This window comes from Phalacrocorax aristotelis, chromosome 7 (assembly GCF_949628215.1).
Source record: "Phalacrocorax aristotelis chromosome 7, bGulAri2.1, whole genome shotgun sequence".
NCBI lineage: Eukaryota > Metazoa > Chordata > Aves > Suliformes > Phalacrocoracidae > Phalacrocorax > Phalacrocorax aristotelis.
In genome coordinates, this window is record NC_134282.1 from 30,618,560 (window position 1) to 30,894,176 (window position 275,617).

At 51.0% G+C, this 275,617-nt stretch overlaps 13 protein-coding genes across 53 annotated transcripts; 6 read left to right on the forward strand and 7 right to left on the reverse strand.

Moving 5' to 3' along the window:
* Positions 1-2,530: 2,530 nt before the first annotated feature.
* On the reverse strand, positions 2,531-24,184 carry SEPTIN2 (septin 2). Of its 3 annotated transcripts, XM_075099648.1 has the most exons (14): positions 24,089-24,136; positions 23,413-23,574; positions 21,513-21,545; positions 20,268-20,388; positions 16,959-17,045; positions 15,981-16,104; positions 13,138-13,272; positions 12,752-12,869; positions 11,500-11,601; positions 11,046-11,191; positions 10,314-10,397; positions 7,848-7,905; positions 5,880-5,992; positions 2,531-5,522 (listed from the first exon to the last, which is right to left on the reverse strand). In XM_075099648.1, the coding sequence occupies exons 3-13, from the start codon at positions 21,519-21,521 to the stop codon at positions 5,888-5,890; spliced, it is 1,089 nt and encodes a 362-aa protein (XP_074955749.1). In that variant the 5' UTR covers positions 21,522-21,545; positions 23,413-23,574; positions 24,089-24,136; the 3' UTR covers positions 2,531-5,522; positions 5,880-5,887. The 3 variants fall into 3 exon arrangements, 2 of the variants coding, with proteins under 2 accessions (XP_074955749.1, XP_074955748.1); XM_075099647.1 differs by lacking the exon at positions 23,413-23,574 and having other exon boundaries at positions 24,089-24,184; XR_012661589.1 differs by lacking the exon at positions 23,413-23,574 and having other exon boundaries at positions 3,093-5,522; positions 10,147-10,397; positions 24,089-24,184.
* Positions 24,185-24,273: 89 nt separating this feature from the next.
* On the forward strand, positions 24,274-63,875 carry HDLBP (high density lipoprotein binding protein). Of its 2 annotated transcripts, none has more exons than XM_075099638.1 (28): positions 24,274-24,405; positions 41,267-41,334; positions 41,869-41,981; positions 42,892-43,046; positions 43,602-43,817; positions 45,461-45,667; positions 46,131-46,346; positions 47,183-47,389; positions 47,601-47,708; positions 48,251-48,355; positions 48,800-48,878; positions 49,312-49,451; positions 49,747-49,851; positions 50,112-50,225; positions 50,553-50,639; positions 50,801-50,932; positions 51,247-51,465; positions 52,317-52,538; positions 52,769-52,987; positions 53,710-53,848; positions 54,615-54,769; positions 55,410-55,514; positions 56,240-56,374; positions 56,924-57,067; positions 57,258-57,443; positions 59,965-60,081; positions 60,550-60,678; positions 61,411-63,875. In XM_075099638.1, exons 3-28 carry the CDS (start codon positions 41,906-41,908, stop codon positions 61,495-61,497), a joined length of 3,804 nt encoding a protein of 1,267 aa, XP_074955739.1. In that variant the 5' UTR covers positions 24,274-24,405; positions 41,267-41,334; positions 41,869-41,905; the 3' UTR covers positions 61,498-63,875. The 2 variants fall into 2 exon arrangements, with proteins under 2 accessions (XP_074955739.1, XP_074955740.1); XM_075099639.1 differs by lacking the exon at positions 24,274-24,405 and adding an exon at positions 37,742-37,851.
* On the reverse strand, positions 63,827-73,243 carry ANO7 (anoctamin 7). The gene is made up of 23 exons (XM_075099645.1): positions 73,024-73,243; positions 72,874-72,940; positions 72,240-72,397; positions 71,841-71,948; positions 71,345-71,481; positions 71,162-71,219; positions 70,740-70,850; positions 70,483-70,648; positions 70,073-70,163; positions 69,752-69,848; positions 69,306-69,449; positions 69,081-69,218; positions 68,706-68,804; positions 68,512-68,614; positions 67,832-67,943; positions 67,374-67,428; positions 67,140-67,237; positions 66,850-67,001; positions 66,396-66,601; positions 65,845-65,987; positions 65,286-65,376; positions 65,065-65,184; positions 63,827-64,948 (listed from the first exon to the last, which is right to left on the reverse strand). Exons 1-23 carry the CDS (start codon positions 73,216-73,218, stop codon positions 64,853-64,855), a joined length of 2,745 nt encoding a protein of 914 aa, XP_074955746.1. The 5' UTR covers positions 73,219-73,243; the 3' UTR covers positions 63,827-64,852.
* Positions 73,244-78,489: 5,246 nt separating this feature from the next.
* On the reverse strand, positions 78,490-96,450 carry PPP1R7 (protein phosphatase 1 regulatory subunit 7). 7 transcript variants are annotated; one of them, XM_075099674.1, is made up of 11 exons: positions 96,240-96,450; positions 95,114-95,191; positions 94,852-94,959; positions 90,518-90,573; positions 89,490-89,555; positions 88,702-88,832; positions 87,638-87,800; positions 84,098-84,214; positions 83,013-83,117; positions 81,404-81,490; positions 78,490-78,874 (listed from the first exon to the last, which is right to left on the reverse strand). In XM_075099674.1, the coding sequence occupies exons 2-11, from the start codon at positions 95,154-95,156 to the stop codon at positions 78,698-78,700; spliced, it is 1,053 nt and encodes a 350-aa protein (XP_074955775.1). In that variant the 5' UTR covers positions 95,157-95,191; positions 96,240-96,450; the 3' UTR covers positions 78,490-78,697. The 7 variants fall into 7 exon arrangements, with proteins under 7 accessions (XP_074955775.1, XP_074955772.1, XP_074955771.1 ...); XM_075099671.1 differs by having other exon boundaries at positions 94,837-94,959; XM_075099670.1 differs by lacking the exon at positions 96,240-96,450 and adding an exon at positions 96,101-96,190 and having other exon boundaries at positions 94,837-94,959.
* PASK (PAS domain containing serine/threonine kinase) lies at positions 96,138-116,901 on the forward strand. Of its 4 annotated transcripts, none has more exons than XM_075099663.1 (17): positions 96,138-96,318; positions 97,014-97,227; positions 98,324-98,559; positions 99,568-99,738; positions 101,058-101,198; positions 101,760-101,894; positions 102,601-102,894; positions 103,242-103,404; positions 104,909-105,083; positions 106,705-107,588; positions 108,257-108,438; positions 110,309-110,479; positions 111,252-111,377; positions 112,013-112,147; positions 113,636-113,835; positions 115,328-115,461; positions 116,485-116,901. In XM_075099663.1, exons 2-17 carry the CDS (start codon positions 97,056-97,058, stop codon positions 116,631-116,633), a joined length of 3,468 nt encoding a protein of 1,155 aa, XP_074955764.1. In that variant the 5' UTR covers positions 96,138-96,318; positions 97,014-97,055; the 3' UTR covers positions 116,634-116,901. The 4 variants fall into 4 exon arrangements, with proteins under 4 accessions (XP_074955764.1, XP_074955763.1, XP_074955766.1 ...); XM_075099662.1 differs by lacking the exon at positions 96,138-96,318 and adding an exon at positions 96,493-96,630; XM_075099664.1 differs by lacking the exon at positions 96,138-96,318 and adding an exon at positions 96,525-96,614.
* A 1,101-nt stretch (positions 116,902-118,002) lies between these two features.
* On the forward strand, positions 118,003-120,136 carry MTERF4 (mitochondrial transcription termination factor 4). Of its 2 annotated transcripts, XM_075099668.1 has the most exons (4): positions 118,003-118,392; positions 118,466-118,650; positions 118,722-119,082; positions 119,809-120,136. In XM_075099668.1, exons 1-3 carry the CDS (start codon positions 118,044-118,046, stop codon positions 119,076-119,078), a joined length of 891 nt encoding a protein of 296 aa, XP_074955769.1. In that variant the 5' UTR covers positions 118,003-118,043; the 3' UTR covers positions 119,079-119,082; positions 119,809-120,136. The 2 variants fall into 2 exon arrangements, with proteins under 2 accessions (XP_074955769.1, XP_074955768.1); XM_075099667.1 differs by lacking the exon at positions 119,809-120,136 and having other exon boundaries at positions 118,004-118,392; positions 118,722-119,333.
* On the reverse strand, positions 120,130-141,891 carry SNED1 (sushi, nidogen and EGF like domains 1). Of its 11 annotated transcripts, none has more exons than XM_075099660.1 (33): positions 141,495-141,891; positions 138,237-138,524; positions 137,481-137,621; positions 136,595-136,757; positions 135,596-135,721; positions 135,341-135,454; positions 134,455-134,568; positions 134,092-134,205; positions 133,851-133,967; positions 133,415-133,540; positions 133,030-133,134; positions 132,467-132,580; positions 132,196-132,312; positions 131,634-131,750; positions 131,432-131,548; positions 131,081-131,194; positions 130,822-130,995; positions 130,516-130,629; positions 129,444-129,557; positions 128,906-129,019; positions 128,702-128,815; positions 127,775-127,837; positions 126,393-126,576; positions 126,191-126,303; positions 125,382-125,660; positions 124,821-124,965; positions 124,410-124,492; positions 123,550-123,636; positions 123,183-123,299; positions 122,615-122,702; positions 121,890-121,973; positions 121,620-121,657; positions 120,130-121,206 (listed from the first exon to the last, which is right to left on the reverse strand). In XM_075099660.1, the coding sequence occupies exons 1-32, from the start codon at positions 141,741-141,743 to the stop codon at positions 121,621-121,623; spliced, it is 4,146 nt and encodes a 1,381-aa protein (XP_074955761.1). In that variant the 5' UTR covers positions 141,744-141,891; the 3' UTR covers positions 120,130-121,206; position 121,620. The 11 variants fall into 11 exon arrangements, with proteins under 11 accessions (XP_074955761.1, XP_074955760.1, XP_074955752.1 ...); XM_075099659.1 differs by having other exon boundaries at positions 122,615-122,705; XM_075099651.1 differs by having other exon boundaries at positions 127,775-128,071.
* Positions 141,892-151,234: 9,343 nt separating this feature from the next.
* On the forward strand, positions 151,235-155,793 carry MAB21L4 (mab-21 like 4). Its single transcript, XM_075099679.1, is given in 6 exon segments — positions 151,235-151,677; positions 152,783-153,005; positions 153,833-153,986; positions 155,102-155,458; positions 155,700-155,750; positions 155,752-155,793. Coding segments are annotated over 6 exon segments (1,248 nt in total). The 5' UTR covers positions 151,235-151,256.
* Positions 155,794-155,873: 80 nt separating this feature from the next.
* Positions 155,874-160,129, reverse strand: AGXT (alanine--glyoxylate aminotransferase). 2 transcript variants are annotated; one of them, XM_075099678.1, is made up of 11 exons: positions 159,831-160,129; positions 159,512-159,704; positions 159,115-159,179; positions 158,936-159,036; positions 158,619-158,689; positions 158,206-158,290; positions 157,834-157,929; positions 157,516-157,585; positions 157,323-157,418; positions 156,997-157,122; positions 155,874-156,557 (listed from the first exon to the last, which is right to left on the reverse strand). In XM_075099678.1, the coding sequence occupies exons 1-11, from the start codon at positions 160,083-160,085 to the stop codon at positions 156,450-156,452; spliced, it is 1,266 nt and encodes a 421-aa protein (XP_074955779.1). In that variant the 5' UTR covers positions 160,086-160,129; the 3' UTR covers positions 155,874-156,449. The 2 variants fall into 2 exon arrangements, with proteins under 2 accessions (XP_074955779.1, XP_074955778.1); XM_075099677.1 differs by having other exon boundaries at positions 156,997-157,125.
* A 2,541-nt stretch (positions 160,130-162,670) lies between these two features.
* KIF1A (kinesin family member 1A) lies at positions 162,671-205,140 on the forward strand. Of its 15 annotated transcripts, none has more exons than XM_075099685.1 (49): positions 162,671-162,855; positions 168,443-168,594; positions 173,332-173,408; positions 173,513-173,692; positions 174,201-174,266; positions 174,451-174,629; positions 174,988-175,099; positions 175,482-175,559; positions 175,881-175,946; positions 176,202-176,219; positions 176,596-176,690; positions 176,769-176,864; positions 177,143-177,285; positions 177,710-177,736; positions 179,045-179,178; positions 179,666-179,745; positions 180,092-180,167; positions 182,419-182,498; positions 182,788-182,894; positions 183,519-183,602; positions 183,728-183,908; positions 183,991-184,063; positions 184,316-184,409; positions 184,545-184,693; positions 184,853-185,031; positions 185,121-185,258; positions 189,911-190,029; positions 190,111-190,196; positions 190,514-190,652; positions 190,818-190,986; positions 191,333-191,423; positions 191,799-191,917; positions 192,103-192,158; positions 192,870-192,978; positions 193,100-193,166; positions 193,258-193,342; positions 193,712-193,817; positions 195,744-195,770; positions 198,732-198,846; positions 199,093-199,226; positions 199,374-199,435; positions 199,547-199,692; positions 199,987-200,199; positions 200,358-200,435; positions 200,732-200,856; positions 200,997-201,143; positions 201,259-201,451; positions 201,527-201,645; positions 202,198-205,140. In XM_075099685.1, the coding sequence occupies exons 2-49, from the start codon at positions 168,489-168,491 to the stop codon at positions 202,238-202,240; spliced, it is 5,166 nt and encodes a 1,721-aa protein (XP_074955786.1). In that variant the 5' UTR covers positions 162,671-162,855; positions 168,443-168,488; the 3' UTR covers positions 202,241-205,140. The 15 variants fall into 15 exon arrangements, with proteins under 15 accessions (XP_074955786.1, XP_074955781.1, XP_074955784.1 ...); XM_075099680.1 differs by having other exon boundaries at positions 176,596-176,671; positions 176,786-176,864; positions 178,970-179,178; XM_075099683.1 differs by lacking the exon at positions 195,744-195,770 and adding an exon at positions 197,299-197,322 and having other exon boundaries at positions 176,596-176,671; positions 176,786-176,864; positions 178,970-179,178.
* A 676-nt stretch (positions 205,141-205,816) lies between these two features.
* Positions 205,817-220,276, forward strand: ILKAP (ILK associated serine/threonine phosphatase). Of its 2 annotated transcripts, XM_075099696.1 has the most exons (13): positions 205,817-205,991; positions 206,740-206,805; positions 207,219-207,275; positions 208,363-208,485; positions 209,369-209,495; positions 210,511-210,617; positions 211,099-211,192; positions 212,945-213,032; positions 214,346-214,467; positions 216,240-216,359; positions 217,724-217,805; positions 218,024-218,172; positions 220,094-220,276. In XM_075099696.1, the coding sequence occupies exons 1-12, from the start codon at positions 205,946-205,948 to the stop codon at positions 218,162-218,164; spliced, it is 1,173 nt and encodes a 390-aa protein (XP_074955797.1). In that variant the 5' UTR covers positions 205,817-205,945; the 3' UTR covers positions 218,165-218,172; positions 220,094-220,276. The 2 variants fall into 2 exon arrangements, with proteins under 2 accessions (XP_074955797.1, XP_074955799.1); XM_075099698.1 differs by lacking the exon at positions 220,094-220,276 and having other exon boundaries at positions 205,837-205,991; positions 208,363-208,479; positions 218,024-218,301.
* Positions 220,277-221,581: 1,305 nt separating this feature from the next.
* On the reverse strand, positions 221,582-223,585 carry LOC142060084 (erythroferrone-like). 2 transcript variants are annotated; one of them, XM_075099700.1, is made up of 6 exons: positions 223,214-223,585; positions 222,824-223,011; positions 222,604-222,712; positions 222,442-222,532; positions 222,242-222,320; positions 221,582-221,923 (listed from the first exon to the last, which is right to left on the reverse strand). In XM_075099700.1, exons 1-6 carry the CDS (start codon positions 223,572-223,574, stop codon positions 221,825-221,827), a joined length of 927 nt encoding a protein of 308 aa, XP_074955801.1. In that variant the 5' UTR covers positions 223,575-223,585; the 3' UTR covers positions 221,582-221,824. The 2 variants fall into 2 exon arrangements, with proteins under 2 accessions (XP_074955801.1, XP_074955800.1); XM_075099699.1 differs by having other exon boundaries at positions 221,747-222,320.
* Positions 223,586-224,473: 888 nt separating this feature from the next.
* Positions 224,474-229,831, reverse strand: KLHL30 (kelch like family member 30). The gene is given in 9 exon segments (XM_075099701.1): positions 224,474-224,917; positions 225,447-225,592; positions 226,144-226,332; positions 226,427-226,582; positions 226,811-226,897; positions 227,107-227,275; positions 227,367-228,207; positions 229,218-229,618; positions 229,620-229,831. Coding segments are annotated over 9 exon segments (2,325 nt in total). The 5' UTR covers positions 229,704-229,831; the 3' UTR covers positions 224,474-224,665.
* Between the last annotated feature and the right edge of the window lie 45,786 nt (positions 229,832-275,617).

A 275,617-nucleotide genomic window follows, 5' to 3' on the forward strand; every position in this document is an offset into this window, starting at 1 on the left:
CTCATTCCTTGCTGAAGAGCCAAGACAGCCAGGGAGTAAGCTCCAACTACTCTGTTCAGAAAAGGGGACGCTTCTGTAGACAATCCACTGTCACTATAACTAGGACAAATGGAATCTACAAGAATGTTACCCCAAAAGGTGTGGACTAAATACAAGAAAAGTGCTGGAAATTGGCAGGATACCAAATGGAAGAAGTAAAGAAAGGGCAGGAGTCTAACGACAGAAGAGAAAAATCTACTGAATAGCACAGAGACAATCAGAAGAAAATGTATGTTAAAGAATGGTATGAGTGGGCAAAAATGACTGGGAAGGAAATATTCATGTAAGTGCACGCAAAATTGGATGAGACATCCATTCAGAGAAAAAGGTTAAAAAAGATACACATATACACATTTATATACACATCCACAGTTATATAGAAAATCTGCATATAAAAAAAACTTTTAGCTGCATAGCCATATAAAAGCAATGCACTGCAATTCCTCCAAAATAATGTGATAGCTGGGGTTTATTAAGCAGATTTAAAGTGAAATAGAACTTGTTCCAGCAGGTGAGCACATAAGTCAACATGCTGCCTAAAATACTCATTAGAGTAACATTCCTTCTAGCACTGTCAATGGCAAAACAATGTACAAAGGACATTTTCAATGTGGGTAGTTAGGGTTATAATGATTTGTCATGGTTTTAGCTGGGATAGAGTTAATTTTCTTCACTCTAGCTGGCATAGTGCTGTGCTTTGGACTTATTATGAAAAAAATGTTGAGATAACACACGGAAGTTTCCGTTGTTGCCGGGTAGTGCTTGTACTAGTCAAGGACTTTTCTAGCCTCTCATGCTCTGCCCGGTGCACAAGAAGCCGGGAGGGGAGGGGGCACAGCTAAGAGAGCAGATTCAAACTGGCCAAAGGGATAGTTCATATCATGTAACGTCATGCCCAGTGTGTTACTGGGGAGGAGCTGGCCGGGGGAGGGAGGGAGCAATCACGGCTCGGGGACGCGCAGCGTCAGTCTGCGGGTGGCAAGTGGTTGTATCGTTCGTGTTTCTGTGGTTTTTTCCCTTTTTTTTTCTTTCCCTTCCTTTTCCATTTTATTATATTAACATTGTCATTATTAAAATAATAATTAAAATGGTTATGATATTGTAATTATTAAACTGTTCTTATCTCAACCCACAAGTTCTTTTGCTCTTCTGATTCCCTTCCCCCATCCCACAGGGGTGGGGGGGAGTGAGCGAGCGGCTGCGTGGTGTCTAGTTGCCGACTGAGGCTGAACCACGACATGATTTTAAATATTATTTATGAAACTACTGTAATCTTTTTTTTTTTTCCAAGCCTAGTCTTCCTTTTTCTTCCTACACATGAACGTATAATAAAAAGGTTTGAGAAGACCACTGGCACTAATCCACACATTTCTGAATACAAAGCTTAGAATATGTTTACTCAGTTTTGTGGGTGTTTTACAGTCAGTTTTGATATGCTATATCAATCCCTGTCACAATTAGCATTCTCCTTGTGTATGTGCACAGAACTAACAAATCTGGAAGATTTTTTTGTAAGAAGTTTTCCGGTAAATATTTCATTGTGCAACTCTTAGTGCAATTCTTTTCCAGCACTCCTTTCCAGAACTGGATTTGCATTCAACAAGAGTAGTCTTCCACACCAGACGAAGGATGCTGTTCTGAAAAAAAACCACCATCAGTACAAACAAAAAGGTCTTCTATCAAAAATTGGGTCTGACATATCAAGATGCTTCCTTGCCTCTTCTCTCGCTACAGCCTAAATGTACCAGTTCCACACTAAATAATTCAGATAAATGAAACAAACATGCTTTAAAACCATATATGAAGGGTGACAACATGCACAGGTGTGTGGAGTGGTCTGACCGCATCACATGTCCCTGCCAGCAATGCAAAGCAACCCAATACCGCAATCTAAAGTGAGCTGTCCAGAGCAGGGCGCATGCAAAAGCAACACATTCCAAATTTAAAGGACAGCTATAAAAATCTTCTGTTATTAACAGTTAGCTCAGGAATCCAAAAACAATGAGACAGGCAGGTGCTCTTAATCTATAATAGCCATAGGGGTTGTTGAAGTCATTCCACAGGAAGATGAGCCCTAAATTATTTTGGAATATCCAGAACAGATATTAAACACCCTTTCATTCTCTCCAGAGAGGAAGTGTGATTCACTGGAGAAAACAATGACCCTTAACACTTAAAGCACCACCTAACAACAAGTACCTTCATCCTATGCTAACATAATAACTAAAGGACATGCAAGTTTGGCAAGTGCTGCAGAAAAAGCAAGATCCCATAGGTAGGACTTTGGCAGCTCTGGGAACACCCATAGGGAAATGCACTGTACCAGTACACTTGGAGCATCCAATACTTAATGACCGTATTTTATGCAGGTTCATCAATGTGTTCTCTTTCAGCCACATCTGCATTTCTCATTTATATTTAAAACATATCACCACAAACAACCTAGTATTTCCAGGGTTGATGATAATAAAGAATCATAACAAAAAAAGAGTGTATTTCAGTATTTTTATTATAGTCTTGGCTAATGGCAGTACATAAACCGAAATAGAACAGATTTTTGTACCAAGAGCAAGTCATTTTTGCTACCTGCTATAAAGCTTTGCAAATTCAGAAGTATTTTGACTCCTAAAATAAAAAACATAACAATACTGTAACAGAAAAACAACTGTGGCCAGTTCAGGAAGCCATGAATCAACATCTACCTTTTGTCTCCAAATCTTTCTTCTACCCAAGTCTTTCTTCTACCAGTAGTTGAGTTTGTCTGAAACAGAATCTGAGAAAGGTAGTCTCACTTTTCATTTCTTACCATGAAACCACTAATTGCAAGACCATCACAAGAAGAGTGAAGGAGAAGAGATTTGGGAAGAAGCAGCAATTGGCTGTCTTAAGTATTTGGGTTAAAATGGCAAGTCCCATAAACTTGCTTTTTCCTATTCAAAAAAAAAAACCAAACAACCAACCAAACAACACAACAACTCAAACCAACCCACAAATACTTCTCCTGCTAGAATTTGCAGATCAAAAATTATTTGCCTAAGAATCAAACAGAACACTTTATCCTGATCAAATATTTTAATAGATACATATTTCAGAGAGTAAGATATTGCCTAACATAATTCCACAGGTAGTGACCAAACAGCACTAAATGCATGGACAATCTACTTTTGTCCCCATGTTAAAAGAATACAGGAAAAAACTACCAAACCAACATACACAGAATTACATGTACAACTAGTCCCCCTTTGCATAACATTTTAGATTTCACATTTTTTCTTCAAGTACGGGTTCATAATACTACTACAGCTTACCATACCACACCAAGCTTACAGATGAAAACGTGAATGTCCCACAGTTGCTCTCCTTGGCAAAGAGGACAGTGTCTGAAGCATGCTGTGTTCAAAACATTTAATAGATGCCAGACAAATAGCTTAGAAGTGGACAAATGCTGCATTATCAGAAAAAAAAACCCACCCAGACTTGTGGCAACTGTAGAACAGCATGGGACTTCACAAAGTATTCAATGACTTAAGGTTATAGTAAGTTCTTTTGGTAAATTTATGACAACTGATTCATAAAAAGATATCAGAAGATTTAGAAATAAATAAGGTGTTGTGGAGTGTTTTCTGACAATAATGGCACATTAGTTTTTTCGAAAGAACGTGTAGAAACAAAGACGACAAGAACTTGGAAGTGCATGTTTGCGCCATTTAAGTTTTATAGATAAATACTTGACAAAATGGGACTTAACATCTCTGTGCATCTCAACATAGAAAAAGACTCTCATTTTCACTTTGTCAAGGTTAGAGAAGCTCAAATGAATTTTCCAAAACTTTTACAGTAATTGCTTTTGAGAAGAAAACTGGAGCTCCCTAGCAAAGGCTACGACGCAGGATTTTACATCACATTTTTAGAAAGATTCAAATATAAAACAATTCATCAACAGTAGTTTCAGACAGGTAAAAATTTCAGTTGCTTAGCAGGTTTATATTTAATCTAGCCACTTGAAGTACCACTGGAGTTATACACTAGCTGTAGAAATCCTATTAATTGTTTCAAAGAAACATTAAAAAAAATTATAAAAGTCACAGCTGCACCTGAGGTCAAAGAAGAGAAAAAAGTTGCAATTCTATCTATTTATTAGCTGTTCAGATAATGTTTTGTAACAGATCATATTAGGAAATCTGATTGCTGGCTCTATCAGAAGTAGTAGAAAAAACAACCACGGCGTATTACTGCTTATGCTATCAGCTATTATCTATGTAGCTGTATAACACAGCTGTTATGTACTGCAAATACAATACCAAACATGACATGTACTAGAAGTCCAGCCATGCTAAAAAACAGTCTCCTTTACTATCAATGTTAAGGAAAGTGACCTTGGCCTAATATAAAAAAAAAAAACCAAAAACAAAAAAACCACAAAACAAGAAAAGGTGTCACTTACCAGAGTCACTTCCAAAGTAATACTGCTAGCTCCATCTTGGAGCAAGACCTTAAAATACAGTTTGCATTGATCCTGTCAGGGACAGATCACTAAAAAAAAAGAAGGGAGCTAGTATATATTTTATACTACAATTAACAGTTTGCAATGCCCTAAAAATTGTATAAAAATATTTATTAGGAATTACAGAATATCTTATACATTTAGATATAGGGAACACCCATGCATAGCAAACTATTCTTTGGGGTCTACCTCATTGAACAGTATCAGAATTATTCAAGTTTATTTGGTTACAGTAATGCCAGAAAATAGCAGGACTGATTTGTGCTAGCCTACAAGAAACTCTTAAGTTATCTGCAATAGAGTAAGAGGTTTTAGGCAAACAATAAAGAATATATACCCCTCAAGATTAAATCAGAAGGAAATAATGCCTGTCATATAAAATACAGTGTGCCTCTTGAAAAGGCATTTCCTCTTCTTTCTTTTGTTAGGACACAAGGCATGCTTGAATCTTAATTTGATGCTTGCAGAAGCCAAGGATATTATTTGCCCTGAGCAGAGACAGAAAAAGCGCTGATGGTGTCAGACACACACCTGTAAACACTGCAAAAAATATAAAATTAACCTTGCAGAGATCCCTAGTGAGGTGACTGTTACATGCCATTGACACTGACAGCTGTTTATTTCTACATGTAAAAGTTAAAAGCAGGGAGCTACTAAGCCGTGTTAAAAAAAAATTATTATCTAACACCTTATCAGGCTAGAAAAGTTCCAATGTCTATTTTGTATCCCTAATACAATGGGAAATTGAAAATAAGCTCAATATATGGATTACCAAACAAAGTCAAAGGTGTATAATATATAAAATACCAACTGACTACATGTTATGAAATACCTATAACAAGAGTTACCACAATGCATTTCCATGTTAAACTCTAAAGCAAAGGCCGTGTCACATGTTGAGTACAAGGCATCCTTTCTGGTTTAACACTGCTGTAATTCAACTCCAGAATGTCTCCTTTAAGTCAGGATATAAAGTAATCTAAAAACAAGACAGAAAAAATACAGTCTAACATCAGCTATCTTCTTACAGTTAGAAAACCAAAAAACAGCAAACATTTTAAAAGTCACAATGAAACTATGACTTCATCATGGGTTTGAGAATCACCTGTTTACATAATTTCAAAGACACCTTACACGCACACACACACTCTCTAATATTTAGTTTGGCTCCAAGCCATTTCACTTCACAAACAGTAGTTAAACCTTAAAAATTAAAACTAAGATTGAAACCTATGCAAACCCATCTTGTAAACATTTTTCCAGAACTTCTTAATATCAACTACAATAATGAGGAGTTAAAAGAAAATCCCTTTAAGTGGCTATTTGAACATCTTACCAAAGACTTTATACATGGTGTCCGTGAACTGCACTGCTATCTCCTTCTCCACTTTGCATCTGCATCTGCATCTGTGCCTGCATTCTTGCAATCATCTCCTGCATGCGACGAAGCTGGAAAAGTAGCACAGAAGAATCCTTTAGCCTAACCTTACCTCAGAATATGACTGCCACCACACTATTAATTATTAAAGAGGGAACATATATCTGCATTATCTTTATCTGATGGGTAACAGTCTCGGGTTACAGCATCTTCTACTGCTCTTCCTCATCCATTAAGAGGTTGGAAATGTACTGGCTGAAATAAGCAGGCATTATTATTGTAATTTGGAATTAGATTTTAAGCATCCCTAAATGGAAGTCTTTGCCGCCTCTGAAGTTAAATGCATAAAAATGGTGGTACTGAAGTGCTGAACACACACAGTTACTGAAGTTTATCACCAAAAGAAAAGCAGCTTATGTCCCCTCCAAAGTACACCTCTATCTGTCACTAAAAAAAATTGTCAGGATTACTTCCCAACTCCCTTACTAGTGATGTCTAGGTGCAAGCAAGTATTACAGGCAAATCATCGAAGGAGACATAAGCATTATTAAAAATGGCTGAAGCTCAATTTTAGAGTACTGCAACATTTAAACACAGGGTAATCATGTAACTCAGCTACTAGGATTAATTCAGCCATGATGTATGTACAAGATTTCAATTCTTTTATTGTACCCAACTCTGACTGGTGGGAAGTCAACCTCATGACTGAAATATGTTTGGGTGTCCTCGCCTTTGTGCACCTACACTTTAAAGTCAAACTAAACTGTTAAGCTTAACAATTAAAAGTTAAACCTGTGAAATGTTTACACTATTATTTTTCATATACCCTGAAACAATGACCCTTTTCACTTTTACTCAAGTTACCTTTTGGGACTTGGGTAGCCACTAAGACCACTAGTTAAAGACTGAGCACCTGCTTATGCTAGAGCAGTCCAAAAAGTCCATCTAATTCAGGCTTCTCTCCAACACTGGCTATTAGCAAATGTATGGAAAAGCCTCACAGCCAGGTGCGCACACCAGGATTTCCTGACATACACTCTCAAACTCTAGAATAATCTAAATTCTGAACTTGCTAAACCAAAAAATTCTACCTTTGTGTTTAGCCAGCGCATTCATGGAGAAAGTAAAACTCTCCAGTCTCTCAGCATTTTTGAGCTTATCTGCATTCTTGCTATGCACAAAATTCCATGCTAATGAGTTCCACAATTTACAGACTATCTTAAAAGTATCTTTTTTATTTGAAATCAGCCACCTATTAATCTCATTAAACGTGACCTGTTTCTCATATAGTAGATTCCCATTCATCCTGCCACCTAGGATTACATAAGCCCCTTACTATATCCTTCCCCTCTGTCATCTACTTCCCAACAAGAACATTAACCTAATCCCCCCTTGTACAGGACCTGCTTTCCACTTCAGCCCTTCCTCCCACTTTTTGCTATTCACTCTATTTTTTCTAGTCTCAGCTGTATCCTTTTTGGATTAGGACAATGAAAACAGTGTTAGAGCTATACATTATGGATTTATCATAGTGGCAGAATGAGAATTTCTGTTTCGTTCTTTATTCCTGACAATTCCTAGCATTGTTCCCTCCTTTGCTGCAGAGCTGAACTGACTTTTTGCCAGTCTGCAACTGCTAACTTTACTCACGTGAGGATGACTCTCCCCTCCCCACACAATGTGCATCGCTGATTTGTACAGCTGAATCAGGCATTTTACCAGATTCCACCTGTTCCAACAAATCAGCATCCTGAGACTCCCCTACTCTTCATTCTGTTTTGTTACTGCACCTTGAATAACTTTATATTAGCAAATTCTGTCTTTTCCTTTACAAATTACTGAGATCATATAAATTATCTGACCTAAAGTAGTGATACAATAATAAAAATTCCCCCATCACAAGAGTATAGAGTTCTGTCATCTTACTTCAGCTTCTTTTTCAAGCAGAATCTGGTCTTTATTTACTTCTTCATCTTCTATTTTCCTAAAATAAGATGAATGCTGTTCAATAATGTGCATACATTCCATATTTTGAACTTCCAGACAATGCTTTGTTGACAAAAATCAAGGCTTTTATGAAGCTGACATATGTGTTCTAATACAAACGAATTTCATTGAAACATGTTCTCCATGTAGCTGCAATTCATGTTTTTATTTTTAAGAAATCAGTTTATCCATTACTCCTTCATAAAGTTATGCCCAAAACAAGTATAAACCATTCCGGCTATGACTTTAAAACATCACAGATATTTGCATGTAGGTATCAGTAAAAACTATTTCTGAATGGTATCCAAGTATAGCAGTTTACCTGAGCATAACATTATCTTAACTGATTGCAATTTGAGTACCACACAGATATAGTAAATTCAGAAATACTGCAAACACATACTCAATTCTTCTTTCATTGGTGCAATAAATCAATACAACTAAAGCAAAATATAAGTTCAAGGTATCACAGAATCATAGAATATCTAATGCTAGACAAGATGTCAACAAAAATATGAAGCAACATATAAAATCACCAGTGCTCTAAGAAATTCTGTATCTGGAAGCCTGTGATTCTGTATCTGGAAGCCTCCAGACAGAACCTTCCTTTAATGCAGTTCTATCCCTGCTCTAACTTCAGGAACCACATTTGCTACCAAGCATCTAAAAGGCTCATAACCAAAACCAGAGAAGTAAAACAACCACTGTACATATCCAAGATCCTTCCAACTGCAGGAACCCTTTATCCTCTGCTCCACTTAAGACTTTGAAGTTAGATTGTTTTTTTTAAGTCCAAAATCTTTCTTTTGTATAAGATATTGAAGTATAGTACAAACATTGATTACTCCTGACAAAATTAGGGAAATGCTTTCAATCAGTATCTCAGCAAACTCTTGTTTAATTGGCACACTGCAGTTTTACATTGAGAAACCAAACATAAGAATATTTTTATGAACCATATTTTCAAGATTACCTACCACTTTGGCAATAGATTTCTCCTATCCCATGCTGCAATGGGAAAAACCTGCTAACAGATCTAGTCACACAGGTGCCATCAAAAGTGCAAAGCAAACAACCTGCGGCTTGTTATAAGGTTAACAGAGAAAGAAACAGTAAAAAAAATCTTCTGTGCCCAAAAGCCTCTAAGAATGTTACAGAATATAGCCAAATGCTGCCAGTGGGGTAGGTGCAAGTTTGAAATAAATTCACATGCAAACTACCCGCACTTACAGTAAACTTAACTACATTCTAGCAGCACTTCAGAAGTGTGAAAACAAAGACATATAGACCACTTAACTAGTTAAGATACAAAAACATGTTTTAGCTTCACAAAGAAATATACCCCAACTTAACAGCAACTTACTGTCACGTCATTCGCAGAGAAAACTTTAAATCCTCTAAAAAATTGGTAAACATTATTTTAACTCTGTATGACCTTAGGTTATATTACTTCTAAGACCTCTGCACATACCTGTTAGAAAACAGGCACCAGAACTTGGCAAAACACACCATTTTTTAGCTTCAACTTCGGAAGGTAAGATTTAAAAGTCAGGGGAAAAGAGCATGTCATCTTCTCTGAAGGGAAAACTGGACTTGTAGGCCAATGCTAGAGACTGGGACAAACTCTTTTGCCTGAAAACTGACTAGGCATGTGACAAAACCTATGTCAGCAGCATGATGGAAAAAGCTTTGCAAAATACATCAAACCCACTGAAGTGTGCTATTATGAAACCCTCTAGTGGTTGACATAAGAGCAGCAGCTGAAAAATCTAAACCAGGAAACACCCAGTTTTCAACAAGAACTCACAAACTCAACTTCACAAACCCTGCTATTTTAATGAAAAATGAGGTGTCCTGCCTGTCTCTTACCAGGAAAGCTGTGCCCTGCCCACCACAGCTCAAAACAGGATTGAAAGACATTATCCTGTGACTGCTATGCAAAGAAAATTATTTCTTTATACCATGTTTAATAAAGGACTGCAGAGGACTTCAGCCTCTCTTTCTAAAGACACAGTCCAAATATTCCAGCAGTTAATTCTGGAAAAAACCCTTTAATGTATCAGCACTGACATAACATGCAGATTTTTGAAGACAGCATTTATCATAGACCTCTGCCCTACTTATTTACCTCAAATGTTTCAATCCAAGTGTGTTCAAGCCTTAAAACAAAGCAGAGACCTATCTACACCCTTTTAATGTCACAACTGTCTCTTCAGATTTATGCAGTACTTTTTCTTACGTTCAGTGTAAGCTGATCGACTGAACTTGGTGTTGACTGGAGCTGTAGAGCTGTCTGTGATCTACCAAGTCCTCACAAGTAAATGGTAGGAGAGACGCCGAGAGAGAGAGACACCAAAAAGTAAATTCAGAAAAGGAAGAAACAGCATGTAACCACAAGATAACAACCTGCCACCTCGTTTGAGCCTCTCAGAGCGGAAGTTCTCATAGTGAAGATCCTGGGTCACCTCCTGAAGATCTTGCATATGGGTGCTGGAGGAAGAACAATAATTAAAACATACCTGTGTCACATCAGCTTGCTTAACCAAGTCTCACATTCAGCACTGTATTGGGTCAACATGTTCAGCGTGTACACCCATTTAACCAGCTAATTTAAGTTAAATCAGTGCAATAAAAGACACACAGAGACACCACCTCAGACCCTGAGGCCTGACATAAGCCATCCTCTTGGGTGAAGCATTTGGTAAAGCAGTGCTGGGCAGGGGAAGCATAGTAAAGCCTGAAAAAAATCAACCAGTGGACTTTTGAAGTCTACTCCTTTGCAGACATGTATCTAGATATAGATATATTTAAATAAGCACGAGGTGTGAAGCAACCTGTTTTATGTTCTTGGGGATTCTGGATAGCAAGACAACACTGTGTTCAACAAAATAATTAGACAAAGATTATTTTCACAGAATCATTGAGTAATTCAGGTTGGAAAGAAGCTATGGAGCCTATGTGGTCCAGTTCCTGCCTAGACCTATCCCAGCTAGGTCACGCTTGCTCTTAGCCTTCTCCAGACAAATTCTGAATGTCTCAAAGAATTCCACAACTGCTCCAAACCCCCATTACAGTATTTGAGTATCTTCCTGGTAATTGATTTTTAAACTACCATTTAATTGATATTTTCTAACTTACATTAACATGGTCCTCAGCTTCAGGAAGTCATTATGTTCTGGATTCTCCACTTCAACTACACCCCATGGGTAGAGTCGACCTCTAACTTTTTTACCTTTGGCTTCAATGAGTTGATTGGATCCCACTACACAAAATGGAATGCTGGCCTGAAAGCCAAAATGGCAAAAATTACTAATAACGAACCAGAACAAACAACTCCAAGAACAACTCTTGTTCTGCTCAGCACTGCATATGACAGAAATAAGTTTGTAATGCTTTTAATTTGAAGCTGTAAAAAAAAAAAAAGTCATTGTTACTACCACCTTTCAGAATGAGAAGGATGGGCACAGACACACAGCGACTCACTCAAGGTCTCATTGCAGGTCACGGTATGTATCTTGTTCTAAAGCCCTCTGAGCAGACCGAAAAGACACAGTACATTATCCACGTATGTAACCTATGAAGCCAGTCATACCTTCAGGAGTCTGGTCTGTTCTTTAAAATCTTCATCCTCATCTGATTCAGCATCTGGCAGGTGATAGATCTTGATGCCATGCTCTTCTATTTCGTCCAGAATCTGAGATTTATAATACAAGAAATTGAGATAATATCCATATAAGGCCAGTACTTTTAAAACTTAAGGTAAAATTAATCAGTTATACACCATCTCTTGAGAAATTTGGGCCTTACTGATCCAAATTACTTGGCAAGTACTTGTTTTAAACACCATATTTCTTCGTGATATTCAACAACTACTTGCCACACGGTTTCAGACAAACAATAGCGTTTCAAATAAACACTGTCCTCTGTGGATTACACATAAGAAATTGAGCTTTTTTTACACCTTTGTAATATTATTTTTATTATCTAGCATTGACTTAATTGCTTTGAACAGTCTAAAACTCCTTGCTCTTGCCTCTGAATTAATATCGGTGGTAGGGGTAGGAGTGTTTAAAAGCCTAACTGAACTACAGACATAACAAGTAGTTTTTAATGTCTTCATGACTGCTAAGAATGGCATCTGCAGCTGGATGCCATTTGCCATAAACCCAAATTTTGCTCTTTAAAATAAAATTTTTTTTAAAAATCTTTATTTCTGCAGAATTCTAGCACAATATGTATATCAAAGTAAAGCATACTTCTCTATTTTTATTGCAAGTGAAAAAAATCACAGATAAGGTTTTAAATAAAACAGCTACAACTGGATCAAGTGTGGCCTCTGGCAAGTTAACTCTACACTTCTTTCTAAATTTCATAGTTGTTATTAACTCATGATGTTTGTTGCATTTCCCCCCCACCTTTAGCAAATACTGAAGTCCTGCTTTTCAATCATCAGAATTCTGAGTGGGTAAAACAATATATACACATTATAGATGTAGATACTATCTCAGCTTTGGGGCTGATTAAACAGGTAAGAAAGCAGTTACCATTAGCAAATGCATTTAAATATTTTTCCAAAGTTTCAAAATTCACTCATAATGTAATTGTAACTGTAGTCAATCTGACATTTCACACACAACATTTTAAGGACAATTTCTGGGTTAAATACATAATAGAAGAATTTACAAGCTACCAAACTACACATTAAATAATGTTACACTGTGCGTGAAATTATATTTTTCTTGTCTAGGACAGCACGATATTGAATGAGAACACCCCTCTCTTCAGTAACCATGCTGCTATAACCTAAGTTACAATATTTCTCAGCAAGCCAGAAAAATACTTACCCTTTTCTTTAGTCTTTCTCGCTCTTTCAGAGAAAGCGTATCAGCTTTTGCAATCACTGGTACAATATTTACTTTATTGTGTATGGCCTTCATAAACTCAACATCCAGAGGCTTAAGGCTAAAATTAAAATGTGGAAAAATTTTAATCTAAATTACCCAAAGGCTTAGGGCTAAGATTAAAATGTAGAAAAAGTTTATTTTTTATCTAAATTACCAATTTATTTTACACCAATACAGATCTCTCTCTTTAAGCAGAGAAAAAGAACACAGCCAATTAATTCCAGCTGTCCTACTACTTAAGTAATAGCAATCTGATTTTAAAAATTTAAGTCAACAACCACAAACCAACACCCTGAAGTAAAATAAAGTTAGGGAGAAACACCTACCCGTGACCAAATGGTGAAATGAAATAGAAGCAGCAATGAACCCGGTTATCGATGATATGCCTTCTGTTCAAACCACTCTCATCATGCAGATATCGCTCAAACTGCTCATCAATGTAAGAGATTATGGTCTTAAAACTGTAAAACAAATATGGATTCAAGAAATCATGTTCATTCCCAAATGGTCATTAATTTTAGTGATGTTTCAAAGGTAATATTAAAACACCAAAACATCCTGTTGATGTACAAAAATTAATTTAGTGCTGCTGTAAGACTGTAAGAGTAGAAGAGCACATATATTAAAATTTTACTTGAATTCTGGAATAACGAACTACTATGCATATCTATTTTTTTTATATTAAAAGTAAAATATACACGCATATAACACCATTTTAACTTGTACAGCAAGCTTCTCTTGGGTTAGCATTCATCTTTTGACTAGTATTAATTACACATGCTCAGGATAATCTAAGCTTCTTGTTCCAAATTGATTTAAAAATCACAGAATGCTTTGGGTTGGAAGGGATCTTTTAAGATCACCTAGTCCAACCCCCCTGCTCTGGGCAGGGACACCTTTCACTAGAAAGGTTGCTCAAAACACGGTCCAACCTGACCATAAGCACTTCCAGGGATGGGGCATCCACAGTTTCTCTGGGCAACCTGTTCCAGCATCTCACCACCATCACTGTGAAAAACTTCCTTATGTCCACCCTATATCTACCCTCTTTCCATTTAAAACCATTGCCCCTTGCCCTGCCACTACAGACCCTGGTAATAAGTCTCTCTCCATCTTTCCTATAAGCCCCTCACATATTGAAAGGCCTTAGTAAGGTCTTCCTGGAGCCTTCTCTTCTCTAGGCTGAACAACTCCAACTTTCTCAGCCTTTTCTCACTGCTGATCCAGCCCTTGGATCATTTTCATGGCCCTCCTCTGGACCCACTCTAACAGGTCCATGTCTGTCTTGTGCTGGGAGCCCAGAGCTGGATGCAGTGCTCCAAGGTGGGGTCTTACCAGAGCAGTGTAGAGAGGCAGAATCCCTTCCCTCGACCTGCTGGCCACGCTCCTTTTGATGCAGCCCAGGATAAAAATGGCTTTCAGGGATGCAAGTGCACATTGCCAGCTCATGTCCAATTTTTTGTCCACCAGTATCCCCAAATCCTTCTCTGCAGGGCTGCTCTCAACCCATTCATCTCCCAGTCTACATTGAGGACTTCCCCAACCCATGTGCAAGACCCTGCACTTGGCCTTGTTGAACTTCATGAGGTTTGCATGCATCTACTCCTCCAGCCCATCAAGGTCTCTCTGGGTGACATCCCTTTACCTCTAGTGAATCAACTGTACCACTCAGCTTGGTGTCATCAATTCCACTATATCATTGATGAAGATATTAAATAGTATTGGTTCGACTATGGACTGCTGAGGGACACCACTCTTTACTGGTTTCTACTTAGACTTTGAGCCACTGACTGTAACTTTTTGGACATGGCCATCCAGCCAATTCTTTATCCATCCAACAGCCTGATCATCAAACCCTTATGTCTCCAATTTAGAGGCAAGTATGTTACGGGGACCATATGAAAGGCCTAACAGAATCAGTAGATGACATCAATAGTTCTTCCTTTATCTACTCCATTGTGGAACGCCACCAATTAGTCAGGCATGATTTGCCCTCAGTGAAGCCATATTGGTGGTATCTAATCACCTTCCTGTCTTCCATATGTTTCAACGTATCTTCCAGGAAGATCTGTTCCATGATCTTACCGGACATGGAGGGGAGGCTGACTGGTCAGTAGTTCCCAGGGTCCTCCTTTTTAAAAATGGGCATGATATTTCTCATTTTCCAGTCACTGGGGACTTTGCCTGACTGCCATGATTTTTGAAATACAATGGAGAGTGGCTTGGCAACTACATCTGCCACAGATAACCCAACAAGATGGGATGCATCTTGTCAGGTCCCATGGAGGGGCAGTCCAAATCCCTTATCAAGTTCAAGTTCCTCAGGTGGTCTCGAACGTGATCTTCACTTATGATGAGAGGGACTTTATATCCCCAGTCCCTGCCTTGAGTTTTAAGGGCTTGAGACATGTGGGGAGAGGGATTAACATTGAAAACTGATCGCCATTGATCTCAAGATTATTGTTTAGTATTTATTATAATGTAAGTTTCTCAAAAAAAAAAAAACAAAAAAATCAAACCCAAAGATGATGAAAATGCACTTAAAAATGAAGCACAGAATCTGAGAATGCTCAAATGAATGTGGACAAGATCTAAAGGTGGATTTTTACTTGCACTAAAGACCAGATGACTTATTTTCTCAGAGTATTGCTGAACTTCTTGTGCACCAGTGGTTCCATTGCGTCCTGACTATTAAAAAAGTCAAGGTCATTGTTCACTTAAAACTCTTCCAAACTTAAGTTAACTAAGAAAAAAAAAATCTGTGCCACAAGATTTATTTCAAGTTGTGTGTAAGTTACTGATGACTTTTTACATGTATCTGAATAAACTCGTAACACCTAAATTAAGCTTCCTCAGAATTAGAACACATGCCCGTCTCTCCAAAAAAATCACACCTGCAATTCAGTACTTCACATAACACACCAAAAAAAGGTAAGATAATGACTTAACAGTCATTATCTTAACAAGTCTTAACCTTGAGTCACGTGTGGAATGGAAGTGTTTAATAGCTAGGGTTGCCACATGGGCCATCCTACTTTGAACTTTGAATGATATACATATCATTATTAATGCAGCCCCACTTCAGTTACTTATTCCCACGCCCCCAGGACCAATATGAAAGGGATGTCAGTCTTCATACACAGATCAATATTATACTCTGTTTACATACCAGTCTCGACAATTGATAGCATCCCCATATCCTGGTGTATCTACAACTGTCAGACGCAGTTTCACACCTCTCTCTTCAATTTCAACTGTTGAGGCTTCGATCTGCACAGTGCGTTCAATCTTCTCTAAAAGTCAATAAACTTGATCTTTCAGAATAGTATTTATAAGACATTTTGAGATAAGCTCAAAAGATTAATTGGCAGATGCAACCATATAAATGTTATTCCACAGATCACCTTCTAAGGCCTGATAACTTAACAGCAAGACTCAGTATTTAAGTTCGTCAGATTTTGTTAGAAGAGACTGACAAAAAACTGTAGGTAATCAGATATTTGGAGAACAATACTAAATTATACATAATGGATTTTTTTTCCTAAGGTTGAAAGTGATAACTAATTATTCAGCTAACATTACAAATTATTAAAGCAAGTCATTCAACAAGTAGCAAAGAGGGGAAAAATACAGCATCTTCCTCTATTTTCTTAAAATATTCTCTTCTGTTGGATTATTGTATACCTTGGTGAACAGAATAAAAAAGGGACAAGACACTGAAGAAAAGGAGGTGAAGTTCACGTTCACTAAATATCAATCCAAAGCAAAAGAAGCAAGTTGCAAGTCCAAGCAGGCATAAACAATGCATATGTTTAGAATTGCAATATATTAAAAATTAAAGGAAGTTTCTGATTGGTTTAGTTGATTTCTTATCTTGCTGTGACACAATGACCTTTTTTTATGTCATCAAAAGAAGGGATCAACTTTCTAGGTGCTAGTATGAATGCACCCAAGGACTAAACAAAGACTCTGTATACATCCTGGGTACAGAGGGAACAAATTCTATAAAACAGTTCAAGTATAAGGAAATACATTAGAAACTACTACAACTAGAAATCACTGCTGGCTGTTACCAAAATCCAAAGATAGAAGCATTCGACTCCAAAAATCATCGAGAACAGAGAAACTAGAACAAAGGTGTGTTTACCAGCAGCTCCTGGGATTATCCGTTCTGGGTAGAGATCTGTCAAGAAGAGGCTGTTTATCAATGTAGATTTTCCCAACCCAGATTCACCTGTGATTCAATGTAAAGACAAATTCAACATATTTACATAACTAATTTCAACTCTATCCAGACAGTATCATCTGACTATACATCTTTTTTTTTATGTTAAATTTAAATCTTTTAATTTAAAAATTCACAGCTTACAATTTTGTATTAGAAAAGTTTGCATTAGGCTGAACAATTTTCACATCTTAGCTTTATTACACACTTTCTCAGAGCTTTCACTGATGATCTGTAATTAAATCTGCTAGTCAATTGGAGTTCTGATCAATTTATAGTTAAAAATTCCCGTTTCAGGTCTCTCGATTTTTTAAGGCATGCTTTTCTGCTATCACTCCAGAATGTGAAAGTTCATACACAGTTGAGAAGCTAGATCCTGCCTAGCTATATCAATTGATACATTGAAAAAGGCATTGCTGAACTTCTGCACAGCCAGCCGTCATGAAGTGTGATTTATTTCTGGTTTTTATGCTAATATGGCAAACAGGAACCCAAGGGAAGAGGAATATGACACGGCTACTGAGCATACACACAGAGCAATTTTTTCACTGATGGAACTGGGGATTACCAAAGTGTACCGTAAATATACTTTTGTTCTAGGGCTATTGACTGAGCCATGAGGAAAGTTCAAAAGCAAACTAATTAGCTAAAGATCTTAATCAAAACAAATGTTCATGGCATAAAAAAGACCAGCAACTCAAAATACTCCGTACTTGAATTCACTGAACAAATCCTTTTCTAGAATTTTGGTTTTATTTCAGGTGTTGGTAGAATTAATTAAAAAATTTAGAAGTTAAAAATGATGGGCCACATGATTCCTCTAAGTTACACAAACTATTCTGCAACAGGAGCCTGACAAAAATATCTGAACAAAAGAAAAAAGAGGTGGAATTATTTTTTAAATAAATATTTGACTAGGAGATGCCAATTTTTAATGCCTTATAGAATGTATCTCCCAAGATCAGATTTTATGAGTGCAGCCTTCACCAGCAAAAGAGACATGCAGGCAGAGTAAGTCAACAGTCACATGGCATCATGTCAGCAAAACCAAAAAAGCATGATTTTAACCAGTGGCACATTCCATACTTTCAGTCTGGGTAAATATTACATGTAAACCAAATCAGTTTTCATAGCCGCTGTCAAGTATTAATGAAAAGAGTAGCTATTCTAACTACTGGCCACAGTAATCAGAGTTTAGCAACTCTCACGTGAAATAACTATTAAGTCATGGCTTAATAATGGGAACAACCATGAAACTGTTAATAAATACAAGTGGTTAGGATTTCTTTAGAAGCAACACAGCCAAGCAGCCAAATTGTTACAAACTCGAGCTGGTATTTTCACATACTACAATAAACAATAGCAGAAAAAACAATGAGAAGAACAAAAATTATTGATTAGGGCTGACTCAGTGCAGACAGCCTTTAAATAAACATTCTCCTGCTCAGAAATTAAGCAGCATGGCAACTTAATGAAGAATAATAGTCCAATACAGACACTGAGATATAACCAACAGGAGAACACACTTAAACCCCATACATATTTCAAGAGAAAGAATTCACATTCCAAACTGTTGAAATAATCAACAATTTAAAGCACACTTTATTTTATCTTACACTGACTGCCTCCCTCTGCTAAGTTTACTTTAAAGTAATCACTCCATATTTTCAACGCAATTACTTTTCTCCAAGTTCTCTTCCTGTAGTTTTCATTTATCCCTTAGAATACTGGCAGACAATGACTGTAACGTTAAATTTTACTCTGAGACATAGGTGGGATTAATTGCCTTTCTGTTACTCTGACACCATGTAATCTTCCCCATTTTTTATTTTACAAGAAGCTAGAAACAACTGTTTGGTCTATATGCCAGAACGGCTTCAAACAGCAATATTTGCGATTAATATCAAAGAGATCTGGAACTTAAGCTTAGCTGCAGCAGAGGAAGCACATCTTTTATTTCTCAGAACAGATTTTTAGGATCACTGAACAGTAAATTCTGAATAGTTACAGGAGATATAATTTGGACCATCTGCTTATAGTTTGGCTTTACCCTCAGATTTTATAAGATATCCAATATGATATTATCCTAAGCAAATCTAATGAAAGATACAGTAAACATCTATGATAAAATTCTAAGACGACAAAAATAATGGCCAACTCTGTCCAACACTGAACTACAAATGACAGACACAGGATAAAAGCAATGCTAGGGCTGTCATTTGGCAAAATTAATGAAAGGTTTGAGGACAGACTCTTTCTGTAACTACTGGAATTCAAAACAATTGAGCACTTAAAACACCTCCTGTCATACACCAGCTCACTTCTCCTGCTCATTTCCGCTGTGATCTCTCTCAGACAGATCTAACATACAAATGAGATTTACTTCTTGTGACGCCAGGTAATAAAGAACCTAATTCTATTAGGGTTACTTTTTGCAAAAGCCTATTTTAAAAGCAAGAATTACAGCGTTCAAACACGAAAATCTCAGAAGTTACAGCTTCCAAGCAGTGTGACCAGAAGAGATATAAAAGATGCCCAAGCCTGATTTGGGAGCCTACTTAATTTGCAAAAATACAACCGACTTCTCAGAGGAACAAGGTATTTCTGCAGACACAATGGATTTTTAATTTCCATTCCAGATACCAAAACAGATTCTCAATGAAATATCATACAGAATTAAACTTTAAATTATAACTGCTAACAGAAAATCAAGATAAATTTCAAAAGTAACAGCTCACATCAAAACCAGCTAATCCAATTCTCATTCTTCTAAGAGCATTTAAAAGGGGCGGAAAGACCAGAGTTCATATTCTTTTGAGCTACAGAAATATACAGAACATTTTAAATAGTCTCCTTAATACTATTCTCTTAATCAAAACACACAAGCCACCAAAGACACTATTCAAATGCAAAAACAGTTTTAAACTGTATTTTAAATGCAATGCTTGAATCCTGTAAGACAGAAGAGAAGGAGGGAAGTAACAATGACTGGACTTCACAACAAAATTTCTTCACCCACAAACTTATTAATGTATTCAAACATGGTTTGTGGCGTGGAAAACAACTGCTGCACGGATTAATAAACTATAAAAGAAAGTTAAGTGCTACAGTACAGAAGGGCTTTCTGATGCAAGCTGAAGCCTTACAATAGTGGAAGTAATATTAATTTTAATTCAAAATTGCCTGTGAGCAAGTACTGATTTTGAGAAAGACCATGAAACATTTCCTTACCAACCACCATAAGAGTAAATTCAAACCCCTTTTTCACAGACTTCCGGTGAACCTGATTGGGAAGGTTTGCAAATCCAACATAGCCAGGGGTTTCTGGATTGGTAAACTGAGCAGGCTGTTGCTAAAAATAAAATAAAATAAGACAATAATAAGCAACCACTCAAGACATACTTGTTTGTGTAACTGCTTTCCTCAGCTTTTTCAAATGGTTTGAAGCCACATGACATACAGAGAGTAAACTACACAGGTGTTCCTACTACTCAACAGCTTCACCATGAAGTACAGAACAACTGCATTTCACCTAGAGTTTAAAAAAACCCAAAGTTTCATTTATTCAGCTATCCAGCAAGATCACCATAAGAAAAAAGAAACAAACCTCCAAACTTTTCTTTATTGAAGTTTGAAGCGCATTCAGTAATCACACACTTTTTTAAACAGTGTCTTCACACACATTTAAAATGAAAAGGCTTTTGTCCAATGCTTACAGACTTAAATAGAAAGGTGGAGATTTCTAATCTGTTTTTAGCACATCCAAATGAAAACACTGAACAACTCAGGAAGTGACAGCTGGAAGTCCTCTTCAGAGATCTCTTCTAAAGGGCACAGGATTTACACAACAGCGTTTCAAATGCCCACTGCTACAAATGCTGCAGAGAAATCTTTAGTTCCCCTCTTCAAGCACATCACTTGAGTACCCTTTATCACTCATTTCACTCCAATAAGCTAACATGGATGTTATACCCATTATATCGTAGGCATGGGACCAAGAACTAGATGAATCCCAGCATGTCAATGGTATTCTAAATTACCACATGGTTTATGAAGGATTTTTCCAGAAGATCAGTTGGCTCTATTAGTAAATGAAGAAATTAAATCTAAGAACATCCTTTTCTTAAATGATTCTGGCTCAACACACAGTAGCAGAATGGAAGCTTCAATGAAAATGTACCAGGGAGCTTGTGTGCAACTCAGTGACCAAAACTAAATCCTTCCAAGAGTATTTGTCAACTGCAGAGGTTTATACTTGTAAGAAACTACTTTAATATATGCTTTACATCAGTTAATCTTTCAATATTACATTTTCTAAATGTGGATTCTCTCTTATTTATGACCCATAAATTTAGCATACACATCACCATCAAACATGATGCAAGTTACATGTTCTGCCCTTTTAAAATATTTAATATTTTTAAATATTTATCTGGTTCACATTGTTACATTGGAAGACAGAAATTTTATTCTTACCTTGGACATTTTTATGGAAGGTCAGGAACAAATCTGGAAAATTAATAATGTTTTTCAGCTTATTAAAAATCATACAAGAAAAAAACCAACAAAACACAAAATAATATAATACCCACTGTTGCACACTATATTTAAAAAGAAGTATTCTTGATTTGATGTCCAAATTTTGAAACAGTGTTGATTGTTTCACAGAGTACAAGTATTTGACTTTGGTATTAACGAGGGGCAGAATCTTCAGCAACCATTATTCCTATTAACATCATCAGACAATAAATTCAAGCAACATGAATGTGGGGTACTAAAAGGCACTAGATGTACAACAAACCATTTTGAAGCCTGAAAAAGCAAAGTTCACATCCTTTCCGGAAACTAACCAAACCAAATACACTGCTTAAAGACATCTCACTATTTACAGGAAACAGTTTTTTCAAAGCTCAGAAAAAGAACTTGTGTATTTTTTTCTTTTTAAGCCTCGTTCCCCTCAACATTTCCTTTCATGCTTGAGTGTTATGTAAAGAGCTGACAGCTTCAAAATGAAACATTTTCTCCTCCCCTTTCGTCTGGATGCTTGCAAACTCAGTCATTTTAACTTCTGTTGCCAAGTAAAATTTTCACACACAGCTGTATCACTTTGAGATACAAAACAGACAAGGGGAAAAAAAAATATCTCATCTAACACCTCTATGCAAAAAAATCTCCTGATGAACAAGACCTGTCAACAGAAGTGAACTTCTATTGCACTAACTTGCGTGAGTTCAAGAAAAGAAAGGCTAAATTTACTATGGCAATATTAAAACGGCTATAATTTACTATGGCAATATAAAAACGTCAGCATATGCTGTATCTTCGAGTGATGAGAGCTCCAAGGGTTCTAGTCCCTCCCCTGGGTTGCCCTCTAACCAAACAGGTGTCTGTGTCCACTCGCAAAGCCCACATATCTTAGCCACCTTTCACCTATCTAGCTCACTCCCACTTTGACTTCATGGATTTGAAATGATCACTGCCTGATCCTGTCCATCTTCCAAGCAGATTTTTGTCAGTGAGTTCAGCTTCATGTGAAATGACACCAAATTGCTTCAGGGTACAGCACTCTTCAGCTTATTCCTCCCATCAAAAAGACACCTCCAAGTCAAAGCAAACTGCCATGAGCCAGCCAGACAGGAGCCCAACCTTTTTTGTGCAAAGTTGAAGGCAAAGTTGTTTTCAAATTTGTGATGATTTCTGGCTACTCTGGCATTTGCTTCTCAAAGCTACTGTATATGTACATATATACAAGCACAACCTCTTTCAGGTTTATTAAGGTGCAACTTCTTAGCTCACCATAATTACTTAAAAGTTACCAAGCTGCTTCCCTCCCCCCCTTCCCAATACAGAAGAGGTCAGTTTTAGGAAGGCTTTTTGATGGCAAGGATGAGACTAAAGGTGCTAAACATTGAAGCAATCCGGTGTGTTTCACATAAATCTGGCATCCTGATTACACACACGGAATAAAAAACGGATAACATGCTTCTCAAGTGGAATTTCATGCTAAAAATAAAAACCAGTATCTGCAATGTCTGTATTACAGTCAATAGGCTGGTCTATGGCCACTACTGAGGAGGTTATCTGCGAGACTTTTATCATCATCAAGATTGCTCTGATAGCAACTCCTCCAAGACTGTTTCCTGCCGAGTGATGTCATTGATCCCTGCTTAACCATTCTCCGTGAGAGACTTTCAGTGCCAAACAAAACTGGATCCTGCTAGAACACAGAAGAACATTCTTTTAATTCACAAGGCTTGTCTGTCACCCAACTATTTCTCAGGCTACGACCGAAGCAAAGTTTCTCACAGCTACCAAGAAACGAAGGAGAGCTATTTATGCAGATTGTTGCAGTTATATTACGTTTTAGTACACGGACCAAGCACAGAAATCTTTCACGAAAGATCTTTCCCATAGCATTCCCTTCGGGGCAGCAGCTGAGCGCTCCCATGCAGCCAGGAGCACGGAGCCTCGGAGCAGTCCAGATTTTCCTCTGGAGCTGGGCGATCCCGTTTCTTTCCCTCCGGTTTCAACAACCTGGCTGGAGTTTTCCAAAAGAGCGCCTTCTGAAGCGTGGCGTGCAAAGGGCACTGGAACGACCCCTTCACTCCCTATGGTAAGGGGGAACCGCGCCCCCGAAACCCTCGGGGGGAGGCAGTGCTGTGTCTGACCGCTCCGACCCCCCCTCCGGCTGCTGGCGGCTCTACAGCCGGCGCCACCGCCCCGCCCCACAGCTCCCATCCGCCCGCTTCCTCCTCACCAGCATCCCCCGCCCCAGCACCCCTCCTGGCCGCCCCGCCGCCCTCCCTCCCTCTCTCATCCCCAGCCCGCCAAGTGCGTCCCGCGGTAAGCGCCCAGAGCGGCTTCCCGGAGAGCCCTGGAGGAGCCCGGGAAGGGGCTGATCCTTCACCGCCCCTCCATAGAGGGGCCGCGCAGACGGACCCCCGGCCTCGCCGAGGGAGGAGAGAAGGGAAGGGCAGCGCCCCTTACCTTATGCTGCCTCAGCGCCCCTGCCCTGCCCTGCCCTCCACTCCCCTCCCCTCCGGGCCCCTCACCTGCCGGCCCGCGCCTCACGCAGCCAACGACCACAACCGCCACTCCCGCGCGCGCGCACCCTGAGGGGGAACGGGAGGAGCCGCGGCGCCCCTCCCCGCCCTCATGCCCCCGCCCCCGGGGCGGTGCCGGGAGGTGCGGCGCAGGGCCCCTGCGCGCATGCGCCCCCCTGTTCCCATAGCAACCCGCCGGCCGAGGGCACGTGGGGGAGGGACCACTTGTATGTTGGTAGGTCACGCACATCCCTCTTTCTTACCAAGATGGCGGCCGGCCCCTCGGCTTCGTACCCAGCCTAGGCTTTGCTGCGGGCCCACTAGAGGTAACAGCGGCCCCGCAGCCGGCGGTGCTGGCCGCGCGGGGGGGTGGGGAGCGCCAGAGGCAAGCGGGCGGAGGGTGCGGGTCCGGCTCTGCGGCCGGGCGGGTTCCGCTGCCTCCAACAAGATGGCGGCAGCAGAGAGACGGGCTCCGCGGGCGGAAGGTCTAGCGAGCGTCCGGCTCGGCTCTATGGTCTGGGCCTTCTCGGTTGGCGCCGGCGGTGGGCCGCTCCGGCAAGGGCTCCTGCCTCGCTTCGGGCTCCGCAGTTCGAGCCGGCCGCCTCCGAGCGATAGCGGGGGGATTCTACCTCTGTACTGAACCGCCCTCTGCTCCTGTAGCACGGCTTTATTGTAGGTTATTTATAGAACAGGGTGATCCAGCAATCAAACGGAACTGAAGAGGGTTAAGTGCGGGGAGTTTGTGATCCTTCGACCCAGCTTGGCTGTAGCTAAAGTGGTTTGACACATGATAAGTTGCACTTCCCATGCTGGCCTTCTCCAAAAGGCAGAAAGGGTTCCCAACTGGCAAGAGCAATTCCTTCCACTGAAAGACGAGATGCAAGAGAGTGGGTCGTGCTGGGAATGTTAGTAATAACAAGGGCGGCTCGCTTATAACTGATGAGATGAGCCAAGGTCCTTGAATTCACAGCTCTAGTTTAGGATTTGAATCCAAATTCGCAACTCTGTGGCTGGGAAGTGAAAAACAGAGATGTTCACACTCCCAAGGACTTTGAAGGAGTCAGTTCTTCTCCTATACTGTTGTGTAATGACAGAGAAAATTCTGCAGACTGATACGTGCTGTATTGCTTTATTGCATGTTTTCTGTTTAGTAAGGCAAGTGAAGCTGCTGCCTGATGATGTAGTCTCCATTTTTCCTACTGCTGCTATCCAAATGCTACACAATTCTTTTCAGTTAGAAGACAATTTAATACATAGTATAATGGCTTTTTTTTCCCCCCTCCCAAACTAGACTGAAAAGTGGTATTTCAGGTATCATTTCATAGGCAGGAAAGGAAGCAGTAATGTAATTTGTAGCTGTGTGTCTGCTAAAGCTCTCTTATCTCCAACCCTTTGCCTGTTTAGATTTAAGCTGTTAGAAGAAAAAGTCTTCCTGTTTGCATGTGGATTTTCATGCAGTGTGGCCCAAGTCGTAGACAGGGCCACCCACATACTCAAGCCACAAAAAAAAAATCAGCCTTTTCTTTCCAAAGAAGTCTACAGTAGTGTAGTTTTTCACAGATTGGAATGACAGGCACAGGAAAAGCTCTCACTAGATGTGGAGGTAACAATAGTGGAGGCCTGTATATGTAGAGTGGAAGAGGTGGTGTCGTCATATAGTCTAAGCTTTGCCACTGTGGCAAGATATAGTAAGCGTAGATTATTCTCAAAAGGCAGTTTTAAGTGGCTTCTAAGAAGCCGTTAAGAAAGATTGCTCCATGTTTGTCCTCTATTAGTTGTTCCAGTGGTTCACTCCTGATAGCGTGACACACACTCCTGTCTCTTCCTTCATTACAAGTTAAGCTGATTTCTTGTTGTCTCTTAGAAGAGAGCTCTGTAACCTTGGTTTTCATAGCTGTTATCAGTGTGGAGAACCATCCCAGACAAGCCAGCCTGTGCAGTTCATGCCTTTTCAAAGAGAATTGGGATGTTTTATCAGTTACAGTATTTCAGCTGATACCACCTTTCCCTAAACATACTCTTCCCTTCACATATAGAAGCACGTTAAGCTGGTACAAATGCATTTAGGATTGTGCTACTGTGAGAATTTAGGTAATTCACCCAGGTCACTACCAGTGAGATGGTTAGAATAGTCAGCAGTGGTTCAAACTGAATGCGGGTGCGCGGTTGAAAAAGTTCATTCGTCATGACTGGGAGGGTGTCTGACAACTTGAGCTGTGTGTTTCTGTAGAATACCAGGTTTATGTGAAAATGTTTTTTCCCCTTTAAAAAAAAAGTCACTCAGCAACGGTTCAACTTTGTTTTGTGTTCAAGAATTCTACAGAAGGAAATCCTTGGGCCTATACTGTGCAAAGCTTATAAAATGAATGTTAAAGCAAAGCAGCAACACTCTGGCAAGTATCCTTATGGGTTTTTTGAAGCTGGAAAGTCTGGAAACTGCCTTCACACTTTCCTTGCCTCCAGAAAGAGAGAAGCTACAGATCAGTTGGTCTCATTCTTAGCAGGAGTAGGCACCCAAGCATAGCCTGGCAAGACACTGTAACCAAAAGTACTAGACTTTTAGCACCTGGTAGATCAAGCCCAATAATAGCCTCCTCTGTGTAGGATTACTCTTATGGAAATGCTGTTAGAAGCTTGACAAAGACATGCACCCCTGAAGAAGTTGCAACAGGGGTTTTTAAAGTGGGCTGAGAAAGGCATGTTCGCCCAGGATGTAACGAGTTTAACTTGTTCAAGAGCACATCACTGAGGGCCCAAAGCCTGTAAAACTTTTGCAACGTAGGCCTGTGCAAGAATTAAGTAGGTGTTAGTTGTATTAAAATATTAAAACAGATAAAGAGGTAGGAGAGTAAAACCCAACTGCAGGATTAGGCCTCTGTTCCTCTTCCTAATTACCCTAACCTTGAAAGAAGAGAACATTAGGTTGTACTGTGTAGTGTGGTGGGGTTTGCTGGTGGTTTTTTGTTTGCTGCTTGTTTTTTTTCTGGGGCTTTGGCCTAGAAGCTATTCCAGCAGAGTCTGTGTTACCGGGAGGCTGTGGTATTTATTGTGGGCTGTGAGACTGCATTTGGAGTGGAAGGGAGGGTCCTGGTCAGTGGGGCCTGTTGGGGGAGGGATTGCCAGGGAGCTCAAGAGGCACCTAGAGCTAGTCTCTGGATCTCGGGTGCACATGCTGGGCTGGTAATTAGGGCAAGAGTCTAGTGTCTCGAGTTCAGGGCTTGTTTCAAGTGCTCTTTTCGTTTTAGAAATTCCTAGTTTTAGAAGAACAATTTTGGATTACAAGTTTATCTGGGTGTGAAATTATACCTGGGAGAATTCAGCATGTGGCATTATATTTAGTGGTCCTTTAGATTTAAAAGAAAGACTGTTTATGACCTGAAAATGTGCTGTTAAAATGTTATGATTTACATTACCATCTTACATGGGAAAGTCCTGCATGCCTAATAATTCTAGTGACCTTTTTCCCCATCTTTCTTCCATGAACTCCTGTTGCCCACAGCTCTCATGGTGTGACTTCAGTGGAAGAGGATCAGGGAGTCAGGTTGAAGAAAAATGTGTCAATAAACACAAGCAGGAGAAGTTCTAGCCAAAGCAGGGGGGAAAGCTTCTTTATTTAGAATGTTATGTGTGTAGAAGACTTTAGGTTGCTGGAAGATTTATGTGTTTACGGTTTTAATTCTAACAAGAAAAGGCAGTCAGGCTGTGGAGAGTGTTCTGGGTGTATTTTGTTTCACAAGAAACTTACGTGTGTTAAAGCCAAAGTTGTTCTTTTTACCATCATTTAGGTGATGTGATGGTGTTTCTGCTTACAGAAGCTCTGGTATTTTCCTAAGAGTCTGACAGAAATATGAGCATCCTTTCTAGCAGCTACTATGTAATACAGATACTTTTCTTTGAACTTGCTAGTTGATGTCACTTGCCTCTCACAACTGGTTCAATTTTGTGGAATCTTGCATCTGGTAGATCTTTCAAGCTTTGAAGATACCTACTAATATGTTGCAAATTACTACCAGATATATTGGCATGTAAGTAACTTAGGTACATTTAAGCCTCGCAGTCCTAATTTCTTGACTTCAGCTGATTCAAAAAAACCCATTTGATTTAATCTCGGTGTACTGTAACTTTGTTTTGTGTCTGTGCGTTCCTGTGTTTTGGGGAGGGCTAATAGGTAGCTTCTGCAAAAAAGGCAGGGGGTGTGCATTTAAGTTTGTGTTCATATATAAGAAAGGCAACTGGATTTCTGCTTATTGCTCTAAATAAAGCAAAATGGTAGTGGTGCCTGCCTGTACTGAGTACATGTACCTGTATGTGAGTGAGGGGGAAAGGGGGAGAAGAACTCAACATTACCCTTCTGGTCCTAGCAATGCTCTCTCTCACTGCGGTGCAGTCTCTCTAATCACGTTCTTTGTGATTGTTGGACTTGGGAAGAAACCCCTAGCTCTGGCAGGAGTGCTGCATAGCCCCAGTGTGGGGGTGGGCTCGGCTCCTGAGCGGAGCGCAAGGGCAGGTCGGTGGAGCACGGCTGTCTTGGTCCAGTGGCCATATGGGTGTGGAGGGCTGACCTTGGCCACAGCTGCCTGTACTGCTGGAGGTGGCTGTGTTGCTGAGGCAGCACAGAAGCATGTCACTCTTTTATGAAGAGCAGGGGTTGAGGCAAGGAGCTGTGTCCAGCTAGAGTCACAAAAGAGGTGCTTGCAAAGCAGCTGGCAGAAAAAAACAGGGAGAAAGCTGAGAAAAAAGATGGACTACAAAATGCTCGGTTAGAGGAAATCATAACGAGTTTAACTTCAGTGGTAAAACAGCACTGGAAGAGTGGAAGGGATTGGTTCAGTAGCTGTAAGACACAAAGAGATTATGATTCACAGGAGAAGTTTTGCCTTTGAGAGGATTGAATAGCACAGTAATATTCATGCGACCTCCCTTAAACGATGCTGTTTAATTATAAAGTAAAGTGGATTTACTTGATGACGTAAAATGGAAGTAGTACCAGATTCTCTTACACTCGGCAGCACAGTGTACAGAACTGTTTTCCAGCAAGAGTTTTGTTGTCTTTTCTATAGATTTTTCACTGATGAGAAAGAACCATTTGGGAATGGAACAGATAGATTTGTTTTGCATTAGTGGAAGAAAAGAAAACAAACACCCGAACAGAGAAATCCAAAACCAACAAACAAAATTCCACAGGTGGCTTGCATGTAAGTGTATGTCACAAATCGGGGTGATTCTGGTAAAAGCATCCACACATATAACTGGTGTGTACACATACCTTTTACCTGCACAGGAGATATCTGTGACTGAAAATTTCTGGAAGCGATTGCTGATACCATGACAGTTGATACTCGTGTGCTGTAGTAGTCTGATATCCTAGCAACTAACTAACTGGGTTTTAAGGAAGAAAGACTATTCCTACTTAGTTTGGAGGTGGCAGGACCCAGCCTTGCCCCTGTGTTATTAAGCTAATCATTGCTTGTTGGGGGTCTCTGTTGAAGCCCATAAAACTGCTGCCTGGCCTATACGTATCAGCACTCTGGTTTTGAAGGAAGGTTACTGGTCTCATATCTCACAGTAAATATCACGAGGCAGGTATGGCTAGCTTTCATAAAGCTAACCTCTGACGTATTTTTCATCAGGGATTGGATAACTGGAATAACTTTCTTGCATCATTCAAATGTCAGGCTTGGTTTAGAGTATTGGCACATAGCATGGGGCATCGCTCCCCTGTCCCTTTTCCCCTGCCCCTGCTAGTTGTGGTTGACTGTATTTCAAAGGTTTTGCTGTGGGTTGTCTGAAAAAATGGTAAAGACATTTTTTTTCTGTTAAAGGAACACTGAACACCTAGACATCCATTGCTCAGCTGAGGCGGTACCACCTGCAATAGTACCACTTGCTGGTTCTTTTCACGTTGTTTCTGGTACTGTGTTTTTGTCTATCCCCGTGTTTCTGGCACTGAGAATTAAACTAGGTATTTCACAAAATAAGCTGGATATTTGCCAAAGATGAGTGACAAACAAAGCCTAGGCCAGGTTGTGAGGCAGGAACATGGATGTTGGGTGTGGGATGGATACATGGGTTGAGTTAGGAAAAAGGAAGAGAGTAAAGGACAGAGTTGATGCAAGGAAAATTTCCCCACTGGAATGCACAGAGGCAAAGCCAGAGAAAGCCTCAGTGGGGCAAGAGGCCAGGAGCCATCGAAATGGATTTGTTGCTGCCTGCCCCAGCAACCTTGGGTGAGGAGTTGGGGGTGTTTGTGTCTCTCCAGTGGGCACTGGAGTCTGTGTGGGCTGTCTGACCTCCCCTGCCCTTCCCAGAGAGGGGAGCAGCGCTCTGCTCTTTGCGAACCAGGCCCCAACTGTTTCCATTGCACAGTACAAAGTAAGCTTGCCATTATCTCTGTTCAAGTGATAAAGCTGAATGTAAACCTGTGTTGGAGCAGTGGAAAGGAAAGCAGAGAAGAACAACTCACAGAGCAGGCAGAGTGAGAGTACGGATGGCAGTATGTTATGGTTGGCCTGTTATTGCATATGCTTTTGTTTTCAAAATGAATACTTCAGCAGTTGGTATAGCCTGCTGGGATTTAGGCACCTGGTTTTACAAGGACTCTTGAAATCTCTGGAGATTAGCAAGCTGTAGATATGTTACTTGCTTAAAAGTAGAGTTTAACTAGCATTGAGAAAACTTTAAAGTTCTACATCTTCTCTTATAAATAGTTTCATGAAATTGAAATACTGAATTGATGGCTCTGTTGGTTGTGGCTAAAAATGAGAGCAAGCAGTGAGTACTGAGGCAGTTTAGAAGTTCTTGGAAATTTAGGAAATGTTAGCCCCTCTATTTTATTTGAAAACTCATCTTGTTCAGGGCACTATTCTGTTAATCCAAAAGACAATAAAAATGTGTGGTTGGAAGACTGTACAGCATGAGGTATCAAAGCAAAACACTTGTACCTAAAATGGCACATGTACCCTTCTAGTTCAGTCCAAAGACGAGCGGGGTGGGACTGGAAATGATTCAGTTATGAAAAGAGGTTTTAAGCATAAAATAGTATTATTTGTTACAATTAGTGGAACTAGTTCTACTGAGTTCTCGCTATCTCTCTCTGCCTCTTCTTTCATAGCAGGCTTAGAGTGGCCTTGCAGATTTGGAAGAGAAGACCGTCTGGTTTTTTCACTGTCAGTTTAGATCACCGTGATGTAATTCTGTCTAACACATGAAGAGCCTTTTGCTTGGCCTAGTAGAGATTAGGAATTAGTGCTCATCTGTGGATATGTTGAGCCCCTGTTGCATGTGCTATGAATAGGACAAAGGGAGGGCTGTGCTTAAATAGCAAAGGTCCTACCATTGCTTTTAAAAAGTGGCCACTGGAATCAGATATTTACTTTAATGCCTTTTTAGAGGAATTGTTGCCAAACTGAATTTTTTTTTTTCCAATTTTAATTGTCCCTTCCTTCTTGAAACAAATCACTAGCTCCGCTGCAAGTTTAATTATTTTATTCTTTTGAGGTTTTTGTTTTTCACAGTAATGCTAACTTTTCTGGGTTATATTTTCAAACTGCTTATTGTAACTGAAAGTTAGAAATAAAGAAAAAAATCTACAAAATAGTGTCTCATGAAGCCATGTGACTTGGGGAACGGGAACTTAGAGAAAAACCTACCAGAGTACGTATAAAGTTTATAAAAATGGAGCTCCAGCATTCTCTTAAGTCTTTGTTATCCAATAAACTTTAGTAACTGAGGAATCTTTAAAACCTTTCAAGGAGCCTTAAGCAGCCTTGCTTAGGTGTTTCTGTACAATACCTAGAATCAAAGAAGTAGCTAAGCAAGATTTAAAAAAAAAAAAAAGGCAAAAACCCAAACGAAACAGACAAAACTAAATGTCTATTTACAGTTTCCATGTTCAAGTTGTAAATTGTCCCCCTGCCCCCAGAAAATATAATTTGAGAAGTCTCATTTAGTTTACCACTTTTCTTTTTTTTTTCATTTGCTGTATCTATTTACTTAATCAAGTCTTTGTGAAAAAAAGTGTTTGTTGTCTTTATGAACTGCCATAAGCAGGCTGTTCTGCCTTGCAGAGCATCAGCCTAAGAGTATATGTAGGAGGGTCTTAGGGAGCATGGTGACATGTTCAAGCTAAGGGACATAGTCAGCTTTGATTTTTCTAAATGTATGACAGTTAATGTGAAAAAGGGTAAGTTTAGGGCTTGCAAGTCCCTTGCCTTTCCAAGATAGGTGATATGTAGTGCATGAGAGCTGCTGGCAGCATCGGGGGGGGGGGAGAAAAAATTGCCATGTGTTCATTTCACATTGCAATTGCTGAGAGGGAGAGGGAGTGAGACACTGTAAAGATAAACAGAAGAGCTCCAAACCAGTAGCCAAAGGAGGGTGAAGTAAAATTTTCCTTTTGAGGAACAGAAAGGGAATCGTGTGTGCTTTGTTCTGCAGTATCTCTGCAATCCTCACTTCTTGGGTAACTGTGATATTTAACTGCAAGTATCCAAGCAGGCTTTGGGAAGTTGCTCTCAGCTAATTATTTGTGGAAGATTTTTTTCTTCTTCAGTGCAGGTTGAACAGTGCTGCAGCACCACTCTGAAAGCACCAGTGTATGATGAGCATGCAGCATGGTGGCAATTTAAAAAGCAAGTTCAGATTAGCATAAAGAGCCAAAATTGACATTAAAGGTTCTGACTGCAAGCAGGAAAGCTTTTTCACTGTTAGGATAGTAAGGTATTGGAATAGGTTGCCCAGAAAGTTGGTGTGGCTTTGCAGGTTTTCAAGACATGACTGAAGAAAGCTCTGAATGCCCTGGTCTCACCCTGCTTTGAGCAGGAGGTTGGACTAGAGATGCCAGAAACTTGGACCTCCAGCCTGTTGTCAGATATCCTGTATTTCTGTGATTTCTTTCACTTCTTCTACTCTGTGCTATTGCCACTTTCCAGGCAATATATCAGGAGTCTGTTTTCTTAATCTCTTCCCATTATTGAGTCAAGTTAGTGTTTTGCTTTATTGGGAAACAACACAGGAAGATACTTCATTTCACTTTGAGCCTCATGTTTAAAAAGTATTCCTCTTCAAAGGCTCCCAAGGCCAAGAACATGAAATTTGCTTCTACTTTGACAGCCTTTTCAATTCCTAAATTTGCCTACAATCAGCTCCAAAATACAGATGGGTTATTCTTGGTCTGAATTTATTACTTCTGTTTTCATCTCATTCCATTTTATCTCGGTTATTTGAAATCCTAACTTCTCCTGAAAGCCAAGTTTGTGTTAAATAATCAGATTTCTCTCCCAGTGGAAGTGGAAGGATGGACTCTGACCTGTTCTCTGTGACTTCCTTTTGCTTTGCTTTTGCATTGATTTTATTAAACTGTCCATTGACTTTCTTCCTCATTTCTGAAATTGCATTTGTTTTGTCATAGCACCTGGCATCCGAGGATCACAGTGTTCTGAACAACCTGAGATGAAATAATGAGTCCTCAGAGTAAACGAAGATCGCCCTGTGTGTGCAGCCAGGGCAACTGAAAGATTTTCACCAGTCAATTCACCAGATCAGTAGCAAAACTAAGAGTAGAGCTCAAGCCTCTTGACTGGTTTGTCTACATTAACCAGTAAATCTAGTTTTCTCACAGTGTCCCTCTGTAAACCATACATATCTGCCCCTTAACTAGCAGCTTTTCCTCTCTGTAGTCAGAAGGCTTGAAGCTACTTGTTCATGTTAGAACTCTGTCCACCCCAGTAAGTTGCTCCTGTTCTTCCTTTGCTTTCCCCTATACAGAGCATCCTGTGATAGACTAGGAAGGGCAGTGCATATATTGTTTGCAGCTGACAGTTGCATAATTTTATTGTCAGGGTGCTCAGAAAATAAAAAGTCTTTTAAAAAACCATTTGGCCTGAGAGGTCTGCTGAGGTTAGTCACCTGCCTTCAATGTCTGGTCAGCTCCTCTGCTTGTGCAAGAAAATTGCCCTTGATAAACAGCGTAGATCTACCAGGGAAAAGGCAAGTGGTGTTGCACTCCCCTGAGACCCCTTATGTATACCACCTAGGTCTCGTGTGAGACAAACACATGCAGTCACTCATTTTCATTCTGTCTCCCTCTCTTCTTCACAATGTGACTAAATGGTTGGAGTTGGGATTAGTGTATAGGCTCAGGAGAACTTTTCTCTTTCTACCAGCAGTTCTCTACTTGGGGATTTACAGTGGGCCTCTGAAGATGGCAGCCATGCATTAAGTACAGCCAAGGGGGCAGAATTTAGCCTACAGAATAATTTCTTTCTAGTACTGATGTGTGAATGGGGAAGAGAGGTGCCAGACTTGCATGTCCCTGGAAGTTTCCTTCTTCATGTCAAATAAAGAAAATCTGGTCTCAAAGTCACGGAGACAAAAGCAACGTGACTCACATTCAGTCATTTTTTTTATGATGAAACTTCTTTCATTCTCTTAGCAGAAGGGTCTATATAACTTGACCCTTAATTTCAATTTACTTGTAGGAATAAAAACATTATATTGGAAGATCCCATGGCAAGCCATAGCAACAGCTTTAGAGCCAAGAGGGGTATCTTGCTTGCTTTGGCTGAGAACCCAAGTACTCTCTGGCATACAAGTGCCCAGTGTCCTGAATCCTCTTCCACTTTTTTTTCTAGTATGATCCAAAGTATTCACGCACCCCTTTTCTCCTCATGCCACTGGTAAGGGATGTGCTCAAATGGATGCTTTCAGGGGCAGTTCTTTTGTGGTATTCTCTGACTTCAGCCTGTGGGGTAGCACCCAAAGTACAAAAAGGGTGCTTATTTGTACAGTTTTAGAAATCTGGAGTTATATTTAACAGGAAATAGTCACAGCATACACTCTTTGGAGCATACTTGGGTTGCTTTCCAAATAAGGCTTGCAGTTTCTGGCAGGAAAAATAGGGATCTCTTGTAAGAACAGGCTAGAAGAAATCCTTTGCAAAATCCTAGCTCAGCTGAGGGTGGATGTGCCAGGAAAGACCAACCTTTTTGTGGTCTTTGCTCCACTGGTATAAAGGAGCTGAAAGTTTCCTCTCCCTTCCTCAAGAGTTCTGGGGTGGTGTGATTATGGAAAGCTTCTTAACTCCTCAACCTTTGCTTTCACACTGGTGAACATGTGTTCTGAAACACCAAACCTGTTCAGTGTTAGTTTTATGTCTGCGTGCATTTCAGATTTTTGCTGGTCCCATTTCTGTGTTGTCCCTCAGACTGGAGATATGAACTACCAATTTGCGCAGGAAACTTCTGTACTTAATGTGGGAGGACAGGTGAGCTCTCCCCCCAACTACCCTCTTCTCCCAGGAGAACAGCCTGTGACTGGTTTCCTTCAGCAGAAATCGTTATTTGAGGGTGGCACACAGTGGATGTGCTAGGCCTTCCAGTAACTTCTGGGCCTGGCAGGCTTCCCTCTCACTGCTTGCAGTTGCAAATAAAGGAAGAGCTACAGAAATGTGTGGGGAAGATTCCCTCTTAAACAGTCGTGGAGAGGAAGCTGTGCTAAAAGCCAGAAATCCATAATGTCCTAGCAGTCCCAGTGGCTGCAGCAACACTACCTAGACAGAGCAGGAGAGGGGTGTACAGTTGTCCCATAAGCACGAGGTGGCACGTCCCCACCGAGGGCCCCTGCTGAACTGGACAATGAGATGGAGTTGAGGGAGGAGGGTGTTGGTGTTTCAGTATGATGCTGTAGGCTAGGGGTTGTGATGCTCCTCTGCTCCCCTAGCACGGGGGATTGCAGTACTTGCCCATGTCAGAGTTAATTGGATGCAGCGAAGTTAGAGCTTTGAAAGAGGCTGCTTGCTTTACACTGGGGAGATGAACACAAGGGAGCGAAAGCACCCGAAAAGCATTGTGCACCTTGAGCAAGGTTCAGAGTGCTAGGCTCCAAGTCCCAAATTCCAATCCCCTGCACTCCCAGCTGCTGCCTGGAAGCAGAAGTTTCCAAAGTCTGGAGGTGCTGTGGTTTGCCTGGGTCCCCAAAGCTCTGCTTTTGCACGAGCCACCTTTGCCTCAGTAGGTGCCAGCCTGCTCACGAGTGTCTTACAGGGTGCTGCTGGCATCTACAGCTGAGACTTTTTTTTTCAGAGGAGCCTGAGCCAGCTCTTGGAGCATATATATGACGTGGCAGCAGTGGTTGCTGCCTTTCTGTGTGGCAGCCCCGTGCTTGGAGCGGTATCCCTGCACCCTTGCAGAGACAGACAGACTTTTTGATGAGAGGCCGGGGTGGGGGGAGATGGATCATCTTGGTGCCTGGGCAGGGCGTCAACTCTTGACGACTGTTCTCCTCCTCCCTTTAACATACTTCCTGACTTCACCCACGAGTGTATTTTTATTTACAGTGATAAATTGTTTGTGTGAAAGTTCAAGTGTTTTAATGATGTATTCTCTGCCACAGGATGGAAAGATGAAAACTGGAGAAATCTCCTACTCTTGTTCAATACTAATAAGTAATCATAATTTAAGGCTAAATACCATCCATGTTGCTGTAAATACATCTCATGAATATCTCTAAAAATGACTGCATGTAATCAAAAGCAGTTATTGCAAAGACCTCACATTTCTGCGGTCAGAGCTCCACAAAGCAGGTTCGTGCGTTTGGTTTGCCAGGGTCTGGGAGAGAGCACGGTGTGAATGAGAAAACCAGTCACTGAACGCAAGTTATGAATGATGAGGAAAATGAATCCTGTGTAGGAAAATGGGCAGAGACTGAGCTAATGTAGAAATCAGTTCAAATTCCATGTATTTTTACACTGATGTGACTTTTTTTTTCCTTGGTTCCCTGAGGGTGCAGGGCTAATAATTAAAAACATCTATATTGCACAAACTTTAATAAACATCCTCTCTGCAGGAAAGGAGGGTATTGTGCTTGCTGGCTTGCCTTTCCCCTCCTTCACTCTTCCTCATTTTCAAATTAGAGATTGGAATAAGGAGAGGGGCTCTCTTTGGGGGGGGGGCAATTATTTTTTTAATTTATTTTTTAATCTTGCTCTTACCTTACCCCTTCTGTCTGCAACCTGAGCACCAGGTTGCTGCTGCTTTGACGTAAGATGTGGAGGAACAACCAGCCTTCTGGGGCTGGAGCCTCAGCATCCCTCTCCACTGGTGGGACAGGGCAAAAGCCCCAGGGTTTGCTGCTCTCCAGCCCCAGCCGCGGTTTTAAGACTGATCGGAGCCCTCATAAACTGCTCCAGCTCAGTAACCCTGCGCGAAACCAGCCTCAGCCAAACCAAGTCGGTATTTCTTAGCTCTGGGGAGCTGAGCTGAGTCCCGGGAGCGCTGAGAGGCCCGGGCCGGCGCCGGAGCCAGCCAGCTGTGCGGGCTCGGTTCTGCGGCACCTCTGCCCCCCGCGTTCCTCCGGCAGCCGCCGGGCCACGAGCCGGGAGGCTCTTCCCGTACCTGAACCCGTTGTTTGAGGAAAGCGTCCGGGGGCTCTCCCGCGGGTGGCAGCCAGGACCGGGAATCGGGTGGCGGCTCGGCCCTCCCCCCGGGGCGTGCAGCGCGGGTGGAAGCGCGGCTCTTCTCCCTCACCGTGAGGAACCGCGGGGTGGGTCGGGACAGGCGGGGGGGGGGGAGGGGGGCGGCGCGCGCCCCCGCGGTGCGGGACACGCGTGGCGGGCCGGCCCCGCCGGGAAGGGGAAGGAAGGGGCATGTCCCGCTGACGTGCGGGCCGGGGATTGGCAGCGGCCCGGACTATATAGGCGGCGGGGCGGGCGCCGCGCCGCTCTCCCAGGAACGCTCCGGTTCTCCAGCTGGGCGAGCGAGCGGGCACCGGCCGGAGTGAGTCACGGAGGACGCGGGGGGGGCGGCCCCGTCAACGTGGAGGCTGGTGGGATGGGGGCGGCACGGCACGGTCGGGGCTTCCTCGCGCCAGGACCTCGACGTAGTGGCGCCGCCGCTGGGAAACACCGGGCCGGGCAAAGTCCGGCGGGGGGCGGTGGGAGGGAGGGTCCGGCGGCGGCTGTCCAGTAGCGCCGGGCCGGGACGGTGGGAAGGTGCTACCGCCGAGCAGGGCCGGGGAGGGTGGGGGGGACGGTGTCCCCGCCGCCGCTGCCGCCTCTCCCTCCTGCTCGGCCCCGCTGGGGGGTCGCGGGTGACAGCGGGGCCTGGTCGGGCCCTTTAAGGGCGCCGCCCCGCCCCGCCGCCCCGCCCCCGGTGCCGGCAGTGCTGAGGTGGCGCTGGCGGCGCCGCCCGCCCCGGCCTGGCCGGGCACGGCTCGGGGGAGAAGCGGAGGGGCCGCCCCCGCTGCCCGTGCCGTCGTCCCGCAGGGAGGCGGCGGGTCGCGGCGTTAGTGGAAGAGTAAATGTAGAGGGTATTATGTCTGGTCTTATATATATATAGGTGTTATGTCTGGCCGTGGCTATAGCACCGGTTGTATTGCGCTCTGGGATGTACTACTTCAAGAATCAGTGCGAAGCAAAAGGCTCTGTCCTGCCACACCGCAGCTATCCGTGTGCGCCTCCCCTCCAAAAATCAAGGGGTCTTCAATGTCTGGGAGAGCCAGTCGGTTCTCAGAAAGCAAGTATTTCCATGTATAACCACTCATCTACGAAGCAATCACCTTGCCCTGCACAGATATCTGACAGAGGACAGTAGCTGCCCCAACCAGCCCAGCCGTGTTGCTGTCTGCAATCCTAGCTGCATCGGATTTTAGTTACCCTGATTAACAAAATGCTAATATTTTTATTAACTATAGTTTTAAATAACATGTAACTGATACTTCTGCCCCCAAGTTCTGATTGTATTGGCAGTGCAACTCATTACTTTGCTTTTGTTTCTCTTCGTACAAATGTTTCCGGTGTGGTTAGGTCTGGCCCTTGCTGGAGGTTATTTTTAGGTTTATTTCATTCTCTTTAAGTGCGCTCTAGACTTCTGAAACTTCTTCTGGCGCACAAAGCCAGCGCTACAGATGGTGTATAAACTAGGCAGTTTAAAACCTGTTGACCCAGTCAGCCATGCACTAGTGTGGTGTAGCTGTAACCTTAGTTTCAAAACCTGAGGTGGGAAGTCAAGGAGGTTGTAGGCTCCAAATGCGACGCCTGAGCTGCTGGTTTTGACGTTACATTCAAAATACCATCCTGATGGCCACCTCCAGTTTTGGCCAGAGATGAATCCCTGAGGCCTGCGATATACCAGATGTTTGGGGTTACTAGAGACGAAGAGCATTTGTTCTTCACTTGCTGTATGGGTGACGAGGCAGAAATTCATTTGGATAAATGTTGCCCTTAGATTTCTCTTTGAATGTCTAGCTGTGCTCTGGGGTGGAAGCTGCAAGGAAGATCTCTGCAGCTGGTGTGGACAGAGAGAAACCAGCAGCTGTGCCTTGAGGTTGTGGTTCTCAGGCAGGCACTATATCGGGTGTCACTTGCTGACTTCTCCTCCTTACCCTCCTCCTCTAAGGAGCAGAGCACACGCAAGATGAACCATGTGGTGCTTTCCTGAAAACTGAGATAAAGCGCATCCGTGCCGTAAGCAAGGCTCTAGTCAGACCTTGGCAACTGCTTGTGATGTCTAGGATGCTTCTCGCTCCTGCCCTCATTCCTGTTTGCAGCTTGCTGTGAGGTGGTGGCACACTCGACAGCGACCCAATGGGCCAGAGGGGCTGATGGCTGAGTCAGCAGGCCTTGCCAAAGTAGTCTGGGACAGGTGCCGTGCCATTAACACACTTTCCTTGGTTCTGCAGCAGCTCAAGCTGCGCAGTTGTGTACCATGGACGTGTAACCACATGTTACACCATGGCATAACCGTGGGCAACAAGAGAACTCAGGTATTACTCTGAGATCAGGTTACCAGCCACCCTTTTGTGTATACCAGCTACCCTTTTGTGTATACCAGCTGTGCAGAGCCCCCACATGCTGCAACAGCTGTGCTTCAGATGACATGGCTGGCTGGCTGTCCTGGTAGCTGCCACCTCCTAGTAGCGGATTGTTACAGGATTAATTGCAACATTAGCTCTATTGCTTTGATGGCGCAGGTGGTGTTGCCTTGTGCCTGATAAGAGAGAGGTGTGTTGAAGTAGGGGAAAATACTATAGCCTTCACTGAGGTGCAGATCAGGCTTGTATGGCCTGGTTGCATTCTGCTCTTCTTGTTCTTTCCTCCTTTCCTTCTGCCCCTGTTGCATTCCCTTACTGTGTCACAACGTAAGTGAGATGTGAGGCACCACATCAGCAATGCTGTGGTTTTGGGAGTCTTTTCTGGCACACTGGGAGTTCAGAAATGGCAACTGTCAGTTTACCGAAAAGTGTTCAATTTTGCTGTTCAGAAGAAGGGTTGTTCAGAACACTGCAGGGTTTGCGTGGGAGAGGCACTGGGTTTTAGGAGAGCGCAAGCCCTGAAAGAGCACATATAACCATATATAACCACTGGGGGGGGACTCCAGGTGTGGGGAACTGTTGTGTGTCTGGCATAACGTGTACTGTACTGGCTTTTATATTTTCAGTTATATTCCTATACACCGTTTCAGTAAATTTACAGATCCAGATACAGGAGATGTAAAGCTTCCACCAACAGTGTGTATTTTTTCCTGATTCCATCTTGTGTACAAGTTTAAAATAGTCCACGTAAAACAGCATGGGTTTTGTTCTTCCAACTTGCAGACATAATCCTGAAGACAGAGTTTGGTGCCTGGTGCACGATCTTATTACAATAAAAAATGAAGAGGTGGACTGTCCAGCAGTTGTGTGTGGATAGCCCTGAGTGTTTGCCTTAGTTTGTGAGGACGTCTGTGTTGATTCACCCAAGCTCCACTAAACTACATTCCTAACTTCTGACTGATGGCAGTGTTGTTGGCAGATTTTCAGGTTGTTAGTCTCCTCTGACTAGATGTTGATGCTCTTGCTTGTAACCCTGAAATGTCATGTCTGTCTTGCACATCTGTTACTAATTGACTGTATTTTTGCCTGATCCTGGATGACTGCTCTTGTAGCCAGTGTGATGAGAGAGTAGCTATCCCAGGCTTCCTGCTGTGAGGTTTAAGCAGGTAGTGGTGTTCCCTGTAGCTCTGGTAAAATGTGACAGGTAAAGTATGGTAAGATGTGACTCAGTATGAGAACATTTTGGATAGGGTGCAAGTCCAAAACATAGTACAGGCGGTGCTTTTTGAAAGTTACAGTACTGGGGGTGTCATGTTTTCCTGTTGTCTTGGAGCAGTTGCATAAACATTTTTCTTTCTCTTTTTTTATTTTTATATAAAGCAAAAGCTGGCAGGCTGACAAACGGGCAGCTTACAGGACGGACTCTCTGGCTACTGACCATTTAGCTGGTAAGTTCTTATTTTGGAAGAGCCAAAGATCTTGCTGCTGCTGAGCTTGTTTATCACAGTGGCTTTCTGAGTGTATCCCTAAGTAAGCAGGAGTTCAGGCACCTAAATAAGTCTTTTTCAGAAAGACTCAGCGTCCTGGGCCCTTGTTTTCTCTCCAGGGTTACACAATAGCCTTGGGCTGACAATCCAGACCTTCGGATACTCATTTAAAAATTGCACACCATTCATAAATGATAGATTAATTAGAGTACACTGTAACAACTTCTGGTGTCCCCCTTTCTAGTGACCTTAGGTTGCACATGCTCTGCCTTCTTAACGACGAGCTCTGGTTTTGGTGACCACTGTGCTGTGAGGGAGTATCCCGCCTGAGTTTCTGTCTGGTTCAGCAAGAGAACTGGGCAGCTGACTGGCACTGTAGTTTTTCAAGAGGCTGATTGGAAGAGTGCTCAGTAACACATGCTTTGTCTTCCTGGAGTGTTTTTTGTGCACCTTGAATGGTGTTGGTAATAGTGCTGCCACCTCTGTCTCTTGCAGTGGCATACCCGGATTGTGTGTGGGTGGGAAGTCGACAATGAGCTCCGTGGCAGTTTTGACCCAGGAGAGCTTCGCTGAACACCGCAGCGGCCTGGCTCAGCAGCAGGTGAAAGGTGAGAAAACACAGTTGAGTTCTTGTGATTGGCCTCTAAATACAGACTGCACAGGCAAGGTTCCTTGCTGTTACCCAAGCTTGCTCCATGCATCTGGTTCCCCACAAATGTGCAGACACTGCATTCTCCATTTCTAGACTGGTGGCCCACCAAACCCTGGCTTTCCACCAAGAGCAGCACAGTGGTGAAGCTGCACAGTGCAGGCCAGGAGGAGGCACCCCTCAGATCTCCATAGAGCTCTGGCTAGCGATGCTGCTAGCCGTGGGATGGGGCACTTGCACGCGTGGGGCATTGTGCTAAGAGAGAGCCTCATGGGATCAGTGTGCAGGGCTGTCATTTCCTTCCTTTGCTCAGCCAGGTGCTGGGGAAAGTCGGTATGACTGTATTAACTGATTCCCTCATGGGTTTCGGCACCCATCCTCCAGCTATGAGCTGGCCCACTTGGCATGGCCCAGTGTACAACTGAGTTGAACATAAGGTACAGGCTTCCCCTGGACTCTGCCCTAACTCTAGCGCTTATCTCTGCCTTCCTCCTGGGTGTATGTTTGCCTTATCCCCTTCTGACCTGCAGCCTTGCTCTATTCCTTTCACTTGTTCTCCCCTAATTAAGCCCCTCTTGACAAAGTAATGTGCTGTTTTCTGCCACCGTTCACTTGCATGTTTGCTTCCTGCATCTGTAGTGCTCAGACAAGGCTGGTTGTTCATGGCATCTACTGCAGTCTATGCTGTACTGAGGTCAGTTGTACCCCAGACTTGGCAGCTCCACAAGCATAACTGTAATAGGATTAATAGTAGCGCACAAGTCATTTGTTCTCCCTTGTTAGTGGTGCATAAATACAATTGCACCACCTGTGAATAGGGGCGTTTCTGTGGGGAGAACATCTCATTTACCCTCTTTGCTTCACCCCAGTTACAGCTTTAAATTCTGAAGAAGAGAATGATCCTCCAACCTACAAGGAAGCCTTCCCTCCGCTCCCTGAGAAAGCACCATGTTTGGAAGCTGCCCAGGAACCTGCTGGGCCCTGGAGCAAAATCCGACCAATAAAGGCTTCTGTCATCACTCAGGTTGGTGGGAGTGGGTGTCTTATCTCCCTCCTTTTCCTCCGTCCAAAAAGTAGGCGAAGTGAAGCTTCCCCTGGAGTATGAAATCCTTAGTGTGTCAGATTGACAGCCTCTTTCCCGTACTTTCCCCTGGGGCATGAGGAGGACTGCAGCTGAGAGCTAGGACTACTCTGGAGGAGAGGGATGTGTTCGAAAACTGTCCCGAAAAAGCTCTGCATCCCTGTTCCGCAAATAGCTGGAGCAGGCCTGAAGGGAGGATTGTGGAATTCAAGTAGTGAGTGCTAATCCATTAAGGTATTCTCCCCGTAGCTTAGCACTTTTGCCTGCCTGATGTACTTTAGGAAGACACCCAATGTGGGACAGACTGCCTGGTGCAGCACTCTCGCACTTTCCCTGGTTACAGCTGGTGTCCGCTGGAAAGTCTGATGGGCTGCACAAACCTGGGAACTTAGTATGCCCATAAAATCATGTGTGGCAATAAGAGAGGGAGGCACTGGCAAACAAAAGCATACTGACTGCTTGCTGTGCCCTTCTTTTATCTGTCCTGTGACTGAGCAGGTGTTTCATGTGCCACTGGAGGAGAGGAAATACAAGGACATGAATCAGTTCGGAGAAGGCGAGCAGGCCAAGATCTGCCTTGACATCATGCAGAAGACAGGAGCTCACCTGGAGCTGTCTCTCGCAAAGGACCAGGGCCTCTCGATCATGGTCTCTGGCAAGCTGGAAGCAGTCATGAAGGCTCGGAAGGAGATTGTCGCTCGGCTGCAGACTCAGGTGAGGGCATCTAACTGTTTCTTGCTTCATCTTTGCTCTTCCCCAAGACTTGCAAATGCTTTGAGACCCTTGGGCATGTGTGCTTATAAACCGAAGAGGTGCTATTAGATGACTAATTCAGCTTTGCCATATATTTTCAAAGCACACAATTGGCAATTTGGAATGCAAATTAGGCTTAAAATAGGGTTCAGAGCTAATTACAGGCCATGGTGTTGCATGAAGGGTGGAGTCTGCAATCTCTAAATGCTCAAATTGCAAACAGTGGTTTTGTGCTGAGGTGCTGGTGCTGGAGGGGCTGCAGGCCCCTCACATAAAGCTAGTAGTGTGTGAGGACGGTACGCTGTTTTCTCTGAAGTCCTTTGGAGGAGATCGTGGAGGGATGGGAGAAAGAAAAGTAGAGAAGAGGAAGTCCTGCTGAAGGCTTCAGGTCAGGGTTCTGGATTAACTCAAGCTACACTAGTGAGGAGCCACAGTCCCATTGTTCCAGTTGGTTCTCCTTTCAGTCCTCTAGGTTTTAATTTCTTGCCTTCAGATTCTTGAGTTCGTAATCATGATGGTAGTTCTTGTTAGGATATATCACAGCCAGGTGTCATAGTGTGTTTTAAAGTGTAATGTCAAAGGTCGTTAATGCAATCATTAATACCATGTCTGCTTAGTGCTATTCAGCCCATGTGTCATACCCTGCCAGAGGGAAGAGAAAGGGACAAACCCTAGGTAATGTGCATCTGGAAAAATAGTTCAGGTCATACTGCCACAAATCCACGGCCCACTGTCCTCAAATATACCTCCTGCTGCCCTGGCCCCAGGTCTGAAAATTGTGTCTGCATTCCAACTTCTCCTAGGCTTGGCTGGCTTCAGTACAGGGACACAGAATTGAAGCGTCACACCAAGTCATCTTTATTTTTTTATTTGTTGTAGCTTGAATTTTAAGTGTCTACTTACTGTTAGTAGTTATATTCACAGGGATTGAGAGCATGGTGGCCATCATAAGCTACCAGTGAGGCTCAGCAAGAAGGGAAGAAGTCAGGAATCCCTGTTACAAACCAGCCCTTTAATGGTAGATTGAGAGAAGCTCTTGGAATCCCTTTTCCAAGAGGGACCTTCTAGAAGCAGTCCCAGGAGCAGTGTGTGCTACATTGAACACACCTTAGCACTTAGTATTGGTAAGCATCTCCTAGGGGTCTGCCTGCTGGAATAGGTTTCTGGTGTGGAATTTCCATTTCCTAGGAGTCAGACTGTGTGTCTTGTTCTTTGTAGCCTTGGCAGCAGAAATCAGGATTCAGATAAACTCCACCCGTGAGCCATCGTCTCTGCTGCTGTAGGGTACTGCTCCAGTGTCTTACACTGGAGGATAGGCACCTCCTTGTCTATGCCTAAAGGCCTTTGCTAATTCAGGATTCTACTCCTGTGCAAACAGAAGGGTTTTGAGGGAAAGGTGGGTTTTATACTCCTGGTATACAGGCACTGTAGATCAAGTGTTCTGGTACAGTATCAGTCCTCAGACAGAATGTGCTGGGAAGGCACTGTGTTTGCTCCTCAGTGGTACTGCTAAGCAGCATCTAGCTTGCTTTCCCTGGCTCTGTTCCTGTGGATCTGCCAGTACAGGCAAGGGTTCTCACAGATGCTTGGTTCCTGTGTTGCAGGCTTCAGCGACAGTTGCCATCCCCAAAGAGCACCACCGTTTTGTGATCGGAAAGAATGGTGAGAAGCTGCAGGACCTGGAGCTCAAAACTGCAACAAAAATCCAGATCCCCCGCCCAGATGACCCCAGCAACCAGATCAAGATCACCGGCACTAAAGAAGGGATTGAGAAGGCCCGACACGAGATCCTGCTTATCTCTGCTGAGCAGGTACTTCAGTACTGTGATCTTTCTCATGGCATTAGCCGGACAGCTATTTTGCTCCTCCGTGGTATATTAGATGTTTGTCGCCACCATAGCCACAGTCAGTGGCTAATATGTTAGTCTGAATGGAGGCATACACTGTGCCACTGGTGTATGAGCACCGCTGCCAAGTTCTGCAACTTCTGGTACTCCATTTTGTCTGTCTCAGTCAAAGAAGTGTGTTTTGCATTTGAAGTGAACCATATCAGGTGCCAGCTGAGATAAGGCAGGAGATTACAGAGGTGATTATCCTAACTCAGCAACAGCAGTATTTGTAGATTGAAAGGGATGGAGATGTAGAAGCCTGAAAACTGAAAAGGGTGCTTGGGCCAGAGTGTCGAGCAAGACAGCACTGGGAACTTAGTTGTTTCTGGCAGAGGCTATAATATGGAGGGCAGTTCCCACCAAGGTCTGTTCTGGGCTCTTCCAGGATAAGCGTGCCGTGGAGCGGCTGGATGTGGAGAAAGTGTACCACCCCTTCATTGCTGGCCCTTACAACAAGCTGGTGAGTGAGCTCATGCAGGACACAGGGACACGCATCAACATTCCTCCTCCCAGCGTCAACAAGACAGAGATAGTCTTCACAGGAGAAAAGGAGCAGCTAGCGCAGGCTGTGGCTCGTGTTAAGAAGATCTATGAGGAGAAGGTATGGATGGTCCATAGAGCTTCCCATTTTCCCTCACCTGCTCATAGTCCCTTCTCCCTTCTTGTTCTACTTTTGTGCATCCCTCTGTTGCATCCTCCTTGTGTCAGCTCTGGCTCAGCAGCCCTTGCAGTATATGGCCCTCACTCGTATTTCCTCATTCAGTAGAGTGGGACTTGGGTAATACTACCAAGGAGGTGACAAATTTCCCACTTTACTGTGTCATGGGAATTAGCAAACCAGAAAGAGCTCCCCTGGCTCTTGTTCACACAGGTGCTACTAAGGAAGGGAGTGTGAAGTCTACAGTGGTGGCCAGCTAACAGTATCAAAGTTGCTATATAGGTAGAAGTTGCTGAAGAGTGAATTTCACTCCAGTTCATTTTCCACAGCCATCGTTGCTGTGAATATCCTTGTTTTGCGTTATTGGGCTGTTTTTCTTCATGGTTAGGTCTGATTTGTACCAGTCTGGATTTCAACAGAGATAACCAGCTTATAGCCTAGTAGCCTACATGGTGTTCCATTACAGTACTGCCCAGGGGACAGCTGAGTGTTGAGCCCTGTTGTGCAAGACTCTGTGCGTGTATGTGGTCTCTTCCCTGTAGTGTCACAGGGAGCTTGATGCAGAATACTAGTCTGGTACTTCACCTGTGAATTTCTGAGGACAAGGCTTTCTGTAGGCAGGGGCCCAAAGGGTGCTAGGGCACTGCAGAACCATTGTCCTCACCTTTCCTTTGCTCTTTCCTGAGTGCATAGTTTCACTGCATCTTGTGCCTCTTCCTTTCACTCTTGTCCTTCCCTGCCTCTTTGTGATTGATGCGCCAGTGCCTCTGCCCCTACAGAAAAAGAAGACTACTACCATTGCAGTGGAGGTGAAGAAGTCCCAGCACAAGTATGTCATCGGCCCCAAGGGGAATTCCCTGCAGGAGATCTTGGAGAAAACTGGAGTCTCTGTCGAGATCCCACCCACTGACAGTAGCTCAGAGACGGTGATACTGCGAGGCGAGCCTGAAAAGCTTGGGCAAGCGTTGACTGAAGTCTATGCAAAGGTACTGACGAGATGGGCTAGGCCTTCTTTGAAAGTCCCATAAAGATACATCTGTGAGTACTGGCAGGTGTAGGGGGCTGGTCTCCGTTGGGCTCTTAGAGATGTAGCTTAGAAGTCAATACTGAGGGTGCAACCTGGGAATTGGAACTGAATTTTTGTGAAGAGCTCTTCCAGACTGCCCAACAAACAGCTTCTCTGGTTTTCTGTCTCAGGCCAACAGTTTTACCGTCTCTTCGGTCTCTGCCCCCTCTTGGCTTCATCGTTTCATTATTGGAAAGAAAGGACAAAACCTGGCCAAAATAACTCAGCAGATGCCAAAGGTATGGATGAGCTGGTTAGCTTAGCACCCTCTGATGTAGAATATTGTTTAGCCCAGATCATTCTCTGTAGAAGAGAGGAATGTATTCTAGCATGGGCAAAACCAGAGAGAAGATGACACAGATCTTAATATCAAGGGGAGCCTCTCTCTTACTGCTGCACACACTACTCATCCTATGTAATTCTCATGGGTTGAGCCATTCAAAGGAAGCTTTATGTGGTACTATTTTGGGAAGTGATGTAGTAGGATACCTGCAAATGCTGACTTTGACAAGGCTTTTCCCTGGTGAGTTAGACAATATCTAGAGAAGGGCTAGGCAAGTAACTTCTCCAAAGCCCTGCAGGCTCCAGGACAGCACCAAAGCCTTGGGCTCTAGAGACTGCAGTATGGTCTGAATTGTAAGTTACCTGCTTCTGAAACCATGGGAATGATGTGTGTACTTTGGGGGAAGGAAACTGTCTCTTAGTGGTGTTGGCTTGACTGACAGCATTGACCTAGCATGTATCTTGGAAAATTCTTACTGGATTCATTGCATGTCTCAAGGTTCACATCGAATTCACTGAAGGAGAGGATAAAATCACTTTGGAAGGACCTACAGAAGATGTGAATGTGGCTCAGGAACAGATTGAAGTCATGGTCAAGGATCTGGTAAGTTGGTGTTGCTAGTTCCAGTACATAAGAAGGAAGTGGGGGACGAAGGGGCAACAGAGCAGGGATGATGAGGTGTATATCACATCCATATGATGTCCTGACATGCTTAGCAGAACTTGCAGAAGGCAGTTGTGTGGCAGATGGATTAAACCCTTGGTTACAAAGTTTGCCCATTGCATTCTTAAAAAATGAGCAGCAGGTCTTAAATCTTTTGAGGCAGAGAAGGGAGGATTCTCTTTCAGTTTTCCCTTTAAATGTTTCACAAGCATGTTGCTCTCAGCTCAAACCGGAGGAGTCCTTCTGCTCTGCTTAATAGCAGGAGGAGTGCTTGTAGCTGTCTGCTGTAGGGTCACTTCCGATACTGGCAGTAGGCAGTTACTTAGGGCACAAGACAGAAGAAGTGGTGGCCTACCCTACCTAGCCCCGTACAATTCTTTATAGATCAACCGGATGGATTATGCAGAAATCAACGTTGACCACAAATTCCACCGACACCTTATTGGCAAGAATGGAGCTAACAGTAAGTGGAGTGCCTTTCTAATCCTTCCTATGCTCAGACTCTACATGTTTAGTAGCTCATATCAGGAAGTCTGTAGCTCATCCAGTGTGCTGTCTCCATCACATTTCCTCTGCTTTTCTGAAGTGGTGTTGGCACAAGGAGATAAATGGCAGTGGTGCTGTTTGGGGAAGAAGCAGGTGCCTCACTCTGGCAAGCAAACAGCTGGCTCTGTAGATGCCGCAGTATCTACTTGTACAGGTTCTTGTGTGGCATAGTTCTGCTCTTGCTGAACTCCAGGGTGAATAGCCACTTTCCCCTGTTTCAACCCCACCCCACTGGCCCCTTCTCAGAGGCTGGTTTAGTTCTTAAACAGCCTCTAAGCAGTGATAATCAAGGTGCTCTGTTCCCGAGTCTTGGCCTAGCAGACTGTGTCACCACAGTCCTTGCCTTGAAGTTAACAGGATTAAGGACCTCTACAAGGTGTCTGTGCGCATTCCTCCGGACAACGAGAAGAGCAACCTGATCAGAATTGAGGGAGACCCACAGGGGGTCCAACAGGCCAAGAAAGAGCTGCTGGAACTCGCTTCCCGTATGGTGAGTAGCATGTGATGCTGGAGAGGCTGCAGGGTTTGGGCTCTTAGTTCCTTCGTAACCTTCTGGTGCAAGTGTGTGCCCCTTGCCTGCCGAGCATTTGACAGGTTGCGAGTTCCTCTTCACAGATGTGTTCCTCTATTCCCTTGGATATCCCTTCTCTGTCAAGCTAGAGTGAGTTTTGTCTAGAGGAGAAAAGAGAGACGATGCTGGCAAGTAAACTGCCAGGCAGCAAGCTGGTAAATGAAAGTATGTGGCTCTCCTGCTCAACACTTAATGTAAACTCTGTTCTCATCAGGAAAATGAACGCACTAAGGACCTAATAATTGAGCAGAAATTCCACCGGACCATCATTGGGCAGAAGGGCGAGCGCATCCGGGAAATCCGGGAGAAATTCCCAGAGGTAAGGCTTTCTAGGAGATGAGGAACTCAGAGGGGATATTTTCTACTTGAGTACTAGACACATCAGTGTTGAAGTCATAAATTTAGTGGCTCTATATCTAAATGTATGAGGAGGTAGTTCTTTTGGCCAGAGGCTGCTAACATGGTTACCCTCTCCTGAATGGGAAAGGGGATGAGTAGGATCCCCCCAACCTTTGCCTGTGTCTGACACAGCAGTTCTTGCATTTCCTTGAGTTGTCTATAAATGACTACCTCCTGCAGGTTATCATCAACTTTCCAGACCCTGCGCACAAGAGTGACATTGTCCAACTTAGAGGTCCCAAAAATGAGGTGGAGAAGTGCACCAAGTACATGCAAAAGATGGTGGCAGACCTGGTAAGGGGGACTTCGGTCTGCTCTTCTCTCCTGCGTGCCTGGATAACCCTGGAATAAAGCAGAGCTGTACTGTCTTGGCTAGGGCTGAAACACCTCAAGATGAGGGAGGTGTGGGCACTGTTCTGGCTGGATGGGGCAGGGGGGGCAACACCTATTATTTAAGGGCTATGGGGAAGGTACTTGCCTTCGGTTATTCTTGCAAGTCCCTCGCAGAGAAGTTCCTTGGGTCTAAGCCTATTGTCAAAAGCTTGTTTACCAAGTTCCTGGGACAGGGCCTCACTTGCCATGACAGTGTAATCTTCAGTTCTCCCTTCCTTTCCCCCTTAGGTTGAAAACAGTTTTTCTATTTCTGTCCCCATCTTCAAACAATTCCACAAGAACATCATAGGGAAAGGAGGTGCCAACATCAAGAAGGTGAGTTATCTTCCCTACCTCCAGTGCTCATATGGTCACTGCCTGCAGCTAAATCCCACTTGCTGCTCTCTTCTGCTCATTGGTGATGTCAGATATAACCTCCAAGAGCTATTTTTCTGACATGAGACACCTCTAAGATGATTTTTTTCCCTTTGTGGCAGATCCGTGAAGAAAGCAACACCAAAATTGATCTCCCGGCAGAGAACAGCAACTCGGAGACAATTGTTATCACAGGCAAGAGAGCAAACTGTGAGGCTGCTCGCCACAGAATTCTTGCCATCCAGAAGGAGCTGGTAAGTGAAACGACTGGCCTGTTGCAGATGAGGGACTTGAAAATATTGCTAGAAGACACAAATATAGAAGAAATGCTTGTGGTGGGGGAGGGCAGGGAGGAGACAAATATGAGTGTCAGTCTGTTCTTGACTTTTAAGCCTAAGTTCGTGGCTGCTCATGTATCAGGAGTAGCCAGTCTCAAAACCCTCTGGTAGGGCATTTCTTACACACAGCTCTATAAAGCTCCTAGCAATGTGGGAGTTAGAAGGTAAGCAGAGTGGACACAAACACATTTCTGCAGCTTGACTAACAGCCTGGTACTGTCCTCTCTTAGGCCAACATCACAGAGGTGGAGGTCTCTATTCCTTCAAAACTGCACAATTCCCTCATTGGTGCCAAAGGCCGCTTCATCCGCTCCATCATGGAGGAGTGTGGTGGAGTCCACATCCACTTCCCCACCGAGGGCTCTGGCAGTGACACTGTGACCATCAGGGGCCCAGCCCAGGATGTGGAGAAAGCCAAGAAACAGCTGCTGCACCTGGCAGAGGAGAAGGTGAGCTTTGTCTCATAGGGGAAGGAGCAGATTGCTCTGGCCAGCTGTTTTTTTTCAGGGGTTGAAGTGATCCCCTCTGCCTGCTGGGAAGCCTCTGGCATCAGACAGCCTAGTCCTCTTTTGAGGGATTTGAGTACAATTTGGATGACTAAAAGAAAACTGTCCTTCCATCCTTGAGGCAAGGATTTCTTCCCCCATGGGTAGAAGAACGGGCTGTAATTCTTCTCTGCTCAGGCTGGGGACATACTCAAAGGGTTAAGGCGCCCTAATCCTGTGGCTTGAATGCTGTTGGGTATCCGCACTTCTCTGAAACAGCTTACTCTGCATATCTCCTTTCCTTTTTTCTCAATTTCTGAATTCCAGCTCCAGTTCTTCCATTTAATCACATATATCCAGGTCTGAGGACCTCAGATTACAAGACCTTGCTCTGAGTTGTGACTGAGTGACTGGTCATTTTAATAGCAAGAAAAAATCCTTTCTAATATCAGAATGTGAACATGTTCTCCTGATGGGGTTGGTTACCTCTGCTGCCTGGCTTGCAGCAGTCAGTTAGCAAATGGTTATGCTGCCTTGTGTAAGTGTCAGACCCTTCTCTTGGAGAAGTCTTTTCCGCTCATATTCTCACCAGTCATGCTGAGTGTAGTTAGCTTTTCAGCCCTGAGAACATCTTTTGGGTAGCGTTTGTAATTTAAGACATCATATACCTTTTTGTCTTTGGCAGCATGCTGCATCACCTTGATCTTGCAACACTGTGTATGTGGGTGCAGATAACATACCTACACGCTCGCTCTTGATGCTGATGTGTATTTTATATATATTGACATGTTCTGTGGGTATCTGACTCCTTTTAGCAAACAAAGAGTTACACTGTGGACCTCCGGGCAAAGCCAGAGTACCACAAATTCCTTATTGGTAAGGGTGGTGGCAACATCCGTAAGGTGCGTGACAACACTGGGGCCCGCATTATCTTCCCAACCTCTGAGGACAAAGACCAGGAGCTGATTACTATCATGGGAACTGAGGAGGCTGTCAAAGAGGCGCAGAAGGAGTTGGAGGCCCTCATCAAGAACCTGGTATGAACTGCTTTTTCTTCTTTCTTGCCTATCGCTGTAGCAAGATGTAACAAGTCAGTGTGGAGGACCTTCTTTTCCTAAAACCATCTGCTGCCCTTCATGGGAGCTTGGGAAGATCGTCCTTGCTGTCACTTGTTAGGGTGAGGTTGTAAACTGATTGCTGTTGAGTGCAGCAAAGTTGTGCTTATCATCTGGACAGGCAGGGTTGACTGGCTGTTATCTGTTGGCAGGATAACGTGGTTGAAGACTCCATGGTGGTTGACCCCAAGCACCACCGCCACTTTGTCATCCGGAGAGGGCAAGTTCTGCGTGAGATCGCAGACGAGTATGGTGGTGTGATGGTCAGCTTCCCACGCTCTGGCACCCAGAGCGACAAAGTCACCCTCAAGGGAGCCAAAGACTGCGTGGAGGCAGCCAAGAAACGCATCCAGGAGATCATCGAGGACCTGGTATGTTGCAGGAAAGCTGTTTATTTTCTATACCTTGTTGCTTCAGCAGTGCCATCCTTGAACCTGCTGTACAGCCAAGCTTTATGTGAACAAGTCCCACAGTAGTTCTGGGATTTGAAGCTTTGCTGTCAGCATACAAGGTCTGCAGACTTTAGATCCCAGCCTGGGGAATGGCAGCTGGCTCCAAAATGGCAATGCTGTATTGAAGGAGTTGCCTCCTCTGACCATCTTCTTGGTTTTTAGGAGTGGAAATAGGAGACACCCTTCCTTAGTCTACTTCTAGACATTAAAAGATTGGAGCCTTCTTGTGCCTCACCATGCCTGGGCTTGGCCAGAGTTTGCTCCGTGGGGTTTCCTGTGCTCTTAGTATTCTCTTCTGGAAGCGGCCAACTGTCAGACCTGTTCTCTTTCTTTCCTTCCTTCTTTTTTTCCTTTCTTCTAATGCTTCCTCCTCTTCAAGATAATAGAGAGCTTGAGCTCTAGTCTCAGAAGCCTTTAACATCCGTGGGTTGGAGGCAGCCTTCATTAAGGAATCATCTGCTAACTTCTCTGATAGAGGAAAGATTCTAGGAAACTTTCAGTTCTTCCCCTGTCAGCAGCTGTTACCTTTTCTAACTCCTCGCTGTGTTCATTATGGATTTCACCATGCCATGCACAAAAGCATCCTGTTTTCTAGTGTGAAAGAGGCTGTATCGCAATAGAGCAACTCTACTTTCTCACAGGAAGCTCAAGTGACAATCGAATGCACCATCCCACAAAAGTTCCACCGCTCCATTATGGGCCCCAAAGGATCCCGGATCCAGCAGATCACCCGGGACTATGGTGTCCAGATCAAATTCCCTGACAGGGAGGAGAACCCAGGTATACCCATGGATGCACATTCACATGGTAGTTGGGGTGACCAAATAAGTGTAGTGTAGTATAGCCTACCGACCATATCAGTGGAGATGTTCTGCTTAAAATCAATGGAGAGCTGACCTCAGGTGTTCCCTGCAGTGTCCTTGAATCTGGACTTAGCATCAACCTTGCTCTCTTGGGAAGAGGGGATAGTTTCAGGAGATAAAACTGCAGACCTGGGTGTCCTGAATGTGTTCTCACCGCAGAGCGCAGGGAGTATGAAGACCTACCCCAGCAAAAAGGGCTCTACAGGCTTGCAAGGTCTCTCTGATCTCTCATTCTGTTATTGCTGGGTGTACTAATTCAGCACAGCTGCAGCCTGTTGGATACTCTGGCCTAGCACCAGCCATCCTGCTGCAACAACCAGTGCTGTGCTTGTGAACTTCCCTGTTGGGGAAGAAACTGCCAGCCTTACCTGTTGCCTCTGCTGACATCAGAGTGCAGCCTCTGCTTCCATAGTGCAGCTGCAGGCCCTTTCCGTGCAGGCAAAGGCAATAACAGTGCTGTGCAGAGAGGTGTGGAGGAGACTGTCTCAGTGGATGTTCTCGTTCTGCTCATTCAAGGCTAAGCCATGGCAAGCTGCCTGTGCTAGGAGTAACCTGCTCCATAGCAGTCTATAGTGACTGACCTCTTGTGGCAAAGCCCAGGCTGAGCCTGAGGATCTGGAGGGGGAGATATTGAGCAAGGAAGGGCCTCTGTGCATTTACTACAAGACTTTCTATGTTTCCAGCCCCTGTTGCAGAGCCAGCTGTGCAGGAGAACGGTGAGGAGGGTGGAGAAGGCAAGGATGGCAAGGATGCAGATCCCAGCTCTCCAAAGAAGTGCGATATCATCATCATCTCTGGCCGCAGGGAGAAGTGTGAGGCAGCAAAGGAGGCGCTGCAGGTACATGTCTTTCTAAGCCCCTTAGCCCTGTAATGTAGTGATGCCCTGATGCAAGAAGCTCACTGCAAGCTTTAGTGGTGGTAATAAAAACTACTCAGTCAAGGTCATAATCCAGCTGGTTTCTGGTGCCAACTGTGCACACGGTCTGTACCACTCAAGGGAAGTCCTCTGACTGCTCTATGATTTAGCCTGGCTACTTGAATCAAATTGTGGTGCCTGACCTCGCAATTGCTAGAGCTTGTAGGCAGCCCTGAGTTACTTGCCCTAAAAGCAAGACATGCTTGTTTTATGGAGCATGGCTGGAAAGGGAAAGAGTCTGATTCAGGCTGAATCATTCTAGCTTTAGCAGTCCTTGCCATGCTCCTTTAGTAATGTTGTCCAAGTCTCTGCTAGATGGAAGCCAAGGGTATTAAAACAGCCTGTCCCCAGAGGCAGGTTTTAGCATTGCTTGTTTGGAAAAAATGCCTTAACAACCAGCAGGTCATCTTAGTATTCACAGCTGTTCTCTCTTCCTGTAGAGTTTGTGTTCTGACTGCAAGGGAATGTACCTCAGTTGAGCAACACGTTCTTTTGGGCAAGTATATGTCAAGCTGAAAGACAGAAGTCTTTCAAGTGGTAAACTGTGCTTCCTTCCCTGCAGGCTCTGGTTCCTGTCACCATTGAGGTGGAAGTTCCCTTTGATCTTCACCGTTACATCATTGGCCAGAAAGGAAGTGGGATCCGCAAAATGATGGATGAGTTTGAAGTAAGTTGTCCTTCCTCCCATCTCCTCTGTCCTGGAGAATCTGTAAGTGACTGTGCTTGTGGTGATGGCTATCAGTCGCAACATACTCAGGACCTTCGTGGTTTGACCACAGAATAAAGGCTCTGTAATAAGAAAATGTGACCTGTGTGATTTAGTCCTTGGCTCTGGGGATCGGTAGGTTTTGTGCTGAAGCTGTATGATCAGTGTTGATGCCATGAGCATTACATGACTTGTTTGGTGCCTACAGGGATTCCTCACCACTGTGAGTTGTCTTCCTCCTAGGCCATGGGAAAAAGCCCTGCTGTGCCTGCCTGTTTGGGAGAATTCCCCAGAAGCCCACAGGGACTCTTGAGGCTGATGCAGGTTGGCTGCAGACAGCACTATTGAACATGAATTTGTTTCCTAGCCTCTCCAGGCTGGCAGAGGGGCTGCTGGGGGCTGAAGCCCCACAGCAAAGCAATCTGATGTAGATAATGGCTGAAGAAACAGGGTTCTGTTCAAAAACCATCTGAACACCGTCCCAAGAAACTGACTCTAGGTGGCCCTGCTTGAGGAGGGGAGTTGGACCAGGTGACCTCCAGAGGTCCCTGCCAAGCCCAACACTTCTGTGATTCTGTGGTTCAGACTGTCTGGGTAGGACCTGGTCTTCGCAGCAGTGTAGATCAGTGAGGTGCCAACCTGCAGTGAGGAGTGATACAAAACGGTAACAGCTGTTTGTTACTCAGGTGAACATCCAGGTCCCTGCTCCTGAGCTGCAGTCAGATATCATCACCATCACTGGGCTGGCTACCAACCTGGACCGTGCCAAGGCTGGGCTGCTGGAAAGAGTGAAGGAGCTGCAAGCTGAACAAGAGGATCGGGTAAGGCCTGTGCCTGTCCTTCCTCCTTCCAACAAAATAAAGACTGGGCCTCTGGGTGTTCCTTCCAGAAGTTGCGCAGAGTCCTGGAACCGCTCTCCTTTTAAGGGCACCCTTAGCTGCTCTGCTTGTAAGCACTCCACTCATTTAACATGAACTGACAGGAGAGTTCGGGGATTCTACTTTAGGTAACTTTGGACTGCCCAGGGCTCTATCACACCTTCATGTACCTTCCAGACACTGCAGGATGGGAACCTCACTGTGCTAGGAGTCTCTCATTGAGTCCTTATCACAGCTCTGAATAGGTGAGGGAGGAGTTGTGTGGTTGTTGCTGCTTGTACTTTCCTGCTGAATTTGGTGAAAGCACAAGGCCCCAGCAAACGGATGTCTTGGATGCTCTTCTGTAGCCACATACACTCAGGCATGACCCTGCAGAATCTGTTCTGCATATCTCAGAAACCAGAAGAAAATTCTGGGACTTAGATAGACATCACTGGCCTGGCCATGGTATGTTCCCGGCTGTTGTATCTCACTCTGCTTTTCCTGTTCCAGGCCTTGCGAAGCTTCAAGCTGACAGTCGCTGTGGATCCCAAGTATCACCCTAAGATCATTGGGCGGAAGGGAGCAGTGATCACCCAGATACGCACAGAGCATGAGGTCAACATCCAGTTCCCTGACAAGGATGATGAAAGCCAGGTGAGAGATCAGAGGGTGTGCAGACAGGGCTGCTGGTTGTCTCCGAGCGTAGGAAGCACAGCATGTTCGCTAGAGCTCTGACCTCCCTGTGCTGCCTTTGGATAAGGTGGAGGGTAAAAGGGATTAGCAGGGAGAAGGCTTGCTCAGCTGCTTATGAGCCTGGTCTCTCACATGTTTCCCTGTTGCCCAGGCCCAAGACCAGATCACCATCACTGGCTATGAGAAGAATGCTGAGGCTGCCCGGGATGCCATCATGAAGATCGTTGGTGAGCTGGAGCAGATGGTCTCTGAGGATGTAACTCTGGACCACCGTGTTCATGCGCGAATCATTGGTGCACGTGGTAAAGCCATCCGTAAAATCATGGATGAGTTCAAGGTGAGTGGTGGGGTAATACAGCAGAGGCTGGGCTGGGCCTGGGTGGCCAGTGGTGCCTCTTGCTTCTGTGCCAAGAGCTTGATAGCAGCTTGGTGCTAGGGGCTGAATTCAGGAGCATGAGGCTCACATCTTGTGCTCATGTCTTGTGCCTGTTGAGGACCTTCAGCAGGAACAGCCACAAAGGAAAAGCCAGTGCTGTCCTGCTCACCTCCAGCTCTGTCACCACAAGCATGTGAGCAGAATCCCTCAGCGAGGGCACTGTGGTACACCCCAGGCAGCTAGGCTGTCTGGACACCACGCCCAGACACCAGCTGAAGCATCCACACACAACCTCAGCTGTGAGTCACCCTTCTTCTGGGAGCCAGGCAGGGATGAGGCTGAGCTCTTCCTGTCTTGCTGGAACACAGCCAGAAGAGGAACCTGGAAATGTGTCCTTGGTGCACTGGGTTAGCCCTGCAAACAGCACTGAGCTCTGTCCCTCTGTGCAGCCCTTTTAGTGTGTTTCTTGCAGGCAGGGTCCCAGGTGCTCTTCAAAGGGAGAGGACAGTGAGGTGGATTGAGAACTGGCTGAACAACAGAGCTCAGAGGGTCCTGATCAATGGGGCAGAGTCTGGTTGGAGGCCTGTAACTAGCAGTGTTCCCCAGGGGTCTGTACTGAGTCCAGTTCTATTCAATATATTCATCAATGACCTGGATGAAGGGATAGAGTGTACCCTCAGCAAATTCACAGATGATACCAAGCTGGGAGGAGTGGCTGATACACCAGAAGGCTGTGCTGCCATCCAGTGAGACCTGGAGAGCTGGGCTGAGGGGAACCTGATGAAATTCAACAAGATCAAGTGTAGGGTCCTGCATCTGGGAAGGAACAACCCCATGCACCAGTACATGTTGGGGGCTGACATACTGGAAAGCAGCTCCACTGAGAAGGACCTGGGAGTGCTGGTGGACAGCAAGCTGACCCTGGGCCAGCAATGTGCCTTTGTGGCCAAGAAGGCCAACGGTATCCTGGGGTGCGTTAAAAGCAGTGTGGCCAACAGGTTGAGAGAGGTTATTCTCCCCCTCTACTCCGCCCTGGTGAGGCCACATTTGGAGTGCTGTGTCCAGTTTTGGGCCCCCCAGTTTAAAAGACAGGGAACTGCTTGAGCAAGTCCAGCAGAGAGCTACCAAGGTGATCAGGGGACTGGAGCATCTCTCTTATGAGGAAAGGCTGAGACACCTGGGTTTGTCCAGCCTGGAGAAGAGAAGACTGAGGGGGGATCTTATCAGTGCTTACAAATATCTGAAGGGTGGGTGTCAAGAGGATGGGGCCAGACTCTTTTCAGTGGTGCCCAATGACAGGACAAGGGGCAATGGGCACAAGCTGGAACACAGGAAGTTCCAGTCAAATATGAGAAAAAACTTCCTTACTGTGAGGGTGACAGAGCAGTGGAAGAGGCTGCCCAGAGAGGCTGTGGAGTCTCCTTCCCTGGAGATATTCAAAACCTGCCTGAACATGGTCCTGTGCCCCTTGCTCTAGGTGTACCTGCTCAAGCAGAGGGTTTGGATGAGATGATCTCCAGAGGTCCCTTCTAATCCCTGCCATTCTGTGATTCTGTGAGGTGGTTATGTTGGATACTGTGATGACTGGAAGTGGACAGTCAGGCCTGTTGCTGGGGGGCTCCAGCAGGGGACTGTGCCCAGATCCCCTCAGCTTGAGCTTAACTCAAGGAAATCCTCCAGATGTATTTGCCTCTCAAGGCCATTGTTGATCCCTTTGACTTTGGGAGTCTTGACACACTCTCAGGGCTGTAGATTTGGCAATGTCAGCTGACTCTGGGGAGGGCAGGGATGTTTGCCCCTGACAGCATGTGGCAGTAGCAGTATACTTTACTACAGGGGCAGTAGTGAATGCGAATCCAGAGCGATGAGGCTTTGGAGACTTGCATCTTGGCTGGGCTCAGTTGGTGAAACAATCCATTTGGTTCCCAAATGAGCAGCCTTTGGTTTTGGTCCTGCTTGTGTGGCTTCCCTGCACCCATCTGCAAGGCAAGCTATCAGAGAGCTCAGTGGCTGTGTGTGGGGTACACTAAGCCAGCTGCATAAAATGATTGTCAGCCAGGATTACTCTGTCTGTGGAGGAGACAGAAAGCTTATTGTGCTTCATGCTGTTGGCTTGATGGTGAAAATGCTCGCAGCAGTGTGAGGACACTGTCTGGAAATGCAGCCCTCTTCTGCCTTTGCTGCAAATGCTTCACAGAAAGCAGTGGGCCCCTGGGCATTGAGAACAGCAAGGGCTGCTGGAAGATGGGTCGTTACTGCAGACTCTGTTCTGCCTGCCTTCATGGGGGAACCGCAGAGGCTTCAGGTTCAGGCGTATTCCAGTGCACCCCCCAGCATCTGAACTAGGGAGGTCCTAAACAGACTTGATGGCAGTGAGCAGATAAGGGTTTTTTTTCATCTGTGAATCAAATGACAAGGGTCATGGGGAGTCTGGCTTTTCAGATGTGCAGGTGTAAGTCCTGTCCTCTTCCTTGTATTGCAGGTGGATATTCGCTTTCCCCAGAGTGGAGCTCCTGACCCCAACTGTGTGACTGTGACAGGACTCCCTGAGAATGTGGAAGAAGCTATCGATCACATCCTGAACTTGGAGGAGGAATATGTAAGTGTTCAGCAAATCTGTGCAGGGGCTTAGCAAGGATTTCCTCTACCACAGAGCTGGATGTCTGAAGTATGTCCATGTGGTATTTTCTACCACTGCATTGGAGAACTCGAGCCCTGTGCAGGTGGTAGTCAGCCCTCACCTGCAGTTGTCTGTCAGACCAACTGGGCACAGAGCCCCAGGCTGTACTGTGTAAAGTGGTGCAAGGACTAGCCCCACTGTCCAGGAAGGGACAGTGAATGAGAATGCTGGGATATTACCAGGATGTGCACATGCTTGCCTTGCTGCAGCTTGCATCAGTTAGGAGTTGTTGGCCCTCAGACTAGTGCAGAAACACTATGTTAGGTCATTGTAGAACAGGCTGGTGACGTTGGGTTGCAGCATGGTGAGATGAGGGGGAAGGCCTGTTACACCAGTTTGAGGAACTATTGAGATATCCCCCCCCCTAACTGGGCTGTGTCACTGCAGCTTGCAGATGTGGTGGACAACGAGGCAATGCAGGTGTACATGAAACCCTCTTCACATGAAGAGTCCAAGGCGCCATCCAAGGGCTTTGTGGTGAGAGATGCCCCTTGGGCCACTGTCAACAACGAAAAGGTGAGTGCTGCTTTTGCTACGGGCCTGGGGGCACAGGGAGCTTGGCACACTGCCACGGACCTACTCTGAGGTCTGGCCCTGCTGCCTCGGCTAGGGAAACAGAGCACTCTTCCTCCCTTGGCGGCAGAGAAAGCAGTGAAGGGTCCTCCTGCTCTTTGTAGCCTGTGCAAGCTGAGGGCAGGCGTGGGCTCTCCTTCACCAGCTTCTAAAGCACTGCTGTCTCTTTCTTCCAAACATCTTGCCCACACTGACTCCCCTGCTGTTGGGGAACGGGGGACCCTAACTAGAAAGTGCCCTGCCAGATTGTGTTGTTCTTAGGGTAAGGGATGGGGCCCCGGGACTTCTGACTCTGCTGCTGCAGCACAGAACCAGCTCAATGTTTGTAGCTATGTTTTGGCTGGGAGCAGTGAGCTGGGACATGTGACAGCTCTGTCCTCAGCTGCCCTGGCGCTGCTGCAGGACTGGGCTGACCCCATCCAGTGACCAAGTTACTGAGATTGGCCCTCAGAGCCCTTGATCCACCTGCCATTTGCTCCTACCTGCACCCTCCTAAATAACTCTAGATGGCTCAATTGTCCACCCTGGGTAGTCCTAAGGATATAGCAATCCTTTTCGGCCCCCACCCATTCTATCTGCTCATGGGACATCAGAGATGCTGCTTAGCTCAGGGGCACACCATGCAGGTTCATAGCAGGGCAGGAACTTAACTTGTTCCCTTTTTGTTTGCTCTAGGCCCCTGATATGAGCAGTTCTGAAGACTTCCCCAGCTTTGGGGCTCAAGTGGCCCCCAAGACTCTTCCCTGGGGACCCAAACGATAACGACCTGGAAGCAGAAACATCTCCTCCAGCCCGCTGACCTGACACTAACCTGCCACAAATACTTCCTTTCTGAAATCTGACCCAGCGGCTGGAGCATAAGTCAATTGCCCCAAGAGGTCTCCTAATGGTGTCTGGAGTGCTAGACCCCATCCTGCTCCCCTCAGCTGTCACCGTGGCTAGGACCCACCCTCATCTCTTGATGGATATTCTTTCCTCCTTTGGAACAAGACTTCCACTCAGAATTCAAACACTAAATGTGCGTGTTTTTGTTAGAAACTTCATAATTGACTCAAAGTGGCTAAGATTTGCAGCTTCCCAAGCGCTAGCAGAGCAATTTGCTCTCTTGAGCATGTCTTACTAGGCATTCTCGCCTTCATTAGGAGACCTCCTTTACTGTGGCTAGGAATCTACTTCCTGTCTCATGACCTCAGGAAATAAATTTCCTTGACTTTCTAAAGCCAAAACGTTTGCCCTCTTTCCTTTGTGTTTATCCCAGGCCTTACCTTACCTTTGTAGAGTGCAATCAACTTTTTTCCTTTTAACTGCCAAAAATTCATTTAATGCTGATAGCTGACTGTGGGGAGAGCTTAAAATAATCTAAAAGGTCAGAAACTTGCTTTTTAAAGGAACAAAACCTTCAATAGGCTGTAGAGGCAGCAGAGATGGAAGGGACCAGAACAATGTACGGCTACCCTGGTCAGGTAAACACCTCTGAGTGCAGCTCGCAGCAAGTGTGCCCCTGCGCCACAACAAGCACAGCCCCAGCCTGCACGCTTGATGAGTCTTCCAGTGCACGACGACAGACCCCACTCCTGGTTCCCCACCTTCCCTCATGCACCCTTCCCAACAGCCGACAGTGTGAGCAGGCGAGCCAGCACATGACAATATCACTGGATGGGACAGATTTGGGTCGGCCAAGATTGCTGCAGTGGCATGGCCCAGGAGAAGCTGGTGGGAAGCACAGCCTTGAGAAGCTGTAGTTCTCTGCTAGCACTGCAGCATCTAGGCACGAGCAGTAGGGACACCTATTACTATTGCCTTCTTTCTACCTCAAAAGTCAGTATGATGGTGGCCTCTCAGTTTAAGGGGGTAAACAGCTCTTGCCCTGGCACCCAGAGCAGAAGTGTGGAGGAGAAGCAAGAGGAGCCTTTTGTCTCCGAGTGGCTTTGGGAGCTCCTCTGGAGGGAAGCTGAGTGCAGTGACGATGAGGCAGGCTGTGAATCAGAGAGAACTGTAGGACTGCTTGCTGAGCTGAAACAGGGCTTGGCCCCAGGGCCGTAGGTGCAGCCTTGCTGCAGCCCTTGGCTGCAGAAGTTGTGAGCCAGGCTTTTGCTCTCGGTGGCACTGGGGGATGGATGGCATGGTGCATTGACCCCTCCCCGAGGCCTCCATCGTATGGGCAGTAGAGGGTGATCCATGCTCTGTACTCTGGGCCACTTGGGCCTAGGCCCTGCCATGGCTTGCTTGAAGGGGGCTGTGTCCAAGCTCCTCCAGCCCGTAAGAGGAAAACCACATCTTTGTGGAGGGAGGCAGGAAGCATGGGGTTTCTGTGTTCCCTCCTTCCCCTGCCTTAGTCCTACAGAGGTGGTAGTCTGAGCCATTCCTCTGTCCCAGCTGCTTCAGCTCTTGGACAAGCAGGAGTCCATAGCCTCTCCTCTCTAGTGCTGCTTACGGAGCAAAGGCCCAAAACTCTGGCAAGCTGAGCCCAGCATTCTTGCCTTTCCCTCTGTCCAGCAGGCCTGACATGTCAACGCTTCTTCCCATGCCAGCTCTTCTTGGAAGAGGCTGCTATGCAGAAATTGACCAAAACCTCACAGTGCTCTCCTTAAGTTTGAGAAATGACTGAAGCTGACCATGGCCTGTTGCAGGGCACCTGTCTGTCCGTGAAGGACAGGGTGGCCTTGCCTCTAGCACAGGAGACAGGGTGGGTCAGACAGAACTAGGGTGACACCCTCGCATCTGTGTCTGTCAGAAAATTATTATTACCGCTGTAGCTTAGGTCTGTCCTATGTCACCAAGCCTATTGCACCCCTCTTCCTCTTTATGCCCCCCTGTGCCCTCACCACTTGCACAGCTAGGCTTGAGTTACATTTGGGGCACCACCATCTGGGCTTGTGCCCCATAGCCCAACCCTCCACTCTAAAGAAGGTCATGAAGTGATTGTACCTAGTACTGTCCCTCCACCACCCTCCTTCCGCAGCAGACTGTGGCATGTGTCCATTTCCTCTCTTTGACGTCTTCCATATTGTACGTTTCCATAGCAATGATCCCTTGGCCTTAACTTTGGAATTTGGAGACTATATGCAAACATGTAAAAAGGCTCATGAGTATGGATGACACTGGAATTTTATAAATTCTAAAATAAAACCTGAAACAGCTTGGAGTGTCATGGAGATTATTTCTACTAGTGGGTTGAGATCCCAGGCAGCCCTTGCTTGGCTGGGTTTAGCCCAGTTTGAGGAGCTGCAGCTTGCATGCCTGAGACTCTGCTGCGGTGATACCCTCACTGAGGTGGGACTCGCACAGCAGGCAGCTGGGTCGAGGGAGGAGGCAAGAGCAGCACTGGGCAGTAGTGAAGGCTGCGCCCTCCTCATGGGGAGGCATCGATCTGTTTGCACCCAGGGAGGTGGGGCCAGGGGCACTGCCAGTATAGGGGAGGAGAGGGAGGCACCAGCGATGGTCCTTCTTGCTCACCTCCATAACCAGGGCTTCTTGTCTACCTTCTGCAACTGGCACTGCTGCGCAGCGTGTACTGGCTGGGACCAAGCTGCTGCTCTCCAACGGGTGAAGCTTGGCTCAGGGTCTGCCATGTCAGAGTGTTGCAGTGTGCCTCACGTTCACCAGTGTCTCCATAGCTTTCCCTATCCCAGCAGCAGCTCAGCTGTTCTCACTGTACCTGCTAGTGCTGGCAGGCAAACCCTCCAGCCGTGGCTATATCCAGCACGGGTGGAGGCAGAAGTGAGAGCCAGTGCAGGAGGCTGTAGCCCTGCCTTCACTCACCCCAAGCGGCAAGCGGAGCTGCAGTTGCACTGACCAGCTGTGCAGCTACTGTGGGCAGGCACTGCCCTGCACTAGCTGAACCCAGCCCAGGAACGTGGTGTGGCCAGCTTCCTTTAATTCACCCTGTGCCAGGTCATTTATACAGTGGTGGTGTTACCTTGTGGTAATGACAACAAGCTTGGGCAAACACCCAGAGCCAGCTGTGTCCTGCCATGCATTTAGCATCCCCAAATGCCTGTGTGCCAGCTGGGCAGGGAAGGCACCCCGGCTGCCCTGTGGCTCCAGGCTGGTGCAAGGAGGAGCCAGTAAGCAGCCCTTCACTCTCGGCCACGGGCCTCAAGTCACACTGCGGTGCTCAGTTGCTGACAAACTGCTCGGTTTCCCAGTCCCTGCCAGCAGCTGAATCCATGACACTGGCCTTGCTTCTTGTCTCCCGTCTCTCCAAAAGGACCTGAACCGCAGAAAAAGGGAGCCGGTGTTTGCACTAGTAGGAACTGCCTGTGCCTCTTCCGCATTTAAAACAAAAAAGGCTTTAAAGGAGGAGGCAGAAGAACTGCTGCAGCCCACCTTGTTCTCAGCCAGGGCCTCCTTGGCCAGGTACCGTTCACGCTTCACCTTGACCTCCAGGGCCTCAGGAATGTCAGGTACCAGCCACGCAATCACACGTCCGATAAAGAAAACCACATGCTGGAAGTGAGAAGGGACACGCAGGTTGGCCAAGATGGCAGGTCCTCACCCCCTGCCCCAGCACTGTGCTCTGGGCCAACCCGCAGGGCTTGGCACCTGACCTCGAACATGATGATGAAGCCCAAGCGTATGGCCAGCAGCTGCCAGTAAGTCAAGGTCAAGTTGCCGTCCCGGTCCCTAAACGCTCTGTATCTGTGGGGAGCAAAGTGCAGCTGTTACTGCCTCTGCTTCACGGCGGGCATCACCATTGGGCATTGCTGCAGGAGCATTCTGACCACAGCTCCCAGCACACTACAGGGCAGCAAAACCAGCCCTTGGCCAGCCTCAGCTGGGACCCAGGCAGCTGCAGGTAGTCTGGCCCCAGGGGACCTTCTCCTTTTCAAAAGTGCCTTCCTCCACAACTGGGGAGCTTTTGCTTCAGTCCCAGGTCAGGCCAGGCCAGACAAACAATCCCCTGCATAACCCCACACACAGGCACATTCAGCACATGCTCAGCCCTGGGATGAGCAAGGGCCCTGGGGATCTGGGGACCTGAGGACAACCTGGACCTGGCTAAAGGCTGCTGTGCTAAACATTTGCTGTGGTGGTGGCAGAGAAAAGCAAATCCAAGCCTAAGCAAATGAGGAGAGGAGCCAGACGGGGCAGGAGGGGGGCTCTCACCTGCACGTGGTGTTGCTCTGCAGGACAAAGCTCCATGGTGCATACGCCAAGGTGAAGTTCACATAGCCATGCAGGCTGCTGTCATGGATGTACTCATAGTACATGCGGGGCAGGAAATCAGAGGTGAAGGCGATGAGGAAGGCCTGGGAGCAGAGGGATGTGCTGCAGGAAGTCCCGCAGCCAGGGGATGCCCCAACCCCGCTGGCAGGCCTTCCTCCAAACCCTGTGCTCCTGAGGTGGCTTTCTGCCTCTCCTTGCCCTCAGCCTGACAAACCAGACACAAACACTGCTCAGTCTTAGCAGCTCACTGCTCATGGTGCTGTGTCCTGCTTTCAGTCCTCGGTTAAACCCAAGCAAGGCTGCACGCCCCAGAGGGTGACAGCTTCCCAGCTCCCATGCCCAGAGCTGGGCCTTCTGCAAAGGTGGACCCTCCCCAGGCACAGCAGCTCCTCTTGCCACTCACCATTCTGCAGCAGCCAAATAAACTTTCCCCTCTACTTCCCCAACGCTGCTTCCAGCCCCCTCGCTACCCGCTTGCCTGCCCAGCATACGTTGCTGATGATGGCCAGGTGACTGATGGCCTCCAGGATGGAGAACCAGATACTGATGCCCTCCGCCCGCTCGGCCACGGGCCGCCGGTAGTCACAGACGAACTTGTGAGCATCCAGGCGTATCTCCACCCAGTTGTTGAGCAGGGCAAAGAGGGGTGCCAGGGGGCAGGCTGCCACAAAGATGGTGATGAAGCCGAACTGCAGGACTGGGAGGAAGAGGTGGAGGAGCAGGGAGGGACAGGCTGAGAGACAGCAGTGGTAGCTGCAGTATCACCCAGCCCTATCCCACAGGGAGCAGGGAAACCGTCCTCCCTCCAGCACCCGTGGGATGCTCAGGGCGAAACCTCCTGCAGCTGGTCCCTTCCTCCAGGCAGCTCCTGCAGCTCCTGCCTCTCCCCACTGGTTTTCTCTCACCTAGTGCTTCATCCCTCCCCACCCCAAGGCCAGTCCCTACCCATCTCCAGGTACTCGTTGAACAGCCCCTCGAACACCAGCAGCTGATGGTCCATCACCCAGGGCGCCTGCTCCACCAGGACCGACTCCCCCTCCTCACCTGCCTTCTTGGTGGAGAGGAGCTTGTGCTTGTGCCACCAGCACTTCAGCTTTCTGGGGAGATGAGAGGGGCCATGTCCCCCGCTGCAGCCAGCCAGCGCTGCTCAATGCCCCCTTGGCGGAGCCCTGAAGCCCCCTCACTGCGCAGGCTTAGGGTCCCGCGATGGCCCTGGTGAGCCATGGCATACTCACGGGATGGCCAGCTCCTGCACATTGTTGATGATCTGCTTCCCCACCATGATGACCAGCAGCTCCTGAGCCAGCTCGATGAAGCACCCACCTGGGCTGCACTGTGAGGAGGGAGGGACCCTCAGTCTGCCAGGTCCATCACACAGGGATGGGGAGGACCCCGAGCATGGGAAGGCATCCCTGCAGCATGCACTGGCTGGGGCAGCATGCACAGTATCTCTCCCACCCGGCACTCACCTCCTCGTTGCGGACCCCCAGAAAGCTCAGGTAGTGCCCAGGGTAGCCAACAAACCTGCAGGAGCCAGAGCAGAACCATGAGCAGGGACCCCAGGTGCTGAGCCCAGGGATGTGTCCAGAGCAGCCCCAGGGAAGGAAGGGCTTTTTCTGGTCCACCCAGAGCCCTCTTCTCCCTTGCCAAGGGGGACAAAATGGCTGGTGGTGGGTGCCTCTGATGGAGAGGATCCTCCAGACCCAGACCGGGACCAGCTGCACCAGTTAGCCCACAGCAGGCTGGCACTGACCTCATTCCCAGGCATCCCATGGCCCTGTGAGGGCTCCTGCTCTCTGGTGGGACCCCACCCCCTCCCCGCAGTAGTCCTTGCCAATGATGGCAGCAGCACTACCCAGCCGCAAAGCCCAGAGGCCGCAGGGGCTGCAGGGGATGGGGAAAACACCTGCTTCCCCAAAGGCCTTACTTGCCCTTGAAGAAGGCGATGTAAATGGGAGATGAGTAGAAGGTGACAAACTGGAAGACGAACACTTTGAAGGTGAAGGCATCCTCGTATTTGGTCTGGGTGCGGTGCATCTCTGCCAGGGGGAAGCACAGGGACGTGGCCCTACTCTGCTCCAGGATGCTCTCCCACATCATTGGATTACATCGCTCAACTCTAACCAACCCCTGGCAGCCCAGGATCCCCAAACCTGCTGTGGTACCCATGAAGGCACATTACTGCTCATCCAGAGCCTGGAGACGCCTGTCTGCTTTGTACCAAAAAACAAGCTTCCTTCAGTCAGTACAAACAAACAGGCTTCGTGTCTCATGAAATACAACAAAAACATCCTATGTGCTTTTCTCCCCAAAACTTCAAAAGTCAGCTTGAATATTTTAATCAAAAACCTCCAGAAAAGCTCAAGCAGAAGTTAAGCACTACGCTTTTTTTTTTTCTGCTACCAAAACACTTTTCACTGAAGATCTTATTTTCCCAGCAATCCTCTCTTCCATAAGCCATCATCCTCCTGAGTGTCTGCCAGACTTCCCTCTGGGGCTGTGGACAGAGCTTGCAGCCCAGCAGCAAGCTCTCTGGATTTGGTGCTCTGACCTTACTGACCACTCCCTCCCATCACCATCCGGCATGCCGGACCCTCGCCAGCTTACCCCACTTGGTGAGAAAATGAGCCAGGGAAATATAGATCTTGGAGAGGATGAGGATGAAGATAAGGTTCACCACCGAGCCGGTGATGCTGGCGATGCGGGATGCCTACAGGGACAAGCAATAGGCAGAGCACGGAGGGTGGCAAGCAAGCCCAGCAAGTGAAGCAGGTCCAGGAGTGGCTCTGGCCACCTCTTACCGAAGCCACGAACCAGAAGTACCCCGAGTTGGAGAGCAGGATGGCGACCACTGCCCGGTAGAGGATAATGGAGACCACGAACATCACCACCACGGCAATCTACAAAGACAGCGCATGGGGCATGAGAAGGAGCACTCCATTGTTAGCCCACGGCATTACAGGTCCCAGGGGAGCTCTGGGGCAGGCAGCTGAGCCTGGGCACAGTGGGATGTGGGCTGAGCCGGTGGAGAGCCACAGGTTCCACCACAGGCCAGGGACGCACGTGTTCATCCCCAGCTTAACACATGTTCTTACCTAAACTAATCTTGTCCCACCATGTCCCGCTGCTCTGGGACAGACACTGGGAAGATGCTGCTCCAGTCCCCACAATCTTACCATCATTATAATGACCATGGAACCAGCCAAAATCCGGTGGATGCGGCTGCGCTTGGGGAAATATGGCTCCTCCACCCCTGTTATAGGGTTTATTATCGTCATGGGAGCCATGGCCGTAAACTGGGGCCGTGGCCGCTCCTGAGAAAGCAGGGGAAAGGTGTCAGGGGTGCCCAGTGGCTTCGGTCCGTGCTGTTTTGGGAGGCACTGCAGAGGGCCATACCCCACCTCAATGTCCTCAAATTCAGAGCAGTCCCAGTGGTGAGCCAGGGATGCATTTGTCCTCTTCCAGAATTCCAGGAACAGCACGGCCCACAGGGACATGAAGATGCTGAAGAAGACAGTCCCACCATGGTCAAAGAGCCGTCCTGCCTGTGGGCAGAGTGGGGCTGAGGGGTGGGAAGTAGACCAGGCAGGGCAGCAGGGGCTGCTCTCTGCACAACTGCCATGGCAAGTGCTGGGCCCTCAGTGTCCCTGAGCTGTGGGGCAGGACGGGAGGGAAGGTGGAAGGGGCCATCTGGGAGCCTTCACTGGGGAGGAAGAGGTGGGAAGATGGGTGGGAGAGAAGAACTGGGGCAGCAGGGACCAAGGTGGGGAGGTGGACTGGAATAACATGGGCTAAAGTTGGGATGGGCATCTCCACCCCAGCCCTGAGTTGCCCTCCAGGACCTCACCATGAACATGCTGCATATTTTGGAGAGCTGCCAGTAGGGACAGGTCTTGCAGAGGGGACACATCCAGTACTGCTGTTTGCTCGTGCAGATCTCCTGACTACAGGCAAGGAAGGAGCAGCCAGCAGCCTGCTGGGCCTTGGCTTTTCCCACTGTTCCCCATTCACTGGCACTTTTGCACTGAGTGCTGTGGCCAAGCCCCAGCAGCCAGCCAGTGCCAGCCCACTAGGGTGCAGGCACCACCCTGCCCTCCTCCCTGTCACCCCAGGCACGAAGGAAGCACAGTCCCAGAGAAGGGGCCAGCAGGGAGGTCAAGGCACTTACGAAGGTACATCATTGAACATCAGGAAAATGCCTGCAGTGAACACCACCATCCCCACCACTGCTGCAGGCAGGAGCCATCCTGTGTAGAAGCCTGGAGACAGTGGCAACACGAAGCATGAGTCCTGCAGGCCTCCAACCACCAAGGACAGCACCTGCCCAAGCCCAGCATAGCACCCGCCTAAAACTGTGCAGGGTTTGGAGAACACAAGCACAGACCCAAGGCTGCAAAGTACCTGCCAGGCTCTGGCTGGTCCTTTTAGGACACATGGGGCACAGCTCATGGTGCCACCACCCTTGAAATGGAGAGCATGCTGGGGCAGAGCTGATCTGCATCCCGGGGCAGCCAGGAGCTGCTGCCTGCTGCCAGCGGCCGCTTACCCCGGGAGAGCTTTGGGGCAGGCATGACTCACCCAGCCAGGCAAAGTAGAAAGCAACCTTCTCCCCAAAGTATTTGCGGATGTGACCCAGTGGCTGGTACTTGTTCCACTTCCCCCAGCTGGCCCAGTACTGGAAGAGGATTTGGCGCTGGCTGAGGCTGCCAGCAGCCAGCTCCTCCGGCCTGAGCTTGTAGGGACCCTGCAAGAAGAGGTAGGGGGGTGGGTGAGGGGCTGGCTGGGGGTGTGGGGCTGGCAGTGGGGTGGCTCCCTGGGGGACAGCAGTGTCTTGCCTCGTGCAGCGGGAAGGCGGCGGTGAAGACATTCTCATTCAGCAGCTGATCCACGCCCACCTCCCGCTCCCTGGAGTGTCCATACTGTGTCGTGGCCAGGATCTCGTAGAGCTGCCAGGACAATGCCAGGATGGGTGAGGGGGGATGCAGCCATCTCCTGTGACAGGGAGTGGGGTCCCCACCACCAGTCAGCTTTCCAGCTACCAGCTCCAAGCCTGATTCCCCAATGCTGAATGGCAGGAGGAGGGTTTCCACCCAAGCCTTTTAATCCCCTCTGGAGTTATTAGCACACAGCAACCCAGTCTGGGACCTTTGAGACCATGACAACACATGACAACACACCCGCTCACAACACTTCTCTCTCAGACCCTGCAGCCCACCCGGGACAAGAAAAGGGGGGCCACAGCAGTCCTGGTGCTCACAATTTGGTGCCGTTGGGTGGTGGAGAAGAAGGTGTCCTGCTCATCACTCCCCAGGAACCTAGAAGAGCACAGAGGAGCAGCTCGGCAGAGCCCGGTGCTCACTGGGGGGATGCAGCACCCCATCCCTGCCACGCCTGCCAGCTGGGGACCACCTCCTGACATGGTCCCTCCTGCGGCACTCACCAGCGCAGCTTGTTGGCCTTGAAGGGACAGGTGTAGTAGTCCAGCGGCAGGTTGGGAACCTCCTGGGCCATCAGGTTGGGGATGCCCAGCCGCTGCAGCACGCTGGCCGACCAGTTGGAGGTCTGTCTGGGGAGCGCCTGCATGGGCAGCGGAAATGTCTCAGGAGAAAGGAGTGGGAGCAAGATGGCAGCCAAACTGGGAGGAAATAGTGCCCAGACTGTGCCGAACGCAGGAGCCTGTTCTTCGAGGGCCAGGGAAAGAGGGGATGCAGCACTGCAGGAGTAACTCAGAAGGGGAACGAGGTGTGATCCCATAACTATGCATGGGACAAGACTGGTGAATGGGAACTGCTGGGTCCATGGGAAATCAAGGAGGCTGCAAACCCCATCAGAGACCTGCAGCAAGCAGCTGCCCAGCCTGTCACCTAGAGTAGGGTACTCAGTTCTGGGGGCACCGTCCCTTGTCCTTGGAGAGCTCAGGCACCACAGGCCCTCACCTGCAGCGGCACACGGAGCTGGAGCTCCTCGGCGTAGTAGCAGAGCACGCTCCAGGGTGCACTTAGCAGCAGGTAGTGTACCACCTTCTTCTCCACACGGGTCATGTGCTGTTGGGAGAAGGGGACCCCAGCAGAGATGAAGCTGCTGGCACCAGTACAGTTCCCTGCAGGAGGCACCGGAGTGACTCCATGCTGGTGTGGATCAGCCTGGCAGAGCTGACTCAGGGGAGAGGAGCACAAGCACATCCCACCCCATGCTCCAGCTTGGCTGCCTGCAAGCCTGGGGTCCCCTCCTCTGCAAGGGTCCCCACAGCGTGGCACCCATGCTCTGCCCAATTCACAGGACAAGGCTGCAGTTATCACAGCGGGGTAGGAATTTGATGTCAGATCCCTGGGTACCTTTTCCATGCGGATCCCAGCAGCATGAAGCTTGTCCAGAAACTTCTTCCGCCAGGTCCTGTGGATGGTGGCAGGTCTCTTTGGCACGTCCCCATTCTTGCAGCTGTCCTGCTGCCCGCTCAGCTCCCAGGGTTCTGTTTCCCACACCAGGACAAAGTCTGCGGCAAGGAAAGGGAACTCGTGCCCACCCCATGACCAGGAAGCACAGCAGATCCCAGAACCTCAGTCCCTCTCTTGCAGGACTCAGTGCTCTTGTGGGGCTGGGTGTCAGCTTGTGAGTAAAACAAGAAGTCAAGGGGAGGACATGCTTGGTCTGGAAGAGGCTGCCAGCCACCTCGCTTGGGTGTTTCTAGCATGGGAGGCAGAAAGCCCTTTTAACATGAATTGAGAACTGTGGCCATCTTGCAGAACGGAAAGGCTCAAGCAGCTGAGCAGGAAAGGGCTTGCAGGAGGTCTGATGCCCTCTGTACTGCTGTACAGACCAGCTGCAGTCAGCAGGGCCTGCTGCTGCCAGCTCCAGCCATGGAGCCTGGGAGCTTTCCCCACCCTCCTCAATGCAGCAGGCCCATCCAGCCCCAGCCTCGTAACCAGGGTAGAAAGGAACCGACCCGAAAGACTAGCCTTTCTCCCTCACCTATCCTTGTACAGCCATCACTGAAAACGTTGGCTGTGCTTTTCTGGTCCAGGGCTGTGTTGCTGGGCTGGAAGTAAGGCATAAGGAGCGATGAGAGCAGCGACTCCCCAGGCAGCTTGACTGCCCAGGGGACAGACTGCAGCCACCCACCTGGGGGATTTCAATGGCCTCCTCACTCAGACTGCCGTAGTGAGCACCTCTGCCGTCCTGCCTCACCAGGCTGCAGGTGGGATCGTCCATGGTCCTCCTCTGCTGCATGGTACTGAGAAGGAGCCCCGCACAACTGCATCCACCCCGCAGCCCCACCACCTCTCCCAGCAGCACCAGAGCCCCAGCACTGGCCATGTGGCTGGCCTCGCTCCCTTCTTTGCCAGCCCCTCAGTTCCTGCCCGTGTGTGGTGAGGCCTACGACCCTGCTCTGCCTACCATCAGGAATGCTTCCAGGTGGAAAACAAGGAAACACAAGTTGTCAGCGGTCTTGTGCAGTGTCCTCCCTTCACACCACCACCTAAGCTCCCTCCAAGAGTCCCTCTCCTCCACCACCTCGGCCAAAGACACAGTGGGGAATACCCACACCACACCCCCCCCACATCTTTCCTCAACAGTCAGCTCTGTCACTGTGAGGAAGGACTTTCCACCACCCTCCCCACAGGGTGACCCAACTCAAAGTCATGTCCATCAGCATGTGTGATCCCATGATGGAGAAGCCAGGGATGCCCTTTCCACCCCAGAAAGAGGGTCCAGTCCATGCCCAAGCACTCAATGTCCAAAAGCTGTGGCAAATGGAGCTCCCCCACCTCTGTCAGTTTTGGAACTGGAAACACCTCGAGAAGCCGAGGTAGGAGGCAGGAACCTCATGCAATGGCTAACACCAGCTCAGACACATGGGAGTTGAATAATAATCCAGCAAGATGCCTTCTGCAGAGGTGGGGGGGACCAGGAGGGCATCACAGCTGCATGAGTGGCAGCCAGGCAGGGAGGACATCACGCATGCAGCGAAAGGAAGTTCTTCTCCTCCGGTGCTTTCTTCACCTAAAAAAGGAGCCTAGGAACCCCTGTGTTTCATTCATTAACATATTTTGTTATTGTGAAGACCGTTACTGATCAGGGGCAAGAGCTGCTTGTTCAGTTTTGTCCTCCTCGAGTCAGACATTGGTGTTTTAGCTCACCTGGTGATTGCACTCCAAAGGCACTGGATAAAAGACGCCAGCAGCAGTGCCAATGGGGAGGACTATGCATCAGCCAGGGAAAACAGCTCTGTCAGTAACAGAGCAGGGTAAATGCATTCCCATTTCTCCAGATCTTTATGATGGGGCTGGCCCAGTTCATTACCACCATCACATGATGTGCCCACAGCCATGGCCTTTTACACTGTGGCTCCAAGTTTGCTGCTAAACAGTGATGAAATGAAGATGGCCTTTCTTATGGTGTCAGGTTGCTCCTCTGAAACATTGATGTGGCTCTTCATCGTTAATTTCAAGACAGGTGGTGTAAAAGAGGAAACGCCAGGCAGCCTCAGTTTCTCAAATCACCACATGCCCCTGGCCAAAAGCAAGGCGGGCAAAACACCCCTTTGCAGAAGCCAGGGACAACCTGCACCAGCAGAGCTCTTGTGATACAAGAGCTTCTTCTGGGCATCAGTGAAGCAGGAGGAAGACTCCTGCTAAATGCACCTAAAAGCACTAGAAACCTATTCCTCAAAGCAAGTCATGGGAACAGCCTGGGCCTCTTGCTCCTACAGTAAGGACTGGTTAGTGGGGAAATAAAATGTTCTCAGTCCATGAAGAAGTGTAAAGGTGCCATGAAGAGCCCGAGTTTCTGCATGTTGCATGACCCAAAATGTCCCCATCTGGGCTCCTCGAAAAGGCCAAGCCCCTCCTGGGAAGGTGGCCCTGCACCCACACTGTGACAGCCCACCAGGTACCTGCTGAACAGCACGAGGCAGTCAGCAAGAGATGAAGATGTGCCTGGAATGACAGCGAATGTCATCAGTCATGCTGGGAGGACATGCTGGGGGCCTGGAAAACCAGGAAGGTGCCTGGGAATAGGGGTAGAGCCCTGCTGAGTTGGGCAGAGGTGCAGGTGCCAACCTCCACCCAATTCCCTTCTAGCACCTCAGTCCCCTAGCTGCCTTCAGCCAAACCCCTCTCAACTTCCACACCTTGGCCCAAATTCTGGCTTCATTTATACCCTTTGCAACTCCTACCAAGTCAAAGGCGTTGCTAGTCAGCACTGAATTTTGCTTGGTTTGGGTCCTGTGACCTTCGCCTGTCAGACTAGTTGGGAGGGCTAGGGTGATGTGCCAAGTGCAAAATCTCCTTGAGGAAACACACCTGTGTCCTGAAACGCTCTGGGCTGATCTACAAGCTAAAAATCTTCCATCACACCCAGAAGTCCTTCTGACATCTGGAACACATGGGCATGCATCTCCACTGAACAAGCGGCTCCAGACCTAGCTCTCCAGCTCCTTTGGGAGCAGTATATGGTCCTTGCTCCCAGCGGATGGTGATAAAAACTTCAGCTGATTCCCACGACAGCCCAAGGAACAGGTACCTCTGAGTCCTGCTTTGGAGTTGGGGGGTGAGAGCATGAGGGGAAGCAGCAGCAAGGACTGGCACTGACTGAGAAGCCAGAAGGCGGCACAGAGGACTGCCACATCCCACCCCACTCCAGCAGCTCCCAGTGAGATCCCAGCCCTGGCAGGAGCCTAAACATGCAGCTTTTCTACCATACCTGCTGTCAGGGCCTCTGCCTGCTTGTTCCTGCCACGGCACAGGATCCGAGCACTGGCACAGCACAGGGCAAAGGAGTTCTCCCGCCCTACCACCACTCTTCACCTGCTACTCCTCAGGCGGGGAGAGAGTAGGAAGTGCTACCCCGTTGCTCTAACTCAGCGGTTGATGGCTGCTTCCCGTCTTGGGCAACACCAGGCTCCCTGCATAAGACGATACAGCTCCAGGGAAGGAGGAGTAGGGGAAAATGGGTTTGCAAGCACCTGACTGGGAGCAGCCTGGAGCAGGCCCTGCCTTTGTTTGTGCTGGAGGTGGGGACCTATGGCCATGAACAAACAGGGTTCAGTGGAGCTTGGTGCTACATGTGCAACAAGCACTGGAGAGGCAGTGAGGGGCAGCTGGTCCCCCACTGCACCCTGGAGGGTCCAGTGCCTGGCCAAGGCATGAGGATTTGGGAGCACCAGGGAAACTTTAAGCACTGTGCTCACGTCACACCCACAAGAGAAGTTGCTGCTGGTTTTTGCAACTTTGGGGAGGGAAGAGGAAAAACCCAGCTCTGGTTTGCCTCCCAGGTGCAACCAAGGGGCACACCACCAGGCAGCAGCCCAGGCGACAGCGTAGGTGTACAGCAGTGATGGCCCTATGGCAGCCAAGATGCTGCTTTTACAGTTGCCAGGGCAAGCTCGCAGAGCTGTTGGGGGCTCAAAGCAACTCATCCCACTGAACACACACACTTGTGGCAGGATGAGGTGAATCACCCCAGTTCAGTGGCATGGTGGGGTGCAGCTCCCCCCGGCCCAGCCCAGCATCACCCCACCGCCTCCTGCAGCTTCTGTGGCATCACACTCCGTGACAGAGCTGCGCTGGATGAGCAAAAGCAATGCAGCCCATGCAGGGAGCCTCCAAAATCTTCCACAGGGCCACATTGTCCTGCTTAATATTACCTGTCTTCTGCTGAATAAGAAGGGATTCACCCCACTCTTTCAAAGACTCAAATCCACATCAAATCAGAATGAAACAAAGTACCACCAAGAGCAAATTTTTGAACACCCCTCTCATTTTTTTCTTGTTATAGTTCTCTATGACAGGGCAGCAGGATGGAACACAGCTCTAATGGGTGGTAGCTCACTGAAACCTTTGAAGCTGATGTGCAGTGACCAGCACATTGGCTAACACCAACACCCTGTCACTGATGACTCTGGTCCCACCCCTAACAGAAGGAAGGGATCCACTTCCATAAAAAACAGCCAAAATTTACATCATTTTTGAACAGCTTTCCTATTTAAAATACACTTTTCCTTTCTATGTTCCTCTGCAAGTGCTATGGACCATGTTGGAAATGTCTCCCACATACCTCACGGGTTTGCTGAACAGAAAGTCCCTAAAGGCACAGATATCCCCCCTGCGCCAGCTGCAGACCTGCTCACTCAACCCTTCTCCTGGCCAGCAAACACTGAGACGCCCCCCAGCCCAGCCCAGCCCGGGCAGCGGTTGTTCCCTGGGACTGGTGACAAAACTTAGAAAAACACAGCAGCAGATGGCACATCCTTCCAGGGAGGTTCCTCCAGCCACTGGAGGTATGAAGTTCAATTGCCCAGATCAAACATGGGTGCGGAGGTACATCAATGCCAAACCACCGTATTTAGCAGAAGCAGAACATGATGCATATCATTTCCTGTGTGCAAACACCATCTGTTACAAAGCGCCACCAAACCCTTACTTTGCTGACCAGTAGCATTAATGTAGTTAATATATTACTATCAGTTGTATTGATTTAGTATTAATAACAAGCAAATGATAATGCTGAGACAGTACTAAATACATTGGCCACAGAACAGTCCTGACCAATTCTTAAATACTGCAAGAGGCTGTATTTACAAGAGCCCTTAGGGACTCCTATCACAAATAAAGGCTGCATCAGCAGGCACGGATGACAGCTGTCACTCAGCAGAGATCAAATAGCTTAACAGCAGATGGATGTACAGCAGTGAAACAAGCGGCAGCTTTCACACCACAGTAATTTTGCTGTCTCCTTCCACATCAGTACAAAGTGTGCCTGAGCCCCTTGTAGAGGGCTGTCTTACTCCTCGCCAGATTTGTGCTGCCAAAACCCCAGTCCAAGCATGTGGCATTCCAGGGCTGTATCATGAGTTTCTACCAAGAGGCCCTGTTGGCATTTGTAAAATGGACATATTTCAAGTCATACTGAATCAACGGCTCCCTCTTAGAGTAGGTCCACTCATTTTCAATAAAACCCAGAACATCCACCAAGTCAGCTTCACTTGAGGCACTGGGCACGTTCAATACAAACATCAAGGAGCTGCAGGCCACACCCAGCTCTCCCCTATTCAAGAAGGGATGTGGAATCACTTCCTTAAGTGGAATCCACAGCCCCTCTCATCTCATTTTGACCCTTTTTCCAGTTCCCACCTTGGTCTACAGCACTACATTTAAATGTGGCAGACCTAGCACAAGTAGGTCCGTGAAGTGGCTCATTCAGGCACATACATCCCCCCCAAGATTTCATACATCATGCTATTTCTCCTCAATCCTCTAATGAGCTTGTAACTATGTTTAAAAAAAATATAAGAATTGCTATGGAAAGGCTAGTATTTAGCTGATATTTATCACTGACTCACACCCCATAACCTGGATGAGCATCTTTATCAGATTTTTCCCCATGCTAATCACTGTCTTCTCACGCTTATTGCAGACCACCACTGAGCCTGGATCTGGAAAAGCAATGTTTGCAAGGACGTTATCTGCCTGAAGGTGTGTCACAGAGTCAACAAAAGTCAGGAAACTGCTTAAAGCGGCTTCAGCCTGTGGCAAACACTTTCTGCCAAAACCTCTTACATAAATAACAGATGCAAGCACAAGGAAGTCTCTTGTGTTAAGATTTAATAATAATAATAACAACATTTCAAAAACAATGAGTGCATTGTACACAAGATCTGGCATTCAGTGCTTTTTATTGACGATTTGCTCTGTGAGTGTCTGTGTACTGAAGACCTGGGGAGTGGTAAGTGGATAAAAAAACCCTGTTGGGACATTTCTGCAAGGAGGACAGGAGAGAGGGGGCAGCAGGAGGTTCAGAATCGAACAAACGTGGCATCAATCTGCCGGACAGTCGGGAGGGCCAGCATGATTTTGCGCCGGTACTGGGGATCCTTCTGCAAGGGGTTTCGCTCCAGATACACAGTTTCCAAGTTCTTTGCTCCTTTCAGTTCATCCAGGTCACTCCAGCTCTCAATGAGATTATCGTTCATCTGCAGAGCACATATAAGCACACTCACACAAACAGATACTCCCAAGCCAAGCCAGATTAGCAGGAACCCAGCCACACCGACACTGCTCAGGAGGATTACTGTTACCCAGTAGCAATAATGCTGTACAGTCTTCACATGCATAGAAGACCCTGCGCCTACATGATCCTTCTTCCCTGGCACCCCTGAGATGTGCTTCCCTGTCTCACACTCCAGGCCTTACTAACCGTCTCCAGCTTCCCACGCTGTCCTGGGTTGCTGGTCAAATGCTCCACCCTTCTGTCAGCACATCCAGTCCCAACGAGTATGCTGGGAAAGACCCAGCAAGACACCGAGACAGTCTCTTTATACAGTATCCCAGCCCATACACTGTTCATTGAAGGATTGGAAATCTTTATGTCAATATTTTCTTCCACTGTGACATCTATCTTTGATTCCGTGACTTCCCAGGAAACATTAAAAAAAGGTCCCAAAATGATATAAAAAGCAACATTTTCCTCTCCCCTTTACATCACTTCCCCACAAAACTGCTTCCACACTCTGGATACAGCACCAAGCTCTCTGACTGGGGCTCTCCTCCTGCCAGCATGGGAGCTGCCTCACAGCTGGCACTGCAAAGGAATTCCCATGCAAGAGGATGAACGCTTCAACTGCCTGGCAAGGAAGCAAAGAGTACAAGGTGGCCACGTGCTGTCCAACCTAGAGACTTCAGGCACCCTTTGGTTTTGGATACAGAGGCAGTTACTACAGCAATACCACCTTTAAAAAAAAAAAATTAAAGATCAGGGGATTGGCTCTGGCGCCCCTCAGCAACTGTTCTTCATTGCATTGGGCATCCAGGGTAAACTGGAAATTTTGTGCACCCTGTTTGCTGCGTGGCAGATAAGCAACTCTATTTTCTCCAGTTGCCTCCCATCAGCTAGTTCGGAGAAAGAAAACTGCATCATCATTGGAACTACCAGTGTTCCAACTGAAGATGGCTTTGTAATTAAGACCCTGGACTAAGACTGAAGAAAATCTGCTAGCTCCTTCATTCTGCTACAGCTCATCACACCATTAATTCAGCCACATCACTTGACCTTCAGATGTCTCAGTCCCTTGGCTGAGGTACTGGGAAACTGTTAGAAGATTCCCACAGTATTCGGGATTTGAAATTCTGCTTCCTTAAGGTGTTAAAGGACTTTGGCTTCAACTCTACAGTCAGTGAAAAAAATATAAATTAGTAGATTCAACACTTGTTCATATCAAAGAAAATTCTGCCCGGCTCTTTAGCGAAAAGCACATAACTTTTTTTTTAAAAAAAAGTGTTAAAGTGGAAAAAAGCCAGTAGGGTATTTTCTGAGTTTCGCTAAACAGATCTTGGACAATGCTCTGCTTTGACAAAGAGCTCTCTAAACACACTAATGTTTTTGCAAAGGCTGTCCAATGAGGTTAGGATCTTCCCTTTACCTTCTGTAAAACAAGTGGAAACAGCTGTGTAATGCCACCTTCTACAAGCAGAGCCACAGCAAAGAGGAAAACTGGAGGAAATTGCAAAGGATCACGACAGGTCCGTCTCATTTTTACCATCCAAAAGATGTCATGTCAAGCAAGCTTCTCAGCTCCTGTTATTTAAATGAGTTCCTTATATAATAGGCATGCCAGAAAATACCACTGTGTCCGCTAAGCCACACTGCAAGATGAGAAAAGTCATCCAAGAAGCCTTGATTCCAGACTCTAGCTTGGTTTCATTTGCAGCTGCTTTCCACTCCTTTTATCTCAGCCTCTGCCCAAGAGCTTAAATAACTGAACTCTGAATGACAGACACGAAGCAGCAAAACTCATTCTCAGCCTTGACATGCAGAAACTCTACAAGAGCTAAAGCATGTACCAGCTCATGAACATTCACTGCTTCTTCCCCCAAACATGAGCCAATTTGTACACAGCTCCCTCCAACGTGGCAGGGTACTGATATTTCAGGAGGGGGCATATCCGCATATTTCCTGACCAGACTTACAAATGACAAAGGGCTTATCTATTTTGGGTGCCACAAAAAGAGAAGCAACCCTAAACAGTTATCTCCTACTTCTAGGAACAGAAGTAAACCAGAAGATGGTTTCATTTTCTTCATATCTATAACGACATAAACATATTGACTCTGCTTTAAACAGGTGCTGTGCTCTGGTGTGGTGGTGAGACAGTATCAGCTGCTTCTATTACACTGTCATGCTCACTTAAGAAAGATGAGGTCTGCAAAAACAGGGCACACTAAGGCTGTTTCATAACCATCACAAGCATGAAGGCAAGGCCTATTTCCTAGGTAGAGACAGGCTTGTTATCACTAAGCAAAGCCCTGCAAAAAATTTAAGCTCAGCTCTTTCCTCAGGGGAAATCATCATACTCCACCCATGCAGACTGTCAAGATCTTAAAGCTGGCCACTGGAAGTTTACTCTGAGACATGTACATACACCACCCTCCCACAGCTCCCCATCAGAAGGGTTTCTTTCACCGTTGTACAGATATTTCAGGGAACAGATCCAGCCTGCACTTACCCAGAATTCCTGCAGCTCTGTTAGGTGACTGATATTTTCAATCTTCTTGATTCTGTTGGATGCAATGTCCAGCATTGTGAGTTTGTTCTAGACAAGCAAACACAAAAGTATTAGACTGGATTTCCTTTCATCTCTCTGTCCCACTTTTTTCAGGCCCAGAGCTGGAAACTGTCAGAAGCAAAGACATATCATTGCCAGCCGCTTACACACAGCACAAGAACTCTCGCTGCCTAAATATAGCAAGGAAGATGTTTTTAATTAAGCTGGTGTCCTGGTTTCAGCTGAAAGAGTCAAGTTTCTTTGTAGTAGCTGGTATAGTGCTGTGTTTTGGATTTAGGATGAGAATAATGTTGATAACACACCAATGTTTTAGTTGTTGCTAAGTAGTGCTTACACTAGTCAAGGACCTTTCACTTTCCCATGCTCTGCCGGGTGCACAAGAAGCTGGGAGGGGGCACAGCCACAACCACTGATGCAAACTGGTCAAAGTGATATTCCATACCATGACATCATGCTCAGTATATAAACTAGGGGAAAGCTGGCTGGGGTGCAGGCACTGCTCATGGACAGGCTGGGCATCAATCAGTTGGTGGTGAGCAATTGTTTTTCATTTGCATCACTCGTCTTTCTTTGGTTATTTTTCTCTCTCTGTTATTTTCCTTTTCATTACAATTTATTATTACTACTACTACTATTATTATATTTTATTTCAATTATTAAACTGTTTTTATCTCAACCCAGAAGCGTTCTCACTTCTACTCTTCCAATTCTCTCCCCCATCCCACCGGGGCAGTGAGCCAGCAGCTGTGTGGTGCTCAGTTGCTGGCTGGCGTTAAACCACAACACTGGGTTACTGACCTCCCAGGAGCCATGTGACAAAAATGAAAGCAGTTACTGGTTGGCTGGCAATTGCCAGCCAAGGGTTTCTAAAATGTGGGCTTTCCTCATGCTACATTAAGAAGAATCCATTAAAAAATCAGATCATAAGTGTCCTCTCAAGCAGCACAGTTGAACAAACTTTTTGTAGCAGGAAGCTCAACAGTTTTAGAAAAAGGGTTTTTTTTCTCCTGCCTTGCATACAGCCTACTAAGTTCCAGATTGTCTCTGCTCTCTGACAATGCCATCCACTGTTGGGCAAAAATGAAAACGCTACAGGCTGCAAAATCAGTCCTATCCAGAAATGTACACTGACACAAAGGCAGGCCACATGCCACAGCTTGCCTCTCAACTCCCAGCTCCAGTTGCCCTACTGAAAAGAACTCAAGTTATCTACAAACTGCTGTCTGAACGGCTGCAGCGGAGGCAGCCAGCTCTGGCCATCACTCTTTCCATTGCTGAAGATCAGCCAGGCTGCTACATTAACCATACGTTATTTTTCTCCTCCCCAGGTCATGAAGACAATTCTACTCCTGAGGATCTGGAGGAGCTTTACCCATGCAAGATAATTTAACATAACAAATACTTGTATCTTTGTGGTCTCTTCAAGAGACTCAGGACCGTACTTGTAACCAGGGAAGCTGAGGAACAAAATCTTCCAGAAAGGAACAGCCACTAACAGGAGCAGTTTAGGTCAACAATTCTGTCACGCATTTAGCAAGAGCCCGCTCACATTGTTCTCCAGTCCCTCGATGACTTCGATGCCATTGTGGCTGAGGTACAACTCACGCAAATTCACCAAACTCTGCAGCCCTTCAATCTTGGTCAGACGGTTATTCTGAAAGTGTAACAGCAGTTTAAGTCCACTCTAAACAAACGAAAACTCAAGAAAGTATTGAGAAAAAGAATTTTTCTGGAGCATGGATAGGAAGGGGAAACTGGCTGCTTAGGTCCACATTGATCTCATGAGCTCAGCTCATTTGATCTCTGTATCACCAATGGAAGTTCCACGGGAGCCAAATCCTTTATATTTAGAAGAATCAGACTCCAACCTTCCCATCAAAAGTTGCAGCCTCAAAGTTATCCACTTGGTGTCTTTGAAAACAACAGGCCTATGCATTAATAGAATTAATTTTGTAGTTTTTTTTTAATTGAATGGTCAGAAGGGAAGTTACAACACCTGAATCCGAACATACTCTGCTGTCCCTAATTCTGTACATCCTATAGAATAATGATGCACAGAGGTACTACAACATGTAGCGAGTATGGCTTTCTTACCAACAGCTGTAAGAGATATTAGAATGCACTCGCATTGTCATATGGATGAGGAGGAGACTCAATGACAGAAATAAGTACCTTTTATTCCACCTTTGAAAAAGGAAGAAACTTTCCATAAGCTCATTAAGGACAGATTTCATTTAGTACAGGTTTGTTCATGTTTTTTCCCTCTTCAGGAATAGGGTAGCAACACTGAGCCCACTGCCATTATAACAACTTCCCTGCCGTAACTCATTTGATTTTATCATAATATATTAGAAGAAAGTATTTCAGGAAGGAAATAGGGGATAACATTCATTTCCTGATCTCTCTTCCATAAAAATCAAACATTCGTTTTATATTTTTTTCAGTGTCTGTCAATCTCATTTAGTATGAAAGGATAAGAAAAGACAGCACAGAGATTATCACACTTTCTTCCAGTACAGGAGTTGGACTCAAACACTGAAGACCTGCTGATTCAGAAGAGTTTATAATAAATTACAAGGTGCTTCACATCACCAAGGCCATTCAAAACCTAGGAGTACGAAGTAGAATCAATACCTGTATACTGAGCACAGTCAAGTTTGTCAGCGCATCCAAGTTCTGGAGCTTAGTGATTTTATTCTTTCCAAGGAACAGACTGTCAAGATTAGCCAGGGTGTCGATGTTTTCAATTGCCTGCAAAATGACCAAAGGATACAGCGTTATTGCTGTGATGGAAAACTCCAGCCTGTAGATGTGGCTGGCCTTTTATATCTGTGACCCGTGGAGTTGCACTCCTGAGAAACACAAGCCTGCCAGTTCCACAACACAAAGCTTGCACCAGGTAGGGCCTCCCTTATGACCCAAACACAGAGTGAGTGCAGGACTTTGTGCAGGAACAGTGAACCTCAGCCCATGTAACAGCTGGCTTACGGCATTACTGTTCACTGATTTTTCAGCAAGGCTCATGTTGCTTTGTCCTGGCTATTGCCTCCACTGTCCAGGCAGCAAGAGCAGAGAATGAAAAGGCTCAGGGAGCACTGAAAACAGCATTCCTTGGGCCATGAGGTGTATCCAAGAGATACTAATTTGTGTAGCAAGAAAAATCTGTCACCAGTGAATGGAAAAAGAATGTGGGAAGAGAAAACACAATTTGCAAATTCAGTCCTAACCATAAATGACTGCATAATACAGTCAGATGCAAGCTCTTTAGCTTCTCTGCACAACAGTTTCTCTGTTGTAAGCACATTTAACTGTCTCATGAGTGTATGTGTTAATATATTTAACTACTGGCTATATATTCACGCTGCTGGCAGAACGTACACACTATACCAAGTCCTGAGCTCAGCTTTCAGGTGGAAAAGGATCTCTGTGAGACATCAAGAACCATTCTTTCCTTACAAAGGAAGGGGCACCAGAAAGCATGAACAGAAGAGAGAAAAAAAGGGCAAGAAAAGGAGGAAAAAGGTGGGCTTAGAAAAGGCTCCTGTAAACAGAAGGAAAGAAAACGTAATGGGTTTTTTTGCAGGGGAAAGCCTTTTAATTAAAAAAAAAAAGGTGCTGTTAGAAGAGACATGAATTTTAAAAACAGACTTCAGCTCACAGAAGAACAGTAATATGCATATAGATACACACACAGCTGTGTATCTGTCACAAGTACCTTGTGACAACTCAGCTTTTTCCACATCCTTCTTGCCTGGCAGAGTTTTGGTAACTAGTAGTGCTGGTGAGACAGGCCCCCGAGTCCTAGCACTACTTTGATTGCTCTGTATGTAAGAGCGTGTGCACGTTTACATGTGCATGTATAAAGGAAGGAAGTGGAAGACTGACACAAACACACACACTATGAACTATAAATACGCTCTGGAAAGGAAAGAAACTTTTCAACCTCTACCCCACAATTGCCAACAGACTCAACATAAGGTGTTTATCAGCTCAGATACGGACTCACTCTCCTTCTAGCCTGTGGACTTAACCCCATTTTGACCTTGCAAGAAAATGATAGATTTGTTGCTCATTGGTAGTTCCCCCAGCCCTGAGGAAGAAATACTTGTGACTGATACTGAGAAGAAACAGTCAGGGGGAAAAAAAAAAAAGCTACTGAAGGGTATAAAAAATCCATACTTAAGTGAGAGTATGAAACAGATGGATATGAGGAAAAAAAAACCTAAGGAACAAATAAAGAAGTGCTTGCCTTATAGTTGCCTCAGTCCAACTTTTTTTCTAAAGTATGAAAATGCATCAGCTCAAGCATAAAGTCCTGCTTCCCCACCATTCATACAAGGGACAGAACTACAAGTGCTTACTAAGTCATGACAGACTCCAGGGTAAGGGCACTCTGAAAGGTTAGAGTGTGCAGCAAAATGCCTAAGACAGCATTACTGCAGAAGCTTTAATGCACACGGGATGAGTGTATCAGGCACCTCAGAGCCAAGAATGCTGCCTGAACAGGCAGTAGATAGGCTTTTACCCTAAAGAGTTAAGGACATGCCGACCTGTACAGCACATATCCAGGCCACCTTACCAACAGAAAACTATTAAAAGAGTTCTAGCTGCCCCCAAATAACATGAGATGTATTTCTTCATGTCTGGCCTAGGCACAGGTTACTAACTCCAGTAAAGCAATTAGAAGCTGCCAGAATAGAATTAACAGATAAACAGAAAGAATGCTAAAAATAAAGTAATTTAAGAAGCTTGTGGTACCCATACAGTGATAACTTCAGGGTTTTTGGTTGTTTGGTTTTGTTAATATGCTCAGGCTCAACACTTGAGAAAACATATGTAAAATACATCTAACCTCATTGTTTAAAAGATATTCCTTGGCTTGACAACATTGGTGACCACTTAAGTATCAATTCAGAAATCTAGCTAGATTTTTTTTTGCACGAGGTAATGATGCTTAGATATGGAATCCAGTACAGTTTTGCCTAATCCAGCTTTTAAAATGTAAGGATCAGTGTGCTTAGCCTCTTATATTTTTTAATAAAGGAAAGTGCATCTCTCTGATCCACATTCCCCCAACCTATGCAAACCTTAAGGTTCCTAATCACTCATCTGATCTGGCTGATGTTCTCACACTCTAGATTTATTCCCCTACGTAATTTCATTTCAGAAGTAGAAATTTCTTTGGATGCAAAAGAATTCAGTCCAGTTTAATTTGAGGAGCAAAATGAAGTTTTTCCAGTTCATAAAAGCAGCACACATTTCTGCCATAAAAGGCTGTTTGTAACAGCTGAAGTTTCCTTCTTCTCTAGAAAGAGAAGTGTGCTTCCACAAGACTTGAAATACAGAGAACAGTTATTTTCCTAATTTGATCTTTCAGCTTAACAAGTAATTTTTCGGAGATTGTAAATGGGGAGTGCCAGGTTAGACAATTTTCAGATTAGAACTCATCCGTTATAAGTATTTTCTGAAGTGCATATGCTCCTAAGAAATTAATAGTTTACTTTGCACATTGCAAGCCTTTTGTGTTATCTGTTTCACCAGTTCTCTTACAAACTGAGCAAAATGCAACAAAGCGCACCTTAAGGACAGAAGAGACTACCCAGAACTGTTTCCCTTTAAGTGGCACAGATTTTAAATCACCTAAGTTGAAAAGGTCACAAACTGCACCATTTAAAAAAAAGTAATCAGCAGTACAGTATCAGTTTTTGAGGCATTTCAGAGCAAAGCCTCAAGAAAATCTTTTTCCTGAGTGAGGCTGACTAACGTAGCAGGTTATCAATTACACATATGAATCAAACCAGAATTAAATTTGCATTCAATAGGTTTAATCAACAGAGCACCAGCCTCTGGGAAGGTAAGAGAATACAGTAATTGCTAGTTTTGATAGGCTTGGCTCTCTATCAGGACAAAACCATCATCTGCAAAAGGGAACATACAGGGAACGCATGAGTTCATTAAAGAGAGAAATTCAAAACAGTAATTTAGTAGCCAGGCACTACATACATACATAAAGGATCCTGCATGCACTGCGATAAGAATTACACATTAAATGACTGGAACAATAAAAAGAATAAAACTGCTACTAAAAGTCAATGAAGTGCACTTTCAGAAAAGGCTAATACCAAGCCAAAGAGCTCAACACTCTGCAGCTAACATCTTGTAGAGCAAGCCTACCCGAATTCGATTGGATCCCAACTCTAACATCTGTAGCATCTGCAAGTTGCTCAAATTCTCAATTTTGCTGATTTTGTTGTTGACAAGGAAGAGTTTTTTAAGTTGGGTAAGCTGATCTAGTCCTTCGATATGTCGCAGAACGTTAAAGGAGATGTCCAGGATCCTGAGGTAAAACAAAACAAAGGTCTCTTCAGTCCATCAGGCACAGATGATCCTAGAAGAGGCACTTGTAAATTGGTGGGGAACCTCACTATCTGCAGAGATCAAGCACCTTGATAGGCCTTAAAGTCATAAGTGTCATTTCTTTTTAATCAGAAATGACAATGAATGTAACTTTCAAAATATTTTGGGGGGTGGGGGGGTGGGGCCGGGTGTGGTGGGGGGTGGTAGAACAAGAAAACCGTTGCATGCAGCAGATAGCAATTATTTTGCTCAGCCAGGGAGCTGCCACTGTGGGAGGAAGCCCACCTTCAATACTACATATTCTTTGGGAAAAGTATGTGCCTACAAGATCTGCCTCTGACAGGACAATGCCAAGGGCTCCCATAAGCATGAAGCAGTTATGACTGTGGGAAGTAGGTCAGTCCTCCTTGCCCCAGCGGGAACAGGTTTGTAATGTATCTCCAGAGTGATCACAGACAAGTGCCAGAAACAGGGAAGAGCACTACTCCTTCCATAACACCCCCCCAAAAAAAGCCCTAATCTCACCTGAAATCTCGCCGTTTTTCTGCAGGAATAAAAACCTGTTATATGGAGCTCTCGCTGCCAAGAGCAAGGGGTGCCTGAGCACTTCTGCACCTGCATAGAAGCTGCAACCATCTATCATTCTCGCTGCCAGCACACATGTCATTTCCAGCTGACTGTCCCTGGTGAGCTTCAGGATTATGAAACTAGTTTACTGCACAGGTTAAATACCAATGGAGAATAGACATTATCCTTCATAGAGCACACAAATGAATCATGAGAAAGGCCTGGGTCATAAATATTGGAATAAGGACAGCAGGAGTAGCTCAGTGAGTGGCAAACCACCCTCAGCCTAATCCTGGTGATTCCCCTGGACTCACTCAAGTTCCACTAGAGACTCCAAGTTCTCAATCTTCCGGATTTGATTGTCATAGAGATCCAGCTCCCGCAAGGTCTGCAATTGCTGCAGGTTCTCAATGCGCTTAATCAAATTCTGACGGAGACATAGAGTCTAATAGTTGGGGAAAAGTTTAAAAACAAACAGGAAAATGGATATCAATAACAGCCTTTTGGTATACAGACAGTAAGTTTTGGGGTTTTTTTCCCCCCATTAAGTTTGTTGGGTCTTGTTGGTTGTTTGTGGCTTTTGGGTTGTTTTGTTGTTTGTTTTTTTTTTAAACAGAATCTTTTCTTAATTTATTCCACCTCTACAGAAGGAAATCTTTTTACCATGAAGATGATCAGACACTAGAACAGCAGCCCAGAGAGGCTATGTAATCTCCACCCTTGGAAATACTCAAGAGCTTGACTGGAAAGGGCCTTAAGCAACATGCTCTAACTGGATCTGCTTTGAGGAGGGTTTTACTAAAGACCTTCAGAGGTCCATTCTAATCTACATTATTCTATGTTAAGCCTGCTGTGCAAGTACAGAATGTATCTCTTAGGATAAGCCCTACGTGTTGTCTCTCATCCACTTCCAAAACCAACCTGCAAAACCCCAGGATTTTTATTACTACTTGACAAGAGGGTAACACTACCCTCCCTCAGTTAAACATGAAGTGAACTCATTAGAATCTAACCAAAGAGATTCCTGTATCTGTCCTCTTATAGGTTAGATATGCAAACTCTCCAGTTCCAAGAGGCATTCTCTGTTCCTTAGGACTGTTACCTTCACTTTCTTGAGCACCTCAAATCCTTCAATCTTCCCAATTCGGAAGTGATTCAAATCAACATCCTGAAAGAGAAATGGAGGGATTCAGCAGTTGTTTCAAAACACTCTTCAAAGACCAACCTGGTACTTTGTTCTAAGGAAAATTATAGTCTTCTAAAATGTGTAGCTCATTAAAACTTCCCTTCAAAGAGCTTGTTAGAATTGGGTTTGGCACATGACTTTACCACCACAGGTGAAGCACATGGCCTGAGGCTGTCAACTGCAAACAGGCAACAGCCCTTTCCTGAGTCTGAGCACTGTTTCACCAAAACTAGAAATCTTTTTCAGGAAAATCTGAATTTACTGAGACAGACAAATTCTGTTGTCTAGCATGAATGAAGTGTTGCAGAAAATCCTCTTACCCACTTTGCTAAGGGTTGAACAGGAACACACCTTGCTATTTCCAGTTCCAGCCCTCAGATGAACAGGAGCCACCAATAGTTCAGTAATCTGGTGGTTCTGTGAACGTTAACTCTGCACTGGCAATCAGCTAATGCACTTCACATCTGTGCTGTCCAGCCTCAGGTGTTCCAGTTTTGCAGGTCAGTCAAAGAGAAATAGAGCACTTCACCACCCAAGCTCAAAAACTCTCCAACTCTCCATCTCCTGAGGCTGCTGATACCAAGGCACAAGGCTGATTAAGTAGCTGTGCCTATCACAAATCACGGGTCTGACAGCAGCAATCACTTTATTAAAGATATTTTTACAAAAGCTCATAGCCCATCAATAATGCTGCAGCAAAGCGCCACTTTCAGTGCATCCATGCGTAATTTAGAATTTTAAATTATTAACAAAACGTTTCAGCTACTCATCAAGAATAAAACACCTCTGCTTATAGTCTAAAGGCTCTGAATCAATTCTGGGGAAGATCATGATAGCCACCAGCTTCAGAAGAATTAGATCTTTTCACCAGGTTTCAATACTCGCCTTTGCCTACCTTTTCTTTGTGCTGTATAAAGCTCATAAGGACAAAAATCTGCCTTTACCTCAGCTTCTGGGTCCAGGCTAATTGTCTCCATGTCCACTGGTGTCTCTGCTTCTCCTGCAGGAGAAGCAAATACATTATAAACTGAGAGGCATGATAACAATGGCTAACATCTGGAGAGACAAAGGGAACAAACCCTCCTCAGAAGAAACACGAGATGCACAGTTCAGATACTCTGCTGCATTAAAAAAGACAGTTCACCTATTTGGCTTTCATTGTGACAGCCAGTTGCAAAAAAAAAAAAAGCTTTCTTAACAACAGAATTTCAGGCCTAGATGCAAAAGACAGAAAGAACAGCACCCTCCCCAGCCTGCCTGTGTGGCTGCTTAATAATGCTGGCTTGAAACTGATCTGGGCAGGATTTCTTTTCTTTACACTTAGGGCCATCATCCCTCTGAAGATACACCATCCAAAGTGTCTATGCTCCTCCAACAATCTAATACAAGATTGCCGAGAAGGAATCTAAACTGTCTAGTGATAGTGCCAGGAATGACCAAGCATCTCAGCAAACCCACCCTTCAGCTTTTCTTTCATAAATACTGCCAGCTTATGTCAATGATGTACACACTTCTACATGGATCTCCCTTCTTTTGTTTGACTGAACTCACTAATATGCTAGAAAACATCACTTACCACCCATACACATTTTCTTGGGAAATGCCTTTATAGCTCTGAAAGACAGCCCAACATTTGCTGTGCTTCTATCACAGCACAAAAGGGAGTGAATTATGCTGGATAAATTAATGCTGAATAATTCATACCTGATTCCCATTTGTTGAAGATAGTGTGCTGGTTGCATCAATTTCCAAAGAAAGTCTAATTCAACTTTGCAAAACAGACATACAACACTCAACCCCTTTCCACTTCATGTGTGTAGCTTCTGTATGTACTACCAAAAAACCCAAGGAACTTTAATTCCAGTCAAAACCCAAAGGCTTTGCATTAACTCCTGCATTACTGTATGCAAACTCATTCCATTAAGCCAGAATTAATGACTATTTTTATAGCCCAGGACAGTTACAACTTTCTTGTAAACACCAAATGTCCCTTATGCTTAACACGTTTTCCCTACTGATGGTTAGCATTTTAAGGATGAACAGTACAAGCATTACAATTTTTAATACTGGAATCAAACTCCAAGGTTTTCATAGCTCCACACACCATCATTTACCTTGCTGTATTCGGGCTACTGCTCTTGCCTGGGTATTCAAACAGGAAAGAGCACTAACTGAACCGACTCACTGAACTTAAGACTGAAAAGCAATCCTCTGTCCCTCACCTTCTGATATTCTTTATAGCATGAATTAGCAGGGACCATAAATTATATTTTGGGGATGCAAAATGAGCTGGTGGGCTTGGTGACATTGAATGACAGTATAGAAATGTCACCAAAACTGACATGCATTCATATGCTTGTCAGCATTTTAGCAGTAGGCAACACTTGAATTTTCTTATTTTTCTTCCAGATCAAGGAGCTATGCACTTCAGCAGGAGAGTGGGATACCCTACCCTGCTGCTACCAAGGCTACATCTCTTTGACCTATTTCTAGGGTGCAAAGGCTGCCAGGACAAAGTGCTCTAAGCCAAAGAAGCACCCTAGCTGAATTTACAGCAAACAGGAACACAGCCCAAGTTTGGAACAACAGTTATTTGAGATATCACATTAAAAACCCAAACTATTCCCCTTGTATTAAGTTGTACTAGCAGTAAGTTAGTGCTCCTGGTGAAGGAACTTCTCCTTTTGAGACTTTAAAGTTGTCCAACAGTAAAGCCAGTCATGCAGTCAGGAAAAAGAAATATTCTTCAGCTTAAAAAAAACTGAAGTAAGAAAATCCTTCAACTTGTTTGGCTAGCAGACTCCTTTATAAAATTACACGTTTCATCACAGCACCCATTACAGACCATTTATACACATTTCGTTTTGGCAATGTGTTAAATACTCTGTTCTGGGATCTGTCAAAGGGTAGCTCCTTTTATTTTTACCATGTGGCTTTGAGTGAGCAGTCCTAATAGAGCCAGTGCGGGGAAAAAACCACACAAGCCCGAAGACACAAAACCAAATCACACAGGATATGTGTATTGTAAAACCAATTTAAAACTGAAGAGAGAGGCACTAGCGTTTACGTAATAAGGCCATCTCTCAAAGTTTATGTACCATGTATAAAACACCTTCCATACAGCATTCTGAGTGAGATGTATATACTTGTAACACTGATAAATCAGTATTGGTATGAGAATGTTAAAGTACATTTTCTTTCAAAGAAGAGACACAAAAATGGTTCTAGCAAGTTTACAGTCCTACCAATGGTCAACCAACATATTATTTATGAACCAAGTGGATGCAAAACACCCTAAACTGACCCTCCTACAATCACTCTACAAACAGAACTGCAATTTCACTTGCATGCAGTAAGTATACAAACAGCACTTTAGTCCACAATTTTTAATGCAGGAGGTTCCTCAGGGGAGAAAAAAAAACAAAAACAAACCAACCAAAAACCAAAACATTGCTCTGGCAGTAAAGTTTCTTACGTGAATTTTTGTGTAACTCATGCCTGCAAGCTACACAGCTTTGCAGATGTAGGAAAAATAACATGACATTCAGAAAACCCAAATTCCGCAGTACAGAACAGCAGTTACTGAGTTATATAAGTTCACAGTATCGCAAGCATTTAAAGCAACTAAAAGCCCAACTAGACTTTTAAACTGCATATGCATGAAAAAATATTATAAATAGCTAAGTTATAAGCTTTCTAAACAGAGGTGCTATTCCTCACAGAATTAGCTAAATGATAAATCTGAAATTTCAGCTGCTTGAGCTCTTTCTATTTATGATCTTCTGTGCAAAAATGTAGAAAACTTAATTTTCCTTTCAGCTGAGAAACTCAAAGCTGGCCAGGGAAACTAATTCAAATGTTCCAAAATCATTCCTCTGCTCAATTCCTGCCCTATTGGAAGCTTTCTGAACCTTAAGAGTTTGGAATAAGAAGTAACAATACAGTCATTACATTAAACTGTATCCAATGTAATTCAGCCACCAAATCTGAATGCATTTTTCTTGCTTTCATTGGAATAAAAGTACATCACTTGAAATATTTTCTCAAATACTATAACTCCCAGGGGAACAACATATAATGTGAAATGCACAGCTAAATTACATCAGCTGATGTAATCAGTGTTACATGCACGCAGAGGAAAATGGCGACTGTCTGATCTACATGGTGGTATCAATCATATAGTGGTTGGGACATACAATTTGTGAAATGTGCTCTTACACTTTTACAGACATCACTGCAGCATTTTTTTTTTTTATAAACTTATAAGGGTTTTCTTTACTATCAACAATTAATTATTCCTAGAGTTCATTTATAGTTAGGAGATGAGATTTACAATTCTCACAGTCATTTTCTAGTTTAGGAAAGACTTTTGAAAATTCTAATAGGCAACGTTAAGATTAGGAGGGATCTGCACTAGATGCACAGTCAAAAAGGATTAAAATTTGCTACGGAAAATGCTGTATTATTTCATTTCTATTTCAGACCAATAATAATCATCACAAACATCTCTATCAAAGGATGCTATTACATCCCAGATCATTAGCAAGCACCAAAAGCCCAGATAATATTGCCATAGAGGGTCTTCAGAGATGAATCTGCTCTGACAAATGCTATGCAAGTTACTGAAAAGCAAACCCTTCCATCAAACACACACAGGCTTAAAAAGTATGTCAACATTTCTACCCAATGTTCTAACACAAACAGTAAAAACAGTAGCAAAAGTTTAAAGTCAAGAGAATTTAAACAGATGTATTTTTGAGATGTCTCAGAATTCTTAAATTAAAAAAAAATGGACAGCTTTCTTCAATCTATCTAGAAATGGTTGTCTTTGCCTTCCAAAGGAATCTGGCAACTCCTTAGGTAAAACACTACATATGCTAAAGCAGAATTATGAAAAGCTGTTTATGTTTATTTCTAATGAACATTTCTAGCGCCCTTCCACAAAAAAAAAAGTATGAATAAAGGTGTTTTATGTTTTGATATTAAAGACTTCAGAGAGAAACGTGGATGCACAAATAAGAAAAAAACAAAGGTCTAATATCAGTGGTTCCATTAAGAGATGGCAGCTTTACTTTAGCCATAACAACACTATCACTTATTTATTTTTTAAAGAAGATCGCTCTAAGGCAGATTCACATTGTTAACTAACATTGATACAACCATCACGTAGCCACAGAAAACACACAGGACTGACACACGTACGCTACTGTACACACTGGTAAGACGACACTTCCTAATGCAATCATTTCGGTCAGCAAGGTACCTGCGGAGTTCTCACCATTCTGCTCATCTCTCAGGCTCTGCTGACTGAGGTCAGTTACTAAGCGAACTGCCTGCTTCTTCCCTTCTTCGTCTCCTGACTCCTCTGATTCAATCCGCTTATCAACTGCATAAAATACATAACAACAGAATTAGCGTATCTTCAGCAGTGGGTTGGTGGGAAGAAGCAGCAAACAGGACTCACATATACCACTATGCAGTTAGTAGAAATCCTAAGTTAACTAAATGAAAGGTTTAGTCTTAAATAAAAGGCCTCTTACCCCTTGTTTCTACTTTGATTTTGGATGCACTTTTTCCTCCCATCACATCTTCCTAAAACCAACAATCTGGGAAGAAGACTGGAGGAAAAAGGAAATTTCTTAGATCAATGAAGTGCAATTCCAAAGATTACGGAGATGGAATTATAACTATTACATTTTAAAAGCTTTTAGAAAAAAAAAAAATCAGTATCACGTACAATAGTACCAATGACACAAAGAAGTGAAGGCATCAAAAAAAAAATCCCTGCAGATAAAAGCAGCGGTCTCCCCAGCAAAACCTGCAAGATCCCTTCACCGTTTACCCAGCCACAACTCTGCTGGCCACCCTGGCCCTGGGGACCTGAAGCTCCTTCTCAGTCCCCTCCTCAGTATTTGCTCTCGTTTCATGGGGCGACTGAGGAAAAGCAACGCCGTGCCAGGGGATGGATTTCTTATTATCTCTGGGGTTTTTTACATCACGGTCATCTCCACAAACCCCCTTCTTCCACCTCTCGCGCGTGGAGCCCCTGGGGCGGGAGAAGGCCCCAGGCCATGCCCCCGGTAACACACCCCCACCGGCCCCGGTAACACAACCACCCACCCACCGCCCCGGCGGCCCGCCAGGGCGCCGGCCTCCCTCGGGGTGGTCACCCAGGGGCTGCCCAACAGCGGCAGGCCCACGAGCCCCACGGCACACAGCTTGCAGCCGCCCGGCCGCGCAGCAGCGACCGAGCGGCGGGGCCGGGCCGTCCCGACCCCCACGGCACTGACGGCTCCCGGCGAGCTCTCACCCTCCATCATCTCCTGTGGTCCCTCTCCGCTCTCCGCCGCCATATTGCCTCTCCTCCCACCGCCCCCTTCCGGAAACCGCCTCAACCGTCCTCGTAGCCAATCAGAGCCCACGGCTAGAGAAGAACTGCAGGCAATCACCTCGAGGGGGGAAGGGGGGAGGCTGAGGGGGCGGGGTAGCGCTGTGGCCGACGCTCATCCGCGCGCATGCGTACTGGCCCTGCGCACCGCGGCCTTCTGGGAGTTGTAGTTCCCTGCAGGCAGGGCGGAAAGCGGCGGCTGCGGACCTGCTCCCTCCCCACCAGCGCCTCGGGGCTGAGGTGTTACGAGCTGCTCCCGGCCTCGTTGTTCCACTCACAAATTCTTCGGAGTATGGCTGTCATCCTGCAGAGGGCCTTCCACCTGCAGCCTTTCACCCCTGGAGCGGGAAGCTGGAGGTCGGTCGGCCGAGGCTGCCTGGGGCCAGCGGCTGGAAGCGGGACATCGCGTTTGGCGGCGGCGAGGGAAGGAAAAGCCGGAGAGAGCCGCAAATTCCCTGAGGCCGGATCAGTTTTGCCTCCTCCCGCGCTGGCGTCCCATTGGCTCTCCTCCGTGCCGCTCCTCTCACTGCCTTCACTTATTGGGCGACGTCGCCGTTGAGTCCCGCTCCCAACTTCCTCGTGGCTGTCGGTTTTGTGGTGCCCGCCCTGAGGAGCCGTGGTCGCGGTCGCGGTCGTGGTGCAACCCCGGGACGGTGGGCGGCAGCCCGGGTGGGTGGGAGAGAGGGAAGCTGTGTCACACTTGCTGACTCAAAACTGGGAATTACTTCCCAAATTACCAAAGCTTTTGCTTTTAAAATGAGCGGGAATGGAGAGAGAGTGCTGGCTGGGCCCTTGGTAGCTCTTACAGAAATATGGTGGAGGGGTCTGTCGATCTCAAGGTATCCTATACGGCCTGGGAGGGTAATAGTCAATAGAGTCACTTTTGAGTTAACAACACAGACTAAACGTTAATCGGGACACGCAAGAATGTGTGGCAGTCTCGCCGTAACTTACAGGGCTGTGCTTTGGGTTAGAAGGCATTGTTACCTGCCAGCGTCCTGAGTGTTAGTGCCTGACTGTAAGGCTGACTGTTTCTTGTGTTTCTGTTACAGATGGTGGCTCCCTAGGTGTGGCGTGGCAACTAGAGTGTGATCATGACAGCCAATGCTCATAGTCCCTCTGAAGGGAGTCTTATGCCTTCAACAGTAGGCTTAGTCCTTTCTAACCTGAATGACTCTGATAAGCTAACTAGATCCTACCCCTTGGCCAGCAAGAGCAGGAGAAGTCAGCTCTCCAAACTCTGCCGGCTTAGAGCATCTCTGCCTGGTGAGTGCAGTATTTTGAGATTGAATTCACTAGTTGTCTGTGAAGGTGACGTGTTTCACATGATTTCAGACCTTCCTCCTCCCCTCCCCCAAACCCAGAGGCAATAGCAATAACTAGCTGCCAGAAAGCACTGTTCAATAAGCACCTGAGCCATAGATTACTGCAGGCTGGGACAGTTTACAGGGGATGGGTTGCTGGATAGATGCTCTGCACTTGTAATTGTCCCTGGGCAACCGTTATTGGCTGCCATCAGACCATCCTGCCACTTTGTGTTACTATCTAAAACATGAAAAATTTCCAAATAGGGAGAAAGATGTTGTTATACTGGATGCTGTTAGGAGGCAAAGAACTTTGTGGTTTACAGTGCATCCAGATACGGGTCTCCATATTTTATCATGGTGATCATATTTGTACTCTATGTGGTGCATAAATGCAGAGATCTCCTTGTGATGAGTTGTTCATAACACTTCTTCCAGTACTGCTAAACTGTCAAAGCTGCTTACTGTTTTGGGATTGGAGTGATGGCATTTGGCTGCTGATACGGCTTCCCAGGGAAATGTTTTTTACAGGCAGAACTTTTGAAAATTTTAGTAGAATCATTTGGCATTGTGTAACAGAAAACATCAGTGTGGGCACAGGTATTTCAGTGTCACGTCTTGTGAACAGTTAATTAACTGGCTTGTGACTAATGCAGTATTTAATAAGGGCTTGAACACTTATTGTAATTATATTTAATAACAGTTTCAATTTTAACTTGAGAGATTTCGAAACTGTTTAATCTCTGTTAAGTGAAAAATAAAAGTTAACTAGTCTGATTGAATCTTACGGATGTTGGCAATTTTTTTATAGCCTATGGTCTGAGTTTAATTGTTCCAGTGGCTGTGAATCAAAAAAGATACGTTTATTAGGATTGTTTCTGTTTTGTTCAGTTTCATTGATTTTTATTTTCTTGTAATTTCTTTAAAAAAATCTAGACACATATATTTGGGGATTACTTGACATTTGCTTCAGCTGACAGCTAATTTTTTTATTCATTCCTCTAATACTCCTATAGTAGACTGTTACAGCTACATAGCTGATCTTTATCTTCTCACAGGGGAGAAATGGAGCTCTTACTGTTTGTCTTCACTGGCAGCTCGTAACATTTGTACCAGCAAAACTGGTAACTTGTGGGTTCAGTGGGATTCTGCCTTTCCCTCCACTTCTGTTGGAAGTTCTGCTTCTTGCTCCTTTTTGCATGCCCTCACTGTGGAAGAATCCAGCCAGCACCTTCCAACTGCTGCACGAAATCTGAACAAAGCCATCTTCACTGTGGATGCCAACACAACAGAGGTATTTGCAGTAGCAACTGCTAAACTAAGCAGACCATGTCTGGTGTAGGTTGTATGACATCAGACAGGTTAAAATGCCTCTGATGCTTATGTATATCTGCAGGCAATCAGAGCGTCTTGAAGGCATTTTATAGTCTGCTCAATCTCATTAGTCTTCTAAAGACTGACAATGTGTTCGTTTCCATTGCAGGTTGTAGTTAGCAAAACATAAAAGACAGTATCAGAAGCATGGATATCTTGAGTCTTTTTTCAAACAGGAAGAGGGAATAAAGAAGAGTGCAGCTGTGATGTGGCATAAGGGAAGAAAGGAAAAGCAGAATGTGCTTCAAGCCTTCTGCCTGTTAAGTGCCAACCCTGGGATGGGTTTGTGGTGGCACAAGGTCTATTTATCTGACCCAGTAAATACGCCTTTTGCATTGGGAGGGAGAGAATTTCTCTGTTTCTGTCCCAAAAGTAAACATGGATATAAAAATGAGTACTGAAAACTTTGAAGAGCTGTGCCATTTTTAGCTTGAACTGACAGTTCAGACTTACCCATCTTAAAGGCATTTAATCCTGACCTGGTCTGTAACACAGGCTTAAGTACGTCAATGACTGGTGTGATTACCACAGCCTTCAGGTATGGATAAAACTGTGTGGTCTGCCCAGGCTTTGCCAGCAGATACAACTTTGTAGTTTTGCCTCTGTGGATATAATGATTTAAACAACACAAGAGGCTGGAGTGGGTAAGCAGTTGAAAGAAAGCAGGAAAGATAAAAGGAAAGCAATGTCTCAAACCTTCTTAACCAAAAACGTGCGTGGGCAAGGGTTGTCTTAGAACAAGAAGATTTAGTGAATTGTTTTTGAAGATTTCAGAATTTAAAAGAACCACTCAATTTCCACCAAGAGGAAGGGATATTGCAAGACATTAAAGCAACAACCTGAAGAGGTGATGATCTTCTAACAAAACTTACAACTTTTATTCTTTGTTTTGTTTTGGTATTTTGGGTTTTTCTCCCCACTTTTCTAGATCCTAGTGGCTAATGACAAAGCCTGCAAGCTGCTTGGGTGCAGTAGTCAGGAACTCATTGGTCAAAAGCTGTCCTGCTTGATATCCAAATCCAGTCAAGAGGTGTGGGAAGCTGTGGGTGAGGAGTACATAGAAATTGATGATTGTTCATCGGTGTTTTCAGGAACTGTGGTACGTGAAATGTTCAAGCAAATACTCCCCAACATATACAGTGTTTTTGTTGGCTTTGGTTTGGGGGGTGAGGGTGGGCGGGCAGGCTGACATTTTCAGTATAATTTCCTGATATATTTAATTCTGTGGGCATTTGGCAATTATGTCATTTGTAGGACTGTTTGCTTTAAAAGTTTGAAGATGTGGGAATTCAAAGGGCAAAAGATGGTTTGAGAGGCACCCGTGACAGCCTTGCAGCTGCCAACATGTAACATAGTCAAGATTACTTGACCAAATCAGAACTTAAAGGACATTAGATTTAAAAAAAAAAAAAATAAAAATTGCTTAACATGGAAAAACCTATTCGGGAAAAGTTCCCAACTGCCTGGTCTTTTAAAATATTTTTAAAAAGACCTTAAATTGCATTGTGCATATTATAAAGCTACAAGTCAGTCAAACAATGTGAAATGTCTGTGCTAAAACACCCGAGTTGGTGCAAAAGAGTGGAATTTTGCCTCTAGTGGGTTGTTTATAAGAGAGCTGCATGAGAAATGTCTCAAAATTATTTTCTTTTGCTGCTGTTGTGAGCTGTTACTAGAAAAATACTTGGAAAATGAGCTCATATTCTTCCTGGTGTGTTATTTTTCTACTGAAATTGTCAGCATCTCAGAGCTTGATCTTCCTGAATCCTCAGTTGGATATGGGGGAAAAAACCCCATAAGTCTGATTCAGTGGAATCCAGAATTAAAATTATATGTCTGATAAAGGCGCTAATTCTAAGCTACAGCCATTCCAAGTACTTTATAAGAGTCACTGTGTAATTCATGAACCCATTCTGTGAAGATTGTATGAAAAATATAAAAGGCTTGATATGAACACTGCAGGTTATAAGATAAATAAACATTTTCTGATTTGAGAAGAATCTCCCATAAGAAACTAAACTGCTATTTTTGCAGCTTAAAGTAAGAACTATGTTACTAATGTGGAGTATTCATTAGCAGCATGGGACGTCTCTTAAATAAGGAATCTCTGGAAGGCACTTCTCTTGAATGGAAGGTATTAGATTTGCATGCTTATTATGCTGAAGGAAATTATGGTAGGGAAGATACAAAAGCAACCGCAACCTTTTGTGTATGATCAGGGAATTATTTGTAAACTTTTCATCTCTGTATTAAAGCTGCATTTCTTCCAATAGAAAAGTAGTAAATAATCAGGAGACAATATTTTTCTAACAATGATGGGGGGATATCTTGGCTCAATATCTTATTCTTATTTGAAATTCTTGCAAAGTAACCTCAGTCTTAGTAAATGATGACTACATCTCTGAATCCTATGGAAAGGTGGATGTTATAGGCTGTCTGAAAGAGAAGATCCCTGTCTCGGTCTGGCTGAGGCGAATAAGAAGCAAGAACAACCAGCGTTGTGTGGTTGTGCTGGAACCAGTGGAAGGACTTTCAGCTTCTGTTTCCTTCAGGGTTGATGTGAGTGTTTTCCTAATTATCAAAGGCGACAGTGGTTTGTTAGAGCTTATGTGCAAAGAGAAGGTGTCTAAAACCCAGTAGGCTTGTTACTATTTGTGAACATGAAGTGTGTACATAGCAGTGCCTGAAACTGGCATTGCACACGCAGGACCTGTGCATATGTCTTCCACGCGGCTCACCTTGATGTATTCAACAAGTCACATTAAAATACACTGTCTGTCCCTGGGGACATCTTAGCCTTGAACAGTGAAGGTTTGGCAGGGTTTGGTTATTCAGGGCAGGGATGCCCTTGTGAAGGGATCAGCTTGCTGAGGAATTGTTCTGTGAGGAGCGTTTGACTCCTCTGCTTCTCCCCTACAGCAAAGGACAAGCTCTCTATATGGTAACATTGGAGAAGTATTGCATGTCTGCTTTTACTGAGGTAGTTGTAGCCACAAAGAGGCTGCAGAGTGAAACTTCCTGCCATTTGCTTAGATATTTGCAGAAACTGTTGTTAAAGGATTGAGTGGACTGTGACTAAAATCCTAAAATTAAAATAGTCCTGTAAATTTTCTTCCCAAGGGAGAAATTACATCGTGTGACCTTCTTTTTGCCCATCTCCATGGCTACCCAACATTGGAAGAAGTAGTTGGGCTCCACATAAAGGACCTGATTCCTTCTGTGCAGATCCCTCCTCTAGGCAAAAAAATCCCAAAGGTATAGTATAAGCACCAACCACATTCTTCCATACCTTTCCCATTTGGAACATAGGGGTACACTCTTTTCCCTCCTCAAGCAACAGAAGAAAGCCTTTTCAGAGAGAAGCGTAAGCTCCCTGGAAAATGGTATGCTGCTTATTTATGGGGCTGGTGTCTGAATATTTCCTAACAAGGGGTGAGACCAAGCCCCAAGCTCTCATTGTGGAATCTGGTGAAAGACACTTTTCCCCATTCCAGGCTTTTTAAGAAACCATGCTGTCTCTATCAGCTCCCTAAAATTCCTTTGAATTCTTTAGCTGGTTTCAGTCATGTCTGTCTGAGGAGTGAAAGTCTAAAGAATACCCAGATCTTGCAAACGGCATGAAAACAGGCAGCTAGATAGTTGAAAGGGGCCTTATGAATGCCTCATTTGTTGAAAAGTTGCAGTGTGGACTTTACTGGTCTTGATTATCAGGATATTCATACAGGAGTTCAACACTGGATTCCAGATCCTTAGGAAACCAGACTTTGTTCATTTTGATGTTCACAGGATTGGCTTGTTTTTCTTCTGCTCCTTTTTCCTGAGAACTTTCCTGCATAATTTTATATGAATACTGAAAAGCAAAACATTTGGTTAGTTAGAGGTTTTCTGTTTGGTTGGGGTTTTTTGGTTGGGGTTTTTTGTTTGTTTGGTTGGGGTTTTGTTTGTTTTTGCTTTAATTTAGAACCTCAGGATCCAGCGAGCTGTAGGCCGATCCAGAGAAGGTAACATGTTTCCTCTGAGTTTAAAGCTGCAAGTAAGCTTTCTGGAGGAGGACCAAGCAGCAGTGCAGAAAGATGGTGTTCCGCAGACAGAAAAAGAAGGCTCTTTCACAGGCTATCATTACTCTGCTACAGTTGTGGTTTTCTCCACCATCAGTGGTCTTATTACTGTCCAATCAGATGGAACCATCTGTGGCATCAAGGACAGTTTTGCTTTAATGCTCTTTGGCTATGAGAACAAAGAACTCTTGGGAAAGGTAAGATAGGAGTCTCAATCCCTCCCAAAAGACTGCTGTGTCTGGCAGCATATCCACTGGAATTGTAAAATCGTTTTTACAGACTCATTTCTGTCAGTCACAAAACCTCTGTGTTCCATGTGTTCAGCAAGTGAGTTGTAGGATGATATGCAAATTCCCTTGCTGTAATTGCTAAGTCTTGCAGTACTGAGGAGCTAGTATGGATTTTGAGTATAAGTTCTGCATCAGTCATGTGGATCACTTTTGCCTGCCTATTCATGAGAATCAGATCCACAAACATGGATTGTTAGTTGCCTCCAACCTGTGAGAGTCAGCTTGGCTTTATAAGGTTTCGTTCTGTGTTTTAGAACATTACGCTCCTGATCCCCAGTTTCTATAACAACATGGAGAGAAGCAGTGACTGTTCTTTGCTATTACCTCCGCTTAATGACTCCATGGGGACAGAGAGTGAGTGCATCTCTGAAGATGTTACTGCCTGCCATACAACTGTCTCTAGCTGCTGGAAAAAAGGTAAAATGAATAGAGATGAGAGATTTTCCTATGAACATGGGAATGTGCTTTGTAAAAGCAATCTACCTCCATGCAGTTTTTAAAATTGGGTTTCCACTATAACCTAAGGTAAACAGAATTGTTCACCTGCTTCTCCCTTTGTTGCTAAGAAGATGAAACTGAATACCTAAGTAGGAAATTACACTGTTAAAAGAGAATGCTTTGTGCTTAATGAGCACTTCCCTTTCCCCCTTCCTGTTAGGATCTCTGAGTATTTTAAGATGTGTAAAATACAGCTTTTGTGACAGTATTGCAGCAGAGCTGTAGATACTTAGGACTAATATTTTAAGAGATAATTCTAATATTATTCTGAACTGGCTCATGTTGCTGCCTAATTGATATTATATTGCTGTGGTGTTCAGGCAGGTTAGGAGGCATCACATATTCCGCTGATGCAGTTCACTGCATTTACAAATAATTTATTAAAGTTGTGTTTCTCTGAACACAACAGGAATAAACAGAAGCAGGGAAGCCTCATGTCTCCAAATCTGTCTTTCCAGCTAGCTCTGCCCAAGACAGAGAACACAAGCAAGTGCATACTTTCATCCATATCACAAGAGATCTTTTTTGCTGGGTTTGTTTGGGGTTTTTTTTGGGAGGGGGTGGGGGTCATCATGTTTCCTTTTTTTCTTTTCTTTGCTTAGAAATGCACAACTGCATTGAAACCAATGCACACTACCTGAACAAAGAAGAGTTAGTAGACATTGTACAATTTATTAAGTAATTCTTCACAGTGGTACCTCTAATCTAGGAGTAATTCAGTTCTTCAGTGAGGAAGCATTGTTGGTACTTAGCCTTTACTAAATGGAAGGATTATTCTAGATTTGAATCTAGATTTGTTAACTTGTTAGCAATAATTGGTTTACTTCATTTTATAAACTCATGTTTTATTCGTGTTTTTCTCTTGATCTGTTGTCACTGGGGAAGGAAAGAAGTTCTTGTCTTACTCTTTCCCTTAAACACGTTTAAACTGTGTACTCTTTTGTCTTGCAATGTCAGTGAGTTATATAAAAGCAGTCTAAACCTTTTCATTTTAAGTGTTTGGAATGGGGAGTGTATGTGTATTTTGGGCTTTTCATTTTTGCTGCTGCTCTTTGTATGATCACTTTATTTTCAGTCCATGTCATTGTCCAATGTCCAATGGTCATTGGCCTTTTATTAGGTCTCTGACTTTCAATACAAGTTGCTAACCCAGGAGGCTAATACCTGTCCAAGAGCTTTGATAGGAAGGCAAATTTTCGCAGCCCTGAAACATTTAGATTCCTGCATGTGATGACTTCTCAGGCCAAGGCAGAGTGAAGTGCTCATATTTTGACCACTTTGCCTTAATCCAGTCTTTATTACTTAATTCCTTAGGGATAAGACAGACCAAGGCAGTTCCAGGATTGTTTTTAATCACTTGTAGTCTCCAAAGCCTAAACATAAAAGGTTAAGGTGGTACAGTTTTGTTTCTTGTTTGGTGCAGACAGCAGCTTCTTGGCTGCATCTTTAGCAAGGCTTCTTTCAAGAGATGAAGAGCTGAAATTGGAAAGAAGACAAAAAGATGACAAATCAATACATGATGAGACTAAACAAAGGAATGGGACCGGTTTATTTTCTACTCCCTCACCTCCTGAAGTGGCATGCACACCCTCTAATAGGTAGGCATTTCATGGACTGCATATTCACTTTGAAAAATGAAGAGCTGTCATGGCAATCGCCAGTAAAAATTGTTTCTTCACCTCTGTGATGTCTGTAGGAAGGTGTAACAAGACCCTTCTGCACTTTGCTCTCAGAATCTGAGCACTATTTGCAAGACAGGTTGAAGTTTGTCTACCTTAGATTTTTGTTTAGATCTGTACAACCTACAACTGTAAAGTTACAGGAGTTCCATCTCTACAAGGGACCAAATGCTTCACCCAGGCTAGGGAAGGTAATTAGGCTCTATCTTTGCTAAATCAGAAACAGTGGATGTTTATCTCCTTCCATGGTATCCACCAGCTGGTGTTGCACTGAAGTCAGGTTACGTGGAATGAATTCTAAATGTTATTACTTCCAGTGTTCGGTGTAACTGTCAGGTCATCCATTAAAATGGGGTGCTGCGTTACTGAAGTTCAGCCATTTTTATTGTACCTTTCCAGGTCTTTTTCCTGTTACAAGATTAGAAATTCTGCACAAATAACTATATGGTTTATCTTAAGTAAAATTTTAAGCCTTTCACATTAACAATTCCAACCGTCAGAAAATATTTACTATCCTTTTTAATATAGACTATTACAGTGCAGTTCTTGCTGCTTTTTAAAGAGACTGATAGTTTCATTGTTTCCTTGTGCTCCCCTGGGTTTATGTCTCTCACATCATACTTGGATTTTAAGTGCTGTGCTGCATGGATTGGTTTTCTGCTCTGCGTTTTTACTAATAGAAATGTTTGTAAAATACCTTGTCCTATGGGCTTCAGTGAACCATGGTTAAACTGATGGGTGGGGACATCCATCTTCTGTTGGACAGACAAGAGTTCTTCTGTTCTCAAGGCTGGAAGTATCCTGCCACGTGTATTGGCTTTTTGTTGTGGTAAATGATCTATGATATATATTTAGAAATCAAGCTAGAAAGGGAAGTAATCCATAGGGAAAGAGTGCCATTTGAGTATACCTGCTCTTCTTTGGTCAAGGTGGAATTTGTTAGGATTTTGGACACCCATGTCAACAGCTTTCTGCCTCTTTCCTTTAAACTTAAAAATAAGACAATTGGTGTAGGTTTTAAATAGTGACTATAGTAATGGAAGAGTGTATACAGTATGATGGTTTTCTCAGTCCTTTGTCATCATGATATCACTAATAACTTTGAATCCTTGCAGTGAAGGCAGCTGATGGGCTGTCAGCCCACCATAGAGAGCCTTGCCGTGAAACCTGGCTTGACAGAGTCAGAGGAGTGGAACAGTGCAGAAGGGTGGGAACTGCAGGATCAAATAATTCTCAAAAGATGCTCTCTGTAAGGCTCTCTCTCCACATCATCTGATTCAGAATAGTTGGATTTAGTTCAGAACATGAAGATTCCAGTACGAAGCAGTGATAGTGCAGTATCTGGTGCATCTGAGACTCAAAATGCCAGTGAGACTAGTATCTTGCCTAACCAATTACAAGCTCATTAGCAAGACTTTAAGGAAGGAAATTGTCAGCAGATCTATAGGTTACCATATGAAATGCTGGAGTATCAGCACTCCAGTGATGCCTGGGGACAAGCTTCTTTAGTAAATGTTGCCTGGTTGCCTGTTTCTTCTAGGCTAGAACACAATCTAGATACTGCATCCTATGACCCAATTAAGCTGCCTTCTGATGTTACTTGTGACTCATGTGGAACACCAACAATAGATGAGCCATGGTCTGGGACAACGCTGGACAGCAGACGAGACTTTCAAAGCCACATGGTTACAGGGCAGTTGTCAAAAACAAACTTGATGTGTAATGCAAAACATTCCAGTCTTGAGCACATTGTCACTGAAAATTGCCTGCTAAATGATTCTTCATCCTTCTTTGCAAATGAAGGAAATAGTACCCATAATGTTTGCTCAGGAAATAAAATGGGTTGCCATGCTTCTGCGCCAGGAGTTGCTACAGCCTCTGAAGATGTTAAAGAATCAGACGCTGAGCTGAACTGTATTTGCTCTGGTCTTGAGGTACTGGGTCTGAATGTTGGAGTCAAGAGGGATTCAGATAATTGTTTAGGTATTACTGCAGCCCTTGTAGGAGTATCCTCCTCTAATGCAGTGGACTCAGCTGTAGACAATACGCTAAGACAGAAGAACAGTGCCTTTTCAACTGGGCAAGAAAAGCAGCAGTTGAACGGTGTTGCCATAGAGGATGGGTCTGTGTGGCTGGCCTCCCAAAGTCACTTAGAAAACTCTGAAGAACCCTCCAAAGCATTTCTTGAGAAGCCTGATATTCTTGCAGAGGCTGGTGGGGACAACATCAACAGAAACCCACTGAAAAACAAAGGTAGTCCTGAAGAAGACTGTCTTTTGCATGGGCAGCAAAATATGGAGAAAAAAGTAACATCGACCCCAGTGAAACAAGGAGGAGGGCTGAATCCGGCAGCTTCTTTGACCTTGGAGATCCTGGAAGGCAGCTACACTGGGAATTGCTGTCACAGAGATGGTTCACAGTTAAGTAAGTTAAACTTATTTCTCCCCTTCCCAAAACTCTTATCGGGATGCTCTTTTTCACCCACATTTTTGCAGAAGGCAGACAATTCTGGTTGGAACCTCACAGTAGAGAGGAAGGAAGAAGCTGTAGCATCTAGAAAAAAAGTGGTATTTAAGTCTACTCAGAGGATATTGGAAAAGCAGGTGGTATAAAATACAAAGTTACTAAGAAATTAATCCAGACTGAATAGTCAGAAATATTCTTAAAACACAGTTAAAAGATTTGAACCTGATAACTTCTGAACAGAGCATACGAACTCCATTGTAAAACTTGTATCTAAATTGTGTAATGGGATGTGTGTCATTCACTCCTTCAGCTGGATTCTGTGGTTTGTTGTAAAAAAATCCCCATTTTTATGTAATTTAGAATAACAATGTGAAATTAATAATCACAACTGGACACTGGCAGAAGTTTCTGCCGGGGGTGGGAACTATGGAGGTAGCTGCCAGGTATGTCTAGAATAGCTGTGCTTTTGTCAGTCCCTCTGATGATTCCTTACTAAGTAGGTGTTCCCCAAATGAATAATGGAGGAATTCACTTCAAGAGCTCAGAATTTTGTCCTAAAATTTCTGTGGTCTCATTCACACTCAAGTTTCATTCTACCATTTTAACTTCCTCACCTGTTTCTACAGGTATACTCTTTGAAGTGAAACGTGTAGAACTGCAGGACCCTGCCATACTTTTCTGTGTCTGGGTGGTGAAAGACTTTCTACAGAGCCAGAAGGAAGCTGTAGCAAAGGCTCAGCTTTTGCTCTCCAGTCTAGTAAGCTCTGCCCAGTCTATTGGAGATCTTTCTACACATAGTCTCGGAGAAGTAAGAAATTCTAGCATTGATAATATTGAGCATTTTTCTGCTTATTTGACTACTAAGCTGAAGCTAAAGTCAGAAAGGTTTTCAGTTTAAAACAATGTCATGAGGTGGTGGGTGGGTATTGCTGTTTCTTTGTTTCCCTATTTTTAAGTCAAAATAAATGTTTCTTTGCTGTAAAAAGGACAATTGCTGTTCTGCAGCATTTCTGGTGGTGTGTGTTCGGCTTAGTGTAGTTACCTTTCCAGTCTGAACAATGAAAGCACCTAACTTTAAAGTTGTTCTTAGGCTGGTTTAAATACATCTACAACAGAGGTTTGCACCAGTGTGGTGAGATTAATTTTAAATCAATGTAATCACACTGGCACCAATGACACAACATTATGAAAAAAGGAAATAACTAGGCTGAAAACTTTCAGTGACTGACTTGTGTCAGCAAAAGAAAATGGGAGTTTTCTGAGATGCTGCATTCAGGATGGTGTATAGAAAACTAACTGCATAGCTGTCAGTGCCATAAAACCTGAACACAGAACTGCTCAGGCCTGCTTTTCGGTTAGTAGTGGGATGTAAAACTGACAGTACTTTGACCAAGGTTGTAGAGGAAAATACTATCTTTGATCAACTGAAATAGGTAATGGTGATCTTCCCTTGAGTAAATGTATGCATCCCCTAGGTCTTTACATAGCTGGATTTTATGATGACCTTAACAGAGAAGTACATACATATTTAGATATCACATGTAACATGTATAGTAGTGACAGTTCCAAACCACAGGAGACTAAGCTGCTCTTTATTGAAATGTACTGCAGATTAGACATGTAGTTTCCCTCCCCTACCTCACCTTTAATCAATGATCTGGGAGATAAAGTAGATACTCGAGTGAAAGCTTAGCTATTAGCAAAACTTGTGATTTGGAATATTTTTATGAGACCTTTGAGAGCTGAGTAATAAGGTGACTCTTGTTTTACTTTTAGAAAATCATGTTCCACATACATGCATGTGTGTTGAAATACAAGCAGTTTTGACCATTTAATGTATAACTCCAAATTTCACTATTCAAAACAAATGCCCCTGTGAGATGTGTTGTGTTTCCTCTCAGTATGGAATACTGTGTATGTCACAAAGATGCTCTGTTATAGTGCATTTTAGATACCATCTTTGGCAGAGAAACCTAATAATCATGAGACAAACAACCCCAGGTCTTATCCTCAGAGAAAGAAAAACCTCTGTTGTGTTTAATTTCTCATGCAGTCTTGCAGGCCTTGGTAGGAATGCATGTGATGTTTCTACCAGGGATTTTTACTGGGGTGTTAAAATTTCCGGGGGCATGCCTTGAACTTGTTTGCTCTTCATGTCTGCTAAGAGACCAACCTACAGAACTAAAATGCTATCTTACCAGAAAGTTTGGTTAACACTGGTAGTTTAATATCTTTTATAACTAACAAATAGAAATCAGCACCTTTTTAGTTCTTTCCATCTAGAATACACTTACCTGGAAAAATTACAATGTTTAAAGTAACCTACTTTTTATTCATCAAATAAAACTGTCATTTGGTGATAGACCGAACTCATTTTCCTACTCACGTAGAGAGTTTTGTGCAAGCACCTAAGGTGCATATGCTTCTGGGTTTTTTTACCTTTCTCTGAATTAAGCTGTATTTTTAGCTGCTGAGAGCTGACTGTTGACTTAAATTACCTTGAATGGTGATGGTTACATCAACATACAGTTCTTGCTATCAGAAACAAAGGTCACTCCTTCTAGCTATTCTTGCAGGTGTATAATTTCTTTTCAGTATTTACTTCATTTTATAAACATTATTCTGGGGATTGCTCATTTTTTCCTTGCCTTTTTTTTTTTTTTTTTATCTGTACCTAGGCCATCAGATCAACTTCACTTTTTGAGAATTCCCAAAGAGCTGAAGAAGAGCTTGAAGGATTAAGGGCATGTGAGGGAGAATATGCAAAAAATTACAACACACTCAGTCTTATTGGCAAAGGATCTTTTGGCTTTGTCTGGACTGCCAGGGGCAAGAAAGATGACCAGGAGGTTAAATATTTCTTTTAGATCTACATTGCAATAATTATTTAAGATGAAAACTGAAGGGTTAGAGCGTTCGTATTCCCTCAACACTACACTATTAAAAGCTGCTATTTGGTAGTTTGAGGTTTTCCTTTGTTTAAACAGAAATCTGAAATCACTAACCTCATGGAAACAGGACAGCAAAATGTTTGTATTGATGTAGTATATGAACTGTTACCCGAGACAACAGGTGCAGAATGAGACTGACCATGAAGCTAATTTAACCTCTTGAACGCAGTATACATTAAGCTTAACAGACTAGAGGTTTTAGTCTTCCATTACTAAAGAGAATGACACTCCCAAGTCTTCATCGTGCCAAGACTCAAGAATGTGGAGCAGACATGTTGAGATTATGGGATCCCCTCCTTTACCAGCAGAAGTATTTTGGGTGATGAGAGGCAAGTTCTGGGGCTTCTCTGATGGATGTTAAGTGCTTATTTCCCTCTGCTGTACCCCGATGCCAGAAGTCACCACCGCTGTAACTGGGTTGATAAGAGAGCTGGCATTTGCAATTCAGAGCATTGATAAAAAGAAAATAAATATATTCCATTTCTGTGCATTGTTTGGCTTCTAGGACTAAATTAGTTTAAATATGTTTAAAGATACTACAAGCAATGCATAATGGGTTACCTCTGTCCTTCTAGTAATATGATTCACTAACATTTTTCCTGGAAATTAACTTAACAAACACTTAAAGCCATGCTTTTGCAGGTGATGCTGAATGTTGTTGTCTGTGTAGGTTGTCGTAAAGTTCATCTGGAAGGAGAGGGTACTTGAGGACTGCTGGGTAGATGATCCTGATCTGGGGAGAGTTACTCAAGAAATTGCAATCCTCTTGAAACTGAAGCACCCCAGTATCATTAAGGTACAGTGAACTTGCAGCGAATGTGGTTTGAATTGCATCACATGCTTCCTTTGAATACTTGGTGTCTCATGTTCCTCTTCAGGAGTGAGGAAGTGTCCTGTATTAAATCTACGTTTTCAGGAAAAAAGGAACCTAACTATCCTGCTTTGTTTTGGAGGGTGTGTTACAGCAGACCGTGGCTTGCTTCGACACCTTTACCCCAAACAATTGATGTAAACATAGATCTGAATGTGTGACTCTTAACAGAAAAAAAGCCTATCCATTATTTTAAGATGATAGGATGCATATCTAGGAAATGCGATGTCACATCTGAATGTGTACTAGTTCAGTAAATGATCTGGATACCTATCTTGATTCCTGTTCTTTGTGCTGGGGTTGTTGGTTTTGGTTTTGTTTGGGGTTTTTTGTGTTTTTTTTTCCCCAGACACAGAATTCCTCTTGGTTTTAATTCTGCTCTCAGTTTTAACTATGCTCTCTTTTCAAGAAACATTTGTGCTCAGTGAAATGAGACTTCAAAGATTATGATATACATTGATTAAATCTCCAAGAAGAGAGCAGTGTTTGTTTTTTTTTTAAAAAAAAAAAAAGGCAATTTGAGGATGAAGCACGTGACTGAAAAAGTCTGTTATTTATAGGTGCTGGATGTATTTGAAAATGAATACTTCTTCCAGCTGGTGATGGAGAAGCATGGGCCTGGTCTGGATCTCTTTTCATTCATTGATAATCAGCCCAACTTGGATGAGCCATTAGCGAGCTATATATTCAGACAGGTGAGAGCTGGGAATGTGCAGTTGCTACATGTAGGTAAGATTTGACTCAAAAGAATTACTGGCTACTCAGCAGGCATGCTGAATGAGAGTCATGCTCAATATCAGCAGAACTTTTCCTCATTATTCTGTAGGGCTGATTTCTAGCAAACTGAAATGCAGAAACCTTTTTAAGGTTTACTTAGAAACCTGTGACCAAAAAATCTTTACAGGACCTTGCTTCATATGAGGATTTCCTACAAAGCCACTGCCTCTCAGCTGCAGTTGTAGCAGCACACGAGACATCACAAGGATGGCCATTCATGCAGCAGTCATGTTTCTTCTGCGGGAGGAGGAAAGTGCACAGAAGTTGCCCCAAGCCTCACTAGAAGTCACACTTTCACTTAGATCAACACTTGTTTTAGATTGGTTATGGGGATAAAGGGCTCTCATCTTTTTAAGGATTTTAAAATAAAGAAATTAGCTTGGATTTTAATGTGGCATAATGCAGAATAATTCAAAGTAGTTTACTGTGAGTCAGGAGCTTGCCTGAGAGCTGAATTGTCCTTTGTTCATTGAGTTAACCACAACAGCAGTCCCCAAGTAATTCCCCCTCACATGTTTTTCAGTAAATTCCTTGCTCTAAGCTATGCAGGAATTACTCTGCATGTGGTAACCCACTGCTGTGTCCATACTCCCCTCACCTGGGGTGCTGATGGGAGATGGTAGCCAAAGTGATGCACCTTTGCTGTGTCTGCTGTGTAGTGTGCATTCACAAATTGCAGTCTAGTGTCCCTTGAGACTCCCTTTTCCTAAACCAACCTTGAGTTTATAGGGATTCTTTGTTACTTCACGCCGGTACAGTATTCCTCTGCAGAGGGAGCTTTGTATTATAAATAGAAACTCTTCTCCCTCAGCCATCTGCTTTTCTTGCTCAAATGTATTGTGGTAGAGATCACGATTGTCTCCAAGGTGATATAATTCTGATGCTGTTCTTAATTAGGGTACTATAGCATGAATCGTGCAGGAAGAAGAATGGAATTTAGGAGTGACTATATTACTTATCCCAAACTTCATTTAATGCTTTGTCATCCTGCAGTATTGGAGGCACACAGTAATATCCTTCTAGAGAAATCAAAGGACCCTCCAAGTGAAGCTGGGATAAAAATAGAGTAACCTGCGGGATTTTAACAGTAAGATCTGATGCTTCTAACAAAAAAAAAACCACCCAGCACATTGTGACTATAGCATGCCATCTTCCTGCACATTTGTGAGGGGAAAGCAGCAAAGGATTTTTTTAAGTCTGTCTCCCAAGAGCACTGTAACACCCACTGCAGGAATGCTGACAGACAACTCTGAGTCCATTTCCAGTTACCAAAATTAGGATCTATATCTTGTTTATATAGCATCAAAACAAGCCAAAATGTGGCTATCGGAACTCTGTGATGCCATGTAGATTACCCAGAAGGATGCCTCTGTGTACTAATACCTAGTTCTTTCCTCCTCTTTCAGCTTGTGTCAGCTGTGGCATATCTCCACTGTAGAAACATCCTTCACAGAGATATCAAGGATGAAAACGTTGTCATTGCTGAAGATTTCACAATCAAATTAGTGGACTTTGGTTCAGCTGCCTACCTGGAACCCAGCAAATTGTTTTATACCTTCTGTGGGACAATTGAATACTGCTCACCAGAAGTGCTGTCTGGCAAACCGTATGTCACCCTCTGAAAAGTAACTTTTTTGTCCATCACACCAAAAAAAATGGGTGTGTGGAGCTGGAATAGAGAAGCCAAGCTGCTTTGCTATGGGTACTCTGCTAGGGTATCTAACCCCAGAAAACTGCAGCGAGATTGAGGGCACTTCAATGACAGAAATTGCTTGTAAAGGTTTAAATGCATATAAAGTAGGGCACTGCAGAGACAGACGTTATTTGTAAAGGTTGGAATACATATGAAATTGTTACTGATGAAGTCTGTTGACAGGCTTTCTTATTCTGGTCAGAAGTTTTGCAAAACCTTGCACTAATGTCTGTCCTACTGCAGAGTCGAGTCCAAGAACAAGCCTATGATTTTAATTTTCAGCCTGGTCTGGCTGTTGTGAGGCTGGTCTGGATGAGTTGTGTTGTGACTCAAATGTGTCCTTTTTCCTTAATCTTTCATGAAGTGTACATTAGCTTGCTAACCTTCTCTTCATACCTGTAGATGAACCCACTGACATCTCTCTACTAAAAGCTGCTCTTTTAGAGAGGTGGTATAAGCAAGTGTTGCTGTATAGCATCTGCCCCTTTCCATGTCTGTTTTGTAATTCCCCCACTCTCATCCTCTCTGTTCCCTTCCTTCCTACTTGCTTCCCTGTATGAATTGTTGCCGTTTGATCATTGTTCATCTCCCCATTGATTTTTGTGCTCCACCAGACTCAAGAGCTCTTCCCTCACAGCTTGCTGCTCTCTTGGATGTGCTGCCCAAATCTTAGCTGTCTTTTCCCTGTTCTCTCCTTCTCTGAATGCTCTTTACCTAAAGGCTGGCAGTCTCATACCTGCTCCTGGAGGGAAGCCTTACCATCACAGGGTGGTAAACAGTAATTGTACATGCAAGTATGTTGCTCTCATTTTGCGGCTGTTTTCATGGGACCTTCAGGCAGCTCCTCCTAACGGGGTAGGGGGTGAAAAGCTATGCCAGGAGGAGAGGAAATCTCTGCTGGGAACTAGATGGAAGGTGAAGCAGCACTGCCTTGGGAATTCAGCCTGTTACTGTGTGAAGAAGCTGTCCCTTTTCCTCAGATAAAATCTAGATACTTAATATTTATTTCCAGATAACTTTCATTTTGATTTTGAAAGGGATGGGAGGGGGCAAATGGGATTCCACTGACATGTCTGATCTTCTGTTTAAATATTTACTTGATAGTTTTGGCTTTTGGTGAAGAAGGAGTTCTCTTGTCACCAGCTTACACATGTGGAAGTCTAGGTGCATATCATACATACTCATCAACTGAAATTGGTTGGCTGTTCTTTGGTTGTTTTTCTTTCATGGAGAAGGATAATACAGACTTCTCAAAGAGATGCGAGAACCTTATCAGAATTCTCACGAACGTCCTACGTTAAAAATTAGAAATAACGGCTATCGACACCTCTTTTTAATTTTTACTTTCTTTAGCACACAATTACATATTTGCAACCTGAGTTTATGCAAGTTTACCTCTGCATAGGTACCACGGCCCTGAGCTGGAGATGTGGTCACTGGGTGTCACCCTTTATACCCTAGTCTTTGGAGAGAATCCCTTCTGTGAGCTGGAGGAGACCATGGCAGCCATCCTGAATCCTCCACGGCCTGTGTCAAAAGGTGAATTTTTCCTGTTTGCTTTTCTAAAGGAGTAGATCTCTTGGGAAAGTATGAGCAGCACTTATTCCCCAGAAATAGAGGGGAAGACTGGAAAAAATGCTTCCAAATTCATTCTGTGAAGATTTTAAAAGTTGCTCACAGAAGCACAGTTATCCGAGGTATCCTTTTCAGGTAAGTTCTGCAGCTCTTCATGCCTATGATGAATACAGCTCTCTGCTATATGATTAGTTTCAAATTCCAGGCCTCCCATTGATTACGATGACCCAACCTATCAGCTTGTCAAGCTTCAGTGAGGTTTATACCTGAGAAAACCAGAATAAATAACACCTGATGGGAAGGTTCACTCTAGCAGAAAACTTTAAGATCAGTAATGGCACTCATGTAACTCTAACCCAAGTTTTATCTCACATGAACTATTGCCAATCCATGCCATGTCACTTTTGGGAGGGACGATGATGTGTTAATTTAGAATTTCTGAATTAATTGTGTGGCTTGACCTGACAGGAAAAACACATTGGCCTTGTTTTTCTGTTGGAGGCATAGAAAACTAATGGCATGTCAGGCTAAAGAGATCTTTATTGACAATTTCTGTGGGGTCCTTAGGAGCACAGTGTTTATAAGGCTTCAGGGTGCTGCAATTGCCTGGTAAATTCTGGAAGCTTTCCCTGAATCCCGAGTGCACTTTTAGTCGCAGATCAAACACCGCATGGCTGCAGGACAAGTCTGGGCTTGGAAACAGCGAGTCAGGGTTGCCTCTGTGGCATTTGCTTCTACATCTGTCCTCCTCGGTGTCATAACTCTGCGCTTAGCTCTGTTTTCACAGCCTCAAAATCTCAGATCATTCCCAGAGCTGTGTGCATGCGCACATGTGACTAAGACTGTGGGAGAACAGTACTGCACAGGGAATTAATGGGGAGAATTTGTAATTAAAATCTACATTCTTTGAATATAAACCATATCTTGCATTCCCAGCATGCCTGAAATACAGGCTGAGCCATTCGTCTTACTGCTCTCTCACCCCAGGTCTCATGAATCTCATCGCTGGGCTTTTGCATCCTGTTCCAGAGCAGCGCATGACTCTGGTAATGTTAGTAGAGCATCACTGGCTGAAGCAGCCAGTGAACCTGGGTGACTATACCTGGGAAGAGGTATACACCTCTGCTGAGATATGAGTCTCATGTCTGAGGCAGGTGAGATGTTGCTCTGAAGGCTTTCTCCTCCACCTGCCGCCCACCAAGCACACAAGAATGATTTGTAAGAGAAGACCAAGCTGTGGATAGCAAGATACTTCTCATTAGGAGGTCATCTGCTGATGCACAAATGCGCTCAGTTTGAAGATATGCATGTCCTCCCGCAGGACGTGTGGTTCACCCCTTGCACTTTGTCTTTCTCCCTAAAAAGCAGCAAATAAAGGAATGGTTCTGGCGACTGCACACATGGACACAGGCTCCTAGCTCCTCATGTGGAGACCGAGCCATGCTTGAATACTCCCAACCGTGAGCATGCAGATCCCCGCTGGCAAGAAGCAGTGGCTGTGGAGTGCCAGGGCCAGGGTCTGGGGCACTGCAGCCATCCTGCTGTGCAGCATGAGCCCCTTCCCACGGAACGATAGCTCCCCTGCTGTGGGATGCATACTGTCACTCTTATATATAGTTTCACTCTTTCTGAAAAGTGATCATTTTTGTGGGTCACAAAAATGATCCGAGGGATGGAGCACCTCTCCTATGACAACAGGCTGAGAGTTGGGGTTGTTCAGCCTGGAGAAGGCTGAGGGGAGACCTTATCCCTTATCACAGCCTTTTAGTACTTGAAGGGGGACTAGAGGAAAGATGGGGTCAATCTTTTTAGCAAGGCCTGTTGTGACAGGACAAGGGGGAACGGTTTTGAACTAAAGGAGGGTAGAATTTTTTACAATGAGGGTGGTGAAGCACTGGAATGGGTTGCCCAGAGAGGCTGTGGAGGCCCCATCCCTAGAGACAATCAAGCTCGGGCTGGATGCAGCTCTGAACAACCTGATCTAATTGGGGATGTCCCTGCTCAGTGCTGGGGGTTTGGAAGAGACGGCCTCTAAAGGTCCCTTCCAACCCAAAGCATTCTGTGATTCTATGAATGAATACACACCTTTGGCTGGGTTGCCTGCCTGCTGCCTGGCATTTGGGAATTGTGTCCCTTTTGGGAGTGTTTTGACCTGTTTGGCACAAAGTGAATCGCACAGTGTCGGGGGCCCTTTCCTTTTGGTCGGTGTCCTCTCCCTATCCAGGGAAAGAGTCCTTGATTTTGATGAGACGAAGACATTGGAAAGAAAAACCAGCTCCAGCAAAGGGCATTTCAACCCACTCGCAAGGCTGAGGCAGGGCGGACTCGACCTCCGCGCTGGGGGGGCGTCAGGGCCGCTGCCTCCCGTACCTCCCCGGGGCTCGGCCTGCCCCGGCTCCCGCCGGGGCTGTGAGAGTGCGGCCGGCGGCGCCCCGGCCCTGCCTGCAGCGGCACCGGGAGGGGGAGCGCGTGGGCCCCGCCGGCGGGGGAGGAGCGCGGCGGGGCCGCTCCGCCTTCTCCCGGCGGCCCCCGTCCGGAGCCGGGCCATGGCGGGGCGGCTGCTGTGGGGCCGCGGGTGGGCCGTGGCGGGCTGGGCCCCGGGGCTCTGCGCCCTGCCGGCGCTCCCCGCCTTCCCCGGGCCGCGCCGTGGCTGCGGGGAGGCGGCGGCGCTGCGGGCCATGGGCTTCACACAGGAGCAGGCCCGCCGGCTCCTGGGGCTGCAGCCGCGGCTTGGCCCGCAGCGCCGGGAGGCGGCGGCGGCGGAGCTGCTGCTGCTGGGGCTGAGTGCCGAGGCCGCCCTGGGCCTGTTGGAGCGGAGCCCGGAGCTGCTGCGGATGCCGGCCGAGCGGCTGCAGGAGCGATCCGCCGAGCTGCGGCGCCTGGGGTTCTGCGGAGGTAGGGCGGCGGGGAAGTGGGGGGCCCGGGGCGCCGGCCCGCCCCCCCTGCCCGCTCACTCCGCTGCCCGCAGGTCAGCTGCAGCGGGCCGTGAGCTGCTGCCCCCAGCTCTTCACCCTGCCGCGGAGGAGGATGGCGGCGACCGTGAGGATGCTGCGCGAGAGGTGCCTCTTCACGGCGGAGCAGCTGCGAGAGGTGCTGAGGAGCTGCCCCGCCGTCCTGCTGGAGGAGCCGTGCCACCTCCACCACCACTTCCAGGTGAGGGACTGCCCTGTTTTGGCTGGGAGAGGGGCCCAGGCTGTGCGTGAAACACCCTGTCCTGCCCCTAGTACGCATACTTCAGGATGGGCGTCCAGCAGAAGGAGATGGTGAAGGCCCGGCTTTTCCAAATGCCCTTTGTCGAGCTCAGGAACCGGCACATCTTCCTGGAGCGCCGGGGGCTCTACCAGACCCCACACAAAGGCCAGACCCAAACCGGTAACCCAAAACTGAAGGACATCCTTCAGCTCCCAGAGAAAGACTTCCTGTCCAGCCTTGCCCACTCCACACCAGAGGAGTACCAAGTCTTCAAGAAGCTGCTGGCTCGAGAGGAGGAGGAGAAGGAAGAAGAGGAGGGGAGGGATGCACTATACACAGAGGAAGATGAAGACTTGGATGGTGAAGGAAGTAACAGAGCATGGGAGTGATGAGGTGAGGCTCCAATGTGCCCGAGCGCTCCCATGCTGGTGCAGCCCCTGGCCCCACTGCACCCCTGCCCCACGCAGGCACCAGCGATGCTGGTCACAGGGCTCCAGCTGCAGGTCCCCTGCTGAAGGGCAGTAATAAAGCCCATGTATCAGAATACAACAATAACCCTCTTTCCTCCTCGACCAACTACTTTAAAAAATACCCAGTTTCCATAAAGCGTTTTTATTTAAAAAAAAAATTTCAAACCAAAATAACTAATTTATTTCCAAGGCTAGGTTAAAACTTTCTGGCTGCATTACATATTGTGCTGGCTGTGGGCTGCTGTGTCGGCTCACAGCAGGGCCCCATCGCGTCCCCTCCCTGCAGGGACAGGCTGGGTGGCAGTGCTGGCTGGGCCCCAGGGCTATGCTGAAATGGATGGGACTGTCCCGTAGTGGGGCCACTGCCACCTTCCCGGCCCACCTTGGCACCAGCCCCGTGGCTGACAAAGACGGCATTTGCACCTCTTCCAACCACAGCCCCAAAACCTCCCCTCCCTCACAGATAGCAGGGGCTGTTCCAGCTTTCCCCTTGCCCTGCTCTTGCAGGCAAGGGTTGACTTCCTCTCTTGCCCCGGGGAGGCAGGCCGTCTGTGCTCACCTTGCAGCAGGGACGCTGGAGAAAAGTCAGGCAGCCTTGGAGGAAAACGAGGCATGTCCATCTCTGACTCCCATTCTCCTTTGCGAGCAGAGCTACAGTCAGCGCAGAAGGGGAGCATCATGCTGGCCAGCCGGTTATGATTTCCCATGGTCTCTGCCGCTCCCAGGCTGCTGCCGGCTGCCTCAGCAGCTGCTCCTCCAGGCCCCATACTCCTACATTGCTCCCAGGAGGGAGATGGTGGCGTCAGGAGCGCTGAAACTCCTGGGCCTGTTCTGCTCTGAGAGCGTCTTTCAGGCTGCAGCTTGAGATGTGTGGCTGAACAACAAAGCACCCTGTGATGCTCACAGGAGGGGAGGGCTGCCCTGCTGGGAGGCTCCCCACACTGCTTGAGAAATAACACTCTACCATAACTATGATATTTCTCTGGTATGTATTAATTTATAATATACACTGTGTACATTAATACACAAATCTATGTTTAACTAGTGTTGTCATACAAACTCAGAAAAAATAGGAATGTTTCTAAGCTACACTTTTTCCTCGCCTGCCCCGTTGCAACCAGTCAGGTGGCTGCTGCAGGGCTTTGCGCGCTGGTCCTCTCCTCAGCAAACGTCACGGCGAGCAGCTCAGGGGATGGCACGGAGAGCTCACTTCATCACCAAGCCCGTACTGTGCTCTGCGCTTGGAGGCGATTAGCGTCAGAATGAGCATGGTATTAACACCTTGGCTGAAAAACTTCACCCTACAGATCACATCTAAAATTCTTCCTAGGTGCTCTATTGCTTTCTGAGCTGGAAATTTAGTTAAAACCAGGGATTGTTTACAAAGCAAAGAAAAAAAAAAGGCAGGCAGTAGAAGCTGCCTCAGTTTTCCCCACTAGAGCAGAGAAGACAGGGATATGCCTCCAGCGCTCGCCTCGCTGCTCAGGGGAGCTGCTCACTGTTTCTAACTCTTCTATGTAAGGAAGGTCTCCTCCAACCCCATTTTTGCGGGCCACATTTCAGGTGATAGCTAAGGCTTTTTGGTCTGCATTCATCTGTTTTATTTGGGGGTTACAGGTAATTTATAACCTTAGATTATGAAAACAGGTTGGTGCAGATGCTGTTGGCAGGGAGGTGGGCTCAGCCCCGCCAACGGCTGAGCAGAGCCAGGAGCCCATGGCTCATGCAGAGCAGCTGGGGGCGCCGAGCAGGGCTGGGCCCCTCGTGGGACAGCCAGCCAGCTACCACAGTATGCTGGCACTCAGCTCCTTGGGGGCAGAGAGGTGGCTGGAGTAAGGCAAGCCAGAGCAATGGCAGCGCTGGTCCAGCAGAGGGAAGGGAGTGCGCTGATCCGGCTGCGTGTCCCTAACAGGCTGGAGGAGAAGGAGAGACTGATGCCAGGCAGGAGGGTGCCCCTGCTGTGTTCAACCTAGTAAGTAGATCTGATTTTCCTGGTGTTTCAAAAGCCCTTAGATGTGGAAAGACGAGGCTTCTACTGCTTTGAACCCTGTGAAGGAGCAGGAGAAGAATGAGCTGGCACGCAGAGTCCCCTAAAAGTGCAGCAGCTGCTTCTTCCCACCCTGTGCCCCCTTCTCGGGCTGGGAGAAGCAGGCTGTCCTCCTCCAGGGCTTCAGCCTTTGCCTTGCATGGGCAGGCAGTGTCCATGCCCTTTTTGTGCAGGAATCTGTTTTTCATAGGGTGGCAGAGCTGCAGGGAAGCAGAGCATTCACTTCTGCTTTTCCACCCCAACCACAACTGGGAGCCCTCAGCCGCGTGTCCATAGCCCAACCAGCACAGCAGCTGGAGAGCCCTTGCAGCCCCCCCCGACAAGGCAGCGTGAGCCTGGGCTGCCCTGTGGCCTCCACTCTTCTCCCCCTTGCCCCTGCCTGTGGCTGAGGGGCACCCAGAGTGGGTACTTACTCTATGGCTTCTTCAGTGTGTGACTGTTGCTTGGTTTTCTGAAAGAGAAGAGAGAACACCGTCAACCCTACAACCCCTTGCCAGGAGGGCACACAGAGCCTCGGTCGTGCACTCCTCACACTTTGTTCTGCACAGGGTGCCTGCACCTCTCTCCCAGCCCACCCCTGGCCTGGGCACCCCTGCACATGCTGGATGACACTGGCTGGCTGCATCCTTCTGTCCTGGGCCAGAGGAAGCCTAGTACACTTGGCATGCTGCTGCTAGCTGTACCTGCTGGTTGTCTTCTTGGAAACGGTGCTCTCACAGCTCTCCTTGTAGCAGAAGTCCTGGTGTACCTTGTAGACTCTCCGGTACCTGCACACACAGCAGAGGGGCAAGTTGTAGGGAATAACAGGGACATATCTGATTTTATGAGTGTGAAGGGGGAGTCTGGGGGTCTCCCATTTCCTTCCAGGCTGCGGTAGTCGGCCTTGGTAGGAACAGAGCTGAGCCTGCTCTGCCTGAGGGCTGACCCCACACAGCCAAGCCCTTGTGCCTCCATCGCAAGAAGGTGGGGGGGGGCATGTGCAGAGAGAGGCCCCCCCCATACCCTGGCATTGCAGCAGAGCTGGCCCCAGCCCTCTTCTTGCAGATGGAGAGGCAGCCAGGAGCTGGGCTGCCAGGCAGTGGGCAGGGGAGCCACTGCTGCCTAGGTGAGATGGTCATGCACACCAAATCCAACCCTACTGCCAGGCAGGTGGGTAACACTGCTACAGGGGCTGTTATTTCAGCAACACCCTGCCCTGAAATGCAGCTGGCAGGGTAGCCCCCGGGGTTTGAGGGCAGACGAGGCTGCTCAGCCTGTGCTGGGGAGGGGGCAGCTGCAGCCACCTGGCAGCTGCCAGCCGGGGTCTGAGATGGCCTCATGCTCGCTCTCTCTTCCCTGGAGCTGAGCTGCGGGGAGACATCCCCGGCTCTGAGCACAGTGGGGAGCACAACCCACAGGCAGTACTCACAGGTAGTGGCAGGTGCCTCCTTCCCACACAGGGAATGACTTGGTTTCCGAGTACAGCCGCGTGCACGAGTGTGGCACCTTCTTGCAGGCTGCTTGGGGAACAGGAGAGGGGAGCTATCAACAAGCCCATCTCTGGCCCTGCCTGCCTGCGCCCTGTGGTGGGGGGGCCAGCGAGACCCCCTGGCTTCCCCTCTGCTGTCCTGGAAGGCTGGACTCAATAAAGCTGGCCTGCCAGAAGCGGAGGCCCCAGCCCTGCAGCACCCAGGTAACTGTGCAGGGCAGGAGCCTAGCTTGCCAGGCTGCCTGGAAGAGGGCCTTGGCCAGAGCAGGGAGCAGACCTGTGCTCCCAGATCTGTCCAGACTGGTGAGAGCAGTCCCTCTCACCGCTGCTGGCACAGCACAGCCCTCTATAGCACAGCCTGGCCATGGTGGGAGCCCCCTCGGCCAGGAGGAGCCAGGTGCTGACAGTATGAGCTCAGTGACCCTGTGGCTGAGACAGCTGCCAGGCTGGGTAATGCTGTCTACCTGCAGGAGGGAGCTCGGCCCTCCAACAGCAGCATGGCACTCACCCAGCTCACAGAGCCGGCCCTTGAAGCCTGGGCGGCAGTTGCAGTGGTAGGACTCGGCGACTCTGGCACAGGTGCCTCCGTTCCTGCAGGGGTTTGTTGAGCAGTTCTGTCCCTCACCTGCAAAGCACGTATGGCCGTCATACCCTAGGGCTACTACGCAGCCCTGCCCAACCCCCAGCATGCCAGGGTGCTCCCAGGGAGAGCTTCAAGCAGGCAAGCAGGGATGGGGCAGATGGCAGGGGCCCACGCCATGCCCCTTGTGTGCCTCCCAGCTGGGCAGCAACAAGGAGACCAGGCTGGGGCTGAGTGCCCTGCCTGCCTGCCTAGGCCGGGACCCTGCTGCTCACATGCCTCCCCCAGGACTTACTCTTGCTTTTTGCCTCATGCAGCTGCAGTGCCAGACTGCCCTGGCTGGACGTCGCCATGTTCTCCAGCTTCACTGGAGCCTCCGACTCTGGGCAACAAGAGGGTCAAGTGTCACCTCCAGCTAGGGCCAGACCCAAAGTCAGCCCCTTTGGTGGGATCCAACCTGCCTGCAGCATCCAGGGGCTGGTCAGGCCTGAAGCAGCAGCTCAGCTCTTCCCACTTGGCACCCCTTAGAGTTAAGGTGACCACCTCCCCTTTCCGGGCAGACTGTCAGGGACAGAGCCCTAGGGGGGGAGGGGCAGAGCCAAGACCTGCAGTGAGCCCAGGGCTGCCATCCGGTGTGCCAGGACCCTTCCCCACCCCATGGTATGGACTTCATGGGCCTGATAGGATAACTTGGGTTGGCACTTGTATCCCTGGTGTTCAAGGGATAGCAAATGGCGGTCTGGTCCTGGGCTACTGAGGGGCTTCTTGCCCAGGCACCTGCCTCAAGTGTGAGGCTGTGCTTGGCATTAGGGGCTCAGGCTACTGGGCAGGCAGGGGCTGCACTAGAGGGCTGCGGGGTCACTGCCTGGACTCCCACCACTGCTGGCAGGGTAGGACAGCCCATGCTGCAGCTGGCTTCACCTCCCATTACCAAGGGTCCCTTTTTACCCTCCCCAACCAGCCATGTGTCACGCCTGTTCCTGGGCAGGGATCTTGTAAGCAGGGCAGATGTTTGTCTGTCCAGCGAGATGTGAGAGGGCCCTGACCTCCTCTATGGCTCCCGCAGCACTACAGCAGCCTGCCCAACTGCCACCCTGTCCCAGGGGGAGGTGTAGGAGGTAGCACTGAGTGACAGAAACGCAGCAGAGCACTTACGTGTCTTCACAGTGATGGATTTGCTCAGCGCAGTGCCAAACCTGGCACTGATCCTCCCTCTGCCATCCACCAGTTCAGTGAACCTGGGACAGGACAGCCATGATGGTACAGGGCACTGTGGGTCCCCCAGGCCACCACTGCCTCATGTGCCAGGGAGGCAGCTGGATAAAGCACTTGCTGGTGGCATCAGGCTCAGTGCAAGCCCCCTGGGGCAATGTGGGGGCCCTGTTCACAGGACAAGGGCCTGCCTGGCTCGGGACCCTAGCAGGTGGGCAAGAGACACGACCCAGCAGGAGCACGGCTTGACCCTGTGCACACCCAGACATGGGAGCTGGGAAAAGGGGCTGTGCTCAGCCTAATGCTTGGGCCAAGCACTGGTGGGAGGGCCAGCAGTGCCAGGGCAGGGCCTACCTGGGGGCTGGCGAGGGCTCCTCAGCTGTGTCATGATCCGCTAGCAAGCGGAGTTCGGGCAGGAAAGCTGGGGGCAGCCTGTTGCGCAGGACCCGGGGGTGTGCAGCTTGGCTCCACCGTCTCTCTGGAGCCCCATCCCTCTGCACTGCAGACCAAAGGGTTAGGCTTAGAAGGAGGCAGGCTGTGTGTCAGCACAGCAACCCAACTCCCAGCCGGTCCCCTCATCCACAGGCTGCCATTTAGGGCTATCTGGGGACACGTGTACACTCTCCACATGCCTGGGCTGCAAGCACTGGCCCCTGCGAAGCATCACCAAGCTCTAACTGCATCTGCCCTCAGTTAAGAGAGGTAGCACCTGCAACCCCCACCTCCCTTTGCGAGTGACTTGCATCCTGTCCCCACCGACTACTGCAGGCACCTAGTTCTGGGGCAGCAAGTCCCCATAGGCTTGTTACTCTGTTGGTCAACTGGTTTCCTACCCTCTGCCCCGCTTCCCCATTAGACCATCTCCTCCCTCATGCTGCAGCAAATCACCAGCACCCCAGTGAGCCAGGCACTCACAGGTGGTGACATAGACGTGGATGGGCTCGCTGTGCACTTGGCCTTGCTCTGTGTTCTGCACAGCCGTCACAGACAGGCGGTACCGCTGTCCAGGGAGCAGGTCACGCACAGTGTAGGACATGAGCTTTCCATTGGGCACATAGCGGCTCTTCACACTCTGAAGGGTGGTGACGTTGATGATGTACCCCTCCACGGAGCCAGCAGGTGGCTGCTCCCATGCCATGGACACAGAGGTGGCACTGACGCGGGAGGCAGTGAGGTTTTGTGGGGGGAGAGGCCCTGGGGCAGCCAGGAGGTGGGGAGAAAAGGGGTCAGTGCTGTTGTCTTTGAATGGCAGCTGCCCTAATTGCTCACACGCCAGGGCCCCAGCTGGCCTGGCCATGATCTGACCAGTCCTCAGCTCAGCTCCAGCTCTGCAATGTGCTGAGAGGAGATGCTCAGCACCAAGTCCCTGGCAAGGTGGGGGCAGAGCCTCACTGCACCCTGGCACCTGGGTCTGGCCCTCGCCCTCTGGCTGCTGTACAGCAGGGGATAAATCAGACCCATGCAGGCTCCGCATGGGGCTGAGCTCGTGCTGGTCTTGAACAGGAAATAACACCTGGCAGGGGAGAATGTGCCATTGCCTTGTATACCCTTCCTGAGGGCTGCCTGCACACCTCCCACCCACTGTGATGGCCAGACAGGCTGACAGCTTTCACACCTTCCCCTCCCTGCAGCTTTCCTGATGGCTATGAGCCGTGGCTGCCCCATGCCTGCCAAGCCTCAGGGCCCCTGCAGAGGCAGTGGGTGGTGAAGGCAAGTCCACTCACTCGTCCACACATGGAAGGGGGCCGTGGCCAGACTCTCCGAGGGGTGGTCTTCTGTCCCCAGGCCACTCAGCGTCGTGACATGGACAATGTACCTCTCTCCTGGCTGCAGGTCCCTGTGGAGGAGGAAGGCAGGGTGGGAAGGGGTAAGGTGGGTAGCCTGGGAAGGCCAGCTGGCCCAGTGCCCGCCTGCAATGCCACTCACAGAAAGGTGTACTTGGCCACGGTGCTGTTCAGCTCCACAGTGCGGTCTGCCAGGTCCCCCGGCTGGCGGATGGAGACACGCACCCTACTGACGGTGGAGTGCTTGAGCCGGTGGAGAGCCCATTGCACCGTGATGGCACTGGCCGTCACGTTCATGATCTCAAAGCCTTCCACCGGACGTGGTCCTGACCAGAGCAAGTGGAGAGGGCTGCGGTCAGCTGCTAGTCATCACCGGTCACCCCATCCCTTCCCCACACATGGGATCCTGCCTGCCCCTCTGGTTTGGCTTCCCCAGGGGGAGCAGCTCAGCACTGCCTGCCCTGCTGGACTCATGCTCTCCTGTCCTCGCCATCAGTGGGCAGGTGGGAGGCACATCTCTCTGTCTGCCCACAAGGCCTCATGCCATCCACAGCACCCCTGGGGCTGTCCTCCTCTGGTCCCACCCCCCCAGCTCTGAAGGGACTGCAGTGCTTGGGCCTGGCCCTAAGGCCACTGCATGCCCCAGGCGAACGTCCTGAGCCCAGTTCTTGCTGCCCCTGGCATCTGGCCCTGGCTTGAGGTCTCCTGAGATACTGTGGCCAGAGGTACCGACCCCTGCTATGCCCAGCACCACACCTGCCTTCTCTTCCCTTGGGCTTCACTCAGTCTCAGCCTGCTGGGGTGAATGCAGCCCACAGGCTTTCCCACCACCATCCCCCTCTCATCAGAAGGCAGCTTTTCTAGGTCTAATCCCCTCCATCCTCAGTTTGTACTTAATTTCTAGAGCCACCTGACCTCAAAAGTGGGACTGCAGCTGCTCTACCTGCCCATGGCCTCAGAGACATCACTGTGCCTCCTTCCCTCCACCCAGAGTGGAGGTCCCTGCCAGCCTCCGCCCTCTCTGGCATATCCCCACACCAAGCCTGGCAGGACGGCAGGATGAGTCACCCACAGGACTCACTGTCGGCAGGTATCACCCAACCTCTCTGACCAGCTGGCACGGGGTCTTCTCCAGCTCAGCCAAGCAGCACTGGGGACCCACCCTACCCTGGGCTCAGTGACAAGGAGTAACTGGTGCAGAGGGCACAGCCTGGCCCTGATGAACAGGATGCAGGAGCAGTCCCTGCTGCCAGCTTCCTTACCAGCCCCCAGGCAGGGGCCTGGTGAGCCACAGAGGGTTCAGTCCCCTTTTACTCACAGCAAAGAGAACAGCAATTCTCTGTGCCGAGTGCTTTCCAAAGGCCCCTGGCTAGATTTTAGGATCTGCACCACCACACCTGACAGGGTTCAGCATGGGCCCGAGCTGCGGCTGGAGCTGGCGGTGCGGAGGAGGCAGCACAAGCCCTGGCACCTGTGGGGGCCGTGCATGCTCACAACCACGATCCCCCCGGGGACGCTACTCACTAGTGCGTGTGGTGAGCATGACGGGCCTGCTGATATCATTCTTGTTGTTCACGTTGCGTTTGACTGAAAAGACAGAAATATTGTAGGCTCTGCCGGAGGCTAGTGCCCGCAATTGGTGGGCAGAACGACTTCGGTCCACAAAATCTGTCCTGCGGTAAGAGCCGTCGAGGGATACGTACGTCACGGCGTAGCCGTCAATGAGTTGCCTGGCGGCTGCGTCCTCAGGTGGATGCCAAGAAATCAACACACCAGTGTCCTCCACCCTTTCCACCTTTAATGAGGTTGGTGGCAGCAATTCTTCAAGGTGTGGTCAAAAGCAAAGGGGAGAGGTAACGCCATGAATCTTTAGAGAACAGACCCAGGCAGCAAGAGGTAGAGCAGCAGTGATGGAGGACAAGGCCCTTGCTCTCTCCCTTGGCATGCCTGGCAGGGGCCCTGTGGGCGCCAGCTGCTGCTGGCCTAGCAGGCACAGGAGGAGCCAGGGCGCCAGGAGCACTCCCAGCCACTGCAACCTGGCAGCACTGGCAGCCAAGCACTTGCCGCTGCCTGCTGGGCCTAGGGCGCCGGCAAGATGGGGCAAGGGGCCCCAGGGAGACTGGTGCCAGTGGTGAGAGGCTTCCCTTAGACGCCTCAGCCTCCCCTCCTGAGGGCATCCGAGGGATCGCCATTGCTGCAGGGCCCAGGAAAACCTGTCCCCAGTGTCCTCGTGCCAAACCCAGTGCCTGCAGCAGCAGATCAGCATGCCAGCGCCCGCCCACGGCATTGTGGGGCCCAGGCTGCCCCCCACAGAGGTGAGGCCCTAGCCCTGCCCGCCTCAAGGAGAGCTGCTGGTCCCGGACTGCGTCGAGCCCCTCGTGGGCGGTGACCACCACCGGGCCGGCGTTGAGCCCTGCACCACATCCTGGTGCTGCTGCTGAGGACCTTTACCTTTTTCGCAGCTCTTGCCTGTGTAGCTGACTTTGCAGGTGCAGCTGTGGGTGCCGTTGCCAGGTAGGCAGTAGCCTCTGCTCCCACAGGGGCTGGAGAAGCATGGGTCACTGGCTGCAGGAGAGGCACCAGGCATGTTAACAGCGTTAGCGGTGCCAGCTGGCCAAGTAGCCACCCTGCACCAAGCCACCCTACCCACCTCACCTGTCTCGCAGTGGTAGCCAAAGAAACCCTCTGGGCACACACAGAGGTAGGAGCCCTCGTAGCTCTCGCACTCCCCTCCATTCCGGCAAGGGCTTGACTCACAGGCATCCACTTCTGGAGGCAGGAGGAGGCCAATGGTGAGTGAGGGACCCTGGCATGCCAGCACCCAGTGACAGCAATCAGCCCCCAAGGGGATGCAGGATGGATGTGCAGCCCAGGGCCCAGCACAGCCATTCGGGACCCAGAATCCCACCCAAGCACTGTGGCAGCCCCAGTCCCTGGAAGGGGTTGGACGCCTTCAAAAGGAGATTTGTCACCAGCAGACACCTTGTTCCTTGCTCCCTTCCCACCAAGGAGTTTCAGCTCTGTCCCTGAAACCACAGGCAAGGAGGTGTGACAGGCAGCAAAAGCCTGGGGCTATGGCTCAGGGTCAAGGTGTCCAAGATGGTGACCAGCCACTTGCCTTGGAGCCAGTCCTGGCCATGTCCCAGTGCCCACAGTCCACCCTCCCACTGTCCCAGGAAGGGTGAGTCCCTACCTGTCTCGCACTGGGTCCCCACAAAGCCCTCAGGACAGTAGCAAGCAAAGGACCCAGGGAGGTCCTGGCAGGTCCCGCTGTTCTTGCAGGGCTCTGACTGGCACTCATCAACTTCTGGGGAACAGCAGGAGAGGCACCAGCTCAGCACAGACATGGGGCCGGCAGCAGGGGGCAGGGGGCTTGGAGAGGCAGCACTTGTCCCCCAGGATGCAAACCCTCCCCACATTGCTTTCTACCCCAAGCCTACCACCCAGGAACACCCCTGCTCCTGAGGCTGCCAGAGCACACTGCCCCACACCTACCCCGCGCAGGGGCTGTGTCAGGAGCTGGGCATGGGGACATGCCCGCAGGAACACCTAGGGATGGCTGGCAGGGCCAAGAGGTTCCACAGGATGCCTGCAGCACCCTCCTCTAACCCCCTGAAGGCATCCCTCCTTCTCCCCACCACTGTCCTCTGCCAGGCCCTGGGGAGCCAGGCTAGAGCTGCCTGATGCAGAGTCTCACCAGTCCCCACGCTGTCACCCCCTTTAGCCAGCACCAGCACACAACCACGACTATGTGCATACATGGGAGCAGGAGTACAGCATGGCCAAAAATATGCTACCTCAAGCTGGCTTTCCCCCGCCCCACTTTTGGCCAATAGCTTTGGAGCCATGCAGGGCACTTTCCCCTCAGATCCCGAGATCTGGGGCATCTCTGCATAGGCTTAACACGTGTCAGGAGAAGTCATTGCCTGTCAGTGATGGAGAATCCCACACAGCATCCATTAGCAGGGTGACACAAGTAACACACATGTCCCTGCAGCACTGCCTGCTCCTCCACCTGACCGGGAGCAGTGTCACCCCCCCAGCACATCCCACAGCTGGCTGGGGGCTCCGGGAGAGAAGCCCTTGCTGCAGGCTGATCTGAGCACACAGGCAGGAGACTGAAGCCAGCCCACACAACCACAGGCAGCCCAGCTCCTAGCCATAGTGTTCACACCCACTGTTGCTCCCCGGGGGCTGCGGGGTGACGAAGGGTTTGCTATAGCTGCCTGCAGCAGCCCTGGAGTGTACCTAGCACAGTCTCTTACCTGACTCACAGTGGTGGCCAGTGTAACCCGGCTCACACAGACACAGGAACTCAGCAATGCGGTCCTTGCACTGGCCGCCATTCAGGCAGGGCTGGGACTGGCACTCATCAATCTCTGCAGGTATTTGGGCAGTGGAAAGACAAGGCAAGAGATGTGAGCACCAGGTAGGGGTCCCCGAGGGGGTCTGTCCACAGACATGGGCAGGGGAGGACTGGAGTACATGTCCTGGGGTCACCAATCCATAGTTGTGACCACAGCCAACTGGGACAATGCATCAGGGCTTGGCTATTCTGTAGTGCTCCTCACCATTGCACGCGGGGGGGTCACTCCAGACACCTGGCATGCGGCAGACGCGGGGGTTATTGTGCTGACTGAGGACATAGCCCAGCTCACACTGGTATTCAGCCAGCGAGCCCACCTTGGTGGAGTTGAAAGAGGCCTGGGCATGCTTCACCTCGCTGGGGACACCGCAGTCAACCTCTGGGAAGAGATGGGGACAGGGGTAAGTGAGGCCCACAGAGGCACCCGAAGCCCCTAGCTGGTAGGGGCAGCAAAAGGCCTTTACCAGACTGGCAGTGCTTCCCTACGTAGCCCACGGGGCATGTGCAAGTGTAGCCCCCGCTGAGGTCCTCGCAGGTAGCGCCATTCTCACAGGGGCTGAGGAAGCATGGGGAGGGCACTAGAAGAGTGGAGCAAAGAGCAACCACTGTAGAGCTTGCAGAGCCCAGAAACCAGAGCCATCCCCTTCCCCCTCCAGCAGGGTGCAAGGAAGAGTCAAAGCACTTCCAATTACAGGGAAGGGGGTTCAAAGCAAGCAGCGAGGCTCACTTGCTTCCGCCATGGCTGTTGGCTCTGCTGCCAGGCCTAACACTTCCCCAGGCAGCCCCTGGCACCAGTGAGCCCTGCTCACACCTACCGATCTCGCAGTGCCGGCCGGTGTAGCCCAGGGGACAGTCACACTTGTACTTGCCGATGTAGTGGAAGCAGGTGCCCCCATTCTGGCAGGGCCCCGAGGCGCAGGGGTCCGGCTTACCTGGGGGCAGAGGGCAGGCAGGAGCTGAGCAGCGAGCAGGGTGACTGCCACCTCTCCTCCCCGGGTGGGGGCCGGGGGGCCATACCGATCTCACAGTGCTTGCCAGTGAAGCGGTAGGGGCAGGTGCAGTGGTACTCGCCATCCGCCTCCCTGCAGGTGCCCCCGTTGCGACAGGGCCCCGTGCTGCAGAGCTGTGGCTTAACTGCAGAGAGAGTGCCAAGAGTGGGGGTCACCCACTGCTGCTGGCACCCTGAGAGCCACCGCCTCCCACCAGAACCCTACCAAATCCCTCACTGTGGGGAAACACTGTCCACACAGACGCATACTGGGGCCTCAGGGGGCCACGGGCACATGATGCCAGGGGACTGGTGGCTGCTCCGCATGCCAGAAGCTCGGAGGTTTTTTTAGACATCTAACACTGATGGTGTTGTGTAGGAACCATAACAACCGGACCAGCTTCTGTGACTGTTAGGAGCCGTGCAGAGAGCCACATAAATCCTCCCTCCACCCTGCAGGATGGAATGGGATAACCTGCCCCCACTTCCAGATACAGCTCAGCAAGCAGCTGCTCATCTCCCACAAGGGTCCAAGCTCTTCTCCCACCCCCTGCCAGGTCCCGGAGCCAGCACAGAGCTCCCTGTGGGTACCTCTCTCACAGTGCTTGCCAAGGAAGCCTCGAGGACACTCGCAGGTGTACGAGTCATCATGAACCTCGCAGGACCCCCCGTTCAGGCAGGGTTCCGAGTCACAGGGGGATGGCATTGCTGCAAAACCAAAACACAGGTTGTCACTGAGGACATACAACCAGGGGTGTGAGGGCTGCTCCCCAACTGATGACTGTATCCTTGCTCACCCCCCCGGCCACTGTCACGTGTCCCTCCCTGGGGCAGGTCCCATGTTCCCATGGAGAAGACTCACTGTGGTTGGTGCCGTAGTCGGTGTGGCAGACGCAGAGATAGCTCCCACCATACTCCATGCAGTACCCGCCGTCTGGGCACTGCGTGTTCATGTTGCATGGCGTGGTGGTGACTTCTGCAAACACACGGCCAGCACCGGCCTCTGTCAGCTGGTGGCAGAACACCCAGGTGGCTGCCTGGCCAGAAACAGGGGTCTCCTAACTTTGCAGGGTCTGATGAGACAGGAGGGACCCTCTGTACCCCACGACACCGACTGTGCAACCAGCAAGGGCTAGACTGGATGACCAGCAAGCTTCAGAGCAGGAACGCACAAAGGCTGCAGTTCCCTCCCAACCCAGGGAAGCCTGGCTGGGGCCAGGGGCTGAGAGAGGCATGGCTCAGAGGAAGCGTTGAAGTGCTGCCCCCTCACCTGGGGACAATATTTCCAGGCTCAAATTCAGTGCGTGCCCCTGGTACTGTGCCAAGGCTCAGGCATGGGCAGAGTGTCTCCTTGCTTGCCCACAGCCTGCCCAGCTCAAGCATCCCGGAGGGGGAGCAAACAGTGAGCAAGAAGCCTTCACCTACCAAATTCACAGAGTAGACCAAAAAACCCAGGTGGGCACTGGCAGATGGTGACATTCCCCTCCAGACAACTGCCCCCGTTGCGACACTCGCAGCCCTCTGAGAGCTCTGCAAGAGACGAGAAGCAAGCTTCTCAGGACCCCTCCTGCTTGTGGGGCTGGGACAGCCACACAGCCTTGCCGGATGCCATCCATGGGGGGAGCTCAGGTGGGTGACAGCCACGAGCCCCCCCAAACAGCCAGGAACAGCCTCCTTCAGTGGGATGGACCCACTGTTCAGTCCAAGAGCCCTGAACAGGCTCTCCAGGGCGGCTGCTGCTTCTTCTCAGGAGCATGAGGGCCCCCCTAGAGATGTGACACCCACCAGAGATACCCCCCCCAGTACTCACTGTCTCGACAGTCCTGCCCAGTGTAGCCCTCCCGGCATTCGCAGATGTAGCCCTGCTCCGTCTCCAGGCAGCTGCCTGCATTCTGGCATGGGTGGGAGAGGCAGGCGCCAGGCACACGGGGCCCACCTGCAGGGAAGGGGAAGGGGGAGGCTAAGCCAGAGCCATCCCAGCCTGGGGGTGGAACACCCTCTGTCCTAAGCAAGCTGGGTATAGAGCTGGTCCAGCCCAGCTTCATGCTGGAGACACCACCACAGCCAAGCAGCCCCAGTAGAAGGGGCTCCCTCCCAGCAGCGGCACAACCCTCTGTACATGCTGCCCACCAGCTTTCAGCAGGGCCTACAGCTGAGGCAGCCCCTTTTTAGCCATTTGCCCCTTCTTGCCTGGCTCCCCTGAAACCGCCTCCTGTGCTGTGTCCCATAGGCACGCCTCCACTCACCGTACTGACAGTTGTTGCCATAATAACCTGGAGAGCAGGTGCAGATGTAGCGGCCAGGGCGGATGTAGTTGCATGTCTGCCGATTCTGGCAGCTCCGGTCCTCACAGGAAGACGAGTCTGGGGATACAAGCAAGCGATGAGCAGACCCCAGCCCCTATAAGAGGGGCCATGATGGCAGTTGGAATATGGGGGACACAGTCCCTAGCATGTGTCATCCCAGGACACAGGCAGGAGCAGGCACCTGTCTCGCAGCGCTGTCCCACGAAGGGCTCCAGGCACACACAGGTGTAGTTATCAACCAGGTCGACGCAGTGCCCGCCATTCAGGCATGGGCTGGACTCACATTCGTTCACCTCTGCAAGGGGAGGCCAGGAGGGGCAGTCAGGCTGTGCACAGGCACTGCTGGTTCACCCACTGCCTCCCAACCTGGACAATGCTTGGGAGGGGGAAGGTGACAAATGGGGGGGGACAGAAATCAGTGCTGCCAGCAACACTGAGCGCTCCCCTCCCAAAACTACAGCCAGGGGTGAAGCAGGGTGGGAAGGCACCTTGCCAAGGTGTGAAACACCACCATCTGCCTGCCATGCCTGCTCTGGCCACCCACCTGTCTGGCAGTTGGCCCCCAGGTACCCTGGCTGGCACAAGCACACCGCAGTCCTGTTCACTGCCTGGCACCTCCCGCCGTTCTGGCACACCCTACTCTCACATGGCGACTCTTCTGCAGTGGGACACCAAAATAAAACGAGGGAGGGGATCAACCCAGGTGCAGGAGCAGCATGTGCCATCCTCTGTACACACAGTGATGTTGGGGTCAAGCAGAGAGCGCAGCTCAGAGACACCAATGCACCCTCCAGCGTGAGATGGTGGCTGTGTCCCCAGCCATGGTTCTCCCCAAAACCCTTCCCCAGGTAGTTCAGCCCTTTCACCCCCCTGTGCCTCTTGGATGCCAGCATGCTGCACTGGGCATTTCTCCCTCCCTCCCTTCCCCAAAAGTCAACTCCCTGCTCGCCTCCTCCACTGGTGCAGAGGCTCACTGGGAGCCAAATGCCTTGGCAGCACTTCCACTGGCATGAGGAGGCCAGTGGCAGGGGAAACCAGCCACCACAGCCCCTGCCAGGGACTGGGAGACTCCCCATGGGCTTCAACAGGCTCAGGATTAGAGCATCACCTGCGAAAGCAGGGCCTCCAAGACTTCTGTTCAATCACTAACCCCCAGCTTTTCTCACTAAGGGAGTGGTGGCGGGGAGAGGAGCCGGGGGCAGCACTGAGCGGAGCCCTCGGCAGAGTGGGCAGCCAGCAGCAGGAAGGGCTCATGGCCAGTGCAAAGTTTCCTTTGCCTGCAGCAAGCTGAAATCCAAGCCAGCGGCACTCAGCACCCATCACAAACTGCTCAAGCCCAGCAAAAGTGGCAGTGCCCCCCAAGCCTGGGGTCTCTGCTCTTCAAGCATGGCAAAGAACCAGCCCCACCACGCTGGTGGCCCCATGCTCACCGGCCTCGCAGCTGGTGCCTCTGAAGCCCGGTGGGCACCTGCAGCTGAAGCTGCCAGCACCATTGAGGCAGGTGGCTCCGTTCTGACATGGGTGGGAGAGACACTCGTCCACATCTGAAACAGAGCCCCCAGTGGGGGAAGGAGCTCAGGGTAGGGGCAGCCACAGGGACAGAGACTGCCAGCATGCAGCGGTGAGGCTGGGAGCGAGACCTGCTCCCCGCCGCAAAGCGCAAGGAGCTCAGGGCCGGCACTTACCAACATGGCACCTCTTCCCAGTAAAGCCGGCCAGGCAGGAGCAGGTGTAGGAGGGGTTCCCTGTGATGCAGTCCTCAATACACTTCCCTCCGTTCACGCAGGGCCGCAGTGTCAGGCAGACAGAGGCTGTGGGGACAGATGGTGCCCTCCTGTCAGCACATACCCTGGCAGGGCTCACTCGCCACCTTCCAGCCACACCAGTGCTGGAGTCTGTCCCCACACCCGCCCGGCTCCCTGGGGTGCTCAGGGAGCCCACGGGGGCTGCCTGCCTCATGGCAGGGCAGGGTCCACTGCTTGAGGGCTCCCCTGGGGCAGGGGGGCAGTTTTATTCCTCCTGTGCAAGGGGTAGAGGCTGCACGGGGTCAACCCTGCTGGCTGGGGGGACATGCCCTCACTTATCACCCAGGGCAGAGGGAAAGGGGGACAGGAGAGCCCACATACAGCAAATCCACGGGTAACAAGAGACACACACAGGTCATGGGTGGGAAAACACAGCTGGGGGGGAGCAGGGATGAGGCCAGCAGCTCTGTGGGGGACATGTCAGGACCCCACGGGGGAGGCTGGCATCCAGCAGCCCTCCACATGGCTTGCCCTGGCCTCCTGGGACTTAAAGACATGTGCATCCATATCCATCCCCTGAGGGTGCCAGCCCCTCATGCCCAGCCTGGTAGTAGGCCAGCAGGGTCCCGCCTGTGCACTGTCACCTCCTCCCCAGCCTCCCTCATGACTCCCCACAGGCTCTTTTAATCTCAAGTGTCTTCCTCCCCTTCCCATTTGCTCTCCCAGCCCCTTCCCAGGCCCGGACACCCATGGGTGCCGTCCCCAGCCACAGCAGGTGCTGAGGGCGGTCCCCCCATGGCTGCCTCCCCTCCCTCCCCAAGCCCTTTGAGCCACCTCCTCCACCCCACGGAGGTGGAGGTTGAGGCAGGGGAAGACGGGGCTGGAGAACAGTGTGGGGTTGGGTTGGGAGTTAAATAAACCTAACTGCTGTCCTCTTACTTGTATTGCTGCAGCCCCCCACTTGCACCTGGGCATCATCGATTCTGAACACCCAGCGCCCGGGGATACCCACATTTGTCGTCATCTCCACGTCAGCGATGTCATCGGTGCGGGATCCGGGGATGTTGAAGTAGCGCTTTCCATCACCAGCATTAAAACCTGCCTGGGAGTACATGGGCAGAGAGTAAAGAGACATCACTAGGGCACAGGGGAGGGGAGGGTGGCTGGAGCACAAGGCCTCATCTCTCCTGCATCTCAGCACCACTGGCAGCACTGCTTGGACCAACCGTCCCCTTCCACATGCCACTGGCCAGCGCTCAGCCCTGTCTACGCACCAGCGGGACAACAGCCAGCAAGACAGGGCAAAGCAGCTGCCCTGCCTGCTCAGTCCCTCCCCTAGGATTCAAAAGCCATCCGCTTCCTCTCCACCTGCAGCATCCCGCCTGCTGCAGGCTGGCAGGCAGGGAGCCAAGCACAGATCAACTGCTGGTAAATTCACACATCCAAATGGGTAGTGGGGTTTTTGCGGGTGTGGGTGTTGGCTTTTTTTCCTTTAAACACCACAACACACGCAAGGATGAAATAAAAATACAAGGGAAAGCTGTACTGGCTGCAGCAGCTGCTCTTAAAGGCTGAGGTTAGGAAGGAAAAGGGACTATGAGGCAGCAGCCAAGGCAAAGACCTGTGGTTTTAGGATAACAAAACCCCCTGTATGGCCTTGGAAGCCAGAGCACACACAAGTATTTAAGAACCTACAAAAAAATAAAATTTAACAAAAAAGAAGCAGGGTGAGGCCTTCCACCTCCAAAAAACCCAAACCAGGAAATGTGAGCTCACAGGGTAGATGTGCTACCTGGGCGCCCCAGGGACTGTGTTCGCCGCTTACCTGTGCTGCAATGCCGCCGAGCCCAGCAAAGTCCCCCCCACTGCTGGCGTGCATACCCGTGGTCCAGGTAATGGACTCATAGTTGAAGATGGTGAAGGAGAGCTTGCCATCCGTGATGAGGACAATCTGGAAAGTGTTTACCTGCAGCAGGGAGGGGAAAAAGCAGTGAATGGGCATGAGGGAGGCAGGTGAGCCAGCCAAAAACCATCCAGAAAATAAAATGGAAAGAACATTTCACAAAGGGACATTTCTTTGAGCCCCAGTCCTCCTCTGCTAGAGAAGGCAGTTCGGTTTCATTATTTTTAACCCTTAGGTATCTTGATCCCCCTGCCCAGCACCCCAGCCAGCAGAACAGCTTGCTTCTCTCAGGGAAATGGGAAAATAGGGAGAAATGTGGTTATTGGGCCTCTTGAAGAAAGGCACCAAACCCAGTCCGTGGCCGGCTCCTCAGCATAGCTGCAGGCAGGCAGGCAGATGCCACCCTGCTGTTGCCCAAGAAGGTAGACACTGGCGATTTGCAGCCTCCATGCAGCACAAAGAGGAGGGTTTGCTTTTGCCAGCCCAGTGCTACTCTGTCATGGCAAGGTATCACGACAGAGCTACCAGGGCTGGCTTAGCGCTGCTGATAGCTCTGTGCCACATACAGCAGAAGCACCACTGCCGTGGAAGCAACAAAGCTCCAGTGGGATGCTCCTTTTAAAAACAAAACCAAAAACCTACCCCTAAACTAACAGCTGCTTTGCCCCAGCTACTCACCGGTGAAAATGAACTGCCCCCAAAGAAGGTCACTCGGTACCATGTGGCAATGAAGACCCACTGTGCGGAAAAACCCGCGAACTCAGGGAAATACTGTGCGATGTCCCTGCTTGCTCTCTCCAATATGGGCTGCTCGGTGCTCTCCCGGTAATATACATCACCCGCCCGCCGGTTGTCCACGTCTGCCCAGAAAGCAGCCACAACACGCCGGTCCTTGGAGATGGGGAAGGCCACTGGTGTGAACTGGGAGACCTCCTTCAGGAATGAGATGATCCCGTTGTTGTTCACCTGCAGAGAGGGAGGGAAAGAAACAGGTGGTCACAGTTGATTCCTGCCGCCGGCAGGAATCCATATTTTATGGGCACTTTCTATTTCACCTTTCTTTCCCCCCCACCTCTTTCCACAAATATTGGAGCACTTCCCCTTCCTGCCCTTGGAAGCAGAGACGTGTCCCAGCGCCTGCAGCCCCGCACCCCGGCTGCTTGCTTGCTGGAGCGTGGCTGCAGAGAGGCAGCCACCCGAACAAACCCAGCCCTGTTCTCTGCCACAGCCAGGCCAGGGGAAGGGGGAACAGCTGAGAAAACTGCAGTGGCCCCAGCACTTTAAACAAACAGTGCCCAGCGTGCTTGGCCAGCTCAGGATGGTGCTTTTGGCAGAGATGAGGGGTTGTTTCACTCACTCCCGGCTCTCTTACAGCTGACACACAGCCTATGGGGCTGGGGTCTAGGGCTGGGCATCATTGCCACTCTCCTGGCAGGGGGTCAAGCCTGAGCCAGGACAGGGGGAACCTTGCCAAGCAGCAATCCATCCACTGGCATGCACGGCACTCTGAGCTAATGAGCGGTCAAGCTAAGAGGCTCATGGGCCCCAGGTAACCAAGTGCCACAATCCCCTGCAAAGCGCCTGGTGCTGCCTGGCCCTTGGCAGGCGGCTCTTGTTAAAGCACAGGATGCCAGACACCTGGGGAGAGATACTGCAAGCTCTGAGCCCTTCCCCAGCACTAATTAACTGGGGCAATTAGAGTCCTGGGATACCCAGCAGAGGCAGCCCTCAGCCCAGGGAGGGAAGCTGGAGACAGTGGATACTGCTGCCTGGAGTGCTCTGTCCTGGCTTGAGGATGCAGTGGAAGCAAGGAAGGGGAGAAAAACCCCTGCAGGCAGTGGGGGGCAGGGAGCAAAGAAAAATGCTCTCACTCTCAGCCCCCAAATTCCTGGGAGGAGACCCTGTCAGCACCCAGTCACACTGGCAACCCCAGTGGGGCAGGCAGTTCCCAGCTGCTCTGTTCCCCTGCCCACAAGCAACAACAGGACAGGCAGGAGCAGGCAGCCCCCCAGCTGAGCTCCCCAGCACGCATTGCCCAGCTCCAGCAGCACCAGCCAGGCAAGTCCCTGGGCTGCAGGGTGGGAAAGGGGGAGGCATGGTACACAAAAGAGGCTTTCGAGCAGAGACGGCAGCTCCAGCATGCAGCAGGCAGGGGCAGGCAGCAGTGTCGCGCTCTCATGCTGACAAGGAGGTGGGAGCTAGCATCCTGCCAGGAACCACGCTGAAACCAGCATGCCTGTACCCTGACTGCCTGCATGCCCAGGCAAGGTGGGGGGCAGGCTGTGACAGCCTCATGCCGTGCCTGGGGAAGGTCCCCAGTTCCAGAAGAGGGTCCCCAGCCCCTCCATGCAAGCATGGGGCGGTCCATGCTGTGTCTAAGGGGAAGAGGATTCCTGTTTCCCAAAGCCTCTGTAACCCCACGGTATCAGCAGAGGAACATTCTTCCCTTGATTAAAGCAAGATGGGAGAGAGCCAGAGCCAAGAGGAGGGGTTTTTTTTGTTGTTGTTGTTGTTGCTAGTTTTTGGAAAGGAGGAGGGGGTGGGTGGAGGCAGTCCTTAAGGACTGAGGTTTCCAGGTGAGCCCAGACCCGAACCAGCTCCTCCAGGAGAAGGAGAAGCAGCCCTGCCATGCAGACCCCTGTACCAGGGGCAGGCAAGCTGGCCCTGCAGAGCTTGGTGCGAGGTGTCTTGGTTCAGGGGAAGGGGACACACCGCACTCTGACCCCTGCAGCCCCTTCAAGACCCAGACCTGTCCTGCAGATGCTGTATGGAACAGCCATCACATCACCTGGCTTCTCCCAGCCTCTTCTATACTCCCACTGTGGCTCAAGCCCCAAGCGCAGGTCCCTCCCACATGATGGCAGGGCTGGTGCTTTTATCAGGGATCAAAAAAAAACACCAAAGAAGAACAAGGACCTCCTGCTGTTAGCTGAGGCAGCAGGACAGTTCATGAGCCTAGCTCCGATACCGCACGGAGGCAATGCTCAGACCTCTCCTCCACCAGGTCCAGATTATTGGTCAGCCTGGAACAAACCAGGCAGAAGAGAAGGGACCAGGATGCCAGATTCACTGCACCAGGTGGGAGCTGGTGTGGGGAGCACCGACCCCACCCCAGGGCGCAGAGCAAGCGTTTGGAGCCAGTGCCGCCCAAATGGCTCTGGGGACATCCAGGCACTTGGGGCTGCTGCTCTGCCTGATGGCCACAGCTGTGGGGGACATGCCGGGCCAGGCATGACTCAAGCTCTCTGGCCACGGTCCCCTCCAGGTGTCTCAGGGGCTGCAAGGGAGCATGTCAAGCAGAGGTCCCAGCAGCCCCAGTGGGCACAGGGAGAAGAAGAGAACAAGCGGTATGGGCCAAGTGGCCAGCCAAGCCTGCTGCGACACAAGCCAAACGGCAGCTATGTCTATTCTGCATCACACCCAGAGCCCCGCCGCCGCCACCTCCTCCCCAGCAAGAGACCCCATCCAGGGGCCACAGCATGCCTGCTTTGAGCTCTCACCCACCCGCCATGCCCGGCTCCCCATCACTGGGACTCTTGCAACGCACCGCTCTGGGGGCCAGTCCCACAAGGCACGGGTATTTCTGGCTCCAGCCAGGGCTAAGTCTGAGGCTCCCCAGTGCAGGAAAGTGCTTCATCCGGCATCCCCAGTATGGCAGGGCCAGGACCCTCACCAGAGCCAGGACCCTCATTGCACCACCCGAGGCATCCCAAGTCCTGCCAAGCACTGGGCCCCCACCAGATCTCCCCCTTGCCCCCAGCACACCAGTATTCCTTTGATGTTCCGAGTTAAACGGGGACCACCCGACAGCTCCTGGAAACCCAGATGTACTGGGTGGCATACTAATTTAAGAATAAAATGGAATAAAATGGAATAAAATGGAATAAAATGGGGGGGGCCCAGGGGAGGCCATCCCCACTGACCCCTGGTACTCACATAGAGGCCAGTGTGCCCCGCTCCAAAGAAGGGGAAGGGGACGGAGAGGGGCCGCAGCTCGGAGCCGCCGTCGTCCTGCTTCCGCGTGGCGGCGTCGCCCTGCGTGGGCCCGAAGGGGTAGAAGTCCGCCAGCGGCACCACGCCGCCCGCCCACAGCCACTCGCCCAGGGCCACCAGTACGGCCCAGCCCGCCAGGCCCCGCATGGCCGCCGGGATCCGCCGCTCGCCTCTCACGCCGGCACCGACCATCGCGGCATGGCGGGGGAAGTACGCGCACCGACGGGCGCGGAGCTCGGAGATGGCGGGCGGAGCTCGGAGCCGGGCTCGGAAACGGACACGGACCTCGGAGCTGCCGCCTCGACACCAAGCGCCCGCCTCAGCTCAGAACGCCGCCGCCGAGCCGGGCTCCTCCACCCCGCCAGCCCCGCCCTCCTCCGCGGGTGATTTGCATAGCCCGGGCGAGGCCAGCCAATAGGCGCTCGGCGCTGCGGGAGGGCGGCGGTGGAGGGGCGGGGCATGCAAATATAGCGGGGGTGGGGTTGGGATGAACGGGGCAGGAGGAGGGGGTGGCGGGCTTTCTCCCCACGGGGTGGGTTGTCTCTCCCCCCACGGCCTCCGCGGAGCGACCCTTCATGCCCCACGGGGGTAAAAGGTAAAAGTAGCCACCATTTAAGGACAGGCGTAGGTGCAGAGCCCCCCACCAGGACTAGCCGCCGCTCGGTTCCCCCCCAGCTCCTCCCCCCCTGCGTCTGCTCCTTCAAATCAGAGGACTGGAGGGGAAAAAAAGAGTAGAAGAGAAAAAAAATGGTGTTATTTGCTTTTTTTCCTTTCCCCCCCCCCCCCTTTTTTTTTTTTCAGGTGCTAAAAATATTATCAGGAAATTCTTTTCAGGAATGCCATGTTTTAAGTTACACTTTAGGCTCAAGGGCCTCTTTGTCTCCACTGGAGAAAAAAAAAAAAAAAAGCCCCACACCCACCCTACATTTATCATCAGCAAATGGTTTTATCAAGAAAGCCCGAGTCCCCCAGAAAACTGGCGGGCTGTCCCCCAGGAGTCCCTGCTAAAAAGCACCAGTGCATTTTGATAGTTAGTTGGTAGTTAATGATGGATGCTGCCCGCACCGCTGCCGGGCAGGTGTTAGGGTGAGGGATCCAGACGGACCAGGAGGCTTGGTGCACCCAACACCTTCCACTTACTTGTACCCCCACAGCTGCGCCAAGCCTATCCCATGGCAAAAGCATCTGGGGTGCCCGGGGGAACCTGAGGGAGAACCCCCATACCACCCCATCCAGGGTCCCGGCAAAAGCGGGAAGGGCTGTCGCCTGCCCCCAGTTCTGGGATGGTACGGGAATCCGGTCCCCGGCTCCAGAGGTTTTCCATGTTATTCCACACCCCCGCTGTACAAATATCCTCTGCTGTAACGATTGCGAGGTATGTTTGAAAAGGGGCCAAGGAACAAATTATGTAAAGAGCAAAGCGGAGGAGCAACAACAGCAGGACTGGGTTAGGACCAGCTGTGGACACCGCTATGGAAAGTCTGCCTCACCAGGGCCCCAGCTCTGCCATCGGTGTGAGGGTGCTCCCAAAATCCTCGCCCACGTCCTGCTGGCCTCCCCGAGAGGCAGCAGTACTGGCACAGGGATCATTGCCTTTCTGTAGAGTGGGAGAAACTGAGGTGTGGGGTGGAGGGCCAAGAGCAGGGCTGGGCACAGGGAGGGATCTTGTGGGCAGCAGGGATGGAGCACCCAGGGCAAAGCTGCAGGGCTCCGAAACACCCTTGGGGCAGCACGGCACTGCTGGCCCCCAGCAGCGCCAGAACCCGCTCCCCATTGGAGTGGCCCTGAAGCTGGACCCCAAGATCCACCCAACTCTTTAAGATGCCAGGGCAACTTGGCCAGCACCAATGCTCCAGGACCAAACGTCCCATGGGCAGCTGGCCCCTGCTGAGCCCTGCTGCCGAACACTGAGAGGTGTCCCTGTCTCTTTAAAAATCTCCTGGAAGAAAATGTTAAAAGGAAAAGAGAAAAAAAAAAAAGGCAAAATCCAAAATAAATAAACGGCCACATCCGGATTTCTCCCCCGAGACACTAATAAAGGCTTTATGAGTTTGATATGAATTACCCTCCCTGGCCATTTACAGCTGATCTTCTGGAAGGCATTAGGCTGCTTGCCCCTTCCCTGGCCCAGGGGAAGCCATGCAGGAGGGACAGGGCGGGGGTACTGCCACCCTCTCCACGCAGCCCATTCACAGTTCCTGGGCTGCCAGCTGAGACTCGTCTCTTTTGGGGAGCGGCCAAGGGAGGTCTTCTGGCTGTCGCCATCCACCACCTCACAGCAGGAGGTGGGTGCAGCCCGCCACGCTCCCATGGCGGGGCTTGTGCCCACCTTGTGCCACGTGCTCCTAAAAGTACTGTTTCCCAGCCCTGCCGTGCCATGCCAGACACCTCTGCAAGTTCAGCTGCCAAGGGACACGGGGACATGGTGGCACCAACCTGCCCCCGCTGCTGCGAGCATCCCCACAGGGGCCATCCCAAGTTTCTGGTGGCGGGTTTTCCCTCCAGAGACAGGCAAGGCAGGCAAGAGGGAACAGCCCTGCCAGCAGCCATCCTGAGCGTGAGGGAAGGATTTTCTTCCAGGCAGGCTTCGCACAGGAAAGCACCACGATGCTCCCCCTGTGTCGTCCCAGTCCAGCTCCCCAGGATGTTAAATTGAAAGCAGCAAACCGAGCAGGGAAAACAGCTGTGGGCCACGGCCAGCAGCCATTTCCTCTGGGCCAGGAGCTAGAGCCGGTGCAAAGCTGGGCTCTGTGCTGGGAAGGCTGGGAGGACCGTGGAGGAAAGCAGCCCTTTCCCTGCACCATCTGGCCAAGCTCTGGCCATTGCCACCAACTCTCTCTCAAGGAATAAATGCCCCTTTCCCCCACCCACAGTTGCGTTCAGGGTGTCTGGCTTCTTGGTGACCACCAAAACAGGGCCAGGAACCCCCTCACCCACCCCAGGGTGGGTAGGTTCGGTGGCACTTTCACTCTGGGGTGGGAATTGTGCAGGTCCCAGGGGCATCCCAGATGCTCATTGAGGCTTCCCCTGCCCTTCCTGGCACCCATGACTGGCAATACTCCTCAGTGAAACACCTTGGCATAGGTCCCAGCAGCATTTGGACCTGGTGCTCCCTCCCAGCCTCTGCAAGCACCTGGTGAGCAGCTTGAGGAGGCTGGTGAGCACCGGATGAACTGCGGGACAAGCTTGCCCAGTGCAAAGCTGCGCCGGATGGAGAGGCTGATGCCACCTCCGGGAGAGAGGGATGGAGTCAGAGGTCCTTCAGCTGCCACCAAGCCTATCTCTCCCTAGCATCACAGCACTGTGGTTGCCCCAGATCCCCAAACCGGGGACAGTTGCCCCCCCAGTTCCTCCCCGCTGCCACCCACTGCCTCCCACAAAAGGCAGGCCTGGAAAACTACTGGGAAAGAGCACAAAGCCCTTTACCCCCCCAAGCCAGGCCCCGCATGTTTGGGGGGGGTGTCTTGCGGAAAGGAGCTGGGGAGCTATTAACGATCCAGAAAGCGTTCAGCACGGATGCTTTCAGGCGGAGGGGCCTGCAGGTCAGCACATGGTTTGGATTTGGCTCTCCCCCTCCCTTCCAGCTAATTAGGCCGAGTGCAGAGAGTGTTCCCCATGGATGCCGAACATGTGCGCAGCACAAGCATCACCTCCCATGGTGGGGGGAACTGGCCCCAGGAGCCCCCTCCCCAGGGCGGGTGAGGCAGCTAGGTAACTCAGGGAGGTGTGCGGCTGTTTGGAGGGGAGCCGAGGTTTTAATGAAGGGGTTTGAACTTGTTATCTGGCCTGGGTTCAAAGAATGCAAGAACACGAATCACGCGCATAAATGCGGGTGGTGGGAAGGGGCTGGAAGTTGGCCAGGAGGATGGAGGTTACTGCAACACACGCCTCCTGCTCCTGCTGCACTGCCTGAGCCCACAGCAGTGCCTGCCTCTGCCCTTCAGCTCTACAGGGCCATGGGAACGGGGGGACCCCTTCCCCTCTCCCACCTCTTCACCTCCCTCGCCACCTTGGGACCCCCCAAACTGCATGGCTGAGGCATCTGGTGGCTGCAGGTCAGCTGTGCTAAGGCAGCAGTGTCATCACTTGGTGGCAATCATCTTGGCCCAGCCAGGGGAGACCTACGTGAGCAGAAAAAAACGGGGATGGGGGTCTCCAGGTGCTGCCATTTCCCTGCCTCCCTGGGAGCTCAGGGCTTCTCAGTGGTGCCAGGGGCACACAGTGCCACCAGGATGCAGGAGCACTGTGGTTGTGCTGATGACTAGTGACATCACTGCAAATGGGGATGTGGGACCCTTTAGATGGACACAAATCTCATTCCCTGGGGGAAACCCTGGCCCAAGGCTCTCACTCCATACCTGCAAAGCCAAGCTTTTGAAATGCTGAGGACGCTGCTGGCTCTGGAGGGATGGAGATGTCACCAGGGAGTACCCCTGCCACCCCACAGCACCAGGGACCACCCTGCCACTCCCCACACCAGTCCCTGGTCCCACCACACAGCTCAGGGGAGGACAGGGATGCAGTGCTTCATCCAAGGATTTCTCCAGCTCCTGGCGTGGTCCCAGTGCAGGGGACAGTGGCGAAACCAGGATGCGAGGCTGAAATTAATGCCTGGCAAAATCCCATTCCCAGCTGGGGTTCCCAGCAGCAGGTGGCTCGAGTTGATGCAAGTGAAAGCCACCTGCTGCCATGGTACCTAAACCACATTAATGAAGACCTCAAACCTGCCACAAACCTGTGCTGGCAAGTCCGGCAGCCTGCAGGGCCAGGGGCAGCCATGAGCACCTCCAGCATCACAGCCTGACATCGGAAAGCAACACCAGATTTCCCAATCCAGCTGAAAGCTCCTTGGATGTTTTGCTGCTTTGATTATTTGACAGATGATGTTTTTTAAATTATTCTTGTATAAATATTTATGCATTTTTACAAGAACCATGCTTTGAGCAAAAGGCCACAGCAGAGGAAGGGCCAGAGGGGAGGGGGCTGGACGCTGGATTGCTCCATCCCTGCTTCGCAGGTCAGCTGGTGGTTGAGAGCAACCAGCGGGGGATGCAGGGCTGCACCCATGCCTGGGGACCCGGGGTGATGCACACTGGGTGCTGACAGCCTGCCCAAATGAATGGTGGCTGGTTGGTGTGATCCTGCCCCTTCCCCTCACTCCTCCGGCCTCCCTCTCCCCAGGGAGCAGAGTCCAGCCAAACACCAGACCGACTGGGGACCAAACCACCTCCTGCGGGACGCAGATTGCCGGCCGCTGCTGGGAGCCCTGTGCAGCCCCACATATGTCCCCTCATCTCCGGCCTCATGCCTGCCCCCCTTGCCTGGGCAGGTCTGAAAAATGCCTCCCGCAGCCACCCGGAGCTGAGAAAGCCCCTTCACTGCCCCACCACCTGGCAGCAAGGCGTACGTGGCTGCTGGCGGGATGGAGACCACTCCTCTGTTTCTTCTCCCACCCTGGGTACAGCTCCTCCATCCCCCACTCCCACTCCAGCATGGCACCCTGGCCCAGCCCCTGCACCCCAGGCCAGGTCAGGGAGGAGGTGGTGGGTGCCAGGAACCCCTGCAGGTCTTCTGGAGAGAGAAATGGATGGGCTGGGGGGGGGCTCTAGAGGCCACTGCAGCCCCCACATCTGCGTCCAAAGCCCCAGGACTGGTGCTGCAGGGACAGCAGCTGCAAAAAAGCCCCTCGCTGTTGTGGGGACCCTCGCTGCCAGCCCCATCCCGCTTCCCAGGACTGTTGCTGTGGTTTTGGGGAATGATGAGGGTGAGCTCCCCCCCCCCTCCCCCACCCACAGATGGGATCCACAACCCAGCCTCAGTTTTCCGCCGAGCTCAGCAGAATTTCACCCAGAAGGTCAGTGACCAGAGAAAGGGACGATCCATCATTAAATAAATTGTTTTCATTTCCCAGGATAAAGGGGAGGAAAAGCAGGGGGTGTGTTGGAACAGGACTGTAAAAAAAAAAAAAAAGAGCACAAGGCAGGAAAACCACCCCCTGTGCTCCCTGCTGTTTGCAGCCTCGGCTCCTTCCTCACGCTCTTACAGGGCTTTTACAGCCAAATCTCTTAATGTGATTATAATAATTATTTATTTCCTAGCAATTTTTTCTTTTTAATAAACAGCCTCTTTTGAAATGTCACTGGGGGAAGCCAGGACTCCAGCTGAGCCCTGGCCCGGAGGAAGGAGCAGGGGCCGGGGGAGCGTGCAAATGCGCGCGGTGTGTGTAGGCAAGCACGTGCATGCGGGAGCGTGCGGGTGCCGGTGGGGGCACCCGGGGCGGGGTGTGACTCCACTGGAGCATTTGAGCACACCCGGGGCTGTGAAAACACAGTGGTTCCCTAGGGACAAGCAGACAGGGGGGCTCCTATCCATGTCTCAGTCCTGGTGCCCCATTGAACCCTGCCTTATATCCCTGCTCTCCTGCTCCTCTGTGTGGTCGTCCCCCCCTCCCCAGCCCCAGGGCTGGGCTCTAAAATCTGTTGAAAAGAGACCCTTTTTGCCAAAATAAACAGCCTGTCATGTTAAATTACTCTCCCTTCCTCTCTACCTCCCCTGCCTGAATCTCCCCTCCCCATCCCAGCCTTTTTACTGGGGGCCGTGCCACTCTGGGCGAACTCCCGACTCCTGCAGGAGGCTAGTGGGGTGTGGGGGTGCTGGCACTGAGGCCAGTGCAGAGCTGGGGCACTGGGGCAGAGCATCACCTACCTCCTGCATCCCAGTCTCCCTGTCCCCTGCTAGCTCCTCCACCCACCAGCTCAAACCCCTGATGTCTTTCTGCTGGATGGCAATGGCATCTTGCAGGGTCCAGGGCTCAGCAGTGATGCTGCACACAGGGGGGTGAGCTGGCTAAGGGATGCTGGGGGCTTGTTGCAGCCCCTTGCCCACCCCTGCCATGTTCAGTGCTTCCATGCCACCAGTTTTTTTTCTCTCTGTCACTAGCCCTTCCTCTTATTTTTGGGTTGTTTTCTCTCTCCCATTTCTAACGGAGTGAAAATTCATAGATTCATAAAATGCCGAGATGGAAAAGATGGAAAACCAGTGATTAGCTCATTCAGCCCAGCCCCTCTGCCAGTGCCAGGCCATTCCCCACCAGCCTTCTGGTGGCTCGTCCAGACTGAGCACTGTGAGCTCCAGCCATGTCTTCCACAGCCTAATTCACCTTCTTGCTAGGAATTTTTTCCCCATGTCTTGCTTCCAATGTGCTACGTTTGAATCTATTGCTGGTGCTGCCTTGAACACCCAGCCCTGCACTGTGCCTGGCCATGCCGCTTGCCCCCATACATAGCACAGTCCCAGGCAGGGCTCAGCCCTCCGGTGTTTTGTTGCTTCCGTGGCATGGGATGAAGCTTCTGCTGATGCCCCACCACTCTGACCTGCACCATCTCCTCCCCAGGCTGGCTCTTCTCCCTCCTGCTGGGTGGCATCTGCCTTGGCCTCCTGCAGTGCCTGCCTCAGGCTCTCCCAGAGCAGCAGGGAGGGACGCCAGCAGGCATGGGGTGGCCTCACACAGCCCCCATGTGCAGGTCACAGTGCCGGGCAACCTCCATCTAGCAGGCAAAGTGCAGGTAGAGGCCAGACCTGCCATGCTGAGCTACCTGCTTGGCCTTGGTGGTCGTCCCCATGCTTTGAGGGGGACTCCCCCCTCTGCACCCCAGCACCCTTCTGCTGAGCTGCCCCCCAGCCCAGGGCATCAGGCAGCATCTGGCAGCACCTCCAGGTGCTCCCACTTGTCCAGGCTGGCCAGCTGTGTCGCCAGCTGTGCCATCAGCCATCACCACTCCCTGGCCTTCCTTTTCCTGCTGCGCCTGCAGCAGGGCCACTGCCTCTGCTGCCTGTGCCTGGCAGCGGCACAGTAGCTGCTCCTCCAGGGCCTGCTCCCAGCCCCTTGACTGCAGGGGAGAGGAGGTGGAAGGGGAAGGGGAAGTAGAAAGGAAAAGGGAAGGGAGAAAGGGGAAGGAGGAAGAAGAAAAGAGGAAGGAGGATGAGGAAAGGGGAAGGGGAAAAGAAGAAGGAAGATGGAGAAAGGGGAAGGCCCCAGCCTCTGGGAAGGGGCAGAAGGCAGCGTTTTGCCGCACCCACTTCTCAACAGTGGCACCTGGAGGTCTGCAAAGTGCCAGTGCCAAAGGCAGCGAGGAGCTGAGGTGGGTCATGTCGCACTCGGTCCTCCTGGCACCGGAGCTCTGGCAGCGACGGGAGCAGGATGCCAGGGTCACGCTGCGGGGTCAGACAGCACTGTGCCAAGGAGGGCATGGTTTCCCCACCAGCACCAAGCTGTCTGGGGGGACTGCCTCATCTCACCACCCTGATAAGCTTACCTTCCTATAGTACCGCTCCTGCACCACAGTTCAGTTCAGTTCAGTTCATGGGTGACCCCGTGGCCTCCTCCAGCATCACTGCCAGGTGCTAATTATAGCCATTATACAGAAAGGCTGTGCGGAAACCACAGCCAGTCTCTGTTCTGCTGTGGCTGGGGCTGTCCTAACGCAGGGCAGCCCAGGGGCTAAGCCTGTCCCAGGAAGCTCTTGGGAGGCAGAAGACGACCAAGACCTGCTCAGGTCAGAGCAAGGACCCAAAACACAGTCCTTGCCTCAGCAACACCTGCTGCTCCTGGCAGAGTGGAGCCCAGCTGGGGACTGCCACCTCTGGCACCACAGCCTGCTCCCATCCTGCTGCCTGCCGGTTTTGGGGCCGAAAGCGCCGGTTTGCCCGTCCCCGCCGTGGCGACGCTCCATGTGGCCCAGCCCCGCCGCCACGGCGACCGCACCGCCGCGCTTCGGGCGTGGCTCGGATGCCGTTGCCGGGGTAACGGAGGGGCCCACGTCAGGGGCGGGGCCTATCTGAGTGGGGACGGGGCCTAACTGGTGGGCGGGCTCACGCGTGGGGCCGTGGTGGGCCCGCGGTCTCCCCCACATGGCGGTGGGGTAGTGCGGGCTTCGGCAGGAGCTTGGCCTAGGGAATCTGCTCAGCCAAGGGGCTTTGGGAGTTTCCCATAGTGGGTGAGCCTGGGCCTGAGCGAGCTGTGGGCCAGGTACAGGACTGGGTCCAGGGGGCTCTGCCCAACCGAGGGGCGCTGGGGGCTGCCCGCATCTGGCGAGCTTGAGCCTGATGGAGCTGCAGGCTGGGCCTGGGGCTGGGCCTGTAGGGCTGCACTGAGCACCTGCATGGTGGGTGGGGGGTCCCGCAGCCCTTCCACAGCCACTGCAGCACAGCCGGGCTCCAGCATAAGCCTGCTCCCAGCTCCCGTGAGCACAACGCAAGTTCAGAGCAGACCCGCCCCAGCAGCCCCAGGCAGCTAGGCCTGCAGAGCTGAGCTGGGCCAGGGTGGGAGGGAGGTGGTTTGCCTTCATCTGGCACTGGCTATGAGGAGATGCTGCTGGCCTGCAGCTCCAGTGCTGGGAGAGGCGTGGGAGACCACAGCATCATTCTGGTGTGACCTGCTGGCTGAGCATCCCTTGTCATCCTGCTGGAGTGCTGGGGGACCTACGGTGTGACTCGGTCCCCTGCCCTGGGTCTGCCCAAGTAGACACCGTGTGCCCAGCAGCATTCCCTGGTGCTCACCCCAGCAGTGGTTCTTGCCAATGCCCAGCCGTGGCTTCCCTCTGCCTGCCCTGTGCCAGCTCCCAGCCCTACCCTCCCTGCCCACATATTTTTTACTCCTGCTCAGAGCAGTTTTGGGATGGCAGCAGAGCTGCCATAGCAGCCAGCATGTCCCACTGGCACAGCTACCTTGGGGTGATTGTGTCCTGCGAGAGGCAGTGGCTGGAGCATTTCCAGCAGGCTGAGGACATTCTGCTGACCCTGCTGGAAGATGTCCACACCAGGGAGCCCTGCTCCTTTGAGGATGCTGTCACTCTGGAGGTCCCCCTGCGGATTGATGGCGATGCCCTGCGGGTGCTGTCATGCTGGCCTGAGGACGCCCCAGCTGGGCACTGTCTGGGGCTGGGCACCTGCTGTCTGGAAGTGCCCTCTCCATGGACTGACTTGGAGGACTGGACCAGTGCCATGGGTGTGATGGAGCGGGGAGGTGGTGCGGCGTGCCTGGTTCCAGGCAAAGTCCTCCAGCACCTGAAAAAGCTCCTTGTTTCAGCCATCGTGCACTGCCAACGCTGCTTCCTCCTTCAGCCAGGTGTGTACGCTGGTGTGGTGCTTCCCAGGCTGGGAGCTGCCTCCAGCATAGCTAGGGAGCCCAGCTCAGCGGTGGTCCCTGCACAAACAGGCTGGGGCATAAGTCCCCAGGTGTGTGGCCCGCCCAAAGCCTGCATGAGCATGCGAGTGCCTTGCTGTGTGCTGGGACAGGCTTTGCCTTCAGCTAAGGAAGGGGAGATGCAAACTACTCCTTGCCATCCCATGGCAGCAGAGTCATCCTTGGGCATTTCCACCCTTGGCTGATGGCACCCTCCTTGGTAGGTGGCACCTTCACACAGGATTCACCCACCCCTGCCATTAGTTCCCAGGGAAGTTTTGCTGAGGGACTTGGTATGCTTGGCTCACCCTAGCCTCATTCCCCCCATCTCTCCTGGCCTCTGAGTGCCCCTTGCTCCCTGGAGGAGGCTTTTTAGAGGGTAAGCTGGAAGTGTATCAGGGCTGGACTGGGACCTTGGGGCATGGGTCTGACCCTGTGCACGTAGGGGCCCCAGCTGGGAGCAGCGTCCACGGGAAGGTCAGAGTGAGGAAATGACCCTGGGAATGCCCTGAGGGGTTCCATCAGCTTCTTCACGCATTTCCATCTCCAAAGGTTCTTCTTGAAGTAAATCTCAGCCCTGATGTAAAGGTGATGTGAGAGGACCAGCAGGTCTGAAAGCCTCCTAGCCCAACCCCAGCAAGCCCACCATTCCCTCCTTCCTCCTCAGCCAAGCCTGAGCCTTTTATCTTCCTCTGCCCCCACAACCTGAGACCTTTCCTGGTCCATTTTTCTTGGACCACATTGTTTTTCTTGGCACTGTTCAGCTACCCAGCAGCATGGCCCCGTTCAGCCATTTGGGGCTTCCTGCTGTGCCCACCCCCACTGGCCTGGCCCTGAGCCCTGCTGGAGCAATGCTCATTCCCGAAAACCACCCCAGTGGGATGTGGAGAATGGCTTTCGCCAGCGAACCTCAGCCAAACCGCAGCATTGGAAAGGGATGAGTCGTGTGGGGTGGGACTTGCCCAAGGGTGTTGCGGCACATACCCAGTTCAGCTTGCGGGACTGGCTGCAGTAACCTCCTAACTGCAACCAAACCCTCCGCGTCTAGGTGACCTTGGTGCCGAAAATCTGCGGGAAGATGCTATGGAGATCTCCCTGCTGATCTGTGGTGGCTGGAAGACCATCTGCTTTGACATCATCCCTGTGGTGAGGAGGCAGCAGGATCCGCTCCAGTTCAAGGGGGGTCAGAGCGATAGGGGCTTCCCTAAAGGCAGCCTCTGTACGGCCACAGAAGAGGCCCACTTTATCCCTGCCTCTCCCCACTGCTGGAGGTGAGTGGCTTGACTGCGTCCACAGTGGGGTGACCCTGCCTCAGGGATCCCACCTGGCTGGCAGCACTGCTGGGTGTAGGCAAAAAGGGGATGGGAAGGTCGAGGGACATGTCCACAGGGAGTGAAGTCACCCCCTTGTGATGCCCAAATCTACTGCCCTGCGTTGGGGGAAAACCTCAGCCAAATTTAAGGCAACTCAAGGAAAGCAGGGCGGATGCAACTGAAGGAGCCCCCTCCAAATTTTTTGCAGGAGCTGAACCCCGGCCTCATGGAGGGTGGCATCTCTCAGATCCCTGCTTGGGCTTCGGGAGCGTGGGCATCTGGCAGCAGCAGGGTGATGAGGTACCTCCCAGGGCAGGCTGAGGGTGAGAGGAGGCCAGGGAGACACATCTTACGTGCCAGCAAACCTACCCAGCCCCAAGGAGGGGCCAAGCATCCGGCTGGACCAGCCCAGGTTTATTTTGGGCACAATGTGGTCCAGCCGGATGCTTGGCCCCTCCGTGGGGTCCAATCCAGCCACCCCTCTGGGGCAGCCTGCAGCTCTCCCAGCTGCATGTAGGGGAGCACAACCCCGCTTTGCCTCCTTGTCCCTCCTGGGAAGGCAGGAGCTGCTCAGCAGCATCCCTGTCATGCTACAAATCTCCCTGGTCCCTCTTCACCAGAGGTGGGTGTGGGTGATGGATCCAGGATGCTATGTGCCTGGGGTGATGTGGATGGCTGGGGGGGTGTGGAATCCATGTGCTGGATCACTGCAGATATCCTCTCCTCAACTGGGAGGATGCAGGTCTCCATCGTCCCTCTGACCAGACCCAATTTTCTCTCACCAGTTCCTCTACTCACCTCCCCATCCTGAAACTGCTCCAAGCAGTGGACACACTGAATGGAACCTGTCTGGACAGCCTTTGCCTTCTCGACCACATCCACAGCCAGGACTGGGGAGAGGAGGGTGGGAAAGGTGGTCTCACCTTCAACCACCTGAAGGTAGTTAGGTTCTGCTGGTAGGACCATGGCTCTCTGGGCAGCCAGAGCCAAGGCTGCTCCCCTGCACACTACTGTGGCTGAGTTGCTGATGGAGGAAGAACCAAAGCAACAAACCCAAGTGCCTGCAGCACTTTGGGATGTACCAGCCCATGGCTGTGTCCAGAAAGGATGCACACTGCTGGCCATGGTTAGAGGGTTTTGATCCTTCTTCCTTGCAAATTGCAGGCACTTGCTGGATTGAACCAGCAACCTCCACCCTGAAACACCCTGAGCTCTGTGGTGATGTGCCAGGCATCCCGTGGCACAGGCTGCCTGTGCCTGCAGGGGCCATGCTGGGGATTGCGTTGGTGTGCCCGCCATGCCAGAGGTTGTCCTGTGCCCTGGCATGCCGGGAGGTGCCCATGCAGGGCTGAGGGTGGTGTTTCCTCTGACAAAACCCTCTTTCCCCACCCAACCTGTTTTGGCACTCTGGACCCATGCCAGCTGGTGAAGCTGATCGGGAAAGGAGCCATGCTGGCGACAGCACCTGTTGGCACAATCCAGGTGTGTCCTGCCTTGTAGCAGCTCCCCGGGCCAGGGTGGGGAAGGAGGCAAAGTCATCTTCTGCTGAGAGAATGGTTCCAGCTTCAAGTAACCCAAACCCTGTGGGTTTTGCTTTATGTTGCATTCTTTGATGATTAATTTTTTCAGTTTTGTTTGTTTGTTTGTTTTAAATAAAGAGCACAGTATGCATCTGTACTTCAGAAAAGCATTTTCTGCTCCAGCCCACTGCATGTGTTGCCCATTTCGCCATGTCACCAAAAGGCATCAGAGCCACGCTCTTTGCCTTGGAGCTGAGATGAGGGGTTTCAGTGGAGTGAAGTAAAGGGTCACTGAGAGAGGGGCTTTTAGTGGAGTGAAGCAAAGGTTCAAAACTAAGGGGTGGTGGGGCATCAGCTGCACCTGCAGCAGCTGAAGCAGCAGCTCTGAGAGCCTGTGCAGCCCTAGGCTGCTGAAGATGTGATGTCCATGTTGAGGGCTCAGCCCCACAGGTGGTTGCACAGTGACCTGCAGGGTGTGAAGGCACAGCCTTTGTGGGGAGTGTCAGTCCAACACTCTTCTCTCCCTCCCCACAGATGGTGCTGCTGTGGAGCACAGAGATCTTCCCATCCCCAGAGGACTGGCAGGACCTGGAGGACTCTGTTTGCAGGCTCTTGGTGATCCTTCTCCGCTGCCTGGCCACCCAGCACCTGCCCCACTTCCTGCGCCCAGAGGAGAACCTATTCCAAGGAGAGCCCTCAGCCCTCACCTCCCTCTACTGTAAGGTGGAGAGCTTCGCCTGGGACCCCTGATGCTTCCTCCACTTCCGTTTTGGCCTCCCTGCATGCACTGACAGCTGGCAGGAAGACCCTGGCACCTGAGCCCTCCTGCAGCTCCCCACCGAGGACAGGTCCTACTGGAACACAGCCTACTTTGACATCCTACTCAGCCAGGTAACAGGGGCCCAAGACCCTGGGCTGGTCTCACAAGGCAGCTTCAGAAACCACCTGGGCTGGGCAGCTTAGGATGCACTGGAATTTGCCCCCCAGAGCCCTCTGGCCTCTGACAGCCTGATGGCAGAGATGTGCTGCCCAGTCCTGCTGTGGAGGCTGAGGGAGGCTGTCAGTGCTGGGGTGCGGAGCTCAAGCAGAGCGGGGAGCCCTCTCCCCTCACTCCCCACCTGCCTCTGCTTAGTTCCAGGTGTACCAGATCCAGGATGGTGCACACCACTCAGCAATGTCCCAAGCTCCTCTCCAAGATCCAGCAAGAAATCCCCCAGCAGAGCTGAGTGGAACCCTGCTTCTACCCCATCTGGGTGTCTTGAAACTCAGGGGGGTGCAAGGCAAGCTACAGGGCCAGGGAGCAGCATGCTGCCATGTCGCTTTATTGAGGAAAGGTGGTACTGGGGAGTGAGCACGCATCTGCTGCAGCTGGGTGGGGATGCATAGCCTCTCAGCTCCCCTGGTAAAGCTGGGTGCCAGGGCAGGTGTTTCATCCCAGGGCACCTAATCTGGGGTGGCCAGATGGTATCCTGTGCTGCTGAGCTGTGGTGCAGGGACAGCTGAGGGTGAGAGTGGTGGGAGGGGAAGGGACCTGTGGTTGGATCCTTCATCCAACCCTCATGTCAGGCTGTGGTGGGCTGCCATGCCCTGGGGCTAGGGGAAGGGGAGGAGCTGGGGGGCCAGACCATCAGGGTGAGGAGTGACCCTGTGAGGGGGACTGGGAGAAGGGGTTTTGAGCCACGTCCCATATTTGCTGAGCTGCAGCCCTCACCTCCATGTCCCCTGCTCTTCCAGCTTCTTCTCACTCTGGCCTGGGTTGCTGGGTGTTGCAGTGCTTCCTGCCTGGGGAGGCAGCAGAGCCCCTCTGCCTGCCAGCTGCTTGCAGCCAGGCATGGGGGTGAGTGCCACACCCCCTTGTCTGGACCCCCTTTTGCAGGGGTGTTCACAGTCTGCTGCGGCGGCAGTGCCTAAGGGCCTCTTGCAGGGCATGCAGTACACGGTCCACGTTGCCACTGGTCGAGTTGCAGCCCATGAGGCCGATTCGCAGGACCTAGGAGGAGAAGCATGAGCATGGCCCTGCAGCACCCACCTTTGTGGCCATGCCCTGGCGCCATCTCCCTGTGAGCAGAGCAGCTGGTGGCAGAGCGCAGGCTCCCACGCAGAGCAGGGAGTACGTGAAGAGCAGCCATGCGCACATCCAGGCATGAGTGCATGTGCACAACTCCCTGCTTCGTCCTATATAACACGTGTTTCCTTGAAAGATGTATCACCCTGCTAATTTTATGTGCACAGTTATTCAATTACGCACAGAAATTTTGTGTGGTTAGGAGCTGCTAAGCATTGCTGCATAGGTGATAGGATGCATCCAGCTGTATGTTTGCTGTTTGCAGCCAGAAAGCACCAGTTAATCAGACATGCTACTGACGGATGCGGCTGAAGCCAGGTTCAGTGCCTGGCTGTGGGCAGTGGGAGGGGAGGATGCTGCCCACCTTGCCCACCGAGGGGCCCAGGCCCCCAGCAATCTCAATGGCGTGCTTGTCCATGAGAAAGGCTGTGATCTCCTTCCAGTCATAGCCCTCAGGCACCCTGAGAGTGGTAATGGTGGGAAGTCTCGCCTTCTGGGGAAAAGAGAAACTGGGTTAAATCTGCAGCTTCTGGCCATGGCCCTATCCCCTGATGAGCCTGCCAGGAGAGAGCATCACTGCAGGGGAGTTTCTTCTCCAGCATCAAAAGCTGCCCAGGCAGGCCTCCAGCTGCACAGGCCATGTTCTCACAATGCCCCTGCACCATGGTGGTGGGCTTGCCCTACACCCACCTCCTCCTTCACGAAGAGCTCAAGCCCCAGGTTGCACAGCCCCTGACACAGCTGGGTGCAGTTGGCCCGGTGGCGCTCCCATGAGCTCTCCAGACCCTGTGGGCAGAGAGGAAGGAGAAGGCCCTGGCACCCACCACTCCCCCAAACCCCATCAGCACTGCTGCTGCCCCCTTGTCTGCCCAGCACTGCTCACCAGCTCTGCCAGCATGGCCAATCCTTCCCGCAGGCTGAAGAAGCTGTTGATCGGTGCCGTGTGATGGTACCTGCAAAACCAAAGGGGCAGCTAGGTGTGGGGGAACTGGGGTGTGGGGGAACTGGGGTGTGGCATCCTCCTTCCTCTGCATCCAGTGCAGAGGGGATGCAAATACCCCAGGGCCACTTCGCAACCAGCAGACAGGGTGATGGGGAGGCAGGGCCTGAGTTCTGCAGGGCAGGCAGCAGCCCTCAAGTCAGGATGAAGGCTGTGGGTGGGAAGGCTGCTGCTGTCTGTCCTGGGGCAGCCTGCCCTCACCTTCGTGGCTCCCCGTCACAGCCCCAGTAGTTTGCCAGCCAGCCCATGTCCAGATAGAAGGATGTGGGCTTCATCTTCCTCCTCAGCATCTTCTCCCTGGTGAAGCAGAATGCTGGCGAGGAGCTGGACCTTGACCCCACAGCCTCTGGGGTGGGATCAGTCCTGCGGGAGGCCCCCTCACCCATAGTGAGCACAGAGGTTGGCTCTAGCACCCATTGCTGCCCAGAGATGGGCCAGGCTCTGACCCCTCAGAGCTGCTGCTGGGCATGTTCTCCAGAGCGGGGCTGGAGCGGATGGCTGGCAAAGCGTGGGGGTGACAGCCTCCCCCGAGCCCCACTGCCTTTCCCCTCTGTGTGACAGGGTTGCCCTTACCTGGCTCGCTCACTGAATGAGATGGGGGCGCTGCCAGGGGGAGCGTTGAGGACTTTCTGAGACCCTGAGTATAGGACGTCGATCTCTGCCCAAGAGGGGAGGCAGCATATTAGGGTCTGGGGGCTCCCAGCAGGAACATGCTGAGCCATCCCAACCTGGTTGCAAGTGGTGGGTGGGAAGCACAGGGTGGCATGCACTGCAGGTCCTGCTTGTGTTTGTCTTGCCTTCAGGGACACCCTGGCACTTCCGATGGTCCCCCGAGGGGAACAGGTTCTGTGGCTGCAGCAGGACTAGTTTCTAGTGCTGCTAGCCTGAAATGTGAGCGGTGGGGCTGATCCCACTGCCTTCCCTCCCTGGCCCAGATGTGAATCCCCTTGTCCCCTGGGTGCTCGTGATGGCACTGTGGCTCTTACCCTGTTGGTCCATGAAGATGGGGGCTCCCCCGAGTGATGCCACTGCATCCACGAGCAGTAGGCAGCCATGCCTGTGGGAGGACAGAGTTCAGCCCGGTGTCCCTGCCACCTCCTCCTGCCACCTCTTCTTGCCACCCCTCTGCCTGCTGCAGCCCTGACATCCTGGTCCGCCCAAGACCGTGCGTCTCACTGGCACCAACCACTCCCAGCACAACAGAGCCAGAGGAGAGCTTGGGCATGTAAATCCCCATGCCCCAATCCCTGATGGTGACTTTGGGGTGCTACCAGCCCCCCATGGGTGCCCTTCGTGCACTGACCGGTGGCACAGCTCGCCCAGCCCCTCCAGTGGCTGCAGCACCCCCGTGGAGGACTCGCCATGGGTGATGAAAAGGACCGAGGGCTTGTGCTTTCCCAGGCCCTGCATGAAACAGAGGGGAAAGTGGCTGCCTCCGAGGCTGACTCGCACCCGCCACCCCACACCGTTGCTGGCACTCACCTCCTCGATGTCCCACAGAGCAAAGTACTCGCCCGGGGGCTTCAGCAGCTCATGGACATTGGCTCCTGGGAGGGATTTGGGCAGAGGGAGAGTGAGGTTTGGGCATGAATCCCACTGGGCAGCCGCTTGCTCCTTGACGGAATCGGTCATGCATGAACCAGGAGCGCAGCTGCCCACCAGGGTCTGGCCTCATGTGGATTTGCCCAGTGGAAAAGCCACTGTAAGCGGAGGGACATCATCCTGGAAAAAACCTGAAGCACTCTCCAGCTGCGGAAGCCGTGTCACTGGCCACTGCCACCAGGGTGGGGACAGCAAGCCAGGGGTCACCTGCTGGCATCCCACCCACAAGCCCAGTACCCTGAGCCCTGCCAGTGCTGTCTGGCTCTCCCCAGCGTACCCAACCTCCTGGCAATGTCAGCAGCGCGTTGTCCCCAGATGCCGTTGACAGCCACCAGTGCGGTGTCACCATGCTCCAGGAGGTTGAGGAGGGCAGCCTCCATGGCACAGTGGCCGGTGCCGCTTATGGCCAGGGTCAGCCGGTTCTGCGTCTGGAATGCGTACTGGATGCCTGCCTTGATCTCATCCATCACCTGTGGTGACAGGGGACCAACTGGTACCTCCATTGCTCCCCTCACCCTGGCAGAGCTGTCCTAGCCCCCGCGTGAGGGGTGAGGGAGAAGTGGGGAGGGGAGGAAGGCTGGGCTGGAGCAGCTCACCTGCAGCACCTCGGGGTGCATGTGGCCCAGGAGCTGCTGGCTGCCTGCAGCCAGGATACGGCGGGGCACATTGCTGGGCCCCGGCCCAAGTAGCAGCCTCTCTGGCACGGCCAGCGGCCGTAGCAGCCCCTGGGGTGGGGGGATGCGGAGCAGGCTAGTGGCCATGGTGCGCCTTGCCATCCCCAGGAGCTGCGCTCGGAGGAGAGGAGCAGTGGAGGCTGCCTGTGCAGCACCCAGCACCACAGCGCAGTACATCCCGTGCCAGCAGTGTCTGGTGTCCCTGTGGACCCTGACCCTGGGGTTTGGTGCTCCTCCCACCAGCCTGGACTCTGCCCCTGGCCTCCTTCTTGTCCGGTTAATGTGCCACCAGCAGAGTCACCGTGGCCTCAGACTCCTCATTTTGGGGGGTCCCCCTTTGCTAGTGCTGGGGTGGAGGGTTGCTCCTCAGGCATGCCAGCCTTTGAGACTGGCAAGCACCCATGCAGACCCTGTCCCCATGTCTCCCAGGACACCATAGTTGATGGTTCCCAACACTATCCTGGCAGGTGAGATCCCTGCTCCTGGGCAAGTAGGACCTGTGCCATGGGATCGTTGCACTGGGACTTGGCACGGCACAGCGCCATAGTCATGACTCCTCCAGCACCACTCAGCTCTCTTGGTCAGGTCTCCTTGACCAAGGACCTGCCTTGCAGAAGGACTCCTGGCCAAGTGACAGCTGCCCTGGAGGAAGGTGGCCATTGGGATGGTCTGCACAAAGGCAGAGCTATGGGGTGGGACACGGTCACAGTCCCTGCCTCAGTGAGCTGTGCTCTGTGAGTCAGCGTCGCTCATGGGCATCACAGTGTGTCGTGATGGTGTCACAGGCCACGTATGCCTGTTCAATATGCTGTGCCAGTCACCTGCTATATGTGCCCACAGTCCATTGTATCAAGCCTATCCTCTGACACATTCTCTGCCATCCATACGCTGGAACACAAATGGGCTGCCTGTTGCTGGCTCCTGGCTGATCCAGGAGCAGGTCCCTGGCCAGAGGAGCCACTCAGTGAGCAAAGGTTTGGGCTAGGGGTGATTGATATGGGGTGGAAAGTCCCACCCTAGCAGACCTGGCACTGGTAGCTGGTGCCAAAGACATTTGGGGCAGGTGCATGGGCCTGGCATGGTGCCAGGTGAAAGCCCCTCTGCCTGGGCAGCTGGATGCTCATCTCCAAGAGGAGCTGGGAGCCAGTGTGCTGAAGCTGCATGGATGTCAGAAAGCACAGTTGGCCTGGAGACTGCTGTCCAGCGCTCATAGAATCATTAAGGTTGGAAAAGACCTCTAAGATCATCAAGTCCAACCATCAACCTAACACTATGCCTCCTAAACCATGTCCTGAAGTGCCACGTCTACACGGTTTTTCAATATACCCAGGGATGGTGACTCCACCACCTCTCTGGGCAGCCTGTTCCAATGCCTGACCACTCTTTCAATAAAGATATTTTTCCTAATATCCAATCTAAACCTCCCCTGATACAACCTGAGGCCATTTCCTCTCGTCCTATCACTAGCAACTAGGGAGAAGAGACCAACACCCACCTTGCTACTACCTCCTTTCAGGTAGTTGCAGAGTGATAAGGTTTCCCCTCGGCCTCCTCTTCTCCAGGCTAAGGTGTTTAGCCTTAGCTGGGTGTGTCCCAGCTCCCTCAAACTCTCCTCATAAGACTTGTTCTCCAGATCCTTCACCAGCTTTGTTGCCCTTCTCTGGACACGCTCCAGCAACTTGATGTTCTTCTTGTAGTGAGGGGCCCAAAACTGCACACAATATTCAAGGTGGGGCCTCACCAGTGCCAAGTGCAGGGGCACTATCACTTCCCTACTCCTGCTGGCCACACTATTCCTGATACAAGCCAGGATTCTGTTGGTGGCCAAGGCGACCACCTGAGCACACTGCTGGCTCACATTCAGTAGACTGCCAACCAGTACCCCCGTGTCCTTCTCTGCCAGGCAGCTTTCCAGCCACTCTTCCCCAAGCCTGTAGCATTGCATGCATCTACTGGAGTGTGTACCAGAAACTCTGGTGTCCTGGGAGGTCCCGAGCCAGCCCTTCATCCTGTGCCCCAGCCATGTCCTCCTCTGGCTGAGGAGACTCCCTGCCACTGAGATTGCTGCCAGATGCTCGCAGCATCACCGGAATGGTCACTCCCTAAAACACTTGTAGGAGAGACCCTCCGGAGACCCACCCTGCTGTAGCAGGTTGGTGGATGAAGACCTCACTGCTGCCTGTCCTCCAGGGAGTCTTGGAGAAAGGCTGGGGTAGGAAGGGGTCCCCCGAGGCGCGGGAGAGGGAGGCTGGGCGGCGGGGTAGGGAGGGGACGCACCGCATCGCAGTGGGTGCAGAGGGTCGAGGGAGGATGAGCCGCTGGAAACAGCTGGCGGCAAAGGCCTAATCTTTCTGCGCTGGGTCTAAATTCCCCAGCGCAGATGGACAGGGAGCCGGCCTGGGGGCTGCGGGACAGGGGGTCAGCAGGCCGCGGGGATGAAGAGGCTCGTCACCGGAGGTGGATGCTGGCAACCGGGGCCGGGGAGGGTGCCGGGGCCGGCGGGAAGCAGCGGAGGAGGCGGCTCTCCCGGCGTTACCGCGCCCGGGGAACCAGCGATGGGGATGCGGGGGACAGTTGCCGGGCGACGGTTGCCGGGTGACGCGGGGGGCCCCGCCCCTCCCCGCGCCTTTGCGGCGGTTCCGCAGCGCGGGGCGGGGGTGGGGGGGATGCGCTGACGTCACCGATCCATCCCCAGCTCGCGCCCTCCCTGTTCCCCCCTTTCTCTTCCCCGCCGTTCATCCCGCGCGGCGGCGGCCAACCAGCGCGCGGGCCGGCGCGGGGCGGGGCGGGCGGGGACCGCAGGGGCGGGCTGCCGCCACCGGCGCCGCATCGCACCGCGCGATCGGCCTCATGCCGGCGCCCCCCGCCCGCGGCTGAGCGCTGCGCCCCACCGAAAGGGGCAGGGGCACGGGCACGGGCACGGGCACAGACACAGGCACAGGCACAGGTAGGGGCGGGCGGCACCGTGCGGGATGCAGCAGCCCCGCCGCGCCCGGTGGCGGTGACGCCCCTCTCGGTCCCGGCGGGGACGAGGCGTGGCGGGGCGAGCGGGAGGCGCCCTCCTGGGGGCCCGGCGGGATCGGGGGGCTGTGGCCGGCGGCCATTTTGCGGGGCCCCCGAGGCGCGGGGGAGGGAGGCTGGAGCTCCACGGATGCCTGCGGGTCCCCGGTGCGGTGGGCGGTGGGCGCCGCCCTGGCTTCCAGAAGGATCCCGCCAGGGGCGGCCTTACCAGGGATGGAACGACGCCTCTGCGGCCCCGGCACCAGCCTGGGGTGGGGAGGGGAGGCTGCCATACCCGCAGTCCGTGGGAGGGGGGACACGGACCCCTTTTCACCCCTCGAGCAGCCCCTGTTCTCCCCTCCGGGGCAGGTGGCTGCGGCCATGAAGCTGAGCCATCTTGCACCATCATCATTATGCTTCAGAGTCAACGGCAGCGCTGGAGGGAGCAGTAGGTGCCCGGGCTGGGGCTTTTGCCTGGGGCAGGAGGCTGGCAAAGTCCATGTAAAGATGAGTCTCCTGCTTGCCCCACAAGGACGAGCTGCTGCTGCTGACTTTGTGCTTGGGGGGAGCTGGGCAAGGGCCGCCATGTCACTGCGGGCCAGCGCTGATGGCTTCTGGCTTGAGCAGGGGGTGGTCCCTGGTGGAGGGGCTGGTGCAGAGCCCTGTGCTTGGCCACCTGGGCTCCCAGGGAACAGCCCTGCACCTGCCACATTGTCTTCCTCATCTGCCTCTTCCTCCTCATGCCCCATGGGGCAGCGTTCCCTCCCCTTCACCCTGCAGTTCCCCTGTGTGCTGTGGTCTTCTGGCTGCTGAGATCCCACATCTCGACTGCAGGACTCGGGGAGAACAAGGAACCAGTTGAGCATCTCCCTTGACAACCCACAGCCATCCTTCCACGCCCCAGTGCCTGGAGCAGCCCTTTGGCAGGTGGCCTCAGTGGCATGGGGTACAGCCAGGGGTGTGGTGGGCTCTGCCATCCCCACATGCTGCCGCTGACCTCCATTTTGACTGGGAGGTGGCAACTGGTGCTGGCACAGATGCTGCCACCCCCCCCCTCCTTCCTCCCTGCGTGTGGCCAGAGCTGCAGCCCCCAAACCCCGGGAGGGTGTCCAGACCTGGTGTTTCCACCCCCACCCCAGCTGTCCACCCCCTCTCTGTGTCCAGCCATGCTGGTAACTTGCCAGAGCTCATTGCCTTTTCCAGGCAGCTTTTCTCTACTGTGGGTTTTATTGTGTGGAAGAAAGGATGGAGAGAATGGGTGATGGACTGTGAGGTGACTCTGCAGCAGGAATAGGGAGTTGGCCAGCAGTGAGCAAACCCCGTCATCTGCAACCTTAAATTAACTACCTGCAAATTTAATCCGCATTGAAATTCTCAGGGAGCTGCAAACACTGCCCAAAGCCGTGTCCCCCATTAGGGTGGGCTGGAGGTAAAGATGCACAGGGCAGGGTGCCCATGATGGCGCCTGGGAAGCAGGAGGCTGTATTTCAGCGGGGGGGGGGGGCACCTGCCCTGGGCTGTCCTCTGAGCTACTTCCCTGCCTGCAGGTGCTGCTCTGGGGAAAACTGCACTGTCACGGCTCCTTGCCCTGCTTGGGGTGGGAGGTGAGTGGGGAGCAGCCAGCAGGCTCAGCTGGCAAGCGCTGATGGTGCTGTGTTGTCTGGACCAGTTGCCCCCAGGGTCCCCCACTGCCCTTGTTGTCCCCAGAGGGAGGGCAGGGTCCCACAGTCCCAGATAGAGCTGGGGGGCCCCAATGAGGGATGCAGGGGAAGGGCTCATTAAAACAAAGCCCATCAGTGGCTGAGAGCACCGTTGCTCAGGAGGCACAGCCAGACAGGGCGTCCACCCTTGCCACCGAGGTGACGTGGGGATGCACGCAGACAAAAGGAGAAACTCATCTTGATTTCCCTTGGCGCAGGCGGCTCTTCATTTGCCAAAGCTGTGCCAACCACCATTAGCATCACTCAAACACCAATGACCTGCAGCACCCAGGGGACAGGCAGCACAGCACATCCTTGCAGCATCCTTAAGGGAAGAGCTTGCTGCAGGTGGTACTTGGGGATAACGCTCCCTGTCCCACTGGTCCCCTCTCAGCAGTGGCAGGAGGGCTGCTAGTTGATAGCCCTCGGATTTAAGAGAGCTCTTGTTAGCTAATCTCTGCCTAATTAATCTTAGCTGATCCAGTTAATCATTGCTCTCTAGGCCTTTTGCTCATCACCGAGGGCTGAGGGCTGGCAGGTGTATCGGTGAGGATTGGCAGAGCACAGCAGGCTGCACAGGATGTTGGGGAAGAGATGCCCTGCAGAGTTGGGGGTCAGGTCCAGATATGCCCCTCACACCATGGCCTCAGGAACTCTGCTGTCCTTATCTGCCATCTCCCTGGTGTGTGGGGTGGCCCTGGGAGGAGGTGGGGAGGGAGAGGGGAGTGGGGAGTGAGGCTGTGGTGCTGGCCTGCTCCCAGTGAAAGGCTGATAGTGGCTATTGAATTTCTCTTGATGGCAGGTTAAGCAATCGGTGGCTGACTGTCCCCAGGCAGAGAGAGCTGGACAGGCTCAAGCTGCCTGCCTGCCCTGGGGGAGGCTGCCTGCCCCAGCCTGCCTGCTGCAGTGTGTCCCCTCTGTGGGATGCTGAGCACCTGTGGCCAGTGATGCTGGTGCTGGCCGTGGCTGGTGGTGCTGCAGGCTGCTGTTAGGTGGGCTGCAGGCTGAATTCCTCCCTGTGGCCAAGCTGGGAAAATAAGAGTTGGGGGAGGGAGAGGAGGCTCGGGAAAGAGGTGGGCAGGGGGTTGTCGGTGCTCCCCAAGGGGGCATGGCACCACCTGGGGTCCTTGCACTGCTGTGGCAGAGATGGGACTAGAGAACTGCAGAGAAGCAGGAGGGAAGCGGCACATTGCTGACTGCGGAAGCTGAAGGAAATGAAGAAAATGGAGCTGAGCGGGTGGCTCTGCAGCAGGGAATACCGGCAGGGAAAGGAGCCTGTGCTGCTGGGTGAGGTGAGGCAGATGGCTTACTGGGAATATGCTGGGATGTGGGCATTGGGATGGCAGGGAGAGAGGAAGGGTTCTGCTGGTGAGGAGGAGGCTTCTCACGGCCAACAAAGGTGGGCTGGAGGGGTACTGCTGTGGGGTTGAGTGGGCACTCCTGGCACAGGAGGGTGAGCAGTCACCAGTGGTGATTTGCACGCAGCAAGAGGAGGTGCTTGGAAAAGTGGGACAAAAGAGAAACCAGAGCTTCTTCATGGGAAGTGATAGGGCTGGAGGGGACTGTGAAGGGAACGGCACAGGGGCAGGAGGGAATGAGGGCAGGGTCTGAAGGTGCCCATGTCAGGCAGTGGTTGGTCCTGGGGCTGGTGGAACTACTGGTGGGTGTGCTGTTATGGTGCCAGTGGCTCTTGCTGAGCGCTGTGCCGGAAGGTGGGAGCCCGGGGACCTGACCCACCTCTTCGAAGCCCTGGGAGCTGGAAAGACTGAAAACTGTGGGGAAGAAAGCTGTCCTGGCTGTAGAGGAGGAGAGGGAAGCATTTGACACAGGCAGTTGACGGGTGCTACGTGGGGTTTAGCCCAGCAACAGATCCATTGTCCCTGAATGCCAATGGTGCAACGGGGTGGAGCAGCTCAAGCCAAAGGCTTCGTGAGGATGCATCCCTTCCACCCAGAAATATATCATATAATTTCATGGGAAAATCAACTTTGTCAAGGAGTCCTGTTTAATTTTTCCTTTCTCCCCTCTCTGAGAAAGCAGCGGAGTGGGGAAGGCAGAGGCTGGTTGGTATGCAGCAGCCCACTTGCTGTTTCAGGGACTCGGTGGTGTTAAATGGCTGCTTAAAATAATCCACGCTCAAGAAAGCCTGAGACCAAATGCTTGAACTCTGGAGCTGGTGGGTTTTAAGAGTGTGATTGCTGGCTAAGCACAGTGGGAGCTCCGGAGCCATCCCAGCGGGGGCGGTGAGAGGAGGGTTTGGGAACTCTAACCAGAGAAGATTTGTCCTCCGCCGGCTGTTAGGGATGCAGACTTGCTTTTAAAACAGGCAAAGCATTTTTGAAAGACAGCGCCAAGTTAATAATACTTTCTGGCTGCAGATTTTTCCACAGCACTGTGAATATACCTGCCTTTGGGTAAAGCATATGTTGTTTTTCCTCCAACCCCCTTTGGAAATGAAACCTCAGTTAGTTTTAAAGCTATCCCCTTCTCTTGAGACACTTTCTATTCTGTGGATTTATTTTTTCCTTCTTACCCCCTTCCCCCCCCCCCTTCCTTTTTCACAAATTCAGCTGCATTTTTTTTTTTCATTTCCACCATGGGAAAACCCATCTTGTGTTGAGGACCCATCCTTACTGCTCCACTTCCTTCAGGTCACAGTCTGCGTAACCAGAGCTGTGCCATTGCTTACTCCTGATCTGCTTCATCCCAGAGCGAGCATCCCACTGGCAAATACCAGGCTCAGAAAGCCCCAGAGCATTTGCAAACTCCTTACAGGAGTCCCACAGGCAGGAGTCCCATGGGCAGGGATGCTGGAGGAGCCGGTGCCTGCCTGTGCTGTGGGGTGCTGGAGCTCCTCTTTTGCTGGCAGGCTCAGCATGGGGATTCAGGAAGCAGGAGACAGGCAGGAGAGGGGATGAGTGTTAGAAGGCAGGAATGGATTTTTTTCAGGGCTGATCCCAAAGGAGGTCAAGGGAAGGACCCCATCATCCTTTTCTGACCAATGCTAGTGAGGCTTGACTGGGGCTCAGGGAAGGTGGGACTGGTTGCAGAGAGCCCGGACGCCAGTGCTGGGATGAGCATCTGCTCTGGGAGATGTGAGAGAGCTGTTGGTTTCGTCTTGTGAGATTTATGATTAATATCTTATTAGCAAAAGGAGTGGAAAAATGATTGTGAGCTGGAAGCTTCAGCTCAGTGCAGTCACCACTGGCTTGCTGGCTGGTGCTGCTCCTGCTGACACCATGCTTTTGCTTGTGCTGGGAGCTGAATGAGAGGCAAATACCAGCAGTTGTGTTCAACAGCCACCTCTTTTCTTGACACGAATGCCATCGTTTTTCTCCCTGCCTCCACCAGGTCCTGCTGCCCAGTCCTTGCTCTGCTAGGGCTGGAGCGGAGGCAGGAGGCTCAGATAATGGGCAAGGGGTTGTGGACTTGCTTGCAAGTGGGGGGCTACCTGCTCAGTGCCACTGGCACCCTGGGATGGAAAAACTGCTGCTCAGGGGTCATGGTGATGCCTACACGGCCCCGTCCCCTGCTGTGGACACCCACTAGGTGATGCCACAGGGTGATGGAGACTCTGGGTGCTGTCCTGGGGAAGGGCAGGGGTGTCCCCCAGGACTGAGAGGGGGTCCTAACCTAAGATATAAGAGGGGGGGTGGGAGAGGCAAAATGCAGGCAGATTGAGGGATGAAACAAAATGCCATCTTTTGGACAAAGGCAAACCAGCATTCCCAGGAGGTTTTGTTGCACAGGCTTTCGGTTCATTTTTCTGGCATGGCTGTGAGATGGGGATTAGGATGCAAGCTTGCCTAACCCCCTTTTCTTCCCTCCTTGCAGGACAGCTGCTGCTCCCCACTAGCAGGACCCACCTCTGGCCAGCACGATGGCGGGAGCATCCGTGAAGGTGGCGGTGCGCGTCCGGCCCTTCAACTCCCGGGAGATGAGCCGGGAATCTAAATGCATTATCCAGATGTCAGGAAGCACCACCAGTGAGTGCCAGTGTTGGGGGCAGAGGGTCTTGGGAAGGCTTTGGTTGCTGCCCGGGGAGAAGCGTGCATGGTCCGGCCACAGTGGCGAGCACAGGGCGGCTGGATCTCTGGTGTGATGCCTGTAGCACCTGGTGTCATTTGGAGGAAGGAATCACGAGAGGATGTCACCTTTCCCACAGGGAAATGCAGTCCTGCTGTTGAAATATCAGCGGCAGGATCTATGTGGCACCCGGCCCTTGGGTTTTGGTGGTACTTAATGGGGCAGCATCCCCTGGCAGGCGAAGGGGGAGGAAGTATCACAAGAGCCTGGAAATGCCAGTGCACAGATATGGGGCTGAGGGTGCCCAGCCCGTGGTTGCCTGTCAAAGCCTGGAAGCTGTGCACTGGCCAGCAAGTGGCTCCTGACAGCACTACCTGGCTGGGTACCGCACACTGCAGTGTGCTGGGACCCATCCCTGCTTCCATGGGGCTTGGAGCTGCAACACCAGCAGGATGGAGGGGCAGGAGCGGAGTTTGCCAAGGAAATGGTGTGCTTGGGGAGGGGGGATGTAGCATGGGGGCTTGGGGCCAACTGTCTCATCAGGAGCCTGTCCACCATGCACCCCTCTTTAAATAACTGCTGCTGGAGGTGTAGGGTGGGAAAGGTGGCTGAATCACTACTCTTTGGCTCTGGAAGGCTCCAGATGGGATGGCATCTAAAATAACTTTCTCTCTTATTGCCTGCCTGCCTGGGGCTTCCTGTGTCACCAGTGGTGGTGGGTGAAACACCGATGCCAGCCACCCCTGCTGCTTGTGCTGCCAGGCTGCCACGACAACCCTGGTGGGAGGGAGGGGAGGGCACCCAGGGGTGCAGGGTGGCTCTGTAACCCTGCCAGGTCCCCCACTCACCCTAGCCCTGGGGAGCAGGAATGGGTGGGGTCCATAGGGCAGCACCTGCTAGTCTCTGGTGTTCCAGGGGGCTCTCCCTGCCAGGTTGTGCAGGGATGCTCTGTCTGCCCAGGGTGTGGAGCTGCTCCCCTCATGCCGAGGAAGTCTTTCCAGCCCAGCAGGAGCTGCATGTGTGCCTGAGCCTAGGTGTAGGCAGGGGAGACTCCTGTCTGGCCCTGATGGGTGGGGGAAACCTGCTGTACCCCAGGCCTGGTCAAAAGCATCAGGCATCCCATGCCTCCGCCACGGCTGTGTTTGCTCAGAGTGATCTGCCTATGTCTATCCTGCTGTCTCCAGCCCCGCTGTCTGCAACCCCCACAGGCCATACCCCAGGCCCCTTGTCCCCCTGCCCGCACCAGGGGAGGCTGGCAGGGCTGCGGGCAACGCCTGGGCCAGCCCTTTGCTGACAGCGACATATTTTTCCATGAATGGACAAACTGTTGGCTAATCCCCTCAGCCTGAGGACTGGGGGGCAGGCGCTGGGGAGGGGCTCTGGTTCCTGCTTCTCCTGCTGCCTGGGAGAGGCAGGAGGATGCTGGTAGTGCTGACTGCCCCCTGCCACAGAGAAGGACTGTCTTGGCCCCCCAGTTCCTTGCAGAGAAGCCAAAAATAAATGTTAGGGGTGGTAAGAGCAAGTTTTTTCCTTCCCAGGATTATTTGCAGAGACCCCTGCGTGTACTGGGGTGGGGGAGGTTGTTCTTCTGCCTAATTCATTAAGCTCTGTGGGGGGCAGCAGGGGCCGGGGTGGGAAGGGGTCAGCTCTTCTGTGCTGTCCTTTTCCCCCCAAACTTAGAGTTGCTGCCCTGTTGGCTTGCTGTACTGCGGCCACCCGCTTGCACGCCAATACTGCTGCTTTGTTCCCATGGCATCCCCCTCTTTGCACAGCCGTGGGGACTGGCCTGGGCACCACCACTCCCGGCCCCTCTCCTGGCAGCTCCCACCAGGATGGCAAGGAAGGGAACTCAGCTTTCATCCTTCAAGGCCATTAATATTCTCCATCCGGAGCCATGCCTCTGTGGGCTTTAAAATACAGCAATTATATTCTCTCCTGTGGGTCTTAGGTTTTAGTCTGCTCAGGGCCTGCCCACTTGCTACACTCTCCCAGGCCGCTGGCTCTTCAGGGTGAAGATGAGGGCCATCTCCAAATGTTTTCATCCTCCCCCTCTTGTCTGTATGTCTGCCTTCCCTGCCCCCCTCCTTTTTTAATCCCCTTTGGCCAGAGCACAAATCTTTTTGCAGCAGCTTTGCAAAAGCCCTGGGATGCCTCGTCACAGGAGAGGAAAAGCCCACCAGCAGCAGACAGCCATACAGAGGCAAATAAATGGGAATGAAAGGGTCATGGGGAGAGCTCAATAGCTCAGGGATGGGAGATCTGCTGCTCTCGGTGTCCTCCCTTCTCCCCTGTGTCCTGGTCTCTGGCCTGCCAGGCCAGCTGGGCAGCTGCAGCTGGGATGCCCAGAGCCACTCAGCGCCATCCCCAGCTGTTCCTCTGCTCCGTGACCAGCGTGGGCTGGCACTGGGATGCAGAACAGCCACCTTGTGCGGCCCCATCCTACCCGCTCCTTCTTTTGCCCCCTTTGGACTCATTCTGGTGATGTTCCTGTTCATTCCAGCAAGGGTCACCTCCACAGGGCAGAGACAGACCCAAGCTGAGAACTGGAGGGCCAGGTGGCATGGCAGAGCTGCCAGGTGAAACCCAGGAGCCATCAGAGACATTCCACCTGACTTCTTGCATGGCCTCCACACCTGCTTTTCTTTGCAATGGCCACTCACAGGCCCTCTACACACCAACCAGCACCAGCAGGGATGGGCAGCCCCTGTGGCTCTGCACACTGCCCAGAGGGGCCTGGTGCCATTTTCGCCTGGATCCCAGCAGGGAGATTCAAGTATCTGTTTGCAGCTGTGGGATGCAGCTATTCAGCCCTAGTGAGACCTCATCTGGAGTGCTGTGTCCAGTTTTGGGTCCCCCAGTTTAAGAAGGACAGGGAACTGCTTGAGCAAGTCCAGCAGAGAGCTACCAAGATGATCAGGGGACTGGAGCATCTCCCTTATGAGGAAAGGCTGAGAGACCTGGGTTTGTTCAGCCTGGAGAAGAGAAGACTGAGGGGGGATCTCATCAATACATATAAATATTTAAAGGGTGGGTGTCAGGACAATGGGACTAGACTCTTTTCAACAGTGCCCAATGACAGGACAAGGGGCAATGGGCACAAGCTGGAACACAGGAAGTTCCAGTCAAATATGAGAAAAAGCTTCCTTACTGTGAGGGTGACAGAGCAGTGGAAGAGGCTGCCCAGGGAGGTTGTGGAGTGTCCTTCCCTGGAGACATTCAAAAGTTGCCTGGACGCAGCCCTGTGCCCCCTGCTCTACGGGTACCTGCTTAAGCAGAGGGTTTGGACAAGATGATCTCCAGAGGTCCATTTTCCAACCCCTACCATCCTGTGATTCTGTGATGGGCAGTAGCTATGGGGATGTTACTGCCCAGCCCTTTCTCCTGAGAGAGCAGCTCTGACTCTGGTAATTAGTCTCCATGAGATGCAGGAGACATCTGGAGCACCTGAGTCATGCTGCCTCCAGTGGGCAGGCAGGGAGCCAGTGCTTGGCCCCTCTTTGGTGCTGTAGCTGGGCTCCTGCCCAAAGCGAGGGGTATCTGAGTAGCACCGTGCTGTGGTTTCGTGTGTGTGGCTGGATCCTGACCCTGCTTCCCACCCTCCACCTGCTTGCCCTGCTGCCTTTGCTGGCAGGGATGGATGGGTCTCCAGCCAGAAGTGGCAGATCCGTCCTAGGGGAGAATCTGTTGTGGCAGTGGAGGAGGACTTTGGAGCAGAAAGCATCTGTATCCAAAATACCACGCACTGACCCCATGGGGAGCAGGTTGCACCATGCCTGGGGCTGCTTGGGAAGGTCCCAGCTTGAGTCCTGAGCAGACACAAGCCCTGGCCAAGTGCTGGCCCCAGGGCAGGTTGGGGTTGTGATGGAGGGAGCTCTGTTGGCCTTGGTGCTGTACAGCCTCCTCATCCCCAGTGGTGGCAGGGAGCAGCTGGGGACATGGGAGCTGTGCTGTGCTGGCCCGCAAGGTCATTTCAATGACACCTAACATGGCTGATGGCTGGATCTCGTGATTACCCAGCTGGTTTGGGTTTCTTCTGATGCATCTGTTGTTTCAATAAAAAAACCCGTCGTAAATGCTCTACAGGGTGGGTGGGGGGGAAGTGTCGACGGAGGATGAGAAGTGATGCAGTCTCCAATTTCCATGGCAACGTCCTTTTCACTAGCGAGATGGGAAAAAGCAGGCTCTTGTTTCTGCTGGCGGTGTAACACAAGACATTAATCACCCTGCTGGGGCTGGGTACCCAAAAGAAAGTGCAGGGGAGGAGGGGCAGGAGCCAGAGGGGGCCTGGGGGAGCCCAGATGGGGCCGTGGCTGCTCGCACCCTTCAGTGCCAACATGTGTGGCTTTGGGCGTGGCTGGAAGGCTGTGATCCTCCTGTGCCAGTGCCAGGCTTCCACAGGCAGGTGCTGAAGCAGGAAGGAGCCCAAGGGAAGGAGCCCTTTCCCCCACACAGTGCCCAGCAAGGTGTTTGGGCAAGGCTCTGCCCTGCTCCCTGGGCTGGTGCAGGTGCTGGTGGCCATGACACCCACCTCCTCTGGGGCTCTGGACCAATCTGCAGAGCTAGAGGGTCCTGGTCCTGTTTTCCAGGACAAATTCGGACTGAACCCCATCACCCTTCTCCCCCCACAAGCAGGATGTGGGTAGTGGGGGTACCATGGGTGGCCGGATAGCCTCATGTTCCCATCTCTTTGCCCCTAGCTATCCTGAACCCGAAGCAGCCCAAAGAGACACCAAAAAGCTTCAGCTTTGACTATTCCTACTGGTCCCACACCACGGTAAGCAGCAGGAGGCCTGAGCCCACCTGGAGCACTGGGCTGGACTGGGAAGAGGCAGGAGGACCTCCTGGCCAAATTTCTCCTTGTTTCCCTCCTCTCTGCAGCCCGCAGACATCAACTATGCATCTCAGAAGCAAGTGTACCGGGACATTGGTGAGGAGATGTTGCAACATGCCTTCGAAGGCTATAACGTCTGCATCTTCGCCTATGGGCAGACAGGTGCTGGAAAATCCTACACCATGATGGGGAAGCAAGAAAAGGACCAGCAAGGCATCATTCCACAGGTACCACCTGGTGAAAAGCTGCCTGTTCCCCTGGTCCCAGTAGGATGCCCAAAGGAAAAGTGGAGCGAGCAGGGAAAAGGGGAGCAAGGTGGGAGTAGGGTCAGGCTTTGCAAAGATCTGCTTCAGACTTGCTGTGGCAGCAATCCAGCATGTCTTCGCTGGAAAGCAGGGGGATGAGGGTCACGCTGAACTCCTCCGAGACCGAATGAATTCTGGTCTGGCCACTTGCGTGTGGTGTTTGTGAGCAGCAGTAGTCCAAGCACTGAGTCCCAGCTGGCTGTACTTGCTGAGAGCTGCCATGTGCTGGCCCAGCAGCGCACTGAGGGGGCTCTAGGGATGCTGAACCCCCATATCAGCAGTGGGGGTTCTGCCAGCTCCCCAGGAGCCACCCCAGCACTCAGGAGCTCTGGTTTTTGGGATGAGAGGTAGAAATCCCTGTGGCCTGGGCACCCTGGGCAGGAGCATTCTTCTGGTGAGGCGCTAAGCAGCCTGGCTCTCCTCTCCACAGCTGTGCGAGGACCTCTTCTCCCGCATCAACGACACGACGAATGACAACATGTCCTACTCTGTGGAGGTAGGCACCCCATTGCCTGCCTAGTCCGGATCCAGCCTCCTACCCGGCTCTGCAAACCATGCTGGTGTGCAGACCCCTCTCTGGAGGTTCCTGTCTGTGGGTGTGGGATGGGTGGGCAGGGCCTGATTCTGCTGAGTGTCCACATCCTGCCAGCCACTAGTCCTGCCTGTGCCCTCTTCTGTAGGTGAGCTACATGGAGATATACTGCGAGCGCGTGAGGGACCTCCTCAACCCCAAGAACAAGGGGAACCTGCGGGTGAGGGAGCATCCCCTTATGGGCCCGTATGTTGAGGACCTTTCCAAGCTGGCTGTGACCTCCTACAATGACATCCAGGACCTCATGGACTCTGGGAACAAGGCTCGGTGAGTTGGGGGAGCGGGAGATGGCCAGGATTTGGAGAGCTTGCACACGCCTCCAGAAGATCCTGCTTAACTTCCTTGCTTTGCTGGTCTGGCTGCTCTGGATGTGGCAGTCCCCTCCTGTCTGAGCATTGGGTACCCACCACTTATTTTCACCTTACCTCCTTCCTGCTCTGAAAATGCACTGGAGCCAGCAGGAGAAAGCCTAGACTTTTGCACATCCTCTCCCAGAGTCCTCTCCTGTCCTCCAAACTTGCCTTCCCACCATGTACCCTATCCTGAAAAGAGCCCTGGCCCCAGCACCAGCCGCTCCAGTGTCCCCTGCAGAGTGTCATACTTCCCTGTCCTCCTTTCCCCACAGCACAGTGGCTGCTACCAACATGAACGAGACCAGCAGCCGCTCCCATGCTGTGTTCAACATCATCTTCACACAGAAGCGGCACGATGCTGAGACAGACATCACCACTGAGAAGGTGGGTGCAGATCCTGAGCGACTCAGAGGAACGCGCATGGACCCGGGAAGGGCTTTGTGTGTTATGGACAGCACTTGGGACGAGATGGTGTGGCCTGATGGTTTAAACAGGATGGTGATAAGTCCCAGACACATCCTGGGCTCATGGTCCCTCAAGGGACTGGCCCCTGGCCAGCGTATTTGGCAGCTGGTGCCCTCCAGCCCTGCCTCCAAGGATGTTAGCCCTGCCACTGGCCAAATCCCGGCAATGATGACCCCACAGAGCCCAACTCTGCCTTCAGAGCAGTGTTACTATACAAGAGGTCTTTGCTCCCTCCTCGGCTCTGTGCCAGGGCCCAGTTTGCTGTGCCTGCTGGGGCTGACAGCCTCATCTCTCCCTGCAGGTCAGCAAAATCAGCTTGGTGGACCTGGCAGGGAGTGAGCGAGCTGACTCCACTGGTGCGAAGGGCACAAGACTAAAGGTGAGAGCTGGCACGAGGTCCCCTTCCGCCAGTGGGAATGCCGTGTCCTGCCACCTTGTCCCCACCTGTGACATCTCCTTTCCTTGCCTGGTTTCTTGTCCACTACACTGCCAAAATCCTTGATGGGATTTTGTTTGAAAGCTGCCCAGTGCCAGTTCCACTGGGATCCTTGAGTCCCAGCTGGGGGATGCTGGTTACTGAGTAAGACCAGCTGCTCTTTGCCCAATCTGTACTGGGACCTCCCCATCCTCCTGGTGCACTGGGATTTAGCGCTGCTCTGAAATGGGGCCTGAGCATCTGGGCTTTTCCTCTCTCCACCAGGAAGGAGCAAACATCAACAAGTCCTTGACCACGCTGGGGAAAGTCATCTCTGCCCTGGCCGAAATGGTAGGTAGCCAGAGCACAGATGAGTGGTGGCACTGCAGGGGAATGAGCTCAGCTCCAAGGGATGGAATATCCTGGCTCCAGGGGACAGGCAGATACATTCCAATCTGTCCCCGGGGCTGGGACAAGCTGGGCTGGTGAGGCTGCTGTCTCTCTGGGGACCTGCGCCTGCTGCTCTCTGCTTGTGGGACAGGGAGCTGTGGTAGGTGCTGAGGAGGGGAGCATCTCACTTAAACTGTCTCTCCACTTTCTTTGCAGGATTCGGGGCCGAACAAGGTAGGTGCCCTGGCTGGGGTGGGGGAAGAGGGGCTGGTTTTTAGCACAGGTGGGTGGGAGTGGGTAACAGGATGGTTTGGGGTTGAGGCTCTGCCTGGACCCAAGCCATGCTTCTCCTGGGGGCTGGCAGAGCCCTCAGCATCCTCATCACCCTCCTCACCCTATGGCTTTTGGTATCTGGCGTTAAACACCTGGCCCAGCCCAGGCAGGGCATTTCACAGGCAGGACCTGTGGAGCTGAGCAGAGCTGCCTGAGCTTGTGGTGGCTGGGCAGAGCGATCCTCCTCCAAGTCCCCATGGCTGGGGACTGGCTGCCACCTTCCCTTTGAAGCAAGCAGGCAGTCTGACAGCACTTCCCTGTGCTCTGCATCCCCCAGAACAAAAAGAAGAAGAAGACGGATTTCATCCCCTACCGGGACTCGGTGCTGACCTGGCTGCTGCGGGAGAACCTGGGTGAGGACACAAGTGGGAGGTACAAGCTTGGCGGCAAGCATGGCCGCTGAGTGGAAGGTGACAGCTGGCACAGGGACCAGCGTCTCCCTGATGCAAGTCTATCAATCTGGGCAGGGGGCAACTCCAGAACGGCCATGGTCGCTGCTCTCAGTCCTGCTGACATCAACTATGATGAGACCCTCAGCACCCTCAGGTAGGAGGAAGTACCCCTGTCCCCCCACAGCAGGTGAGGGCAGGGGTGTCTCTCTGATATCCAAGCACTGCCATATGCTCTCCTCATCTCCGTGGCAACCTTGGCTGGGGGGAGTTGTGGGGGGACCCTGCAACCTCAGACGAGTCCAAAGGATGGTCCTGGCACTGGGATCCTCCAAAGGACCACTTGCTGGAGGGGCTCAGTGGCACTCCCACTTGCCCAGCAGCTGGGGGTTTGTGCCCCCACCGCTGCTCAGGCAGGGCTGTGCCTCTCCTTAGGTACGCCGACCGTGCCAAGCAGATCCGCTGCAATGCTGTCATCAATGAGGACCCCAACAACAAGCTCATCCGGGAGCTGAAGGACGAGGTGGCACGCCTGCGTGACCTTCTCTATGCCCAGGGCCTTGGGGACATCATTGACAGTAGGTACCGCCAAGTGCTCTCTGGCAGTGGCTCCAGGCAGAGGCAGGCTGGAGTGCCCCCTGCCTCTGGGGCTGGCATCCCCACAACTGCCCTGCATCCTGTTCTGCCGGCCACACAGCAGCACCAGGCTGCCAAAGCGTGGTTGGGACGCCTCCGGCAAGCCCCTGCGCATGACTTCACAACTGCCAGCCCACTCCTGTAAACAGGAGGAGCTGCTTACACCCAGCAGACCTCCCCTCTCCCCCTTCCCCTCCCATCTTCAGCATCCCGCACCTGGCAGAGGTGCCAGGAAGATGTTCCTGGGGCTGCACCTGCCTGTGGCCTCTCCTCTGTGTGCTTGTTGGAAATCCTACTGAGATGAACCCACTCTTGTTCTGTTCTCTCTGTCTTACCCCCGCTCCCTGCCCTCTCTCTCTCTCTTAGCCCATCCTGCTGCAGGAGGATCCAAATGTGTGTATTCCCTATCACTGGTACTCTCTGTTGCTTCATTGCTTTTGGGAGGTGTAGGCTGTGCCCAGGTGCACCTGTGCAGCATGGGGAAGGGCTCCTGTAGCTGGCTCCAGCTGATGGAGAGGTGCTTGCCCTCAGGCTGGCTGTCCCCAGAGAGCTGACAAAGGGGATGGTAGCAGAGTTGCAGTTAGCGCCTGGGCTCAGGATAGCACTCGGAGGGACCAGTGTCCTCCTCTTCTGCTGTGCTGAGGGCCCAGTCCCCAAAGGGACTCCTTCCTTCATGCTGTCATGATGTTTCCTGTCACTGCTGCTTGTTCTGCTGGTGCTGGGGCTTGTTGGGGCTGGAGCCTGGCACAGCACTTGGGTGGGCTGGCATGGTGCTCTCCTGATGGAAGGGGGTGTGGTGACGGCCAGGAGGTTTTTGCTTGTGAGTAAGAGCTATCACCCCATCCCCACCCGGGCCAGGCAGTGCAGCCAGGCTGTGATGAGCCCACTGAGGAGATTGGGACCTGGCTTGGCTCCCCCAAATGTGGGCTGATGGAGACAGGTGACTAGCAGTACACCCGCTAACCTGTGCCCTGCCTGCCTCCAGCACAGCACACCAAGCCCCTGTGACTTCTTGGAGCTGGAGGAGCATCTCTGGCACCTGGGTCTGGTGGCAGCTGATACTTGGGGTAGTGGCAGGCAAGTGCCGCTGCCTGTTACAGACATGTTGCTACTCTGCCCTCACTTTGCTTTCTCTCTGGCTGCCTTGCCAAGGCACTGCTCCAGTGGGCCAGGGACTTGAGCTCTGGCAGCAAGGAGATCCCATGGCTCCTCCTGCTCCGTCCCCCCAACCCCTTTGTAGGGCAGAGGGCTGCCACCTCTCCTCTCCTCTTGGGGAGGGCAGTTGATCCCAGACCTGATGGCTGCAGGATCTGGTGTTGGAATAAAGCACCCCTGGGAGCCTGGGAAGGCTCCAGGGCTATTCCCACAGCTGCTTCCCAAAACAGCCCGTGCGCCTGGGGGGGCTGCCCGGGCTGGGGGAGGTATGCGCATGCCCTTGCCCTGCTGCTGCCTGCACTGCTGTGCTGTCGCCTGTGGCTTTTCCTTGTAATTCCTGGCTTTCTTCTTGATGCACCCAGCCATTCTTTTTTTTTTCCCAACGGCTTTTCTTGTCTCTATCTTTCTCTTTCTCTCTCTTTTCCTGTCCGTGTGTCTTTCCCTGGCCCATCCTTCCTTTCCTGCCCATAGATGTGTCCGACTTTGTGAACAATAATGATGCTAGAGGGGCAGAGCTGAGTCACCGCCATGACAATCTCTCCACAGTGACCAATGCCATCGCTGGGATCAGCCCCTCTTCCTCCCTGTCGGCCTTGTCCAGCCGTGCCGCCTCTGTTGCCAGCCTCCACGAACGCATCATGTTTGCTCCGGGCAGTGAAGAGGCGATCGAAAGGCTCAAGGTAAGAGGCTGGCGCATGGTAGGACAGAGGGCTCAGCTCAACACTCTTGCACTGAGCCTTGCAGGGGGGGCTCGGTATTTTCTGGAAACTCATTATGGGTGATGCTAATGGGAAGCGACGCTTGGGCACACTCTTGCGGAGTGGACAGATCCACAGCTGCCAGACGGGAGAGGGTTCAGTGTGGTAGGGTCTACCCAGTGCTGCCGTCCTCCCCACGGGGTGACTGCTGCCTTTGCCTTGCGGGACAGGTGCTCCTGGCTGGGATTGGGCACTCTCAGCTCATCATGGCTCAGGAGCAGGCTGGCAACAAGGGGATGAAGAGGCTGGTCTTCGTGCCTCACTCTTTAAAGATGGGGACGATGGAAAGACATGGGGGAAATCCTGCCACAGCCTGTTCTACTGTGGCATGCTGGGCAGAGCCTGGCGGAGCAGGCAGGTCTGCTGCTTGTAGGACATGCTAACACCCTGCTAATCCTATGCTCGTTAGGAAACAGAGAAGATCATCGCAGAGCTGAACGAGACGTGGGAGGAGAAGCTGCGGAGGACAGAAGCAATCCGGATGGAGAGGTGGGTGTGTTGGGGTGGGATGAAATGGGATGGGGTGGGGTTCCCCAGGCATCTCCCCTCCTCTGTACTTTGCCTACAGCGGTTCAGTTCCCTGGGGCAGCTGGGCCATGTGACTGTCCAGTCATACCCTGGCTGCCCTGCAGGTACCCCAGTGCCCACCACATTAGTCTGCACAGATGTGGTCTGCCCTGAGAAACCCTCAGAGCACAGAGAGGGCTGAAGGAAGCCCTACAGCTGTGATTTGTGGGGCAAACCCATGGGCTCGGGTCCCATCCTGGGCTTGTCTAGTGCTGGCTCCAGGGGCTTGTGGGGCTTTGACAGTTTATTCTTTCCTTTGCTCCTTCAGGGAAGCATTGCTAGCTGAAATGGGGGTGGCCATGAGGGAGGATGGAGGCACCTTGGGCGTTTTCTCTCCTAAAAAGGTAGGATCATCTTATTGTCTTCTTCCTGGCAAACAAGGGCTGGTTTCTACCTCTGCAGCTCCCTTCAGACCTGCCCTGTCGCTGCTGGCCAGCCCCAAATATTTCACTAGTCTTTCCTTGGCTCTGAAACCTATGTGGGAAATCCCAGTGTTGACCCTGCTGGGTACAAACATCAGTAGAAACACATGGCTAAACGTCCAGCCCCCATTGCCTGGGTGCTGTCCCCATTCATGTGGGGCTTTGCTGATGATCACCGTGTTGAACTTCAGTGTCAGCTTATAAAAATCCATATTTGGGTATTTGAAATTGCTGCCCCTGAAACCGGCAGGTCCTTGCTGAGGAATGTGAGTGCAGAAACATTCTATACTCTTTATTGCTTGTAGCATCCTGGAAAGTATTTTCTAAGAAAATACTGGCTGTGCCCTGAAGAGTTTGTGTGCCAGCAAACCCTGCCAAGCACCAGTTACAGTGCATCGTTGCCCCTTGCTTGTCTGTGTAACCGTCATAGTAGGGATATCCAGTTTACAGCCCCAACCCTGTGAAGCCTGCAGAGCAGCATGGGCTGATGAGGTGCAGGCACGTGCAGGTAGGACTGAGGCAGGCTTGCTCAGCTCTCCCGCTGCACCAAAGGATGCTGAGGGCTGCCCTGGCAGCTGATGCTGGTTGGCTTGGCCAAACATCTTAGTAGATGTGTGTGTCCTCAGCTGAGGTGGTGACATTTGGTAATGAAGGCTTCAGGACCTTCCCCTTGCATGCCTTGGCATGGCTCTTAGGACAAATAGAAATTTGTCCTTCTACACGTTCTATACCACCACCTTTGTTCCTCACTCTTGTCTCACATGCTGCCTGTTAGGACCCCAGACCTTTGTGTAGAAAGTGAGGGGGGGTTTATTCCCTGAAGCACGTTGGTCTTGGAGGTGGGGCATTGCTGTGGTGGTCTTGGTGCCCTCTTGCTCTTTGGCTGTCTGGCAGGTGGAAACTCCTCTGACTTAGCCAGCGGCTGATGAGGAAAGTTAGCATTGGTAGCATGCAGAACCCCATTTTGTTAAGCGCAAAGCAGCCAGGACTTTGTTGTTCTGGTGTATGCCATCACTGGAGTAGTAACATCTCCAAGGAGCTCAGTGGAAGGTAGAGTATTTGTGTTCTACTAGTCAGCTTTGCAAATCTGGAGAAGAGCTGCAAGCTGAAGGAGTCTAGGACCCCTGGGCTATGTGTTTGGCTAGAGGGGCCTGAGGTTAAATGTTACAGCCTGCTTATTCCTGCCAGCCACCATGGAGAAGAGCCTGCATTTTCCTTGACCTCCAGCTCTCCTGCCCTATTTGCAGTAAGTCTCTCCTTCAGCCAGGGCTCATAGCACTGTCGTGACGGAGAAACCTCTGCATGCCAGGTGTCAGCAGGCTGATAAGATGTTTCTAACAGTCTAGTCTTATTTTTGGGAAACTCAGAACTTCACCTACTGATACTCCTGGGACATTGCCTGTTGCCTGAAGGTGCAATCATAGCAGCTTGTGATGGGGTGAGATAAGCTAGCTGCAGTCAGGGAAGTCTGTGGTCGGTGGGAGAAACTTGCCTCTTGTCAAGAACAAAGTGGTTTGTGACCCAGGGGAAGAAAGTGATGGGAGGGAACTGTTAGGAAGCAGACTAGGAGTGAAATTCAGCCTGAGGATACAGCTTCACTAGTTTTGGTTGAACCTCTGGTCTGGGACCTGCTCTTTTAGGTGCTTAATCTGTCTTTGTGCTGTCAGTGGAGGAAAATGTGCACTTTTAGTTCCTTTTATCCTAAACCAGCCACTGCATGGGACATGCCTCTGCCTCAGCTACGCTGCCCGCAGCGGAGCTAGGGGCTACAGTGAGGCAAGGACCCGTGGACGCGTGGCACAGGTGAGCAGAGGTCCCACACCAGGAGACATTAAGCCATATTGTTGACTTGCCATGGGAAGCATTCGGCTCTGTGTTGGGCCTGTTTGCAACAGGAATTTTCAAAGGCAGGCAGGGGAAGGGTGCACAGGGCTCAGCCCTTTGAGGAGGAAAGCAAGGAGGCATGTGGAGGCAGGTCATCCTCATCCTGGCTGCTTGGTTCTCCCCTTGAAAAGTACCTGCCTGGGCTTGTTGTCCTGGAGCTATGGAGGGCAGGAAACCCAGTGCAGGGGGCAGCCTGAGGCGCTGCTGAGTTCCCACCACCCTCGGGAGCATCCCTTAGCACCTGGGTAGATGGGGTGCACCAGGGTGACTCCTTGTTTGTCTCTCCCAGACGCCCCACTTGGTCAACCTGAATGAGGACCCGCTCATGTCTGAGTGTCTTCTCTACTACATCAAGGATGGGATCACAAGGTGAGGGCCAGGTCTCGCAGAGCGGTGGGAACCTAGCCTGTATCTCAGTGCCTGACTTGCCTGAGTGGGCAGTGGGGCGACAACTGTCCCCAGGTTGGGCACCATTCCTGGGGGAGTCCCCAGAGTGTAATAGCCACGTGGGAGAAATGTATTTGCCTGGCAATCTCGTTAGGGTCATTGATCCTGCTGTGCATGAAGGGCTGCTCCTGTCAGTCCCAAGGATGGTTTTGGGGGAGGCCCAGGGAGGGGCTGCTTTGAGGAAGGATTGAGCTGGGTTTCCCCCCGGCAGGGTTGGCCGGGAAGATGCAGAGAAGAGGCAGGACATCGTTCTCAGCGGGCACTTCATTAAGGAAGAGCACTGCCTTTTCCGCAGCGACACCAAAACCGGTGGTGAAGGTATTCCTTGTCTGGAGGGGCTCCACCTTCCTGGGAACCCCAGTTCTTCTGTGTCGCCCCAGCACCTGCACCCAGCCTGGTGCCCTGCCCTCCTCAGACTAGTAGGGCTCTCCTGCATGGCTGTGGCCTCTCCATGCTTCCAGAGTGAGCTATGGCCCTCACCTAGCTGAGAGGGAAGGTTGTGCAAGGCATGTAGAAGCTGCCACGGTGAGGCAGGCCAGGGAAATCAGGGTGAGGGAAGAGCAGACAGTAGATGATTCCCCTGCCCAAGATGAGGAGCAGAGCCCATCCCGCAAATCAGTGGGATCCTGGGGGGAAAAGGGCTTTGGGAGACGAGCCTGTGGAGGCTGGAGGTGGGTGCTGGAGGCTCTGATATCCTCTCACGGCCAGCCTCCAGCTGCTTTTAGTCCTTGGCACTGCTCTGATTAACATAAGGTTGGCCAAGCCCTGTTGGTTGCGCAGGGTGTGGGTGCTGCCAGTGGGTACCCCAGTGTTGCCCAACTCTGTGCCTGGGGTGCCAGCTGGGGCAGATCTGCAGAAGCAGCAGAACGGGAGATGCAGGATTTATCCCTTTGCTTCCATCTTACCTTTGCTCCCTCTCTCTCCCTCCTGCTGTCTCTGCAGTAATAGTGACCCTGGAGCCCTGTGAAGGTGCTGACACCTATGTGAATGGTAAAAAGGTGACGGAGCCCAGCATCCTGCGTTCAGGTGGGTCACTGGAGCCGGCACACCAGTGCAGCTCTAACCTGCCTCCCTCCATCCCATGGGGGCCCTGCAGGTTGTCCCACATTAAACCCATGCCCTTTCCCCCTGCCCTACATGCATCCCTGTAGGAAACCGCATCATCATGGGGAAGAGCCATGTATTCCGCTTCAACCACCCTGAGCAGGCTCGGCAGGAGCGGGAGCGGACCCCATGCGCTGAGACCCCCGCTGAGCCTGTGGACTGGGCTTTCGCCCAAAGAGAGCTGCTGGAGAAGCAGGGCATTGACATGAAGCAGGAGATGGAGCAGCGGTAAGGGCATGGGGGCTGGCATGATGGGGAGTTGGGCATCCACCTCCAGGCTGGTCATTGTCTCCTTCCGCATTCCTCTCAGGCTCCAGGAACTGGAGGACCAGTACCGGAAGGAGCGGGAGGAGGCAAATTACCTTCTTGAGCAGCAGAGGCTGGTAGGTGGCCAGGACTTGGCTTCTTCTCAGGCTGCCCAGGCATGACCGAGTCCTGGCAGATGTTTGCATGGGGTAGCTCTGTTGTGTCCTAAAAACAAGGGCAAACCTGTTGTTCCTGGGGTTGTCTCCATAAACACGGATCTGGAGGAGGGAGGAGGCCAGGTTCCTGTGGTAAGGGAGAAGTGCTATGTGGCAACATGGAGAAAGGTCACACCTTGTGGTTTGCATCATTCCTCTCTCTCCTTCCCCCAGGACTATGAGAGCAAATTGGAGGCTTTGCAGAAGCAGATGGACTCTAGGTATTACCCTGAGGCAAACGAGGAAGAGGAAGAACCTGAGGATGAAGGTGAGGGCTAGGTGCCACCACAGGGTTTTGATGCCCTCTGTGGGAGCAAGAAGAGGATTATGGGTCTCCTGGGCACCTCTGTGCCAATGTTGTCCCTCCCGGCGGTGGAGTGATTGTCCCTCTGTGTCCTCACAGTGCAGTGGACAGAACGGGAGTTCGAGCTGGCCCTCTGGGCCTTTAGGAAGTGGAAGTGGTACCAGTTCACCTCCCTCCGTGACCTGCTCTGGGGCAATGCCATCTTCCTCAAGGAGGCCAATGCCATCAGCGTGGAGCTGAAGAAGAAGGTGAGTGCCCAGGGGTCCTCTCTAGTTTGCTGTGGCACCCATGGCAGAGGCCACAAGCATGGGCAGCTGGGGATATGATGAGGAGGGGGTTGCCAAAGGCACTGTGCGGAACCCACTGTCCTCCCAGGTGGCTCACCATCCCCCTCTGCCCCTCTCCAGGTCCAGTTCCAGTTTGTGCTTCTCACAGACACGCTGTACTCACCTCTCCCTCCTGACCTGCTGCCTCCCGATGCTGCCAAGGACCGTGAGAAGCGACCATTCCCCCGGACCATTGTGGCTGTAGAGGTGCAGGACCAGAAGAATGGGGCAACACATTACTGGACCCTGGAGAAGCTGAGGTGGGCAAACGATGCCCCTGTTGAAAAGAGCTCGGCCGGACTCAGCCTGGTTTCTCACTGCTGCTCACCGCGTTCACCTCTGCCTGCAGGCAGCGCCTGGACCTGATGCGTGAAATGTATGACCGTGCAGCAGAAGTGCCTTCTAGTGTCATCGAGGACTGCGACAATGTGGTGACTGGTGGAGATCCTTTCTACGACCGCTTTCCCTGGTTCAGGCTGGTTGGCAGGTGAGTGCTTCGGCTCCTTCTAAGCACATCTGGGACCTGCAGGCAGCCCTGCAGGAGGAAGCGCCGCCAGCTCTGCCATGCACAGGGCATCGTTTCCCTGGGGCTGCGTCATGGAAGGATGCGTTGCCTCCACGGTGCTGGTCAGGGCCCATCTTGCCTGTGATGGCTCTCCTCCACATTGGCTGCCGGGACCCCAAGGGACCCATAAGCCACTGGCAACGCTCCTGCTGCCTGCTGTAACAGTGTTGTGAGGTGCAGGCTCTTGGCTTGCTGCTGGTGGGAGGCAGGGGGCCATGGCTGTCCAGCCAGCCAAGAGCCTGTGCCATCATGACCTCTGCCCTGGTGGGCACGCGTCCCTGTGCACGCGTTGGTGTCTGAGCATCCATCTGTATGGTATGTGCTGTGTGTCTCCGTGCACTTCCTGCGCGCCAGTTGGAAGGGTGTAGTGCCAGTGATGAGGATGGGCCACCTCGGAGAAGGAGTCTACCCTGGTGGGCAGGGGGAGCAGGGGGCTGAGCCACATGGCCCAACCAACCACACCTGCTGCGGAGGCATCCCCCCCGTGCCATGGCACGTGGAGAGATTCCCTTTGGCAGCAGGGCTGGCGGTGAATGTCGTGCCACCTGCTCCATCCTCGCGTTGCCCGCAAAGGCAGCAAAGGGAATCCCCACCGTTTGTACCAGTTCTTTGGGTCACTCTTTTCTCTGCCCTTTATAGCCAACGGCCATTGGTGGCTTCCTTTAGAGACGCACTGGATGGGCAGGTCTTTATTTCCCAACATACCTTGGTATAAGCAGAACAAAACCCACCCAAGAAAGAAAACCAACCCAAAAAAAATCAAAATTCCTATTCTTTCTCTCTCTGTTTGGAACAGCTGGTGTTAACCTGTCTTCTATCTTGTTGTACTAACCTTAGTTCAGATATCTCTGGCTGCAACAGCTCTCCTCTTTTCAACACATGCATGAGCGAGCGCATGGCTGATCTCACCCCCTCCCCTACCTTCTCGAACCCCGACTCCGACATCACCGAGCCTGCTGACGAGCAGCACCAGGGGCAGGAGGAGGAGGAGGAGGAGGAGGAGGAGGCGGAGGACCTGGAGGAAGACATCTTTCCGGAGTGCCCGCTGTGTGATGGCCGGGATCCGTTTTACGACCGCTCCCCCCTGTTCAGTTTAGTAGGAAGGTTGGTGAGGTTTTAGGAGAGCATGCCGGGAAGGAACTAGCTCTTTCGCATGAGGGAACTGCTTTCGGACATGACTCCCACCTCCAGGGCATCCCGGAGGCACAGGGAGTGGCCGGCCAGCCGGGATTGCCACTGAACCCAGGGTGCCCGGCAGGGTGATGAGGTGTCCACCGAGGTAGGGCTGTGACGAGCACAGCGGTGGTAGGGGATAGCAAGGGAAGGTGGATGGTGCCAGCTGTACTGGAGACCCTTTAGGCAGGTCCCTCTTTGGGGCAGCCCCCTGAGAAGGGGAGATCTGCTGTGTCTCTGGCACTGAAGGAGGTGGGGGAGCCACACAGAGGCCTCAGTCCTGGCCATTTCTTGTCCCAGGGAGGGCCACCTCCCACCTGGCTCGGGATGACCCCACAGTGCCACTGTCTGGGAACACTGTAGCCATTTTGAAGCCACATGTGCCTCTGCCACTGGCTCGGCTGTCCTGGCTGCATTGGTCAGCGTGAGCCCCCCTGGACGTGGAAGCTTGGATGTCCCCAGGCAGTAAGGGGGATGAATCTGAAGGGAGTGAGGGGAGAGCCTGGTGCAGGAGACAGAGGAGGGCGCTGTAAAAAGTGGCATTTTCTCTTGCTGCCTGTGCCTGGTGCTTGGCTTGGGGCCTTCCCTGCTGGCTTGGCCCAGGAGATGTTTAGGGAGGTCACGGGGACCCAGGTGCAGGCTCCAACTCCTCCTTGACTCTGGCCAAGGACAAGAGCTTTGATTTCTCATACCTGTTGGCCAGGAGACCCGCCCTGGGCTCCATTGATCTTGGCCTGGAGAAACCCACCAGCTGCCGCAAAACTGTCTGTGCTGCCAAACCCGGTTATAATCTGGCCATCCCCAAAATGGGAAGCAGTGCTGCCAGCTCTGCTCCGGGGTTTTCCCAAGGGGATGTACACCCAGAGCTGGTCTTGGAGGTCTGTCCCAGGCAGGAGCCAGAGTGGCTCACGATGGTGAAGCTCTCTCTGCTGGGGCTGCCCCGATGGGTGGAGCTGGAGCTCCTCTTCCTCTTTGTGCTAAAGCCAGGCTTATTGCTGCCAGGCAGATGTGGGAAGTGAGGTGGGGAGGAGGGGGACCAGTACAGGCAGAGAGGGTGGAGGTGGGGTAAGAGTCCTGCAGCCTCAGACCGAAAGAGCTGGGTTCTTCCCCCTTTTTTTTCTTTTTTTCTTTTTTTTTTTCTTATTTAAAAAAAAAGACCAAACATCAAACCCTCCCCAAAACTCTCGGGGTACCTCAAAAAAACAAACAAGGCCCTGCGGCAGCAGCCCCGCTCTGTGCTGGGGGCATGTTCCCCAGAGCTCGGCACCTTCTGACTTCTTTTGAGTCTGCCCTGGGTTTGGCTCCCCGCGCAGCAGCTCTGCCGGCCACATTTCTTGTGAAGTGTGCTTGGATTGGTTTATGATTGGATCCTTGTCTTTGATTTTTTTATTTTCTTTCTTTTTTTTTTCCTTTCAGGTTTTTTCTTTTTTTGGGGGGGGCCCGGTTTTTTAGCTGCTGGCTCTATATCTCCAAAGCTTTAGCGAAAATTGGGGTTATTTCACTTTCGTCTTCCTTTGGAAAGGCTTTTCTTTGGTCTAAGCATGCCATCTTTGCACCTCACCAATCTTGTGGTTAGCGTCCCTGCCCTCCTTCCTCTAGTGACACACTTGTCCCTCTCCTCCCTGCCCACCCCCGCCCACCCCTTCCCCCTCTTTCCTCCCCTCTCCACCCACCTGGCTTCATCACCAGCTGCCCTGCGATTTCGGGCGGCTGGGCACGCCCAGATCCCTGTGCTTTTGAGACCTCCCTGTGGTCACAGGGCTCTGCCCTGGCCATGCGGTCCTGCTGGGAAGACCTGGCATGGTCTAGCCACTTGTCCTTGGTGGCCTCCGAGAAGAGATGGGGTGAGACGGCCCCGGCAGCAGTGTCGTGGTGGGGCATCATCTTTGCTTCCACAACTTAAGTCCTTGGAGATGCTTTGGGTGGAAAAAGCTTCAAGCAGTGGTTGGAGGTTAATGAGAGTCACCAGAGCAGGAGAACCTCCAGACCTGGGAGCCTGAGCTGCAAGTGCGGGGCTAGGGCCTCCTGCAAGAGCCCCCATGGCACTTCCAGGTGCTGTTGGATTTCTGCAAAGACACCTGTGAGGTTGGGATGTCACGAGCAGCACTGCCATCTACCTGGAGATGCAACACTCATGGGACCCTCTCAAAGCAGAAGTGTCCTTGCTGGCCTCAGCACCATCCTGCCTCATGACACCCAAATGCGCTGTGTTTCAAGACATTGGTGGGCACCATGGGGAGGGGTGCCATGCAACCCACAGCCCCTCTTGCTGGGAGCGGTGCCGTCCCACTGGCAAGGGTGGTTTGCACCGCTTGGCAGGGAACTCAGCACCAAAGGCTGTGGAGGTGGCTTGTCACTGCTGAGAGCACGACGTGCTGCCATTGTCAGAGCACCAGGAGGACCACCAAACGGCGAGCTGGCTGGCAGCAAGTTTGAGGAAGGTGGCAAGAGGAAGCAAAGCTCTTGAGAAACAGAGAGCTGTGGCCTGGCAGGAGGTGCTGGCAGAGACGTGGTGCAGCCATCACATTGAACCCTGGCATGGCACCTTGCCGTGGTAGTGTCAGTGACCTGGACACCATGGAGGACGGCGGGGAGGCTCAAACCTGCCTCACGGGGATTGGGCAGCTCCTTCCTCACCCACAGGGAGAAGCCAGCGGTGCCGTCCCCGTGACAGGCCGGTGGGCACCCTGGGACCTCAAAGGCACGTGTGCGAAGGGATGGGGCAGGGGGACAAATGCCATTGATGACATCAGCCACACTATGCAGCCTCCCCCCCAGCTGGGCAAAGGCCGCCTGCAGCCACCAGTGGTCCTACGGCACTGTGGGCAGAGCTGGGGCCAGGACCCCCTACATGGCAGGTTCATCTCTGGAGGCTTCTGGCCAGGACCTCCTCCTCTCCCCTCCTTTGCTCCTGCTGGCCTCTACCTCCCTCGTCATCCTCCCTTCCCCCCCTGTCTTGCCCCTGTCCCCCCCACGGTGACTCCGCAGCCACCCCGAGTCCTGTTGCAGCACCTCCTGCCCTAGTCCTCCGGCTCTCCACTGCAGAGAAGGTCCTCTTCCCTCCCAGCTTCAGGGTGGCACCAGCGCAGCCCCCCTCCCCGCCCGCCACGGAGGTGACAGCCGGAGAGGTACGCGAGCCCTGTCTGCTTCATGGTGCTGTCTGCGGTGCGCTGCCCGCCCGCCTGCCTGCAGCACGCTGCCCACCCGCTGCCCGCTCCCCACCCCTCTCGGCTGGCCCTGGCTGCCTTCTCTTTAGTTTTGCTTTGCAGCGCTGCGGTCGCGCCGTGAGCGGCGACCTGGGATCCTGGCCGCCGCCGGCCACGCCACCCGTGCTTGGGGACATGCGGGTGGGAGCAGTGACCGCTCCCCCCCGTGTTGTGTGTCCCCCCCCTCTCCGGCAGGGCCTTCGTCTACCTGAGCAACCTCCTCTACCCTGTGCCCCTGGTCCACCGTGTGGCCATTGTCAGCGAGAAGGGCGAAGTGAAGGGCTTCCTGCGTGTGGCCGTCCAGGCCATCTCAGGTAGGAGGGGGACCCCCCCCAAAATGTGCCCCTCACATCCCCTCTGCCCGCCATACTGGCTCACCCCCATCCCTCCTCCAGCGGATGAGGAAGCCCCCGACTACGGCTCTGGCGTGCGGCAGTCAGGGACAGCCAAGATATCCTTTGATGACCAGCACTTTGAGAAGGTATGGTGGCAGCCAACTCATGGTGGGTGCCCAGGGACCGCAGCCCCCTGTCTGCCATGGCGATGGTCCCCATGGGGACCACTGGGCTCCCAGAGGTGCAGGCATCATGCTGAAGGGACTATGCTCCCGGTCCACTCGGCAGTCCCCAGCCCTGCGACACCCACCGGTGTACCCTGCTTTCGCCCATGTTCTAGTGGGGGCTGCTGTGGGGTGGGAAGGGAGATGTGGAGGTGCCCCAGTGCTTCAGGCAGTGGCAGTGGTGCAAGCAGGACTGCCTCAGGGACCACCAGCATCCCTGAGCCCCACTCTTGGTGCAGTTCCAGTCAGAGTCATGCCCGGCCATGGGGATGTCTCGCTCGGGGACCTCCCAGGAGGAGCTGCGCATTGTTGAAGGCCAGGGGCAGGTCAGCGACGTGGGTCCCTCCGCTGATGAAGTCAACAACAACACCTGTGCAGGTGAGTGGGTGCTAACAAATGGTTGGGGAGTGGCCTCCTGCCCCAGCACCCAGCCTCCTTGGGCCCACCCAAGCATCAAAAGCCTGCTGCCCCATTGTGGGGCTGCTGGCAGACACCGAGGGGGGTCACCCCACCGCATTGCTGAGGACCTTCCTCTCCCCACAGTGACCCCAGAGGACCTTCTCCTGGACAGCCCAGAGAAGCCTGCGCCGGATGGGCCACTGGAGGCAGCTCTGGACCACCTGAAGCTGGGCAGCATCTTCACTTTCCGCGTGACAGTCTTGCAAGCCTCCAGCATCTCTGCGGAATATGCAGACATCTTCTGCCAGTTCAAGTGAGCACCCAGTGTCCCCTGGCCCCGTGTCTCCTACCATGCTCTGGCTATCGCCTCGGGGCTGGCGGTGAATGTCAGGGAGCCCCAGCCCCCTCACCTCTGAGCCCTTCATGGATGGGGAAGCAAAACCAAGGGCTGCAGGATGAGCCCATGCACTTGTCTGGTACCTTGTTTGGTTGCTGGCGAAAGGCAGGGAGAGGCTTCAGGGAGGTCCTGTGCCAGCCCAGGGTGTGGGCAGCAGCCCTGGTGGGAGTGAGCTCTTCTCCTGGTCCCTGCCCTCTCTCCCCTCCCTGCTCCAGCACGTCCTTGTCCCACAGCCCCTGAGCCACCTTCCTTCCCTCCACAGCTTCATCCATCGCCACGATGAGGCCTTTTCGACAGAGCCCTTGAAGAACACGGGACGGGGACCACCACTGGGCTTCTATCATGTCCAAAATGTGCGTACCTCTCCCCTGCCCACAACTCCTCACCCCCTCAACTGCTGGGGTCTCTGTGGGGCCATTGGCTGGATCTTCTCCCCAGGGGAGCATCTTCCTCCTGGCTTTCCCAGCCCGTCACAGCTGCCCAGCTAAGTCAATCTTAGACAAGGTGGATGTGTGAGGAAAGACCAAAGCCACTGTGCTCCACCCAAAAAGTCTGGGATTTCGTAGCAGTGGTCTTGGTGGGGAGAGCATCCCTGGGCCACAGGGAAGGGGATGGGTGAGCAATGCAGGGTATCAGACAGGTTTGCACCCTCTCACCTCCCCAGTGCTGTTGCCAACTGCATCCTTTTCCAAGCTAAACTGTGCCATCAATGGCTCTTTTTCTTTCAGATTGCCGTGGAGGTGACCAAGTCCTTCATTGAATACATCAAGAGCCAGCCAATTGTATTTGAAGTGTTTGGGCACTACCAGCAGCACCCTTTCCCACCCCTCTGCAAGGACGTCCTCAGGTGGGTGCACCCTGGGCCACCTCCAGCCCCTGGGTGCAATGGGGTCACCTGGTGCAGCCAGCTTTCTGGGGATCCAGAGAAAGCGAGGAGCAGGCGGTGGGAAGGGGTGGCCCTGGGGCATAGGTGGGGCTGGCTGGGTTCAGGGGTCCCTGTGGATGCTTTAACCAAGCCAATCCTCTCTGCAGCCCGCTGAGGCCATCCCGGCGCCACTTCCCCCGTGTGATGCCGCTCTCCAAACCAGGTAGGGGATCTGGCCTCCTGCTCTTCTGCCCGCCCATGGTCCCCATGCTAGGTGTGGGGTCCCCTTCCCCAGGGAGACCTGTTAGGACCCCAGGAGCACCACAAAATGTACTGCAGGCCAGGGCACCCGAAAGCCCTTGGCACTCATTCCCGCAGAACTCAGCTGATACAAAGCCCCCTTCTCACCCACTGTGGAGTGGCAGGGAGGAGGCTACCTGCCCTGGACGGCTCAGGTGGCTACCTAGCCCTGCCATCCTGCAGGGGCTGCAGAGTCCCTCCTGTGTTCTAGCTGCCGAGACCCGAGTTGCTCGGGTTTGGCTGAGCACTGTGATTTGCTGTGTGGTCCCCACACCCGCATCAGGGGAGCCTCCTTTGGGCTGTCCACATGTGGTCCCTGGAGCGGAGCTACATGCTTTGGAATGTGTCCATGCTGGGGCTGCTGGCTCAGGGTCTGCATCTTGGAGACGGGTGAGGCTGACTGCATCCTAACACTCTCACTGCTCCTCCTTGGGCATAGCAGAAGGCACAGTGGTGGTCAGTGAGGTCCCCAGGATGGGGCTGTCCCCATCTATCCATGCTCTCCTGCCTTGCTGCCATCTCTATGTGTCTCCCCACGGTCCCTGCGTGCTCTGCTCTTACAATGCCTGCTGTCACATGCCTCACTCCAAATGTCAGCAGCAGGCTCACCCTTTGTCTTTCTGACCCACTGCAGTGCCTGCAACAAAGCTGAACACCATGACTCGTCCCAGTGCTGGCCCATGCCAGTGCAAGTACGACCTGATGGTCTTCTTCGAGATCTGTGAGCTGGAGGCCAATGGCGAGTAAGTCCTGCCAGAAAGGAGAGGGGAAAGGAGAGGGAGGCAGTGTGGTGATTTGCCTGGTGCTTGGCATCTCCAGGCAGTCTGACAGGGCTCTGTGTCATGACGCAGTTCTCTCTTCCAGCTATATCCCTGCTGTTGTGGACCACCGTGGAGGCATGCCATGCCATGGGACCTTCCTCCTCCACCAGGTATTCCCTCCCTGAGATGCCATCCCAGTTCTGGCTCCTGTCAGAAGCTGTGTTAACCACTGTCCCCTCTCTCTGGCCTTGTCGGTCTCAGGGCATCCAGAGGAGAATCACTGTCACCTTGGTGCACGAAACAGGCAGCCTCATCCGCTGGAAGGAAGTGCGGGAGCTGGTTGTGGGTAAGCTGAGCCAGGCTGGGTAGGCTGTAAGTGACCCCCCAGCCCACTGAACTCTCAAGCGTCCTCTCGGGCTGTTTCTTGGCCACGTTCCTACGCAGGGCTTTATGCCTCCCCTCCCCTCCCACCCTGCAAAGCTATGGCTGCCTGGCAGGGGACACCCGGATGCCGTGTGGGCAGGACGCCTTGGTCCCAGCCACTGAACCCAGGAGCTGGACCAGGACCTCCAGTGCTGAGTGGCCAAGCACTAGGTGGCTGCTGCCTGTGATGGGGGCACTGCTGGAGGATGCAGGCAGGCGGGCTGCCCCTCACGGGGACCTTCACAGGGCCACCACCTGCCACCTGAGCAGCATCCCCGTGCTGCGCTTGCAGGTCGGATCCGGAACACCCCAGAAGCAGATGAGTCTCTCATCGACCCCAACATCCTGTCCCTGAACATCCTCTCCTCCGGGTACATCAAGCCTTCCCAGGACGACCGGTGCGTGCCACTTCTTCTCTTGCTCTTCCCCCGCTGTGGTAAGGGCTGGCTGGGGACATGGCAGACCCCTCTTTTCCCTGGCAGGGCTGTCAGTCCCTCCAGAGCATCCTGCCAACCCGTTGCTGCCTCAGGGTGGGGCTTTTCTGGAGCTGCAGAGGGTCTCAGGGTTCAAGGCTGCCAGCCCCCTTCCCCCTCCTCCCCGAGGCCTTTCTGTGCCAGGCTTTGGCACTACAGAGAATTTGGGTGGGGGTATCGCTCTCTGGTGACCGTGTGGCGCAGAGAGCCATCAGTGTTGGTGCTGGTTGGATGTACGGTCCCATTGGCTGCAGGGGACCTGCCGCAAAGGACTTTTTGTCCGGTGTCCTAGCAAACTCACTGGAAAGGTCACTTGATGCACTTGGCTGGTCCCTGTCCATGGGGGTGATGCAGGAAAGCCAGCCTCCATTGCTGTCAGGTGACTTTGAGGATGCCTGCCCCTTCACGCCTGTCCCAGGGAGCTGTGTCCTCCCCATGGGTTTAGGAGGGGTGTGAGAGTATCGGGGCTGCAAGTATTTTATCTCCAAGATCTGGCTGGGTCCTGTGGTGGCAGGGGGGATCAGTGGGTGCAGAGGGCAGAGCTTGCCTCTGCACCAGTGCTGCTGGTGAAACTCAGGGGACTGGCCGGGAGTCCCTGCCCAGAATGTGTGTGTGTGAGCAGCCGTGACAAGACTGTGATGGTTATTGGCAGCACTGGGAGCAGCGGGACTGGTCCTGGGCTGTGTGTGTGGCTGTTGCCAGGGTAGAGGCATCCCGGCAGGGAGAGGGGACCACTTTTCACCTTGTTTTCTTTGGGGTGACTGCTGCCCAAGGTGGTCTGTCCCAAGACAGGGTGTTTTCCGGGGAGATGATGGGGGTCTGGATGGGAGGTGCCGCCCTGCAGAGCTCCCAGGGCAGCTCCTGGGCACGGTGGAGTGGCAGCCAAGTGGTACCTGGGCAGCAGAGCCAAATCATGGGGTTGGGTATGTGTGTGAGCATTGGACGAGGAGACTTCGGCACAGCCATGGGGACAACAGAGCAAAGCCAGGTGGGGATAGCTGGCCAAGGAGGGTTCAGCCTGGCAGAGCTGCAGTGGTTTTTGATGGGCTGCTGGGAGCTGGGTGGCTGTGGCATCCATGGGCTCCTGGGGCTGTGCTGGTTTATGTCAGCTCCTGATCTGGCCGGTTGGTCCTGGGTGCAGCCAGGTAGGATCATCAGCATCTGTAGCATAGCTTGTCAGAGGGGACACACCTCCTGCTCCTGCCTTACCCTCACAGGTCCTGCAGGGCTGGGATGCTCAGGGTGCGGAGAGAAGTGGGGCAGCAGGAGGCTCAGGTTGTGCAAGAGCCCACCTCACTTGCATGCTCAGAGGGTCTGTGCCTCAGGGTCCACCCCAAACTGGGGCCACAGGCTGGCTGTATCTGTCCTGTATCCATCCTGTTGAGCCTGCCCAGGGCTGGGCAAGGGGAGGAGGAGGTGGCTGGCTTCCCGCAGGATGCTGAGGGGTGCTTGCTGCACCTCCCACTCTGCTTCCATCCCATGTGCAGGCATGAATGCTTCAGGCCCAGCAGCCTGCAAGGATGGGCAGAGGGATGGCAGCGGGCAGGACCAGGGCCCGCTTCGCCTGTTTCACTCTCCTCCCTGGCTGCTTGTGCTCCCTGCTTCACTGCCTTATGCTACGCAGCCTCCATTGCCCAGAGCAGCCCCTCTCCAGCCTCCCCAGTCCCCCGGAGCCACTCGGGAGGAGTCCGGGGGAGTGGTATGGCTCCCTCCCTGCCACCCATCCATCCCTGCATTGAGTGCCCAGGGAGGAGGTGCGGGGGCAGTGGCTAGGATCCCCCTTCGCTTCTCTCTGCTGCTGCTGCCCATCTGAGCCCACACTAACCATGTGATTGTTTTGTGTTTTTGCAGGCAGTTTCTTGATTCGGATATGCCTAGGTATTATTTGTTTCCATTGGTTTTTTTTTCCACCCCCCTTCCTCTCTCCCTTCTTTCTTTCTCCCCCTTGCCTCCATGTGTTCACTCCCGCCGGAGGCAGCACTTGGACATCCAGCCCCCCATCTCTCCACACACCCCATCCCTCCTCCTTCCTGCCCTGGCACCTCTCGCTCACTCAGCCACTTTTGCTGTTCGTTTGGGCTGAGCTCTTGCTGGCTGCCACTCCCCCTCGCACGCCTGCGTTCCCATTGCCTGATTTGGGTTTTCTTCGTGCTTTTTGATTTCACTGCTCTCCCATCTCTCTGGCATCCGGCGCCAAGCGTGCCACCCCTCCCTGTCACTTCCCACCCCGGCCCCAGCTTGGCCCCCAGCACCACTTGGAATAGCCATAGGGCTGGTGTGGACCACAGCGGGGACTTTGGGGTGCCTCCAGTCCTTGCCTGGGCACCCAGTGACAATGGCAGCACCGCCAGCTGGTGTGACTGCACATGCAGCAGCTGCCCACCCTGTGCACAGTAGTCCTGCAGGCGTAGGTGCGGTATACGGGCAGTGTGCGTCTACACAGGCACGATGGTGGGTGCACACAGCCATACGTGACACAGACTATTATACCCCTGTGTAACAGGGGGAGCAGCTGTTTGGGGATGGGTGCTGTTCCGCAGGGACTGCAGGGTGAGCCTGATACGTGGCACATGGGTGAGAGTCACCTGACCTGGATGCTGTTACCAGCCTCTGGATGGGATCATTGCCGAGGCCCCAGAGGAGGGGGTATCCTGCTACCATGCCCCAGGGCGGAAGAAGAGGGGGTTGCATCTGGGCAACAGGGGATGGGGTCTCTTGAGTCCTAGTAGGCTCTGTAGCTTTGTGCCCAGGAGGTTGTCCTCCCTACCAGCTAGAAGCTGGTCCTGTTCAGAGATGCCTGAGGGCAAAGCTGTCCTTCCAGCATCACCCTGTCCCCCCTGGGGTGCTGGGGGATGGATCTAGCATGGATCCAGCACCTCGCTGCAGGAGCATGTGGGCTCACGCTGGCATTGCCCATGGGCTCTCAGCACAGCGATGCCCTCTTTGTGGAGCAGGGGATGGGCCAAGAAATTTATCTCCCATCGTATGGGTGGCAGTGGGATGGCTGGTCCCCCCCTGATGGGCACCTTCCTAGGGGGCTGCGCTTGGCAGGAGCTCCTTGCCCTAGGATGGCAGTGAGGGCAGAGTTAAGGGGATGGGGAGCACGCATGTGTTCGCTTCCCAGCAGTCGGACTGCAAGGAAGGTGGAAGGCAGTGGGTTTTCACCCAAGCGGGTAAACCTCTGTCTGCCATTGCCGAGCTCCTTCTAGGCTCTGATTTGTGGTCCAGCTTGGCAGGAGCTCCTTCGGCCAGTGGTGCCAATACGGGGCGAGTCCCCCTGCGAGGGGCTTGCTGTCCTCATGGCCCTGCTCCCATGCCAGCCCCATATGGACAATGCTTTCTGATCTTTCGTTTTTCTGTGTGTGTACGTGTGTGTGTTTGTCCTTGGGTCACCTTCCACTTATAGCATTTCGTTTGGAAATGACACTAGGTATTTCACGCGCACCCGCTCGGTCTGGTCCCTCCTGCTTTTCTCTCTTTCTCCTTTGCCTCCTCCCTTTGCTTTTTGCTCTTTCCCCCCTCCCCTGAGGCTTCTCTTCTCCTCCTCCTCCCTGGGGAGCTAATCTTTTCTCAAGCAACCTGTGTCTGCAAAGTTGCCTTAGCTCTGTCTCACACGGGGGTTTTGTATTTTATACACCTTCCGAAAGCGTCGCTCTCCCTCTTCTTCCAATGTGGGGGCAATCACAGCTGAGAGCCTCTCCCTGCTCCTGGCTGCTCCAGCTCTCATTAAAAGAGTCCCTCAGCACCTGGATGCTGCTTCAGGGAGGTGCTGAAGCATCCTCATTAAGATATCGCTGAGTCACGGCTTTCTGAGGCTGCTCAGGCGGGAGACAGGACTGCGGCAGCTCTTGATGGCTTTTCGGAGTAGGTGTCCTGTAACTCCAAGGCTGGCCCAGGAGGGAGCCCAGAAGCAGGGCAGTGGGTGAAAGGGGGATCCCCCATGCTCTCTAACCAGAACCGGCTCCTGCTTCCCCCACCCTCGATTGCTTGACCCAAAGAGGGTGGTTGCTGCTCTTGCTCTGGGTGGCTGTGCTGTCCTTTATGGGACCCCATAGGCACTGGGTGAGTGGGGCCAGATGTCCCCTGCTCCTTCTTCCAGCCTGGGAGACATGGAAAACGCAGCAAGGGGAGTGATGCAGCCTGGTGGGAATGAGGATGGATGGGGCTGGCTGTCAGTGCAGAGCAAGAGCCAGGAGAGACAGCCCAACAGGGGCCAGCTACCGAGTAGTGGTCCCTAGGTCCTGCTGGGGCTCAGGGCTGGCAGACAGGGGCAGCCCTGGGGAAGGGGACCTGGCTGGCAAGGGGGACTGCTCTCCCAGGGGTGGGCTGGCAGCAACCCCCCAGTTCTGAGCATCCTCCCTCCTTTCCCTTCTGGCCATTGTCACCCAAACGGCAACAGCCGCTCCTGGCAGGGGCCGGGAGGTGCTGTGTGCCCTGGACTGGATGTTGGGGACCTGGCCTGGGCACGCTGGGGGAGGCAGCCCCCAATTCCAAGCACGGGCATGGGGCATGCACCCTCCTTTGCCTTCCCAGCCTGCCCTGCCTTGCCTGCACCCCAGCTGACGCCCCACTCCTCCCGCAGTCCCTCCTCCCCAAAACCCTGTCCGTCAGCTTGTTTTGAGGGTGCTGCATCCCCCTCCCGCCACACCTTATCTCCCTTTGCCTTGAGCCTGTGTCCTCTGGAGTGGCTGTCCCCATCTGTCCCCGCTGCGTTTGCATGTCCGTGTCTCCTTGTAGGCCTGCCACAGCGCTGTAGGGTGGGGACGATGGCATCTCCTTGCTCACTCACCTGGAGTTCTGGGGAGGTTGTTTTACCGGCTCTGCTATTTTTTTCGGCAGGACTTTCTACCAATTTGAGACGGCGTGGGATAGCTCCATGCACAACTCGCTGCTCCTCAACCGTGTCACCCCGTACCGGGAGAAAATCTATATCACCCTTTCCGCCTACATCGAGGCAAGGACCTTAGTTGGGACCATTATAATGCCAACAAAGTCTGGTATTTTCCCCACTATTGGGGTGCAGCCAGTGTGAACCCCTCCTTAGCCAGCACCGATGCTAATGGGGTGCAGGATTCAAGCTGGTGCTTGGGCGCCCTGTGGGACCCTGGGAGTGGAAACCACTGGGCAGCAGGGGTGGAAGAGACCTGCTGGGCTGCCAAGCTGCAGCCCCCCTGATGCCTCCCCCCCTGCCCTGCTGCAGATGGAGAACTGCACTCAGCCTGCTGTCATCACCAAAGACTTCTGCATGGTTTTCTACTCCCGGGATGCCAAGCTTCCTGCCTCCCGCTCCATCCGCAACCTTTTTGGCAGTGGCAGCCTGCGGGCTTCTGAGAGGTACCGGGATGCCCCTGCCTTTCTGGGGGAGGAAAGCCATCACTTGGGGACTGGAAACCTTCTGGGGCACCCTAGCAGCCTGGGCAAAATAACCAGGGCAGGGCGATGGGGCAGAACCAGTAATGCCTCGTCTCCCTTTGCTCACAGCAACCGTGTAACGGGAGTCTACGAGCTCAGCCTCTGCCGCATGGCTGATGCCGGCAGCCCAGGTGGGTGCTGCATCTTTTCCCGGTTGTTCACCAGGAGGCTGGGAGGAACAGCATGGCAGTTGAGGTTGGGGCTGTGCATCTGTTCCCCAAGCTGTGCATCTGTCCCTGCAGGCATGCAGAGACGGCGACGGCGCGTGCTGGACACCTCCGTAGCCTATGTGCGGGGAGAGGAGAACCTGGCTGGCTGGCGACCCCGCAGCGACAGCCTCATCCTGGACCATCAGTGGGAGCTGGAGAAACTCAGCCTCCTGCAAGAAGTAAGAGTTTGGGCTAGAAATGGGCCGAGATGGTGCAATTCACAGCTCAGTCCCTGGCCCAGCTGGCGCTGGTGGGATTCCCCCCCCACCCGGGTGTCTCAGCCCTCCCGGTTGTGGGAGGAGGCAGGATTGGGGCTGTGCCACTAGTGCTCTCATGTGCATTGCTGGTAGCCAGGTCCCAGCAGACCCAAACCTAATGAGCAGATGGGGTTAATGGCGCCTGGGAAGTGTGATCCCCGAAAGGATGCCTGCGAGGGGAAGGGGCCACCCCTGACCCTGGCTGCCCATACCCAGGTGGAGAAGACAAGACACTACCTACTCCTGCGTGAGAAGCTGGAGATGACCCAGCGCCTGGGCCTGGAGACACTGTCCTCCTGCTCCAGTGAGGACTCTGAGTCCCGAAGCACCTCCTGCGTCTCCTCCCCGCTTTCGGTCGATGGGGCCCCTGAGGGCCGCACCTCTCCTGCCGAGACCCCCAGTGAGAGGCAGAAGGAGCTGGCCGTGAAGGTACCATCCTGCAGCATCCCCATCTCACAGGGATTAAGGCGGAAAGGGGCTCCCACAGGGTGGCAGGGGGCTGTGGCAGGAGAAAGCCCAAGAGGAGCGGGAGGAGGAGGGTGAAGGAAGGTGCGTCCTGCCCCACTGTCCTCCTTCTCTCTCTGCAGTGCTTGCGCCTGCTCACGCACACCTTCAATAGGGAGTACAGCCACAGCCACGTCTGCATTAGCGCCAGCGAGAGCAAGGTACCGCTGCTGCCCCAGGCTTTGCTGAGCTAGCGGGGGCCAGGAGGGACGCGTGGCTGGGGGGACTGGCTGGGTCGGGGCCAGATGGGCAGCATGGTGTGAGCAGTCCCTGCTCCGGGGTCCCTGCTCCCTCCGCTTGCCCTGATGTTCCTGGAGCTGGTGGCTCTCAGGACTGTGCCTGGAGAGGACCCTGCCAGCCGGAGGTCTTGCCTCTCCCTGTATGAGCAGGTGGCCGGTCCTTTGCCTGGGCCTGGCTTCAGGCAGAATCTCCAGTCCACACCTCTCCTCCTCCACAGCTGTCTGAAATGTCCATGACCCTGATGAGAGACCCATCCATGCCAGCTCTTGGGGTTACCACTCTCACCCCCTCTTCGACCTGCCCATCACTGGTGGAAGGACGCTACAACACCACAGAGGTCAGGTAAGAAGGTGGCTGGGAGGTTTGGGTGATGCCTTGGCATCCCCTGGGCAGGGCAGCTATACAACTGGGATGTGGTCCTGGTCAATGCGTCTTCCCCAGCTGTCACTCTTCTTACACTCTGGCCTCTCTTCCTTACCCAGACCCCCCCAGGTCTCCTCCAGGGCGGAGAGCCCTGACCTGGAGCCTGCAGTAGAAGGAGAGCAGAAGAAGTCCCCATCCAGCCGGCCTGAGGAAGAGAAGGAACCCCAGCGTTTGCTGGTGCCTGACATCCAGGAGATTAGGGTCAGGTAGGAGCAGCTCGGGCAGCCAGCAAGGGGAGTGCCTTGGGGCTGGGGGACTGTGCCCTACCATTGCCACCTCTTTGTGTCCTGTGTCCCATCCTGACTTTCGTCCCTTCTGCAGCCCCATCGTCTCCAAAAAGGGCTACTTGCAGTTCATGGAGCCCCACACCAATGGATGGGTGAAGCGCTTCGTGGTGGTCCGGCGCCCATATGTCTACATTTACAACTCAGACAAGGACTCAGTCGAGAGGGCCATACTCAACCTCTCCAAGGCCCAGGTGGAGTACAGTGAGGACCAGCAGGCCATGCTCAAGGTAGGGCACCAGGAACCAGCCCAACTCCATGCACCCCCTTGGGCAAGGGACTCAACCCCGGCTCTCCCTTGGCAGACCCCAAACACGTTTGCGGTGTGCACGGAGCACCGGGGCATCCTGCTGCAGGCGAGCAGTGACAAGGACATGCACGACTGGCTCTATGCCTTCAACCCCCTCCTGGCTGGGTCCATAAGGTACTGGGGGCAGCTGGGGGAAGGAGGGTGCAGGGAAGCTGTCAGTGGGGGGTCCGCAGGCAGCCAGGCATGCTCCCTGCCCTACTCCCAGTGCTCTCCCTACTGAAGCCTCCCCAGGCAGGTGTGGGGAGCACCTCCTGTGCAGACCTGTGTCTGGACTGGCCCTCAGCCAGCAAAACTTGGACTGTATTAATCTTGATTTCAGCTCCTCCCCACTTAAATGCTTCAGTCTAGGGCCAGATCCCAGCTGGTACAGAGGCGTTGTGCTGAGTTCAAAGCAACATCCATGCCTGGCAGTAGGGACGCTGGCCCTTCACTGTTCTTGAGAGTATCTCACAAAGTTCTTGAGACCATCTGAAGTGGCGAATAGGAGTAACAGGGGAATAGGAGTAAATGCACAGAAATTTGTGTGCTCTAGAGGACTATTAATCCCATGTACCTCTAGCTCTGGCTGGATTCAAGCACCAGCCTGGAGGCAGGACACCGAACCTGGGGGACCAACCCTCTCCTTGCCCACATCTCTGACACCTTTTGCCTTGTTTTCCAAATCAGATCCAAGCTGTCCAGAAGGAGAACAGCCCAGATGAGAATCTAACCTGAAAAACACCCTCCACCTCATCCGTCTGCCAACAGGATCAAGATAGCTGATTCTATCTCAAGACTCCCCATGTTAACTTCTGATCTCTCACACCATCTGCTGCCCCAGCTGTCTGCTCCATGGAAGGATCTGTCTCGATTCACACCTTCACAGGGGAAACTCACTTCTGTTCATAGCTGCAAAAGCCTGGACCTGCCTGGGCAGGATTTCTCATGCACGTGCCATCTTCTGCCCGTCCCCCCATGGGTGACCTTAATGTCACACCATCTGTAACACTCCAGAAAGGTCCCTGTCAGAGGGGAGGGAGCGAGGAGGTTGGTTTCATCTAAAAGCTGGTCTTTGATCTACAGAGGTGGGAGTGCAGTAAAGCTCGGAGGTGGGAAAGCAGGAGGAATTGCTTCCATGCAAAGGGAAAGTGGTAGTTTAGGTATGGGGATTTCATAGTTAATTGATGTTTCTGCAAGAGATGGCAGGGTAAGATCAGATGTCAGTAGTGTAAGATGATATTTATAAAGTGTTTATTTCTATTTATGTCACAAAAATCCCATAAGCTGGGTCCTGGCCCCCAGACAACGCCTCCCCAGGGCAAGGGAGAGCCTTGGTGGTGGGCCGGGGTTCTGGAGATGCCTTCCCCGGGATATCCTTGACATGTGCCCAGCAACAGTGGAGCTCTTGCTCTCACTTCTCGCCCTTCCCCAACCCTCTGCTTTGCCCCACTTGCAGCTTAAATTACTTCTCCCCTGAGCAGTGGCTGGACAGCCCACCATGTCTTCCCAAAGGAGGCAATTCCTACCTGCCCCATCTACCTCTGGAAGGGGGGAGCCTGCTGTCTTGGCTGGCTGGGGCACCCGTGTCTACATGGATGGGTCACCTCGCTTCAGAGCTTGGTCCTGCTGGAGGGAAAAGGAGGGCTCTGGGGACAGCTCTGCCTGTCACCTCGTGTGGGGCTGTCTTTCCTAACCGAAAGCATGCAGGCCACCTCCGCTATGCCAGCCTGGGAGCCCTGGGGTGCTTGTCCAATGGGGTTCCCTCCTTCTTAGGGCAGCATGCTGAGGGTCCCATCCCTGCTGGGATTGTGGAGGTTCAGGTGGCCCCTTCTAAAGTCAGATCGGAAAGTTCTCTAGGAGCTGGGACTAGGAACAACTATCCCAATCCACAGTATCCTTGTCACCCTTTCCCAAAAGGGCTGTCACATCCCTTCTCCTCCCAGCAGGACGACAGGCTTGAAGCAGGTCAGGGGCAGGGGAGAGGCTGGTGTGGGGTGTGGGCAGAGATTCTTTTTACTGTTGTAGCTGGCATTTTCTCATTCCTCTTCCCCCACTGCAGAAGTGAGCACCCACCTCCTTCCCACCCTGCCTCCATTGGCACGTTAATCCAGGGGGCTTCCCGTGGCAGAGGTGGCTTCACTGAGAAAACCTCCTCCAACCATCACTGCTACCCACCTCCCCCAGCAGCAGCAGCTCTCGTTCTCCTCCCCTCTCACCCGTGGGGGGATGCTTTCTTTTGGGGCTTCCTGAGAAGCCAGTGGCATCTGGCACAGCTTCAGGCAGGAAGGCAAGCATCTTCCTCTGCACATCTACCGGGCACCCCCCCAGCTTCGCTGTCATGCCTTCGCGACTGACCTTCCCTTGCACAGCACGGCTGCGCCTTGGCTCTGCCGCACCCCCCGCGCTGTCTGTGGTGGGTGCGCGTGTGCGCGCACGTGTGTGTGGGTGTGTGTGTGTCAGATGTGGTGCTTGTCTTCTTGTTATGCTCGTGTTGTGGGGGACACAAATGGGTAGGGACATGGCAGGTGGGCAGAGGCTTGGAGGGACTCCCTCGATGCACATCAGCTGCTGTTTAGCTTGGGTTTCGGGATACAGAAAGGGCTGCCCAGCCTCAACACAGCTCCTTGGGTGTTTCACCCCATCACTCTAGCCTGAAGCCCTGGTAGGGCTGTTCCTCCCAGCACCATGCCCTGAGCAGGTGGCAGCTTGCCTGCCCAGAACAAGCTCCTCATCAAACTGTTTTTTTCCCCGCTGTGATCCATTTTCAAGACCTGGAGGCCAACTTGTGCCCTTCATGGAGGGAGGGGTACGTGCCTGGAGGCACGGAGGCAGAGCTGCAGGTGGGGCAACGCCGGGCCCAGGCTGTGACATCCCAGCTCCCATGCCCTGTGCAAGGACAAGTTAGTACCATCCCAAATTTCAACATAAGGGGCCAGGGGTGGAAACACTGAGTACCCCAGGGAAGAGGGGAGGCTCCTCCAGGGCAGAGGCAGCTTCTGGTGGAGATGGAACCCGCATCTGCCAGGGACCAGACACGGGTTCACCAGCCACGGCTGGGCAGTGCTGCCCATGCTGCAGGTGAGGGGTGGCCGTAGGATAGGCGTCCTCCAGCTGGAGCTGAAGCTGCCTGAGGCCAGCAAACCTGCAGACCAGACAGCTCGGCTGGAGGCCACCATGCTCAGGGCCAAGGGAGACACAGCTGCCTACCAGATGCCTGCAGCATCCCTGTGGGACATCCCCAGCTCGCAGGCTACTCTTGCCGTTTTACCGGCTCCACTCTCGCCAGCACCATGTGCTCCCCTGGTCAGGCCCCTGTCCACCCATCCCCTCTACCACCACAGCCCCCTGGGATGAGGAGTGCAAACCCAAGGTTTAGGCATGACTGTGAGCCCCATCAGAAGAGAAATTTCACACGGGCATGGTGGCGTGGAGGGCAGGCGAGCACCGGCGGTTGGGCCAAGGGCCTACAGAAGGAGGCTGCCCTTCATGCCTTCTGGTTCCTGCCAGCAATGACAGCGCCCCTGGGCCCTCCCTGCCCTGTGCCTGGAGGTTGGCACCTTGGGTTCCTGCCATCCATGCGAACGTGAGGCTTGTTCAGTTCTGAAATAAATGTGGCATTTAACGCAATCACCCCTGCGCTGCTGAGCTCTCCTTCCTGGGGCATGTGGGCAGGGAAGTTACCTCCAGGCTGGCAACGTCGGCAGCAGGGAGGCCCACAGTGTTCCGGGGCTGCTTTCGAGAGGGTTGTGCTGCTGTGGGGCCCGCTGGGTGGGTTGCACCGGGTACCAGCACAGAGTACAGGCACTATGGCCCAGCCACGGGATGCACAGATGGGCTGCGCTGCAGCAGGCCACCAGGCTGCAGCGGGTAGCAGACAGCGTGCAGTGGGCAGCAGGCACTGGGCGCGGAGCAACAGGCAGTGGGAACCGACCCCCGGGTAGCGGACAGCGTGCAGCACGCACTAAGCGGCGGCCACCGAACAGCAAGCAGCAGCACCACCTTCCGGGCGCCGCCAGGGGGCGCATAGCGCCCTTCCCGCTCCGCCAGCGATTGGCTAGGTACAATCCCTCCCAGCCGTCGGATTGGTCAGTCTGGCCGAGCAAGAAGCGAGGCAACGGTTCTGATTGGCAGGGAGACCCCGCTTTCTGATTGGCGGAGGGTATTTGCTGGGCCGCCCCGCCTACCCGCCGGGGGGATTGACAGGCTTCTTGTGGGCGTGGCTAGCGGCCGCCTTCCGCTCCTTCCGGGCCGCGTGCCTACTTCCGGTCCGTCCGTGGCCGCTGATTGGCCTGACGGTAAGATTGGCAGGCCAGGGGGCGGCGCGGCGCGGCGCGGCGCGGCGCTGAGCAGGAGCAGGAGGAGGAGGCGGAGGCGGCGGCGGTGGTGGTGGTAGTGGCAGTGGCAGTGGCGGTAGTGGCGGCGGCGCTGCCGCGGGATGGATCTGTTCGGGGACCTCCCGGAGCCCGGCTCCTCGGCGGCGGGTGAGGGGCACCGCCCCGCCCCGGGGCTGCCGCTCCTCCGCCCCGCCCTGCCGTGCCTCACCCCGTGAGGCAGGGGCCCTCACCTGCGGGGCCCGGCAGGCCGCAGGGCCGGTGGCACGGGGCGCTGGGCCCGCCTCAGCGCTCTGACAGGCCCGGGTCGGCGGCGGCGGCGGCTGCGGCGGCTGCGGGCTCCTAGCGCCTGGGGAGCGGGGCGGGGAAGGGAGGGGGTGCGGCCGCGAGAGGCGGCTGCTGAATAATCCCCGGGGAAACAGCACGGTTTGGGGTTATTTTGTGGTTTTCTTTTTTCCTGGGAGCCGTTCAGATGCAGAGCGTTGTCCGTGCGGTTTAGGCCGTGCCGGAGCCTTTCTTCTGTCTGTGCTGCTGCGGGTCGTGGGTTGTGGAGAGCTGTAACAGTGTTACCTGAAATAATTCGGTGCTTTCTGGGCCCGTCCTATCCTATAACCTCTTGATCGGGCTGCTGAGAGATGTTAACGCAACTTGAGTGGATTCCTAGAGAAAAAAAAATGCTGTTTTCAAGATATAAGTTCACCATCAAGATAAAAGTTGACATCATCCCCAGGCAGGTGGTTGTTTTGCTCATGTAGGAGGTGCCTAAATTAGAGATGGAAGAAAGGTAGCCAAGGGTCTCCTCCGTTACCTGACCTGTGTTCACCTTGGGGACAGCCCTTCCAGAAACCAACCCCTGAGTGCCTGTAACAGGTCCTGACTTTGCCCTGGTGTGTTACAGGGAAGGAAGCTCGGGAAGGGCCTCTGCTCTTCGATGATCTCCCACCAGCCACCAGTACTGACTCAGGTATGGGTGCTCTGTTCCTGCCATTAGTTTGGCTTCATCTGTTTTCTGCATCAGCATATCTTGAGGTGAAACTTGTGTAAGCCTATTTCTTTGTTAGGCAGGATAAAGACAGTTGGATTATCAGCACTGATACGCAGAGCAGCTGCTTTCCTCTTCTTGTGTGTTTGTTTTTTTTTTAATAACTAGAATGTTATAGGTGTTCCACATGCATTCCATATGTTCCATATAAATATTTCCTGAAACAAATGTAAGGCCTGAGTTTGCCCCCACCATACTGTAACAGAGGTTGAAATTTGGCTTGCTTTGGTAAACTGGCATTTTATAATTTCTGCACCTCAGGAGGGGCATACCCAGAGCATTATTCCCTCAAAGAGACAAAGGTATTTACTTCTTGCCTTTTTCTTGTGCTCCAGGGAAAGGAGGCTCTTTACTCTTTGATGATCTTCCGCCAGCCAGCAGCGGTGACACAGGTAAGGAGCTGTGTCAGCTTGCCAAGCCTCTGCTGACCTGCCCTTCTAGGAAAACCCATTGATGTAGCCTGTTGCGTTGGATGTACAGCAAGTTAACCTGGTGTTCGGGTTGGCCAACGCTAGTCATGGCAATCTGTTTGCACCCTGATTGTTTAAATTGCAATTCTCGCTTTTTAAAAGTAAACCTAGGTCTGTTCCCAGAAGTACATCCCTCAGATGTCTTTTGGGGAGCCCCATTGTCTGTGTCTGAAAGCTCCCTGTTTCGAGAGTGAAAGTATGCCTGTGCCTGTGAATAGTGAAGGCAGTGCTGACCTGGTGCAGTTGCTGACCTGGCTTCTGTTGCTTTTCTGCTGTGGGTACAGACTGCCTTCTTGTTCCTAGGTGTAAACGTCTTCAAAACCAGACTGCTGGTCTGGCAAAACTTTCTGCACGCAGCCAAGTGTTTGCTAGCACCTGGGAGGAGGTGAGATAGTTCAGTATACCGTATGAGAATAAATCTCCAGAAGGAAAAGGCTAGGGTTCTGATGTCATGGGTATAATTTTTCTTGCTAGCTTTAATTTGTAACCTGTCTTCTGAAACCCCTAACAAATATGTGCATTCAGAGTAATAAAGTACAGTTCTTTGCATCATTGTGGCCACAATTTGTAGACACAAATAATAATAACAATAAAAAAAATTAGAAGCGTTCTAACCTGAAATGTTAACTTCCTGAGCAATTAACTGCAAAAAAGGCTGGTAGCTAAGAAACAAACTATGGGTTGGTGGGGAGAATCAACAGCCTGCCAGTCATGCACAACTGTACTGTGCCTGAGGAATGGTCTCACAACTTAAAGTGATCAAATCGGCACTTGCTGGGTTGGACAGCGACATGTTCCATGGGTCATACATGCTGAATGAAGTTGTGTGTGCATGTGTTTGGTCAGTTAGTATGTCTTGTTCAGTAATAGCTGTGGTCACTTAATACTGTGTGAGTGTGCAAGCCTGTGCTCCTGAGAGTGCTTTGGTATAAAAGGACCTGCTGCTGGGTTTATGCAAGTAAAACAGAGCTGGAAGACTTCAGCTGCCTGCATTTTTGCTTTATTTCAGCCTCCAGTGCTACTGAGCCAGTCTCATCAGCAGGGAGCCATGGGAAAGGGGAGAAGAGAAAGTCCTTGGAGGAGGAAGAGAAGAATGGCAGGGAAGAACTTGTGGAAAAGAAAGTTTGTAAAGGTTTTCAGACAATTTGAAAACAAATGTACTCGATTTGTACTTTTGACGTTGGGCTGAGTAAGTCCAGATCAAAGCTAAGCTTTGGTTCTTCAGTCTGCTTGCATTTTCAGCCTCTTGTAGGGAACAGACTGCTGCAGCACATTGTGGAAGCCCCTCGAGCTCCCTGGCATGCTCTGCCTCTATCATGTGGGCCTTCTTACCGGCCCTGCTGAAGTGCCAGAAGCTGAGCAGCAAGCCCCTCGGCGTTTGCAGGATAGATTCCTGTGCTGCCAAGTGGGGGATTGGTTGTGAAACCTCTGGAAGGCTAGAGCCACACCAGTTTCTTTTGCCACATCCACACTAGGTGGTGCTAAGAAAGCCAGAGAGAGAGAGAGTCTTGCTGTTACATATAGGGCATTTGACTTCAGTGCAGATGCCCATGTGTTATGTTGCAGCTTTGGGAATAAGATGTGTTCAGGGGTACAAAGGATGTGCGCTGGAAACGGCAGGCCCTGATTTCCTGTCTTAGTACCCTCTTTGAAGCTGTGCTTTGTTTAATCTGGAGGTTCAGTGTCACATGCTCCCCCACCCCTTTTTGGTAAGAGCCCTGTCCAATACCCAGCACTCCTGCTTGGCTACAGCTGCCTGCCAAAATGGGGACAAGCAGCTTTTATAGCTGCTGACCTTGGGGGCACTTAAAAAACCCATATTACGAACCAAATATATCCTGTTCAGCAGAAGGTGCCAGATGTTTTGTTGCAGGATGAGGGCCGTACTTTGCTGCCATGCCAGGATAGGGTTCTGAAAGCTGAAAAGTGGTTGCTGACTTACTGGTTTTTAGCCTGAGCTGAGGAGATGGAGAAGTTTGATTTTTCGTGCGTGTGTCTCTTCTGTTCCCCTTTAGGGTCAGTGGGCATTCTTGGATTGAAGGGTTATGTGGCAGAGAGGAAAGGTGAAAGAGAAGACATGCAGGATGCACATGTCATCTTAAACGATATTACCGAGGAATGCCAGCCTCTGCCCTCCCAAATGTAAGTGGGCCCCAACTGCCAGAATAAAGCTGTGGATGTCAGCCATCTCAGGGGTGAAGGAGAGCCAGCTTGCTTCAGCTACGCCTGTGATATGATCCTTTTTGGCTTGAGCAGCTGGTGGTCTCGACTACATCTGCATTGTGGTGTGTGATTTGGGTTTGTTATTGGAAGACTTAGGTTGAATCATTAGCTGCGTTCCTGGGCAAATCACAGGACTATTTCATATACAAATACTTTCCTTTGAGTGGTGCCCAGTGGATTTGGTCGCTGACTTCACAAGGATTGTGAGGGCCCGATAATTCTGGGTATTGAGCCTCTGTTACCCAAATGTAAGTGTGGCTATTTAGGGACCCTCAGTTTAATTATAAGTAATCAGGCCTTGCCTTGGGGGATTTTAGTGTGTAAAACCCTAACTGTGGCAATGGAGAATGCTCGAAGAAGAGAAAACAGATGTCGTAACTTTTTCATTTGAAGAGTTGAAATCTCTTAGCAAATTAAGACATGTAAGTGTATGTAGGGGGAGTGTGTATATTTAAAGATACGCTCTCAAGCATCACATTGATACTGGATTTAACTTCTGGACTAATATTGTCCTGAGAGCTTTGTATGCCGAGGGATCTGAGTTTCTTGTCTGTAGCATGTTTTCAACAAGTTTAGGCATGTAAAGAATTGTGGGATTGGTTAGACTGATGTCTGTGTAGTGCTGGGGAGTTGCAGTGCCCTTGAGGTGAAATGTTTAGCTGCTTTTATGCCAAGTTGTGGTCCGTAAACTCTCTTCCACCCTTCATTTTCTTGAGGGGTGGAAAATTACAAGAAAGTTCTCAGCTCAGTGTTTGCACACATAAACTTTGTAAATGCTTGAATGTGTGAGCTTAGGGACTTGCTACCTTTGTGCCTTGGAGTGCAGTATTTATTCAGTCTGGCTGACACAGTTATGGAGATGAATGTACTCGATCCCACCCTCTGGCTAACGGCCTTTCTTAGCCCTTTTCTGCTACTTTTTGTTCCCTCACAGCACGCGTGTCTCGTACTTCGCCGTTTTTGATGGCCACGGGGGAGTTCGAGCCTCAAAATTTGCAGCACAGAATCTGCATCAAAACCTGATTAAGAAATTTCCTAAAGGTAAGAGGAGTGAAATAAGGACTATAGGACAACCATCACCTATTCTGCCTTGACATTATGGTAGTAATTAGGGAAATGGATTTGTCTGGGCACAGTTCTACAGTTCCCATCCCTTATTACCAGTAGGCTTGTGAGACTGTGCTTTCCCCTGGCAGAAGAGGGCTAAAAGCCTTTTTGGCAGAAGGGTACAAGTAGCCAGTTGAATCTCACACTTGCTCAGTGATTCATGCTGTTGCCAGTTTTGGCAGTGCCACTTCAAGTGTTAAAATATGTCCCTGGGGAAGAGAGGTATGTTATAAATTCTCCGTACAGGCTACCACGCAGACTTTTGGCAGTGTGAGCCCAGGATGTGCCCTAGCTGCCCTGCACAGAGTCTGAGACATGAACTGCCTGATGGCATGTTGGATGAGTGAAGGGAGGGACTGGGATAGGTCAAATATGTTTTAGTTGGAGCTTAGTTACTGTTTTCCCTGTCTCACAGGTGAGGTAGTCAGCGTGGAGAAAACTGTGAAGAGATGCCTTTTGGACACCTTCAAACACACAGATGAAGAGTTTCTAAAGCAGGCTTCCAGCCAGTAAGTGTAAATGCTTCCCATGCATTTGTATTTCTCAGCTTGCACCTCACAGGCCTTCATTCTGAGCAGCACAGAGAAAACCTTGAGTTGCACATATGCTTCGTTGAAACCCTGTACAGCTTCGCTGCGCCAGGCTTTAACTCTGCTGAGTGCCTGCTAGAGCTAGATTATGGCATGTTCTGATCTTACTCTGTGGTAAGCACTCTGTAGGAGCCCTTCAACTTAAATACACATTTATGGTAAAGGAAGGAACCAAAATGTGACCAGGAATGCACCTCTGTATTTACCAGGGCATCTTGTTGGTCTTCTTTTTAAAGACTTGCCATGTTGCTGAAGTGACTTATCCCATATTGCCTGAGATGGGATCTCTGTTGACAGCATCGAAGTGTGGCAGGACGGTATCTGTAGAGCAGCCCTTTGCAGGCTACTGTGTGCAGCTTTCTTTAGAGCTGCATTCCTGTTAGTATGTGCTTGCCATGCTGGAGGTTGGACCACATCTCTGAAGTTGTTTTTAATGAAAGACTTAACTCTCACAATGTAAGTTGAAATCTTGCTTTCTTCACCTTTTTGAAAACAGAGATGTTGAAGATGAGAGACATTCTTCATAAGCTTGTTTGTAATAGATTCTTTCAAAACAAAGCTGAAAAGCACAGCAGCTACATTCTGTGGGATAAATGCCAGCCTGCCTCCCAGCTGGGTTTTGAGTGCAAGCACCCTTACCTTCTCTCAGTCTCTACTGAACTAACACCCCAACTGTGTAGACTAGGGAAGACATAGATTGCATTTAAAATGCAGTCACTTTGTTACCAGTCCTCTACATATTTGGGGTTGGGTGATTTTTTGTTCCACCCCACTTTTAAGTGAATTGTGAGCTGGCTTAGTCTCTTAAGCCTAATCAGATCAACAAGTTTGGCCAGGCAAAGGAAGAAGCTTCCTTGAGTCTGTCACAACAGTGTCATTCCCAAACTCGTCTCCATTTGGTCAGAAATATGACTAGGCGCTACAAAGGATTGGTAGCGATAGGTGTATTGATGATGAAATGAATGATCTTTATTCAGCCACATCTTCAAAGTTAGGAAAAACTGGATGAAGTGTGTCTAGAAATCAGTCTCTCAAAGCTAGTTTTAGTGAAGAGTGGCATCATAGCTGGGCTTCACTATAGGGAGGTCTAGTCTGGCATGTGTAATTTAAGAAACACTTCTCATTTTACCTAGAGCTCTAGAGATACAAGATTAACTACAGCAAGTGAAATATCAGGAGAGTGACTGAAGAAGTAGTGTTGCTGTGGAGATGGGGTGGTGAGGATTAAGTCAGGCAAGGGTACTGTGAAAAAAGGAAGGGAAATTAAAGCAAAAAGGAAGGCAGCTCTGCTCTAGTCCTGGCTTCCTGAGGAAGAGTATGGGGTCCTTGTTTGCTCATGATGCTATAGCTTCTGGGCAGTTGTCAGGGCTGAGCCTGTTCCAGCCACAGATGAGCTTTTCTGGGAGCTGAGTGTCAGGAAGGGTTGGTGTGGGGGGCATGGCTGGCAGTATTTCAACCAGCTGGGCATTGGCTATGCTTTAGAAGGTGGTACTCTGTGCAGCTCCTCTGTCCTTGTCCACCTCACTATTTACCACCAACAGTTTCCCTAGCTGCTTCCAGGTGGCTGCTGTGTGTTGGCACATGACACTTCCTTGAGTCCCCAGGAGCACTCTGACTAACTTTTTAAACATTGTTTTCCCCCCTTAGTAATCTCATTTTTGTTCCCTTCAGGAAGCCAGCATGGAAGGATGGCTCCACAGCTACTTGTGTTCTAGCTGTTGACAATATCCTCTACATAGCCAATCTTGGGGACAGCCGGGTAAGCAGGATGGAAAAGCCCACTGCTGGTGTCTGAGTTCCTCCCAGAGCTTCATTTGCCCTGAAGGGCAGGGTGTTTGTGTGGGATGTCCCAGTTGCTGTGAGCTCCCCAACTGTTCCTACAAAGCATCTTGTTTTGGGTAGCTGCAGGGTACTTTTGTGTTGTCTCCCATAGTGTAAAATAACTGTGTGTGGTAGCTTGCTCTTGGTGGTGCTAAATATCTCACGGTATCTAGAATAGAAGAGAATAATTCAGTTGGAAGGGACCTACAGTCATCATCTAGCCCAACTGCCTGACCAATTTGGGGCTGACCAAAAGTTAAAGCCTATTATTAAGGATATTGCCCACATGCCTCTTAAACATTGACAGGCTTGGGGCATCAATCACCTCTCCTGGGAGCCTGTTGTAGTGTTTGACCAAGAAATGCTTCCTCATGTCCAGTCCAAACCTCCCCTGGTGCAGCTTTGAACCATTCCCAGACGTCTTATCACTGGATACCAGGGAGAAGAGATCAGCACCTCCCTCTCCACATCCCCTCAGGAAGCTGCACAGAGCAGTGAGGTTGCCCCTCAGCCTCTTTTTCTCCAAACTAGACGAACTCAGACTCCTCAGCTGCTCCTCACAGGACATGCCTTCCAGCCCCATCACCAGCTTGGTTGTCCTCCTCTGGATGTATTTGAGTACCCTAACATTCTTCTTAAATGGTGGGGCCCAAAGCTGCACACAATACTCCAGGTGAGGACACACCAACGCTGAATACAGTGGGACAATCCCCACTCATGGATGGCTGGTTCTGCTGTATCTGATGCACCCCGGGATGCAGTTTTCCCTCTTGGCCGCCAGGGCACACTGCTGGCTCCTGCTGAGCCTGCTGCTGACCAGCACCTGTGGATCCCTTTCTGCAGGGCTGCTCTCCAGCCACTCCTCTCCTGATTTATACTTGTACCTGGCATTACTCTGTCCCAGGTCCAAAATCCGGCACATGGACTTGTTAAATTTCATGCCATTGATGATTGCCCGATGCTCCAATCTATCTAGATCACTCTGCAAGGCCTCTTCTCTCTCCGGAGAGTCAACAGCACCTCCCAGTTTGGTATGGGAGCAAACTTGCTAATGGTGCATTCAACTCCTGCACCCTGATCACTGATAAAAATATTGAATAGCACTGGCCCTAGGACTGAGCCCTGAGGAACACCGCTGGAGACCTATCACCAGACAGATGTAGCCCCATTCACTACAGCTTGTGGTGCTCTCAAGAAGTTCTTGTTGCTGCAGTTTTGTTGTTTACTCATGAGGGTCTCTTGTCAGCACAGGCGATTCTGTGTCGTTATAATGAAGAGAGTCAGAAACATGCAGCCTTAAGCCTCAGTAAGGAGCACAACCCCACCCAGTATGAGGAGCGTATGCGGATACAGAAAGCTGGGGGAAATGTCAGGTAGGTGCCTAAATGGTGTGAGTGAATAAATCTAAACTCTGGACCAACTTTGGGCCTGAGCACTGAGTTTCTGGATTTTCCTGAGCCCAGCGCTCACGCTAGTGAGAGTCTGGAGAGAATCTGTTGGTGCCTGAGTTGTCTAAGGATTCAGTAAAGCCACTGAATTGGTTGATGGGGGCTGGTTTCCCAGGGGCTTACAATGGCATCAGGGTGCTGTGCTGCAAGGGCAGGAACCCATGTGAACACCTGGCAGCCTGATGCAAGTATGGATATCCTTAAGCTTTACCTATAGAGTTGGACCTACATAACTGGACTTGGCTCTTTAAGAAGTTATCGCTTGCTGCGCATTGTGGCATTGGACAGAACTCACTTCTTGCTTGCAGCATCCATTCTCCCTCCTTGTCCTGTAAGAGGGAGGGATGGTTTGAGAGGGCATGAGAAGCCCTCGATGTCAGTCAGTGTTGCTCCCCTGGGGGTTAGCTGATGCACTGAGGTGGTCTGCAGTAGGAGGGAGGTTTATGGAGCCAGAATGGGATTATCATATTCCTGTGCATGTAAGTGTGCATAGCTGTTCGGGCAGCTGTATCTGATTTCTGTAGCTAGGTTGTCTCCCTTCTTTGAAAGCTGTTTCTTGATTTAATGGCATGCTCACAAGAGAGGACTTAGTGCAGGTGAAGTATTTTAGTGCCTGTGGAGGCAGAATGCCCCCTGTGGTGGGGAGGAGTGAGCTCAGTTCTGTCACGCTGCCATGTGTGGAGGGCCTTGTTCCCCTTATCTCTGGAGAGCACGTACTGCTGCTTATGCTTAGCACTGATCTATCCTTGTGCACAGGAAGGAGATGGGCCAGTGTCTGTTAGCTCTTTTCAGAACTGGGGGAACATCTCCCAGACTGCCTGGGAGCCTCTCCCAATGCTTGTATTTCAGTATTTTGGATGCCAGAAGTAAGTCGCAAAGTGTTTGAGCATCAGATCTCTTCTCTGTGACATGCCCCGCTTCTTGCTTTTATCTCAAATAGGACTGGTTGGACTATGAGATGAATGAGCTTGTATCTTCCCAGAGTGCAGAAGAGCCTTCTGAGAGAGAAGATGCTCCGTTGTTGGAAGGGTGGAGTGTGGGAAGCTGCTTCTCTTGGGGCAGCACTCAGTTAATTAGAAAAGTTTAGCAAACAAAAACTGCTTCCTAAGGAGGATTGTAACTTGGGTTTCACAGAACTGGTTGCTGCAGTCAGTGATTAGTAAAGACCAAGTGCTCAGGAGAAAGTGCAGTGGTTCTCACTCCTTGGAACTGCCCCCATTTGAGCCAGTCTATAGGGGTTGGTGTTCTGATAGGCAGAGCACAGGAGGGGCTGCTGGCTCAGACCTGGTCTTGCCTGCTGCCACTCTGCTTCTATTGAAATGCAGTTTCCTAGATACCTTGCTAAAAAATAATCTGTGAATTCAGACTTCTACCACCAGGAGTTCAGCTCAGCATATATCTCTTACTTCCCTGGCTTGCTAGGCTAAATAGGACTTGAGTTAGGGCAGGGAGATGGAAAACAGCCTTGAATTCTCCTGACTTCATTTCTTCTGCCCCCTCTCCACTTGTTTCCCAAAGCTTCACACAAACATGCAGAAAGGGAAGGAGACTTTGAAGGGGAGGTTTGAACTTGCTGGGGAAGTGGGTCAGGATTTGTACGAGGCAGCTGAACTTACTACGAAGAGTGTCCCCATGAGGCAGTGCAGTGAAATGTGCATGTGTGGGGAGGGCTCTTGATGTTTTCTTTCCTTTTGCAGGGACGGAAGAGTCCTAGGAGTGCTAGAGGTTTCTCGCTCCATTGGGGATGGCCAGTACAAACGCTGTGGTGTTATCTCTGTGCCAGATATCAAACGCTGCCAACTCACACACAACGACAGGTAAAGCATGTCCATGCACAAGGGGGTTGTTGCTCAGCAGAAGTAGCACAACTGCACTACCCCGTATGCTCTGCTCTTAGGGCTTAGGCACTTCAGACTGATCACCCAGAACTAGAGGATGCTCTTACTACTGATGTGTGTCCACTCCTGTTCCTTATCAGTATAGTGGGATAATGCTGCTGCCTCACTGCCATGACATGGTTGGAGAAACCAGCCTCACAGCAGTGATAACATACATGAGCCTTAGACTCCCTTCATGCTCTGAATAAGCCCACACACCAGTGTTCAAGCAGTTGGTTAAGGCTTGAATTCTTGGATCCTTATCTTGTCCAAGGGTTGTTTCTAGCAGCTGTGGTGCCCACAAATACCATTGGATTTGGCTCTGATATTTGAAGATTTGAGATACTTTCTCACATATGATTGGCAATGACAAATTGCTGTGAGCTTCCATGTCAGTATGGCCCTGCAGGCCATCTGAGGTGAGAATGTAACCTAGTATGCTGCTTTTTCTGGAATTAGAGTTCCATATCAAGTGATCCACTAAAATATTTCTAAGGATATTCTGAGTATCAGGCTCTGAAATGATGTCTTCAGAGACATGTGCTGCTCTGGCAGGCTGGCCATCTCTGCAGGATGGTTGTATCCTTGTCTGGAGAGCCCAGTTACGGCTTCTCGTTAACACAATCCCCTGTGTAGGCAGGAAGTGCACAGCGGGCTGTCTCCCCCATCCTCTGGTGGGGCACTAGGATGCAGCTTTCCTTACTTTAAGCTCCCCTCAACCTTCTGCAGCCTGTAGTAATACCTTGTGGCAGTTTTCTGATCACAGTTGTGCCTCTGTTTCTGGGTTAAGCTGCTGCTTTTCTTTTGAATATTTCTATTCAAATTAAGTTATTGCATACCTCAGGAGCATGGGAGTGTAAAGGATTTAAAGGGATGCACATAAGATATTAAGCTGGCTGTGTTTCTGTTTCCTTGTATTAGCTACTTCACAGGGAAAATATGTGAATGAAAAGGACTCAAAGGAAAGAAGCAGTTCCTAGAAAAATAATGGAGCTTTCCAGCAGGCCATAGTATATGGTCTTGCCTGTCAGTGCAGTGTTAGTAGGACTGCCAGGATGTACTGCTCTGGGTCTTATATTGTTGCCTGGCTCTTTGGCCTGTACTTTGAATTGCCTCAGCTCTGTGGATGGTAGGTTCTAGAGCACCAGGGGACTTCTGGTGCTTCTGAGGGATTTTCAGATGAGCTTTATGGCACCTTCCCTTTGGATTGGAGCATGGCTACTCATATAATAGCTTGGAGGGATTTTTCTGTAGCTGGGGAGACAAAGATTCAGCCTTGGAACCTGTCTCTGCTTGATTTCTAGGTTCATTCTGATAGCATGTGACGGCCTCTTTAAAGTCTTTACACCAGAAGAAGCTGTGAACTTCATTGTGTCCTGCCTGGAGGTGAGGAGAAGGCAGTGTGAGGGCTGGGTTTCTCAGCGCAGGAGGCACGAAATGGAATGACTTTGACTTGCAGAAATGTACTTCTGCCAGGGTATCCTCCCTTATACCTGAGGTTGTCCTTACTAAGGTTTTGATTACCCATTCTTGGAAGATACCATGTGCTTGCACCTATGCACTTTACTGTGAGCAATCAGCGTTGTCTTTCCTTGTCCCAACAGGATAAGAACATCCAGATGAGAGAAGGGAAGCTAGAAGGAGATGCTAGATATGAAGCTGCATGTAACAGACTGGCCAACAAGGCAGTACAGCGAGGGTCGGCGGACAACGTCACGGTCATGGTGGTCCGGATAGAGCACTGAGAGATGAGGTGCGGCAGCAGGATCTTCAGCTTGTGGTGGATATAAGGGAAGGGAGAAGTCTGTGCGTGCACATGTGGACAGGGGAGGGATGGTCCTGCTGGATGCTCTTCAGTGTAAATAAAATTGTTTGTTTTTTTCTAATAGTTTTAGCTCACTTGGCTAGCAGTGTTTTCTAAGTGGCTGCCATAGTGGATCAGCCTATGTGGAAATCTCTTGCCCTGTCAACCTCCCATCAACGTCTTGGCAAACCAAATAAATCAATTTGACAGAGGTGCTAGCAAGAGCAGGCATCTGTGGGCATGAACTCTGCCAGCTGTTCCAAACAGTGCAGTTCTGCTAGTGGTTTCTTTGAGCTTTGTATGAGGCCTGAGAGAGTCCTCAGCTTGTAGGACTTGGTGGGGGCTCCTGGTTAGGCTGTATTGGGTGGACTGTGCAGTACCCCAGGCCACCGGCTTGGAATGCGGTGTGGGCTGTCCTCTTTAGTGCTGGGAAGGAAATATTTTGGTTCTGAAACTGGATTGTGAGGTTGCGTGCAGCTGAGTAATACAAACACTGCTTGCAGAGCAGCAGTGTACCTTTCCTTTGCTTGCAGAAAATATTGGGGTTTTTTTCCTAGTTGTTGATACAGCAAAAGTGGCTGCATTTTGCTCCTGATGCTTATTGGGAAAGTGTTTTTGTCATTTGCACTGGCCAGGCAGCAATATATGGGTAGGCTCTGTGCTTGTCTCTGTGCTATCTGAGGAGCAGGCATCTCAAGTTCTAGGTACTTGTTGCTATTAAGTGTCTGGTATCTCATCCTGTCCCCATTCCTCTACCAGCTGTTGCTGCAGAGAATCAGTCTGCTGTTTTTCCAGAGAAAATCTGGCTTAAGACCAGATGACAGTGTGAAAGCTAAATGGACTGGTCTACCAATGCACCTTCATTTCAGATTACACAACGTTCCTGTCCTGCAGGTGAAACAGTGCAGTGAGGGAGATGAGCCAGTGGGTCTGTGCAGTGGTTTCTGGCGCAGCCTCCTTGCTCTGCATGAGAAACGGTGCAGTCCCAGAGAGAGGTTGGGCAGGTTGGTCTGATGGTGCCTACTGTTTTGTGCATAGTCCTGCGCAGGGTTGTGAGGCTTCCCAGGCTCTTTTCTGCTTCCTGTGTTCCCTGCAGCTTTGGGAGAGGGTCCTGGATCCTGGGCTGTTTTCTTGAGCACCCAGAGCTATCCTGTTGTTTGGGACAGGTGGCTTGACTATCTTTCATCTGTTTCTGCTACAGCAGAAGTCAAAGTTCATGGGCTTATGCTAACAGTTAGGCTAACTTGGCCTAGCTCATGCTAACTCTCTGCATGTCCTGCAGAGCACTGAGGAAGGAAGCGGGCCTCCAGCACATTGGGTAGCACTTGCCTCTGCCAGCTTGTTCTGTTCCCAGCCATTCCTGCATACTCTGATGTAAGGTTGCACTGCAGGATGAGCTGAGACAAAATTGTGCATGTTAGTGACATGCTGTGCTGCTTCTGCTGTTGAAAGCCAAGTTTGGCGAGCCAAGACAGAGTAGCACGGAGTTTATTCAGTCTGTGGCAAAAGAAACCCTGACAGCAGATCTCAGGGCAACTTGCCCTCCTGTCTTGCCTCCCTGCTTTCCACAGCTCTGGTGCTGGGCAGTGGGGAGAGTTGCATGCTGTGCTGCAAGAGCTGAGCCCAGCACCTGTCTCTCTGGTGTTCCCTCCAGGAGGCCACTCTTAATTCCAGCACAAGAGCTCGTGAGAGAAGTATCAGCTTGTCCTCCTTTGACTGTTTTCTCTCCCTCACCCTCCTCTTGCAGTTCTTTCCTTCCCTTTCTTTCTAAAGAGTACTGAGAGTACAACTCCATTTACGAACATAATACATTGCTATGATACAGTTATTTACAAGTTCCATAAAATGGATCATATTGTCCATTTTTCAGGGCAAAGGAGAAAAGGAAGCACTGTGGAGCAGGTTTCACCATGCTTGTGAGTAGCCGCGCAGTTAGAAAGGAAGTTCAACCCCAGCTCTAGTGGAAGTCAAAAAAATGTTTGCTTGTATTTCCTGGTAGGGTGGGGTCTGCAAGAGGTTTCCTGAAAATAAACTCTACCTGCCTCATTGCTCAGCAGTATCTGTTACTGTGGGGAGCTCTGGGACCACCACCCTGGGGTGGCTCACGTAGAAGTGCTGTATATGCAGCTCCCCTCCCTTGGGGCTGACTGAGCTTCTCGCCCCCTCCCCAACACCTCAATTAGCCCCTCAGCATCTCCAACTTAAGCAACTTTTTCAATTTTGTGTTCAAGTGCACTAGGCTCTTTTTATCTTGCTCAGCCAGGACAGCTTACCAGCTCAGCAAGCCTCGCTCTCCACCAGTAAATCCTTTTGTATTTTCACAGGTGCATTTGGTAGGAGGGGAAGGTGGCTGATCTAAGTGAGATGGCCTTGGCTCATGGTCATGCAGGGTAACCAGGAGGTGCTGTCTGGGCTGAGCTCCTCAGCTGGGCAGGAGCTGCAGAGGCCTCGTCTCTGCCAGGATGATGCTGCCCAGCCGTTCAGCAGGGGGAAGAGCAGGTCATTCCTTTTGGTAACAAGTTTGCTTTAGGTTGGGGAAGAAGTCAACAATAAACTCAATGGCCAGAGCCCCGCCCCCCCAGATCCAAACACCCCCACTCATGAATTGCTGCAGCAACAGCTACTTCACCAGGCTCTTTGATGAAATGCAGCCTGTGGAGGCGGCCAGGCAGGACCAGGAAACCCCTCATGAGTGAGGTCCAGTGCAAGGAGGCTGCCTCCCCTGGCCTACATGCGTGGATCCCTTGGCGAAGGTGGGGCTAGGTACAGTTTGAGCTATCTCACCGTGTTACTGGCACAGCTTGCCTGGTGCTACGTGCTACTAAGAAATAAAATGTGCAGCTCCCTTGTTCCACGCCCAGCCTGCCTGGGTACCTCTCCTGCAGCCCTTGCTCAGGCACGTAGCTGTGCGCCCATCCTCACCTCACATGGCTATCAGAGCTGAAGCAAAGAGCGTATCTGTGCTGCCCACAGCCTGGGCCCTGTGCCATGGGCAGGAAACGCCTGGTGGGGAAAGCCACAGGACAAGAATTTGCTTTACTCCAGTGTGCGGCATTATCAGACATTGCTTTGAAGATTAGTTGCAAAGGTCTGTTGGCTTCTGCCAGCAAACATTGACTGCCAACACATTGCAGGGAAGCTAAAATGATACAAATAATCTTTTTTGGGCTCCTGAGAAGCTGGGCAGAGAAATCTGCTGAGAGCAAAAACACGGGTGTGGGTCTTCATCCCAGGCACCAGAGCTCAGCACAATGGGAGCTGAGCCCCACAGAGGAAGCAGCTGGCTGCCACTGTTGTCAGCAGCGTTTTCCAAGATAAACTTCCAGCCCTAGCTTTTAGAGAAGAGTGAACTCCTTTAGCCCCTTGTCAGGCTTCTTTTTATTTATTTATTTATCATCATCCTTTCCTCCCCAGTCTTTTGTCCAGCTTCAGATGGTTCTGCAGCACGAGGAGTATCGGACCAGCCTGCAGCTGCTGCACCAGCAAAAGCTCTTCCCTGGTCTTGGTGCAGAGCAGCAAAGGTGTGATGGTGGCTGGCAGAAGGAAGGGTCTGGCTGTTCCTGGCACAGGTTCAGCTCCCCATGTGGTGCCCAGTGCCTTTTCACACCCCCAGCAGAATGGCGCTGAAATCGGAGCCACTTTGGACAGTGAGGGGAGAGCCTGCAGTGTTGTCCACGAAAACAGAGGCATACTGTCCAGCCTGGAGGGAGAGAGGGCTTAACAGGGCTGGGATGCCTCTTCCAGGTGCTAGGCACAGCCTGGCAGAGCAAAGGAGACAGCACTCCCTTGCGTGCAGCAGTTGAGAGCTGGAGAGGCTGCTTCCCCCTGCCACTTCCTTCTTGCAGAATGGTGACACAGAGGCTGATAGGGCAGCATAGTTCGTGCTATGGTGTCCCAGAGACCTCAGTGCTTTGCGCTTAGGGCTGGGCTGAGAGACTTGATGCTCACCCCTGGAGCTGGGGCTGTGGAAGGCATCTTCCTGCCCAGCACAGTCCTGAGCAGAGCTGGTGCCACTAACCTGCAGGTAAAGGACTCCAGTGACAGAGATGGTAAAAAGGTCACCACCACCCTCCAGCCGGGACATGGTCTCCAAATTGCTGCAGAAGAGAGAGGGTGGCGCTGGGGAGAGTGTGTCTTTCCTTCTCCTAGGGACACTGGCCTCCTTCCTCCCGCCCTGGCCCAGGGTCCCTCTCCCCTCCTGGCGTTGTCCTCCCCTACCTGTTGTGCTGACAGCAGGACTGCACACAGATCAGCACCCGCAGCCGATTTCCCCTGCACGACTGCCCCTTCCTCCGCTGCTCTCTGCGCACTGTGACAGAGGGAAGGGTGAGAGCTGTCCCGGGCCTTCCCGGCAGGGCTGGGGGGTTACTGAGGGCTCACCGATGTGCAGTGTGGCGGTGAAGGTGTAGTACCCTGCAACTGGGGCCGTGTACTGCCCGCTGGTCAGGTTCAGCCCTGTGCCACGGTGAAACATCCCCTCCTTCTCCGGCTGGGCATGTAGAAAGGCTTGCGTTAGAGAATGAGCCCCTGCATTTGGGCAAGGGGCCCTGTGGACAGGAAGATGCTGCAGGCAGGTAGGGGGAGCAGGCCGGGCACTCACGATGTAGTAGAGCCGCAGCTCCTGCTGCACTCTGTGCTCGACAGAGATATTTTCACGTGTCCAGCAGCGGAACGCTGCTTCCACGCGATGATGGGAGCCAGCCTGTGAGTTGCCTTTGCTGTTTTCCTCCTCGTCCTCACGCCCTTCCCAGGCCTTTCCATGTGTCTTCGCCTGTTCCTTCACCATACCTGACCCAAAAACCCGTCCAGGTCTTGGCTTTAGGAAGGAGCCTCGGCTTTTCCTGGCCCCAAGATGAGACAGTGCCCGGCTCTGCTGCCCAACCCTGCTGTGTCTTGTCCCTGCTGTCCCCTGTTCCTACCCTGGGGTCCCTCTCGGCCCCCCCCCCCCCCGCCCTCCCCTTCCCGCAGCACTGCCCGGGGCCGGCGGTACCTTTCAGCAGGAGCTGCAGCTCCCTCAGCAGCTCTTCCAGCACGGCGGGGGCCCCGGGCAGAGCAGGGATAGCGCCTGGCACACCGACTTGCATGGAAGCCTGGGGGGATGATCCTGGAGATTCGCCACGGGTCGGTACCGGTGCCGTGCCAGCCCTCGTCCCATCCCGTACCGCGCCCGTCCTTCCCCGCGCCCGGCTGCCGCTCGCCCGTCCGGGGCTCCCGGCCAGCAGCATCCACGCCTGGCGGGGATCCACGCGTCCCGCGGGCGCTCCCGGCCCCGACGGCTGCTCCCGCTCCGCCCGCGGGGAGCCGGCCCCGGCGGCGCAGAGGAGCGCCAGGCACAGCCCCGGCAGCCGCATGCCGCCGCCGTTACCGGGAGGGAGGCCCCGGCCCCGCCTCGGGGCTTGCGAGGGCGCCGCAGGGCCCGCCCCGCTGCCGAGGCTCGGACGGCTCCGCCGGGGCCGGCGCTGCTGCCGCGGGGGAGCCCCCGCTCCCCGCTGCAGGACGCGGGAAACCCTGTGTGTAAAACCCCGCGGAGCGCCCGTGGCGGAGGACGCTCCCCTCAAAACCCGGGAGGCTCCCCCCACCAGCCGCAGAACCCCTCGGTGTGCACGGTCAATGCTTCAAAAATAATAAAAAACCTAACACAGAACAGAGAAACCATCAAACAATGCTGGCAGAGCTACGACATCCCAGTGCCGTGGTGGGTCTGGCCATCAGGGAAGCCTCGGGACCCTCTCCACCAGCAGAGGTACTAGCAGAGACACGGATAGGGCAGGAGGCACCACCCAGCTCAGTCCTGGCACCAGGAGCCACCCAAGTGCCAACTGCTTCATCATGACCCTCTGGTCACTTCCCAGGGCAGAAACCACGATTAAATGCCCTGCTGCAGGCTGCTGTACCGCCAGAGGACACAAAGCAGCCCAAAGCTGTTTTATCTCCTGTCATGCTGCTCCGCGGGGTGCTGGAATGGGTCTTACACATCAGTGTGAGCCAGCAAGGTGCTGGAAAGCTTTGGGTGTCAGGAAAGAGAGATTCCCCTGGTCCCCCTCATGTTTCCCCTTGCTCGACGTCAACATGACTGGGGGGAAAGGGGCCATGGCCACCAGGCAACAATGCCAGTCTCTGATGGGATGGGCCACGTTTTGGGAGGCCTCAAAATACCCTAAAAGCTTTGGGGTTTTGGAGGGGGAAAAAGGCAGATCTTAAAAAAAAAACAACCAAAAAACCAACCAACCAAACAAAACCCAAACTAAAAGAGAGTGTTAGCCAAAGCGTGTTTATAAGCCTTTTCCCTGTGGTGGCGGGGCGGGAACATGCTCCCAATGCCCCAGCCAGCCTTACAGAGGGGTTTGCACCTCCACCCTGTGCAGAGCTGAACCAGCAGCAGGGACAGAGGCGAGAGTAGGGGAGCGGCTGTGCGGGGTGACAGGCAATGCTGTGGGCTCTCCTACCGCCTGTGGTCACCCTGGAAAGCCTCTGTCCACTTGGAGGTGTCCATGAAGATGGAGGAGGAACTGTGGAAGAGCCAGAGGCAGGGCAGGGAGCCCTCCCGTGTCCAGAGGTCCTTGACACAGTCATACACCTCCATCTCCACCCGGTAGTCCCCATCCATGCCCTTCCAGTGGCCACCAGTGACAAAGAGCCGGTCGCCCAGCGGCACCATCCCACCATTCTCATGGAGCGTGTGCAGGAGCTGCACCTGTGTGAGGGGTAGGGCAAGATGTGTGGGGACCCCCTGGGGACCTTTCACTCCCACCACAGGGGATGTCAACCCACCCGGCACATCCTCCCGCCCTGTCCTCTCTGTGAGGTTTGGTGGCTCCTGGGACCATGCCTTGCCTTTAGCAGCATCCCCATGTTGTGCTTGTACAGGAGCAAGGCTGGGGTGGTGTGGGGAGTGGGGGGTCTGGAGGGTGGAGGGGACAGGCAGGATGAGTCCTGCACATCCTGCAGCAGGGTGGTGCTGGATAAGGGGGGACATGTGGGCTTCTGCCATGTGAACGCTGTTTAGAATCAATAACTCAGTGCAAAAGCCATGCTCCTAGTGCAGGTGTGATGCACTGGGGAGGAAGGATTGGGGCATCTTCAGCTCTGCAGAGGTTAATAGAGCCAAGGGATGAGCAGGGAGGAGGGAGAGGGGGTGTGAGGGTATGGTTGTGGGGTGCTGGTGGGAACTGCTGCCCCACCTCCCCAGGAGGTTGATTGCACCTGACCCTGCATCCCATTACCTTCTGCCAGATGTTGGCCTCCGGGTTGTACACGTGGACCTTCTTGGTGTTGTCCCCAATGAGATAGATGAGCCCATGCAGCGTGGCACAGCGCGGGGCTGAGAGGTATTTGGGGATGAAGGGGGATGTGATCACACTCCACAAATCTGCAAGGAGTAGCCATCAGCAGCATATCCCACCCTTGGCTCTTGGTGCAGCTGCCAGTGACCGAAAAAAGCATTGCCGAGCCTGTGGCTATTTAAGGTGGAGTTTGAAAGGGGGAGAAGAGAGATGCCAGGCAGGGTGACACCTGCAGTCCCCACCCCAGGCAAGGCTTTCACATAAAAAAAGAAGTGGGGTGGGCTATTGTTTGCAGCGGTGGTGTGGGATGGGGAGACCACTGTGGGCTGCGCAGAGGCTGCCCGAGGAGGTGGTGTTGTCACAGGGGTTTATTTTCTCCCTAAGGTGGGCAGCCGCCCCCATCCCTCTGCTTCTGGGATCCCACTCCACTGAAGCTTGGGTCCAGGATGTGCTGGAGGTCTGCAACTCATGCTGCTGGCTGGCCCCATGCCTCAGCTGTTGCCAGACCCCATTAGCACCTAGCTGCATCCTGCAGGACTGTCCCTGGCGGCACAGGATGTTGCCTGCCTGGGGTTCCCCCTCAGCCCTGCTCCCTGGAGAGACATTGATGGGGCGCGACAGTGGGGCCAGCTCTCACCTTGGACGGGGTTGTAGCACTGCAAGGTGAGTGCGTTGTACTTGACAGCGCAGGAGCCCACCAGGTAGAGCTTGCCCAAGCAGCTGGCAGCTGCGAAATTGCTCACATACTTGAGGGCTGGGCTGATGGCACACCAGCTCTTGTTGTAGGGGTCGTAGCGCTCCACCTCTACCATGTCCACCGTTGTCCCTGCAGGGCAGTGGGACGCTGCAGCCACCCTGCTGCTCCAGGGCACCCATGGACCCCCACCCCAGCAACACCCACAGGGTCTTTGCGGCCTTACCCCCAATGACATAGATCTCGCCATTGAGGACGGCGCTGGTGTGGTTTGTCCGGGCTCTCAACATGGAAGTGATGGGCTTCCAGGTGCCATCTCTGGGGCAGAAGCGCCACACCTGGGTTGTTGACCATGTGTCGTTCTGGGACCCCCGAGAGCCGCCTGTGGAGAGATAGGTCAGGCGTGCCACCTCCTCTGAGACGAGCCATCCCTGGGCAACCCTCTCCAGCAGCTGGATCCACCCATGCGGGGAGCAAGGAGAGGACGTTCCTTGGAGGGGAGGATAGCTCCTGGCCCCACGCCAGCACCCTGTGTTCACATCTTTGTCCCCCATCCTCCATCCCCACTCCCTGGGTACCCCCACCCTGCACTGACAGCCCTGGTACCTACCTGTGACATACACATCGTTGTTCAGAGTCACCAGGGAAAAGCCCCATTTGTTGTAATCGGGGAAATCAGGCAGAGCCATCCATCGCCCTGAAACCCAGTGGAGCCAAGCAATGACCCACCTGAGCCAGCAATGATGGTTTTAAGCCAGCCCTGTTTCACTCTTCCCACCCCTCCCCTCCTGCCAGTGCCTCTCCTGACACCAGACCATTTGGCAAGAGGTGGCTTCGGGGTAGATGAAGGATTAATTAACATGTGGAGGGTGGAGCGCTTGCCCCATCACTGCCATGGGCACTTACTGCTTTTGGGGTTGTAGAAGGCGAAGTTCCTGGGGGCAGCTGGCATTTCCAGCCCCCCATCCTCATCCTCGCTGTCCTCTAGCATGCGGCCACCAACCACCACCAGCACTTCCTCCAGTTTCTGTGGTGGGGTTAGGGTGTTCTTCTGGGTATCGGCATTGCCCTGTCCCTGACAGAGAGGCCAAGGGCAGGACCATCAGGCTCTGAGCTGAGCCTCTCCTCTGGCTCAGGGAGTGGGATTTGGGGCAGGGTGTACCCACCATGGCACGGGATTGGGTGACGAGGGCCTTGCTGGCATCCGAGTCACGGACAAGGGGCTCGGTGGCAAGAAGGTTCTGCAGGTACTGGTCAGGCAGCAAGACGAGGTGAGCCAGCTCCAGCAGCTCAGGCAGGAACTGGGCTCGGGGGCCTGGGTCGTGCCGTACCCAGCGTAGCACGGCCTCAGCCAGGCTCTGCTCCTCCTGCACCTGCAGCTGGTCATTGGAGAGGTAGACAGCCAACCTCTCCTTGGAGAGCTGGAGGAACTCCTCCTGCTGAGAGACAGCTTCAAAGTTCTCCTGCAAGAAAGACCAGGCCTTTGAGGAGACCTCAGGGCATCCGTAGCTCTCGCCGAACTCGCAGATACCTAGGCAGTTGGTGACGTCCATCTGCTGCCGGAGGTAGCGGCTGCAGACCTTCTGGATAGTGGGGAAGTGGAGCTGGCTGGAGGTCCGCATCAGCCCCTCCACATTTGCCTGATTGATGGTGACCTTCCCTGTGTAGGCGAAGTCAAGCAGCAACTCCAGCATGCCGGGATCCACCTCCTTCAGCTCCACCCGTGCCGCGATGCTCTCGGCGAAGTCACCAGAGAACATGGCATGGAAGTAGTGGCTGCAGAGGGCCAGGACACCACGGTGGCAGGGGAACTCCCGCCCACCGGCCACCAGTGTCACATCTGCCAGTTTGGGGTTGGCGCGCAGTCGCTGCAGCCCCTCCAGCACGGCCTGGGCGTGTGAAGGTAGGCAGAAGTCAAAGTCGTCCACGTTCCTCACCATAGTGCTGGGTATGGCAGTGGGGCCTTGCTGGCAGACAGAGGCTGAGCGGAGCGTGGGGAAGACGTCCCTGCCAGGAAAAGGCGATGATATCCCCCTCTTTCCCCACCTCGGCACAACCGTGCCTTCCCAGTGCCTGATTTACAGGGGCAGAAGCACTCCCTGGAACCGCCCCCCCCCTCCCCGGCCCTTCCACGGGCGGCCGTGATTTCTCCTCCCCAAGCTCCGAGCTGCCCTGTCGGGGCTGCCACCGATTTTTCGGGGCTGGGGGAGAGTGCTTTTGGGGCTGGGCTAAGCCCCGCTCCGGCTCCCTCCCTCCCGCTCTCACCTGGGCTTTGCAGCTCCTCGGCCGGCTCGCCGGGAGGGAAGCGGCCGCGGTCCCGGCGCTGGGGAGGGGACACCCCAGCGCGACGACGGATCCAGCGGGACGGGGGACACACACACACTATTTTTAGGCGGCGCCGGGGCACCGCTCCCTCCTCTTAAAGGCACCGCACGGGGAGATCTGCCCACCTCCATCGTCCCGCGGCTTTGAGGCTTTTTGGAAAGCATGCCTCCGGGCCCCGCAAGCCGGGGGGAAAAGGCTCCCACCAGCATTCTCTCCCCCCCGCCCCCCGCCCCCCCCCCATCGGTCGCCGGGATCCCCGCGATGTCCCTCCTACCCCCGGCTGCGGCTGCCAATGCCGAGCGTTAAATATAGGATGTTATCTCAGCTACTCGGCGGCCACAAATAAACGGCGGCAGCCGCCTCGCCGCGGGGGGCCGGGGGCCAAGACACCATCCCGGGGGTGGTGGTGGTGGGGTCGGGGTGCCGGGGCCGTCCCCCTCCACCCAAAAGCTTTCTCCATCGCCCCGGGAAGCCTCGCTCAGCTCCGACAGAATCGAAAAAGTGTTTATTGCAGGCCGCGACTTCAGGCAGGACCCGCCCACCCTGCCGGCGGGCATCACTCCTCCGGACTGAACATCTCGGCTTCCTTCTCCTTCCAGAAGGCGAAGCTGCGGTCCATGTAGCGGCAGATCTCTTCGTCTTCCCCGGCCTCCCCCGGCCGCCGTATCAAGCTCTGGGGGGATCCGAAATACCTGGCCTTGATGTCGTCGAAGCCGTCCCGCCAGCCCCGCCGGCCGGCGGCGATCTCGTCGGTGACGGCGCGGTGGAAGGAGCGCACGGCCCGCCAGCCGTGCCGGCCCAGCTGCTCGAACACCTCGAAGCAGAGGAGGTGGCGGCCGCGGCGCTCCTCGGGGGGCAGCTCCTGCTCCAGGATGCGGAAATAACCCAGCATGAAGAGCTCCAGCGACAGGCTCTCGTAGTCGGCCGGTTCCCCCCCGGCCGTCGCCACGAATTGCTCCGGGGAGAGCGGGGCGCGGCCGGCTGCGGGAGGCGGCTGTGCCGGGGGGCGGCGGGAGGCAGTGTCCCGCCAGCCGCCCAGAAGCCGCTGGATGGCGGCTCTCTGCCGCGCCAGGCGGGCCGCCCCCCCCCCCCCCGGTCCCCGCCGCCTCCCGGTGGTCTCCGGCTGCCGGCCGGGGGGCGCCGTAGGCGGACCGTCTCCAGTGTCTCAGGAAAAGCATCACGATGCGCTCCTTCCTCAGGCTGCCCCGCTCCGGCCCCGGCCACCCACCGCCCTCGGAAAACGCCTCCTCGCAGCTGATGCCCGAGTCGCTGGCGGCCTCAGCACCGCTCCCCGCGGCCGCCTTGCCCCCCGCCACCCCCAAGGTGGGCTCGAAGGCGCCGCGGAGGCTGCGGACGCAGACCCCGCACTGCCGGATCTCCCGCTGCGCCAGACTGCCCGCCGTCTCCCGGAGCTGCCCGCCGGCGCCGGCGGGGCCAGCGGCGGCGGAGGCGACCCGCGCCCCCTCGGCGTGGGCCAGCAGCGCGGCCAGGCTGCTGACAGCGCCGGCCAAGCGGCCACACCAGAGGGGGAGGGGCTGCCCGGGGGCGGGCGGAGGGCTGCGGACGGTGATGCTGAGCAGCGGGGCGGGCAGGAGGGCGCGCAGCTCCCGCGCCAGGCGCCGCAGCTCGCCCTGGTACGCCTCGCCCCGCCGCCGCAGCCGCAAGCTCTCCACCGCCCGCTCCAGCTGCTGCAGGTCTGCCTCGGTTAGCAGCTCCCCGAAGGGGCCCAGCACTGCCTGGCGGGAGGGCGAGAAGCGCCAGGACGCCCCGTCCTGCGGAGAGGGGCCGTCAGCGTGTGTGTGTCCCCTTACCCGGGCCGGCAACGTCGTCCCCCCCCGCCCCCATCCCCGGGACGCCCGGCCCGTACCTGGCCGCCCGCCGCCTCCTCGTCCGCCAGCCGGGCCCGCAGCCGCCGCACCATCACCTGCCGCTTCCACTCGGGGATGGGGCGGCCCCGCTCGTCGTGCGTGGGCACCAGGGAGTCCACATCTGCCTCCGCAGGGTCCGTCCTGGGGGGGTCCGCCGGCTCGGCCGCCCCACTCTGCGCGGGCAGAGTCACGGGGGGCCCGGGGGGGGGTACCCGAGCCGAGGGGACGAGCCGGGGGCCACGAGTGGAACCAGCGACCTACCGGGTGGGCGAGTAAGGGCGCCGGGATCCTGGCCCTCTGCGAGGGCTTGTGGACCTTCGGCTCTGCCGGCACCGACCTGCCGGTCTCCATCCCCCGCCGGGCCGGGGGGCTGCGGTGGGGGAGAGGGGCAGGCCTCCTTCTGGAGGAGGGCAGGCGAAGGGAAGACGGGTCCCCAACACCCCTAGGGCCTCCCACACGCGACCGGGCGATGGGTACCCCGTGAGGGTGCCCGGCACATCACCCCTTGTCTTTGCAGGGAGACAGCTTGCCCCACGGGCCGGCTTTCCCTTCAGAAGACTGGACGGGGCTCCAGAACCACTACTGGCCCCTCTCCCCCTGCCGGGGGACACCGCGATGGGCCCGCAGCCGAGAACCGAGGTTGCCACCATCCCCCCCATCCCCCGGGGGGCGCCGGCCTGGCTTTCTCAGAAGATGGGGGCACTCATAGCCCCAGCAGGGCCTTACCTGCCACAAGGGGCTGAGCCAGCCGCCGGGGACAGGAGGCACCCGGGAGGCCCCTGCCAAGTGCAGGTGGTCAGGTCCTGCCCTGCCCAGGCAGCACCCAAAGGTGGGTGCAGCCGCACCCCACAAAGTCACCGTGCAGGGAGCAATGCGGGAGGGGAAGAGGAGGGGGTGGGCAGCCCTGGAGCAGGCAGGGTCCACTGCTGCAGTGATGGGGCAGGGCAGAGAGCGCAGTGAGCATCACATTAATATTTGATGGAGGCATCGAGTGGCAGTGCTGGGGCTCAGTGGGTGGCACCGGTGCCAGTCCTGGAAATTGTGGCTCTGTGACTTGGCTCCAAGCCTCGTCCCGCTCCTTGGGCCAGTGGAGAATGGCTGAAACTCGTCACAGTGCCTGGCCCCGCACATGGCCAGGCCAGGTTTTGGGGACAGAGGAAGGGTTTTGCACTAGATGGCAGAGAGGGCAGGTACTGTCAGCAGGGGATCTTTGGCAGAGGGACCTGCCACACCACTGCCTGGACTTCTGTTACTGCTATGCAGCCACGTTCCTTCACTCCATCACCATTCATTATATATGGCCAGGATGCATTAGTGGAGCTCAGTTTCATGTGAGAAATTCTATCGAGGGGCTGGAATACAATCAAGAAGCAGCAGATCAAAGCCTGGTGAGGAGCCATTACAGATGCAACCTCTTAACCCCTCCCTGGTCCTGGTGTGGGCTGAAGCCTGGCAGAGAGTAGCTGTTGTGAGGGGATGAGCCAACACCACCCTGCAATACAATTGCAGTGCCAGAGCGGGTTACGCTGTGCTGGCAGCAGCACAGCACAATGTAATATTGATGGGGTTGTAGTATGAAACACGGAACATGGCTTGGTGCTAGAGGTGTCACATGTCTCTGGTTAAGCAGACAGATGGTGCAAGCCATAACACCAGCCACAACAATCACGGAATCATACAATCATAAAACTTCCTGAGCTGGAAAGGACCCACAAGAATCATCAAGTTCAACCCCTGTCCCTGCACAGGACAACCCAAAATTCACACAATATCTCTGAGGGCCTTGTCCAAGCGATTCTTGAATATTGCCAGGCTTGGCGCCGTGACTGCCTCCCTGGGGAGCCTGTTCCAGTGCTCCACCACCCTCTGGGTGAAGAACCTTTCCCTAATATCCAACCTAAACCTCCCATGGCACATCTTCCTGCCATTCCCTTGGGTCCTATAATTGGTCACCAGAGAGAAGAGATCAGTGCCTGCCTCTCCTCCTCCCTTTGTGAGGAAGCTGTGGACCACAATGAGGTCTCCTCTCAGTCTCCTTCAGGCTGAACAAACCAAGTGACTTTAGTCACTCCTTCTGTGGCTTCCCCTCTAAAACCTTCACCAACTTCGTGGCCCTCTTCTGGACACTTTCTAGTAGCTTTATATCCTTAATGTACTGTGGTGCCCAAAACTGCACACAGTACTTGCGGTGAGGCCGCACCAGCGCAGAGCAGAGCAGGACAATCACCTCCCTTGACCAGCTGCAATGCAGTGCTTGATGCACCTCAGAACATGGTGGCCCTCTTGGCTGCCAGGGCACACTGCTGGCTCATGTGCAACTTGCCGCCGACCAGCACTCCCAGATCCTCTCTGCGGAGCTGCTTTCCAACCTCTTGTTCCCCAGTGTGTATATATATCCAGGGTTGCCATGCCCCAGGTGCAAAACCTGGCACTTGCCCTTGTACCACTTCACACGGCTGGTGATTGCCCAGCTCTCTAATTTGTCTAGATCTCTGCAGGGCCTCTCTGCCCTTGAGAGTGTCAGCAGCTCCTCCCAATTTTGTGTCACCAGCAAACTTAATTAGTATTCCTTCCAGTCCTGCATCCAAGTAATTTATGAAGACATTAAAGAGTACCGGCCCTAAGATGGATCCTGTGGAACCCCCCTTAGTGACTGGCCACCAGACTGATGTAACCCCATTTACTATGACTCTTTGAGCCCGACCCGTCAGCCAGTTGCTCACCCATTGCATTACGTGTTTATGCAGCTGTATGCTGGAAATTTTGTCCAGGAGGATACTGTGAGAGACAGCATCGAAAGCTTTACTGAAATCCAAAAAGATTACATCAACTGGCTTCCCTTGGTCAACTAGGGGGCTAACCTTGTGTCACGGTTTCAGCTGGGATAGAGTTAAATTTCTTCCTAGTAGCTAGTATGGGACTATGTTTTGGATTTTTGCTGGAAACAGCGGTGATAATGTGGAGATGTTTTAGTTGTTGCTAAGTAGCACTTACACTGGTCAAGGACTTTTTCAGCTCCCCATGCTCTGCTGGGTGCACAAGAAGCTGGGAGGGGGCACAGCGGGACAGCTGACCTGAACTGACCAATGGGATATTCCATACCATATGACGTCATGCTCAGTATCTAAAGCTGGGGAAGAAGAAGGAAGGGGGGACATTTGGAGTGATGGCATTTGTCTTCCCAAGTAACTGCTACGCGTGATGGAGCCCTGCTTTCCTGGAGACGGCTGAACACCTGCCTGCCCATGGGAAGTGGTGAATGAATGCCTTGTTTTGCTTTGCTTCCGCGCGCAGCTTTTGCTTTACCTATTAAACTGTCTTTATCTCAAACCATGAGTTGTCTCACTCTTCCGATTCTCTCCCCCGTCCCACCAGGGGGGAGTGAGCGAGTGGCTGTGTGGTGCTTGGTTGTTGATTGGGGCTAAATCACAACACCTTGTCATAGAAGGAAATTAAGTCTGTTAAGCAGGACTTTCCCCTTGTGAACCCATGCTGGCTGGGACCAATGACTGCATTGTCTTTCAGTTGTTTTTTAAGAACTCCCAGAATAATCTTCTCCATAATTTGACCAGGGACAGAAATGAGACTGACAGGGCTGTAGTTACCGGGGTCATCCCTCTTGTCCTTCTTGAAGACTGGGACAAAGTTTGCCAGCTTCCAGTCAATTGGGAACCCTCTAGGTTCCCAAGAGGATTGAAAAATAATTGAGAGAGGCCTCACTATGACATCAGCCAGCTCTTTAAGTACTGTCGGATAAATCTCATCAGGCCCCGTTGACTTATAGGGATCTAGCTGGAGCAGCAAGTCCTGCATGAGTTCGGTGTTGATTGGGAGTTTATCATTCCCACAGTCATGGTTCTCTAGCCCAGGGCTCTGGGCGTGGTGTTGAAGACAGAGGTGAAGAAAGCAAAACATCTCTGCTTTGTCTATGTCCCTGACTGTGAGGTGACCATGCTCATCAAGTAATGGGCCAATGTCATTTATGGCCTGCCTTTTGCCATTAACATATTTTAAAAAATTTGATTGTCCCTCACAGTAATGGTCAGCTTCAACTCTAATTGAGCTTTGGCCATGTGAATTTCTTGCCTACAGTGGCAAACAGCATCTCTGTAGCCCTCCCATATCACCTGATCTTGCTTCCACTGGCCATATACTTTCTTTTTTCACCCTGTTTCTAGAAGAAGATCCCTGCTCAGCCAAGCCAGCCTTCTGCCTTGCCTCCTTGACTTCCTACATTTTGGAATTGCCTGCTCCTGTGCTCTTACAAGGTGCTACTTAAAAAGTGACCAGCACTGATGGACCCCAGCACCTTCAAAAGCTTTTCCCCAGGAGACCTTGCTAAGTAGTTCCCTGAGCAACCTGAATTCTGCTCTCCTTATATCCAGAGTTGAGATCTTGCTGGCAGTTTTCCACCTGTTACTGTAAATTTTAAACTTGACTGCTTTGTGGTCACTGTGGCAAAGGCAGCCACTAATCGCCACTTCACCCACGAGACCCTCTCTGTTTAATAAGCATCAAATAGAGGAAGGCACCTTTCTGGTTGGTTCCCTTGGTACCTGTACCAAGAAGTTATTGTCCAAATGGTGTAGGAACCTTCTGGATCTGTTTGTACCAGCTACGTGGTATTCTCAGTTGACATCTGGCAAGTTGAAGTCCCCCATAAGGACAAGGGCAGATGACTTAGAGTCATTCCTTAGTTCCGTAAAGAATAACTCATCGGTGTCATCATCCTGTCTGGGTGGCATGTAGTAGACACCCACGACAGCAACAGCATCCACGCTGTCTGTCCCTTAATCCTTACCCAGAGGCTCTCAACTGTACCATCACAAGCTCCATGCACTCCAGCTCCTCCACTACATACAATGCCTCCTCCCTGCCTCGCTTGCCCTGCTTATCACTCCTGAAGAGCCTGTAACCATCCATCATGACACACCAGTTGCAGGACTCACCCCACCAGGTTTCACTTATGGCAATGATGTCATATCTCTGGGACTGGGCCAAGGCTTCCAGCTCCTCTTGCTTGTTCATCATGCTGCATGTGTTTGTGGAAAAACACTTCAAGTGAGGCTCATTGTGCCCATCTCCACGTGTAGGAGTCTGAAGAGTCTCACTAGCATGCAGCACCTTGAACTTTGGCGTGTCTTCCCATTGCCTGTTGCTGACTAGCCTGGTATTGCCCCTTTCCCCCTTCCAATCTAGTTTAGAGCTCTGTCAATCAACCCTGCTAGCTCTTGAGCTAGCCCACTTCTGTCTCGTGGCATGGCAGGGGAGGGCCAGAGCTTTGCTAGCTATTGAGCCTGAGGGGATTTTGCTGAAAGCCCTGCAAGGGCTGGATCTTCCTCTAGGTACCAGAAAGCTGCTCACAAATGTCCTGCCTCCTTCTCCCCTGGAGGTAGAGGGGAGCCACCTTGATGCCCACATGGCCTGGGACCTCTGACAAGAGGGTGCTGCTCAGGAGGAGCCTTTGGGAAGTACCAAAGAGCCACCGCCTGCTTGCCAGTATTTTCCAATCTAAATTTTCATCTTTGCATCCGTCTCCAGGGCCCAGAAGGCACTGAGAGGCCATGGTTGTCCTGAGCAGCCTCACCCCATGCTCAGTTGCCCTTGCTGGGGCAGTTATGGCCCCCAAACCTCTCAACACCGATGTTTGGGTCCCCTCACTGGGAAGAAAGGTCTACCAAGGCAGCAGGCAAGTGTGGGCAGCAGCTCAGCCCCAATGCTGGGACCTTCCCAGCTACCTGCTCCATGGGAGGGGATGGAGCAGGGCAGCAGCGAGGGCCTTGCACCCTTCGGGGAATGCTGCTACCACACAGCTCTTGGGGACGCCTGGAGTGCTCCCCAGATGGAGACTAGTGGAGAAGGCCTCTGGGTTTCTCTGAAGAAGAGAATGCCTATATATGATGCACATCCCAGCTGAGGCCACTTCTCCTCCCTGCAGGGTCACAGCCCTCTGCAGCACGGGGCCATGCGGGACCAGGAGAGGAGAGGAGGGTCTCCTCAAACCTCCATCTCAGCCTCTTTCCTTGCCCTGGCCTTCAGGAGAACAGACACTGGTGCTTCGGGGATCTACTTGGAAGAGTCCCAGGGGGTTCTCCCTTTCCCTTTCCCTTTCCCTTTCCCTTTCCCTTTCCCTTTCCCTTTCCCTTTCCCTTTCCCTCCCCCTTTCCCTTTCCCTTCCCCTTCCCCTTTCTCCTCCCATCCCCCTTTCCCTTTCTCCTCCCCCTTTCCATTTCCCTTTCTCCTCCCCCTTTCTATTCCCCTTCTGGGGGTGCATCCTTAAAGGGATGAACAAAGCAGCATGGGAAGAAACCAGTAATGGCCCCTGTCCTCCAGTTCCAACAATGACATTCCTCCCTCTGTACCAGTTCTTGATCCATACCCAACCCCCTCCCCAAGTTCCCACAGCCATATCACCTCCTGTCCCCCAGTTCTGCAGCAATCAGCAAACAGGTGTGGAAGAAACCAGGCATGGCCCCTCCTAGCACTCCCAGTGTTTTTATTTCACAGGGCCCCCGGGGGAGCCCAGCCACCCTCTCAGAAGCGCAGCCAAGGGAGGCGGCGCGCGTGGTCCCCAGAGCCTGGCTCTTCCTCCTGGATCCTCCGCAGCCACAATGGATCTTCACTGATCTCCAGCGAAGGGGAGTGGAGCCGGCTGTGCCTGTCGCTGTCCCACTGCCAGGACAGTCTCCGGACACGCTGGTGGGGAACAGAGGGTCTGCGCTCCCCAGGCTCAGTGGAGAATCTCTGGTGCTGGTGACCTCTGCGGCCCTGCTGCTGCCGCTGCTGCCCCTGCCGCCCCGGCCCCGCGTAGGGATGGAAGCGTCCGTGGCGATGGCGGGCCACCCCAGCTTGGTCATCCTCCACCTGCAGGAGGTGGATGCCCTCGATGGGCTGCCGGCAGAGTGGGCAGGTGGCAGCGACGGCGGTGGCAGCCCAGCGCTGGATGCAGGCATGGCAGAATGCATGCCAGCACGGGTCCACGCCAGCGGGGCCTTCGAGGGGACCCAAGCAGATGGGGCAGGTGTCCCCCCGCTGGGGCCTCCTGGCAGCTGCCGGCACTGCTGGCACCACCGGGTCTTGCCTGGACGCCTCCAGGGCTGCTGCTGGCACTTGGTGTCCTGTCAGCTGCTGGCGGGACTTGCTGTTTCGCCTGCTGCTGGCAGCACTTCTGATGGGTGCTGCTTGCGGGCCTCGAAGGCTCCGTTCCGCTGGGGGGACTCAGTGGCTCCTCGGCTGCTGGCAGGTCACAACGTCTGGTGTGCCATTGGCAGGACTCAATGACTCGGGTGCTGCCCAAAGGACTCGACGTCTCATGTGCTGCTGGCAGTACGTGACGCTGGCATTTATAGCTGCCCATCGCAAGGGATGTCGTGGGGTGACTGTGACCCTCTGGTGACACCACAAAGCTCTCGGGGGGGCGCAGGCAGGGGCACACCCGGGAGCTCCCGCAGCCTCCGAGACAGACCCTGTGATGCAAAGTCCACGTGGCAGCATGCTTCACACCTCCGTGTTTGCTCGGGCCCTTTCAGGCAGTCCCTGTTGTTGTTGGTTGTTGTGCCAGCATTGCACGCTCCCAGAGTGGGCGGTTGGGCTTGGCAGACCCCTCCAGAGGTCATCTGGTCCAAGCCCCTGCTGAAGGAGGGCCATCCTGAGCCAGATGGACCCTGGGCACCACTGAGAAGAGCCAGGCTCCATCTTCTTTGCAGCCCCCCTTCAGCTCTTCATGTCTGTGGAGAAGATGCCCCGAGCCTTCTGTGCTCCAGGCTGAACAGTCCTGGCTCTCTCAGCCCCTCCTCACGGGAGAGATGTTGCAGTCCCTTCTTCATCTTGGTGGCCCTTCACCAGACCCTGTCCAGTCTGATCCTGTCTCCCTTGTCATGGTGATCCTAGCACTGGACACAGCACTCGAAGCAAATTAAGATTGTAATCAAAGTCATTAAAGAAAAAACAGTGCCTCTTTCATCAGCATTAAGGGATACAGTGGAAATGCAACATCATTTGATGCAACATCAAATAAAGTAGCACCTGAGTAGCACAGTTTGATTGATGCAAATCATTTGCAGAGAACACTGAAGTGGTTTGGAGAGAAATAGTCCAAGGTTAGAGTGAAACACCACTATAAGCTCCCTGAACACAGAGAGTGAAACCAGAGTGCGCGCACAGGGCAGAAGGCTGTGGTACCTCTGCACACAGGGGTGCTTTGGTTTCCTGAGCCGCCTTCTCCAATTTTTGGTATGGATTTTCAGTGACATCCTGTGGCTGTTGCACCAGCTCTGCGGGGTCCACCAAGCTCATTGGAACAATGTCAAATGTGTTGAGATACTAGAATGAAACCGGATTGCTAAAATCAAGAAGCTTTTGGCACGAGTGCAGGTCTGAAGTCAGCCCTAAACCAAGCCATCCTGAGATGGTAACACACCACCAAACCCTGCAAGAACTCAGTAAATCAGTCCCTAAGATAAGGTGGGACTTGAGAAACACACAGCCTCCCAGCCAGTGCAACCAAGAGTTTACGGAGGGATTCCAGGAGGCTCATTTCACTTTAAGGAAAGACCTTTGGACAAAGCAGCAGTGTGTCCTATGTGAAAAAGAAATGACCTTGATCATCGCCTGTTTCCAGGCCTTCTGCTGCCTGGAAATTCTGGACATTTTTGGTTACCTGGCCTGGTTCCTTTGCCTTCCCAACCACTACCAGCATGCCCTTCTATATCAATATTCGGTAACTTTCTTAAGGGGAGAAGAAAAACAGGTTAAAAAAACCCCAGGCAGAACAACCCTTCCTCCCCCACCCCAGAAGTTAGTTATTTTCAGTGATGTGTAAGGGCTCCTTTGGAACTTGGCTTCCTTCTTAAAGCAGGCCATGGGAAGGGAAAAACATCTATCCATTTCCCCCTGTAGCTAAATACCATTTGAGGCAGAGAAAATCAAAGGTGCCTCAGAGCACGTCTTGCAGCCCTTACCCTTCTGACATCATAGGCACATGGTATCTCTTCCTCAAGTGAGACAGATACCTCCCTTTCAGCTGAGCTTTTAAGTGATCCACACTGTCCTCTGACTAGCCAATGCTGGGCTTGCTCCCATAATATTTGAGCTTGAGGAAAGAAGTTAGGGAAAGACAAGACATTCTCAAGCATCACAAATCCCCCTCCCCATTGGTCCATAAAGTAATTTCTTTTCTGAAAGCAAAAATTACTGAAGGTAAGACAAAGACTCTTTCCCTCCTTTACTGTCTGGCTACCTTGGGAATGCTATTCTACAGCTGCCATAAAGGACTAGCTCAATTGATAAACTGATGGTGCTTGTTGATGACAGCAATACTCAGATGATGGGATCTGAGAAGGAAGAGGGCAAAGAGGCACTTTGCTGTTTCATAGATCCAGGAATTTTCCCATTAAAAACTTCATTTAGGGAAAAAAAGAACCCAATGTTTACAAAATCAAACATTTGAAACTTAGAAAATACCCAAAATAAAGGTTGCTTGTGTCATCTAAATTGGGCCCTTTTTGCTATGAAGGATACAAACTGGAATTACATTATTGCATGTGTACTTTTTACCATAGGGACCCATTCTGTCTAGTAGACAGAATGGACAATGCCTATGGAAGAAGTACCTCTCTAATAGTTTTAATCTTTATTGTTCGATGTACGGTGAAAGACCTTATTTGCTGAACGTTACTCCCATTTTGAGCAGAAAAATAAAAATGCCTTTTCCAAATTCACTGTCATTCCTTATTTTCAGGTTGTGAAGCATTTTTCTACATGAACAAAATATAGCTTCACACACACAGCTAAGATGACAGGGGATATTACCTATGGAAAGGATCTGAGAAATGTCCAGATTAAGGTAAAAAGGTATCACCTAATTTTAAATGTCCAATGTAAATGTTCAATTCTGGGATGACAGACAGACTCTAGCTTTGTTTGGATTGTTAGGAAAGCTGTACAGAATTTGGCTATTTTAATACCTCATTTATCTTAAATATAAATCAAATATATCGGTTCTGTGAATGTTACTGTTTTGGCTTTGGACATATTCCTAAAGATGCAAGTACCATTAAAAACATAATATCAACAAAGATTTTTAAGTGCTTTTCTTCAGATCAACATACTTATAGAAAAGCACATATCCAGAAAATATTCCCACTGGCCTTGAAACAACCAATAATTTAATATAACTAAAATAAAAAAGAGCTTATTTTTAATTCTGAGTACAGAACCAACAGCAAAGGCATTAGAATTCAGCAACTCAGTTACATTTTTTTGCCTTGAGCAAGTAATTTAACCTCTTTCCTTAGTTTTCCTATTGGTAAAATAAGAGTAGCTTACTTCAAAAAGAGTTCAAGAAGAAATTTTATCACAGTTATTGAGGTGGGTAAGATGCTGTCAGTATATAGTAAAACAACCTCACAGGATGGGGGTGCTGTGACAACCTGGCAATCATGAAATGTAAGATTCAATGGTGTTAATATAGTGTGATCAGAAAGGTTGTAGCACCACAAGCTGTCACTATTTTAATATCTGGCATTAGGAAGGACAGCCTCCACAGCATGTTTGCCTAGCTGAGTATTGATTTGACTTCTCTGTTTATAAATGGAACTTAAAATACTCAGAGAAGCGTCCTGTTCCATTCACCAGAATAGAGCAAAATTTCACAGCAGGTCAGGAAAACTCTTCTGATGGAGATACTTATCTGCTGTGGGGCAAGGGATGCTGGAAACCTTGTGACAGCAAAGCAAAATAACCATCTCATTTATAACGGCTTCGCAAACATGAGAGACACTGAATGCTGGCTGGAGAGAGACGAGAACACTTGTGGTGGAACCAGGAAGGTGGAAGAGTTTTCCTTCAGACCTGTCCCATACCTTTCTTCATCTCTTCCTTACTGTTCTTCTATACAGCCAGGGTTTGTAATCCTGCTTTGCATTTCTGCATTTACCCCTGTCTCAGTAAGGAAGGGAGTAGTTTCCTGAAGGTATCACTTCTTGAGAGGAGGGAGCAAGTCTCCCAACCCAAATCTAAAACACAGCACTGTATCAGCTACTAGGAAGAAAATTAACTCTATCCCCACCGAAACCAGGACAGCAGTCCTTCCTCTGTCTGAGAGCAACAGGCACCATTTTCTGGACCCTATTATTTTGTTTCAATTCCTGCACTCACCACACTCGTTTCCTAAAAAAAGTTTTGGTACTAATGTTGTCACTGACTCGCCATGACAGAATCACCCTCTAACATCCATAGTTTTCTCCTAAAATGTTAAACAGGCACAGTTGTGTATAGAACATGAAATATGAGGGAGCTACGACACTACACAAAGATTATACTTAATTATTTCAGCTTCTTCTGCTGTTGAAAACCCTCATTCAAACTGCTTTCAAGCACTACATGCAGTAGCCCTACTCCACACCTGTAAATGAATTTCTCTCTCCACCTGTATGTTCCACTCCCTGTCCCTGTCTTTCTCTATCCATCCTTCCTTCTTCCTCTCCTCCTCTCCCACTCTGCCCGGTTCCCCAGCCCTACTTTTCTTCCTCCATCTCTCTGCAGGGCTCCTCATCCCTATTTTTCTTGATTTCTTAATCTCTCTACCCTTTTCCCTACACCTTTCTTCCTCTGTCTGCTCCTCGGTCTTCCCCCTCATCTTATTTTTTGTTTCTAGTTCTCTTTCCTTCTCCCCATCAGTTTAAACTAAATGACCAGGTGTCCCAGTGCTCTGGTAATGGCTCTGCATTGCCCTAGGGAAGATCTGTGTTTTTAGGGCTAGTGGTCATTTAGGAGCTGATCTCATGTAAACGGCAGAGTTAGGTATAGTGAAAGCAGTGGTTATTCTCAGCTGGTGCTCTATGCATCTTATTGAAACAGGAGGTTTATGTGCCTTATTTTGAAGGAATGTTTCTTGTTCCGTCCTTATTGCTCCTAGGGATCCTGCAAAGGTGCGGTGTTGGGATCTGGATGGACAGATAGGACCTGCTGTGATTCCTTGTAAATGTGAGCTGAACTTCTCCTAATGTACTCAAATGAAACCACGCTGATTGCATATGGTTTTTCGCTCCAGCTCCAATTCCAATCCATGTGCTTGGTGCTAGTGGACAAGAGGCCATGCGCTATTTTCCTGATGTCAGTGGCTCCAAATCAGCCGAGAACATAACTTATTTAGGTAATGGGGCAGGTGGTCTGTCAACTTGCATGACAGTGCTTTCATTAATGTTTTTGGATCTTGCTAGGTCAAAGCCCTTCCTTTTTCAAGAAGTTTTAAGATGGTGTTTCTTATTCTGGGGTTCAGACTGGAGTTGGACTTAATGTTGAGCAGCTGATACAGCAGGCTCCATCAAATGTGGAAGAGAATCCCACTTTTTTGTGGTGTTTTTTTAAAACTCTCTGAACTTCAGTATGCAAAAGGAAAAGTGGTTGAAAGAGTCTGTTATTTGAAAGTAATATATTCCTGTAGTGTGCCTGTATTTGTATGGTGAAGGTTTCCTACCTGAAGTGTGATTTTTCTGGGCTGTGATGCTGTATTGGCATAGGAGAGGTAAGAAATGCTGTCTTTAGAGGTAATGAAGCTGTAGCAAAACTAGTGGGAAAAGCTAATTTCTTCCTAGAATGATGCCTGACAAAAATAGTAACAAGTAAGAGCACTTGCAGTTGGCTTTTTTAACGCAGTCTTCATATGGAACTTTTGATACTGATTTATTTCTGGGAGGTAAGACAGCAGTGAGGAAATTAAACTGTGGCTTGTCTAAACAGCTTCTTCACCATAGGCAGGGTTCAAGCCATGGTGCTGTAACTGGTCTTTACTACCGTTTATGAACACAGAAAATTAGCTGTCTGTAAGAAAAGTTTCAGTAGAAGTAAGGCTGAATTTGCTACATTTGTTAAATTTGCATCTCTGTATGTGATGCAAATAAGAGATGACTTGGCAGTGTTTACATCTCAGATGCATGCCTGTGTATTAATGCAGGCCATCGAGGTCTTTTCAGGGGTACTCTGGACTGCAGGTCACAAGCCTGAGTGGTACCAAGTCCCAGGATGAGCCAGCTCCTGCCAATAGTTTAAGCTCAGAGGATGTGACAGAATGGAAACCATCTTTGTTGTTGACTGCAAACAGAAAAGATGCAGATATCTTGCTGATGTCCCCCTGTCCTGGAGATGCAATCTATCTGATAAGGATTCTGTTTTCTGCTGGAATGGGTTTCCAGACGGATTTAAGAAATGATTGCCTTTCTGCTTGCTGTGGCTATCTGCAGAAGGGCCTTCCTATTCATTTGGGTTAAACCAATGGGAGGGCTTTGGAGGACAACTGGCTAAACCAGCTTTCTCTCTTTGGAGATCACTTGTGTGTGGTCACTTATGTGGAGAATTTTTGTAGAAAAGGAGAGGTTCAGTCAGTAAAGTTCATAGCATAGTGCTGTGCTCAGACCGGGGATCCCCAACTCCTGGAGATACTGTCCATTTGGTCTCATTATTTTCTCAGCTAAGTCTTTTGGAGTCTTACAGAATAGAGCCCCATGGGATCATGATGTTGTAGTTGGGATGCTCAAGTGGAAATGCTGGGTTTGCCATCGCTTTGCCAAGGCAAAGCCCATTGCAGGATAATGGTCCCAAAAAACCAGTATTCTCAGTAGTCTCCTGTAGCCTTCACACCCTCTCTGGACCAAGTAATCCCTCGTCATTCATTAACTGGTCCTGCTCTACCTTCAGCATAGGTAGGTTTCTTTTCCTCATTCCCATCTTTTTCTGAAGGAAACATCGCAGTTGTGATAATAATGAGAAGGCTGCATTTTTACTCCATTAGATCTTGTACATGTGTTTATTCCTTGTACAAATATTCTTTTATATAATAGCCTCTTAATTTCCCTGTTCTGTGTTGGTAGCTCTGAGCATTTAATATGGTCTACATGAGTCTACTGAACCCCAAAAAAGTGTTCGGAAGGAGGCCTTACTAGGGATTCCTTCAACAGTGTTAAGATAAAAGCTGCTTGCTCTGCTTCCACAGGATACAGATACTTGCCAAGTGTCTCTCCAGAGCAATCCAGGCTCAGAAGTTGGCTTAAATCACAGTGATGGAAAAGACCGCTCTAGTTTCTGAGTCCTTTTTTCAATTTTCAGATCAGCAGAGGAAACATCTGTGGACTTTCTCTTTGCACACATCCTGGTGCTTCTCTCACCAGCTTTCTTTGCCAAAGACAGGCTACTGTTTAAAACTTCCACCAGAGGTGGACGCCAGTTTGTGCTTTTATGTGGCACATGGAAGGTAAAAGGGAAAACTTCCCCCAGAAGCAACTTCCCCTTTGGCACTGTAAGTGCCCAGAGCCGTAGAAACAAATGGTGGTTGTAAAGGTCCTCTGGACTCTTCTGGTGCAGCTTCCCACTTGAGTTCATGTTGTGACTGGAGCACAGGTGTTTCTCCAGTGTGCCTGCTTTCCTCCCCACCCAGCATTACGGACACTTGCAAACTTCAGCTTTACAAAAGCAGGTGTGAGGTCTGTCATGGACATCGAAGCTGAATCCTGCTAACTGGGCCATCTGCACATGCTGGAGAATGTTGAGAGTGAAAAATGTACAGTGGGTGTTCTGGTTCTTCTCCAGGGATGAAGTTAGGGACAGATGGGCAGCAGGGTTTGTGAAACAGGGAGAAGGACATAAGAATAGAGGGAACAAGACATGTTCAGGGAAGCTAAAAAAATGACACAGAGGGAGGGGGGTGTTAGGGAGGGAGACACTGGGACCAAAGGAGGGGTGACATGGCCCCAAGGGCCTGGGACTCTCCACAGTTCCCGCTCTCTGCACTGCCAGGCAAATTTTACAGTCAGGCTTTTCTTTGTCTGTCTGTCTGTCTCTTCCTCCCTTCCTCCTCTGTAGTTCCAGCCTCTGGACTGTTCTCCAACAATGAAATTATATTGGTGTCTTACAGTTCTTACAACGTAAGGCTTTGTAGATACACAGTGGCACACACGCACACACTACATGGCCATGCTGTATTCATCGTTACATATACAGACACTGCGGTGAACACAGGTATCGCTTTGCTGAGGACTACTCAGAGGGACCCTTCCTCACCTGGAGAGGCTGTCTGTCTCTTGACTGCAGCTGGTTGGATCCCCTTCATTTCATTCTCCAGCCCCTTTAACTTTTTCTGGTGTCTTCAGCTTCAGACACAGCAGCTCCTGTCCAAAGCCACTAAGTGTCTGTCTGCTGCTTTTTGCCCAGGCCAGCAGAAGAGCAAGGCCAGAGGCAGCCCATGCAAACCTCAGACAGACACAGCCGATGACATCCTCAGGGGAGGAACAGACAACGGAGCCCTCAGCGATGCCTCCCGGGGACTGGGAGCTGCCCCGACCAGGCCTGGCTCCAGCTGACCGGCAGCCCGTCGCACAGGGCGGTTTGGAGCTCAGCCCCCCGGCACCCCCGGGCAGGCAGCGGGCAGGAACGACCCCCGCGCCCGCCCAAGGGCCTCGCTTGCCTCACGGGTGGTCCCTGCCCCAGGACTACAGCTCTCAGCATGCCCCGGGAGCCAACATGGCCGTCCGGCAGCCCCTGCCCCAGGACTACAGCTCTCAGCATGCCCCGGGAGCCAACATGGCCGTCCGGCAGCCCCTGCCCCAGGACTACAGCTCCCAGCATGCCCCGGGAGACGACATGGCCGCCCGGCAGCCTCATGGCCCCAGGACTACAGCTCCCAGCATGCCCCGGGGGGGCGCCTTCCTACTCTGTGGCACTGCGGGGACGCTGAACCCCTGGGCTGGGCCCCGCCCCCGCAGCCTCATGGCCCCCTCCCCGGCACTGCCACAGCCCTGGCCCAGGTGGGGAGGGGAGGAGGGGGAGGAGGAGGTAGGGGGGGAGTGGAAAGGCCGAGCCGGCTGAGCAGGGGGTACGGGCAGGGGAGAGGGGACAAGCTGCAGGACAGGGGGGAAAGATAAGGGCAGGAAGCAGGAGGTGGTGATAGAAAAAAGAGAAGTCCAGGGAGAGACAGATGTGGAGAGAGAGAAAAATAGCCAGGGGCTGTGGGACAGACAGGGAGGAGTTAGAAAATATAGACAGGGAGCTGGACAGAGGAAGGCAAAGCAGTGACAGGTTTTAGGGCAGAGTGGGAGGAATTTAAAAACGGGGACAAGTGAGACAGATGGAGAAAGGAAAAATAGATACAGGCCACAGGGCAGAGAGAGAGGAATTCTAAAAAGTAAGGACAAGGAGCGAGACAGTGAAAGGAGAAAGAAAAAAATAGCAACAGGCTACAGGGCAGAAACAGAGCAACTGAAAAATAAGGACCCAGAGCCAGACAGAGACAGAGAAAGACAAAAAAATATCAGTTACTGTCAGTTGTCCACATTTCTTTAGCACTCCCCGGGAACTGTTACTGGCAACCTCAAAATATGTGCTGCGGTTATAAGGTTCTGGGGTTACAGTGTGCTAGGGTTATGGGGTGGTAGGGTTACAGGATGCCAGAGTGTAAGCGGGGTAGGATTAGTGCCTGTTATTTTTAAGGACAGGATCTGGGCTTTTTTTGTCCTGGCTTCCTGGGTTGTTATTTTTGCCTTATCTTGTGTTCTGGGTGATAGTTTGCAGCAAGGAGAGACTCCTGTTTTCGCTTTGCTTTTTTTTGGAGTTAGGATCAGGTCTCTGGTTTGTGTACGATGTGTCTTGTGTTGGTTTTGGTTTTTTTTCTGTGCTTGTGGTTTGTGTTTCATTTTCTGTCTTGTAACCGTCATTTCCATTCTAACATGGCCTACTGCATTGGCCAGTGTAACTTCTGATATGGTTCAACACACTTCTGGTGAGGGTTGGCCTCTTTTAGATAGGTGTGGAGGACTTGGGGTCCATGGAGAATGACTGCCAGATAACTAACGGGCACTTCTGGGGTGTGAAATGACTTCTGGCCCATAGATAATGAATGCTGGAGGACTAAGTGCACTTCTGAGTTCGTGCAGACTTCCAAATTCATGGTCATTTCTCCTGCCTTGAGGAAGAGCCATGGGAGGACACTGGTTGCATGGAAAAGCAACTGTTTCCCCAAGGGTACATGGCTTTTTGTTTTGCTTTTAGTAAAGAAACCTGCAAAGAGGCCACTACTGTTAAGTTCAGTGACATAATACAAGTACTGGCTTGAGTATTGCGGGACTGGAAACATCACTGAAAAAAAAGATGTTTTGTATGTTCTGGATGCTTTGGTTTTGAATGTCTGGTAATGGTAGTAGCTTCACACTATCCTTAGATCCTATCGCAAGGCACAAGTGCTTAGGGCAAAGTTCATCATCCATGATAGTGGATCTGAATCCATATTTTAAATAGACTTATAATTTTCAATTTTTTGGAGCCAACTTCTTGTCACATTTGATTTGATCGTCCTTGATTTTGCCTTGTTGTGTGGCTGGGGAAGAGCTCATAGGAGGAGGTGCCGGTCAGTGCTGCTATTGCCATGTTGGTCACTCGTGCTGGTGTTTTCAGGGTTATCTTTGTAGAAGCCAGTTCTTTGCTCCTCAGCTGAAGAGGGAGAGAAGGATGCTTAGCATAGAATTACCAAGGGAATTTAATATCTCATATTAGCTATGTGCCTAATGGACAGCGGACCCTAATACAGAGGAAAGCAGGGTTTATATATGTTACAATGCATTTGTGTAGAGCAATCAAATTACTCATGCTAAGGAGTGGGCTAATTAGTTACTATTGCTTGTGTAATCAGTATGTGTCTGTCCCATGGAGGATCAGGTTGTGCTTGCCCCGGGGAGGTGGTGTGGACATATGGTCAGTGGTGTGTAAATCTTTGTTGTTCTAAACTGATGTCCCGTGCAGGTGGGAGGCTTTCTCCTGAATTCTGGTTGATTGCTGTTCTGGCAGTGGTTATATGCCTGGGTTTTTTTGAAAGGTGTATCTTCTATTGTTTTATTGTCAGTATGGGGTGCTCTCAGCCAGTAACAGCTAGCTTAAGTTGGGTCTTAAGGTCACATCAACCCTGAGGTAAAAGCTTATAGTCCTTGGTAGTGTTCATTCTTCCAGCAAGTTGTATTGCAGGTAGCATCTTGCCTTTCACGTTGCCAAAGGGTACTTCTGACTATGGGGGAACAATGCTTGCAGAGGATGGAACAAGGGTGGAAAGGCATTGCACATGGCTGGTGTTGTTTCCTGGCACTTATGGCCCCAAAGGCCTCTCCAGAGGAATCCTTCATCATCAACATCATCATCAGCCATGGCCAAAATGGCTAGGGTGAAACTAACAGTTGGCGCTGGCCAACCACCTAGTGAGCTTTCATAAACTTGCGAGAACCTCCATGCACCGTTGAAAAAGGTGATATTAAATACATCCAGGGACATAGAAAGTATTACAAGTGCTACAGTAGATGGCATAAAAGCCTTACAAATATAAGTTAGATTGATACCTCACCTCCAATGGTAGTACAAATCCAGTTAGCATTAGACCGTATTAACAGCTCGAGGAGGGGCTTGTGCTCTTATAAACACCAGCTGTTGGTTTTATGTAAACCAAGAAGTAGAAACAGATGTAATGAAAATCAAAGCCACCTTAAAGTTTTAAAAAAATGTCTCTGTTTTGGAACTGTTCAAAGGCAATGGCAAACAACAATAACAAGCTACAGAGGACTTTTGACAACAGCACCCAGGGCAGTTAGGAAAAGGTCCAACAAACCCAGCTGCCTTAGGCAGGGGTGAAATCTGGTTTTGGAGTCAGGGCTGCCAGTTGTCGTGGTGGAAGAAGTAGAAACCAAAAATGGGGAAGGTCGATTTAGAAAGCTTGCAGAATCTGTTGATTTCTCAGTGTGACTTCTGGTCATGTAGTTCAGAAATCATACAGGCTCCTCATGCCTTTGCTGGTACAGGGAGGGCTGAGGAACAGATGGTGCAGGCTGTCTCAGGAGCAGGTAAGGTATTTGAGCATGGTTTGAAGAGCTTGCAACAATCACTCCCTCCTCAAGCCTGCAACCTGCCTTGCCATAAGAAATGCACATCCACAGGTGGGAGAAGTTGCTCTTTCTGGAGTGGAGACAAGGTCAGGAGACTCCACTTGTAGAGTTGCCATCCTGCATTGTGCACTCGCTACTGATACATGCAAAACACAGAGCTGTCCTTGCTGCTGAGGAGGTGAAGGGGATGATGCTGCTTCAGCCAAAGCATGTAGGTGGCTTTGTAGCTGCAGGATTCAGCTGATGTGTCTGAACCCAGGAGAGCTGGGGTGGGGGGTGGGGAGACAGCCCCATGTCCTCCCTTGGGCAGGGTGTGGCAGATAAAGTGACTGACCTTGGTGTGGCTCTGGGGAGGGGAGGGAAGGCTTCAGCTTCCCCCTTTGTTTTGTGGTGCAGGAGAGCAGCTAGCACTCTGAGGCAAAGATGAAGCATGTGGGTATGCGCTACACTGGTACGGACTGCTGGAAAAAGCAGATGTCTTGCCACTGTAAGGATGATGCTGATTCCTTTGGCATTTGTCTTCATAAAGAGAAGATATCCACACCTGCTGAGGAAGCAAGGATCCTTTGGGAAAAACACAGTGGCATGAATGGTAGCACAGCAGTGGGGGTGGGATGTGCCCAAGGAGTGGAGCTGTGCTGTGGTCAGGGGGAGATGCCAGGAACTTACCAGCACCCTTGGATATCCTCAGGATGCAGAGCACCCTGGGGTTAAGACTTCTGATTTGGCTCTGCTCAAGCAGTGCTATCCCTCAGGGCAGAGCACCACCTTTTTCATGCCCCTGGCAGCCTGAAGTATAGCTGTTCCAGCTTAAACCTTGGTGCTGGCCTTCCTTTTCTTCAGGATCAGGAGTGTTTGCATTTCTGGGGAAGAGACCAAGGGCCTGGTGTCTTCCATCAAGCCTTGAAGGACTGAGAGAACAAAGGAACAAAGGTGAGCTGACGCACCTGTGTATGTAGAGAGCCCATCCTCCCCACCAGGCAGGGCCCAGTATGGCCAGATCTTCCCAGGGACAGGAGGGAGCTGGGGGTTGGGTGGCTTCAGCTAGAGGTTGCTGGTCAGGAATACCTCAGGGGCCCCTGAAACACCCCCCTCCCCACAGACATACTGGGTGCAGAGCCCCCCTCCCCTGGGCTGGACAGGAGCTCAATGCCAGGGTCCATCCTACTCCCTGCCAGCCCCAACTGGTCTCACTCACCCTTGCAGATGCACTGGATCTTCTCCTTGCTCTGCTCCACCATGTGCTGCCCAACAAGCCCTAGGGACACGCAGCCCATCAGGGACCCCGCTGCCCAGCTTCCCGAGCAGCAGAACTCCCCCAAGTAGGGCTGATGCTGGGGTGCTCTCAGGGTACAGCATCAGTGGGACTGAGGGACAGAGGGACCCCAGGACAAGGAGGGGCCCTGAGGCTCATGGCTCACTGACAAATCTCACAGCTTCCCACCACAGGGCTCCTATGGGCTCTGCATGTATGGCCAGCTCTGGCACAGGTAGTCCTCAGCCCTGCTCCTGTTCCTGGCCAGCTGGAGAGAGAAGGGTGCAGGGTTAGTGCAGAGCTGTCTCCCTGCCCAGGGCCGCTCTTCCCTTCCTTCCCCCCACCAGGACATTCCCAGCTCCCCGCTGGGAGCTGTGTAGTGTTGAGGTTCAGAGGGAGCAGAGTGCTCCCAGGCAATGCTGGAGAGCCGTCCTGGTGGCAGGGTTCCTTTCAGGACCCCGGCAGGGAGCGAGGAGCCAGGAGCAGAGCTGTCCAGTGCTGGAGGAAAGGAAGCAAGTGTGGAGCAGCCAGCTGTGGGCTCTGGGCTGCAGCAGTGGGCAGCACAGCTCTCCATCCTGCACGCCAGGCACGGGGCAGAGCTCGCCCAGGCCAGATCCTGGGGGCACTGGGGCTGTGCTTACCAGGCACTCGTTGATCCTCCATGCCTGCACTGTCTCGGCTACGTGCGCCTGCTGCCTCTACTTCAGGAACCATGCAGCACTGAGAAGGGCTTCTGGAGAGGCCTGCCAAGCAGCAGGGATGCCACCACTGACTGTGTGGGGCAGAAGACACTGCATCCTCCCTTGCCTTGGCAAGGCTCGGAGCCTGTCCCACCCCATGTGGGGAAGATGCAGCAGCTGGGGACTGATGCTGCAAGTGGGTTCAACACCCTGCGGGGAGAAGAGGGCAGCTGCACCTCCGGCACCTCATGCTGCTGGCGCAGTGGGACAGAGATCCCCAAATGTTTCCAAGCCTCTGCCAAAGCCAGGAGAAGGTTGAAGGTGTTGTAGTCACTGGGGCACCAGGGCAGGGCTTGGCCAGAAGTGCCTGGCATGAGGACTCCCAGCACACGTGCAGCTCCCTGTCCTGCTTGGTTGCTGCTCCAGAGCCCAGCACCCAGGATGCAGGGCCAACCCCCTCCCCTGGCTGCATCCTGCATGCTCCCTCCAGAATCTTCCTTACCCAGGCTGGGGGTGCTGTGGGATGTGCTGGAAGCCCATCAGGACTTGAACATTTGGGTTTTGGTGGCTCTGGACTGCTGCTGAGCCCTGTGGGAGCAGGCAGGGCAGGTCTGGGAAATGTCCCTGCCCAGTTTCTTGGCCCCTGACAGCTCTGGGGAGGCTGGACCCTTCCCATGGGCTGTGCTGGTGCAGGGATATGTGGAGGGGGCAGGGTGGGGAAGGGTCACACCTCTCTTGTCTATCCAGGCAGTAGGAGGCATAGCAGGAGCAGAAAGGCAGCGGTGGGCACACTGCAGATATGGAGGGACACTCTGCCTGGTCCACTGGGACTTGGCAAGCTGGACCTCACAGTGACACATCTTCAAAGTGTCCAGCTGTCAGCAGCCCTGGCCCCTGGTGCTTAGGCCTACCCAAGGGGTGCCAGCATTGCCCTCCCCAAAGGACTGGTCAGCACGTTGGGAATTCCCACCTCAGCCATGCAGTTGTCTTGGTCATGTTCCAGGGGGAACAGCACTGGAAGCAGGCTCTTGCACATCTCCTGCTTCATCCTTATGTTTTTGCTGCCCACCACAAACCCTGTTGCATCTTGAAAGAGATGGATGGAGAGTTCCTGCATGGTGCTCAACTCCTGCTGGGATGGAGGGGAGGAGGACCTCAGCCCCAGCTGCCCCAACCCCATGGTGAGCAGGGGGGCCAGCCTGACTGACGTAAAGATGGACATGCCCAGGTCTGCCCTGAGCAGCTGCAGGCAGACCAGCAGCTCATGTGAAATGGCCCCGAGCAGCCCCTCTCCACAACAGGCATGCCATGTCCTGCAGGTCAGCCCAGGGGCTGTGCTGGGGTCCCCAGGGCTGGGGGCCAGAGAGGGAGGCCCTGCAGTCGCTCTGGAGGGCTGAGGCGATGCTGCCAGGGCAGGGTGTGCATCCACAGGGCTTGGCACAAGGCCAGGGCACAGCAGCACAAGGCCTGGTCACACCATTGTTGTCTTCCCCATGGCAGGGAGGCCAAGCCAGGGCAAGTCTGTGTGGAGGGAGCTGGGGAACTTGGGGCTGTCCTACAGCAGCAAGACCAGCTTCCCCAGGCTCTTTTGCCTCTCCTGTCTGGGGAAACATGTTCCATTGCCCCCAGGCAAAATGGGGGGGACAGAAAGGGGCATCCATGGGGCACAGCCTCTCCCTTGGTCCCAGGCCTGCCCCTGGCTCTGACCGCTTTTCTCAGCCCCAGCCACAGTGAGTGCTGTGGTGGTGGGAACAGCATGGAGCCACTAAGGACAGTGATGGGGCTGCTTTGGCGCAGGGCCGTGGTCTGGGGACTGTGGGGCACAATGTCTCCTGGCAGAGCATGGGGGCTGCAGTGGGACACACGAGGGCACAGGCATGAGCTGGTGCCACGTGCACACCCTGCAGCCCAGCTAACAGGGCACCAGGCTCTCTTGTCAGCCTTATGTTGTTGAAGAGTGGCAGGAGCCTGTCAGACAGCACCGGAGCAATGAGACTAGGTGTCTTCCCCTCCAGGAACTGTAGCATGTTGCTGAGCACAGGCAGGGCTGCCACACTAGTGTCACTGTTGGCACCCTGCAGAGGCTCCCTGATGTAAAGCAGCAGGATGAGCATTTTCCTTAACTGTGTGAAACACGTCCCTTTTTGTCAAGCAGTGACCGATGAGGTGGGTGAAAACCCTCTCCTTGAACACCAGCCTCCCCTCTGGCTTCTCGACAGGCAGTGTGGAGGTTACGAGGGCAAGGTCTTGGCAGGCAGTGCTCACCAGCAAAGCCATGGGGACATGGGAGAGCAGGGCACATAGGGAGAAGACAAGCAGCCCCAGGGCAAGCAAGGCCTCCTCCAGGAACTCATGGCCAGGGCGAGGATGCATGGGTTGTCCTTGGTGCAGGTAGTTGTCTTGCACAGCAACTGGTTCATCCGCACACTGAGCAGCTCCCCCAGTAGGTTCTCTGCAGCCTAGGGCTCGGAGACCATTGCCTTCCACATTGTCACAGCGGGACCCCAGGGCTCTGTCAGGTTAGGACTCGGTGAAGGGCAGCAGGAGCTGGGAGGAGAAAAGCTGTTGGTGTGCCTGGTGGCTGCTCCTAGGGAGGAAGCTCAGCACAGCCCAGCCATACTTGCACAGGGGCAGTGCCTGGGATGGGACTTTCAAGTCCCTCAGAGCACTGGAGACAAATCCCCTGGAGTGCTCACCAGATCCTGCTCCTTCTGAAGCCTCTACTCCCTTCCAGTTGCTCCCCCAAAAATGACCTGCCTGCCCTCTGCCAAGGACCCCAAGCCTCTGGGGTGACCACCTCCCTGGGGACCTGTGATGGGGCCTCTGGGATACAGCCCATACAGCAAGAGGAGCCAAGCTCCAGGGTCCTGGGGGGCCACTGAACTGCTTGCATCTGGGGAGAAAAGCATGAGGATGTCTGCAAGGAGGATGGAGAGTTGGGGCACCCCTTCCCTAAGGGCTCTGCCTCACTTGCAGGAGACTGGCATGAATTCTTTCTGCCTGAGGAGGCGCACCTGTAGCACTGCAGTGCCCAGGAAAGAGGCCTTAGGGTTGGGAGCTGCTGCACAGGGACTGGCAGGCTGCCTATGACTCACCCGTGCATGCCTTGGTGCAGAGGAAAGCATCCAGGCCCTGCAAGTTGTCCTGCAGAGGGAGGCAGAAGACGCTGCAGAAGCAGATGTGGAGGAGGCTGTGCTTTCTGTCCTGCAGAAGCAGCCCTGCTCTGCTGCAAGGAGAGAGAGGAGGTTTTCAGACCCTGCAGCTTGCAGCAGTACCCTCATTCCCTGGAAGGAAGAGGCACACCCCCAGGGTGGGAGACCTGCGCTGTTCACCACACCGAGTGGGACAGCCCTGCAGGGAGGTGTCTCTACCCTCCATGATGCTGACCCAGGGTAGAGAACAGGCCTGGCTGATGAGGCCTGACTCTTTCACCATCTCCTGCCCCTGCATTTGTGGGGAAAGCCCCGCAGCACCCCCTCCCTGCTGTCTGTTCCACTCTCAGACCCGGGGCAGGGGCCCGGAAGACTCCTCCAGGGTGGGTGGCGCCTCACAGCTGGGACTGGTGCTGTCTGGGCCATATGGCACAGGAGAGGCCATGCCTGGGACTGGGATGGGTACTCATGGAGGCCATGGGCTCCTCTTGCAGGAGCACCTGGAGAACACAGCAGGATGTGGCACAGCAATTTCCCTTGCCCAGCAAGCAGTCTGCAGGGCTGGCAGAGCCTGGTGCCACTGCCCCAGCACCCACACCCAGAGCTACCCTCTCCCTGCCCAGCACCCAGCTCACAGGGCTTCCCAGTGGCCCCCAGAGCCCCATGGTGGGAAGGGCTATGCCCATCACAGAGACACAGGATAGCTGAAGGATGTCTGCTGTCACTGGGTCCAAGCCCCTCCTGTTCCAGCCAGGCCACCCAGAGCAGGCTGCCCAGGAGCATGTTCAAATGGCTTTGACTGTGCCCAAGGATGGAAACTCCATGACCTCTCTGGGCAACCTGTGCCAGTGCACAGCCCTTGAGTTCCCTCATCCTCCATGCCCGGCCAACCCCTCTCCTGCTCTCACTAGCGTGCCAGTGCCCCACTACTCCTGCCCCTCCCTCAGGCTGGCTGGATGACCCCTTCCCTCAGTTGTCTCTGTGCCCTGCAGTTGGCACAAATGCACTGTGTCTCACATGGTGGTGTCCATGCTGGCAGCACTGCAGGTAGTGCAGACAGGCTGCAAACCTCAGCTTCTGGGCCTCTTCCTGCAAACTGGGGAGGAGAGAGACGATCAGAGAGCGTCAGAGGTGAGAGGCAGGGCTGTGGGAGTGGGACTCAGTGAGGCTGGCAGCCATGTGTGGGGAGCACAGTGCAGGGAGGGACCACCAAACATGGCCAAGTAAGGAATGTGCTGGCACTTGGAGGGCAGGAATGGTCCCTGTCGCAGGAAGCAGAAGCCACGTTCCCACTGCACCCTGGGGCCCCAGCCAGTCTGGCTGGGAGTCAGGTGCGCAGGGCAGGGCAGGGCAGGGTGGCCAGGCTGGCAGCCTCTGGCCCATCCTATGCTGCCTGCTGTCTCACCAACTGGCAGCAGCTGGACCTTGCACACCTTTTTGGGCTGTGGCCCAGAGCTAGGAGCTGGAGTGACTCCAGCCTCCTCTTCCCAGGCTCATGTGGGATGGCTGGGGGTGTTTTCTGTGCCATTCTACAGGAAGGTGGGGAGGAATGGGGTGAGGGGGGACCCTGCAGTCTGGCCTGGTCCTAGCCCCTCACTCTGACCTGCATGGATGGGGATGCAGGGATGCAGGGGCAGACCAGATAGAAATGGCTACAGATACCTTTGCTTTGCCACTGGACAAAGGCGGGATGACTTTCAGGGTTTCCTCTTCCTCCCTCAACAAAGCCAACCCTCAGGAAATGCCTCAGCCCTGCAGCTGGGGGCTGCCCTGTGAGGGGTGGTGGGACAGAGGTGGCCATGCCTGGGGGCTCCTTGCCAGACTGTATTCTGCCCTGTTCTATCTCTGTCCCTTGTTGCTGGTGCCACCTTTCACAAAGAGCCTTTCTGGCCGCAGCCACCCTGGCCCCCATCACCCGCCCTCAGGGCTCTGCCTTCTGCCCTCGGGTGCCTGAGTCCCATGCTGCACCTCCTGTTTGCTCATGGACCCGTCCTGGCCTGAGGTGGGATGGGACTGACTCTCCCATTCCATCTTCCTCCTCTTCCTTATGGAAGAAAGACACCATATCAATACAGGGCAGCTCAATCAGCTGTCACCATTAATAATTATCTAAACCCTGTCATCTCTGGAAAAACAACAATGAACCATGGGTACTACAGGATCTCCAGCAGCCCTTCCAGTTACAGCAGCCCTCATGGTAACTCTAGGGCCATCATCTGCTAATCATGTTTTTTTTCACTCTCTGAGAATTGTCCAATCTATTCTGTAAGGATAGATTTGCTTTGTAAACTAGGTGCACCCTTTCCTGTACCTCAGAAGGAATATACCTCAAAGTTCCCTCATTGTTTTGAGAAATGGTGCAAGACCTTTCGGACAGCATTAGTGATGGAACAGAAATTTCCCTTTATGTTAATGCCAGAACAACCAACAATATTGAAAGTAGACTCAGCCCTCTGGGCCATCTCATCAAACACAATGGACTGTCTAAAAACCGATACAGTTCAGGTCACCACAGAGCTAATAAAACCTTTACCAAGAATTCCCCAATATCCATGAAGTCCAGAAGTCAAGGAAGAGATAGCATACAGGATCACAGAGTCAGAGCAAAGTGTAGAGTCAACTCTGCCCTGAGCAAGTAGGCCTGTGTATGACAACATCTGACAGGGAAACAGCACAAAAAGGTGTTCACAAGCAGAAGAAAACACGTGCAGGGAAATGAAGCCACCAGTCTTGCTTCATCTGCCATGATGCCACTTCAAAGCCTGTGAGAGAAGGAAAGGAGAGAGGGGAAAAAAAAGTGACAAAAATGCTTCAGAAAAAAGAGGACAAGGGGAACAAAAAAAAGGAGGTAGGCAGTGATCACACACGTTTTCCTTCCTATGCTTTCAGTCTGAACAGCGGTAAGAAATGCTGAGTTTCTGCATCCTGCATATGGTGTCTGGTTCACGTTCCTCCACCATCAACATCTCTGAGCACCGGGGCAGGTCAGAGTAATCCCAGTGATGGATTAAATTCCTCTTCGCTCTCTCCTCAGCACGGGGACCTGTCCCACACTAAAGCTTTGTTTAATGCCACATACTGGCAAGCTCTGGAGAAAAGAGACAATCCCACCGTGGTGTGTACCCTGCAGCCAGGAGGGTGCTACTGCTTTCCTTATGTGATCCCTTCGCTCCCTTCCACAAGAGGCAGAAGCACAAATCAAACCATCACACAATTATGCCCATCCCCTCCTCCATGAGAGACGCAAAAAGTAAAAATCAGCTTCCCAGCTTCTAGGTCTTCAAGTTCAGCAGGGCTGAATGACAAAAAAGCAGCGTGGCAGGCAATGCACTCCTGGAAAGCTGGTCCCCAGTAACACAAACCCCTCCTCAGCCCGACTTGTTGCATCCTCACCACCACAGCAGTGCCCAAACTGTGGGAGCAGACGTTCCTGGTCCCCTGGCCATGCTGTTGACTTGCAGAATATATGTGATGCCCATCCCCACTGCACATGGGGCCCAGTTCTCCACAGAACCAGGGCTGCAGCTGAGGGCATGATGTAGCCCCGCTGCAGGATTGCTGCAGGGCTGGCAGCCACAGGTCTGCCTTGGGTGCAACGTCCCACAACAGAGCAGGCAGGGCAGGAGCCCTGGGAAGGGACCTGCAACAAAGCTCTGCTGTAGATTTCAGAGCTCAGAGAAGGAGCAGGAAGGTTGCTCCTGGGTACTCCAGCACCTTTCATCATGCAAAATTACATCTTGCTGGGTCAACACATAACTCAAGGTCCATGCCAGTGTTCAGCCTTCATTTATCATTCCCTTCCAGTCCCCCAGGTACTGACCTCACAAAACCAAAAAGGCTCTGACCTATAATTCTTCTTTTGTCCCTTTCCTTATGAAAGGATAAGCCCCTGGTGAAGCCCTGCATTAGCGGACTGTCATGGTTTAGCCCCAGTCAACAACCAAGCACCACACAGCCGCTCGCTCACTCCCCCCTTGGTGGGACGGGGGAGAGAATCTGAAGTGTAAAAGTGAGACAACTCATGGTTTGAGATAAAGACAGTTTAATAGGTAAAGCAAAAGCTGTGCACAGAAGCAAAGCAAAACAAGGAATTCATTCACTACTTCCCATGGACAGGAAGGTGTTCAGCCGTCTCCAGGAAAGCAGGGCTCCATCACGCATAGCAGTTACTTGGGAAGACAACCACCATCACTCCCGATGTCCCCCCTTCCTTCTTCTTCCCCAGCTTTATATACTGAGCATGATGTCATATGGTATGGAATATCCCATTGGTCAGTTCAGGTCAGCTGTCCCGCTGTGTCCCCTCCCAGCTTCTTGTGCACCCAGCAGAGCATGGGGAGCTGAAAAAGTCCTTGACCAGTGTAAGTGCTACTTAGCAACAACTAAAACATCTCCACATTATCCCCACTGTTTCCAGCAAAACTCCAAAACATAGTCCCATACTAGCTACCAGGAAGAAATTTAACCCTATTCCAGCTGAAACCAGGACACAGACTTTTAAGGTCAGGAAGGATCTCTGTGGTCACCTCATCTGGCTTCTTGCATGACAGATGCCACTGTACTTGATCCAGCTATTCCTGCCTTCCACTTAAGATGTACCTTGTCATCAGTTAGCACTAGAAAAATCTACCATATGCCCTGGGCAACCACTCCTTTAGTTAATGAACATTGCGGTGCTAATTTCTAGTCTGAAGTAATTTAGTTTCAAGCCTCTGGATGCCGTTGCCTTAAGAAAAGTCAACACTGTAATTCATGTGCCTCAGACATTTTTGGACTAGGCCCTCACTGCTTTTTGCAGATCCTTTTGGAATGTGATAAACACAGAACAATGAAAATATCCACCTTTTAAAATTGTCAGCAGAGAAAGATTAAACAAAATTTACACCTCTAGCAAAGTATTAGCTTTTTAAAAATAATCTGCACCTGTTAATAACAACTTACCAGTTAAAGTAAAAGCATTTATGTAAAAATAATGAGATAAAAGGTAAGCATGGAAAAAAGTATGAAATTAAAACATAAAATGTCGTAAATGTTACTAATGTTATCTGTGGCACAGATTCCATTTCATCCACGTTTTAACTGTAACCAAATATTGCCTCAACTACAAGAGGAATTTGTAGAATTTTGCCTCCTGACTCTGGCTTGAAGCATAGGCCAACTACTAAGGATTGCAGAATCACAGAATCACAGAATGGTAGGGGTTGGAAGGGACCTCTGGAAGGGTACACCTAGGGCACAGGAACACATCCAGGCAGGTTTTGAATGTCTCCAGGGAAGGACACCCCACAACCTCCCTGGGCAGGTCCTTCCACTGCTCTGTCACCCTCACAGTAAGGAAGTATTTTCTCATATTTAAGTGGAACTTCTGTGTTCCAACTTGTGCCCATTGCCCCTTGTTTTGTCATTGGGCACTGTTGGAAAGAGTCTAGTCCCATTGTCCTGACACCCACCCTTTAGATATTTGTAGGTATTGATGAGATCCCCCCTCAGTCTTCTCTTCTCCAGGGTGAACAAACCTGGAGAACAAACCTCTCAGCCTTTCCTCATAAGGGAGATGCTCCAGTCCCCTGATCATCTTGGTAGCTCTCCGCTGGGCTTGTTCAAGTAGTTCCAAGTCCTTCTTAAACTGGGGGGCCCAGAACTGGACACAGTACTCCAAATGTGGTCTCCCTACAGCAGAGTAGAGGGGGAGTAGAGGGGGAGGATAACCTCTCTCGACCTGCTGGCCACACTCCTTTTGATGCACTCCAGGATACCATTGGCCTTCTTGGCCACAAGGGCACATTGCTGGCCCAGGGTCAGCTTGCTGTCCACCAGCACTCCCAGGTCCTTCTCAACAGAGCCGCTTTCCAGTAGGTCAGCCCCCAACCTGTAATGGAGTATGGGTTTGTTCCTCCCCAGGTGCAGGACCTTGCACTTGCTCTTGTTGAATTTCATCAGTTTCCCCTTGGCCCAGCTCTCCAGCCTGTCCAGGTCTGGTTGGATGGCAGCACAGCCTTCTGGTGTATCAGCCACTCCTCCCAGCTTGGTATCTGTCGTGGGTCACCCTCAGTCGGCAACTAGACACCATGTAGCCACTTGCTCACTCCCCCCCACCCCTGTGGGATGGGGGAGAGAATCGGAAGAGCAAAAGCAAAAAAAAAACTTGTGGGTTGAGATAAGAACAGTTTAATAATAAAATAATAATTATAATAATGATTATTATTATTATAGTAATAACAATAATGATAATAAAAAGGAAGAGGGAAAAAGGGGAAAAACCCCAGAAATAATACAACCGCTCACCACCTGCCAACCAACGCTGCCCGTCCCGAGCCACAATTGCCACTTCCCTCTCCCGGCCAGCTCCTCCCTGTTAACATACTGAGCATGACATTACATGATATGGAGTATCCCTTTGGCCAGTTTGAATCCGCTCTCTTAGCTGTGCCCCCTCCCCTCCCAAATTCTTGTGCACCAGGTAGAGCATGGGAAGCTAGAAGAGTCCTTGACTAGTACAAGCACTACCCAGCAACAACCAAAACATCGGTGTGTTATCTCAACATTGCTTTCATACTAAGTCCAAAGCACAGCACTATGTCAGCTGCAGTGAAGAAAATTAACTCTATCCCAGCAAAAACCATGACAGTATCGTCAGTGAACTTGCTGAGGGTACACTCTATTCCATCATCCAGGTCATTGAGGAATATGTTGAACAGGACTGGACCCAGCACAGACCCCTGGGGAACACCACTACTTACAGGTCTCCAACCAGACTCTGTCCCGTTGATCATGACCCTCTGAGATCTGTTGTTGAGCCAGTTCTCTGTCCACCTCACTGTCCACTCATCCAACCCACACTTCCTGAGCTTGGCTATCAGGATGCTATGGGTGACAGTGTCGAACGCCTTACTGAAGTCCAGGTAAACAACATCCACTGCTCTCCCTTTGTTGACCCAGCCAGTCACGCCATCGTAGAAGGCTGTCAGGTAGGTCAAGCACGATCTTCCCTTGCTGAATTGATGTTGACTACTTCTGATAACCTTCTTTTCCTCTACATGCCTGGAGATGACCTCCGGGATGAACGGCTCCATCACCTTTCGGGGGATGGAGGTGAGGCTGACTGGCCTATCGTTTCCCAGGTCCTCCTTCTTGCCCTTTTTGAAGATTGGAGTGACGTTTGCTTTCCTCCAGTCCTTGGGTACCTCTCCTGTCCTCCATGACCTTTCAAAGATGATGGGGAGTGGCTCGGCAAGAACATCTGACAGCTCCTTCAGCACTCACGGGTTCATCCCATCGGGGCCCATGGATTGCAGAGGTGATTTCTGACCCAGTCTTTCTCAACTGATGGTAAGTCTTCCTTTGTCCCAGTTTGTCCTCTCTTCTCTGAGGGCTGTGATGCCTGAGGGCCAGCCTTAGCAGTAAAGACCAAAGCAAAGAAGGCATTCAGTAACTCCATCTTCTCTGCATCCTGTGTCACGGGGGCCCCTTCCTTGTTCAGCAGTGCGCCTACTGTATCCCCAGTCTTCCTTTTACTGCTGGTGTATTTAAAGAAACCCTTCTTATCTTTGACATGCATTGCCAGATTTAGGTCCAAGTGGGCCTTGGCCTTCCTCGTTGCATCTCTGCATATCCTGACAACATTCCTATATTCCTTCCAAGTGGCCAGTCCCTTTTTCCACATACTGTGAACCTCCCTCTTCCATTTGAGTTTCTCTAGAAGCTCTTTGGTCATCCATGTAGGTCTCCTGGCTCCTCTGCTGGACTTCTTCCTTATAGGGATGCACTGATCTTGAGCTTGGAGGAAGTGGTCCTTGAATACTGTCCAGCTTTCTTTGACCTCCCCCCGCCTTCTAGAGCCCTAGCCCATCTAATTCCTCCAAGCAGGTCTTTGAAGAGGCCAAAGTTGGCTCTCTTGAAGTCAGGGTTGTAATCCTACTTGTCGCCCTGCTTCTACCACACAGGATCCTGAACTCCACCATCTCACTGCAGCCCAGGCTACCCCCAACTCTCACATCCTCAACCAGCCCTTCTTTTTTCATTAGTATGAGGTTGAGCAGCACATCTTGCCTCATTGGCTCCTCCACCACCTGCACCAAAATGTATCCTCCTAGGATGTTCTTCTTCCTAGGGTGTTAATGGCTCATAGGTTTTAGAAGTACTAAACATCTAGAGGTCACACTCACGTTAGTCATAGAACAGCAATACATCCAGCACCTGAATCCATTGAGACCCACTACTCATCAGCCCCTCAGCACAGCCAGGGTTTTGCATCTCAGATGCCTGATTTTGAGCTGCTCAGGGACTGAAAAACTCATGAAACAGAGATGACCTGCGGTCTTACTCAGTGAATGCATTTGAGAAAGCTTCTGCCTGTCTTCAGGGAGATCACATATGGCCAGAGGAGAGGACCCAGGCCTGGGTCCTGCTCTGGGAAATGATGTACTGGTGAGACACCCAGGGTTTGTCTCCCCAGACACAGGCCCAGCACAGGTGCCTGTGCTAATAGCAGGAACAGCAACTGCCCTGCAGAAACCTCCAGAAAAACTTCTACAGAAGACATCCATTTTCTTTTGTTCTCTTGTGTCAACCGAATCCATCAGAAGGAGAAACATCAGCTCCTGCAGTGACTGGCTGATCTCCCAATGAACAGAGACACAGCAATAATGAAGCATTGTGAGGCTTTAAAATTAAATGTGCTGTGAGACTGAACTCTCACAGACTGCAGATGTGCAGCAGCCACTGCAAAGCCACCTGTGCCCTGTTCATACCCACTCCTCAGGCAGCATCAGCCCCGCCAGGCAACTCCAGCCCCTCTGGCCCATTTTGTAACAGTAAGGAGAACTCCCAGCAAAGCAATTGCCATTGCAAAAAAGTCTCCAGAGGCACATGCACAGCCTTATCTCTCTCTCACGCACGCATGCACACACACACTCACAGAAACATGCTTCTTAATAATGTTCTCCTGATGCTAAATAAATACCAAGGTTTGTTGCTTGATATGTGTTGTGCAGTAAAGTAATGGTGGCTGATGGTGCTGTTAGCAAATGGCTTAATGCTGTGTGGGAGAGAGACGATTCAGTCAGAAGACTCCTGAGCCCAACAACCACAATACAAAGCATGACTGTCCTTGAAGAGCTAAGCTTGCTCCTGACTGTCCTGAGTATAGTTTTGATTTGTATAATCTGAGGGCTGGTCAGATTACTGGAAGAGCAATTACTTCAGAGAAACAAGCCCTTTCCTCTGCAGAGAGGATGTGTGGAATTTGGTACTTGGCTAATGTCATGAATGTACCCTAGTCCAGTTAGTTTTTTTCCAGGTGTTACAACTGTAGGATTAATAACCTGCAATGGACGAGGGGGACCAGGAAAAAGCATATCAAAAAATCAATCCGAGGAAGTACTGCAAATGCTTCCACTTTAACATCTCTGCTGATTGGCTGGCAGAGCTGTTACTACACAAACTCTGCCTGCTCCTACCACACATAGTAAGCCCCACTCTCTTACAGACTGCTGCAGACTAATACGGTAGCATGGCAAGCTTTTCTGAATTAGAATACTCAATTCCTGTCCCCGCTCAACTGAAGCAGAAAAGTAAGAAGTTTGCCTGAGAATGTACAACTTCCTGAAATTAAGCTGTGCATTGGCAAAAAACCCTTAAGCCTGTAGATATTTCATGCAAAACCACATAAACTTCTGTTATATTAGTTCTTGTTCCCAAAGCAACAAAACATGATTCAAATTCCTGTTGGTATACTGTTCGATAAAAATCTTTTAAACCTGTGTGATCATTTGTAAGAAGGAAAGCAGAGAGACCAAGGTGAAGCAATTTCAAAAAGTACTAAACCGAAAGCAGAAAGTAAATTAAAGCTCCTCCTAAAAGAAAACAAGCCATGGATTTACAATTAAAATACCCGTAAATGTTTCCCTTTTTGTGTGACCTGTGTATTAAAATCAGCACTGTCAGGACTGTACCTGAGGGTCTAAAAATCTTACCTGTTGCAGCATTAACTCTTTTTATTGGAAATCAAGGGTGTGCCCTAGCCCAGGGAAAAGCAATGCAAAAATACTTCTGCTTAAGATATGAAATGGAAAAGCTAACATACTACCTCTTCAGCTCCTATTCTAAAGCAGAACAATGTTGAATTTGGAACAAACCCCAGAAAATAAAATGAACAACTTGAATGTTCTGAGAACTGATATGCTTGAGCAAGACCTGAGCGGGCCATGGGATTCAGTAGTACACTTTGGTCATAAAGTGAGTGAACCCAAGTAACAGCCCAAACTACTGAGAAAATCTTTCACATATCATTAAAAAGAATAAGTTAATAAGGATGTCTGATTAATTCGGGTCCATCAATAGTATAACTGTTACAGCTTTAGGTGTATTTTCAAAACCAGCATTAATGTGAAAGACCTTGCAAGCAGATTTCAGCAGAAAGTAGGACTTAAATCTCCAACACTAAAACCTGATTCATTTGTGGTGAATGGGGAAATTCTTCTTCAGTTACAAAAAGTAATTGGCCAAGAACTCATGAGACCTTTGTCATGGAAGTCAGTTACGCATGGAAACTATAAGATATGCACTTTTGGGGTTTTGCAACAATACACATTAGGCCATAAAACAGTTGCATATACAAAATGTTACCAGTAGGCTGAATTCTTCAGTTCTGCCTAATGCAAAATAGCCAACAGAATTTTATTTCCTTGGAAGTTGTGTTTGTACATAAAGTGTGATTTTAACTCCACCAATATAAAAAAAAATCAGAAGGTGGTGACATACACAAACATCAAGTCAGTGAGGCAGTTACATCTAACCCTTCTGCTTCCTTACCACACCCACAGGACAATCGAGAGAAAGGGATGCTGGCACATGTTTCAGATGCCTTCTTGCACAGTCAGGTGGCCATTGCCGCACAGATAGGTGATTGCAGTAAACTCCCCTATGACCTAAGAAATTATGCACTTCTGAGGACAGAATCCAGTTGTAAACATGGAACTGAAGAACAGAGGCCAATGATATCTTATTTCAACAATAACATAAAAATTTGTCTACCACCTGAAGTTCAATGCTGTGATGACAGCATTATTAATATTATATTTAAACACATTAGTATGTCTTCAAAGTATTTGTTTTGGGTGAGAATTTTGCATAGAACTTACTGGTTTTGGCAGATGTGTGAACAATTATCTTCCTACTGTGTTGAACCAGTAACTTTACCTTGATTTCTTTGCAATAGGGCTGTAATAGCTTAGCTCAGTGTTTGCTTCTGTAAGGAGCACTATGAATGAAGTCACAATTGTTTTCATGTCAGTACCATCATTTAATTAAAGAGTACAGTCACACCCTCTCATTTAAGTTGTGGTTAAGAGCTCTGTGGTTGGGGGTGGGAGGGAAGTAGGACGAAATGTAGGAAGGAAGGGATATCTCCTCCAGGGAATGGGAGACCAACTTAAGCTCACATACAAAAATTAATCCCCAACTGCCTTTAAAAAACAAGAAAATAATCTTTAACTCAACAGGAACTTGTTTCCTTCCCCAAAAGTACTTATGGGCTATTGTCCATTTTTGTCTAGAGGAGTATACCTCAGTGTGCTGCTTTTGGCTGAGAAGGGGTTAATTCTCTTCACCGTGGTGGATGGGTACCTTTCCAGCTTCCCTGGGTTTTGTGCCTCTTATTGTTTTCCTTTCCATTGCATTTTAAAAAAAATTTTAATTATTAAACTGTTCTTATCTCAGCCCATGAGTGTTACCCTTCTGATTCTCTTCCCCCATCCCACTGGTGGGGGAGAGAGCGAGTGACTGTGTGGGGCTGAGCTGCCGCTAAACCATGACACTCAGCAAAAGGTATGTCTGTTTCTTGATATACTGTTAGTATATTGCTTTGCCTCATAAGAATCAGTTTTTGTAGAACAATCTTCATTCAGCTGCTTGCTGAGGTCTTACTGCTGCTTTTGGGCTTTCTAATGTAAAGCTTATTTTAGCCTGTGACTCCTTATAGCTTACACTGTGAAAGGACTCATTTATAATTTCTTAGTACAAACTGCAAACAAAATAAAACAAAATAAATAGGTTTAGTGCAAAAACTGCGTGCAGAAGCAAAGCAAAACAAAGAATTCATTCACTACTTCCCATGGACAGGAAGGTGTTCAGCCGTCTTCAGGAAAGCAGGGCTCCATCACGCATAGCAGTTACTTGGGAAGACAACCACCATCACCCCCGATGTCCCCCCTTCCTTCTTCTTCCCCAGCTTTATATACTGAGCATGATGTCATATGGTATGGAATATCCCATTGGTCAGTTCAGGTCAGCTGTCCCGCTGTGTCCCCTCCCAGCTTCTTGTGCACCCAGCAGAGCATGGGGAGCTGAAAAAGTCCTTGACCAGTGTAAGTGCTACTTAGCAACAACTAAAACATCTCCACATTATCCCCACTGTTTCCAGCAAAACTCCAAAACATAGTCCCATACTAGCTACTAGGAAGAAATTTAACTCTATCCCAGCTGAAACCAGGACATCTAATTAAGCATTAACTTTAAGAAAGACTTACTTCAGTGTGTTCTGAACTGCCCTAATCAACTGTCAAGTACCTTGGTTTAAAAACAATATGCTACTAACCTTCATTAACATTGTCTTTGAAAATACACAGATTTTAAGTTAATTCAAATTACTTACTGCATCTTAAATGCCAGTTTCATCTCAAAGCAGCTAAAAAGTATTTCTAAGGTGAAAAATAAAATTAATAGGGCATAAGAAACACTGTTAGATTTTTTTAACTACGTGGCATAACTGTCAGTGTTAAAAAGCCAAAGATTTAATCAGACAAACCCAAGCTTTGTGTTCAAAAAATGTGTAGATGTGGCACTTCAGGACATGGTTTAGGAGGTGTGGTGGCGTTGAGTTGATGGTTGCACTTGATGATCTTAGAGGTCTTTTCCAACCTTAATGATTCTATAAGCTCTAGGCATATATTCTAACATGGAGACCTCTCTCAATCTTCTTATCAAAAAATTCATGCATTTCTTAACATCATAGTCCTTTTTTTTTTAAGCATAAGAACTTTTTCAGGCCTGTAACATCTTTGTTCTTCCTTCTTTAAAGAAAACCACCCCAAAAATGTCTTCGCTTTTTTAACTGACAATATTCTTCAAGAACTCTTACAAGGGACAAGGCCCCACTTCCTCCTTTTAAAGAATTACACTTTTCTTGGTGTGTTATACAATGAGAGAATAGAATATCTTCCATAGATGATGAATGCTATTGGTTATAATTGTGGAAAGCAGCTGTATTACTCTGTTAGCTATATGGCATTTATATTTCACATAGCAAAGCATAAAATGAAAATTGAGGACAAAAGTCAGATTGTATTTTCTTCAATATTCTGAAAGTTAAATGCTTTTCCTTGCATGGAGGTAATAAAATAAAGATCACGGTGGAGGAGGTGTCTGAGTTTTTCGTCGTGCAAAACCAAATTACATCAAAATACATGCATTTGAAGTGAGCATTCAAGAGTTGAAAAGCAGAAATATTCTAATCACACATATTCTAATAAACTGATGTTGAAGAGAGCTGTAATTCCCAGCAGAGCTGTTTCAAACGCTGTCAATACTGCTTCTAAAAATGGGGGGAAAATTAAACTTTAATAGGAAAGATACTGATGAATATTGAGAAACTTCTCAAAGCATCAACTCTTTCTTTTACGGAGGTGAAAGCTCTACATGAAAAGTTTAATATCTGCTGCTCCAGTTGCACTGGATCATAACTGCTAAGAGAAAATGCAAGCCACAAATAACATGGAAGAGGAGAGAGCACATAGTATGGCTGGGAAGTTACAAAACTTTCTATGCCAAAGAACAAAGAGTCCCTTGATGACATTGTTGGTTATTAGAAAAAAGCCTTTGGCTTCTTTACTCAGAAATCAATCACTGGGTGCAATCTACCCCCTAGCAAGTTGTGCTTTTGATTGTGCCAGCCTGATTAACCTCTACATAAGTCTGCACTCAAGCTGACACCAGAGCTGGTTGGACACCAGGCAGTGCCAGCTGGAAGCCGGTGCGGTTCGGGCCCCACTGGTGGCCCTGGGGGTGTGGTGCGGTTGGAGTTGTCTGTATAGGCCCCATTCTGACAGTGGCACACCTGTTCCCAGGGAGGTGACTCCAGCAGTGCCAGCAGGGGAAAGAGGAAGGGAATTCAGGGAAACAAACAGGAGTGCTAAGCAGCAGGCCATGGAGTTTTGCGTGTTTTTTTTTTTTTTAATTTTTATTTTTATTTTTTTGGACACCGAGGACTTGTAAATCTCTGGTTCCCTCAGAGCCCATTTTGAGCTTAGTTCCTTGGTGCTACTACAGCCAAACTGGAGGGGGAGAAATGAAATAAAAAAAAAATTAGGGAGCAGGCTCTTTGTCTCGCTGCCTGAATTATAGCTGGCAAGCAGATTTTAAAACCAACATAGGACATACCTGCCCCTTGTGTAACCACCACACTGGACCTCAGATTAGCTGCTCTTCTTTCTCGCTATGTAATTCCCCAAAACTTTTAACACACCACAAAATGCACTGAGTTCCTTAATTACAGTTATATGCTTACTGCTTATCATCCATGTTAGTTTTTGTCAAGACAAAACAAAACAACAACAAAAAAATAAGTATGGTTGTATTAGCCAATGTGTCAAAAGTTTCTGGATATAATGAGCAAATGCAGATTTAATATATTAACCCTGCCATAGTGATCTTCTAGGTGAGGTTATAATTTCCACAATAAGATGTTTGAAACAAGGACCTTCTACACAGCAGTTATCTACACTGAGATTTTGGGCATGTTTGCATTCAGAAAGTACCTGATCGCTAGTTAAAGCCAAAGTCTCCTTGTAAGAATTTTTATGAATTTGTGTCAGACTGTGTTATATCTGAGACTAAGACTGCCATTCGCCAGGGCAAATGGATCAAACCCAAATATATTAATGCATAAGCAAATCAAATAAGAATGATTCTTCATTTTTGCTCAGTAATACCTGAAGTAAAACACGAAAACATAATGCTTGTAAGATGACATCGGTCTTGTGATTCTTTTTTAGTGTAAGCTGCAGCACAAACAGTTTTTGTGGGGAACAGACTGTTAACCACCATCATAAGAAGTGTGTGTGTGTAGTTTATGTGTTCTTTGGTTTTTTTTTTAAAGGCACTGCTTCATTCAAGTGTTTCAACACTTACCTGCCTCGGATTAAAACAAGTTAGCAAGTTTTATGGAATTATCATTTCTCAGCTGACTCATGGATACTGATGGTGCAATGTAAAATGAATTACCTTAAACCACTTTCATGGTTAAGATTTACCACATCATCTTGCATTGGACACAGGGTAGCAACATGCACATGCTTACTACCATTTCTTCTGACAAAGCATCTGTTATTTAAAATACAATAACATTAGCAGAAGTGGCTGGATAATACTTTTGTCTTTTTAAAGGTAGTGTGCATACCTAGGGCTTGGACGCAGGAAAACATTGCTACCATTAAAGTACAGCTACTTAACAGTTGCTCTGTATTAACCGAGAGAAAGTAGGTCATTAGTCTGCAGCAAACATGGGCTAAATCCATGTTTTTACTGGGTCTTATGCTAACGCATTTTACCTTTCTGTTTCCAGGGAAATAAAACTACATGCTGGTTCATTCAGTAACTACATTCAGTTACTGTGCTGAATACACAAGAATTTAAGTAACTCATTAGCATGACCTCAAGAGTTTATGTCCTAATGATTTGAATAGTATTCTTACTCTGCAGTCACATCAAAAAAGTTGTATTACTATGCTACAGTGCAGTGAAATGACTGTAGCAGCTAGGCTAGGGTGAGCTTTCACTGCTTCAAGTTTTAGAAGCCTCTTGGGAAGCCTGGACACTTGTTCAGCTAGCTAGCCCACACTGAACTCTGTGTTACTATTTGAGTACTGTTGTACTCAGTCCAGCTGGATGAAAGCTAACTAGTGATATGCCCTCTGAATGTTGTAACACAGTCATAGTCTCAGGCTCCTAGGACCATTAGGTAGAATGTCCTCACTCACAAGCTAAACAAGGTATTTTCAGATTATACACAATGGATGTTAATAGACTTGCAGTAGTGAAATGCTGGTTTAAAACAGCACAGTCTTCAGTAAAGAGGTGGCTAGTGATAGCTTCCGCAGTTCCTAAAATGCTGTGCTGCTCAAATAATTTTTCAAACCTGCTTCACACATGAAGCTGTCTGGGGAAGAGAAAGTGAGAACATGCACATAGAAGAGTGAGATTAGGTGGGGGAGGCGAAGGAAACAGTCAACTATCACATAGCAGAGAGCTGGTTTTTCTTCTGGAAGCAACGAGCCTCTCCTTTTTCCTCCTTTTTTTTGTCACCATCTTTCACACTCTCCTCCTTACACTACAAGGTCTGAAAACACACTCAGCATGCTGCCAGTGTCACAGCTGGAACAAACTAAGAGCAGGGAAGGCAACAGGGGTATCTTTTAGGTGATCTATTTAGCATCAGACAGCTTGCATACTAACTCAGGTTCAGAAAAACTGTCAATCTAAACTAGTTCCTTACCTTGTGTGCATGCAGACCTAATAACTACACAGTGTGCTAAAAGGCAGGCACATTGTTTTCCCTACAAAATGGTGTAAGCAGACTGCAACTGGCTACCCTGAAATACAGGCAGCAGAATTACCAGATGATGAAAACTCCGTACTTCAGAGAAGAAAATACAGAGCTAATCAGAAGCGAAAATATCAGTAAACACACCCTTGTCGAAAAAGAAACACTCATGCCGGCGAAAGAGCTAGTGGGATGATGTAGATAACTTTGCGTTTGCAATCCTTTCCTTACCCCACACACCATCTTCCTGGGACTGTGCACCAGCCCGGTGGCTACACCCGTTTTGTCTGCAGCGCGACAAAACGTGTCCAACTGATGCCACCGTCAGGAAGAAACTGACATAGCATTTACATGACAGCTATTGCAGAGTAACATGCTTTCAACCTGCGGCATGCAGTATTGACATGTTGCTACTGCTGACAGACCAGGTGTTTCCAGTGAAACGTTTTGTATTTTCAATACATCAAGCCAGCAGCATAACTAGACAGCATAATATTCCAAACATCTGACTTTAAACACCACAGGGGAAACCATAGAATTGTAAGGAAAGAAAAGATATGTCAAAAGATAAAAGGGATCAAAGGGAAGACCGAACAAAGATACTAAACATTCATGTTTGCAATAGCCTCAAATATGGCAGATAAAACAATATTATGGAAAAAACCCACAAAATTTTAAGACATCAAAATGTGCCACCTTCATAATTCTGCAAATACATAAAAATCTTTTAAAAAGCATTATTTGGCCAATCATATCGATTTAATAAAGTGATTTGATACAGAAATCTTTATTCTTAAAATATTCCATGGATGTGAGTTATTTGAGTGATTAGATTCCAGGAAAGCACTGATTTTTAGCAAAACAAGTCAGCCATTTTTGTGTAAGCATCAATGCTGATCCATGCATAAGTGCACATTTACTAGAAAGAGGATTTTCTAGTAATGTACTACTGCATAATATATCCTCTCCTGGCAAACTGATACAAACATGTCCCTTGTTATGGTAAAAATCAAAGAGAATTTAGCTTAGTGCTCCTTCACCTTGTCCAGCAAACCTATGCAGGCTGAAATGTGCAGCTGTACAAACTCTAGTGAAGTCAGGAGGACTGACAGCAGTTGCACAGCACTTTTATTCCTTTGCTTATTTGGCGTTTTGATGTACCTGTTCCTTAGTTTAATGCCCATCAAAGTGGCCTGAAAAGATTAGTCTTGATTGAAACCCTAAATTGCTGTAAATAGTATGTCATTAAGTCTCTCCATACTATGGTGTGCTATGTCTAGCAGTTAACAGTTGTGAAGCTCTGCATCCCAGGAAAGCGGCACATAGAACTTCAATGCAACAGGAATTCTTAAAAGAAAATAAGAGCGTGCAGAAGTAGTAAGGCAGTATACTGCAAAATTTAGCATTTAGCTAGGAGGACCTCCTAGCCTCAGGAAGGGAAATGATCATGCACCACAAAAAGCAGTTCAATTTAAGATCTTCACAAAGCAGCATGATACACCAAGGTACTTAAAAATTGAATCTGGTCTCATGGCTTCCAAAGATAAAGATCGTTACCTATAAACTTATCATTTCATATTTGCCAAAGAATATGCAAGAGTAAATAGAGACATTTTTTATATCCATTTATATCCATTTATATCCATTTTCAATCTTCTATAATGCAAAATGAATTCTGAAGACAAAAGAAAACCAAAAAGAAAAAATTACTTAGACAAACTTCAGGAGGTGTAGAGAAGAAAACAAGAAGAACAGAATTTCAGAAAAAAGACAGTTTTTACTCTTCATCTGCTCAGTACTTTGGCTATTTGCTTTTTGATCTTCTGTCTCCTAACTTGTCCCTCTCAAGACAAGACAGTTTTCAGCTTTCTTGTATCAGTGGTGTATTTGGTTTACCTGAAATAAACAACAAAGGATTCTCAGTGGAAGAGACTTGCACAAGCCTCTTGATTTCTGGCCTGTACCAATGCTCACAGTCATCTCCTAACATGCCTGAGCTTCTCATCCTTCTGTGAGGGAAAGGTTCTGCAAAAATTTAGAAAGGAGCAGGTAGGGTAGGGAAGAGAAGACTGAAACCTTCCCTTGCTAGCTGCCTTCTTGAAGGCCTACAAGGATGTCTCATGGAGAAAAAAAAAAACCAACATGAAGGAAATGTAGAGCAGAGGACATTTACCCTCAGAAGCTTACTGTACTTAGGCTAGCTACAGGGCAGCTGAGGGAGCTGTTTCATCAGTCCTTGTGTATCTTTGGCAGCTTCAATCCAGGGGCAGGAAGAGTCCCCAGGGGAAAGCAGTCCAGGGTGCGGGCTCAGGTCAGCACCTAGGCAACAGGGACATTTCCTCACCAAGCATCACTTAGTCCACTATTGAACCTGCCAGGACAAAAACCAATGGTGTCTCAGGCACCACCGGAGTAGAAAAAAAAAAAGTGAAATACAGTACTGGAGAATCCATGTCTGAAATGCAATTCAGGACCAAGACAAACCTGAAACCCCCAGAAGCCCTTCTACAATACTAGCTGGCTGAGACTGCTCAGAGTGGCTTCCCAGGCTGCCTCCTTCAGCTCCTGCTTTTAGAGTGTCCTCAGCCATCCTCTTCCAAGCCAAAATCTGGTGCTCAGGGTTTCTCTTTCACCAGGTTGTCTGAGATTACACTCTGCCTTCGAAGACCAGGGCATTACAGAGGTCTGTTAGCTAGATGCTGACAGAGGTGAACAGTGCCAGGGAGCAAGCACCTTGGTTCAGAGCGAGGCTGTGTGTGACCACAGCTCTTTGACCAGCTCCATTCGAGCTTCATTGCTCAGGAGTGCCTTGGAGCTCACATCACAATCCCCTGAAGAACACTACCTGTTCTGGACATGTCTAGATCTCACATTTTCCCACTCACAGCAGTCAAGAATATAAGGACAAAGTGCTCCCACTGAGTTATCTTTAGGACCCTTTATACCTCCTTTCCTTCCCCATTCCCTCTTCATTGGCAGAAAAGCCCATCAGGTCTCCCATGTTCCCCTGCCTTCCTCGGAGAGGTCAGCTGCTCCCTATTTTAGTGAATCAACTTTCATGCTGCATTAAGACCTATCAGAAAGACACTTAATGCCCATACTGAAGGTCACCTGTAACTTGCCTGAAGAGCAGAGGGTTTTTCAAATCCGTAGAGCAACCCCTCAGGGTTTTGTTTGCTCTTTTGTCACCATTATTCTTTGATTCAGCCTTCTAGCTCTCTGCCAACTTCCACAGAGCTGTTCAGCAGTCTGCAACAAAATCTCTTCTCCTTCCTGCACTAGAAGGGTTCTTGTTGGTCTCCAACAGGAAGGAAATCCTCCATCCTGGGCAGGCAGGTGCAGCCCACATTGCCAGGAGACAGGCAGCAGTGCCAATTGGCCATACTGGGCCACCCTCCCCTCCCAGGGAAACCCCCAGTCCTGGGGGTGTGAACTTCCCCTGAGGAAACTGAGCAGGCTGTGGGGCCAGGGAGGCCCAAAGAACATGGCCATAGCACTGGGCAGCCAGCCAAGACCAGCCCACAAAGAGGGAGGTCTAGGGAAGTTACTGCCAGTCCCTGGGGAGTAGTCAAACCTTTGGCCATGTCACCAAAGTTGGGAAAAACCTCTTAACACCAATGCAACATTAAGAAGCAGGCATTCTCTTTATTCGGTGCTCAATGCACGGGAGGATCCTTCCACCTATGATGCATGCCTACTGGAATTCACTTTTGACATTTGTACATGAAAGTTAACACACCACACCTATCTAATACATAATCATTGACCTGACGGAGCATCCTCTTCTTCTGTTGGTCTGTATCTTCTTTGCTTAAGTTTAAAGCTACAGTGTGATTTTAATTCACTGCGCATGCTCAAGAGGAGTGTGGGGGTTTAGTCCTTTCACCTCAATTGAGTTGGTGGTAGCAATCCCCCCCCACCAGAATTACCTTTCCACCAGCGTACAGATTTGCCACCACTGGATAGACATCTTGCACAATTTGATTTACTGCTCTCAAATCTTGTACTGATCTATATTAATTTGAATGAAGTTTCATTACCGTTAAAATTGGAATGTTATACTCTGATTATCATTCTCCTAGCAGTCCATGGGCCATAAACTTCTCTAATAGAGCTTCTAAACCCTTTCTTCCATCTAATTTAACAGGATATTGTTTTTGTCTTACTGGTCATGCTCCAGGTTTCAATGTGATATTTACCTGCTCAGCAACGTGAGATCGTCCTGGGATCCTGGAGGCCCATACCAGAGGGGTTACTGCATTAAATCTTTCTTCTGGGATTATTTCAGGTTCCAGAGTTTCTTGTACTTCTTCCTGTAACATAAACACTTGTGCTTCCAGGGCTTTTTCTTCCTGTATCTCTATCTGTATATTGTCTTTTTCAAAAACAATTTGTGCATTTAATTTGCTAAGTAAATCTCTTCCCAACAAAAGCATTGGGCATTTGGGAACATATAAAAATTTGTAAGTAAAGTCTCGACTTCCAATTCCACACTTTATTGATTGGAGGAAAGGTCTTACCTCCTTTTTCCCTGTGGCCCCAATAATAGATATATTTCGTTTACTTGGTTTACCTTTACAGATATTTAACACTGAACATGCTGCTCCTGTATCTGTTAAAAATATCTATCTT

Excerpts from the sequence above, each read along its gene's own strand:
- SEPTIN2 (XM_075099647.1), bottom strand. Across the intron at positions 12,870-13,137 it reads ATTTCACCATTTGGTCACGG|CCTTAAGCCTCTGGATGTTG; the intron begins GTAGGTGTTTCT and ends TTTTAATTTTAG. Across the intron at positions 11,602-12,751 it reads GAGAAAGACTAAAGAAAAGG|ATTCTGGACGAAATAGAAGA; the intron begins GTAAGTATTTTT and ends TATAAATCTCAG.
- HDLBP (XM_075099638.1), top strand. The coding sequence starts at position 41,906 with ATGAGCTCCGTGGCAGTTTTGACCCAGGAGAGCTTCGCTGAACACCGC. Across the intron at positions 52,539-52,768 it reads AGGCCCTCATCAAGAACCTG|GATAACGTGGTTGAAGACTC; the intron begins GTATGAACTGCT and ends ATCTGTTGGCAG. Across the intron at positions 54,770-55,409 it reads CAGCAAAGGAGGCGCTGCAG|GCTCTGGTTCCTGTCACCAT; the intron begins GTACATGTCTTT and ends CCTTCCCTGCAG.
- ANO7 (XM_075099645.1), bottom strand. The coding sequence starts at position 73,218 with ATGGCCAGTGCTGGGGCTCTGGTGCTGCTGGGAGAGGTGGTGGGGCTG. Across the intron at positions 69,450-69,751 it reads AAATATGCAGCATGTTCATG|GCAGGACGGCTCTTTGACCA; the intron begins GTGAGGTCCTGG and ends CTCTGCCCACAG. Across the intron at positions 66,602-66,849 it reads CAACGAGTACCTGGAGATGG|TCCTGCAGTTCGGCTTCATC; the intron begins GTAGGGACTGGC and ends TCTTCCTCCCAG.
- PPP1R7 (XM_075099671.1), bottom strand. The coding sequence starts at position 95,156 with ATGGGAGGAAAAAGTGCATCCAAAATCAAAGTAGAAACAAGGG. Across the intron at positions 90,574-94,836 it reads GAATGGTGAGAACTCCGCAG|GAGAAGCAGAGACACCAGTG; the intron begins GTACCTTGCTGA and ends CTTCTCCTGCAG. Across the intron at positions 83,118-84,097 it reads TGACTGTGCTCAGTATACAG|AATAACCGTCTGACCAAGAT; the intron begins GTATTGATTCTA and ends TTACACTTTCAG.
- PASK (XM_075099663.1), top strand. The coding sequence starts at position 97,056 with ATGACAGCCAATGCTCATAGTCCCTCTGAAGGGAGTCTTATGCCTTCA. Across the intron at positions 103,405-104,908 it reads CTCTAGCTGCTGGAAAAAAG|ACAGCAGCTTCTTGGCTGCA; the intron begins GTAAAATGAATA and ends TGTTTGGTGCAG. Across the intron at positions 105,084-106,704 it reads GCATGCACACCCTCTAATAG|GCTAGAACACAATCTAGATA; the intron begins GTAGGCATTTCA and ends TGTTTCTTCTAG.
- MTERF4 (XM_075099668.1), top strand. The coding sequence starts at position 118,044 with ATGGCGGGGCGGCTGCTGTGGGGCCGCGGGTGGGCCGTGGCGGGCTGG. Across the intron at positions 118,393-118,465 it reads GCGCCTGGGGTTCTGCGGAG|GTCAGCTGCAGCGGGCCGTG; the intron begins GTAGGGCGGCGG and ends CGCTGCCCGCAG. Across the intron at positions 118,651-118,721 it reads ACCTCCACCACCACTTCCAG|TACGCATACTTCAGGATGGG; the intron begins GTGAGGGACTGC and ends TCCTGCCCCTAG.
- SNED1 (XM_075099649.1), bottom strand. The coding sequence starts at position 141,743 with ATGGTCGGTGCCGGCGTGAGAGGCGAGCGGCGGATCCCGGCGGCCATG. Across the intron at positions 135,722-136,594 it reads GGGGGGCTGCAGCAATACAA|CCTCTGTCTGCCTGACACTG; the intron begins GTAAGAGGACAG and ends CTGTCCCCACAG. Across the intron at positions 133,968-134,091 it reads GGGACAGCGCTGCGAGACAG|ACTCGTCTTCCTGTGAGGAC; the intron begins GTGCCTGCTCCT and ends TTGTATCCCCAG.
- AGXT (XM_075099677.1), bottom strand. The coding sequence starts at position 160,085 with ATGTACTGCGCTGTGGTGCTGGGTGCTGCACAGGCAGCCTCCACTGCT. Across the intron at positions 158,690-158,935 it reads CTGGGCGAGCTGTGCCACCG|GCATGGCTGCCTACTGCTCG; the intron begins GTCAGTGCACGA and ends GTCCTCCCACAG. Across the intron at positions 157,586-157,833 it reads TGTGACGGGGAGCCACGAAG|GTACCATCACACGGCACCGA; the intron begins GTGAGGGCAGGC and ends TTGGTTTTGCAG.
- KIF1A (XM_075099695.1), top strand. The coding sequence starts at position 168,489 with ATGGCGGGAGCATCCGTGAAGGTGGCGGTGCGCGTCCGGCCCTTCAAC. Across the intron at positions 174,630-174,987 it reads GACTCTGGGAACAAGGCTCG|CACAGTGGCTGCTACCAACA; the intron begins GTGAGTTGGGGG and ends CTTTCCCCACAG. Across the intron at positions 191,918-192,102 it reads CTCTGCAAGGACGTCCTCAG|CCCGCTGAGGCCATCCCGGC; the intron begins GTGGGTGCACCC and ends TCCTCTCTGCAG.
- ILKAP (XM_075099696.1), top strand. The coding sequence starts at position 205,946 with ATGGATCTGTTCGGGGACCTCCCGGAGCCCGGCTCCTCGGCGGCGG. Across the intron at positions 208,486-209,368 it reads GGAAAAGAAAGTTTGTAAAG|GGTCAGTGGGCATTCTTGGA; the intron begins GTTTTCAGACAA and ends GTTCCCCTTTAG. Across the intron at positions 213,033-214,345 it reads CCAATCTTGGGGACAGCCGG|GCGATTCTGTGTCGTTATAA; the intron begins GTAAGCAGGATG and ends TTGTCAGCACAG.
- LOC142060084 (XM_075099699.1), bottom strand. The coding sequence starts at position 223,574 with ATGCGGCTGCCGGGGCTGTGCCTGGCGCTCCTCTGCGCCGCCGGGGCC. Across the intron at positions 223,012-223,213 it reads GCTGCAGCTCCTGCTGAAAG|GTATGGTGAAGGAACAGGCG; the intron begins GTACCGCCGGCC and ends TTTTTGGGTCAG. Across the intron at positions 222,533-222,603 it reads CACCGCCACACTGCACATCG|TGCGCAGAGAGCAGCGGAGG; the intron begins GTGAGCCCTCAG and ends CCTCTGTCACAG.